The sequence below is a fragment of the Grampus griseus genome (assembly GCF_964374135.1).
Source record: "Grampus griseus genome assembly, chromosome: 13".
Lineage (NCBI taxonomy): Eukaryota > Metazoa > Chordata > Mammalia > Artiodactyla > Delphinidae > Grampus > Grampus griseus.
Window position 1 is genome coordinate 3,588,437 of NC_139007.1, and position 288,358 is coordinate 3,876,794.

Sequence of the window (288,358 nt, forward strand, 5' to 3'; positions counted from 1 at the left end):
GTTTGTCTTGAATACCTATCAACTGGGGAAAAAAATGGACATTATTTAGGGAAAGTGTGATATGAATATACTGTCTCCCCAGCATTGAATCCACTTACATTATTTGGAGGTGACCCTGGAGAAGAGAGAGTGTGGTTTTAATTGTACAAGGGGTAATTTGATTAAATTAAGTCCAAATTATCTCTAGATGTCAAAAAATGTTGACTGTGAAAGCAATGAATCAGCTACACTGGACAATTTTCCAAACTACTCAACCCAGAATCTTTCCCTATGAGACCAACCATGGTATCAATCATTGTGGACTGCAGCAAACACGTGCTGTCTACATGACTGAGCTATTCTCACCGTAGTACTTGAGGTGAGGACTGGATGAGTTACTTATTAAACTTTCCCTCTATTAAACTATACATGTGGAAACTTGGGAGTTGTGAGATCATCAATCCAATATTTTGTGTGGAAAGAAGCAAGAGAAGCAAGGTGCTTATGAGTTCTTTAATGCATTTCTGAAAACTGGTGGTTTTCTGTGTCTTGAAATAGAGTGATAACATAATCAAGTAGGAACATTTATGTCAGGATTCTCAATTAGTCCAGTGTTCTGGAAGATGACATGAGCAGGAAGAATTACCCTGAAACATTTATACAAGCCTCCCAGAATTCTTCAGGAAATGTCACCACCTGATGTCCTGCTGCCCAAGTCAGAACAGGGAAGTCATTGGATATCCCTATTAGACATAGCCCTTAAGGGATATCCCTTAAAGATATATCCAGTCCATCACAGAGCCCTTTATAAATTTCCCTAAAATCTGTCCACTTCACCTGGAACTAATTTTGATCAATTCTTTGTTAATTTTCACTCGATTACTGAAACACTTTGTAATAATTTCTGTCCCTTCAACTTCTCTTGCTATAATCTATTCATCACATTAGTCAAAGTAATCTTTAGAAATATAACTCTTACCATGTGACTACTTTACACAAAATTATTCAAAAATTTCCCATAGCCTTGATTATAAAATCTAAAATGATTTGGTTACTACCTAAGTCTCCAGCCACACTTCATATTTTTATTCTTTTAGACCTCAACATTCTAGATCACGGTTGAACAACCCTGGAAGTGTTGATGTTTTGTACCAGATAATTATTTGTTGTGAGGGGCTGTCTTGGCATCATGGAATATTTAGCAGCATCTCTGTCCTCTATTTCTTAGGTACCAGTAGCATCACTGTAGCTGTGATACAACATCCCCAGACTTTGCCAAATGTCCCCTAAGGTCACAATCATCCTGGCTGAGAACCATCACTCTAGATACATGGTTGTTCTTTTATATATTATAAAAACTGTTCTTCTTTTCTTTTCTACCTCAAATTTTTAAAAAAATTATTGTCTTCTTCCTGGAATGCTCTTTCTGTACTGCTACTGATTTTCCTACTGATTTTATGTCACTTCCTCCCAATGCAGTACACTTATTTAGTTTTACTCTCTAACATCTTTTATTTCAGTCTTTCAAATTATCTGCCTTTAATTCCCATGTCATCTTATCAGTTTCTCCAATGTGCTCTTTTCCTGCTCATCACAAGAACTTTGCTCCTGCTCTCTTGAATTCTCTGATAATTGCCCACCCTTCTTCTCAATATATATTCACCGCCTGTGTTGCTTTTTTCAAGAAAACCTCGTTAGCACCACAGACTTCATGGGTCTGATTTTTGTTGTTGTTAACATGCACATTAATAATTGTGTTCCTTTTACTCAGAACACTTGCCTCTGTTTGCCTTTTTATATATATTTGTGTAACTATCTGGCTAACATATTTCCCATCCACAAATCTTTCTACTCAATGAGAACTAGAACCATGGTGTATGTGTGTGTGTGTGTGTGGCTCACCACTGTATCTCCACACATACCACAGAGTCTGGCACATAACAAACACTCACTATGTATTTGGTGAATGAGAATAAAGAGGAGCACTGCTCACACTTATAATTGGATGATTGATTACCTATGTAATGATGCTTCCAGTATGGATCATAAGCTACCTGAGAGCTGGGAACTTACCCCTGTTTAGAAACGCTATACATATAGTGCATAATGAAAGTTCTCAAAAATATTATTTTCAAGGAAATGAACATTTTCTAAAAATAACTAACTTTTTGTTAAAAGTCAAAGATGTATAAATTTTAACATTTACAATTAAAACATGGACCTAAGACATCTGCTGACCCATTTTTATGTATTTGTTTTTCATTCTGTAGATGAACAGTATAAATTAATGGTAGGCTAATACTCAAATCTGGTCTCCTAATACTTAGTTAAACATTCCTTTCTTAGTTGCTTAATATCACCTATCAGATATCATTGAAGACTACAAAATACCCTGTGATGTATGTGTTCAAAACTCTAATACACCTACAAACACCATTGTTAGTATGCAATACTTATCGATTTACCTATATTCCACTATTTTGATTTCCTATTCAGTCTCTGTGTAACTTCCTACAGAATTTCTTCAATAACTCTTTTTGCAATAAGTTGATATCACAGTAGTATCATATAATTAACATATAGTTTTAATAAGAATATAACTTTGCTGTTATTCTCATGTTATTGTCATATTATTGTCATGTTTAATATACTTATTTAGCCAATGTAAATATAGACTCAGATCTATAAACTCCACAGAAAATAAAAGGTCTTAATTTTCTGAACTAACATTACTGATATCAGGGTCCCTTATTACCCAAAAACTGTTTAAACTTTATGGAATATGAAACAGCGTGTTATCAGTCTAAGTATTTTGGACCACCACACTAATAACTGATTCCCTAAAAAAAAGTGGGGAGCCGTGTATAAGATTTATCTTAACCAAGCTCAAGTACTCTGGGAGACCAGAGACCCATTTATCAGGAGAAAGGCTTTAGCTCATTAATGACCAAAAAAACATTAACATGACTCAGATCCTGGGGAAAACATATGTAACAGGAAAATTTAATTACTCCAACTCTGCCATACTGAGAATTGAAAAGCAGAATTTACAAAGCATGCTCACAAACCTCATTGGACACAAAGGCTGCATGGATTAAATAGCTTCAATACCTAGGTATGCTGTACTTGGCAAACTGATGTCAGCATGCCATTTCTAGAAAATAACTCTAGGGTTGGCAGGTGAATCACTTCCTACATTACCAACCATGAAAATGGTGTAGTGTAGGCCCTGTGGGATGAAATACATATGAGAAAAGCCTGTCTTCTAGCTGCCACAGAGCTAGGATAAAAATTTGTCTTACGTTAACATTTTGTTCTTAAGAGGTTGGTGTTTGCTCCAGCAAAAGCTTTGTATCCATCACATCCTGGGTGCCTTTGATAATATATACAGCTTTTTACAAACTATTGATGAATATTAAATCTAGAAGAAGGAATAGCAATCTGTCAAGAAAAGAATTTCCCAAAGTTGAGATCAGCAATGCCCTCCTTTAATTGATTTATTTCACTACTCACCATCCAAAAAAGTTGACTTGAAAAATATATGCTTCATTCTAAAATAACAGTATATATAACAAGGAAGTTTTAAAAATAAAGCCCTATTAAGTACATTGCCAGTAATTTATAACAATATTAAGCTACTCATTTCCTCAAGTCCCTTTCTTGAAAGTTAAATATTCACATTTAATCAAAGAAAATATCCTTTCATTTCCCATGGTTTATTGTTACATATACCTAAATTTTTATTTTAATAAAAAATAATTTATAAACCAAGGTTAATGAGTTATAAATATATTGGTCATATTGAAAAGAAACATAATTTTCATCTTTCTGAATTTTCTTGTAATGAAAAGACACAACTTTTTAAAAATCCCAACATGGTCAATTAGAAGTTCTAAATTCTAAATTAAAAATTTCCCCTAAGTAGCATTGTGTCTTTTTTAGTACAGTTACTTCCTTAAACATCAGCTGGTGAGAAAATGAGGATGTTTCTGTTAATTATCTTAAACATACATTTCAAACTCCATTTATGATTAAGAAGCAAAATCATGTTCATCTGAATGAATGACAATGAGCAAGAAATGATATTATGTCTCGAAGGTTACTTTTAGTAATGAAATGTTCTTATTTAAATGTAACAGACGTCAACACCGAGTTCTGGGTGCAGACGTCCTCCCTACAAAGGTGGACTAACTCTCCATAAGCGGCTCATGTGGTTCTTTCTGTTGAGTTCCAGGGCTGCCGCTGCTTCTCCTGCATCCTCACTCAGGTCAAGAAGCAAAAAGTCATCTTTAGTGGAAAGCTGTGACATCCTGAAAGCAATGACTTGATACCTGCTTTTGTCATTTTTTCTCATTTGGTCTCTTCTTGCTTTCTTTTCCTTTATTGTTTGGAGTTGGTTATATGCCACTGGAATTAAACTTGAATACATCTGTCCCAGCTTGGAAACACAGCCTTTACATCTTCATGTTCAATTGCTATTTTAGCCCCGTCTGTTCTGATTTCTGTATTATTTTCACAGATTCCTGCTGTGCTCATTCATAATTACAATTCCTGCCCTATATTTCAGTTCTCTGCAAGGGAACTCTTGTGATATGTATTTTTTAATTTTTTCCATGTTTGCTTTATTTCAAATGTTTTTACAGTAGGCATCCTTGCATTTTGATCACAATCTCCTCTCTTTGTTACTCATTGATGCTTTCACCCTACCCATTCTCACCTCGTGAAGTAGCTGCTAATTCTTTGCCATTTTTGTCATATCTCTCACTTTTCACAAACCTAACATAGCTAATAGTCTATTTCTTCCTGAACTTACTCCTCTCTCTGCCTTCCTCTCCCACTAAATGACACCACAATCACCTAACTGCTCAAGACAAAAACTTACAAGTCATTTATAACTTCTTCTTTCCTCACCACTGACGTTCAAAACCTTTGTACCATCGAATTCTATCAACACCAGTCACCTTTTACTGCCTCTATTTCTACTCCTGGTTCACTCTACTATCCTCTCTTGTCCAGATTGCTGTAGTTTAGCTGCTTTTTCTGTTCCAGTGGATTCCCACTGTACTTGAAGTTAAGTCCAAATTTTTGTTTTATATATATGTACATATGTATATAAAAAGGCTCCTGCTTATTCCTCTTGACACATCCTTTGCTACTCCCAGCCGCTTGAGTTTTTGTTTGCCTGCTTGGTTTTTGCTCTTAATGTTTTATGAAAAAAAATATTAATCTTATTTCCAATATGGAGTCATCATCCTTGCTGATCTTTCTGTCAGGGATGCTCTGTTCCTAACTTTGCTTGACTGGTCCTTTCTTACTATACAGAGTTCAGTCCACATGTGACCTCCACTGGGATAGCTGATTTGACTGCTCAAACTGCCAACCACCATCCATATCCTCAACCCAATTAAGCTCAACTACTTATTTTTATTTACTATCTTAATAATAATGTAACTGACATTTTCACATGTTTAAAAAGTTTTTACTTTTTTATGTGCTATCTTCCCATGATAAAATAATATATTCTAAGTAAACAAGAACCTTAACTATGAAGTTCATCTTGGCTCAGAGTTGAAAATCAATAAATACTTAATGAGTGAATGAGTAAAAAAATCCACTTTGGAAGTGATGACTCTTTTACATACTAAATCACCAAAAGAATTCTAGCTAGAACACATCTTAGAGTTATCTAACCCAACTGACTTATTTTATAAATGAGAAAACTGAGGCCAGGATATATTATGTGACTTGCTGAAATTCACAGATAGCCACTGGGATAATTAAGACTGGAATGTGTACTTCCTATAACATGCAGAAAAACTGAGGCAAAGGAAGAAATGATCGGTATATTTTTGTATGACTTTCTCTCCGTCACATTATCTGTTTCATCATATCACATCCTCCGTTTCCCCATTAGGCACATTTATTCTCTTTCAAATTTATTCTTACAAAGCATATCATAACAAATCCAGTAGCCCAAAAGGATGAAAAGATATGACAACTTCATGTTTCAGCTTAGTAAAGAGCTTTGTGGTCATCACTACCATTCGTATGACAAAAGCTGAAGAAACTGACATCACTGGCTCGGATGTAGCAAAGAAATGACTTTGCAAGACAGACCACTGCTCCAAAATCTGGAAAGACAGGTGAGTACAGAGAGTATCAATCAACATCTCTGAATCCGGACCAGAAATCACTAGAGACATTAACTGCTTAATGATATCACTTAAAGATAATTTTCATAAATTGCAGGAGACTGCGTAGACTAACTAGAAAGTATAAAATATGCGGAGGCTATAGTCTTAGGGGTGCCCACAGATTCATTGGTTTAGGGTTTTACATCCAGAGACTCCACAGGTTCTCATGAGGCTTCAGCAGAGGGAGGGGGAAAATAACCATTGTGAAATATCCCCAGAGAATTCTGAAATAGCAGAGGCATACACTGGAAGAGAAGGTCTTTACCAAAACCTTAACCTCTTAGGTGAAGTGCTCCAGTCTCCTCTGGCCTTCCAGTCTCACCTAAGGAGGAACAAGGTGAGAGACACTTGCAAAGGACACAACCCAGGGATACAAGTCTACTAAAAAAATGAGATATAAACATAAAATAATAGATCACTTTCCCCCACACACACACTATACTGTCACATCAATAGGACTCTTTATATTAACAGTGGTTTACAGTTGAGAGATCTATAAGAAAGACTTGATCTAAGCAGGAGTTCTTAGGGAATCCCAAAGGCAATTTTGAGACAAAAATAAGAGCACTAAAAGGATTTGAACACTCTAACACCTGTGACTACAGCAAATATTAAACACACCTCAATTCCTGGCCAAATTAACATAAAAACTCACACTAAAGGCCTATTTACTTCATTTCCTGTTACATCATGTTTGACTTTCAAAAACAACAGAAAAATTATAAGGAATGCCAAAAGACAGGTAAAAACACAGTCTGAAGAGATAAAGTAAGCATGAGAACCAGAATCAAATATGACAGAGATTTGGGCAATATCATATAGAAAATTTTAAATGACAGTGATTAATATATTAAGAGCTCTAATAGAAAATTTAAATAATATGCAAGAACAGATGGATAAAAGTAAGAAAAGAGGAAAGTCTCTAAAACAATCAAAAAATAATACTAGCAATCAAAACACTGTAACATGCATGAAAAATAACTTTGATGGGCTCATCTATAGATTGGACACAGACAAGGAAAAAATCAGTGAGCTTAAAGATATGTCAGTAGAAACGTCACAAACCAAAATGTAAAGAGAAATAAGGATAAACAAGAAAAAGAACAGAATATCCAAAAAATTTGGGGTGATTTCAAAAGGTTTAACATATACATAATTGAAACACCAGAGAGAGAAAAAAGATAAAAGGATATAGAAGATACATTTGAAATATTAATGGCCAAGAATTTTCCAAAATGAATGACAGACACCAAATCTCAGAAAGAAGATGTTCAGAGAATACCATGCAAGATAAAAACTAAAATTCTACACATAACTCTATAATATTCAAACTGCAGAAAATACAAGGAAAAAAAAAACAGTCTTGAAAGAAGCCAAAGGTGTGAAAAAAATCTAACCTATAAAAGGAACAAGGATAAGAATTACAGAGGACTCTCATCTGAAACCATGCAAATAAGAACAGATTGGAATAAAATACTTGAAACATTGAAAGAAGATTAAAAAAAAAAAGAACACCCACCTAGAATTCTATATCTAGTGAAATTACCCTTCAAAATGAAGGAGAAATAAGGAATTTCTTAGTGAAACAAAAACTATGTAATTTATTGCCAGCAGAATTATTCTGCAAGAAATGCTGAAAGAATTTCTTCAGGTAGAAGAATGATATAGGTAAAAGACTCAGATCTACATTAGAAAGGAATGCCATCAGATAATAAATGAAGGAAAAACAACATCTTATTTTCTCAATCTTCTTAAAAATATTTTTTAAATAGTGGTAAAATATACATAACATAAAATTTACTCTCAACATTTTTAAGTGTACAGTTTGGTAGTGTTAAGCATATTCACATTTTTGTACAACCAATCTTTTTTTTTTTTTAACATCTTTATTGGAGTATAATTGCTTTACAATGGTATGTTAGTTTCAGCTTCACAATAAAATGAATCAGTTATATATATACATATATTCCCATATCTCTTCCCGCTTGCGTTTCCCTCCCTCCCACCCTCCCTATCCCACCCCTCCAGGCGGTCACAAAGCACCGAGCTGATCTCCCTGTGCTATGCAGCTGCTTCCCACTAGCTATCTACCTTACGTTTGGTAGTGTATATATGTCCATGCCTCTTTATCGCTTTAGAACTCTTTTTATCTTGCAAAACTGAACCTCTATACCCATTAAGCAATAATTTCCCAACCCTGTTGCCCTCACAACAAGGCAACCACAACTTTACTTTGTCTCTGTGAGCTTGAACTAATCTAGTTAGTTCCCTAAATAAGTGGAATCATACAGTATTTTTCTCTTTGTGAGTGGCTTATTTCACTTAACATAATATTGCCAAGGTTGCAGCATGTGTCAGAATTACCTTCCATTTTAAGGTTGAATTATATTCCATCATATGTATATACCACATTTGATTTACCTATTTATCTGTCAATGAGCTCTAGGTTGCTTCCACCTTCTGGCTATTGTAAATAATGCTGCCACGAAAATAGTTGTACAAATATCTGCTCATTTCCATGCTTTTAATTATTTTTGGTATATACCAGAAGTGGAAATACCAGAACACATGGTAACTCTACATTTGTAATTTTTGGGTAATTGCCATACTGTTTTCCATAGCACTGCACTATTTTACATTCCAACCAACAGTGCACATTGATTTCAATTTCTTCAATCCTTGTCAACCCTTGTAATTTTCTGGATTTTTTTTTTGATGATCATAATAATGAGCGTGAGATGGTATTTTCTTATTCTTAATTGATTTAAAATATAGCAGTTTGTTTAAAATAATAGTAGTAACAGTGTACTGGGAAATTACAATATATGGGTAAGGAAAATGAATGAAAACAATGTCATACAACAAGGGACAGAGGAGTTGGGAATACCATGTTGTACGGTAACTTTGGTATGTGAGAAGTCATATAGTATTACCTGAAGGAGGACTTAGTTTGGCTGTAAATGCATATGGAAAACTCCAGGAAAACCTTATTTTAAAAAATAGTATAACATATGAATATTCAATTAAAATGAGATTGCAGAAATAATGAGAAAAAAAGAACAAATGCAACTAATAGAAAACATTTCTACAAAAACATGGTAGGTAATGATCCAACTATATCAGTAATCACTTTAAATGAGATTGCTCTAAATACACCAATTAAAAGACAGAAATTTTCAGAGTAGATTAAAACAGAAACACAAATATAAACACAACCCACCTATGTATTGTCTAAAAGAAATCCACCTTAAATATAAAGACTTTGAAAGTTTAAAACTAAACAGATTTAGAAAGATGTAACATGTAAACCCTAATGAAAAGTAAGCTGGAATAACTATATTAACTTCAGAAAAAGCAGATTTCAAAAAAAAGAAATGATCAGGGATTAAGAAGGGAATTGTATAATGTCAAAGGTAACAAAGCTTATAGAAGACAACCATCCTTAATGAATGTGCACCTAACAACAACTGCATCAAAATACGTGATGCAAAAACTCATAGAACTGCAAGGAAAAAAGAAAAATTCACATTATACATGGAGACTTCAACAATCTCTTTTCGTAATTGATAGATCAAGTGGACAACAAATAAGTGAGAACATAGTTGACCTGAATAGCACTATCAGTCAACTTGATATAAATGGCATTTATGAAATAGCACAACCATAACATCAGAATATACATTCTCCCTAAGCTCGTATGGAACATTCACCAAGCTAGATCATATTCTGGGATATGTAACACATCTCAACAAACAGATTTATAAGAATAGAAATCTACAAAGTGTATTAGCAGGCCACAATTAACTGAAATAGAAATAAAAAATGAAGATATCTGAGAAATTCCCAATATTTGGAAATTAAACACCACAACTTATAAACAATGCATAAGTCAAAGAAAAAGTCTGCACATAATTGTTTAAAAATATTTTGAACTAAATGAAAATTCAAAATTTGTGAAATCTAGTGAAAGAAGTGTTCAGATGAAGTTATAGCAATAAATGCCTATCTTGTAAAGGAAAATAATAAGATCTAAAATCAATCATCTACACTTTCACCTTAGAAAACCAGAAGAAGAAGATAAGCCAAAAATAATCCAAGGAAAAGAAATAGTAAATATTAGATCAGAAATCAATGAAATTGAAAAGAAAAAATAAAAAAAATCAACAAAACCAAAAGCTGGTTTTTGTAAAGATCAATAAAATTGATTATCTTTCGGCAAGCTTAAAAAAAAAAAGATAGAGAAAACAAAAACTACCACTATCAGAAAAAAAAGCTTTAATCTCTACTGATTCCATTGCCATTAAAATGATAATAAAGGAACACTACAAACAACAAGTATGTCCACAACTTTGATAACTTAAATGAAACAGACCAATTGTGTATAAGACACAAACTACCAAAACTCACATAGGGAAAAATAGATAATCCAAATAGGTCTATATCTATTATGAAAATTAAACCAATAATTAGTAGTTACCAAAAAATGTTTCTGTGTGTGAAAAAATAAAAAGTCCTCATTGATTTTACATGTGATTTCTACTATATGTTTAAAAAAGGAATGGTACCAGTTCTACTTGATCACTTCCAGAAAATAAAAGCAGAGGGAAGACTTTCAAACTCAATCCATGAGGCCAACTATCCTTATATAAAAACCAGATAAAGACATCACAAAAAAAAGACAAATATCTCTCATGAACATAGATGAAAAATCCTCAAAAATAGGAAATAAATATTAAAAATGAAAAAATCCACATATGAGCGGTTCCACACAGTTTAAACACTTGTTGTTCAATGCCCCACAGTATACAAAAGTTAATGTCTTTCCTATATACCAGCAGTGGACAACTGGAATTGGAATTTTAAAATTTTTTAAAATGCCATTTCAATAGCACCAAGAACATGAAATATTGGATATAAATCTACCCAATATGTACAGCATCTATATGCAGAAAACTACAAAACTCTGATGAAAAAAACTCAAAGAAGACCTAAACAAATGGAAAAATATTACATTCATGGATTGGAAGATTCATTGTTGTCAAATGTCAGTTCCTCCCAACTTGATCTATAGAGTCAATGAAATCTCAATCAAAATTCCAGCATAATATTTTGTAAATATTTACAAAATGATTATAATGTTCATATGGAAAGATAAACAACCTTGAATAACCAATAGAATATTAAAGAAAAATAATAAAGTAGAAGGACTCAAACTAGTTGATTTCAAGGCTTTTTATAAAGCTACATGATTAAGATGGTGTGGCATTGGTAAAAGAATAAATGCAGATCAAGGAAAAGTTACAGTATACAAATATGTCCTATACCCATTATCTCTCTCCACATCATTTAAATATTTCTAGTTTTATCTATTTTGGCCACTATGCATACAATTCTAGCTAACACGTTTATGCTTCTCTTCTTGAGTTTTCAACTATATGTATCTGTTGGTTGCTTAGTTTTCCACACAAAGAACTCAAAACTGTAAAATAATAATATAACTATGGAAATATAAAATCTTGTCTGTATTCCCTTCCCTTTAAAGAAAGCACTTGCCATTCTGTTTCTTAGGTTATATATAGATCTACCTCATATTTTTATTTCTTCTTATACTTTATTTTACAAGAGTGAAATGATTTCTGTCTTCCGCCCTTCCCTACATAAAGTAATGCATAGACTTCACAGGTTTATCTTGAATGTAGTGAATAATATGAAACCATCAGATCAAAGAAGCTTAGATCAAACCACTAACTTAAGAGCCAAATAATCAAGCAAAGGCAGATGACAGGAAAGTGCAGGTCACTTTTTGTGTGGAAAGCTAAACAACCAAAAGTGAAATGTCCTCCCTTCCCAATCTTGTTTCTAGAAGTGTAAGCTTTATAACAGCACAGAGTGAGGAGTATTTTCTGGAAGCCTCAGACAGCTAAATTAAACATCTGCTGTAGCAAACCCCAGATTTTTCTTGCCTTTTTTTTTTTTATTTCCACAGAATGCAATCTTTCAATCACAGTTCAGCTCTGCCAGCCTAGCAGTCCTTGGTAATTAGTGAACTAAAAGAGAGAAGAATTTTTAGTAAATACATCAGAAATTAAAGACCTTAACTAAGCCAAGAAGGAAGTATGATCTGAATCTTAATTACTATTGTCCATGATCTTCAGTTTCTCAGAGAAAGATTAGATGTCTTGACATTGCTTTGGACCAAAAAAGACAAAAATCTAATGAAGATATTGGGTTTCTAGCAATTAACAAAAAGATAACTTGGTACAAATTCTGAACTCTTCCATCTCTGACAGAGTCCCCTAAATAAATTACAAGTGTAAAATCTGAAAAGAATTATTATCCAGCAATTTTAACATCAGGAAGTTTTTGACAAGCATTACCAAAAGGGCTCAGAAAAAAAAAAAAGGTGTTTTAACAAAAAGAATTGTTGAATTAGTGTAGCTATGTATTTAATCTATAACATCTGGCCTTGACTCTTGGTTCAGTCATTTTAGTTAAACAACAAAAAGCTTTTATTTTTTCCTGCCTTGATTAATACATCAGATCTTAATTAACAATATGTTTTTCTTACTTTCAGTCATTACTAAAAGATCTTGGAAGATCAAGGGAACACAGTATGCCCCTTGTCTGTCATATCAATGGCCTTCCAGTTCCCCTGAGGGTTGTGGTTGCGTGTCCTCACAGGCTCAGTGAGATCACAGCCACATCAGGGACAACTTTCATCTAACATTCATAGTGCACCTTTCCTACCCCACCTTGTTCTGTTAAGTATTCTGAGTATTTGCAGGTAAAGCAGCTAAAATCTATTGAAATGGTTTACTTCCATAGATGCACTGAAATAAAATCAGTACAGTGTTACTTCCATCTTGCAATTTTTATTTGCACTAATCTGTATGGCACATAATTGGCCTAATTATCCTAATGCTTCACATCAGAAATGTGTTTAATATGTTTTCATTCAACAATGAATCAGCTTTGCTGTGTCTAAAGAATTCAAAGTCAGACAAAGACTTGACCAATATCTGGCTAATAGGATCATTGAGAAAGTGGATTACTTAGTCCATAAATTTTTCAAATGCCAGTCCAGTTGGTTGAAACACATTCATAGATAATTTATTTTAGATTTACAGGCCTAAAAATTGTATATCAGAATATATTTAAGGAAATATTACTTTGGGAACTCAAAACCCACTACATATCAATGAAGAATTGAGGTTTGAAAAATCAGATTTTTCTTTACATATGTGTATGAAGATATAGCTGCATTCATAATAAATCTGAATGACTATCTCATTTTACACAGCCATGAAGCTTAAATTCAGTTACACAATTTTCAAAATATAAGTTAAAGCAAGCAAATTGATAAATAATGAAAAATACAGGTGCAAAAAAATGTAAATATCACTCAAAACAAAGTAAATATCACAGAAAAGCATATTTAAAATATCTCAAAAAGAGAATAATATAGAAAAATAAATAACAGGTATTAGTTATCCCCATATTTTACTCCTGTTTCATATTTTAATGTAAAGTTTATTCAGTAAAGCTTAATGTAATTGAATAAACTTTACATTAAAATATAGGAACTGTAATATATATTTGTCAATTTAAATACAGCATGAAATAAAATTATGGCATTAATGAGAATAAAAATCAAGTAAAAAATTAATATGTACATATTTATCTTGGAGGAAATTCATCTCCCCAGTTAGCTGACTTTTCCACTACACTTGCTCTTCCATTTTAGGTTCTGTTAGTAAATTAAAAAAAAAAATGAACAATAGATTTTAAAAGTGAATTTGTGTAATAATAACATTAAAAAAATGTATGAGAATATACCTCCCCTTTGTGTTTTAATTAACTGACATTCTTTGTACACTTTAAAACTATAACATTCTTGTTTTTTTCCCACTCAAAATAAATTGTGCCTTTTTGTTTCACAGCAACATCAATTAATATACTTGTAAATAAACAATATCTATTTTAGCAATACTTCAAGCCCCCTAGTTTACCCTTCTTTCCACCTTGGGAACAAAGAGTGAAGCTCTCACTTGGCAAATTTTTAATTTAAAATAACTTGCAATGTCATTTTGCATAGTTCATCCCAAACAGTTTCAGAGAATAAACAACTTTGTGTTTTTGTCTCTAGTAGATTAAGCCATGGTGTTGGCAAGAAAAACAAAGTGGTCTCTATGACTGATGTCATTCTCCATCCACATGACCTTATATGAATCATTTATACTATAACTTACCAAACCATTCTGTGCATCACTAAACAGTGCCTACAGCAGCCTATTCTTCCCAGTTTGGATTGTAAGTCGGCTACCATAGAAAAGCTTAGTGTTTGCAGTAGCTTTTCTTTCACATTTTCCCATTAATTTTCATGGAATGTCCTTATCTTTATGGTTAAGATTGGTTGTATTAATATCCCTTTGTGATAAAAAATGATTGGGCCAAGGTACAGAACCCCTTACCCCCATTGTTCAACAGTCAACTGCGTCTGTAGGTTGTGTACTATCTCACTTTCAGGCATCCATTGGAGATCTTGAGACTGATCCCCTGTGGATAAGGGCATGGGGGTGTGTTGTATTTGTAAGCTAAATCTAAGCCTGCCAGTTACATGACCCTGCAACTCCTGGGTCGGAGATGACATCATTACTTGTGTCACTGCAAGTAGCAAGAGTTTCTTGTTTGTGTCAGTTCTTTTTGCAAATATTAATGTTTTAGGGCATTTCGTTTTATACCTTTTATACGTGGTGCATAATTATAGCTAATATACATGGCGCTCTTTTGTATCTGTCAAGCTCTTTGTTCTATATACTGCATATTAAATACTTTATCACATTATATAAAATATTCTTTTATACTGAAGGGTAGCGGTTCTGAAATTCTTTGTTTCAAGATTTTTTTACATTCTTAAAAAAGTTTTAGAATGTCAAAGAACTTTTGCATTATATACATTGATATTTACTGTATTAGAAAATAAAACACAATGCTAAAAATATTCTTAATGAATTCGTTTTGAGATAACAATAATAACCCCATTCATGTTAATATAAATAATATAGGTTTCCTATTTTATTTTTTAGAGCATTGGTTTAAGAATTTTTAAATCTCTTTAAAGTGTGGCTCAATGAAAAGAGCTGTATGACATATCTGTTTTTCTTTTCAATATGTTTCAGTATGACAAAGAATAAGAAAATTCAGTCTCATCCAGATAAGGAGGAAAAGGGAGGTGTATTTCAACATTTTCACATAACTGTGAATAGATTTCTTTGGTACTATACAAATATTGACAAGTCATATTGGGTTGCCACGTGGAATCTGAAACCACACCCACAACCATTCATACTCTGTTATACTAAAATTCAATTATCCATCTTGCAGTTTGAACGCATTTTTTATTCATGCAAATTATAACACCATGACATTGTCATTTGAAAATTAGATGTCTATTAAGTTATGCAAATAGTCTAAATATTGCATTGGTATTAAGCAAATTAAGACCTTTGATTATTAATTGAATTTCGGGAAATTATTAGTATACTGAGAAATTAGACAGAGTTATATTAAGTTTATTTTCATGAAAACATAGAATATCTGTGACTTGACCACAGGTATTTCCTACTGGTGCTTAAGTATTATGGATTGTATTCTTCATTCTTTATGTTCTTAAATAAAAAGAGAAAATTGTTCCTTTAAGTAATGTAGAACACGATAAATTATTTATGTGAGCTTATGTCACTACAGCAGCACCAAAGGTCACAGAAAGAAGTATCTTTAAGACTGAAACAACAAAAAAAAATGTTTATGTATAGTTGAAGCTTCCATGATGATACTGGTTATACCTTGGATTTGGTTGGCATTCCAGTAAAAATAGGCTTGTTTTATTTATAGCAGTGCCCTTTGTGTACTGATGGTGCTGTTACACAGAGAACGTTTAAATAAATGTAGTCATAGAATCTTAGACCTGAATACAACCTCAGAGATTATCGAGGCCAACATTCTCATTTTGTGTGTGAAGAACCTGAGAAGTGAGAGATCATTTGACTTACTTAAATTAATAACTGGTTGGTGATACAGCTGAGACCAGAATATAGACCCAAGATTTCTGCTAAAGGTGTTACATTATTTTCCCCTCAACTAAGAGTTATGGTTGGTTTCAGTTTACTTTGAAAATGAGAAGAAATTTGTGGTTATATATTTTATAAATGAATCAGATTAAAAATAAATCCACAGAAAAATTAGAAAAATAAATATCTATTTATATTTACTATAGTTATGGTTCTGCTAGTCCATGAGACTATCATTTCTTTTTATTTATAAATAAGGTATGACTGTATAAAATATCTGGTCTATAAGTGGAATTATCCAGATACCTGCCTGAAAAAGTTAATGTAAATCTGAAACTGCATTTTCCTTCAGAATCTAATTTCATTTATCATAACTTACAATAAAAGACAAATTCCTAACTTCTGAGTTTGGATTTGAATTAGCTAGATGTGACTGTTTGCTCCCATTCACCATTAAATAGAAACAGGCAAAAATGAAGAAAAAAATAAAAATGCGGAACAATAATTAAGTGTTCACCATTTCCTTAGAAACTAACTCTTAATATAATTAATAAAAGCCAGATATGAAAAAAGCAATTTTTGAAGCACCTATCAATAGACCCATGAAAGATACCCGTTCATTGTTCCCACTGAATGTTAAGCCATAAGAGGATTGGGGCTGAGCTGTTTTGTGGAGCAGCTCTATAGTGTGGCTGAGACAATCTATTGCTCCTTGTTGGTCCATCTCCAAAATTACATCTATTTTGCATTCATTTAGAAGAAACGAGATGAGCAATGTACATGGAATCCTAAAAGATATAACCAACTACAAGTAAGGGCAGAGAGAGTAAGATGACTGTTAGCAGTATATTCTGTATACTTTATTTTCCATATTTCAATTCAAATACATAAACTGCAGACCATTTCACACCATACACAGAAATAAGATTCCCATGTCCTCACAGATTACTAACAAAGCAGAGGGGAAAAATACCTACTGAGCAAGGGAGGGTTAGCAGCAGGCCTGCATAATTGATACTTTTCTGTAAGTAGGTGGAGGGATATTAAGGAGTAACACATCAATATTTCTCATTTTCTCCATATAATAAGCACAGTTGTCTGCTGTGAATGAATGAAAGGAGATTGGGTATGGCACTTATGAAGATTCATTAAAGTTAAAATAATCATCATGGGGAAAGCACTGTAGCTGACCATGGAAAGTAGAGGGTTGGTGACTAGTACTGAAGGTTCTGTGGGTGTTTGAGACCTTGACTTACACTTAGGGAAAATTCAATATACCCATTTCACTACATTTCTACATCACATAGGACCAGAGACCAATAGCAGCTTTTAGTATGGTTTCAAGGTAAGGATTTTGCTTGACTTTTGAAGAGAGGAGTGGAAGAGAATGCGATTCCAAGATACCGGTGCAGGGCAGATTCATGTCAGAAGTTAGAGCAGCAAGTAGGCTGATAAAAAAGGGGCAAGGGGAGAGAGATAAACTGAGAGATTGGGGTTGACATATCCACACTACTATATTTAAAATCGATAACTAATAATAACCTACTGTATAGCATAGGTCTATAATGACCTATATGGAAAAAGAATCTATAAAAGGGGGGATATATGTATATGTATAACTGGTTCAATTTGCTGTACACCTGAAACTAACACAACACTGTAACTCAGCTATATTCCAATAATAATTTATTTAAAGGAAAAAAAAAGGCTAAATAGACATTTTCAGAAATATAAAAAAAGGAGGTAGGCTGAGTGGAAAGGGAAGAAAATATAATAGAAGCAGATAACATGAAAGAAAATAAAAAGATTACATGTCTAGAAAGAAGACTTAAAAGAGAATTGTTTGGAGGTGAAAATGTGGAAATAATTTTGAAATCTAGATTTTGAATCTAATTTTTAAACATGGGGCCATAGGGAATTAGTCATGGGAGTTGAAGAAATAAATTAACTATGAGGAAAATTCCATATAGGTCATCTTCATGACAAAATAACTCCAGCCTAGGGGGTGAGCCGAATAGTGAAGAAGCGCAAGAGCAGAGACGAATTTCTAGAGGATGTTGTGTCATAAGAAGGCTAGTGTTAAATTACAGATTCAAGAAGAGTGAGAAAACGTGTACTTTAAAGAAACATGAACATTGAAAATAAGCAGCAAAGTGATGTTGAGAAAGGGACCGTTGAATATCACAAGAATGCTGATCCCAACTTGGCTCTGAGGCAGATCAGGGATCCACAAGTGTCCAGTATCCAGTGCAGAGAGCTTCAGGAACTGATAATTCAAAGACTTCTTTTCCTTTTTCTCTTTGTTTTATTCAAAACAGTGGCCTGCTTTCCTAATTCCTTTCTCCAGTCCTTATAGTTAATTCAATATATTTTATCTCTCAAAATGCCCAAGAGTTTTGGTGATTTTCTTTGTTTTAATGAATAAAAACCGTGGGCAGTTTAGAAAGTTCAAAGTTTTGACTAGTAACTTAGCATTTGAAGATTTATCCTAGAGAAATAAGAAGATGTATTAGGTATAAATTATGTGGATGAATATTAGTTTGTAACATTATATATGCTAATGAAAATTTGGACATAATTTAAATATTAAGCAGCAATACAAGAATATATTATTTTATACCTATTTTGTATGATAAAATATAAAGCGTGACTTTATGATTTCACATAACATATTTTCAAAGTGTTTTAGTATAATATAAAATACTTAAATATTGTGTGAAAAAAGAATGCTACTAACAATATACTAAAAATAAAATATATTATGCCTGAATGTGATATATTCAAGGAATTGCACCAAAGCTACAAAAATAGTTTTCACTGGATGGTGTAATTATGAAAGTTATTATTTTCCTCTATGGGGTTTGACATTTTCCAAAGAACAGACGGGTCAAATTGCAAACAGCAAGAGGATAAAATTAACCTGTCTTTATCAATAATCACATTAAATGAAAATGGTCTAAACATTCTGATTAAAGGTCGATACTGTCAAATTGGTTAAAAAAGCAAAAATCAAATGTATGTTGCCTACATGTGGTTTAAATATAAAGACAAAAGTAGGTTAAAATTTTAAAAATATACGGTAATCAAGACTGTGGGATATTGGCAGACATATAGATAAGTACATTAGTGGAATTAAAGTCTAGAGAAAGCTGCATACATATTTGGACAACGGGTTTTGATAAAGGTGCAAAGGACTTTCAGAGGAGAAAGAAGTCTTTTCAAAAACTGGTGCTCCAGCAAATAGATATCCATATGAAAACAAACAAACAAACAACCCCACAACCTTTTTGTTTTACATCACACCATATACAAACATAACCTAAAATGGATCATGGAAAGAATTATAAAACCTAAATCTATAAAACTTTTAGAATGAAATATAGGAGAAAGTTTAATTTATTTATTTTTATTGAAATATAATTCACTTATAACATTTTATTAATTTCAGGTGTACAACATAATGATTCAACATTTGTGTATATTGTGAAATAATTACCACAATAAATCTAGTTAGCATCTATGATCTTTCACAGTTACAAAAACTTTTTCTTGGGATGAGAAATTTTAAGGTCTACTCTCGCAGCAACTTTCAAACATGTGATATAGTGTTATTAACCATAGTCACCATGCTGTGTGTTGCATCCTCCATGACATTTATTTTATAACTGGAAGTTTTTACCTTTTGGCCACCCTCAACCACCCACCTCTGGCAACCACAAATCTGTTCTTTGAATCTATGAGCTTGTTTTTGTGGTTGTTTGTTTGAAGACTCCACATAAAAGTGATAAAATATGGCATTTGTTTTTCTCTGACATATCATTTAACATAATACCATCAAGGACAACCCATGTTGTTACAAATGGCAAGATGTCCTTCTTTATTATGGCTGAATAATATTCACAGGATAAAATTTTATGACTTTAAATTAGGCAAAGATTTTGTAGACACAATTCCAAAAGCACCATCCATTAAAAACACATTGATAAAATAAACTTCATCAAAGCTGAGAACTTTTGCTTTTCAACAGATATTGGTAAGATAATGATAATACAATTCACACACAGAGAAAAACTACTTGCATATAAATATCTAATAAAGGACTTTTGATCAGAATATGTAAAACAACTCTCAAAATTCAATGACCAGAAGCCATTTCTAAAAATGGGCAAGTGTTTAAAGAGAAAATTCACCAAAAAACAATACTGAAGGCAAATTAAAACATGAAGGGATGCTCAACAGCATTAGAGATTAGAGAAATGATTGTACTTTAGAACTATAATGAGATCCTATTATACACCTATTAGAATGTCTATAATAAAACCATTTGCCAAATGTTGTGAGAATGTTGAACAAGTGGCACCTTCAGACACTCCTTGCAGGAATGTCAAGTGCTAAAGACATAAATCTTCATGTTGCTTTATTTTTGATAGCCAAAACTGGAAACAGCAAATGTATCCATCCAGAGATGAATTGAAAAACAGTTCTGGTATAGCCATACAATGGAATACTGTTCAGTTATAAAACAGTTTGAAACACTGATATACAAACAACAAGATAAATCTCAAAATAATTATACTGAATAAAAAAACAAACAAAATAGAGTACATACATATGATTTTCATTACATAAAATTATGTAAGTTGTAAACTAATCTATAGTTTATCTGGGAATAGTATGGGCAGAGGGTGGTAGGAGGGAGAGATTCTAAGGAGCTTAATGAAATTTTTGGTGGTGATGGGTATGTTCATCATATTGATTTTGATGATGGTTTTATGGGCTTATGCAGGTATAAAAGCTCATCAAATTGGACATTTTACATAAGTGCAGTTAATTTGTGTCAATTTTACCACAAAAACACTATAAAGCTTTGAAAAAATTAAAATGTCATAGTCATTGAAGTAAAATGCTACGTAGAAAAAAAAAAGCAATTTATTCTGGAGGTCAACTTACATGGCTTCTTTTTTATTACTCAATAAAATATAAATATAATTGATGTATAGTAAAATATAAAAAGAATTCTGATAAATCAAATCATATAGATAAACATTAAGTCTAATAAAAATGGTTAAATCAAAGACTAGCTTTCAAGCATACGATTACCTAATAGGATGTTTTGCATTAAATGCTTTCATTCAACAAACACTTCTTGAACATATTCTATGAGCTGAGTTCCTTAGAAGCACCTAGAATATTTTTCAGGGATTTAAGAATATAAATAACTAAAGATTCAATTATAAGATACCGTGTTGAAATTTGAAGTATGCTGAGGTTTATGTAAGGTGATAGAAGATCACAGTAATTTTTTTTCTACAAATGTTTTCCTATAAGTTCCAAGGATTGAATATGTGCTCAGAAATAAGTGTACCCAGATGAATGGCTTGAGAGACAGGAAACAAGCATGGCTTTCATTGAGACTAGGGAAAAAAGAAACCTTAAGCTAAATATGTTTATTAGGTTACATGGTACAGTGGTATGGAGTACAAAGGGGATTTATAAAGTCAAGAGTCATCAACACAGATGTTAAGTGAAATCATGAGACAGTATGAGTTGGTTCAATAGGATGTGTTAAATTAAGAATAGAAGAGCACAAAGTTTAGGATTAACATATACATACTACTATATATAAAATAGATAACCAACAAGTACCTACTATATAGCACAGGGAACTATAGTCAATATCTTTTAATAACTTATAATAACCTGAATCATTTTTCTGTACACTTGAATCTAACACAACATTTTAAGTTAACTATACTTCAATAAAAAAAAAAAGAAGAAGAGTACATAGTATAACCCTGAGAAAAGAAATATAATGATGGGACACAGCAAGTGCAGGTGGCAACAGAGATTGGATAGGGGTGATTAGAAAGGTAGGGGGGAATGCATATCTTCCAGAACATTGTACAACTACACACTATTTGCATATAAAGTATGCTACATATACTTTCAAAAGTTAAAAATATCTAATCTAAAATTTTAAATGTGTATTTATTTACATAAAAACCTACTTCCATGGATATATTTATGTCACTTGATAAGTATGTGCAGACATATAGAGCTTTCTTAGAAAATAAAGCATATTCTTTACTTAAAATAAGATCTGTATTCATATTAACAAATATGATCATGATTCTACATGATCCTAAATGTAAAATATCATTTTCCAAAGAGAAAAATTTAAAAAAAATAACTTTTTCAAAATAAAATAAACAATACTAGATTCAACCCATAGTTTTTTTGAGAAAGTTGCAATGTTTTGGATCTTTGAGTATGTCACAATTCAGTCAGGTTTTTTTGTGAGATATAATTAATATTAAATTTGTTTTCTTTATAGTTCTTTATGTCAAATTATAATTATGGTTGCAGTGCTGTAAACTTTATTCAGAAATATGCTCCATTTACTAAAATAAGAAGCTGGTTTTTAAAAGAGGATTGAATTACCCCAAACACTCCATACACTCATTTGGCCCAGCAGGGATTTTAACAAGGATGTTCACATGATAATTATCATCTTCTTCCTGTTGGCAGATGCCTTATTTCAGAAATGTAGAATTTGTGATGTCCCCCGTGATATATTCTGTGCTTCTATTGTTGATAAAAAAGACTAAACATTTAAATTAAATTCAGAGAAATAATGACTCAAAGTTTAAGTACCTATATGCCAAATTTTAGGGAAAAGCAAATAAACACAACCAAGTTATAAATCATTCTATGGGGGATTTATGATGGAAACAATAAGCTGACTTTAACTATAGCTTCTCTGTTGGGTGCTGTGCTATAGAACAGTTATAATAAGTCAAGCAATGAATGAATAGAAATAGAATTACTTTAAATTCCTAAGGATAAGCTCCTGAGAATTATTTCTCTCTCACTGTGTGTACTTATACATGCACGTCTCTTTTTTCACTATGGATATTTTACACTTTATTAACTGTACCATATTTGCTTATTCCTGCAAACAAATCTCTGATCAGATGGATATTCGTGCTCTATTTTTTACTTTAAGTTTGTATATTATGTATTTGTACATACAATGTTCAGTTTTCAGTACATTCTGCTACAAGAAAACTCTATTACCTGACCATCTTAGAAGAGCCTATGAAGTGTATGTTTTGTATTGCTAGGAACGTCATTTGCAATTTTGTAAACAACTGGAATATTATTAAAAATCTTGTATTTTCAAAATTCTAGAGTTCATTTTTAGGCTTATTAGAAATAACTTTCCTCTTGAATCATTGTTGCTAAATCCACTTTATGAAATAAATTTGCTTAAGAGGCAATCTAGGATGGGCCTGTACATATTTTTCACAACCAGTATAGTTTTTATTACCTCCATTTACACTAATCAAATTTTGTAAATTTTTAGGGAAAAAGTTTCTGGGAATTAAGCAAGTAAGGAAAGTAGTAGAAGAGAGAGCAGACTGGGAGAAGGGCATGCAGTGACAAAGATATGAAGAAAATAACTTGAAAGAAATATAAGGAAAAACATCACCATAAATTATCTTTGAAATACAGTCATCTTGGTATTAAAATTTCCAGATACTTTGTGTGCATTTACCACAAAAGAAACTGGAATAGATACAAAAAGCTTAAGGAAAAGAAGACAAGAGAATAACTAAAAGGAAACAAAATTTAAAAGCTCATATCTCTGAAGTTTCCCTACAGATTTAACAAATACCTATTAGGTTGCTCTGTCTTACTAAGTTAAAAATACCATAAAAGATAAGCTTCTTGCTTATGCAATGCCTTGGATTCAGAAAGTTATAACAATTTTGTTACTTACTTTTCAACTTAATATCCCTCTTTACCAGGTAAACAGGAATAATTATTTTCTGGGAAAAATCATTTTCAAATAATTTGTTTCAAATTTTCAGTCAAGAAAATGATACTGTGTTAACTAAAGTAAGAACTATCAGAGACTTCAAGCAAGAGGTCTTTCTGCTCATCCTTTGAGTGGTGGACAAAGGGCCTAGCAGGTCAAAGTACTTTCTGAGTACTTTCTGAGAACAGGCAGATAGCTAGGTATGAGCAGAGAAATGGGGGTAGGGGCCAGGTGGTGCGAAATCATACATCTTGTAAACAAGTCCATGGAAAGAGAAAGAAAAGCAGGATCCTCCAGACTGACAGGAAACCACACATTTTGGGTGATAAGTGTCTTGGGGGCAGACAAAGAAAGGTGGAGAAAGGCGGGAAACTCCTGACTGTGAATGCAACCTGTTGCTCATTATATTACAATAAAATTAGCCTTGCAGATAAGAAGTACCCATCACGCACTGACCCCATGACACGTCTGATCTAAGCTAAATAAGGACAAAAATCCCTCCTCCTCTTGGGAAGATGGAGCTGGGACGAAAATCAGGGAACATGACCCCCAAACTCCTCTTTCTGCAGTGAATATTCCACCCCTTCATTTGTATGCCCCTCACAACCAGCTTGAAGAAGAAACTCAGGGCAGCAGCTCCTCACCTGTCTACTCGCTCTTCCTCTAAGAGTGTGTTCTTGCTTAAATAAATGCTCACTTTACTTTCTTAACCTCCCTGTCTCATCTCCAAATTCTTTCCTCAGGAAGGCAAGAACCTCAAATTCACTGGGAACAAGAACAGTGCTTCCTCAGAGTGAAGAGGTCAGGAAAGGACACAGACCCTACCCACCATGTGAAAGTTTGCAGCAGAGTCAATGGAAAGAGCTTTGGGAAGTTCACCATGTGTGACTCACTTCCAATGCTTGTTCTTGAATGTGAGGATAGGAAGTGGAGAGAAACTTCACGATAGGAAGGTAGCAAGAAGTCAGGAGACAACGGGACAAAAGGGGAAATGCTGCATTATTCCTGATTTCAACGTGACTCTGAGATTCAGCGATGGGCAGAATGCAGCCGGAGGGGGAAAGAGGTGTGCCCTGCACTAAATTATTATGTCAGGTTCACTGAAACATGTTTGACTAGATGCACAGGCAATTACATATTCATTAATTGACAGCTGGCAGCCTACATAATTAGAAAAGACTGTCCCAATATTTCCATGCGATTCCGTTTGTAAACAACATCAAAACTTTGCTTTCTTTAGAGATATTTATAAGAAATAGAATAAAGTAAAAAGAAATGCTCATGGAAATAAGGTGCTATTTCACACAACAAGACTTCATTTTTGACCCACTGTCAGAATGTATAGCAGATGAAGTGAAAAAGCAATGGACTAAGAATCGGAAGACCAGGGTTTTCATCTTGGTGTTGCTGTTAATTAACTATCTGACAAAGAGCATCTCAGTGTCTTTGGATTTGAACTTTCTCCTTTGTAAAATGAGGCAGTAGTTGATCTCTCCTGTCCAGTGCTGAAAATCTATATACATTGCATTCTCTTTTCTAGCAGTATAGATAGATTTATGTTGACCTATCTCTGTGGGTTTTTCAGTTCTTTTGTGAGTACTGCTATGCTCCAGTTACCTTGACTGGCAATGTTTATAGGTATAGTCTGTGTGACAGAGGGACTCAAAATGATTCATGCAAAAATCAAAATCTCCACCCCTGCCAATTAGCAAAGGCCTCAGTCAATGAAGTCCTGTGCATACTGTGATGCCAATGATTCCTTGGAGATGTATTTCCATGAATGTCTGTTTGACGAAGAAAGAATGCATACACCGTGAAATAATCACATAGAATTTCAATAACATTTGGACAAAATACATTCTTTTGAGAGAAAAATTACAGCTTATATTGCTTCCTTTTTTTCTTTATGATACAGGTAGAAAGATGAAAAAGATCAGTGAATTAAGGAGATTATAAATCAGCATCCATGAAGTTAAGTGTACTTCTGTGAGCTACAGTAGCATGCATAAATATGCCTAGATTTTAATAGCTCATCTGTGAGAGTGAATAGAGATGTTTATGTATACATGTTTATGTATACATTTATGTATAAATGTATGTGCATTTATATATATAATTATATATGTTATCATGTGTATTTTATATATATACACAAGTATATGATGGAGGACAGAAACACTATAATTGTCTGTTTCATTGACTATGTGATTCCAAGTTTTAGTTTCAGTTTTATCTCAAAATCACTGGTATGCCTGTGTCATGCTATCTTGAAATGTTGATATATTTTAGTAAAATTTTAATAAATGTGTTCAATTGTGCTGCATTTAACAATCTGAAAACGAAATGATTAGTGACAAATAAGGTTTTCAATAATACCTTTGAAATATGATACAAATAATGTAGTTTTGCCCTCTTATTAACCCATTTATCTAAGGCACATTGTTTAGGAGAACAAGGTCATGAATTTGAAATCAATGTGAACTTTATTCTGCTATGCAGTTACAAACTTTATTACTGATACCTTCAAAAGCTCTTTTTCAAAAGGCTTTCTTTTGTCTAATAAAAGACATTGTGAAAGAATGTGGATAAACTAGCAATAAATTTTCATGTTATGTATCAAGAATGATATACTAACAATGGATCAGTACTGGCATAAAATTCAAATTTACATATAAAAGACTGCATAGACCTTATGGTCCAACCCATTGTCTGTGGACCAGCCAAAACAAATTGTACTTCTCTTTTCTCTCCATTTTTTTCTACTTCACTCTTAGGGACTCTGTTATATAATTTAAAACATTTACTGCTCTGATATACAATTTGACTTGAAAAATACTGATCCAACCCAATCCTACTACAGATGAGTGTACTGAGATCTAGAGAGCTTAAGTAACTTTTGTCAACAACAAATTGGCACTTGCCATTGGCACTTGCCATCTACCTCTATAAGGATTAAATCATGTGTTGCTGCAGCTGCTGATTTTCAACCTCCCTGAAAGGAGTTCAGGTGGAGAGCAGAAATAGGCACTCTGTGCTCTGGGAAAACTGGCAGAACAGGTCTTTAGATAGTTAGATATTTTCAGGAGGCAATTTTATGAGCCCAATTCTTATATCTCCTCATATCTAGAAAAACACTCAAATCCTTCATGGTGATGACTGCTCCTCGTGACTAGCAGAAAACTTCTGCAAAACAAATACATGCTTGATTATATGTATGTACTCCCCCTTCACCAATGTCACATATATACTGACCTTTCCCCCTACCTCTTTGGAGCAGTTTCTCAGAACCATCTGAAATGCTGTCTCCCAGGCTATAGTCCTCATTTTGCCCCATAAACCTTCATTCACACCTTTCACCTTGTACATTTTTTAGGGTCAACACTTTCTAGAATCCGTTTGTTAGTATCACAGTTGAAACCTAGGTCTCATGACTTCAAATGTAGTAATTATCTGTTAGACTTTGTATGGGCTAAAACCAAGACCGATTATTTTTAAAATGATTTTCTTTTGGTATAAATATTGTGAGTTTATTCAGGAAGTTAAAGCTATAATTTTTATGGAAATTAGGTTCTTGCTCAGAAGATGAAATTAGTCAAGTGAGAAAGGAGAAGTTAAGGTTTTTAGCAATTGGAAACAGATCTAAAATTTAGAAACTTACCTTCCTAAATGTCCTAGAGAAGGTTCTCAGGACTTTTCAAGTAAGGAGCAGCACAGTCACCAGTCAACTTTAAAAAGGCAAATGACAATTAACAGAATCTTTTCCTTTCACAGACCCATGTATGTATAGGACTAACAAATGGAGACATAATGGGTGATCCTATTAAAGACGTAGGTAAATGAGCAGTAGGACTTCTAAATGTCCAGCAACTTAAGTTTATGTTAAGTTCACAATTTGAAGGGACAGAGAGGTTTTAAATGGAATAGTTATATAAACAGAACAAATGCATAATATTTGACAAAGGAACACTTGTTAACTCCCAAGAACACTTTCATGTTGGCTTTTGCCCAATTTTGCACAATCTGGAGTCTGCCCCAAATGCCTCTCAGAGTATGTAACCAGACACTTTGAACACATATGAAGTATATTTAATTAGAACACTAAAATCTCTGCCTTCTGTAGTGGATTATCATAAAACCAAATATAATTAAAAACTCACTTTATGAGCATATGGTTAGGACTAAGTGTGTGATGATATAGACTTTCAATTTTTAACACTTTGTTTTGAAATAAACTTATGCAAAAGTCACAAGAGATAAAGTGAATGTTTAATGGCATCATGATAAATGAGCCTCATGCATTTATCTTCACACTGGGAACATTATTATCCATGTGACTGGTATATCAATAGTCTGATGGTTTGAAAGGGATGTGCCAATTTTTGCTTCTGTGACACTCATTTTGCTTTTTAGCCTAATCCATTTATAAAAGGCCAACTATCAGTATGACATGCTGCATGTCATTTGGATTGTCTCCATGTTCAACCTCTGAGTTGATTCATGTTTTCATCTTAATGAGATAGAAGGCTATAAATAAAAATTGAAAGACCTTTTTTCCCTAAACCCTCTTTGCAAGATACTGGAGCAAGTATCCAGTCAAGTTGGTGCTTAACTAAAAGAATATAACTGTAGGAATGAAAAGTCTCCCCTGACTTTCCCCCAAAGCCAACTCTGTTGGGAGGTGGCAGCTTTCATAATAGTCAGGGGCGGCAGTGGGGTGCTGATATCTGGCAGGAGGTTGTGGTGCAGCCATGGAAGTTGCTCGAGCCAAGAGACTATCACAGTTGAGCCTGACCTAGTTTCACTGATGACAGACCAGAATTCTTCATGAGTAGGAGTAAGGAATTCCTTGGCATTCCTGAAAGGATTTGAGAGTGTTTTGTTGAGGATGAACATAAACAAAGTAGGGCCACAACCTATAAAATATAGGCTATTATTGGTAATATGGCACCATTTCAACAATTGGCTGTTAAAGACTACGGAAAATTGACTTTTAAATAATTTAATTTTCAAATGAAAACTTCATATCTTCCTGTATCAAACACTCGACTCATGTGATGTTTTACTATTCTTAATCTTATGTGACAATATGTCCTGCAGCACCACCCCTTACCATAAGCCCTGGATAACTCATCTATTGTTGGGCAGTTCAGGAAAGCAGGACAGTGTAAAGCCTTATGTGGGATCCAGGGCAACAGTTTGAAATGTAACACCCTGGTTATTCTGGGCTTTAGGACTCGGGAGCAAATCCTTCAGAGTCTTTTGGTCTCACTGGGTCAAACATGCATTCTTCCAACTTCTCACTAGGGGAAAAAGTATTCCAGGCAATGTCAATTCCTGGGAGAAAAATGGAGACTTCTAATTTTTGAACAAAGTACAACATTTTAGAACAAAATTCCTGGGACGGCTGACATGGTGGAAATACTTACTAAATTCAGTCATTATTTTAAACTGCTTAAACATTTGAAGGGGGAATGCTAGTTTCATTAAATGCTGATGATTGGGAGAAAATTACCATTCACGAGACTAGTAATACATTTCTTTATTTGAGCATTATACCCAAAGAATTATTACTAACTTCCATTCAACTGTTGCCTCAAATTATCATACATCTTAATGTCCCATACTGACAATGCCTACAGGAAACTTCCTACCATAGCTAGTAGAATCCTACACTTTTTCTATGTAGCTATATGGCCTCAAGACATAAATTTAAGATTACCAAGATTCAGTTGTATTTATAAACAAACCTGTTTTTGCTGGTTGAACTTGTTAAAGCATTTAAGTGAATCACGCAAATTAATGAATTACAAGGAGAAAAAAATAGAGCTTTTATGTAAAAATGTTTTGAATGTGATAAAAGTGAGTTGCTAAAATATCTAATGAATGAGTATAACTAAAAAATTTTAAGTGAAAAAAAGTAAAGGAATTCTGCATTTAATATGTCTTGTAAGTAAAGCATTAATTCATTTTTTAGACATTACAACTTGAAATCATAGATTTCATTTATTAAAGTTACATCTTTTTGTAATAAAGATAATAATAGAATTCTCCTTAAGCAAATTATATTCTAAGTTACAACTGTAGCCTCACACAACTAGGTTGGTTACTAAATATCAATATATTGATCAAAATATCAATATATATTATCATATATATTTTAATTTTAAAAACACATGGTGTGTTCTTATATTAATTGTTTATGATTTCCTGTTTAGTATCACTTTCAAATTTACTGACAAATTAACTATTTGAACCAATCACAAAAGTTAGGTAAGCCTAAAAATAGTTATTACGCAAGGCTTCTGCAATCTTGCTGTTATTGTTTATTTATTTGTTTTGCATCCAACATTATAGATATAAAGTAGGAAGATATGCCAGTCTATATTGAGCAACATCTCTTTACATTAAAGATATTAATTTTCTTATTTTTTAAACTAAAAGCACTGAAGATCAATTGCAAAATACTTGGGAATGTTTACACTCACTGTTTATATTATGGAGATTATTAATTAAGCAGATGATGAATTCCTAGTGTGATACCATATTTGCTTATCTTTTTCAGAATAAGATGAATTTGAAGAAAGACAAGAGAGGGACAAATCAATATGTAAGTCTAAGCACAGAGAAATAATGCTAACTAAAAAGTCACTGGAAAACACACAGCAGAGATGGGTCATGAAACTTAAAAGCTTTTGCACAGCAAAGAAAACCCTAAACAGCACAAAAAGACAACCCTAAGAATGGAAGAAAATATTTGCAAATGAAGCAACTGACAAAGGATTAATCTCCAAAATACACAAGCAGCTCATGCAGCTCAATATCAAAAAAACAAACAACCCAATCCAAAAATGGGCAGAAGACCTAAATAGACAGTTCTCCAAAGAAGATATACAGATTGCCAACAAACACATGAAAGGATGCTCAACGTCACTAATCGTTAGAGAAATGCAAATCAAAACTACAATGAGGTATCACCTTACACCAGTCAGAATGGCCATCATCAACAAATCTACAAACAATAAATGCTGGAGAGGGTGTGGAGAAAAAGGAACCCTCTTGCACTGTTGGTAGGAATGTAAGTTGATACCGTCACTATGGAGAAGAGTATAGAGGTTCCTTAAAAAACTAAAAATAGAACTACCATATGACCCAGCAATCCCACTACTGGGCATATACCCTGAGAAAGCCATAATTCAAAAAGTGACATGTACCACAATGTACATTGTAAGCTCTATTTACAATAGCCAGGACATGGAAGCAACTTAAGTGTCCATCAACCAATGAACGGGTAAAGATGTGACACATATATGCAATGGAATATTACTCAGCCATAAAAAGAAACGAAATTGAGTTATTTGTAGTGAGGTGGATGGACCTAGAGTCTCTCATACAGAGTGAAGTAAGTCAGAAAGAGAAAAATAAATACCGTATGCTAACACAAATACATGGAATAAAAAAAATGGTTCTGATGAACCAAGGGGCAGGAAATGAGTAAATGCACAGATGTAGAGAATGGAGTTGAGGACACGGGGAAAGGCAAGGGTAAGCTGGGATGAAGTGAGAGAGTGGCATGGACATATACACACTACCAAATGCAAAATAGATAGCTAGTGGGAAGCAGCTGCATAGCACAGGGAGATCAGGTCAGTGCTTTGTTACCACCTAGAGGGGTGCAATAGGGAGGGTAGGAGGGAGATGCAAGAAGGAGGGGATATGGGGATATGTGTATACATATAGCTGATTCACTTTGTTGTACAGCAGAAACTAACACAATATGGTAAAGCAATTATACTCCAGTAAAGATGTTTAAAAAAAAAAAACAAAAAAACACACACACAGCAGTTAGGTAAGTGAAAAACATAACAAATGAATAAAACACATGCAGTTTTAAGATTCAGGATTCTATTTTGAGATTCAGGAATAAATGAATAATTGTCATAAAAATGAGTTGGAAACACTTTAACTTCATATCATAAAATTGAAACCAAATTTGGATATATGTAGTTTTTAATACAAACTTGTTGCAAAAATGTTACTGGCTCTGACATCCTTGTCCACCTCCTGATTTACTGGAAAACCTACACAAATAATTGTTCCCTAATAAAGAAGAAACAGGATGTGCTATTTTTATTCCATATTTTATGTACCAAAGTATGGTGGGAAACTCCTCACAAAAGCTCTGGAATGAAAGCCCTCTAAACCACACTATAACTCTGTGGATAGTGAAATGACAAAGTAGTTTAAGACTACTAAGCAACACTTGGAGGGAAAATCCTTCAAACATTTTCCTTATGGATTTTTAACTCCCTAGAACATTTGGTTTGGATTCTACAGTACAAAACACTGCAGAATATCGTTATCTCTTTTGTTTGAAGCCAATGCAGCCACACTGTCATGTTTTAGTTGACTGACTCAAGTTGTAATTCAGTTTGAGCATGGCTTTTGCAGGAAATCTGGGGCAAAGAAGATGGTGATGAGAAGGCTCCTGGAAAGGTGAAAGGCCAACACACAGAGGATCAAACAGGCTTTGTAAATAACTTCACCAAAACTTCTGTATGAGAAACAAAATAGTAATCTCCACAATCCTAGCATATTACATTTTCTTCTCCCAGGCAGATAAATAACTTTTGTTTAGTAAATGTTCTTAAGGAATACTTTCTAATACTGTTTTTAAATTATTACATATGTGTCAGAGAACAAACTTGAGAAATTATATACTATAAATTTAACATTTGCTCTATTTCCCTTCTCTTTTACAAATAATTTTGTTTGCCAAACAATATAATATTATAAATATTAGGATGATGTCACAAAATTACATATAGTGAAATAATAAATAAATTATATATATATATATATATACATACATATACATATATATGTGTATATATATATAGTTCTCAGTATCTGGTTCCTGACAGAGAGCTCCTAAAACCCTTGAAAATAATGGTGTTAGGAGAATCATTTTGTCTAACATTTAGTCTTTGACCTCAGTCTTGACACAGAACTCCTAACACCTTTGTAATTTCCTGAGTGATAGGAGCATTGGGCACCATGCTCCTAAATCCCTTGGAAATTCCAGGGTGTTAGGAATATCTTTGTTTTAATGAGGTGACTCTTGGTGAGCTCTTGGATGGGGGCTGGTCACCAGAAAGACCAGCCACGAATAGAAGCTTGGGACTTTCAACCTCATAGATGATGAAGCCTCCATAAAAATTCCAATAGTACGGGTTTGGGGAGCTTCTAAGTTGGTGAATACATCCACATAATGGGAGGGTGGTGCACCCTAACTCCAGGGGGACAGAAGATCTTTCACTGAGGACATTTCCAGACCCTGCCCTATGTATCTCTTCATGTGGCTGTTCATCTGCATCCTTTATCACATCCTTTACTGTATCATTAACCAGTAAAAATAAGTAGGTGTTTCCCTGAATTCTGTGAGTTATTTTAACAAATTATTGAACCCACAAAGGGAATCATGAGAGCCCTGACTTATAGTCAGTAGGTCATAAATAGAGGTGACAACTTGGAACTTCCAGTTAATAAGAAATAACATTTCTGGTTATTTCACAATGTGTAAATGTAATTTTTGTGAAATTGTCCTAGTATTTATAATAGTAAACTTTTTGGCAAAAAAAAAAAATCTTTGTAAAATAAAAAAAGGGAAAGAGATCAAATGTTAAATGGATAAAATTGAGGGTATTCTTGTGGGACTGAGCCTTTAACTTGTGGGATCTGATGCTAACTTCATGTAGATGTGTCGAAATTGAATTGAATTATAGGACACCCAACTGGTATCCCAGGAGAACTGCTTGGTGTGGGAGAAACCTCCACATATTTGTTTACCAGTGACAGAGATCCTTTGTTTGGCCAAACTTTAGGCAGGCTCACAAACCTTTTCCTATGCCTATCAGTACACTTACTTCCTTGTAAAATCCAGCTTTAACAAGAAGCCTGCTAAGCCAGTTTAACCAGAACCCCCAACCCTCAATATCTGATCACCTTTGATTTCTGATCAATTTCCTCATTCTCCATCATTGCCCAGGCCTGGCTTCAGCAAGAATCCTGTTAGGTCAGTGTAGACAGGATTCCCCTTACCCCTGATTTTTCCTCTGAGTAAATTTCCATTCACTGACCCCCACCCTGACGCTTGGCTGTAGATTCCCACTTGCTTGTGCTGTTTTTGGAACTGAGCTTAATCTTTCTACCACTGTGAAATCCCACTGCAGTGGTCCCTATCTACCATGATGGTCCTAAGCAAAGTCTGCCTTACCATCTTTAACAGGTGCTGTTGAATCCTTTTCTTTAACACTGGAAGTGTTAGCAGTGTTCTGTGCTAGCAGTGAAAGGAAAACACACAGGAGTGTTTTTTTTTCTTTTGCACAATTATATAGTTGACTCAAGTTTCAATAATTAAAGTGAACTAAATGTTTTTAATTCATTTTTGTTATGTAAGTTTAAAGACTGTATCAACATGGCAAATAGGTCACAGAGAATTCTCCATTAAATGTACTAGTTTATCTACTTCAGTAAAACCCAAGCATTCACAGAAGAATTTAAAATGTTTAGAAATATCATTGAAGAAAAAACTTATGTAGTCCACACATAGTGTATGTGAAAAAGTTAAGTAGCAAAGCCCCAGGCTACTACAGCTGGCTTGTTGGTAGGGTGCATGCCTTATGGTGTCATTAAACAACTGACATAGAATCAATTACTTCTGCCCAGTAGGAAGACTTCTTTTGAGCTAACCTCCAAGTTATTTTCTTCTCACAACTCGTAAATTCAGATCCCTCCTACTACTGCCCTAGAGCTGGGTAAAGACAGGATGTAGAGCAGAGATTTAACACACAAGGACAGTGTATTCCTGTCCATCCAGGAGGCATTGGTGAAATTTTGATGAAAGCTCCTGAAGGAGAGCAAACCTAACATTTCTGCATTGCATGGATCTCTGCAGAATGATATTAGGAGAAGCAGTAACTAGGGATTTGACATGCATTTAATGAAGACTCCATTTGAATCTTTGTTAAAAGATTAGCAGCTGAATTTTAAAATAGTTGTCTCATGAGATGAAGAGAATTAACATCCACAATGTATAAAAAAACCCAACAAATCACTGAAAACAAGTCATCCTGTAGACAAATATCAAATTATATGAACTAAGGTGTCAATCTTATTAGTAATCAGAAAAGCAAGAAAGGGTGGGGAGAAACATATTGAGATATAAATTTATACTCCTTAAGTATAACATTAATTTAAAAGAAAGTAAACAATATATTGGAAAGGTTTTGAATAAATGGAAACTCTCATACACTATTGGGGAAAGGGTAAATTAGTACAACCACTGTATAGTGTGTTAGAGAATTTCTAAGAGAATTTAAAATGTTTCTAATGTGTGAATAAGCTTTCAGTTCTAGATATATCACCTACGTAAATGTTTACAAATGTGCCATAGAAAACTGTTATAGGAATGTATATTGGATCACTCTTTGTAAAGAAGAAAACTGGAAAAAAAAAAGTCTATCTGATGGGATGTAGATATATTGAGAGGTATATTAATAAAATAAATTATAATCCAGTAGTTAAAGTAAGTAAATGAAGCCCCTCTGTATCAATATGGATATAAATACCTAAAGATAGATGAGACAAGGAATTATGTAATAATAACAATTTATGTAAACTTAAAGACAAATCTTGCAAACTATTCCATATAATTAGATTCATTAAGCATATATTTGGAAAGACAGGGGTGAAAATGGACCAAGGAGGGTAATGGGGGAAATTTCTATTTTTTTCCTATTTATTTAAAAGCCTGAAGCTAATATAATACATATTTGTATTTACTATTTGTGGCTGTTTACATAATTAGTGGATTATAATCTTTATATTTTTATTTGTTTGAAAATTAAAACATTTATATTTAGATTGTATACTGTAATTTGTTAAAGAATGAAGAAAATCTGAAAAAAATAAAGTGAAAGGTAAGACATTTTGTTATGCAGATTCACAATGGAAGGTTTGTGGAAGAAGGGAAATTTAGTGCACACGAAAAAATAACACCATCCCCCAAAACTATTAAATGAGCAATATACATTTTGAATTAGGAGACTAATGTCCTAGATCATTTCACAATCTATCCTATCAGTCCATTCATGAGCAGAAGAGCTTTTGTATGATGTTACCTGTTAATAACGCAAATGTTGTTTGCTTAACCATAACTATACATTTAATTTGGAAATAGTTATAGAATTACTAAGTCATTCTAATCAAGTTTTGCTTTGATTTTAAATGTTAATATTAAAAACTGACTGCAATAAGATGCATGTATGTGAACAAGAAGTATTTATGATGATATTTAATCAATCAAACTATCTGTCCTACTCAAATTCTATAATAGGATTTATGTTTATTTCGATCCAAGGAAGAATTTGAAACTGGCTAAAACATAACATGTATGCTATTGGGTTATTTAATAACATAACTTGAAATGTAAAATGTATAATGACAGTTTCATGATATTATATATTTGCCCACAATTTCTAAGGTTCAGTGTTGTAAATTAAGGCAAGAGTTGTTGAATTATATCATATTTGTCTTGATAGAAAAAAATATTTTTTAGAATTCCCTTCTTGCCATAAGATACTGCCAGTAAGTCAATGGAATTAATTTATTTATGACACATAACTCTTTGAAGAATAACTGAAGAAATCACTGACTCGTCTCATCCTTTTAATTTTTTTAAAGTCAACTATTATCTTTATAAAGTGACAAAAGGAAAAATATGACAGCAGTAAAATGATTTATTTTATTGCACTGTTGGTCAGCTCACAACAAAGTGATTCTGTAGATATGAAGATGCAGAAAGAGCAGAATTATAGGAAATCAAAGTTGTAGTTCAGGACACATAGAAAACATATTTCAAGAAATATACTAGACAAGGCAGGCTTCAAAAATACTGTGAGATGCCATGAATATCAAGGGCAATTTATAGAACACGTGGGAAGTTACATCTTTAAACCCTTTTTATTTGTGTCAGTTCATCTTTTTCCACCTCAAGTTCCTTTGAACACATTTCCTAGTATGGTTTTATTATTTTCCTCATTTGCTAAGGATCAACTGCAGTATTCTAGGAAACTGGAAAATGTCTTTTTTGTATTTGTTCAAAAGATATAAGAATGAATTTATATACCCATATTTTGTCTGGAAAGAAAATAATAGAAATTCACTTTTGTACATTTTGAAATTGAAAAGTTTATATCACTCCTACCTGGGGCGGCAAGTCAGTTACACATACTTGCGACACCAGTGTTTCTTCACATGCTTGATGATTAGTCAGAAACACCACAATGAAATGATTATTGTCTCACATCAAGAAGCCACAATAAGAAAGATAATATGGCACAGATGTGTCTTGCTATAGTAATAGTGATGGATCCACACTGTGCTCTCTATGCATTTTTGCCATGCTCCTCTAGGGTTCTAACATATTCAGGAGAAGCAAACCTACTACACTACATCGAGCCATCTTTAAACACATTGTCATCCACTTTCCATCTCTTAACAGTATCTTAAGGAGAACCTTTAGCTTCCTGGTCGCATTCATTTACTAAAAGGTAGTTATTGGAAAATACCATTAAATATTGCACGCAAGAACTGTGTGATGTTAATATTTCAACAAATATTTGTTTAATGAATGTTCATCAAGTCAAGTGCCAGGTTTGTGAATCAGCCAGACATGAATGCCATACTGATAAAACAAAACTTAGCATGTACTGTCACAGATTCTTAAGGAGAATCTTAGGAATGGAGATTACTTTCAGAAAAAAAAATAATAAAAAGCTACAATTGCCATCATCCTGAGTACTCTATAGTACTGAAAGCAATACATTCAGTGGGACAGGATCCAGCCAAAACTTGTTAGTATTATACCATAACTTTACTACAGAAACTTAGAGTAAACATTAGAAACCACAGTTTATCCATTTTCCTGTTGATGGACATGTGTTTTGTTTCCGTATTGTGGGTACTATAAATAAAGTTGCTGTAAACATTTCTGTACAAGGCTTTTTATGGACATAAGCATTATTTTCACTTCCACAAATACCTAGAGTGAAACATCTCAATCATGTGATAGATATATGTTTAACTTCAAACTGTCAAATTATAGTTGTACCATTTTACACATCCACAATGATATATTACAGTTTCAGTAACTGCACATCCTTGACAACACTTGGCATGATCAATCTTTACTTTTAGACATGCTGATAGGTGTGTCATATTATTTTGCTTTCCATTTGCATTTTTTAATAAATAATGTCACAGAGCATCTTTCCTTCTGCTAAATTGAATCCGTATGTCTCCTTATATGAAATATCTGTTAACAACTTTTGCCCATTTTAATTTGGTTATTTGTTTCATTGAATTTTTAAACTTAAAATATTCTGCATAAAACTAATTTATCAGCTATACAATTTACAAATATTTTTGCATATTCTTTGAATTATACTGTCATTCTCTTTTTTTTAATAACTTTATTGGAGTATAATTTCTTTACAATGGTGTGTGAGTTTCTGCTTTATAACAAAGTGAACCAGCTATACATATACATATATATATCAGCTATATATATCAGCTATACATATACATATATATATAAATATATATATATATATCCCCATATCTCCTCCCTCTTGCATCTCCCTCCCTCCCACACTCCCTATCCCACTCCTCTAGGTAGTCACAGGCACACAGCTGATCTCCCTGTGCTATGTGGCTGCTTCCCACTAGCTATCTATTTTATATTTGGTAGTATATGTAAGTCCATGTCACTCTCTCACTTCATCTCAGCTTACCCTTTCCCCCGTCCCGTGTCCTCAAGTACATTCTATAAGTCTCTGTCCTTATTCCTGTACTGCCCCTAGGTTCTTCAGAACCTTTTTTTTTTTTTTTTAGATCCCATATATATGTGTTAGCATGCAGTATTTGTTTTTCTCTTTCTGACTTCCTTCATTCTGTATGACAGACTCTAGGTCCATCCACCTCACTACAAATAATTCAATTTCATTTCTTTTTACGGCTGAGTAATATTCCATTTTATATATGTGCCACATCTTCATTATCCATTCATCTGTCAATGGATACTAAGGTTGCTTCCATGTTCTGGCTATTGTAAATAGAGCTGCAATGAACATTGTGATACATGACTCTTTTTGAATTATGGTTTTCTCAGGGTATATGCCCAGGAGTGGGATTGCTGGGTCATATGGTGGCTCTATTTTTAGTTTTTTAAGGAACATTCATACTATTCTCCATAGACTCTGTATAAATTTACATTCTCACCAACAGTGTGAGAGGGATCCCTTTTCTCCACACCATCTCTGGCATTTATTGTTTGAAAATTTTTCGATGATGGCCATACAGACTGGTGTGAGGTGATACCTCATTGCAGTTGTGATTTGCATTTCTCTAATGATTAGTGATGTTGAGCATCCTTTCATGTGGTTGTTGGCAGTCTGTATATCTTCTTTAGAGAAATGCCTATTTGGGTCTTCTGCCCATTTTTGGATTGGGTTGTTTGTTTTTTTGATATTGAGCTGCATGAGCTGCTTATATATTTTGGAGATTAAGCCATTGTCAGTTGCTTCATTTGCAAATATTTTCTCCCATTTTGAGGGTTGTCTTTTGTTCTTGTTTATGGTTTCCTTTGCTGTGCAAAAGCTTTTAAGTTTCATTAGGTCCCATTTATTATTTTTGTTTTTATTTCCATTTCTCTAAGAGGTAGGTCAAAAAGGACCTTGCTTTGATTTATGTCATAGAGTGTTCTGCCTATGTTTTCCTCTAAGAGTTTTATAGTGTCTGGCCTTACATTGAGTCTTTAATACATTTTGAGTTTCTTTTTGTGTATGGTGTTAGGGAGTGTTCTAATTTCATTCTTTTAGATGTAACCAGTTTTCCCAGCACCACTTATTGAAGTGGCTGTCTTTTCTTCATTGTATATTCTTACATCCTTTATCAAAAATAAGGTGACCTGGGCTTTCATCCTTTTCCATTGATCAATATGTCTGTTTTTGTGCCAGTACCATACTGTCTTGATTACTGTAGCTATGTAGTATAGTCTGAAGTCTGGGAGCCTGATTCCTCCAGCTCTGTTTCTCTTTCACAGGATTGTTTTGGCTATTCAGGGTCGTTCTTTTTTCATACAAATTGTGAGATTTTTTGTTCTAGTTCTGTGAAAAATGCCATTGGTAGTTTGATAGGGATTGCATTAAATCTGTAGATTGCTTTGGTTGGTATAGTCATTTCACAATGTTAATTCTTCCAATCCAAGAACATGGTATATCTCTCCATCTCTCTGTGTCATCTTTAATTTCTTTCATCAGTGTCTTATAGTTTTCTGCATACAGGACTTTTGTCTCCTTAGGTAGGTTTATTCCTAGGTATTTTATTTTTTTTGTTGTTGCACTGGTAAATGGGAGTGTTTCCTTGAGTTCTCTTTCAGATTTTTCCTCATTAGTGTATAGGAATTCAAGAGATTTCTGTGCATTAATTATTTATCCTGCTACTTTAGCAAATTCATTGATTTGCTCTCGTAGCTTTCTGGTAGCATCTTTAGGATTTTTTTATGTACAGTATCATGTCATCTGCAAACTGTCACAGCCTTATTTCTTCTTTTCCTATTTGGAGTCCTTTTATTTCTTTTCTTCTCTGTTTGCTGTGACTAAAACTTCCAAAACTATGTTGAATAACAGTACTGAGAGTGGACAACCTTGTCTTTTTCCTGATCTTAGTGAAAACGATTTCAGGTTTTCACCATTGAGAATGATGTTGGCTGTGGGTTTACCATATATAGTGTTTATTATTTTGAGGTAAGTTCCCTCTATGCCTACTTTCTGGAGGGTTTTTATCATAAATCGGTGCTGAATTTTGTCAAAAGTTTTTTCTGCATCTGTTGAGATGATCATATGTTTTCTTACCTTCAGTTTGTTAATATGGTGTATCACACTGATTGATTTGCATATATTGAAGAATCCTTATATTTCTGGAATAAACCCCACTTGATAATGGTGTATGATCCTTTTAATGTGTGGTTGGATTCTGTTTGCTTATATTTTGTTGAGGATTTTTTCATCTATGTTCATCAGTGATATTGGTCTGTAGTTTTCTTTCTTTCTGACATCTTTTTCTGGTTTGATATCAGGGTGATGGTGGCCTGTTGAATGAGTTTGGGCGTGTTCCTCCTTCTGCTATATTTGTGAAAAGTTTGAAAACGATAAGTGTTAGCTCTTCTCTAAATGTTTGATAGAATTCACCTGTGAAGCCAGCTGGTCCAGGGCTTTTGTTTGCTGGAAAGTTTTTAATCACCATCTCAATTTCAGTGCTTGTGATTGCTCTGTTTATATTTTCTATTTCTTCCTGTTTCAGGCTTAGAAGGTTGTGCTTTTCTAAGAATTTGTCCACTACTTCTAGGTTGTCCATTTTATTGGCATAGAGTTGCTTGTAGTAATCTCTCAAGATCCTTTGTATTTCTGCAGTGTCAGTTGTTACTTCTCCTTTTTCATTTCTAATTCTATTGATTTGAGTCTTCTCCCTTTTTTTCTTGATGAGTCTGGCAAATGGTTTACCAATTTTGTTTATCTTTTCAAAGAGCCAGTTTTTAGTTGTATTGATCTTTGCCATTGTTTTCTTCATTTTTTTTCATTTATTTCTGATCTGATCTTTATGATTTCTTTCCTTCTGCTAACTCTGGGGTTTTTTTTGTTCTTCTTTATCTAATTGCTTTAGGTGCAAGGTTAGGTTGTTTATTTGAGATGTTTCTTGTTTGTTGAGGTAGGATTGTATTGCTATAAACTTCCCTCTTAGAACTGCTTTGCTTCTTCCCATAGGTTTTGTGTCATTGTGTCTTCATTGTCATTTGTTTCTATGTATTTTTTTGATTTCCACTTTGATTTCTTCAGTGATCTCTTGGTTATTTAATAGGGTATTGTTTAGCCTCCATGTGCTTATATTTTTTACAGATATATTCCAGTAATTGATGTCTAGTCTCATAACTTTGTGGTCAGAAAAGATACTGGATATGATTTCAATTTTCTTAAATTTACCTAGGCTTGATTTGTGACCCAAGATATGATCTATCCTGCAGATTGTTCCATGAGCACTTGAGAGGGAAGGGTATTCTGATTTTTTAGGATGGAATGTCCTATAAATATCAATTAAGTCCATCTTGTTTAATGTATCATTTAAAGCTTGTGTTTCCTTATATATTTTCATTTTGGATGATCTTGCTTGTCCATTGGTGAAAGTGGTGTGTTATGCCCCTTGCTATGATTGTGTTACTGTCAATTTCCCCTTTTATGGCAGTTAACATTTACCTTATGTATTGATGTTCTCCTATGTTGGGTGCATAAAGATTTACAATTGTTATATCTTCTTCCTGGATTGATCCCTTGATCATTATGTAGTGTCCTTCTTTTTCTCTTTTAATAGTCTTTATTTTAAAGTCAATTTTGTCTGATTTGAGAATTGCTACTTCAGCTTTCTTTTGATTTCCATTTGCATGGAGTATCTTTTTCCATCCCTTCACTTTCAGTCTATATGTGTCCATAAGTCTGAAGTTGGTCTCTTTTAGACAGCATTTATATGGGCCTTGATTTTGCATCCATTCAGCCAGTCTTTGTCTTTTGGTTGGAGCATTTAATCCATTCCCATTTAAGGTAGTTATAAATATGTATGTTCCTATTACCATTTTCTTAATTGTTTTTGGTTTGTTATTGTAGGTCTTTTTCTTCTCTTGTGTTTCCTGCCTAGAGAAATTCCTTTAGCGTTTGTCGTAAAGCTGGTTTTGTGGTGCTGAATCCTCTTAGCTTTTGCTTGTCTGTAAAGGTTTTAATTTCTCTGTCGAATCTAAAAGAGATCTTTGCTAGGTAGAGTAATCTTGGTTGTAGGGTTTCCCCCTTCATCACTTTAAATATGTCCTGCCACTCCCTTCTGGCTTGCAGAGTTTCTGCTGACAGATCAGCTGTGAACATTATGGGGATTCCCTTGTATGTTATTTGGTTTTTCCCCTTGTTGCTTTTAATATTTTTTTTGAATTTAATTTTTTGATAGTTTGATTAGTATGTGTCTTGGCATGTTTCTCCTTGGATTTATCCTTTATGGTACTCTCTGCATTTCTTGGAATTGATTCACTATTTCCTTTCCCATATTAGGGAAGTTTTCAATTATGATCTCTTCAAATATTTTCTCAGTCCCTTTCTCTTTCTCTTCTTCTTCTGGGAACCTTATTATTTGAATTTTGGTGCATTTAATGTTGTCTCTGAGGTCTGTGAAACTGTCCTCAATTCTTTTCAATCTTTTTTCTTTAGTCTGCTCTGCAGTAGTTTTTTCCACTATTTTATCTTCCAGGTCAGTTATCCATTCTTCTGCCTCAGTTACTCTGTTATTGATTCCTTCTAGAGAATTTTTAATTTCATTTATTGTGTTGTTCATCTTTGTTTTATTTGCTCTTTAGTTCTTCTAGGTCCTTGTTAAATGTTTCTTGTATTTTCTCCATTCTATTTCTGAGATTTTGGATCATCTTTACTATCATTACTCTGAATTCTTTTTCAGGTAGACTGCCTATTTCCTCTTCATTTGTTTGGTCTGGTGGGTTTTTACCTTGCTCCTTCATCTGCTGCATATTTCTCTGTCATTTCATTTTGCTTAACTTACTGTGTTTGGGGTCTCCTTTCACAGGCTGCAGGTTTGTAGTTCCTGTTGTTTTTGGTGTCTTCTCCCAGTGGCTAAGGTTGGCTCAGTGCATTGTGTAGGTTTCTTGGGGAGGGGACTAGTGCCTGTGTTCTGGTGGATGAGTTTGGATCTTGTCTTTCTGGTTGCAGGACCACCTCCAGTGGTGTGTTTTGCGGGGTCTGTGACCTTATTATGATTTTAGGCTGCCTCCCTGCTAATGGGTGGGGTTGTGTTCCTGTTTTACTAGTTGTTTGGCATAGGGTGTCCAGCACTGTAGCTTTCTAGTTGTTGAGTGGAGCTGGGTCTTAACATTGAGATAAAGGTCTCTGGGAGAACTTTTGCTCTTTGATATTACATGGAGCTGGGAGGTGTCTGTGGACCAATGTCCTGAACTCGGCTCTCCCACCTCAGAGGCATAAGCCTGACACCTGGCCAGAGCACCAAGACTCTGTCAGCCACATGGATTTTACTTGTCAAATTCACACAATGGCTTCCACATTATTTTTTGGGTCTCAGTTCTCAGTAGCTCACCAGCGAAGTTCATCTGAATTGAGAACTCAACACCAGACACTTTGCATAAAGTCCAATCCTAGCAAAGGACTTGTTTCAAAATTTAATCAATCAGGTAACAGTGTGACTGAACAAAGGCTCACTGTCAGAAAGTCACAGAAGCCAGTACTATCTATAGTCATTCTCTTAACAGTGACTTCTATTGTGCTTTTGTTGGTATATTTTAAATATATTTTTGTAACTCATCTTACAGACATTTTCTTAAAATTTTTCTAGAGTTTTTAGAGTATTATTTCTTAAATTTAGGACTCAGGTTCATTCTGAATTTATTTCTATATATTTATTTCTAACATAAAGATTAGGGATAAATTTCTTTTATTTATTTATTTAAAAAAAAAATTTTTTTGCATATGCATATCCAATTGTTCCAGAAATATTTTTTGAAAGATTAGGTTTTATTGTCTTTCCACCTTTGCTGAAAATCCATTTTCCAAATACATATGGGTCTATTTCTGGAATCTCTATTCTGCTTGCTGGATCTATTTTGGTGTCAGTAGCAATTTCTTCAAAATTATAGATTAATAAATAGTCTTGAAATCAGGTAGTGTTAGTCATGCAGCTTTCTTCTTCAAATTATTTTGTCTATTCTAATTTATTTGTATATTCATATAAATTTTAAAATCACAATGTCAATTTCTACCAAAAATAATTACTTGAGTTTGATTGGGAATACACTGAATCTTTATATTATTTTGGGAAAATTGACATCTAAACTATATTGAGTCTTCCATTCCATGTACATAGTTTGTCTCTCAATTTATTTAATTCTCCTATAACTTCTTTCAGCAATATTTTGTGTAAAAATCTTGCATTTCTTAGTTTTTATTTATCCCTAGGTATTTTACATTTCGGATAATATCTTAAAATGACAATACTTTATTCATTCAATCTCCAACTGTCTCTTGTATGTAAAACACATACAAGTGATTTATTTTTTTGTGTACTTATCTTATATTCTGCAATCTTGATAAACACACCAGTGAATTCTAGTAGCATTTTAGTAGATTACAACATCTTTTCTGTTATATAGATTATCATGTTGTCTGTTAATAAAGACATTTTTTGTTCTTTATAGTTTCTTTTTTTTAGTTATCTTTAATTCTTTCTTTTATTGAAATATAGTTGATTTACAATATTATGTTATTTTAAGTTGTACAGTAAGGTGTAAATTTACATATTTTTTCAGATTATTTTCCTTTATAAATTATTACAAAATATTGAATATATTTTCCTGTACTATACAGTAAATCCTTGTTGCTTATCTTTTTTATGTATAGTATTTTGTTTCTGTTAATCTCATACTTTTAGTTTATCCTTCCTCCCACCGTTCCATTTTAGTAACCATAAGTTTGTTTTCTATGTCTTTTTCTATGTGGAAAATGCCTGTTCCATAAGTGGTGTTGCAAAAACTGAATAGATGCATTCAAAAGAATGAAACTGGACAACTTTCTCATACAAAAATAAACTTAAAGATTTAAATGTAAAACCTCAAACCATACAACTCTAGAAGAAAACTAACATTCATGTTGGTCTTAGCAATACTTTTTTGGATCTCTCTCCTCATGCAAGGGAATCAAAAGGAAAAATAAACAAATGGGACCTAATCAAACTTAAAAGCCTTAGCACAGGGAAGGAAATCATCAACAAAAGAAAAAATAAATTTCCTTACTGGGTGGGAGAAGATGTTTGCAAATAACTTATCTGATAAATGGTTTATATCCAAAATATACCAAAAAAACTCATACAACTCAACATAAAAAACAAAACAAAACAAAACAAAACAAAAAACAATTAAGAGGTGAGCAGAGGACCTAAATAGACATGTTTCCAAAGAAGACATACAGAGGGCCAATAGGCACATGAAAAGATCCTCAACATCCTTAAATGTCAGAGAAATGCAAATCAAAACCACAATGAGATATCACCTTACACCTGTCAAATAGCCATTATCAAAGAGACAACAAATAACAGTGCTGATAAGGATGTGGAGAAAGGGATCCCTCACACACTGCTGGTGAGAATATAAGTAGGCACAGCCAGTGTGGAAAACAGTATGGAGGTTCCTCAAAAATTAAAAATAGAACCACCATATGATACAGCAATTTCACTCCTGGGTATTTTTCCTAAGAAAAATAAAACACTAATTCAAAATGATATATCCACCCCGTTGTTCAATGCAGCATTACTTATAGTAGCCAAGATATGAAAACCACCTAAGTTCCCACTGATAGATGAATGGATACAGTCAAAGTGGTATATATATATATACCTCATATATTATATATATACAACATATATTATATATATATATATATATATATATAATGGAAAATTACTGAGCCATAACAAAGAATAAAATGTTGCCATTTGTGACAACATGGATGGATCTAAAGTTTATTAGACTACACGAAATACATCAGACAGGGAAGATAAATACTGTAAGATTTCACTTGTATGTGAAATCTAGAAAACAATAAACAAATGAACAAACACAACAAAACAGAAACAGACTCATAGATACAGAGAAAAAACAGATGGCTGCCTGAGGGGAGGGAGGTAGGGGGGATGAGAGAAATAGGTGAGAGAGATTAATAGGTACAGACTTCCAGTTGCAAAATAAATGAGTCACACATATGAACTTACAGTGTGGGGAATTTGGTCAATAATTATGTAATCTCTTTACATGGTGACAGATGGTAACTAGACATTGTGGTGATCATTGTGAAATGTATAGAAATATGGAATCAGTATATTGTGCATCAGGAATTAACATTGTGTTGTATGTCAATTATATTTCAAAACCAAGCAAACAACGAACTCTTAGAAAAGGAGATCAGATTTGTGATTATTAGAGGTGGGAAATGGGGTGAGAGGAACTGGATGAAGGTAGTCAAAACATACAAACTTCCAGTTATAAACTAATTAAGTCCTAGGAATATTGTGTGCAACATGATTACAATAATTAACACTGCTCTATGTTTTATATGAAGGTTGTAAAAGAGAGTAATTTCTAAAAGATCTTGTTACAAGTGACTTTTTTTTCTATTTACTTTGTATCTTTATGAGATGACAGATGTCCATTAAACCTATCGTTGTAATCATTTCATAATGTATGTAAACCAACTCATTATGCTCTACACCTTAAATAAATATGGAATAAATTTTATTATTTATTTATTTTATTCTTCCAATAATAATGGTAGAAAAAAACAGATTGTACAGAATTTATATTATTTTTCATTAAGTATTTGGTAGAGTTCACCACTTAAGCTATATAATCCTGAGTTAAACACACACACACTTATACATATTGTATAAAATCTTAAGTGACTTGGACAACCAAAACAATCTTGAAAGAAGAAAGATCATTGACCTCAACTTATACCTTAAAAAACTAAAACAGAAGAACAAAGGAAATGAATGACAAGGAGAAGAAAGGAAACAATAAGGGTCAGAGTAGCAATAAAATAAAACAAAACAAAACTGAGAAAATTTATGAAATCTTGTTCTTTAATAATAACCAAAGATAAAAATAAAAAAATTAAAGGTCATTCTTTTGCATGTAGACATCAAGTTTTCCCAACACTGTTGAAAAAACCATCCTATCCCCACTGAATGCTCTTGTCACCCTTGTCAAAAACCATCTGACTATATATGTGAGGACTTATTTCTCGGCTGTTCATCTTGGTCTATATGCCTGTCCTTATGCCAATAGCACACTGTTGTGATTACTTTAACTTTGTGGTAAGTTCTAAAATCAGGAAGTGGGAGTCTTCCAACTTTGTTCTTCTTTTCCAAGATTGTTTTCGTTATCCAGGGTCCCTTAAGATCCTATATCAATTTTAGGATGATTTTTTAAAAATCTCTGCAAAATTATCATTAATTACTCAAAAGTACACAATAAACAAAATAAATTCCTTAAATGAAGGCTTGGACATTGAAACTGAAACCACACTTCAAAGGAATCATAATGATGTAAAGAAGAAAGATTTGTAAAGATGTTAGATTTATAATACAACAGATGACAGATTGAAGAGTAAAAGTCATTTTAGTTGATATATTCTAGTAAAATATCTTCTCTTCTCTAGACATGCGCTGTGGATATGTCAATTTGAAGCTCTGTTACAACTGGAGAAAAAATAAATAAATAAGGGATGAATTCATAACATTTGTTATATTGACTTAAAGCATTTTAAAATGTAGAACCTTCTTTTTGATAGCTTGATCATATTTTACTTGGTGTATCTGAGCAAATAAATATACAGAACTCAGCATACCCTAGTAATTACCAACATTCCTAGTATCATACATTTTCCACTACTCCTGAATTTCTCTGTCATTGAGTAATATAATTACTATACTAGATGTTCTTTATTTTCTACAAGTTATTCTTCATCTCCTGCTTTGCAATGCAGTTGAAAATATGTTTATACATTAAAAAATGCTCAATGTAAAATGCATACATCCCAGTTGCTTATTTTTAAGAGCAAATTATATTTCTATGATTTCAAACTGTGTGAGTCAACTTATACGGATTATACGAGGGCTATGCTTTTACCATCAAAATAAAGAGAATGATTTAGCATACTAGAAATTAGAAACAGAAAAATGTAAAGTTCAACATGAATATGAGGTTTAATTCTGTTTCTTCAGTTCATAGTTCTATATATGTTTTTAATTTTAATAGCAATTATTTTAATAATTTCCCTGAGAAAGTTTATGTTCTGTAACTTGAAAACTTTGACACATTTTCACTTGCTCCTATTCTGGAAACTCATAAATTGAACATATGTAAAAGAATATTTTTTTTAAATTCAAAATTTAACCAGATATGTCCTTAAACCACTTGAGACAGATGAATTGTTGATATCTGAGTTCTTCTTTTCTCAATTTTTTTTGAAATTTAGTATCCATCAGAAAAATATATGAGGTTGTTGGACTGTCATATCTAATGTGCCCTTCTTGCTGTCTCTGTATTCTTCTGTGACATTAACTTTTTGTAGCTTTTATGTGGCAAACATACTCTAACAAGCACAAGTTTTTGCCTTATTATAGGGGAGGCCAAATGGATAAAGTTGAGACATTTTGCCCCTTTAAAATTAATATATTTTATTTTAATACAAAATGGACTAACTAGTTGCCATGAAAATGTACATAAATGATATCTAAATTTCAAGGTCATTTTTTTATGATGCAGCCATTTCAAAATATCTATCTATGAGTTTAACACTTACATACAGACAATCAAAAGATAAGATCATAAATATAATTCTGGAAGAATCAGTCAGCTCTTAAGAGAATGTAGGATTTTCTCAGCTTTAGCTGGGAAAGAACATAATCAAAAGAAAAAATATATCATTTCATTGTGATTAGAAGGCAAAAGAGATTTTTTAGAGACCAAATAAAACCTAAACCAATACAAACCTTCACAAACAGAGTTAGACAGGACTGTCCCTAACTGGCTTAAAGATGCAAGATTTAAGATTAATCACTCAACTTGTGTTTCCCTAACCATCTCCTCCACACATTCTTCATCAAACCTAGCAACCCAGAGAAATAGAAATGAAGCTGGCTATCTAGCTACCTAGATAAATGATAAAATATGTGTGTATGTCTATAATTAGTAGATATATAGTATAGGTAAATATATAGAGTAGATATATACATATATAATGTGTGCATATAAAATTTGAGTTATTTGATTATAATCAACATCACAGGTGCCTGTAAAAAGGGTTTAAAGTCTCAAATATAATAGTATATACACTTTACTCTGCCTTGATGACTTGGGACTGATGGTGAGTATGGATCACCTAGTGGTGAAGAAGCCGTGTGTGTGTGTGTGTGTGTGTGTGTGTGTGTGTGTGTGTTCTCTAGATTTGTTTTCAGGTCCACTAGAAGATCTCTTTTAGCCTATTTCCCACTTCCTTAATGAAAATTCTCAAGACTCCAGTAATTGCAGTAGTGAGAGACCAGGTTCTGACTCTTTCTACCTTAGAGAAAACTTCTACATTTTGAAACATACCAAAGCTGAGCTTAGTCAAGGATTAAAACCTCTTGCATGTCAGGCCTGTACAGCATCATCTCAGAGATGAAACCAGAGAATTAAGTGAAGGACATGAGAAAAAATGTTATCAAATCAACATTGGTTTAATCTTATACAAATTCTTCTTGTATAATCAAAACTAAAAGTATTCCCATGATTGACCTCTCACAAACTTGTACTAAAAATTGTGACATTAATAAGCAATAAAATAATTTTGGTAGTTTGTCTTTTAAACTAAGAAAGCGTCCCCCATATTTCCTTGATCTCCAACTGGTCCATTCTTCCATTGTCCTCCCCTGCCTATGGTTTGATCTGTTTATATGGACTGGATCATATATACTCCAACAGAGTCCTAGTAAAAGCCAGTCCTGTTGTCCTTTTCTCCTTTGTCTGGGACCCCTGAATTTCCACTTTTGAAAAATTTTGCAAGAGAGACCTTTGCAGCTCTAGGTTGGGGGAAAATTTACATGAGAAAGGGAATGTATTTTTCTTGTTGCAAACCTAGCTGTACAATATATCATTTGCACCTCTGGCCTTATTTGTTAGCATCATTGCTACTAGACATATGTACAATATCAGTATGCCTTCCAATTTGGTCAACTTTCTCCTGGTATTTCCTTAGGAATATAAAGTCAATATACGTTATCTTAAACTTACACTGAGATTTGTGTTAAAGATGACCTACAAATTATTTTAAAAGGAAAACAAAGAAAACTAATATTTTGAAGAACTGTGTGTGTGTGTGTATGTGACTTTCAGTATGTGTGTGAAAGTGTGTGCAGCAGCAAAACACTGCATCTGCAAGGTATTTTTTGTTTGTTTGTTTGTTTATTTTTTAACCATTCTAATGAGAAAAAGAGAGAAAATATTTTATATTCCTTCAAACTTGCATTTTCATATCTTTATAAAAACAGCAAGCCTGAATCCAGCTGTATATTCAGGTCATCTTTAAAGTTTGGCCAAAAAATGGAGCTGTAATTTGGCAGGTGGTCCTCAAGATTCTTCAATATTTGTAAATGTATCCTCCATTTTCAGGGTATAATTCATTTGAAGACAACAATAAGAGTAATACTACATATCATCTTTCTCATGTCTAAGTTTTAAAAAGAATAAACTAATTCATTACTCTGAGATTATAAATGGGGTGCTTTCAATTCCCAAGCATTTTACTAATATTATACTAATCTTAAATTAAGAGTTTTATCTATGTTTATTTTAGTAGGTTGCCAGTAATTTTAATTATTACCTTTAAATATTAAATTATAGAATTGAAATACTTAAATCCTTATCTCTCCTGTTTTGCATATGATATGATTCTAAACTAGTTTTTAGATATAAGCTCTGAATATTCTCATCAATTGAATCTTGAAATATTCCACAGCAAATGAATAAACCACGTTGTATTAAGATTGAGAGAACATCTCTTCAGATCAATCAATTTGCTACTAAAATGTGTCCTGTGATAAAAGTAAATCATTCTTAAGACATAACTATGTTTAAAAAGCATACTTGAGAAAATAAAGAACTATTCCATTTTTTGCTTTCAAAGTTTGAATCAAAGCTAAACACTTTCTGGAGTACTAGGCATTCTGGCAGAACTCTACAGGAAGTGTCTTCTGCAGTTAGTATCACACTCAAATGACCACTTTCTTTTACAGCACTTTAAACTTTCATCCTGAAAATAATGATATTAACTCAGTCAGTGAATTTCTGCTTGTGCTTTTAATCATTCTGACATCTCTGAAAAAAAACTTGCACATAGTTTTCATGAATTTAATGGTGTGTCTGTAGTACAGTTTCACACTAATTGCTTTAGACTACTACTATGACTTGTATATAGAAACACGTATATGAAGAAGACATTCAGTTTCTAATTAAGCAGTCCATGTTAAGGCTGTCTGCCAGATGTGAATTAGTCTTAAGGGCATTTATAAAGTGATATTGCTTGCAGAATATTTGTGGTCATATCCTCATAGTTGGAGAGTTATTTAGCAAAGATCTGGCACAATTTTTCTACTACGAGCAAGCAAGTTGCTTGCTTTGCTTATTAATTTTTGGTGGTTTTTAACAACTACATGGGGGTAGGTATTCATGCTTTAGCCCTGAGGAGTAATCCTAATCAAAGAATTTTAGAAGAGATAATCAAAGGCAATGTTGCATAGCTACTGTGAAAGGAAATTTCTAGCAGGTAGGAACTTTCTAAGCATTTCAACATGAGGATTAGACCACCTAAAATGTGGTTGATTTGGCTATAGTTTCCATTTTCTTCCAGAGTCAGAAAAGAGACTTATAAATCCTGGAAGATTTGGTGGTATTCTGCATCCAATAATCTAAAAGGAACTGGAAAGCTTGATTATATATATATATATATATATATATATATAATATATATATATATATTATATATATATATGTATGTATCTATCAATCATCTATCTATCTATCTATATCTCCAAAAATCTTTTTCAATAGCCTGCCATTGATATTTTCAATTTTACCATTTATATGTTTATTCTTCTTACCCCTTAAATTATTCCATGCCACCCCAGTGCTGGGCAGGTTTTATCGGAGAAATAATATTGAGAAGAATAGAATATATAGCAACTCAATGTGGAATGAATTGGTTTGACAGGAAGAATTAAGAGTGACATTGGTGAGCTGGGCAAAGGGGGCAAAGACAGTAAATTACAAAATGAGTGGACTTGGAAATTGAATTAAAATTTTACCTTTTTTAAAACTTTGCTCAAAGCACTCTTCACAAGTGAATAATAACAGCCATTACTGAGCAATCATTTTAAACAGATTAAAACTGCATTTTAATACTAACCAATAAGATTTTAAGTCTATAACATTTACTTTGTATTAATGTAATTAAAAACAATTTATATTGAATATTGATTGATTGATTGAAAGCATTAAAAGTACCATACTATTCCTACTATAATTAATTTAAATAAAAATAATTTTACTAATACATAACTTTATAATTACAGAAATTTATTAAGAGTATATGGTAAAAGAAAGATACAAGTATTAAGATTTAAAGTTTATATGAATTTAAATTACTTTAAGTATAATAGACCATATTAAAATAAAATGTATTTTTGCAAAATTTACTGATTACCAATTGAAAGTCAAGTCAAATTGTGAAATTGTTTTGAGAGACATATATTTTAATTTTGAAAATTATTTCTTGTGTAATATTAAGAAGAAAGTAATCTGTTAGAAAAAATCATATTAACTGTTATTTATTTTAATAAGTGAAACATTTATTAAAAGGTAAAAATGATCTAATTAAATGTATTGATAACTTTTCTTTAATTTTTTACTCTCTAGTTTAAATTTTTTTGTATCATATGATGACTTACTTTCTATTTCATTTGTTTTGGTAGTCACTGTGAATATAACTTAAAACTTAGAGACCTTTACAATTAGAGATTTTTGTCATAGTAGTTGTCTAATACTTATGAGCTCTCTGCCCTTTGAACTGACTCATCCACACTATATTTCCTCCCTATTTGTGAACATAAAATATGAAAACAAGCAAATAAGAGGTCTCTTATTCTTTCTAATAGTTTGTGTGTGTGTGTATGTGTAATCAATAATGCTTTCTACATATAATATATCACCAGTCAACAGACATAATTCTACTTCTTCCTTTCTGTATAGATGTCTTTTATTTATTTTTCTTGCCTAATTTCTCTGGCTAGAACTTCCTGTACTATGCTGAATAAAAGTAGCAAGAGTGACCATCCCTGACTTCTTCCTGATCTTAGAGAAAGATTTATCATATTTTTACCACTGAGTATGATGTTAGTTGTGGGCTTTTCATTTATGGACTTTATTATATTGAGATAAATTTATTCTATACCTAGAAAATTCTGTAAAGGTGCAGGATATAAATCAACATACGAAAATTAATGGTATTTCTATACACTAACAACAAACTATCTGAAAAGGAAATTAACAAAAAATAATCTCATTTACAGTAATATAAATAAGAATAAAATACTTAGGACTAAACTTAGCCAAAGAGGTGAAAGACTTGTGCTCTAAACACTACATGATATTGATGACATAAATTAGACACACATAAATGGAAAGACATCCCATATTCCCAGATTAGGAGATATAACTGTATTAAAATATCCATAGAAAGAAATCTACAGATTAAATGCAATTGCTATCAAAATCCCAATGACATTTTTTATGTAAATAGAAAAATCCTAAAAATCATAGGAAACCACAAAAGACCCTGGATAGTCAAAGCAAACTTGAGAAAGAAGTGGCATCGTACTTCCTGATTTCAAAGTATAATATGAAGATATATTAATAAAAAGAGTATGACACTGGCATAAAACAGACATATAAACCACTGGAACAGAATAGAGAGCCCAGAAATAAGCCCATGTGTATATGCAATCATCTGGCATTTGACAAGGTGGTAAGAATATACAATGGGGAAAGGATAGTCTTGTTAACAAATGGTGTTCCACATACAGAAGAACACACTACACAGAAATATCAGCTCAAAATAAAGACTCAAATGTAAGAATTATAACTGTAAACTCCCAGAAAAAACATGGGGTAAAAGTTACAGTTACACTATGATTGAAACAAATGACATCATGCTTAACATGAATTTGTTAATAAAATGTATTACATGTGAGTGTTATCTAAGCCTATCATAGAATTTCTCTATTTCAGTGACTGGTGGCATTGTAATCAGCAGTGCTGATCAAGGTGGAATTTCTCTTCATTATTGTTTCTTTTACAGTCATCAGTGTGTAAGTTATTTTGATTGCTCTTTTCTTCACAACATTCTTTGAATTTCCCTCTTCCTATTTTTTTCCTCACTGGTTAAGTTAATCTGATTCCTTCCTGGATAACTCTATTTGTTATAATTTACAATATAATATAATACCCACTGTGTACATAGGCTTGTACATTACTTGCTGCACTCTCCCAACAATAGCAAGAATATTATGTCTGCCTGCAAGTCCCTTTCACATCCATTCATTGTCATCATAACTTTTCCTATATTTAAACTCTCCAGAGTTTCCCTGCAATCCCTTGTCTTCCTTCATTTAATCTAGCAAGATCAGCTTTTCACAAAAAAGTATTCTAGAGGAAGTTATATCTAGAATGTGCAAGTTTGCTATAAAAAAAATTGTCAGTAGGTATTTATATTTATAAATATAAAAAATGAACAAGTATTTTTTTCTTTATTACAAAGACATTAATATGCTAATACACATAGTAAACATTTAAATAGAAGGAAGGGAAGAAAGCAAGTAGCTATTCCCAAAATAATTTGACTATGGAGATACTTCAACTCTCTTTATACCAAGGCAAACAATTTGGGAATTGCTCACTTAAATCTACACAGACCGAATCTCTATTCCTTTATCAATTACACGTGCAGTTTATAATATTTGGTTTTAAAATTTGCCCCGAATCTCTCTTTATGTACTTCTATGTGTGCATGTGTGCATACATGTGTGTGCATTAGTGTGTATGCTAGAGAAAAAAACAATTCTGCCAACTGAAGACCCTTTCTCACCAATATGGGAAAGAGAGAAAACAAAACGTATTATTCGATTGGCTTTAACAGACATGCATGCATATAAATTAACATGAAAGTGGCCATGAAGTTAAGACAAAATGTCACAGGTATCATATAGCAAAGCAGAAGAAAGAACAATGACTTCTTTATCCTTGACAAACAAAAGGGGCTCCCTCTTGTGACAATATTCTGTAAGTCTTCTAAAAGACCCCCGAGCTAATTCCAAAGGTATGTTTTTACAAATCTAGAGGGTGAGACAGACTCTAGAATGTTAGATAGCCCTTGGAGATATGTCTTCATTGTAAGAACTCGAAAGTAAGTTTATCCCTAGAGATATCTGTTTTTTTTTAAAAATGAAAATTCAAGATTTACTCTGTCTCCAAGGAAAATTCTAAAAAAGAGGGGAAGTGGAAGGTAATTTCTTTGTCCTTATATATTTCCTATTCCACAGGTTTTAAACTCAGCAAAGTAAACTATTCCTTGATTTTTTTTCATATTCTTGCCTAATTATACTATTTCTGAATATTCTACTGTCTTGAGCACTATTTTTCACCCAGTACAGTGCTATATAGAGTGGGTCCTTGATAAATATTGTTCAATAACTCACTTAAGTAAGTCTCATCAAAGCTCTAGAATAAAAATTGCTCTGAAATCTCTAAACATAATATAGATGAAAAGTACATCACTGCCACATTAATAGTGAGAGAGTGCATTTCTCATGATATTGGATATAAAGTGTCAACAAATTGATAATAGAGATTAATTCAACAAATGAAGTTTCTATACAATATATTCTAGATGAAACTTACACATTGCAGTATCACCAGTATGTCTCTTAGAGTGAATTAAATTATCCAATAAAATATATTTAAACTGAATCCATTAGACATTATGTTGGGCTAAAGAAACACTAAATAATTTTCATGTTTTCTATGCTAAATGATCTGTTCTTTATAATTTAATTAATATAAGAATGTACCAGTTGTCAATACATTTAGTTTGCTGATGATACAAGGAAACATTGGACCAAGAAACAAGCAGTGAAATTAAAAATAACTGTGTTCTTATCTTCTATGTAGCCGCTAAGACAAGATACTACGAATGTTTTAGAATTGTGATTATAAACGCTGCTAGCGCATCCATAAAATTTGTGATGCTTTTAAATTTTGAGCAAAGAAAATGGATTTGAGGCCACTCACTTTTCAGGCAGTGAAGAAAGGGGAAAATTTTGAGAGACGTTTTATGTAAATGAATTACAGAAACCTAACTTCTCCTTTGATTACAGTCACAGAGGTGACTGAATTGACTGAAAAGTTGTCACGTATTTTAAAGGAACACAAATGTTATTACCCAGAAGTATAACAACCAACAAATGAAATAAAAAGAGAAATTAGAAACTCCAAAACCTAAAGTTGATCCCAAACTGCACAGTTATTATCAGATTCTTGTATTCTACATCCACATAACCATTGTAAGAATTGATATCAAGATTGGAACTCTTTAGGAATGCCATGAATGACTTATTGCTCTATGAGATTACGGAGGGTAATGGAGCATTAGCAGTAGTCCATTCTGATGTTTTACATTAGTATAACCCGGTAAAGTGTCCTACAAGTGGCTGAGTATAAAGGACCTTAAGAAGAAAGGCAGTGTAACTACTCACAAATATGAGGCATTTTTCTGGAATTTTCATTGCCATTTAAGTAACACTAAGATTATTCCCTGAAACTATTCATATTTATGAATTAATATGATTATTTGTCTTTATACTATTGTCTTTATACTATTTTGTTGAAAATTATGATATCTAAGTATTTGTCATTTTTTTACTTCCTTTTCTCCTTTGGGTTGTTTATTAGTTAACAACATCAAGATTTTTTTTTTTTTTGCCCTGTTAACTGTCAGAAGGTGAAGAGTTTGACTTCTGATGCTATTGGGAGCAAGATTCAGTTTACATTGCAATTGACCTTTCTGCAGATCTTCATGGAAGAAAAGAAAAAAGAAATTGTGGAGAATATCATCAAACTGATTGAAAAAATAAAATCCCTTTGATGGATTCCACTTAAAATAGAAATAGTACAAACTGAGCATCAGAGAATATGTAAATACTTGATTTCTTCTTCAGCAAATAGAGTTCAACTGCAAATTGTGCAACAGGCCCTCTGCTAAATGGTTTAAATATGAAAAGAAATAAGGTGCAAAGAGCAATCTGTATTTTCAATGCAAACCAAATTAGGGCATGTGAGTGGGAGATAGACCTATAAAACAGATAATTACTATTCAATGTGCTAAGTACAGTAGTAAAGAACAAAATGCTAAGAAAAATATTGAAGGAGGCTAAATATGTATGAGGATTGTGGGGAAGGAGCTCCAGGGGAAGTTATGTCAGAAATGAGCTGTAAAGGTAAAAAAGAGTTTCCCAGTCAGAGAAAGTACTGAGGAGAAAGTAATTCCACAAAGAGAGTTAACACACCATACAGAAATATGAATTGATTTTTTTAGAAAAGCCATAGGAGTAGTGAACTTGTAGCCTTCTTAGAGGGCTCAGAACTTAATCTCTAAGAGATTTCCAAATGTGCAGAGAATTTGAACCAGAGTGTTCATGATGACAGACTCTACTTTGGATTTTTTTAAGGCACCAGGATTTCAACGCATCAAACTTTGTATTCCTATTCATTTCCTCAGAGCCACAGAGATCTCTTCTACTGAACTACAGTGTTCTGGAGATATTTTAAATTTTATTTTGTTTTATTTATCCATTACTTACTGAGAAAGCAGCCATTCCTGAGGGCAAATGGTGGTCCAACTTTCTTTTATTTGTTTTTTCTTCTGAGTAAAGGATTCAGCACAGGTAAGATTATATTGAAGAATTTTAAAATACAGACTTAAAAAGTTGCAGTCAATGAGAACTTTCATTAAAGTTTTAACTCCTTTAAAATTAGTAAAACTTCCAATTCTCAACATATGTGAGTACCGAAAGAAACCATGAGTCATATTGAAAGTTAGTTTTGAACCACAATATATTATTATTGAATACCAGAGATTATAACTGAAATATTTAAGGTGTTTGTCTCTGAGATATTGTGATTTCAAAGATATAAAAACCAGTGTCTATGATTGTTTCTGATCAGGAGAATGTGCATATTCTACTAAATACAGATCTAAAAGAACTAAGATTATTTTCTGAATTTCAGACATGCACATAAAAACTAAATATGCATGATAGTTCTTCTTTCTCTGTTAAATAACTCAGATGTGAATAATATAGTGCTAGCATTTGTAAGTTGATTTAAAATGCAATTATTAAATTACCAACATTTAAGAAACAATATGCATTAAAATTTAGTTGCATCAAGAAGGAAGAACACAAGTAAAAAACTGATAATGTATACATCATCATATTAAAATATATATCCTCTATTTATAGAAATTATAAATATATTTAAAAATAGAGTACGGCACCTCAATAAAATGGGTTTGCAGTATAATCCTCCTTAATGGAAAAAACAAAACCCCAAACAATTATTACACTCCTCTTTGGCTAACTTGCTAAATAAATGAGACAAAATGTTTTACACAATTCAAAATAAAAATGTTTCTTATTTAATTAAATTCACTTTAAATAAAAAATACAACCAGCATAAACATATTATCAGTTTGGTGAATTTGCATAATTTTCTCTTTTGAAAAATAGCACTTACTAATACAGTATATAATTTGTTTAAACATTTATAGTTAATTTTTATTAAAATCTATTCTTTTTACTTAGTAATATTACTTATTATTTTTAGAAATAGAAAATTTGTAATAAACACAAAATGAGCAGTGTAGGTATAGAATATATTCAACCAAAAAAGAAAAATGTAAATATGAATATCTGTTCTTCAATCTAATCTTCTGGACTCTGACTTAATCAAGTATGCTCTCTGACACAAATTATAAAACATTCAACTCCACTCTGTGAGAAACGTTTCAAAGACAAATCTGTCCATGAAAAATATTAGCTTAGTAAATACCTTTCTATTAAGGTATGGGTGATATACAGTGTTAAGTAAATACTTGAATATATTCTTCTAAAAATTCAGTTAACACAAATAAAACTTCCTTTATGGTTGACAGCTTACACTTTTCAAACAAAATCTAATATCTAGCCAACAAAACATAGCTAAATTTAATTTTCACTAATATAAACAGTAGTTCAATCCCTTTTAAAGAACTTACCTCTTCATGAACACAATTTTCTAGTCAAAGGTATAAATAATTAAACAAATTAAAAATTGAAATGTTTATTTTTATTCTTTTTCCAAAGATCATTTTGTTTTTTGAGACACAGTATGAGAAAATTTTTAGACATTTTTCTAGAGTATCTCATGTTTAAATGAGTTACATTGGGTTTAACTCTTAACCACCCTACAAGGTACATGGTTTTAATCGTCCTACTTTAGAAATTAAAAACTACAACTTTAAGAGATTAGATATAATGCCAAAGACACATGGATTTATAAATGGTGGAAAACATACAGTCAAAACCAGTTTGTTTTAATTTCCTTTTTTATTTTTTTTAAGCACAGGCTTGGCAATGAAATAAAAAAATTGTCTCCCTAGGGAACAATTTTGGACTAAGTATGAAACATTGTATTAACATTTTTTAAATTGCACGTTTTTCTTGAAGATGGACTTATTTTTTATTGTTTTCTGGAAGATTCCCATAAATCATTTATATTTGGAAAGCTGATTTAACATCATAATCACTTTCTTGTCCCCAAGAAACTTCTTCAAAACTAGTAAATTCATCTTTGTTTAGTTATGCTTTTATAGATTAAATGGCTACTTTTATTTGACAAATTAAGCACTTCAGAATTTATTAGTGGGTCTTGGTTTTAATGGTGTGGTTTCATTGCTGTTCTCTCAGTGCTCATGTAAAAAAGGAATATCTTTGAGCTTTGAAATAAGGCTGAAAAGTTAAAATGTTGATCATATTATGAAGGAAGACATTTAGTAAATAAGTAAGATTTTTAAAGTGAACAATGACATCTTTTTAAGTTTTTTCTTTATAGAAACAATTTTTATATGAACAAAATGACTAAAAGTGCTACACATAAAATAATCTAACATTGATTAAATTCATATGATGAATTAAATAGGCATATCTTATTAGACGTCATGAGTTGAAATCACAATTAAACCTGAGTTTGGAAATATACCTAGTGTAACAAACTTGATTCCATATTGGATCTCTTCCTTTAGCTCTAACCTCTGTGTTCTGTTGCCTGTTCTTAGTCAGGCTCTGCACCTTTGTAAAAGAATGTCACCTGTAGCCTGAAATATACAAGATAGCTCATTCTCAAGGCTCTGACCTTTAAAGTTATACACTTTTTCATTTATATAGAAATAAAAAGTTACAGAACAGAGAATAAAATTAGTTTTGTTGGAAGTTTACAGGAACATTGTGACCAGACATATGTGGACAGCTGCAAGAACAAAGGATTCGACACCAAGAAGTTTGAAGCAACCAGCTACACTCCCCCAATTTTAGTATTAATATATAATATATATAGTATTAATTTAAAAGAAGCCTGAGTTCTACCTCAGGTAAGATTGTTTTTGGGACACTAGTCCACCAACTTCTTGGTCTGTTAGCTTTCTGAATAAAGTCACTATTCATTGTCCCAACTACTCATCTCTCGATTTATTGGCCTGTCATGTGCTGAGCTTGGCCTCTGTAACACTAGGACTAAGGGGTAGCATAGTGACTATGAAGCAGCATTCCTGAAGTATGAATCCACAGAAGGCAACTTTTCTAGTATATCCCCTTCCTCATTCACCAATGTTAAGTGGTCAAATAAGTTTAGGAAACACAGCAAATAAAAACTCCTCCATGATGATCATGTTACCATAAGCATATTAGTGATTCTGGAAATGCTCATAGTTGGTTTATTTTGTTGTTTTTTTAACTTTAACTATACTTAAATCAAAATTATTTGACTATGTAATTTTTTAATTAATCACATTCTTAAATTTGTATCAATATATTGTGTTAAAACCCTTTTAAAAATGTTGCTATGGAGGGGACAAGGGGAAGATGGTGTAAGAGTAAGACGTGGAGATCACCTTCCTCCCCAGAGATACACCAGATATACATCTACACGTGGAACAACTCCTACAGAACACCTACTGAAAGCTGGCAGAAGACCTCAGACCTCCCAAAAGGCAAGAAACTCCCCACATACCTGGGTAGGGCAAAAGAAAAAAGAATAAACACAGACAAAATAATAGGGACAAGACCTGCACCAGTGGGAGGGAGCTGTGAAGGAGGAAAGGTTTCCACACACTAGGAGCCCCTTCGCTGTCAGAGACTGAGGGTGGCGGAGGGGGGAATCTTCAGAGCCATGGAGGAGAGCGCAGCAACAGGGGCGTGGGGGGCAAAGCAAAGAGATTCCTGCACAGAGATTGGTGCTGACCGGCACTTACTAGCCCGAGAGGTTTGTCTGCTCACCCGCCGGGGCAGGCGGGGCTGGGAGCTGAGGCTCGGGCTTTGATCAGAGTGCAGGGAGAGGACAGGGTTTGGTGGCGTGAACACAGCCTGAAGGGGTTAGTGCACCATGGCTGACTGGGAGGGAGTCTGGAGAAAAGCCTGGACCGGCCGAAGAGGCAAGAGGCTTTTTCTTCCCTCTTTGTTTCCTGGTGCATGAGGAGAGGGGATTAAGAGCTCTGCTTAAAGGAGCTCCAGAGATGGGTGCGAGCCATGGCTAATAGCGCGAACCACAGAGACAGGCATGAGACACTAAGGCTGCTGCTGCCGCCACCAAGAAGCCTGTGTGCGAGCACAGGTCACTATCCACACCCTCCTTCCGGGGAGCCTGTGCAGCCTGCCACTGCCAGGATCCCGGGATCAAGGGACAACTTCCCCGGGAGAACGCCCAGCATGCCTCAGGCTGGTGCAATGTCACACCAGCCTCTGCCGCCGCAGGCTCGCCCCACACTCCGTGCCCCACTACCCCCCCAGCCTGAGTGAGCCAGAGTCCCCGAAGCAGCTGCTCCTTTAACCCCGTCCTGTCTGAGCAAAGAACAGACGCCCTCCGGCGACCTACACGCAGAGGTGGGGCCAAATCCAAAGCAGAGCCTGAGGGAGCTTCAAAGGGAGCTGTGAGAACAAAGAAGAGAAAGGGAAAACTCTCCCAGCAGCCTCAGAAGCAGCGGATCAAAGCTCCACAATCAACTTGATGTACCTGCATCTGTGGAATACCTGAATAGACAAGGAATCATCCCAAATTGAGGAGGTGGACTTTGAGAGCAAGATTTATGATTTTTTCCCCTTTACCTCTTTTTGTGAGAGTGTATGTTTATGCTTCTGTGTGAGATTTTGTCTGTGTAGCTTTGCTTCCACCATTTGTCCTAGGGTTCTATCTGTCCGTTTTTAGTTTGTTTGTTTGTATGTTTTTTAATTTTTTTTCTTAATAATTATTTTTTATTTTAATAACTTTATTATATTTTACCTTACTTTATTTTATTTTACCTTATCTTCTTTTTTCTTTCTTTTTTTCCTTCTTTCCCTCCTTCCTTCTTTCCTCCCTCCCTCCCTCCTTTCTTTCTTTCTTTCCTTCTTTCTTTCTTTCATTCTACTTCTACTAATTCTTTCTTTCTACATTTTCACCCTTTTATTCTGAGCCGTGTGGATGAAAGCTCTTGGTGCTGCAGCCAGGAGTCAGTGCTGTGCCTCTGAGTTGGGAGAGCCAACTTCAGGACACTGGTCCACAAGAGACCTCCCAGCTCCACATAATATCAAACAGTGAAAATCTCCCAGAGATCTCCATCTCAACACAAGCACCCAGCTCCACTCAACGACCAGCAAGTTACAGTGCTGGACACCCTATGCCAAACAACTAGCAAGACAGGAACACAACCCCACCCATTAGCAGAGAGGCTGCCTAAAATCATAATAACTCCACAGACACCCCAAAACACATCACCAGACGTGGATCTGCCCAACAGAAAGACAAGATCCAGCCTAATCCACCAGAACACAGTCACTAGTCCCCTCCATCAGGAAGCCTACACAACCCACTGAACCAACCTTAGCCACTGTGGACAGACACCAAAAACAACGAGAACTACTAACCTGCAGCCTGCAAAAAGGAGACCACAGACATAGTAAGATAAGCAAAATGAGAAGACAGAAAAACAAACAGCAGATGAAGGAGCAAGATAAAAACCCACCAGACCTAACAAATGAAGAGGAAATAAGCAGTCTACCTGAAAAATAATTCAAAATAATGAGAGTAAAGATGATCCAAAATCATGGAAACAGAATAGACAAACTGCAAGAAACATTTAACAAGCACCTAGAAGAACTAAAGATGAAACAAACAACAATGAACAACACAATAAATTAAATTAGAAATACTCTAGATGGGATCAATAGCAGAATAACTGAGGGAGAAGAACGGATAAGTGACCTGGAAGATAAAATAGTGGAAATAACTACTGCAGAGCAGAATAAAGAAAAAAGAATGAAAAGAACTGAGGACAGTCTCAGAGACCTCTGGGACAACATTAAACACACCAACATTCGTATTATAGGGGTTCCAGAGGAAGAAGAGAAAAGGGAAGGGACTGAGAAAATATGTGAAGAGATTATAGTTGAAAACTTCCCTAATATGGGAAAGGAAATAACCAACTCCAGGAAGCACAGAGAGTCCCGTACAGGGTAAATCCAAGGAGAAATGCGCCAAGACACACATTAATCAAACTGTCAAAAATTAAATACAAAGAAAACATGTTAAGAGCAACAAGGAAAAAACAACAAATAACACAGAAGGGAATCCCCATAAGGTTAACAGCTGATCTTTCAGCAGAAACTCTGCAAGCCAGAAGGGACTGGCAGGACATATTTAAAGTGATGAAGGAGAAAAATCTGCAACCAAGTTTACTCTACCCAGCAAGGATCTCATTCAGATTTGATGGAGAAATTAAAATCTTTACAAACAGGCAAAAGCTGAGAGAGTGCAGTATCATCAAACCAGCTTTACAATAATTGCTAAAGGAACTTCTCTAAGCAAGAAACACAAGAGAAGGAAAATACCTACAATAGTGAACCCAAAGCAATTAAGAAAATGGGAATAAAAAACATACATATCAATAATTACCTTAAATGTAAATGGATTAAATACTCCCACCAAAAGACACAGATTGGCTGAATGGATACAAAAACTAGACCCATATATATGCTGTCTACAAGAGATCCACTTTCAAACCTACAGACACATACAGACTGAAATTAAGGGGATTGAAAAATATATTCCATGCAAATGGAAACCAAAAGACAGCTAGAGTAGCAATTCTCATATCAGACAAAATAGACTTTAAAATAAAGACTATTAGAAGAGACAAAGCAGGACACTACATAATGATCAAGGGATCAATCCAAGAAGAAGGTATAACAATTGTAAATATTTATGCGTCCAACACAGGAGGATCTAAATACATAATGCAAATACTAACAGCCATAAAAGGGGACAACGACAGTAACATATTCATAGTAGGGGAATTTAACACCCTCACTTTCACCAATGGACAGATCCTCCAAAATGAAAATAAATAGTGAGACACAAACTTTAAATGATACATTAAACACGATGAACTTAATTGATATTTATAGGACATTCCATCCAAAAACAACAGAATACACATTTTTCTCAAGTGCTAATGGGACATTCTCCAGGATAGATCGTATCTTGGGTCACAAATCAAGCCTTATTAAATTTAAGAAAATTGAAATTGTGTCAAGTATCTTTTCAGACCACAATGCTATGAGACTACATATCAATTACAGGAAAAGATCTGTAAAAAATACAAACACATAGAGGCTAAACAATACACTATTTAATAACAAATTGATCACTGAAGAAATCAAAGAGGAAATAAAAAAATACCTAGAAACAAATAACAATGGAGACACGATGACCCAAACCTATGGGATGCAGGAAAACAATTCTAAGAGGGAAGTTTATAGCAATACAATCTTACCTTAAGAAACAAGAAACACCTCAAATAAACAACCTAAACTTGCACGTAAATCATTAGAGAAAGGAGCACAAAAATACCCCAAAGTTAGCAGAAGGAAAGAAATCATAAATATCAGATCAGAAATAAAGGAAATAAAGGAAATGATAGCAAAGATCAATAAAACTAAAATGTGGTTCTTTGCAAAGATAAACAAAATTGATAAGCCATTAGCCAGACTCATCAAGAAAAGAAGGGAGAAGACTCAAATCAAAAGAATTAGAAATGAAAAAGTAGAAGTAACAACTGACACTGCAGAAATACAAAAGATCATGAGAGATTACTACAAGCAACTCTATACCAATAAAATGGACAACTTGGAAGAAATGGACAAATCCTTAGAAATACACAACATGCCAAGACTGAATCAGGAAGAAATAAAAAATATGAACAGAGCAATCACAAGCACTGAAATTGAAACTGTGATTAAAAATCTTCCAACAAACAAAAGCCCAGGACCAGATGGCTTCACAGGTGAATTCTATCAAACATTAAGAGAAGAGCTAAAACCTATCCTTCTCAAACTCTTCCAAAATATAACAGAGGGAGGAACACTCCCAAACTCATTCTATGAGGCCACCATCACCTTGATACCAAAACCAGACAAGGATATCACAAAGAAAGAAAACTACAGGCCAATATCACTGATGAGCAGAATTGCAAAAATCCTCAACAAAATACTGGCAAACAGAATCCAACAGCACACTAAAAGGATCATACACCATGATCAAGTGGGGTTTATTCCAGGAATGCAAGGATTCTTCAACATATGCAAATCTATCAATGTGATACACCATATTAACTTATTGAAGGAGAAAATCCAAATGATCATCTCAATAGATGCATAGAAAGCTTTTGACAATATTCAACGCCCATTTTTGATAAAAACCCTACAGAAAATATGCATAGAGGTATATTTCCTCAACATAATAAAGGCCGTATATGACAAAATGACAGCCAACATCATACTCAATGGTGAAAAACTGAAAGCATTTCCACTAAGATCAGGAACAAGACAAGGTTGCCCACTCCCACCACTCTTATTCAACATAGTTTTGGAAGTTTTAGCCACAGCAATCAGAGAAGAAAAGGAAATGAAAGGAATCCAAATTGGAAAAGAAGAAGTGAAGCTGTCACTGTTTGCAGATGATATGATACTATACATAGAGAATCCTAAAGATGCTACCAGAAAACTACTAGAGCTAATCAATGAATTTGATAAAGTAGCAGGATACAAAATTAATGCATAGAAATCTCTGGCATTTCTATACACTAATGATGAGAAATCTGAAAGTGAAATCAAGAAAAGACTCCCATTTACCATTGCAACAAAAAGAATAAAATATCTAGAATAAACCTACCTAAGGAGACAAAAGACTTGTATGCAGAAAATTATAAGACACTGATGAAAGAAATGAAAGATGATACAAATAGATGGAGAGATATACCATGTTCTTGGATTGGAAGAATCAACATTGTGAAAATGACTCTACTACCCAAAGCAATCTACAGAATCAATGCAATCCCTATCAAACTACCATTGGCATTTTTCACAGAACTAGAACAAAACGTTTCACAATTTGTGTGGAAACACAAAAGACCCCGAATAGCCAAAGCAAACTTGAGAATGAAAAATGGAGCTGGAGGAATCAGGCTCCCTGACATCGGACTGTACTACAAAGCTACAGTAATCAAGACAGTTTGGTACTGGCACAAAAACAGACATATAGATAGATCAATGGAACAGGATAGAAAGCCCAGAGATAAACCCACATACATATGATCACCTTATCTTTGATTAAGGAAGCAGGAATGTACAGTGGACAACAGAGAGCCTCTTCAATAAGTGGTGCTGGGAAAACTGGGCAGGTACATGTAAAAGTATAAGATTAGATCACTCCCTAACACCATACACAAAAATAAGCTCAAAATGTATTAAAGACCTAAATGTAAGGCCAGAAACTATCGAACTCTTAGAGGAAAACACAGGCAGAACACTCTATGACATAAATCACAGCAAGATCCTTTTTGACCCACCACCTACAGAAATGGAAGTAAAAACTAAAATAAACAAATGGGACCTAATGAAACTTAAAAGCTTTTGCACAGCAAAGGAAACCATAAGCAAGACCAAAAGACAACCCTCAGAATGGGAGAAAATATTTGCAAATGAAGCAACTGAGAAAGGATTAATCTCCAAAATTTATAAGCAGCTCATGCAGCTCAACAAGAAAAAAACAAAGAACCCAATCCAAAAATGGTCAAAGACCTAAATAGACATTTCTCTAAAGAAGATATACAGACTGCCAACAAACACATGAAAGAATGCTCAACATCATTAATCATTAGAGAAATGCAAACCAAAACTACAATGAGATATCTCACACTAGTCAGAATGGCCATCATCAAAAAATCTAGAAACAATAAATGCTGGAGAGGGTGTGGAGAAAAGGGAACACTCTTGCCCTACTGGTGGGAATGTGAATTGGTTCAGCCACTATGGAGAACCGTATGATGTTCCTTAAAATACTACAAATGGAACTACCATATGACCCAGCAATCCCACTACTGGGCATATATCCTGAGAAAACCATAATTCAAAAAGAATCATGTACGAAAATGTTCATTGCAGCTCTATTTACAATAGTCCATTGATGGAAACAACATAAGTGTCCATCATTGGATTAATGGAAAAAGAAGATGTGGCACATATATACAATGGAATATTACTCAGCCATAAAAAGAAATGAAATTGAGCTATTTGTAATGAGGTGGATAGACTTAGAATCTGTCATACAGAGTGAAGTAAGTCAGAAAGTGAAAGACAAATACTGTATGCTAACACATATATATGGAATTTAAGAAAAAAAATATCATGAAGAACCTAGGGGTAAGACAGGAATAAAGACACAGACCTACTAGAGAATGGACTTAAGGATATGGGGAGGGGGAAGTGTAAGCTGTGACAAAGCGAGAGAGAGGCATGGACAAATATACACTACCAAACGTAAGGTAGAAAGCTATTGGGAAGTAGCCGCATAGCACAGGGAGATCAGCTCGGTGCTTTGTGACAGCCTGAGGGGTAGGATGGGGAGGGTGGGAGGGAGGGATACTCAAGAGGGAAGAGATATGGGAACATATGTGTATGTATAAATGATTCAGTTTGTTATAAAGCAGAAACTAACACACCACTGTAAAGCAATTATACTCCAATAAAGTTGTAAAAAAAAAAAAGCTATGCAGACAATATCTCACACAGAAGCATACACATACACACTCACAAAAAGAGGAAAAGGGGAAAAATCATAAATCTTGCTCTCAAAGTCCACCTCCTCAATTTGGGATGATTCCTTGTCTATTCAGGTATTTCACAGTTGTAGGCTACATCAAGTTGATTGTGGATCTCTAATCCACTGCTCCTGAGGCTGCTGGGAGAGATTTCCCTTTCTCTTCATTGTTCACACAGCTCCCGGGGTTCAGCATTGGATTTGGCCCTGCCTCTGCATGTAGGTCGCCGGAAGGCGTCTGTTCTTCACTCAGAGAACGAAGAAGCAGGCCCTTCCCTGGTCAAGCTTCAGATCAGAACCCAGAAGTGGCCAACGCTTTGGTTACAGCCTTATGATACTCCAATAGAGGACACAGCTAAGCCTGTATTTACCCACACTCCTGACTGATAGAATCTCTGAGATAATAAATGAGTATAACTTTAAGCTGCCAAGTCTGTGGTAATTTATCATACAACATATAGAAAACTAATACAATAAATAATGCATAGTATTTGTTTCCTGGCTGAAAGTTCCATGTTGACTCATTTCAATTTTCTCTTTATTTCCTCTCATAATATGATTCCCTTCATGTGCCGGATTTGATCATCCACCTGCAAATTCTCTCCAAACTCAATTCACATGGAACATCTCTTTATACTTTTCCCTAAGATGGGAGAAAGAACTATCAGTACTATTTTAATAGACTTTGCTAAAATAATATGCATAATCATATAAAGTTGAACAATTCTATGTTTCTTTGTTTTGTTTTGTTTTGTTGTTGTTGTTTTTTAACTTCAGGACATTTCAAATCCTATAATACACTAATATGCATAGAGTTCTCCAACAGGGAAATATATAATATTCAGCACATCGTGAAATTCTCTGATGAAGGGAGCCCCTCAAAGAACCCAGGAACAGTTCATGGGATACTGTGGTGCTTAGACCAGTTTAAGAAATATAGGTCCAGATTTTCTGTTGGTCACCATATTAAAGCAAGCAATAAATAATATTGTAATAGGGATGAACAAATCTGACTCTACACGGGATCTGTTTCTTTTTACTTTAACCTTTTATTCTACAGTAAGTCCCCTACATATGAACGAGGTCCATTTTGAGAGTGTGTTCATAAGTTCAATTCATTTGTAAGTCCAACAAATTTAGCCTAGGTACCCATCTAACACAATCAACTATAGAGTACTGTACTGTAATAAGTTTATAATACTTTTCACACAAATAATACATAAAAAACAAACTCAAAAAAGTTACTGACTGGAGTTACTGACTGGAGGAGGGAGAGGAGGTGGGAGATGGTAGAGCTGAAGGATTGTCAGCAATAAGAAACAGAGGGCAAGCTGCAATTTCACTCATGCCTGACATTGATGGCACAGGTTCTGGTTCTTTGCTGGATTCAATTCTATCTACATTCTTGAAAAAAATGATCCAATGATGTTGGAGTAGTGTCCTTTTTCTTCTCATAGATGACCCGGTAGCACTGGATTGCATTCTGAACGGCTGCTGCAACCTTCATGTACTGTTCTATGTTCAGGTCCTGTGCCTCAAAAACTAACAGTGCCTCCTCAAATAAAGAAAATACCCTTGCCATTTCCTGCAGTGTGAATCTCTTCAATTCTTCAGTTACTTCTTCTTCCTCTTGTCTCTCTTCATCCTTTCTCTGGGCCTCCAATTCCATCAAGTCTTCATTAGTAAGCTACTCATGTTACACAGTAAGGAGTTCAATGAAATCCTCTTGCAGATCTAGCTCCAGCTTCTCGTTGAGGGTCACTAAGTTGCAGAAGACCTCTTTGGACTCCTAATCTGCCTTCTCAAATCCATGAAAATTGTGAACAGACTGCAGGCAATGTTTCTTCTAAACCCCATTCCTGGTGATGGCCGTAACATCATGCCAAGCAAAGTCAATGTCCTTTATGGCCTTGTAGATGCTATAGTCCTTCCAAAATTGTCACAAGGTTGTTCCTGATTTGTCACTCATGCCTGATGAAAAGTGTGATGTAAATATTTCTTGAAAATCACTATAACTCCCTGGTCCATAGGTTGGATGAGTGATGTAGTATTTGGTGCCAGATGCACTACTTTGACATTGGGATGAAAGTCATCCATGAATGGGGGGTGGCCTGGAGCATTGTTGAGCAGCAAAAGAATGTGGAATGGGACGACCTTGTCCAAGCAATATTTCTCTACTTCTGAGGTAAAGTGGTTGAAAAACCAGTCCTGGAAAATGGCTTGTGTAACCCAGGCTTTGCAGTTACTCTTCCACACAACAGGAAGAGAGCACTTAGCTATGTTTTTAAGGGTTTTTGGGTTCTCTGAATGATAAACTGAGAGGCTTCAGCTTCATATCGCTGGAAACACTGCTACCAAACAATAGAGTTATCCTATCCTTCGCTGCTTTACAGCCCGGCATCAACTTTTCCTCCTTACTGATGTAACTTCAGTCTGGCATCTTCTTCCAGTACAGCTGTGTCTCATCCACATTAAAAACCTGCTTGGGTAAATACGAACTTTCATCAATAATTTCTCAAAGTGTTTCATGAATTTCCCAGGCAGCTAACATAGCTGATCTCACTGCCTCTCCACTTACTTTTACTTTGTGAAGGTTGGCTCTAGCATTGAACCGATGAACCAGCCATAGCTGGCATTAAAAATGCACCTTCTGATTCTTCACTGTGTTTCTTCTTCAAGTCTTCATAAAGGCTCTTAGCTTTCTCTTGAATCAGCATTAAGCTGAGCAGGTCTCAGCGCTGATGTTGCTCCTGCATCCGCACACCAAGAAGTTTCTCCATCTCCTCCATCACTTTTCCACACTTCTTCAATATTATTGTCAATGTCATCGGCACAGCATGCTTCACATGTTCCATGATCTTGTCCTTGTTCATTAGAATCGTGCCAATGGTAGAACAATTCATGTTATAAGAATGAGTGACACCTACCATCTTTTCAACTGGCTCCACTCTCTCAATTATTGTCACTTTTGTTTCCATCGTTATCGCTTGGCACTTCTTAGCAGTACCAGCTCCATCACTGGTGCTTTTATGCTTGCTTCTGGACTTCCTGGGCTTGAAATAAAGATACTGTACTACTGTACTCTATACAATACTATATAGTAAAGTACACAAAAGCACAACCACCTGTAGAGGATGCACACACATGACAATATATGCCAGACACATGAACTAACTTATTTGATTGGACATGCAAACACATGTTCCCATCTTTGAAAGTTTGTAACTTGAAGGTTTGTATGTAGGGGACTTACTGTACTGCTTTTGCTACAAGTTAAGAATGCCTATAGCCTGAAATATACAGGATAACCCATTCTCAAGGCTCTAACCTTTAAGGATATAACACTTTTCCATTCATATAGAGGTAAAACATTGCAGAACAGAGAATAACATTTGTCATATTGGAGGATTACAGGAACATTGTGACCTCAACTACCTGGAAAGATGCAAAAACAAAGGACACTTGCACCAAGAAGCTTGCAACAAACAACCATGACCCTCCCTCATCTTGCGTTTAAAAATACTTTGACAAAACCCTTTGGGAATTCAGGGGTTTGGGGCACAAACCACCCATCTCCTGGCATGGCCGTGCAATAAACCTTTCTCTGCTCCAACACCAAGGCTTTGGTTTGTTTGGCCCCATTCTGTGTCAGGCACGTGAACTTGTGTTCAGTGACAGTGTGAAATATGAAAGTAAATTTATTCTTCTCCCATAGAGCAAATTATCCATAAATGAGAAAAATCAGGCTAACTTTTATTGAAATTCTACTATGGGCCAGGCCCAGTGCTAGGCTGACTGCACTGATTAGATCATGTCTTCTATGATGAGATATTTTAAGGAGATATTATTCCCACTTTACCAACTTTAGACTTTGAATATCAGTGGAATGAGGGACTTGCACAAGGTCTACATCTCCCAAGTGTCACATGTGGATTCAGACCCAGCTAGTCCTGAATCCCAATTTCACATTCTCACCACATAATTCTTTTTACATTTCAAAGGAAATGGACAAGTACATTTATTTTGTTTGTGAAGAAGAGCACTTAATCAAGAAATTATGTAAATATCGACTGCTTAGTCCCATTTGGCAAATGAATATAGTTTCATTTGTATAATTAAATGATAGTTAAAAATACACTAAAATCTATAACATAGTTCCGGTTAACAATCAGTATTTCCTTGATGTCTTCTGAGAAACAAGCCATCATTTACTGATAATCAATTATATTTTGTGCCTTTTGCACTACTTAACTAGGTTTTCAAATATCTCATATTAAAGTTTGGTTGTATACTAAAAAAAAAAAAAATTGGCAAATCAATATTAAGAGAACTTATCAAAATGCCCACCTGCCTTTCTTCAAACTTAAACAGGTAGACAGAACAGCCCCAAGTAGCACGTATCTGCTCAAGTGTTTTCTTGGCACCTTTTCCCCAGGGTAAATTTGGGAAATTTGCTGAAGAATACCCATCCTAAACTCAAGATTCAACAAAATCTGCTGTACTACGTTTAAATTTAATGTGAATTTTGAATTCTTATCCATGTTGATTTCAGTGTAAAATGTTTAAAACTATCTCAAGACAAACACTGTTGTAATTAGTCTATTGATTTGAAAATTTGGATAAGTTGAAGAGAACTGAACACACATCTCAAGATAAACATCCTGTTAATTTCTCTTTTCTGTCTTCAGATAACAATATTTGAGATAAGAGACTCCTGCAGATAAGGAACACAAAAAGCTAATATTTCCTCTCACTGCTTTTTGAGCTGTGTCAAGATAACTTAGGAAATCTATTGCAATCCTACCATTAATAAAAAAAAAATCATGATACTGTTAATAAAATGTTTGAAAAACAAATGCATTGTCTTTTGGAAAAGATATGTCACTAATTTCATACTGTGGAGTAAAAGAATATCTGATTCATTGATTAGTCTATTTCCTATCCCAGGGGAAACTGAATCCAATAACTTTTTTTTTTCAGTGAGGGTGGATGAGTAATGATCTTTATTTTAACACCAGTTTTCCTTCCATGGAAACAAATTGAGAGCTTTGGATGACTCATAGATCTCATGAGAAACTGTTAACCAACTATCAAACTTCATTTCCATTGCAGAGGCCCATTCACAACAATTCATTTTATTCTGAGCTGTCTCACATTTGATGATTTGTGCTGTGCTCTTGAAGAAATATCTCCTAAAGAAGTTGAATTTGAAATATTTCCTTAATAAATAAAGTAAAAAAATGTATGTAATTTATCTGAGTTTTAATAATATGCCTTAAAATTTGTAGTCTAAAACGAAAAATTGAGAACTTTTGGACAAGAGAGTATAATACGTTCATCCATAAATCTCTGCCAAATACATGAAATCTATGAAAATGATAAAGTAAAAATATATCTGAGTTACAAAAAAATATCCTTGGGATTTGTCAAAGCAAAAATTGCGCTGGACAAAGTTAAATAGACAAGGAAAACTATTATTGGCAATAGGGGAGAGAAATCAAAATGTTGTCTGAACTCAACTATGCTAAAACAAAGGGCTGGAGAATGCTCCCTGGGGTTGGGGTAGGTACATTCTGGGCCTTCTGTGTTTGCTAAGTGGCCTTACCCAAAGGGAAAGCAATTTTCTTGTAGCTTTAGGACAGGAGATAGTTTTAGAACTTGGGATGAGGAGTGCATCAAAGTCATAAATTCTATCTCCCACACAGACTGGGAGATGAGGGTAGCTTCCTCAGTGGCTGAATTTCAAGGGTTTGGCTCGCAACTACTTGAGGAACATTGTCCTGGACTGTGACATTTTCAAGAGGCTTTTAAAAGTACTTACATTTCAAAAGGACAGATAAAGAATTTACAGGAACACGTTTTCTGAAGTAAATGATTTTAAGAAAAGAGAGGAAGAAGCCTCTATATTAGGCCATCTGGATTCTGTAAGGGCCATATGAGAGAGAGTCGGGGCCTAGAGGTAAGAAGAAGTCTGTCTAATGTGACTCAAGCTGAGGAAAGCAACAAGGCCTACCGGGTCAGCCTAAAAAGGAAGAAGGGATTGTTCTTGAATCTATGGGCCAAATGGACCCAGATTCAAATGACTAAGAGAGGTTTGATTTCAGAAGGAAAATGGGGCTACAAGTGCTTCACGTAGGATGTGTTCTGAGTCAGCACCACTACTTTATACCAGGGCTGCATAAAATGTAGTCAGTTGTTGGTCATCACTCTTTCTGGATCTAGGAAGGACAAAAGCCAGGCAGAGAATTAAATCCAGGAAGTGAAGAAAGACATCTACAAGTCTCTGACTAGACCTGCAATATTTCCAAGACCACCTTGGGATAGGAATCTTGATTGACCTTTATAACACCACATTCTGAATGGTGGATAGGGGACTAGTAGTATACAACAACAAATCAAAAAGAGAACAAGCAAACAGACCATTGGAAATTAGTGGAAAAATGACAAAAAGAAAAAATAAATTCCATTCACTGTGTTTCAGACACTAGGATAATATAAGAGAGAGAAAAAGACCAATGAAATTTAACAGAGCTCCCCAAAGCAGATTCACACACAAAGCAGGGAATTAGGTTTAAGATTGCTTTAGAGGGGAGCTGTGATTTAGAAATTCAAATAGGGTGGTTGAAAAAGCCTCAGGGAGGGGAGAATATAAACTTTGAGCAAAGATATGAAGTAGGTTGAGAAGCTAGTCCTACTGTTCTCTGGGGCTGAGGAGAAGAGGAGCACAGGTGAGAAGAAACAACAAGTGCAAGGGTTTCAGGAGAAGCAAGGAGACCATTGTGGAGTTTGGAAGATGAGATCAGAGTTAAAATTATTAATTTGTGTAGGGTTTGTAAGGATTTTGGCTTAAAGAAAGTCTTGAGCAGAGGAATTCCATGATCTGATTTACCTTTGAAGAGAATCATTCTAACTGCTGTGTTGAGTCTAGATGGAAGGCAAGCCAAGTTCAAGGTGGAATGGGAGAGGAGGGTCAACTTCATTAACCCAGGTGAGCAATGATGGTGATTTGAACCAGACTATTGCTTGCAATGTGCAACCATGGTTTCATATAACATATAAGGAGTGAAAAACTATACCATCATTGCAGAAGAATAGGACACAAAATGCTGGTCATATTCCCCTGGATTAGTGTCTGGGATGGGCCACCAAGTGAGGTTACTTGGCTTTGTGAAGGAAAGAATTCAAGAGCAATCCATGGTAAAATGAAAATAGGATTATTTATATAGATACACAGGCCATAGGCAGAATGTGATCCATCTCAGAAGGTGAGAGTGGCCCCAAAACATAGGGTGGCTAGTTTTTATGGGTTGGGTAATTTCATAGGCTAACAAGTGAGAAGATTATTCCAACTATTTTGGGTAAGGGGGTGGAGATTTCCAGGAATTAGCCCACCACCCACTTTTTGGCCTTTTATGGTCAGACTTGGAACAGTCATGGCTCCTGTGGGTGTGTCATTTAGCTAAAATATTATAATGACTGTATAATGAGAATCAGGTCCACTGGAAGTCGAATCTTCTGCCATCTTGGGCCTAATCATTTCTAACCAATTTTTGTCATATCCTGTTCTTCCTGTTCTTCTCAAAGGCTATGCCATTCTTTTAATGGTTGTGCTCTGCCCCCTTCCTTCCTGTCTCACTATTTCATCAATTATCACATATTTTCATATTCAGCTATAAGAATCAGCACCCCCTTAATTTTCCATTATGAAGAGAAGTAAATCTCTTTAAATGTAAACAATTTCTTACTAAACAATCCAATAATTTCCTTTCATTGTATAACTAAATTTTATTTTTTATTTGTTAAAAACATATTTTTCAAAAGGTGAAATGGTGACTCATAGAGAGACAAAATGAATATGCTTTAAGAGATTTTAACTCATTATTAATTAGAAAACAAATAAGATGTTTCAAGTTCAAAGGAGGAATAAAAGAAACAAAAACTAGTATGTAATATAGAAATAATTAAAAAATAAACATCATACTTTTTTTAGAGAGGATGAAGTCAATTGAAATTCCAGTATTTGGAATTTTATTTGCACATCTATAGAAAATACTATAATTATCTATAATTTACAAGATTTTAAATTAGATTAAAGGCATCAAAAATCTAGGATAAGATAACCTGGAATGGTATGCTCTAAAAAATACATATATAGTTTTCCATTAAAGACACCCAATATTTATTTTTTGAATTCCAAATCTCTGTACAATTCCAGAGAGTGATATAGCTTAAAAGCAATTCACCGAATCATGGTTAGCGATAGTAATTTATAGAATCAATTTAGAGATAAAAAATATGACACCCAGAACAATCCCAATACTAGATCACTAATAAAAGGACACATACCTACAACCCATACCTATGCCAATACTTTGTTACCCCCCTGTAAATAATTAAAGCCTTTTATGGCGGCTCCTAGTTGTATGTGGTCAAAGTGAGTGAACTCTGACTTCAGATTATAATAATGTCCTTATTGGTGTCAAGCAATTATTCTTGACATTAACAAATATATATCCAATATGACAGAAGGCAGTAAAAAGTATTTTGCTGAAGAACACCAACCAGAAGTCAAGATATTCTTTAAATTCAGTAGTTAAAGTGCTACATTGTGGTTCTCTAACATCTGAATTATCACTTAATTATATCTAGAAAGGTTTTCTAAAAAAGAAATTCAATATTTCTCTTCAGTGAAAAAAATCTCACTTATTTTTCCTTAGATGTGATTATGCTTCCCTGGTTTCCTGCAAAATAAAAGTAAACTCTTATTCTTAATCTATTTATTATAAAATTCTGGATCATCTTCTCTCATGTCCTAGTTCATACTCACTTCTAAATAACCCACCTATCATTTCTCTTACATTTTACTCCCAAACTGTGGCATTGTTATGTGATTTACAGTGCTTATGACCCTATCAAAACTATTAATGTGTCTTCTGCTAAATATTTTCCTTTGGAAAGCATCAAATTTTTCTATTTTGCATTTTCTTTTGAAGAAAAGACTTTTTCTTTAAAGTAGTGGTAAGAGATATCAGGCTTTGGATAAGGGTTTCAGTAGAAGTTTCGAAAGGAAACTTAGAGGTTTAGTGCAGTCACTGACATGTGATTCTTGATTCAGGGTCATGAGAAATAAATGTAACAAAAAAAAAAAAAAGCTTACACTTACTGAATCACAGAACATTGTGAGTTCAGACAACAAACCAGCCAAGAAACCTCTCTAAGTCTGCCTGGATTTAGTAACTATTATTTATAAAATTAAATAACATACCAACTAGACATTGTGTGGAGTAAAGAGATATAATTGCTAACTGCTATTATTCAGACTGCTTGGATAATTCTGGTCAAGAAACTCTCCCTGACAACAAAACGTCCTAAACCATAATTGGTTAGCATTCTTTATAAAGGGTCAAAGACTATTTGCTTATGACTTCAACTCATTGGATGATATTTCTGTAGAATCACAAAAAGTGAGTCTTTTAGATTGTCTGATAAAATGTATCATTTTAAGGAAAAAGAAACTAAGATACAAAGAGATTAGAAGCAGCTCTAAAGGCATAAAATGAATGGTGATGATAAGGAATAAAGTGGACAATAAGTGTATAGTACTGTATAAAGGTTATCTGAATCAGCTCTACATCATAAATATATACATATGTGTAAAAGTAGATATGTATCACATATGTGATGTTAAATGTCATGCTCTCATAATATAATTAAATCTGAAATTACCTATGAATAATACAAAATCCAACTAGCTGAATAATCCAAATAGTTATTTCAGTTTTCCCCTTTTAAATTGTTTAACTATAAAATCGCATTTTTCATAAGATTCTGATATGCTACACCTGAATTCCTCAATCTGTTTATATTTTTACAAATGAGTTTGATATTTTACTCGTTAGAAATAAAGATAATTTACTAGAAAAAATCAAATATATATTGTACATTCATAATATAAATCTGAACAGTCCCTTGGTTTCTGTGATTTGAAATATTTCACAGTGACATGAATTTTTGTAAGTAATTGTGTCCCCCAAGCCAAAGAATTATAAAACATAATTTATATTTGGGAAAATTTTAGCTAAAGTAATAAGATTTCATAGGATAAATAAATAATGATGGATATTGAGGAAATGAATGGTTTTCATTTAACAAAATTAAACTTAGCACTTTGTGTATTGAGGAAGAGATTGGGGAAATGTCACATATTAACCACCCTGGAAGGTACCTGGAAAATGCTTCTTCTTTTCTGAAACACATGCCCACATAACATTCAAAGGTGATGTTCTGTTCTCTGCTCTGCACATGGCCTCATTTCCATGGCTGCCTTAGCACCAGGGAATCAGACAGAGCCCGAAGATGGATGGGGGAAATCAAGTGATGAAACTGAAAAGGCACATGCTCCGGAAGGAAAAATAATAGTCTGCTGAAAAGAAATGAAATAATTCATTTGCAGAATGTTCAACACACTCTTTATTTCTTAAATTCCTTGACATTTTAAAACGGTTGTTCAAGATGCAAATGTAAAATATTACAAAATGGGAATATACATTTGTCATAAACAGAGATGAATAAAATGATGTGTGTTTGTGTTTTTTTCAGTACGTAACATGTCCTCCCCAAAATTAAAATTGGTCTACACCTTTATAGTAAACACATATATGGGGGAACATGAAGCTTCCTTTCAATTGTCTTGAGAGCAATAGGGAAGACTAATCTTTACTTTTCTGCATGCACATTTGTACATATTAATATGCTAAGAGTTTCTAAGACTACCTTTGCTAAGTAAAATGAAAGCAGGAAATTGTAACTAATGAATGCTGAATCTACCTTAATGTTACATATTTTAATTGTACAAGATTTTGATGAAAGAACAAAATAGCCATAGTCTGACGCTGTTTTGTGTCTGTACTTGGTTCAAAGTTTTATGTAAAAATGATACATTTAGGAACGCCTAGCAAGTAGCCCCATCCCCCTCAACACACATAGACAAAATATTGTCACTAGAGGGTGGTGTTCTATACTATGTAGTAGGTGTGAAATGCTTTGTAAAGGGAAGATAGCTCTAGGTTTTTATTTGTTGTGGCAGTTATTATACTGTTTTTGTCATAATGCTTTTGTTTCTTCAAAATTATTAATATAGTAGGTACATATATTTGGGTAGGGACTTACCTTTTAATTACATAACTCATTGCTCATTTATTATCTAGCTTTATCTTGTGAATAAAATAGTTCTTTCAGGAATTAGAGATAACCTGATTCTTAAAAAAAAATAAATATTAAATCCCTCTATTTTAATTATTTTTTCAGGGTAAAGAGTTAATATAACAACCAATTAGAGTAGGTAGCAAAAGAGTCTTTGTCTTATTCCTCCCTATCTCTGTCATTTCCTTCCTTCCTTCCACTGCAGCTTTCTTTGATCAGAGTTTACATGGGATATCCTTTTTTTTATTCTTTATGTTAACCTACTTATGTCATTACATTGGAAGTGAGTTGCTAAGGGACAGAATATTGTAAGGCAATAGTTTTGTTTTTGATTTGTTTTGTTTGTTTATTTCTAGCCATTCTGAAAATCTTTGTCTTTTAATTAATGTGTTTATGATCTATACATTTAATGTATTTATTGATCTATTTTGATATATATCTTCCATTTATTACATGTCCTTTATCTGTTTCCTCTAGTTTTTGTTCCTATATTTACTCTTTCCCACCTTATTTTGGGTTATTTGACATATTTAATATTTCATTTTAATTTATCCATTTTTATTACATCTCTTTGTATTATTTTTATTGCTTTCTGTTGATCCACAATATGGACAACTAATTTTTCAAAATCTACTTAGAATCAATAATTTATCACTTAAAGTGGAATTGTAAAAATTTACCACCATACAGACCACTTTGATCTTTCTTTTTATATTATAGGTATCATATATTATAGCTGCATACATTAAAAGCTACATCAGTTATAGATTTTGATTACAACTAAGGAATATAATTTAAGAAGTTTAAAAGAGAATAATTTATTTTATATATCCAGATAGTTACCATCTTTGCTGATCATCCTTCATTCTGATGTTTCACAATACTTCCTACTTATCATTTAAGTCCCATCTGAGCAACTTCCTTTAGCAATTTTTAGAACATGTTTATTGGCAACAAATTATTTTATTTTTCTGTCATCTAAGAATGTCTTTATTTCATCTTCTTTCCTAAAAGTTATTTCTATTGGATATATAATTCTACATTAATGTTCTTTTCTTTCTGTAGATTAGCCATTGTTTCCAATTTCTTGTGACCTACCTACAGTCACACTGTTCCCCTGTAAATAATGCTTTATGTTCTCTTGGTTATATTCAGGATTATTTTCTTCTATTTAAACTTTTTGATTGTGATGAGACAGGGAATGGGCTTCTTGAGTTTATATTGTTTGAAGCTATATTTAATTAATTTTTATTGGAGTACAGTTGCTTTACAATGTTGTGTTAGTTTCTACTATACAGCAAAGTGAATCAGCCATATATATATCCCCTCTTTTTTGGATTTACTTCCCATTTAGGTCACAACGGGGTACTAAGTAGAGTTCCCTGTGCTATACAGTAGGTTCTCATTAGTTATCTATTTTATACATACTAGTGTATATATGTCAATCCCAATCTCCCAAATCATGCCACCACCACCACCCCTTCCCACCTTGGTGTCCATATGTTTGTTTTCTATGTCTGTGTCTCTATTTCTGCTTTGCAAATAAGATCATCTATACACTTTTTCTAGATTCCACATGTGTTAATATATGATATTTCTTTTTCTTTTCCTGACTTACTTCACTCTGTATGACAGTCTCTAGGTCCATACAAGGCTCTGCAAATGACACAGTTTTGTTCCTTTTAATGGCTGGGTAATATTCCATTGTGTGTGTGTGTGTGTGTGTGTGTGTAAATATATATATACCAACTCTTCTTTATCCATTCCTCTGTTGATGGATAATTAGGTTGCTTCCATGACCTGGCTTAGTAAATAGTGCTGCAATGAATATTGGGGTGTATATGTCATTTTGAATTATGGTTTTATCTGGATATATGTCCAGTAGTGGGATTGCTGGGTCATATGTTAGTTCTATTTTTAGATCTTTAAGGGACCTCCATAATGTTCTCTATAATGGCTGTATAAAATTACATTCCCAGCAACAGTGTAAGAGGGTTCCCTTTTCTCCACATCCTCTCCAGCATTTATTCTTTGTACATTTTTTGATTATGGCCATTCTGACCAGTGTGAGGTGATACATCACTGTAGGATTAATTTGCATTTCTCTAATAAGTAGGGATGTTGAGCAGCTTTTCATGAGTTTGTTGGCCATCTCTGTGTCTTCTTTGGAGATATGTCCAGTTAGGTCTTCTGCCAGTTTTTCATTGGGTTATTTGTTTTATTGATTTTGAGCTGCATGAGATATTTTTATATTTTGGAGTTTAATCCTTTGTCATTTGCAAATATTTTCTCCCATTCTGTGGGCTATCTTTTCATCTTGTTTATAGTTTCCTTTGCTGTACAAAAGTTTTAAGTTTAATTAGGTCCCATTTGTTTATTTTTGTTTTTATTTTCATTACTCTAGGATGTGGGTCAAAAAGGATCTTGCTGCAAATTACCTGAAAGAGTGTTTTGTCTATGTTTTCCTCTAAGAGTTTTCTAGTGTCTGGCCTTACATTTAGGTCTTTAATGTATTCTGAGTTTATTTTTGTGTATGGTGTTAGGGAGTGTTCTAATTTTAGTCTTTTAGATGTAATTGTCCAATTTTCCCAGCACCACTTACTGAAGAGTCTGTCTTTTCTCCATTGTATATTCTTGCCTCTGAAATCAAAGATAAAATGACCAAATATGCATGAGTTTATCTCTGGGCTTTCTATCCTGTTCCATTGATCTATATTTTTGTTTTTGTGTCAGTACCATATTGTCTTGATTACTGTAGCTTTGTGGTATAGTCTGTAGTCAGGGAGCCTGATTCCTCCAGATCCATTTTTCTTTCTCAAGATTGTTTTGGCTACTTGGGGTCTTCTTTGTTTCTATACAAATTGCAAAATTTTTTGTTCTAGTACTGTGAAAAATGTCATTAGTAGTTTGATAGGGATTGTGTTGAATCTGTAGCTTGCTTTGGGTAGTACAGTCATTTTCACAATGTTGATTCCTCCAATCCAAGAACATAGTATATCTCTCCATCTGTTTGTATCATCTTTAATTTCTTTCATCAGTGTCTTATTGTTTTCTTCATACAGGTATTTTGTCTCCTTAGGTAGGTTTATTCCTAGGTATGTTACTTTTGTTGTTGTTGCAATGGTAAACGGGAGTGTTTCCTTAATTTTTCTTTCAGAGTTTTCATCATTAGTGTATAGGAATGCAAGAGATTTCTATACATTAATTTTGCATCCTGCTACTTTACCAAATTCATTGATTAGCTCTCATAGTTTTCTGGTAGCATCTTTAGGATTCTCTATAGTATCATGTTATCTGTAAAGAGTGACAGTTTTAATTTTTCTTTTCCAATTTGGATTCCTTTTATTTCCTTTTCTTCTCTGATTTCTGTGGCTAAAACTTCCAAAACTATGTTGAGTGCTAGTGGTGAGAGGGGGCACTCTTGTCTTGTTCCTGATATTAGAGGAAAAGTTTTCAATTTTTCACCTTTGAGAACAATGTTGGCTGTGGGTTTGTCATATATGGCCTTTATTATGTTGAGGTAAGTTCAATCTATGCCTACTTTCTAGAGAGTGTTTATCATAAATGGGTGTTGAATTTTGTTGAAAGTTTTCTCTGCATCTACTAAGATTATCATATGGTTTTTATCCTTCAGTTTGTTAATATAGTGTATCACATTGATTGATTTGCATATGTTGAAGAATCCTTGTGTTCCTGGGATATATCCGACTTGATCATTGTGTATGATCCTTTTAATGTGATGCTGGATTCTCTTTGCTAGTATTTAAAATGTTGAGGATTTTTGCTTTTATGTTCATCAGTGATATTGGCCTGTAGTTTTCTTTTATTGTGACATCTTTGTATAGTTTTTGTATCAGGGTGATGGTGGTCTCATCAAATGGGTTTGGGAGTACTCCTCCCTCTGCTATATTTGTGAAGAGTTTGAGAAGGATAGGTGTTAGCTCTTCTCCCAATGTTTGATAGAATTTGTCTGTGAATCCATCTGTTCGTAGGTTTTGTTTGTTGTAAGAATTTTAATCCCAATTTTGATGTTAGTACTTGTGATTGGTATGTTTATATTTTCTATTTCATCCTGGTTCAGTCTAGGAAGGTTGTGCTTTTCTATGAATTTACCCATTTCTTTCAGGTTGTCTATTTTATTGGTGTATCATTTCTTGTATTAATCTCTCATGATCTTTTGTATTTTTGCAGTGTCAGTTGGTACTTCTCCTTTTTCATTTCTAATTCCATTGGTTTGAATCTTCTCCTTTTTCTCTTGATGAGTCTGGCTAATGGTTTATCACTTTTGTTTATCTCTCAAAGAACCAGCTTTTATTTTTATTGATCTTTGCTACCATTTCTTTCATTTATTTTCCATTTATTTCTGATCTGAACTTTATGATTCCTTTCCTTCTGCTATCTTCAGCTTCTTTTTTTGTTCTTCTTTCTTTAACTGCTTTAGGTGTAAGGTTAGGTTGTTTGAGATTTTTCTTGTTTCTTGAGGTAGGATTTTACTGCTATATGCTTCCCTCTTAGAACTGCTTTTGCTGCTTCCCATAGTTTTGGGTCATCATGTTTTCATTGTCATTTGTTTCTAGGTATTATCTGATTTCCCCTTTGATTTCTTCAGTGATCTCTTGGTTAGTTATTAGTGTATAGTTTAGCCCCCATGTGTCTGTATATTTTACAGATTTTTTTCCTGTAATTGATATAATAGCATTGTGGTCTCATAGCATTGTGGTCAGAAAAGGTACTTGAAACAATTTCAATTTTCTTAAATATACCAGGGCTTGATTTGTGACCCAAGATATGAGCTATCCTGGAGAATGTTTCATGAGCTCTTGAGAAGAAAGTGTATTCTGTTGTTTTTGGATGGAATTTCCTATAAATATCAATTAAGTCTAACTTTTTTAACGTATCATTTAAATATTATGTTTCCTTTTCTATTTTCCTTTCAGATGATCTGTCCATTGGTGAAAGTGTGGTGGTTAAGTCCCCTACTATCATTGTGTTACTGTTGATTTCCCATTTTATGGCTGTTAGCATTTGTCTTATATATTGAGGTGTTCCTATGTTGGGTGCATAAATATTTACAATTGTTATATCTTCTGTTGAATTGATCCCTTGATCATTATGTAGTGTCCTTCCTTGTCTCTTGTAATAGTCTTTATTTTAAAGTCTATTTTGTCTGATATGCGAATTGCTACTCCAGCTTTCTTTTGATTTCCATTTGCATGAAATATCTTTTTCCATCCCCTCATTTTCAGTCTGTATGTGTCCCTGGGTCTGAAGTGGGTCTTGTAAACAGCATATATATTCATCTTGGATTTTTGCATCCATTCAGCCACTCTATATCTTTTGGTTGGAGCATTTAATCCATTTTCATTTAAGGTAATTATCAATATGTATATTCATATTACCATTTTCTTAATTGTTTTGAGTTTGTTAATATAGGTCGTTTCCTTTTCCTGTGTTTCCTGCCTAGAGAAGTTCCTTTAGCATTAGTTATAAAGCTGGTTTGGTGATGTTGAATCCTCTTAGCTTTTGCTTGTCCATAAAGTTTTAACTTTCTCTGTCAAATATGAATGAGTTCTTTACTGGGCAGAGTAATCTTAGTTGTAGGTTTTTCCCTTTCATCAGTTTAAATATGTCCTGCCACTCCCTTCTGGTTTGCAGAGTTTCTGCTGAATGATCAGCTATTAACCTTATGGGGATTCCCTTGTATGTTGTTTGTTGCTTTTCCCTTGCAGCTTTTAATATTTCTTCTTTGTTTTTAACTTTGATAGTTTGACTAATATGTGTCTTGTTGTGTTTTTCCTTGGATTTATCCTTTATGGGACTCTCTGGACTTCCTGGACTTGATTAACTATTTCCTTTCCCATATTAGGAAAGTTTTCAACTATTTATTATCTATTGAAATACTTTCCCAGACTCTTTATTTTTCTCTTCTTCTTCTGGAACCCCTATAATTCGAATTTTCATGCATTTAATGTTGTCCAGAGGTATCTCAGACTGTCCTCAACTCTTTTCATTCTTTTTCCTTTATTCTGCTCTGTGTTGGTTATTTTCACTATTTTATCTTCCATGTCACTTATCCGTTCTTCTACCTCAGTTATTCTGCTATTGCTTCCTTCTAGAGAATTTTCAATTTCATTTATTGTGTTTTTCATCGTTGTTTGTTTGCTCTTTAGTTCTGGGTCCTTGTTAAATGTTTCTTGTATTTTCTATATTTTATTTTCAAGACTTTGGATCATCTTTCCTATAATTACTTTGAATTCTTTTTCAGGTAGACTGCCTATTTCCTCTTCATTTATTTGGTTTGGTGGGTTTTTTTCTTGCTCCTTTATCTATTATGTATTTCTCTGTCTTCTTATTTTCTTAACTTACTGTGTTTGGGGTCTCCTTTTCCCAGGCTTCAGGTTAATAATTCCTGTTGTTTTTGGTGTCTGCCCCCAGTGGCTAAGGTTGGTTCAGGGGTTGTGTAGGCGTCCTGGTGAGGAGGGGACTAGTGCCTGTGTTCTGGTGGGTGAGGCTGGATCTTGTCTTTTTGGTGGGCATAACTGTGTCTATTGGTGGGTTTTGGGGTGTTTGTGAACTTCGTATGACTTTAGGCAGCTTCTCTGCTAATGGGTGGGGTTTCTTCTTGTCTTGCTAGTTGTTTGGCATGTATTGTCCAGCACTGGAACTTGCTGGTCATTGTGTGGAGCTGGGTGTTAACCTTGAGGTGGAGATCTCTGGGAGACCTCTTGCTGAGTGATATTACATGGGGCCAGGAGGTCTCTGGTGGTCCAATGTCCTGAACTCAGCTCTCCCATATCAGAGGCTCAGGCCTGACACAGGGCTGGAGCACCAAAACCCTGTCAGCCACATGGCTCAGAAGAAAAGGGAGAAAAAAAAGAAATAAATAAAATAAAATAAGGAGAAAAAAATAGAAATAAATAAAATAAAGTTATTAAAATAAAAAAATTAAAAATATTATTTAAATTAAAAAAATAAAAATAATAAGTAAAGGAGAGAGCAACAAAACCAATAAACAGATCTACCAATGATAAGAAGAACTAAAAGCTAAACTAAAATAACCATATGAATCTGAAAGTTGTCAGTTGCATTCAGCAAACCCCAAGTCTGCAGTTCCTCCCAAAGTCCACCACTTCAATTTGGGGATGATTTGTTGTCTGTTCAGGTGTTTCACAGATGCAGTGTACATCAAGTTGATTGTGGAGATTTAATCCGCTGTTTCTGAGGCTATATGGAGAAATTTCCCTTTTTCTTCATTGCTTTCACAGCTTCTGGAATTCAACTTTGGATTTGACACTGTCTCTGCATGTAGGTCGCCCTCTGGCATCTGTTCTTTGCCCAGACATGAGGGAGTTAAAGAAGTGGCTGATTAGGGCTCTGTGGCTCACTCAGGCTGGGGAAAAGGGAAGGGTACAGAATGCGGGGCGAGTCTGCAGTGGCATAGGCCGGCATGATGTTTCAACAGCCTGAGTTGTGCCCTGTGTTTTCCTGGGGAAGTTGTCCTGGGATCATGGGAACCTGGCAGTGGGGAGCTGCACAGGTTTCTGGAAGGGGATGTGTGGATAGTGACCTGAGCTTGCACAAAGGATTCTTTGTGGCTGCAGCAGCAGTATTAGAATTTTATGCCCAGCTCTGGTGTCTGAGCTGTTAGCCATGGTTTGTGCCTGTCTCTGAAGCTGGTTTAGGTGGTGTTCTGAATCCCCTCTCCTCATTCCACCCAAAACAATGGTCTCCAGACTTAGGCAGCTCCAGACTTTTTCCTGGACTCCCTCCCGGCTAGCTGTGGTGCATTATCCCCCTTCAGGCTGTGTTCATGCTGCCAACCCCAGTCCTCTCCTTGGGATCCGACCGAAGCCCAAGCCTCAGCTCCGAGCCCTGCCCACCCCAGCAGATGACCAAACAAGCCTCTCGGTCTGGTGAGTGCTGGTTGGCATTGATCCTCCATGTGGGAATCTCTCCGCTTTGCCCACTGCACCCCTGTTACTGCACTCTCCTCTGTGGTTCTGAAGCTACTCCTGTCACCCATCCCCTGTCTCCACCAGTAAAGGGACTTCCTAGTGTGTGAAAACTTTTCCTCCTTCACAGTTCCCTCTCAGAGGTGCGGGTCCTGTCCCTATCCTGTTGTCTCTGTTTTTTTCTTTTGCCTTACCCAGGTATGTGGGGATTTTCTTGCCTTTTGGGAAGTCTGAGGTCTTCTGCCAGTGTTCAGTAGGTGTTCTGTAGGAGTTGATCCACATGTAGATGTATTTTTTATGTATTTTTCAGAAGGTAGGTGATCTCCACGTCTTACTCCTCTGCCATCTTGAAGGTCCTCTCTGGTAGCATTTTTAGGATTTTCTATGTATAGTATCATGTCATCTGCAAAGAGTTACAGTTTTATTTCTTCTTTTCCAATTTGGATTCTTTTTATTTCTTTTTCTTCTCTGATTGAAGTGGCTAGGACTTCCAAAACTATGTTGAATAATGGTGGTGAGAGTGGACACTTTTGTTTTATTCCTGATGTTAGCGGAAATGGTTTCAGATTTTCACTATTGAAAATGATGTTTGCTGTGTGTTTGTTGTATATGGCCTTTATTATATTCAGGTAAGTCCCCTATATGCCAACTTTCTGTAGAGTTTTTATCATAAATATGTGTTGAATTTTGTCAGAATTATTTTCTGCATATATTGAGACCATCATATGGTTTTTATTCTTCTGTTTGTTAATATGGTGTATCACATTGATTGATTTGCATATATTGAAGAATTCTTGCATCCCTAGGATAAATTCCACTTGATCATGTTGTATGATCCTTTTAATGTGTTGTTGGATTTATTTTGCTAGTATTTTGTTGAGGATTCTTGCGTCTATGTTCATCAGTGATATTGGCTGGTAATTTTATTTATTTGTGATATCTGTGTCTGATTTTGGTATCAAAATGAAGGTGGCCTTGTAGAATGAGTTTGGGAGTGTTCCCCCCACTGCAATTTTCTTGAAGCATTTGAGAAGGATATGTGTTAGCTCTTCTCTAAATGAATGATAGAATTCACCTGTGAAGCCATCTGGTCCTGGACTTCTGTTTGCTGGAAGATTTTTAATCATAGTTTGAGTTTCATTACTTGTGATTCATCTGTTCATATTTTCTGTTTCTTCCTGGTTCAGTCTTGGGAGGCTGTCATTTTCTAAGAATTTGTCCATTTCTTACAGGTTGTCTATGTTATTGGCATCTAGTTTCTTGTAGTAGTGTTTTATAATCCTTATTACTTCTACAGTGTCAGTTGTAAATTCTACTTTTTCATTTCTAATTTCACTGCTTTGATTCATTTTTTCTAGGTATTTTTTAAATTTCCTCTTTGAGTTCTTCAGTGATCACTTGGTTATTTAGTGGCATATTGTTCAGACTCCATGTGTTTGTGTATTTTACAAATTTTTAATTTTCCTGTAATTGATTTCTAATCTCATAGTGTTGTGATCCAAAAAGATGCTTGAAACGATTTCAATTTTCTTAAATTTATCAAGGCTCAATTTGTGACTCAAAATGTTATCTCTCCTGGAGAATGTTCCATGTGCACTTGAGAGGAAAGTGTGTTCTGCTGTTTTCGTACTCAATGTCCTATAAATATCCATTTAGTCTATCTGGTCTAATGTGTCATTTAAGGCTTGTGTTTCCTTATTCATTTTCTGTCTGGATGATCTACCCATTGGTGTAAGTGGAATGTTAAAATCCCCCACTATTATTGTGTTACTGTTGATTTCCCTATTTATGGCTGTTTACATTTGCTGTATGTATGGAGGTGCTCCTATGTTGGGTGCATAAATATTTACACTTGTTATATTTTCTTCTGGGACTGATCCCTTGATCATTATGCAGTGTCCTTCCTTGTCTCTTGTAATAATCTTTATTTTAAAGTCCTATTGTCTGATATGAGTATTGCTACACCAGCTTTCTTTTGATTTCCAGTTGCATGGAATATCTTTTTCCATCCCCTCACTTTTAGTCTGTATGTGTCCCTATGTCTGAATTGGGTCTCTTGTAGACAGCATATATAAAGGTTTTGTTTTTGTATCCATTCAGCCAGTCTGTGTCTTTTGGTTGGAGCATTTAATCCATTTACATTTAAGGTAATTATTGATATGTATTTTCCTATTACCATTTATTTAATTGTTTTGGGTTTGTTTTTGTAGGCCTTTTTCTTCTCTTGTGTTTCCTGCCTAGAGAAGTTCCTTTAGCATTTGTTGTAAAACTGATTTGGTGGTGCTGAATTCTCTTAGCTTTTGCTTGTCTGTAAAGCTTTAGATTTCTCCATGGAATCTGAAGAGATTCTTGATGTGTAGAGTAATCTTGGTTGTAGGTTTTTCCCTTTCATCTCTTTAAATATGTCTTGCCACTCCCTTCTGGCTTGCAGAGTTTCTGCTGAAAAATCATCTGATGACCTTATGGGGATTCCCTTGTATGTTATTTGTTGCTTTTCCCTTGATGCTTTAAATATTTTTCTTTGTATTTAATTTTTGATAGTTTGATTAATATGTGTCTCAGCGTGTTTCTCCTTGGGTTTATCCAGTATGGGACTCTCTGAACTTCCTGTACTTGATTGACTATTTTCTTTCCCACATTAGGGACCTTTTCAACAATAGTCTTCAAATATTTTCTCAAATGCTTTCTCTTTCTCTTCTTCTGGGACCCCTATAATTCAAATATTGGTGCAGTTAATATTGTCCCAGAGGTCTCTGAGACTGTCCTCATTTCTTTTTATTATTTTTTTCTTTATTCTGCTCCACAGCAGTTATTTCCTCCATTCTATTTTCCAGCTCACTTATCCAATCTTCTGCCTCAGTTGTTCAGCAATTGATTCCTTTGAGTGTATTTTTCATTTCAGTTATTGTTGTTCATCACTGATTGTTTGTTCTTTAGTTCTTCTAGGTCCTTGTTAAACATTTTTTTTTTAATCTTCTAAGTCCATGTCTCCATTCTATTTCAGAGATCTTGGATCACCTTTACTATCATTACTCTGAATTCTTTTTCAGATAGGCTGCTTATTTCTTCATTTACTTGGTCTTGTGGGTTTTTACTTTGCTCCTTCATCTGCAACATATTTCTCTGTCATCTCACTTTGTCTGTCTTACTGTGTTTATGGTCTCCTCTCTGCAGGCTGCAGGGTCCTAGTTCCTCTTGCTTCTGTTGACTGCCACCTGGTGACTGAGGTTGGTCCAGGGGCTTGTGTAGGCTTCCAGGTGGGAGGGACTGGTGTTGGCACTCTGGGGTGTGAAGCTGAGTCTTCTCATTCTGATGGACAGAGCTGCATCATGTGGTGTGTTTGTGACTAAATTTGCTTAGTACAATTTTAGGCAGCCTGTCTGCTAATTGGTGGGACTGTGTTCCTGTCTTGCTAGTTGTTTGGCGTGAGGTTTCCAGCACTGGAACCTGAAGTCAGTTGGTTGGAGCTTGGTCTTGGTGTTGAGATGGCTACTTCTGAGAGAGCACACGCCAATTAATATTCCCTGTGCCCAGAAATTCTCTCACGGTCCAGTGTCCTGGACTCTACTCTCGCAATCCTGAGGCCAGAGATCCAGGCCTGACCCCTGGCTGGGGAACCAAGAGACCACAAGCCATGTAGTATGGTCAGAGAAAAAAGAAAGAAAAGAAAAAAAAAAAAGTAAAAGAAAACAGACAAAAAACCCAAGACAAATAGCAAAAATAAGAACAAACAGCAAAAACAACACACACACAAAGAAAGAAAACAAGGGCTTCCCTGGTGGCGCAGTGGTTGAGGGCCTGCCTGCCGATGCAGGAGACATGGGTTTGTGACCCGGTCCGGGAAGATCCCACATGCCACAGGGCGGCTGGGCCCGTGAGCCATGGCTGCTGAGCCTGTGCATCCGGAGCCTGTGCTCCACAATGGGAGAGGCCACAACAGTGAGAGGCCCGTGTACCGCAAAAAAAAAAAAAAAAAAAAGAAAGAAAGAAAACAAACACACCAAATTCAAGACAAATGATAACAAAAACAAACAGAAACACACAAAGAAGTAGACAGAAAAGAAAAAGAAAGGAAAAAACCCAAGAGAACAAACAAAAGAACTCAAAAATGAGAACAATAAATAAGGACTAAACTAACAAAAACAAAAGAAAAATGAAAAATAAAACAAAAACAGAAGGCAAACTAAAAAAAAGGCAAAGAAAATATAAAACACATTAAAATGATAAAAAGAGTAAAAACAAGAAAAAGCACAAAACAACAAAAATGTAAAGTAAAATAGAAAAAAAAGGATATTAAAAAAATAAAAACATAAATAATGAACATAAAAAAAAAATATTAAAAAGAACAACACCAACAACTGAACAAAGTGAAACAAACAAAAAAACGAATAATAGTAATAAGTATATTTTCCTGGGGCCTCCTCTGTCAGTGTCCTTCCTCCCACAGTGAGCCACAGTCAACTGCTGCCTCTCCAGGAGGACCTCCAATACCTCTAGTTAGGCCTCTGGACCTGCTGTGGGCACTGCAGGGTCAGCTCAGACTCTGACCTGGCCCAACTCCCTCCTGTACTTGCCCCGAAAGTCCACTACTGCTAAAGTTAGACCAGTCTGCATTTGAAAGCACCCATTGTCTATTCAGATCTTCTACAGACACAGGATTTTCCAAATCAATCACGGGGATTTAATCTGAGGCCTGTGCAGCTGCATAGAGAGATTTCCGTCCTCTTCTTTAATTTCACTGCCCCTGGGGCTCAGCTTAGCTTTTCACCCCACCTCTCCCTGTGTGCCACCCTCAGGTGTCTGTTTCCCACCCAGGTGAGAGGGAGAAAAAGAAGCAGCTGATTGGGGCACACTTACTCACTCAGGTCCAAGAGGGTTATAGCAGTCACAACTGGGGTGTGCCCGAAGTGCCTGCTGCAATGGGGACCAGCAGGCAATTACAACAGACTGGGGTGTACTCTCTCTAGTGGGCATCCCTCCCACTGCCCACAGACGCCAAGGAAGCTGGCAGGTGGGCAAAGGGGTTGCAATGGCAGCCCTACTTCTTGTGTGTCACTCAACATTGACACTTTGCTTCTATGGTGTCCCAGGCTTTTTCCACAAACTTTCCCATTGTGGAGCTCCTTACTCCTGTCCCTTCAGGCTGTCTTTTCACAGCCAACAGCTGTCCCCTCCCTGGGTCCATGTTTCAAGCTCCACTTTCCAGCACCCAACTCCCGCTCCACAGTAGGAAACAAACAACTCAGGCTGGGGTGCACAGGGCTGCGGCACAGACCATGCACACAGTTCTTACTTTGTCCTGCCTTCCATAGACCATTCACTGCATTTGATTCCCTAAAGGTCCCTTTCTGTCCCAGATGATTTCTCCACCATGAGGGTGGTTTTCTGAGTGTGAGGACCTCCCCTCCCTTCAGATTCCTGCCATGGTTGCTGGTCCCTTCTTTGATTCCTCTTTTTTTTTTTTTTCTTTCATCATACCCTGTTACAAGGGGATTTTTCTTGTCCTCTTAGGTGTCTGGAATCTTCTGCTAATGTTCAGCAGCTGCTCTGTGAGAACTGTTCCATTTGTAGATGGATTCTTGATGTACCTGTGAGGAGACACAAATTCTGTGTCCTCCTATTCTGCCATCTTGACTCCTCCCCCCATTTGAAGTTTTCTGAGCTCTTTGAATCTGTTGGTTGTGTGTTATCCCCAAACTTAGGAATTTTCTGGTATTATTTCTTCAAGTATTATTGGAACCTTTCTCTTCTCTTTGTAATTGACCTGGTTAGTTTCAGGCTGCAAATCACAACCCAACTTCTATAGTGTAATCACAATGTTCGTTCAGTTTTCAAAGACTTTGCAGTGCCATTTGGATCTGTCCTTTGCATATACTGCCTATGACTCTGAGCCTAAGTGGTTTCTGTTAGTTCAGTTCTCTGTCTTTGGTGTGCTAGTTAGGGTCAGATTAATACATGCATAGCTTGGGGGTGACCTTTAAGATTTCATGAAAAATATCATGGGATTGTATTCCAAATACCACCCCTTTGTGTGGTTTCAAGTTCCCTGCAGCTCGCTTTTTGTTTCTCCAGCCAGAAATCTGAAGGTTTACTTATTCCACTCCGTGGCACACTTCTGTAATGTCCCCTGCATTCAAGATCAAGCAGTGGGATACAGAGAGAGAAAAACAAAAACTTAGGTATTTGTCCTACATTCATGAGTACCACTTGTGGGAGGAACGGTTCTCTCCCTCAGGGTTTCAGCTCCTATAGACTTCAATTGCATCTAAGCTTCTGCCAACATTGCCATGGGAGATCAGAGAGAAGAAAAGCATGGTGGTGGGGTCGTTCCTGCACTTTCTCCTAGCTGGCTTCTCCTGGAGCTTTCTCTGTCCATGATCATACTGATGTCAGAATTTCAGATTGTTTCATATACTAGCTAGGGAATACCAGTGGGCAAAGAATGGTAAATTTACCACTGGTTCTGTGGCATTTAGAATTCTGGTCCTTTGCTCCAAACTTCCTGCTATTATTTATTTTTCAGAGTACTCAAATAACTTATTCATGCATTCTGTCCAGATTTTATGGTTACCTTCAGTGGAAAGGCAAAGTGGTTTATGTTTATTTTATTCTACCCTGAACTGGGCAAGCATCAATAATTTAGATCAATAATAGACAAAAATTTCAGTTTTGTCTATTAATAGCAATTGTTATGTTCTAACTGATACATTATGCTGAAGTCCATGATATATGTATTTTATTGGCTACATTGTTCCTTTAATTAGTAACCAGTACATGCAAGTATTTCCACATTTGCCTGTGGGATTTTATGTCATCCCATAGCTATCTGATAAACTCTCAGTCAGGCTCCTTGTCACCTGATGAGTTTTTTGTTAAATTTGGGTTTATGGATGTCTCTCTTCCTTTTTGAGTCACTCTGTGAGTCATGACCCTTGCCATTTTCTTGTATGTCTATTACCTGGTTTGGGGAATTTCCTAATTAATAATTGATTACTACATACCAAGGTAAAGAGTACCTTACTGTAATTTTTAAAGTAGGACTGTTCAAGATTTCTAACTTCTCAGGTCATTTTTGTAATTTCTATTTTATTTTCTAGGAAATTTCAGTTTCATGTATGTTTTCAAGTTTAATGACACACTAATAATAACATCTCATTAGCTTTTAAACCTGGTTTAATAAGAAGAATTGCCTATGCCTATATTTCATAAATTTAGTGCCCAGTACTGCTCTAAGTATTTTGCAAACTATAACATATATACTTAATCCTCATGACTAAAGATTAACAATGTGCAAGATAGGTACTGTTGATATGATTCTCCCAATTTTAGAGATTGACACAGCTGTTGAATGGTAGAGCCAGGCAGTCTGGATTCCCAGCCTGTGATGTTTCTAACTTACCACCTGTTTATTACTGGATTAGGTGTTCTTCAATATCTCATTTTTCTTTGTCTGAGATTATTATTCCTCCTTGTATCTCTGTTTTGTGAAATAATGTATTTGATCTTATTTCTCAAAAAGAGTAAACTATTAATTATCGTGAATTTTTTTTTCAATTTGAAGACTGGGTTTTAGTTCTGAAAGATATTTTTAAAAATCCTTCAATAGCAACTCTTTGAGGACTGTCATTTTTATTATTAATATCCTTATCTTTCTCTCTGTTTAATAATCTTTCAATGCTGAGAAGTGCAACATTAGAGTGGCTGGGAAATATTTGCCTCTGAGCTGAGATATGTAGAAAAAGCCCCAGGTTAACTGTCCTCTATGGATGTAAGAGGCTATCTGCTTCACTTCTCATAGACTGAGTAATTAAGTTTATCAGTGACTGGGTTCCTTTGGATCCTAATCATAGCAGGATTGAGGATTACCTCCACAGATCATTCAAGGGGATGATACAGATGGACCTCCTTAATTTGTGATGAAATATACAGATCTCTTTTCATAATTTAAATGAGAGGGAAACCTTTGTTTTCTGTGGTTTTCCAGTTCTCTCATTGTACTGTAAAGAATGAGGGCCATCCCCTGGAATTTATCAGAATAAAAGAGGCATTAAGAATATTATCTAAGCTAAAAACAAGCATGCTTACATCTTTTGCTTGTTATTTCAAGGAGGGAGACACAGTATGAGAAGGATTCAGGAATGTATGTTCAGGCTGCATCTTTCCAGAGTCCACTATATTCACATTACTTTTTGCAAAGTATTTTTCTGACCCTCTTAGTTCACACTTAATATAATAAAAACTATTAAAAGTAGCTTCTTAGGCTTTCCATTACACATTTTACATTTTGAAATGCAAAATGTATTGCACTGTATTTTTCAAAAGTTTATGCTGTGAAACATTCACACATTGTCTAATGAACTATCCATTTATTTGCTCTTCAGTGTAAGAAGTAAAGCTAAAGAAAAACACTGTAAAGCAAAATTATGTTTTGCAACATTATGAGGCAAATTTAAATATTACTGTATAATATTCAAGATAGTGAGTTTATCATGCAGGAGTCAATCATAGAAATAGAACCACTAGAAATGATAGAGGTATGGAAATTATACAAAAGACTTGTAGTTATATAACTGTAAGGTGCTGATAACACTTTATAGACACCTGTTGTTTTTGCTTTTAGTTTGGGGTCTGGATAGCAGGGCGGACTTTCAGGAAAGAAAGATGGACATAAAATGGAGGACAAAAAGGGCAAACTGGAACCCATGAAGACCAGCTAGAATCTGCACTAGTCTCCCAGTCTCCAATTTTGATGATCAGGTGACATGCTAGAGAAACTGATGCCCAGGACTTGCACAAAATGAAGATCTGGTGGAAGATGAAGGAACTATGGGCCTGGCTGTGTCCCAGGCCAACAAGGTAAGCCAGCAAATCTGCAACAATATGTGTTAACTACAACAGTACCAGGTCCTGCACTGCCCTTCTGAGCCTAAAAACAACTTGGCTGCTGCTTCCCTTTTGCCTTCCATATCCCACACAAAGTGTACCTTGTGGTGCATGTGATCTAAAAAAAGGAACTGGAAAACCTAGTACAAGCTCTGCTCAGTTGACCCAGTGCAGTTAGGTCCACAACAATGAGTAAGAGAATATATATTGGTCAATGGAGTTTTAAAAAGAAGTTATTGTAAAAGCCTATATTTACTCTAAAAAGAACCATAAAATATAAAATCCTGAGGAGTAACTATATCAGTGTACTAATGTGAGCTATTATATTCCTTAAAAAATATATTACTACATCAACAATTATATTCAGGAAAGAAAAACATGCTGCTGAGTGTATTTCTGAACTATATTAGGATTTGAGCACTCTGTGCCCACTATGATTTTTTTTTTTCAAATCTGGATTTTTTTTTCCTGATAATTCTTTCATGTCTTTAAAGGATAATTTCAGTACAGTCATGTAGAAACCATAATTTCATTAAAATATTTTTAGCAGAAGTAATCAAAAACTGTCTAGAGGGATCATAAAGTGCATACTTGTTCCAAAAAAGGTGACTTTGTTCTGTAACAGAAAACAATGATCCGAAGTTTAATCAAAATTACACACCTAATGTGGTATGAGAGTACTTTGCAAAACCCAAGTGCAAGAAACAGAATCCAAAGTTTATCTTACATTTTTTCACACCTATTTAATGCTCATTAAGGATCATGAAATATAATGTTAAATTGATTCAGCACTAAAATTCTATGGTGCTTTTCAAACTAATATAATGATAATGTATTATTCAGATTTTCGGTTTCACTGACACTGAAACAAAATGAGAGTAGAAGTTATATATTTTCTTCCTTGAAATATTAAAATGCTAGGTAATTCCACTAAACATTATAGTATCAGAATAATAAAGAAATTAAGCCAAAATTAGAGTATTATTATTTTAAGTAGTGTGATGTTTTACTAATGATATAAAGTTTTGACCTGCATAATGAACTATTCTAAAAAGAACCAAATGTAAATAACAACAACAACAACAAAACAATAAAAACCTGTGTTTGTTTTTAAGCAGTGAGGAGCCTTTAGTCAATCACTGTTTGTCTTTATGTTTTTGCATTTTGTCCAGTCTCACCTTACTCTAGACTTCTTAACTAGACCAGGGGTCAGCAAAATAGAAAGCACAGATCCAAAGCTTTCTCACACATTTTTTGTATAGATCGCAAGCTAAGAATATATTTTACATTTTTAAAGGTTGTTTAAAAAATAAACCACAAAACAAACAGATCACAAAACAAAGAAGAAGATGCAACAAAGTTCATATGTGACCCACAGAGCCTAAAATATTTACTACCTGGCCATTCACAGCAAGTTTGTCATTCCCTGGACTGGACTGTAAGTTCTTGGACATCATGACATATATACTGTGATATACTTAGCTTAATACATGCTTGAAACATAATGAATACTCAATGGATTTGTTGAATTTGTGAAAGCTTACCTACCTTGTGTTCACTAGTATGGGAGAGTCACATCAAGTCTGGAACTAATGATACATAGCTGTCTAAAAAGTTCTCAAGTGGCAATTACCAGTACATTGCATGAAGGCGCTTGGACATGGATTGTGTGACAAAATAGCTATGGTACTACAAAGCTTATACTGCCCTTTCTTTAATATACAGTTGTTTTGGAAACTGTCTTCCTAGCTACAGTTTCTATTTCTTACCCAGACTGCTATGTAGATATGGACTTGGGACCAGCTCTTATTTGAGTGAGCCAGATTTCCCTTTTCCCTTCAGCAACCAGAATACAACACACATACACATGTGCACAATGCATAACTCAAAATGTTATGTCATGAACTGTCTGCATGTAGCAAACTGCATCTCAAAACAACTCATCTAAATATATCATTTGACCAACAGTGCCATAAGTGTATATGTATTCAGCTGAAACAAAAATAAATTGTACACAACAGATCTTCCTCTGGCAGAATCACCAGGAATGTGTAGCATACAAGTTGAAAACTACTGCCATGGACTCTCTAATTTACTGCCACCTACTTGACTCCAGAGTGCTTATTATTATTATGCAATTATAAAATTTATGATTAAGAGGCTATTTTTTAAGAGTAGGGGACGCAGGTTCGTGCCCTGGTCTGGGAGGATCTCACGTGCCGCGGAGCAGCTGGGCCCGTGAGCCATGGCCGCTGAGCCTGCATGTCCAGAGCCTGTGCTCCGCAACGGGAGAGGCCACAACAGTGAGAGGCCCGTGTACCACACACACACACACACAAAATTAAGTTGAACTGAATATCTAAAACAACAACAGCAACAACAACAACAAAAACACTATATGTAATTGATTGAGAGAAACGGGTAAAATGAGTGACAATCTTTAACACAGTTTACTTTCTCTCTCATTTTTTTTTTTTTTTTTTTCTGACCAGACCTCTCTGAGGCATTGTTTTAATATCAAACTCAAGAAATCCATTACAGTTTAAGATATTGAGCATTATTTTTACACTAAAAGATTGTCCTCTTAAAAGTATTCTTTCCAGTGCTGCCACAGTAAGTAGAAGTACTTCAATATATATGGGCTTAAAAGAATGGTGGAACCCTACAAAAGTGCAGTACCGGAGGCAAGAACCTGCAGGTCAGTCTGCTGGTGCAGTGGATGTTATTTGCTTACCCCATGACCATTTACTCCTCTTTCCTGCTAAAAGTGCCTTGATTTTGTTTAAGAAACAGGTGGAGATCTCTTGATCTTAAGGAAGTTAAATCACTTATTAGCTCTCAAATCATCATCTATCTAAACTTGTATGGGTTGTTGCATATCATCTGGTAATGTGATGTAACATTTTTTTTCTGGTACTTTCTAGGACGACTTTCTTTCCTATTAATAAAGAGTGGCTAAAAAAAGGCTGTGTTTTTGTGGTGCCATTTTCTGTTTGGATATTTGTGTGTGTTCTGATGCCTTTTTGTAGCCACCTGTTGATCGACTTGGGCTCCAAAAGGCAAAAGTATTGCATCAAATAGTTCCTTAACATAAGCACCATTTTTTTTTTATAAGGACCGTTTTAAATTTTATTTCTTCTGGAAGTAAGAAAGCCAGGTTACTTCCACAACATTCCAAAATTGTGAGCTACTTCAAAAGCATATCTACTATCAGTATAGATACTGGCCCCTTCGCCCCTAGTTAAAGTACAGGCCTGTGTAAGAGTGTATAATTCAGCTTGTAGGGCCAAAGTAACAGCTATAGTTAAAGATGCTGTCTGAACAACATTGAAAGGAGTTGCAGTAGCATACACAACACAATATTTGTTAGTCACCTTTTAAAATAAGAATCATCAGTGAAATTAAAGAGTTATGTGAGGAGCAGTTAACAAAAGGTAAGGCTGCTGGCTGAGAAATGTTGAGTGTGATGAGAATGCAGTAGGTTTTCTACTGTGTGAGGCACAAAAATAAAGGGAATTCCACAGTGATTCTCTCAGTAGCCTTAACCAAAATGGCAATGGCTGTAATGGCTCTAAGGCAAAGGGGGTATCGTTGTGCCACAGGGTGCAGGTTGATGGTGATCTCTATGATTAGAGATGAGTTAACACAAGGGCATTCCCTTCTTTTTCATATACAAAAAAGAAAAAAAAGTGGATCTGATAATTGGGATGCCCAAGAGCAGGTGGGTTCACAAATTCTACTTCAAGTCCTTAAAGTCTATGTCATCAGGTTCTTCACATAAGATTGGGTCAGGTTGTTTTTCTTCAGTAAAATATACAGTGGTTTGGCTATAAGACTGAAATTTGGGATTCTGTTTCAGCAATAACCAACAGCCAGAGAAAACCTTGCAGTTAGGTCTTAGTTTTGGGTTTTGTTTAACTTAGGACACCATGAAGTCTATCTGGATATAGGGGTAGCCTTTGTTCTAATACCACGTGCCCTCAATTTTAAACATGAGTTTGGAAAACCTGCAATTTTTCTTTGCCAGCCTTATGTCCCTTTAAGGCTAAAAGCTTTAGCAAGTGAGGAGGCTTGGTAAGGAGCTTAAAGAAGTCATTCACATACTGCAAACAAAGTAGAAGCCCTAGGGAACTTTGCATAATCCAGATCAGCATTCAGGATCTGCAGGAAATAAGGACACTCAGTAAAACCCTGGGGCATTACTATCCAGATGAATTGTTTTTCTTCTAATGTAAAGTCAAAAAAAGGTATTGACTAGCTTTATCAACTGGAAAACTAAAGAATGCTCTGCATAAATCAATTACAATAGAGAATTTGCTTTTGTTCGCAATGGATGTTAGTAGCAGCCACAAGGCTTAGGGACAACACGGTGTTGAGGGATAATAATGTTTATTGTTTGAGGTCCTGGGAAAATGTCCTCCCTCAGCCCTTTGGTTTTCTCACTGGTAAAATGGGAATATTACGGGGAGTAGTACAGAAGATAATGAAACCTTGAACCTTATAATTTCTATTATGGGCCTTATGCCTTGAAGGGCTTTTCTGCCTCTTGATTGGAGGAGTGCTGTGAATTTTGTCAATAGCAGTTGGAAATTTTGGCCGTAAGAAGGTTGGTAGCTGACTCAATAGAAACAAATGATCATTGTTCCTGAATAAGCTCTAGTACCATCAGAGAGAGAGAGGGGGAATAATAAACATCAAAGTGTCATTTAATTCACCTAGTTGATTACTTTGATGATTACTTTCAAGTTCCAGAATTATTTCCCTCTTTTGGGAGAAAGACATTTCTGAATGATACTTCCTTGAGAAGTCTTGGCCTAGATGGATAGGGTTGGAGGAACTAAGGAGGAAAGGGTGTGTATCTTTCAAAGGACCTAAACAAAAGGGAATAGGTGGACAGATCCCCACTATTGGAACTCTGAGGCAGGGGCTATTTTATAGTAGTGGGATTGAGAACCAAGAGTGTGTCACTGGTGTCAATTAGGACTAGAAGAAATTCATCCCCTATCTGGAGAAATGTTCCTCCATGCCAATTATGAAGGAATATTGTGAAGAGATGCTGCAATTCCTTGAAGTCCATCACTGAGGATTGGGAGGACTTTGGAAAGGCTGGTTAAAGGGCTGGAGGTGCCTAAAGTGCTTGAATTTGTAACAATCTCTTTTCCAGTGTCCTGGTTCTTTGCAATAATAGCAGAAATGGAAGTGTTTTGGTTTCACTTAGGGGCCTCAATTTGCTGGAGTTGGAGATTAAGAATTTTGGCGGTCTTCCATTGTGCTCATCTAGAGTCTGGTTTGCCAGCTTAACTAAATCTGGAGTAGATATAGTTTCTGATTCCATCTTATTAGAAGGGACAGTTTCATGAAATTTTTGTGTGCAAACTTGAACTTTGTTCTAATCAGCAGGCTTTTCAAAGCCTTAGGAATTGCTCGATGAAGTCCTTATATTATGGTCTCTCAATTGTCATTCTAGAGAGCTTTCAGGATTTTCCCAATTAACAGTTTTCATCCAGTGCTGGGCCTGACTTTTACTGATAAGCATATGAAGTAGCTGATATAAGTCAGAGAAACCATGTTGATATGTTTGAATGACTATATTACATTCCTCAGAAAACCTGTGAGGATCTCCAATTACTTTGGGAAAATCTTTGACTATAGCTCGTGGTTCAGCATTGGTCCAAGGAACATAAGAAATGAAGGGTGTAGTCTTTGGATCTGCAGGTTCTGATAGGTTCAGAGGAAAAGGAGGTGGGGAGAATTTCAGAGAAAAAGTGAAGTCCGGTGCAAGAATTATTATGTGGTAACTGAGGGTCTAGAGGAGATGTAGGCAGCATAGACGGGAGAGAGGAGGATAGTGCTAGAGGGGTCTTGAGACAAAGAAACCAGAGAGGAAGAGCCTGAGGCTTCAGAGATCTTTTCTCTCTTTTATCATTAACTATTTTCCCCAGTTAATGTTAAGATCTTATTTTTCAGTAATTTTAGACTCCTGATAATATGTCAAGCCTCAAAATACCAATTGAAACAGGCATTCCATTCAGTTTTGGAAAATTTAGAGCTATGGTTGTCCAATTTGGTTGCAATAAAAGTAAGTTCCGGGCTTCCCTGGTGTCACAGTGGTTGAGAGCCCACCTGCCGATGCAGGGGACACAGGTTCGTGCCCCGGTCCGGGAAGATCCCACATGCCACGGAGCGACTGGGCCTGTGAGCCATGGCCACTGAGCCTGTGCGTCCGGAGCCTGTGCTCCGCAACGGGAGAGGCCACAACAATGAGAGGCCCGCGTACCACAAAAAAAAAAAAAAAGTTCCTCACAAGGGCCATTGATATTCTAAATTGCCTTTGGTCAGGTCAGTCCATTTGGTTAGAAATGCACCATGATTTTCAAACATAAAATGGGTTGGGGTCTCTGTAGCAGACATGCCCTCAAAATATTTATATAACTGGGATCTTTCTCCTCAGGTTTTTCTCTAGCATAAAAGAATAATTTTCAAACAGCTGAAACAGCTCAAATATCCTGCAGCCCTAATACCAGCCAGTTCTAAGAGAACAATCTGGTCCCAGACCAGCCAGGCCAAAGGCTGCTCATCACAGTTACAATAGAACAGCCCGTATTCCAAAGGAATGGGCTGAAAGTTGAAGTGGCACAGTGACAATTAAACAACCCCTATTTCAAAAAGAATGGGTGGAAGGAAAGCCAGATTCAGATGAACAGCCTTATTTCAAAATTCATGCCAAAGCGCCAAACAAATACTCACATGTGGAACAAGGTCTTAGCCAGAAAGAATAAAACCTTAAAAAGATCCCAAATAAAACCTTGGAGAACTTCAAACTGTAAAAATGGCAGAAGGTCAGATTCAGGAGGAAAACTTACCTACAAGTCCCAAGGTCAGTGAGAAAAGCAGTGAGCACCGTGGGCTCAGTGTAGGTACTGTACCTATTTGCTTACCAGCCTCAGATTCCTTGGGGGTCCTCTCTGGTCCCCATACAGGCCACCATAAAGTTGATCTAAATCAAATAGCCTGCCAGTTATTTCTCCAGCAAAAATGGGTTTATTCAGTATCAGCAAAGAATTGCAATTCAAGGTCTGCAACCATGGTGAGCCATGTGAAAATCCCCTGCAAAAATATAGAGGAGAACACTTTTACAGAGGGGAAAGGAAGTGGGAGGGCTAAAGTAAACAAAGAGTCTATGGCTTTTCATTGGCTGAGTTGTAACTATCTCATTGGATGAGCTTTTGCCAGGAAAGAAGAGGGAGTCTTTCTTCTTCCTTTTGGGCTCTACTATCATTGTAGAACATACTCCCCTTTCTGGTTTCCTGGTTACATATTTAATTGACATATAGCACTGTGTATGTTTAAGGTGTACAGCACAATAGCTTGACTTATGATTATCACAGAAAGTTTCTTAAACAGCCATCATTTCACATAAAAATTTTAACAAAGTTAAAGAAATAGAAAAAGAAATTTTTTCTTGTGATCAGAACTCAGGATAACTGTCAACAAATTGCATGTATAATATAAAGTGGTATTATAACTAGTATGTTGTATAATACATCCCTAGTTCTTATCATCATATAACTGGAAGTTTGTGCATTTGACAACCATCATTCATCTTACTCTTACTCATCATTACTCTTCCTTCCTCCCCCTGCCACTGATAACCGCACACCTGACCTTTTTATCTGTGAGTTCATTTGTTTGATGTTTTTGAAGTATAACTGGCCTACAATACTATGTTAGTTCTTCTTACATAACATGGTGATTTGGTATTTCTATACAGTTCAAAATAATAACCACAATAATTCTAGATATGATATGTCATAATACAAAGACATTACATAGTTATTAACTATATTCTCCATACTGTACATTTCATACCTGTGATTCATTTATTTTGTAACTGAAAATTTTATTTTTTTTGCTGTACGCTGGCCTCTCACTTTTGTGGCCTCTCCTGTTGCAGAGCACAGGCTCCAGACGCACAGGCTCAGCGGCCATGGCTCATGGGCCCAGCCATTCCATGGCATGTGGGATCTTCCCAGATTGGGGCACGAACCCGTGTCCCCTGCATCAGCAGGCGGACTCTCAACCACTGAGCCACAAGGGAAGCCCTGTAACTGAAAATTTGTAGCTCTTAATGTCCCTCACTAAATTCTTTCATCTGCCCACCACCTTCCTGGCTGCCAACAACCTGTTTCTTCTCTGTATCTGTGACTGCATTTATTTTTTTTGTGTTTGTTTGTTTTGTTTTATTAGATTCCATACATATGAGAAATCACACAGTATTTGCTTTCTCTGACTTCTTTCACTCAGCATAATATGCTCTTCATCCAACCACAATGTTGCAAATGGCAGAATTTCATATTTTTTAATGGCTAAGTAATATTCTGTTATGAATATATACCACATCCTCTTTATCCACTCATCAGTTTATGGACACTTAGGTTGCTTCCATATCTTGGCTACTGTAAATAATGCCACAATGAACACTCGGGTTGATGTCAAAAACTCTTGAGTTTTCAGTGCCAAATCGAATCTTGGAGACTGAGATTTAGCTGGAGTAGAAAAAAATAGCTTTATTGCTTTCCCAGGCAAAGGGGGACACACAGGCTCCTACCTCTCAAAACTCTTTCTGAACCCAGGGGGATTTGGTGAGGGGTTTTATAGCAATAGTTCAAGGGTGGGGTTGCTGACAAGATTAGGGTGTGTGCAGGGCCTGCACTCCTTTAATCTGGTCTCAGGCAATCTGATGAGTTTCTGTGGTTCCTTTAATCTGGCCCTGGGTGATCTTCTTGAAGAGCTCCTCTGGTTCCTTTAATCTGGAATGAAGAATGCTGACATCTTCCCTTTGTTGGAGATTGTATTTCTATAAAAAGCTTAAAGATATTGTTATGTGTAATCTTTAAGGCAGAACCAGGACCCTGCACCAAGGCGGAACTATTGTTTCTTGGCTACTCCTCCCTTGTTTCTGCATGCCCTCCTTTTCCTGATTAGCAACTGTTCAAATCTGCCCTTTGGAACTCAGGGAAGGTCATGGAGGCTGGGGTCTATTCCTTACAAACAAGAAATGGGGAACAGAAATTCTTCCATGCCCAGGAGTCCTACAGGTCCTGCTTGGTTTCAGGGTACACATTTTTTTTTGTGGAATTAGTGGTTTTGTTTTCTTCAGTTATATACCCAAGAGTGGAATTGCTGCTTCATATGGTAGTTCAATTTTTAATTTTTTGAGGAACCCCCATACAGTTTTTCATAGAGGCTGCACCAATTCACATTCCCACCAACAGTGCAAAATTTATCTCTTCTCTCCACATCCTCACCAACACTTGTTATTTGTTGTCTTTTTTTGTTTGTTTGTTTTCAGTACACAGGCCTCTCACTGTTGTGGCCTCTCCCGTTGCGGAGCACAGGCTCCAGACTCGCAGGCTCAGTGGCCAGGGCTCACGCATCCTGCTGCTCCATGGCACGTGGGATCTTCCCGGACCAGGGCATGAACACGTGTCCCCTGCATCGGCAGGCAGACTCTCAACCACTGCATCACCAGGGAAGCCCTATTTGTTGTCTTTTTGATGACAGACATTCTGAGAGCTGTGAAGTGATATCTCATTGAGGTTTTGATTTGCCTTTCTCTGGTGATTTGTGTGATGAGCATCTTTTCATGTGCCCATTGGTCATCTGTGTGTCTTCTTTGAAAAAATTGTTTGTTTAGATCCTCTGCCCATTTTTAATTGGATTAATTGTTTCTTGATTTTGAGTTGTATGAGTTATTTTTATATTTTGGATATTAACTCCTTATCAGATATATTGTTTGCAAATATCTTTTCCTATTCAATAGGCAGAATTTTTGTTTTGTTGATAGTTTCCTTCATTGTGCAAAAGCTTTTAGGTTTGATTAGGTCTCATTTGTTTATTTTTGCTCTTGTTTCTCTTGCCTGATGAGACATACACAAAAACAAATATTACTAAGACCAATAGCAAAGAGCATACTGCCTATGTTTTCTTCTAGAAACTTTGTGATATCACATCTTACATTTAGGTCTTTAATCCATTTAGAATTTATTTTTGTGCATGGTGTGAGTAAGTAGTCCAGTTTGATTCTTTTGCATGCAGCTGTCCAATTTTTGCAACACCTTTTATTGAAGAGGCTGTCTTTTCTTCATTGTATATTCTTGCCTCCTTTGTTGTAGATTAACTGCCCTTATAAATGTAAGTTTATTTCTGGCCTCTCTATTCTGTTTCTTTGATCTATGTGTCTGATTGTGTGCCAAAATCATAATGTTTTGATTACTGTAGCTTTATAGTATAGTTTGAAATCAGAGAGCATGATTTCTCTAGCTTTGCTCTTTCTTAAGATTTTTTTGGTCTTTTGTGTTACCATACACAATTTAGAATTACTTTTTTCCAGTTCAGTGAAAAATGCCATTGGTATCTTGATAGGGTTTTCAGTGAATCTGTAAATTGTTTTGGGTAGTGTGGTCATTTTAACAATACTAATTCTTCCAATCCATGAACATTGTGTATCTTTCTGTCTGTTTGTGTGGCCTTCAATTTCTTTTATTAGTGTTTTATAGTTTTCCAAGTACAGTTCTTTTACCTTCTTAGATTTATTCCTAGATATTTTATTCATTTTCATGTAATTGTGATTGGGATGGAGCCTAGTTCTGAGGTGGGTGATTGTGGGGCTGGGGTCCCAGATCTAGTTTCTGCCTGCTGGTGGGCAGGGCTTATTCTTGGCATGGATGGTTGCAGAGTCTGGGGTCTTCCAAAGCTTGTGTTGACCCACTGGTGAGTGGGGCTGGATCCAGTGGTGACTTGCAGAGGGTTCCAAGGTGTCCTGGAGCTGGTTTCAGCTTGCTGGTGTATGGGACCTGGACCTCAGTGTCCCAGAGATAGTGTTGGTTCAATAGTGGGCAGAGCCAGGTTCCTGGGGCTGTTTCCAGGGCCCTGGGGGCCCTGGAGCTGTTGTTGCCCTGCTGGTGGGCAGATCTTGTTTTGACAAGACTCACTTCTGGGTCTAGCGTATCCCAAAGCTGGTATTGGCCTCCTAGTGGGTGAGACTGTGTCCCAGGTTGCTCTTGGGTCTGGTGTCGTCCTAAGGTTGTGCAGAGCTGGGTCCATGGATCTCTGGCTGCAGAGCCCTGGGCTCCCAGAGTTGATGTTTTGGCCTACTGGTGGGTTGGGCTGGGGGTTAGGATGTCCTTCAGCTGGTGTCTATGAACTGGTGGATGAGACTTGTCCTAGGACTATTGCTGGCCCACTGGTAGTGAGGCTGGTTCTCAAGGTCTCTGGCTGCAGGGCCTTGGGGTTCCTGGGGCTAGTCCCATCACTGGTGTACAAGGCCAGGTCCTGGACCTTCTGTTGGACAGGGCTATGCACCAGGCAGCTGTGGTCTCAGGAGGTCTTCAAGCAGCAGGCTTGCTGGTGGGAAGGGTTGTGTCTCCACCTAGACTACTAGTTGTTTGACCCGTGGCATCTCAGCCTATAGGCTGGTGAGTAGGGGCAGGGCTGGAGCCCTGTGCTAATAAGCTAGAGAGTGGATTCCAAAATTGTCCTTGCAGGCATCAGTGTCCACATGGTATATCAAGCTCCCAAACATGAGTGCTACCGGTCCTGTCCCCAGGTGAGCAGCAATCTCCTTCTGTCGTGCCAGGAGGCTCTCCAAGATCAGCAGGTAGGTCTGACATAGGCTCCTTTCAAATTACTGCTTCTGCCCTATATCCTGGAGCATGTGAGATATTTGTATGCACTCCTGAAGAGTGGAGTCTCTATTTCCCACAGCCTCCTGGCTCTCCCAAAAGTAAGCCCCACTGGCCATCAAAGCAAAATGTTCTGAGGGCTCGTCTTCCCAGTGTAGGACCCCTGGACTATGGAGCCTGATGTGGGGCTCAGACCTCTCACTCCTTGGGGAGTTTCTCCTCAATTGTATTTACCCTCCTGTTTGTGGAACACATATCCAGAGGTGTGGGAGTTGACTATACTGCATCTTTGCCCCCCTACCTGTCTCCTTGTGGTTCCTTCTTTATGTCTTTAGTTGTACAAAATATTTTCTTCTAGTCTTCCAATATTTCTCAATAGTTGCTTTGTAAATAGTTGTAAGTTTGGTGTGCCTCTGGGAAGATGTGGTCCATCTCAGCCACACCCTCCTGATATTATTTTAATTGAGGTTTCTGTTTATTAAATTTGACATCTTCTAAGGAAATACTGAGATATATGTCAGCACATGTACATTCCTGGTTTAATGAAGTTTTATATTTCACTCACTGGAGGAAGATGTAAAATGATTGCCTGTACAGTAGAAATTATATATGGTCATTACCTAGGTTTCTGCACATTTCCATTATTGAAAATTTAATAGTGCCTGAAAAATTTACAAAATAATGGTGACTCCAATAATATAGTCGTTTATATTTATGGAAGGTGACATGATAGGGATGATATCTGGTAGATTATTTATTTCATTAAATACTTTCAAAAGCAGACACTCTCTGTGATTCTTCTCGCTGTGGTCTCACACTCCAAGGTTTCATCCCATTGCCTGGTGCCTCAGTCTGCTCTGTATGTGCATTGAAAATTGAATTACATGCTTCACTTTGATATATCAAATTTGCTTCTGAACCTTTTCTTTAGGATTAACCTATTTTTAATGCTCACCAAACTGTAAGTCAAGAGAGAATTTTTCCTGAGCTCAATTTAAGCCTGAGTGCTGTCCATTCAATGTCCAGACACTGACTTGACTGGTGGAGGAAAAGGTGGGATCAAGACAGAAATGGCAGAATCTGACAGGACAAAATATACTTTCTATAAATTCTCATTTATATAAGTATCTGCAATGTATATCATCAGACATATTTCAGGCTATTTCAGTGCAGAATATGGATTTGGCATGGAATTATATTTTTTAACAAATAAGAAGGAAGAGAATACTGCATTATGTGAAATGAATTATATTGACTAAATTTCCCATCCAGTTGTCATGACAACCCTCATATTTTCCATAACATGTAGACTATTGAGTGATGAAGAAGATGCACTTCACAAAAAGATACTAACATTCTGGGAGACATCTTCCATTAAAAATCTTTGAGGGGACCACAGGATTACTATGCTCCAACAAACAACCTGTTATCCTTATGCTATTCCTTTGGATAACAAAATAGGTGAGAAAAGCATGAAAAACAGCCAGTAATATCAGGGTTCAATAATATATTCTTTAATGTCAGTTACTTCAAACATCAGCAGATGCTCGAGTCCTGTCTATGGACTCTGCGACTGTTGTTGTCCAGCTAATGCTGAATATCTGCAGTGACTGAATTCACCACTTCCTCAGTGTAAATACACTGAAAATTAGAACACTCTCCTAAAGTCATCTCCCTTTATCTTTCACTTATTTTTCTTTCTTTTGAACCTCAAATGACTTGTTTCAAAATTTAGATTTATCTGGCATAGTAATCCATTGATGAGTTTTAAGCACATTGGTGATGGTGATCTATATTGTCTTTTGGTGGGAATCTGTATTGTTTCCTTAATTAGCTGGAAACAATACTTGAAGGTGAAGCCTTACTTCTAACATGTTAGTATAATCTCTAGTATGGTTCAGAAGACATTTTATTAAAAAAATAAAGTAAAATATTGACCTGACTTTATATGATTAAATATTTTGCTGTAAAAGTTCATCTGATGTATCTTTCAAAGATTTTAATCAGTCAGCTCTTTTGTTATCAGATTCTATGCATTTTATGTTAGGTAAATCCGAAAGACATGCCTGTAGTTTCCAATATAAAACATCAACCACTTTAAAATCTTTTATGTGCAAAAAGTTTTAGATTCTACACCTGGGAAAGTTTTGGACTCTTCAGTACATCTGTAAGACAGCTTGACATCTGCCTTAGAATATGTAAATTGTTGAGAAGACCAATTAAAGATAAAATCTTTTAAAATCATACTTCTCTCTGAGCAACTATTTGCAAAACTTCAGCCTCTGAGCATACAGACTCTGGTAAGTTCAATGTGTCGACTCATTTTATGTGTCTGGGAAGTAATTCATATCTACATGGAGTTACAGAATCATTATTCTATTGTGACAATTCACACTCCAGAAGACAAAGCTACGTCCTGGCACAAGGTGTATGAAATTTCTGCCTACACAAAACAAGCCAGAGTACATGGCAGAAAACAGACCTCACTCATGAACAATAAATCACAGCACATACTTGCTACTAAATCCTGAAAGAAAGTCTTTTATGGTGCCCTTTAATAAATAGCTCTGTTAGACACACAGAAGATAGGAATGAATTCAATACAGTAATTTATTGTCAAATTCATTGCCAGAATATGTAAACAATCATGGGAACACTACCAAGACCAAGACTCTGTCCTTACTCTGTTCCAAGCAGGTGACACAGGGGAAACTACCTACTACTTTGTTTTTCATGAACTGTGTTTCCATGTTTGTCAAATGTTGTAGGAGGTACATCAAAATAAGTGAAAATATTAACTGTGCTATGTGTAGATTTCTACATTTTTAATAAGTAATGTGAGAGTTAATCTTATTTGACATATCTGAACCAGTTAATTTTGTTGATTTGTATGCAGAGTTAATGAGGTCAAAGTTCTGATTTAAATCTCCACAGGAGACCAGTTAGCTTCACACAGTGTCCTAGTGCCATAAATTGAACTTGGCCATAATCCTGAGCAGCTATAGCTCAAATATCTGCTCTGGATCATAATGGAAACTACATAAGGTTCAAACTATCTCTGCTTATGGAAAAAAAATGTACAGTCTCCTATCTAGGCCAGGCTCTCCATATAATTTTGAAAGTGCATTTATCAAGTATTTTCTAAAAGAAGTATTTTAGTATTTTTTATTTCACTGTATTATTTTCCAGTTTATCTTATTAAAGAATAAAAATGCGGGCTTCCCTGGTGGTGCAGTGGTTGAGAGTCCGCCTGCCGATGCAGGGGACACGGATTCGTGTCCCGGTCCAGGAAGATCCCACATGCCGTGGAGCGGCTGGGCCCGTGAGCCACGGCCACTGAGCCTGTGTGACCGGAGCCTGTGCTCCACAATGGGAGAGGCCACAGCAGTGAGAGGCCCGCATATGGCAAAAAAAAAAACAAGAAAAAGAAAAAAAAAAGAATAAAAATGCATGCTTACTTCACACATTTATTATAACATCTTAGTGCATTATTTTTAATTTACTTGATATTTAAAATATATTTCCTAATTTAAAACATTAACATTTTATTAACTTCTTAGGTAAATACATGTGAGGGTTCTTGGATTACATAACCTATATGGACACAATAAATGATTTGTAACGTGTTCAGGCATCTTTACTCTCACACGTAATCAATTGCTTCATCTTCAAAAAGTAGAGCCATTGTGTATATCTTTTTTTTTCTTTAAGCATCTTTATTGGAGTATAATTGCTTTACAATGGTGTGTTAGTTTCTGCTTTATAACAAAGTGAATCAGTTCTACTATACATATATCCCCATATCTCCTCCCTCTTGTGTCTCCCTCCCACCCTCCCTATCCCACCCCTCTATGTGGTCACAAAGCACCGAGTTGATCTCCCTGTGCTATGTGGCTACTTCCCACTAGCTATCTATTTTACCTTTGATAGTGTATATATGTCCATGTCACTCTCTCACTTCGTCCCAGCTTACACTTTCCCCTCCCCGTGTCCTCGAGTCCATTCTCTACATATGTGTCTTTATTCCTGTCCTGCCCCTAGGTTCCTCAGAACCACTTTTTTCTTTCTTTTTTTTTTTTCTTTACATCTTTATTGGAGTATAATTGCTTTACAATGCTGTGCCAGTTTCTGCTTTATAACAAAGTGAATCAGTTATACATATACATATGTTCCCATATTTCTTCCCTCTTCTGTTTCCCTCCCTCCCACCCTCCCTATCCCACTCCTCTAGGTGGTCACAAAGCACCAAGCTGATCTCCCTGTGCTATGCAGCTGCCTCCCACTAGCTATCTACCTTACGTTTGGTAGTGTATATATGTCCATGCCACTCTCTCGCTTTGTCACAGCTTACCCTTCCCCCTCCCCATTTCCTCAAGTCCATTCTCTAGTAGGTCTGTGTCTTTATTCCTGTCTTACCCCTAGGTTCTTCATGAAATTTTTTTTCCTAAAATTCCATATATAAGTGTTAGCATACGGTATTTGTCTTTCTCTTTCTGACTTACTTCACTCTGTAAGACAGACTCTAGGTCCATTCACCTCATTACAAATAGCTCAATTTTGTTTCTTTTTATGGCTGAGTAATATTCCATTGTATATATGTGCCACACCTTCTTTATCCATTCATCCAATGATGGACACTTAGGTTGTTTCCATCTCCAGGATATTGTAAATAGAGCTGCAATGAACATTTTGGTACATGACTCTTTTTGAATTATGGTTTTCTCAGGGTATAGGCCCAGTAGTGGGATTGCTGGGTCATATGGTAGTTCTATTTGTAATTTTTTAAGGGACCTCCATACTGTTCTCCATAGTGGCTGTACCAATTCACATTTCCACCAGCAGTGCTAGAGTCTTCCCTTTTCTCCACACCCTCTCCAGCATTTATTGATTCTAGACTTTTTGATGATGGTCTTTTGTTTGTTTGTTTGTTTTTAAGATTCTGTATATATGTGCTGGCATACGATTATTTGTTTTTCTCTTTCTGACTTATTTCACTCTCTATGACAGACTCTAGGTTTATATCTTTTGACTCAAGAAGTATCATCCAAAGAAACTAAATATTAAATTATGCCTAACTGGTATCCATCTTTCTCATATAAAATATACATTCTAAAAATCCTCCTATTTCATGAACAATAAGCATAGAGTTTTATACTTATGTTCTCCAATAAAAAGAAAGATATTGTAGAATTGTGTTTTGGCCACCAAATCCTTCCTTTTCAGAAGGTTAGAGTGCTTACATTTCTTACTCTTAAAATTATTATGCGTTCCTCATTAGTATTATACATAACCTTATTTGTAAATGTTGCATTAAAAAAAAAGATTATTAGAGTATGCCTACCAAGGAAAAGTAAACAGAATGGAGACTTCAACTCTCTTTTGTTTTTCAAATTTTATATAAGTTATAATGCCCACATGCTATCACAAGTGAACAATTGTTAAATTTTTTGCTATGCTTTCTCTGATAATCACAACTTCTGTCAAAAGCATTATATTTGCCTTTTTAATAAGGAAGGTGTTCTACCCCCTCACCTCCAAAGGAAAGAAGAAAGAAAGAAAGAAAGAAAGAAAGAAAGAAAGAAAGAAAGAAAGAAAGAAAGAAAGAAAGAAAGAAAGAAAGAAAGAAAGAAAAAAGAAATAGTTGAGCACCTTCTATTTATTTTCAGATTTTATTCTCCAGCCTACCTAATGTATTTTGGGATCTAAGTGCTTCCTTTTCTTGATTTATAAGCAAATTCTCTCTGATCCAAGAATAAGAAGGCTGGGTAGAATGGCCAGTCAACTAGTTAAACATCAAATAATGATCATAATCATAATGGCAGTAATACCAAATAGCCCCTGATGGTTTCCTAATTGACTGTTAAAAACTGGAACAGAGTGTATCAGTTAGATTTTATTAAATTACATAAACCTGGCATACATAAATCTAAGGATTAGGAGAAAGACCCCAAATTTCAGCAGCTTGGGACAGTAAGAATATACTGCACTCACTTAGAACCTATTTCTAGCCTGGAGAACTAACCCAGACATACTCCTTCAGCTGTGGCCTCAGCATATAAGACTCTACAATCTTCAAGAGCCACTTTAACAAAGGGGCTTCCATGATTATGTTAAAGTAACCAGACTACCCCCCAGATGGAGTCCCTCATGCTAAGGCTCTTGTTCAGCAAGCCAAGACTTAACTAAGTTTTTACACTCTGCTCTTCCTGAAAAGGAAGGCTTAGGTCCTGCTCTGTACAAGTTACCTAACCAGGTTCTAAGACTTCCCTTTGCTCCAGTGTAAGAAAAGTAATGCTGCCTTAACCAACAGAAAGTACCTAGTACAAATTCCTTGATCCTGCTTACTTTGGTCTGTAAAAATCTCTCACCTTGTACAAGTCTTTGGAGCTCTTTTCTATCTGCTAGATTGGATGCCACCCAATTCATGAATCCTTGAATAAAAGCCTACTAGGTCAGTAAATTGTGGAAATTTTTCCTTTAATGATAATTATGGCACCAGCAATTAGACTCTTGAACGATGCTGAATTTCATCCAAGCCTTGGGATCCTAGAAAATATGTACAATTGAAGAAAGCCCCTATACCTTGTGTTCCCGAAAACAGCTTACTGCAAAGGAATACCCTTCCCGAATGATTTAGATAAGATTCATGGATTCCCCCTTGTTTATAACATGAACTCTCCAAATCCCCATTCTTCACCTCATAAATGAATAGCTGAGCTGTTTGTCCCACTGATCAACTGGAACAAAATGCTTATTAATCAAACTTTAGTTAGAATTCTGTCCTCCCTCCGGGCTCCTGAACTTGGCCATCCTCAGCCTCAGCCAAGATTCAGCACCTCCTTAAATACACAGGGAGAGGAAGCTAGCCTCAGGGTAAAGCATTCTCTGGGCTGCTATCTTACCTTGTCCCTGTCATTCATCCCACCTCCCCACATTCCCTTTCTGTTTACTCTTCCCTATAAAACAAACTTAATCCTTTTGCCTAACCCTTGAGATACTGGCGTCTCTTAGGGTCTGAATGTCTTCCCTATTGTAATAATTCCCCTTCCCCTATTGTCATGGTCCTTCTACCCGCTTGCATAAGCCTTTCTTATTAAGTCTCTCCTTACTGAATCTGGGCTTGCTTTTTTATTTGACAGCTTCTATTAAGAACTTGCATATTTCAACTCTGATCATGTTCCATTGGACAAAGCAATTTGCATGGCCATGCTTGACCTCAAGGTCAGGAAAATGCCATCCCCAGTGGTCCAATTTTTACTTCCTTTATGGCATTCACAACAAAATGTGTGAAAAATATCTGTATTTAAGAGGAGATGAAATACCCTCTCATTGTGACTCTCACAAAACTGTAACCATTTCTGAAACAAAAACTTAACGTTGGTTTTTGGTCACAAGACTTCTGTTCTAATATCATGATATTATTTTAAGCTTTATTTAGAGCTACTTCAGTTTTCTCTCAAGTTTGGCAGTTTTCTGTCATGCTACTCAACATAATACCATGGTACTCTAAATTTAAAAATTTAGAGGTCCTGTTGAATGTAATTTAATAATTTTCTTTCATAAGGTCACTGACTACTATTCATCCAAACAATGATTTTCCAGATAGTAACTAAATGAAAGACTAAGATTATGTCACTTTATCATTATTTGTTTTAAGAATCACAAAAGTGCTTATATTCTAAATGTAATAATTTAGATTAGGAGTTAGCAAACTACAGCCTGGGGACCAAACTGAGTCCACTGTCTGTTTTTTATAATCTAAAGTTAAAATTGCTTTTTAAAAAAATATCTGTATATATTTTAAAGTGTTGTAAGACAAAAACCAAAGGAAAAAAATAAGGACTAAACTGTATGTAACACACAAGTCAAAAAATTTTACTGTTTGTAAAATAGTTTTGCTGACCCCCAATTTAGATAATTATATATCTGAGTCATAAACAAGATTGATAGTAATTAATTTAGATTTATTTTTATATTTTATGAAAAATATAGTTTATTGAAAGATAAAGATAGATGGCAAATATAAGTTACCTGTCATTCTTAAAATGTTTGGATTAATTCATTCTTAGATTTTTTTTTTTTTTTTCTGCGGTACACGGACCTCTCACCGTTGTGACCGCTCCCGTTGCGGAGCAACAGGCTCCAGATGCGCAGACTCAGAGGCCATGGCTCACGGGCACAGCCGCTCCGCGACATGTGGGATCCTCCCGGACCAGGGCACGAACCCGTGTCCCCTGCATCAGCAGGCGGACTCTCAACCACTGTGCCACCAGGGAAGCCCCATTCTTAGATTTTAATTCTACATAAATGTTATACATTACCCACTACCTTGATTATAGTAGTTATTTAAATTGCCAGTAGAAATATATGACTCTCCTTAAAAATATTAAATACATATATAGTTTAATTTTTTAAATGTAAATGTTAGAATATTTCAAGCAAAATATTGATAAGTGAAGATAGATACATTTCATATATTTTGAAGCTTTCCTCTGTTTCTGATCACTTTTGTCTCATCAACAAGCCTCACTGAGAAGTAAACAAACACTGTATTTTAAGTGTAATACATTTTCCCTGGGCTCAATTATGCCACTAGATGGCGCATTTAGCACTACAGAGAGCTCTTGAATTAAATTCATGGGTTTTGTTTTGGTTTGGTTTGGTTTACTTTAATAGATTTTAAAGGGGAAAGATATAAAAAGTGTGACAAATAACATTTTCCCTACACTTTTATTGACAAAGTCATCTCAATAATATTTGAGTACTTTACAGCTAAAAATTATTTTTAGGCTACCCAAATTGATATGCAAGGTGAAAGATTAGACTTTATCAAAAGAAGAATGGCAATGATGTTGTAAATTGACTTTTCAGTGACATTCTTCATTTCCTCTGATCTGATACATGTGCCAACATCAAAGTGTGTTTGTGAGGTTTTGAGGATGAAGAAATACTGCTACCATTAACATTAGAAAATGGCAATTTTTAACAATGATAATAGAGTCTGTATGAGTTGGCACTCATGAAAAGGATAAAAGAAAGGTGAAAAAGAGGGACAGTTGTACCTTAATGGAAAGGAAGCAGCAGTGGATATTCCCTGTCCCTGCATAGCTCTAGAAATAAGAATAGTGTTGCACAGAGTTCTTTCAAGTGCCTGGCCCTGCAGAGGTTAGCACAATGGCTGAGAGCCCATATAGGTCCAAGCCACAGGGTCGAACAAAAGCATACTGTGTACCATTCATTAGTCCCCATTTTTAACCCATTGTCTTCATCCTGAGAAACAATATATATGTTTAGGAGGACAAACAGGAATCAAGCTTCTGAAAGATGGCTTGTGTCCAGGTTAATTTATACAACTCCAAAACTTAAGCTTCACCAACTTACTAAAGCCCATCATTTAGCCCTATTACAATGTGCAGCTGCTTAAATGAGATTGGAAGCAATTTTGCCACATGATGCTGATGTCAGTTAAAAGCTGAGTATTAATGGCATGGAAAAACATCACATGGGTGCGTCCACTGTGTTGATCCGCATTTCCCAAATTCTAATGGATCCAATGCACAGAGGCTCAGCTCATTGGCCTAAGAAGTGGAATTCAGACCTATTGACTATTACAGACACGCATGTATATGAGGGGAAGCATTGGAATTAGAACAAGAATTAGATTTTTTTTTCCTCCCTTGATAAAGCCAGGAAAATTCTGAATGAAGACTTTCAGCAAGGCAGTATGCAAAACTGCCAAGTGTGAAAATGATTACAAATGACAGCTTATTTGGCAAAGCACTAACCAGAAAGGATTTCCAGTTTCAGAACTACGTTGTACGATAACATGACTCCACCCAAATCAAGTAGAATTCCAAACCAAAGGATGATGATTGCTTCAATATTTATTTGTGAATGACAAAAAGACATTCAAAAGGAATATTCCTGACACAAATAGTTGCTTTCAAGAGTTCACTGAAAAATATTACTTTAACATAAACTGTATATATGGTATATGGCAGGCCACTATAAGATGACAAATAGCTATTTGGGGAATAATTATATTTAGGTAAGTATAATTATTTTTTTACTGAGCTTTGAGAACTATTTTGTGGTTTGTTCATCTCTAAAGGATTAAAACTATTCAAGTTTTACAAATGTTCTCAGCTGTTTTGCAGGACAGCTTTATAATGGGCTCAACTACCTTGAAATTGTTATTACTTTTCTTCTTTTAAACTTGTTGATTCAGGCCAACTATCAAGTGAAAATGGTGATGAATAAAGACAAAATTGTTTAATCTTAATAATTTATGAGTAGTAAAAGTCATTTAGGAAAGGACTTATGACTATACAGTATAGAAAAAATAGATATATTCCCTAAATACGAACATTATGCTCTGAAAAAATCTCGGCAGTCAGTATTTATTCTGTCAATTGGCATTTTACAAAGTTGATCTGGGAAAGATGAGAAAGAAAAAAAATCAGCTGATCAGATTGTGACCATATGACTTTGTCAGGGATAAAACTCATCACTTTACTTGGGTGAGATAATTTAATTTAGATATTAGCATAAATTATTAAATTGAAAACGTTCTTGGTTGTTTGTCAGATTGGACAAGCTTGGAAGAAGAAGCATTTGGAAGTCAAAAGTCCTCAGCTGAAATTACAACTTCCTTCCTGGCTACTTGATGTACATCATTTACCTCAGCCCCTGAGCTCTCACTTCTTCATGTATGAAATGGAGATAATAAAGTCATGTCACAAGTTTATTGGGATTATATGATATGGATTGCTTTTAGTTTTCATTATTAGTAACAGTAGTAAAGGTTAATATTTTCACTTTGAAGATATATTTTTAGTGTTCCGCATGTTTTGTTTTAGTATACTGTTGGCTAACATAATACAAGTGTTTCAGAATCTGTAATAGATATGGAGATAAGAAGTCTGAGGTTTAGCTTCAGTTGCCAAATATATATGTGCAAATATGTTCATAACAGGCAAAGCTAAGCGCAGTGCAGTCTGCCTTATTTTCCTTCCAAACACAGGGCCCATATTTATCATGTGCTTCCTGAAATATATAGAAGCAGGCTGGGTCCCAGGGTGTTATTTTTAAGAAGTCTAAAAGCATACTCAAAACATACACATTTCCAATTATAGGTCTATAAATCCATTCATCCACTCATTCATCCAGTTGATATATTAATTCTGGAGCTCTTTTCGTGGCTTTAAGATATGAATTGATTTAACATTATTTTTATATTCCCTCACCTTTATTAGTCAAAATATTACTTAAACTATAAATTACAAAAGCAAAGTAAAATAGATAACAGGTGTGATAATCTAAACTATGGGGCATTAATAAAACAACAAACAGTTTTTTTTTTGTCCTAGATAATGAATTGTTATTAATACATCTGACATAACTAAACAACTAATGGTCTCTACGGTTTATCTTTTCAAATTTAGAAAATTTTCTATTTGAAGTATCATTGAAAGTTGTCATTTGGAAACTGACATAATACATTCTAACAGATTAAGACTCTTACAAAAGTATATTATTGACTTCCTTGATATAATTGCCTCTTCATAGCCATTGCAATCATTCATGTAAACATTTATTTGGGGAGGCATCAAAAACAGATTATTTACCTAGTGAAGCATGACAGCTCTAGAGAATTTACTGTGTTCATTGCTACAATTGTCACCAAAAGCTGTTAATTCACAAGCACTGCTACCCGATTTTACATTTAAATATCTATCATTCCCTTCATTAAATCAAAAAGAAGTCAACTCTGTATGGAGCTAAATCTTAGACTTATTTTGAAAAGGTTAATATAAGAGGGACAAAATTCTTCAGTAATGGCATTTTCGAAAGAACATTTTAATTTAAATACCTTTCCTTTAAAAAATAGGAGCGAATATTTAACAATACTTGACAGGATGCACTTAATATCTCATTTTTGAAAAAGAACATATAATTTGGAATAAGTGCTTTCACATATCTTCTAGTTCAAACTTCTATAATTCAGGCTCAAAAATATAAATGCAATATTAAGTGAGGGACTTCTCAGATGTGTAATGTCACTGAATACCTGCCACATGTGTGGCATGCTTTTCAAGTTAGAATGCTATTGAGTAGATGTTTCCTTTCTCTCCTTAGAAAAGCTTCTGGCTGCTTTGGTGGGAGATTGTAAAGTGTGGATTGAGTGATTCATATTTAAAAATGACAGAATGTTCTTTTGTTTGTTCTTTGCCTGCTTGCTTGCCTTCTTATCTATTTGGGATAATAAGGGAAAACTATTCCATTGTTTCTTTTCATCAGGTGATAGAGATTAATAGAGGATAGGTAAGTAGTCAGGTAGGTAGGTAGATAGATAGATATCCTGCAATTAGTTGATAAATGTACTTTTATCTGTAGCAAATATATTTGGAAGAAAAAACAAACTTGTTCTATTCTTTGCAAAATGAACATTTTTAACTGCTAAAACCAAAATCTGCATTGAATATTTAAATTCATTTCATAATTTTCAACGTTTTTTCTGAACAGATTATCTAAGATTCCTACAAGCTACTATCATTCTTTCCTGTAACAATGAGTGCTCACTCAGCACTTACCTGACCCACTGATGCCATGCATTCACTTTAGAGGACTTATTCTCATTTTGTCTTTCCCTCTATGGGTTCCATCTTTTCCTGGCACCAACTACAGCCCCTAAATTCTGGCAAAGGTACTGAGGACCCTATTCTGAGTATCATGACATCAACCCACCAACCCATTAGTCACAACTCTTCTTTGAGCTTATTATTCCAATATGCAAGGATGATAGAATTTTCTTCCAACCTCCAAATATTTTGAGAGAATTAATAATACAAAATGCATAAAACATTCTAAAAAGCTTAGAGAAACTAGTTGGTACAAACTGTTAATTTTAGTTTCGAGAACATTGAAAATGCCCTTTGGCATAAGTGTAAGGCACCATTTAATATTAATTATATAGCCTGACTTCTTTGAGACCTCTTGGTGGCATCATAATGCACTATCATAAGTGAAAGGATTTGTAGACTATAAAGCTTTATTCAAGTATAAGTGGCATTAGAATTATAAACAATACTTTTTTTGTTTTTATGGTAGTAGTTCTGTCCCTTTTGTTTTAAGCTAAAATAGTTGAGGGAGACTCACAGACTATATACATCTATTCAATATAACTAATATCAATTATATTTTATCAAGAGTCTAACATAATTTCTTTCCTTATTCATTTGTTAAACTATATTACGGGGAGAAAAGTATAAGCTTGATTTATATTCAACTATAAGCATTTTAAAATAAATGTATAGATTATATATATACTAGAATAAATATACTGAGACATTTAATTTTACCTTTAATTTGTGGGTGGTTTAATACATGAATGTTTATCTATGTATTAAAAGTAAAATTAGATGTCTTAGAGGATATATGTGCATTTTTGCAAATTTCATTTGCTCTCATCATATAACTCTTGTTCATTTTTCGTTTTGACCCTGAGAATTCATATTGCCTGTCTGCAAGATAGGAGACTTCTTCCTTTTATGCTTTTTTTCCAGTATAACTTGATTTTCTGTCCAAGATATTGTCACTGGCCTAAAATCTATGCAATGTTGGAGCAGGCTTGTACACATTGCTTCCCAAGTCTGTGTGCAGTGACATCTCATTGGAAGCTTGCAGTCAACAATGGTGGGGAATTTACCCCTCAGAAACTGACAAATGATAGAAATCAGAATTTGTTCCTTATGGAGAACTTGTTAAACTTTTCCTTCTACACCACTGCCTGCAACTGAAATTCATAAGCACCTGTTCCCACATTTCAGGTGTATACAGAGTGCCTATGAAAACAGGTGATGTACTTTCACTGATAAACGAATGCTAGACAATACACATTTACTTTATGTATACTACATGGAAAGAACAAGGGGGCAACATATAAAGGTATTTCAAGACTTCTATAGGAAATACAGAGGTATAACTTTTAACAAGTTTTCTCTACAGGAAGATAATGTATTTTCTTATCCATAATTTTTGAAAGAAGACAAGTGTTAATGTGGCATGCAAATTTGTTGACACTGTCCTCTCCCATGTTTTCTGATACAAGAAACACCCTGCAGTCTAGCAGGAGGGAGACAGGAGAACTTCCTTCTATGAAAGCTATTGCTCTTGCATCCCAGTGTGCCTGTCCTAAGCATGGAACACAATTATGCAAAACTCAGGGGGTCCATACTAAAAAAAATAAAAACAAACAAAAGTATCTCTTCCCTTAAAACTGCTTCATATTCTCTACACCTCACTTTGGCAAATGACCCCATCATACCCACCCCTAATCCCATGATCTGGTCCAAAAACGTTTCCTAACACCACATTCTGTGTCTTAACCTCAAATTCTCATCACTAGCCACACGAAAGCTACCCTGTTGACAGTACTGAACCAGAAATTTCTAGGGGCTCACTTATAAAATGAAGTCTAATTTTGCCAATTCTCTGTTTGGAGTCTTTCCAAAGCTTTACTGTCTATCGCCTGAAACCTAAAATCCTTAATAGCTAAGACTGAAATAGGAAGGAGGCAGGTCACAACCTTTAAAAGAATGACATAGTGGGCTTCCCTGGTGGCACAGCCGTTGGGAGTCCGCCTGCAGATGCAGGGGACATGGGTTTGTGCCCCAGTCTGTGAAGATCCCACATGCTGTGGAGATGCTGGGCCCGTGAGCCATGGCCGCTGGGCCTGCACGTCCAGAGCCTGTGCTCTGCAATGGGAGAGGCCACAACAGTGAGAGGTCCACGTACCACCTTAAAAAAAAAAAGAATGACATAGCCATTGAGGATACAACATAAACTGGTTAGAACAAAATTGGTCCAAGATGGCGGACAAGTCAACTTCCAGTGGATTTTGAGCCTCAGTATGCGTTCATTATAATACATCAGAACCCTAAATGACACACCTACATGTGCCATGACCGTTCCAAGGACACCCATAAAAGTCCAACAAGGGGGCAGTGGCCCAATTCCTGGAAATCCTTCCCCAAAATAGCTGGAATACTCCTCCTACTCATTAGCCTATGAAATTACCCACCCCTATTAAAACCGACAGCCCCATACCCTGGTGTCTCTAACCTTCCAAGATGGCCCACATCCTATGGAGTGTGTATATGCCTGAATAAACCTTCTTTCACTTTACTATGGCTCACTGTTGAATTCTTTCCCATGTGAAGACAAGAACCCACACTTTACGGCTGTGCCGGGGATTCATTTGAGACCTGAGACATGACCACCCTCTCACGCCCCACTCTCTTTCCTGAAACAAGACCATCCTTGGCCTGCTTCTACTTGTTTCCTAGGTGTATTCTCGTCACTTCCTGCCCATTGTATTCAGTATCTCAATTATGCTAGACTATCAATAGAATGTTCTCTAGCTTTATTTTTCCGCTCTTACAACAACTTATACCATTTCTATGCCCTCTAAGTGGGATAATTCTCCCATCAGAGAATCTGAATGTGGTCATTTAGATGCTGAATCACACATAGCCATTACTGACCTCCATCTGGAAATGCTTTGAATGTTTTATCTTACTCATCTGTGAAATCTTTAAGGGCAGAAATCACAGATACTCAATTTTATGGACCAGTATCCAGCACACAGTACCACTTCATAGATGTTTGCTAATGAACAAATATATTTGCCATACTATTTATAAAAAGTACTTTTTGAATATAATAACAATAACAAATTTCTTTTCCTATTCCATGTAAAACATGAGTCATCTGGTGAGATCTGTACTAAGACCAAGGGCAGATAGTGAGATATTTCCTTCAAACAACTCGGTTTGGAGAAGAAGGGGAAAATTAGTAAGACAGAAAGAGGCAGATTTTGGCAAGCTGATAAGGCCTTCTATTTTAGCAAATAATGAAGGCCCCAAGAACATTAAATATTCTTTTTCAAATTTAAATATGATTGATGTACAAGATATCTTCACTTTAGGTGAACTACACAGTGATTCGACAGTTACATACATTATTATATGATCACCACAACAAGTCTAGTAACTACCTGTGACCATACACTGTTATTACGATGTTATTGGCCTTATGCTGTAGTTTACTTATCCATGGCTTATTTATTTTGTAATTGGAAGTTTGTACCTCTTAATCCCCTTTGCCCATTTAGCCCAGCCACCACCTCCCTCCCCAACAACAACTACCTGTTTGTTCTCTGTATCTCTGAGTCTGATTTCATTTTGTTTTGTTTGTGTGTTTGTTTTATTTTTTAGGTTCCAAATATAAGTGAGATCATTGGTATTTGTGTTTCTCTGTTTCACTCAGCATAATACTCCCTAGATCCATCTACATTTTCACAAAGGGCAAGATTTCTTTTTTTATGGCTAATATTCCTCTGTGTGTGTGTGTGTGTCACATCTTTTATCCATGTACATTTTGTCTGCTTCCATATCGTGGCTGTTGTAAAATGTTACAATGAACAATGGGGTGCATATATCTTTTTGAAATAGTGTTTTTGTTTTCTTCAAGTGAATACCCAGAAGTGAAATTCCTGGATTATATGGTAGTTCTACTTTTAATTTTTTGAGAAACCTCCATACTGTTTTCAATAGTGACTGCACCAATTTATATTCCCACCAACAGAGCACGAGGATTCCCTTTTCACCACATCCTCACCACACTTGTGATTTGTTGTCTTTTTGACAATAGTCATTCTGACAGGTGTGAGGTAGTATATCATTGTGGTTTTGATTTGCATTTCCCTGATGATTAGTGATATGAAGCATCTTTTAATGTGTCTGTTGGCCACCTGTGTGTCTTCTTTAGAAAACCTGTCTCTCCAGGCTCTCTTCCTATATTTTTGATTGGATTGTTTGCTTTTTGAGTTGTATGAGTACTTTGTGTATTTTGGGTACTAACCCCTTATCTAATATATCATTCACAAATATTTTCTACCATTCAGTGTTCTGCCTTTTAGTTTTGTTGATGGTTTCCTTTGCTGTGCAAAAGCTTTTTAGTTTGATGAGACCCATTTGTTTATTTTTCTTATGTTTCCCTTGTCTGAGGAAACAGATCAAAATATATATATATATATATATATATGTATATATATATTACTAAGATCCATGTCAAAGCGTGTACTCCCTATGTTTTCTTCTAGAAGTTTATAGTTTCAGGTCTTACATTCGAATCTTTAATTCATTTTGAGTTTATTTTTGTATAAGGTATGAGAAAGTTGTCCAGTTTCATTCTGTGGCTTGTAGCTGTCCTGTTTTCCTACCACCATTTATTGAAAAAGCTGTATTTTCCCCATAGTATATTCTTGCCTCATTTGTCATAGATTAATTGACATAGGTACATAAATTTATTTCTGGGCTCTGTATTTTGTTCCTTTTTCTATGTGTTTGTTTTTGTGCCAGTACCATACTCTTCATTACTGTAGATTTGTAGTATAGTCTGAAGCCATGGAGTGTGATGCCTCCAGTTTTCTTCTTTTTTCTCAAGATTGCTTTGGCTATTTTGAGGTCTTGTTCTGTATAAATTTGTGGTTTATTTGTTCTAGTTCAGTGAAAAATGCCTTTGGCATAATGATAGGGTTTGCACTGAATCTGTAAATTGCCATGGGTAGTATGGTTGTTTTAAGAATTTATTCTTCCAGTCCATGAACACAATATATCTTTCCATTCATTTGCATCATCTTCAGTTTCTTTCATAAACATCTTATAGTTTCCAGAGTACAGATCTTTTACCTCAATGGTCAGGTTAATTGCTAGGTTTTTTAAATGTAATTGTAAATTGGATTGTTTTTTTCATTTTTTTTAATGATAGTTCATTATTAGTGTATAGAAACACAACAGATTTATGTAAAGTAATTTTGTATCCTGCAATGTTACCGAATTAATTCTAATAGTATTTTAGGGGAGTCTTTAAGATTTCCTATGTATAGTATCATATCATCTGCAAAGAGTGACAGTTTTACTTCTTATATGGATGCCTTTTATTTCTTTTTGTTGTCTGATTGTTGTGGCTAAGACTTCCAATACTATGCTGAATAAAAGCAGAAAGAGTAGGGATCTTGTCTTATTCCTGATATTATAGGAAATGCCTTTCAGTTTTTCACCATTGAGTATGATGTTAGTTGTGAGTTTGTTGTATACAGGCTTTATTACGTTGAGGTATGTTCCCTCTATACCCACTTTTTTGAGACATCAAATATCCTGATATATAGACTCCAGGGCCATATTTAATAATCTCATATTAGCCATTTTTTTCAATTTGCTCCTTTTTTGTTAGTATACATAATTGATATTTTGATTTCATGATGATCAGTTTTTCAGAAATTGAAAATATATTATTCTTATTTAAATATAACATAGGTTGCACCTCCTTCCTTCTACATTGTCATTTAAAACACCTAAATTATTTTACATGAGTTGGAGATTATTACATATATATTAAATCCATGGAAAGCTTCACATTTTTAAATTATCCTCCAGCTGAGAGAATCAAATTAGAAGTTTCCTTATAACAGTCAGAAGTTACATTCAAAAGCCTACCCTTATAAAAGTGAATAATCACTTATTGTGGACAGCCCAGGGATGCCTTTCCTGTCTATCTTCCCAACACACACAGACTGTAATGAAACTGAAGTGAAAATCTGACCAAAACTGCAGTTATACAAGTTTTTCCCTACAACATGATTACTTCAGTTAGTTTGTTTGGGTGCTTTAGTGTCGTGCAGAGTGAAAATTGAATAGTAATTTTTGGTAAAGGTTATGACAAAGCAAAGATAGACTGCTAAGGGAAAATTTTAAAACAAGCTGAAAGAACCAAAGACAAAAGTCCATGAACATTCAGAAAGAAAAATTGTGACTCCTAATCTTACAATTATTGTCCTGCCACTGATGACTACAGTTTTTGCCATTTGATTTTGTGGAATAACCCAATGTAGGTTGAAGTAGTAAAATAATGCTTTATACTTATTGTAAGCAAATTATTCTGATTGATAGCCATCTCTGTTTTTGGTTACAACTAACAACCTCTATAATTCTAATCTCTTTTTGTAATTTCCACATTATAATTTTTTTCAGTCTCTCTCTCTCTCTCTCTCTCTCTCTCTCTCTCTCTCTCTATATATATATATATATATATATATATATATATATATATATGTATATATGAACAGGCTCAGTGGCCATGGCTCACAGGCCCAGCCACTCCATGGCATGTGAGATCTTCCCGGGCCGGGGAACGAACCTGCATCCCCTGCATTGGCAGGCGGACTCTCAACCACTGCGCCACCAGGGAAGCCCTCAGTCTATATATTTTTATATATATATATATTTTTAATTTTTTTTGTTTTTTTATATCTTTATTGGAGTATAATTGCTTTAGAATGGTTAGTTTCTGCTTTATAACAGACTGAATCAGTTATACATATACATATGTTCCCATATCTCTTCCCTCCTAACCTCCCTATCCCACCCCTCTAGGTGGTCACAAAGCAACGAGCTGATCTCCCTGTGCTATGCAGCTGCTTCCCACTAGCTATCTATTTTACATTTGGTAGTGTATATATTCCATGCCACTCTCTCGCTTTGTCACAGCATACCCATCCCCCTCCCCATATCCTCAAGTCCATTCTCTAGTAGGTCTGTGTCTTTATTCCTCTTACCCCTAGGTTCTTCATGACATTTTTTTTCTTAAATTCCATATATATGTGTTAGCATACGGTATTTGTCTTTCTCTTTCTGACTTACTTCACTCTGTAAGACAGACTCTAGGTCCATCCACCTCATTACAAATAGCTCAATTTCATTTCTTTTTATGGCTGAGTAATATTCCATTGTATATATGTGCCACAACTTCTTTCTCCATTCATCTGTTGATGGACATTTAGGTTGCTTCCATCTCTGGGCTATTGTAAATAGAGATGCAATGAACATTTTGGTACATGACTCTTTTTGAATTTTGGTTTTTCAGGGTATATGCCCAGTAGTGAGATTGCTGGGTCATATGATAGTTTTATTTGTAGTTTTTTAAGGAACATCTATACTGTTCTCCATAGTGGCTGTACGAATTCACATTCCCACCAGCAGTGCAAGAGTCTTCCCTTTTCTCCACACCCTCTCATTTATTGTTTGTGTTTATTGTTCCTAGATTTTTTGATGATGGCCATCCTGACTGGTGTGAGATGATATCTCATTGTAGTTTTGATTTGCATTTCTCTAATGATTAATGATGAGCATCCTTTCATGTGTTTGTTGGCAGTCTGTATATCTTCTTTAGAGAAATGCCTATTTATGTCTTCTGCCCATTTTTGGATTGGGTTGTTTGTTTTTTTGTTATTGAGCTGCATGAGTTGCTTATAAATTTTGGAGATTAAACCTTTGTCAGTTGCTTCATCTGCAAATAATTTCTCCCATTCTGAGGGTTGTCTTTTGGTCTTGTTTATGGTTTCCTTTGCTGTGCAAAAGTTTTGAAGTTTCATTAAGTCCCATTTGTTTATTTTTGTTTTTATTTCCATTTCTCTAGGAGGTGGGTCAAAAAGGATCTTGCTGTGATTTATGTCATAGAGTGTCCTACCTGTGTTTTCCTCTAAGAGTTTGTTAGTTTCTTGCCTCACATTTAGGTCTTAATCCATTGTAAGCTTATTTTTGTGTATGGTGTTAGGGAGTGATCTAATCTTATACTTTTACATGTACCTGTCCAGTTTTTCCAGCATCACTTATTGAAGAGGTTGTCCTTTCTCCACTGTATATTCCTGCCTCCTTTATCAAAGATAAGGTGACCATATGTGTGTGGGTTTATCTCTGGGATTTCTATCCTGTTCCATTGGTCTATCTTTCTGTTTCTGGGCCAGGACCATACTGTCTTGATTACTGTAGCTTTGTAGTATAGTCTGAATTCAGGAAGCCTGATTCCTTCAGGTCCGTTTTTCATCCTCAAGATTGCTTTGGCTGTTCAGGGTCTTTTGTGTTTCCATACAAATTGTGAAATTTTTTGTTCTAGTTCTGTAAAAAATGCCAGTGGTAGTTTGATAGGGATTGAATTGATTCTGTAGATTGCTTTGGGTAGTAGAGTCATTTTCACAATGTTGATTCTTCCAATCCAAGAACATGGTATATCTCTCCATCTGTTTGTATACTCTTTAATTTCTTTCATCAGTGTCTTATAATTTTCTGTATACAGGTCTTTTGTCTCCTTAAGTAGGTTTATTCCTAGATATTTTATTCTTTTTGTTGCAATGGTAAATGGGGTTGTTTTCTTGATTTCACTTTCACATTTTTCATCATTAGTGCATAGGAATGCCAGAGATTTCTGTGCATTAATTTTGTATCCTGCTACTTTATCAAATTCATTGATTAGCTCTAGTAGTTTTCTGGTAGCATCTTTAGGATTCTCTATGTATAGTATCATGTCATCTGGAAAGAGTGACAGCTTTACTTCTTCTTTTCCAATTTGGATTCCTTTTATTTCCTTTTCTTCTCTGATTGCTGGGGCTAAAACTTCCAGAACTATGTCAAATAAGAGTGATGAGAGATGACAACCTTGTCTTGTTCCTGATCTTAGTGGAAATGCTTTCAGTTTTTCACCATAGAGGAAGATGTTGGCTGCTGGTTTTTCATATATGGACTTTATTATGTTGAGGAAAGGTCCCTCTATGCCTACTTTCTGCACTGTTTTTATCATAAATGGGTGTTGAATTTTGTCGACAGATTTCTCTGCATCTATTGAGATGATCATATGTTTTTTCTCCTTCAATTTGTTAATATGGTGTATCACGTTGATTGATTTGTGTATATTGAAGAATCCTTGCATTCCTGGAATAAACCCCACTTGATCATGGTGTATGATCCTTTTAATGTGCTGTTGGATTCTGTTTGCTAGTATTTTGTTGAGGATTTTTGCATCTATGTTCATCAGTGATATTGCCTGTAGTTTTCTTTCTTTGTGACACCTTTGTCTGGTTTTGGTACCAGAGTGATGATGTCCTCGTAGAATGAGTTTGGAAGTGTTCCTCCCTCTGCTATATTTTGGAAGAGTTTAAGAAGGATAGGTGATAGCTCTTCTCTAAATGTTTGCTAGAATTTGCCATTTTGTCCTGGGTTTTTTTTTGTTGGAAGATTTTTTTTTTTTTTGAGATACACGGGCTTCTCACTGTTGTGGCCTCTCCCATTGTGGAACACAGGCTCCAGACGTGCAGGCTCAGCAGCCATGGCCCACAGGCCCAGCTGCTCCACGGCATGTGGGAATTTCCCAAACCGGGGCAAGAACTCATGTCCCCTGCATCAGCAGGCGGACTCCCAACTACTGTGCCACCAGGGAAGGCTTGTTGGAAGATTTTAAATCACAGTTTCAATTTAAGTGCTTGTGATTGGTCTGTTCATATTTTCTACTTCTTCCTTATTCAGTCTTGGCAGGTTGTGCATTTCTACGAATTTGTCCATTTTTTCCAAGTTGTCCATTTTCTTGGCATAGAGTTGCTTGTAATAATCTCTTGTGATCTTTTGTATTTCTGCAGTGTCAGTTGTTACTTCTCCTTTTTCATTTCTAATTCTATTGATTTGAGCCTTCTCCCTTTTTTTCTTGATGAGTCTGGCTAATGGTTTATCAATTTTGTTTATCTTTACAAAGAACCAGCTTTTAGTTATATTGATGTTTGCTATCGTTTCCTTCATTTATTTTTCATTTATTTCTGATCTGATCTTTATGATTTCTTTACTTCTGCTAACTTTCAGGGTTTCTTGTTCTTCTTTCTTTAATTGCTTTCGGTGCAAGGTTAGGTTGTTTATTCGAGATGTTTCCTGTTTCTTAAGGTAGGATTGTATTGCTATAAAATTCCCTCTTAGAACTGCTTTTTTTGCATACCGTAGTCTTTGGGTCATCGTGTTTCCATTGTCATTTCTTTGTAAGTATTTCTTGATCTCCTCTTTGATTTCTTCAGTGATCACTTCGTTATTAAGTAGTGTATTGTTTAGCCTCCATGTGTTTGTATTTTTTACAGATCTTTTACTGTAATTGATGTCTAGAGTCATAGCGCTGTTGTGGGAAAAGATACTTGATATAATTTCAATTTTCTTAAAATTACCAAGTCTAGATTTGTGATTCAAATATGACCTGTCCTTGAGAATGTTCCATGATCACTTGAGAACAATGTTTATTCTTTTGTTTTCGGGTGGAATGTCCTATAAATATCAATTAAGTCCTTGTTGTTTAATGTATCATTTAAAGCTTGCGTTTTCTTATTTATTTTCATTATGGTTGATCTGTGCATTTGTGAAAGTGGGTGTTAAAGTTCCCTACTATGAATATGTTACTGTTGATTTCCCCTTTTATGGCTGTTAGTATTTGCCTTATGTACTGAGGTGTTTCTATATTGGGTGCATAAATATTAACAATTGTTATATCTTCTTGGATTGATCCCTTGATCATTATGTAGTGTCTTTCCTTGTCTCTTGTAATAGTCTTTATTTTAAAGTCTATTTTGTCTGATATGAGAATTGCTATTCCAGCTCTCTTTTGATTTCCATTTGCATGGAATATGTTTTTCCATCCCCTCACTTTCAGTCTGTATGTGTCCCTAGGTTTGAAGTGGGTCTCTTGTAGACAGCATATATGTGGGTCTTGTTTTTGTATCCATTTAGCCAGTATGTGTCTTTTGGTGGGTGCACTTCATCCATTTATATTTATGGTAATTATCGATATGTATGTTCCTATTTGCATTTTCTTAATTGTTTTGGGTTTGTTATTGTAGGTTTTTTCCTTCTCTTGCGTTTCTTGCCTAGAGAAGTTCCTTTAGCATTTGTTGTAAAGCAGGCTTTGTGGTGCTGAACTCTCTCAGCTTTTGCTTGTCTGCAAACGTTTTAATTTCTCCATCAAATCTAAATGAGATCCTTGCTGGGTAGGGTAATCTTGGTTGTAGGTTTTTTTCCTTCATCACTTTAAATATGTCGTGCCACTCCCTTTTGGCTTGCAGATTTTCTGCTGAAAGATCCGCTGTTAACCTTATGGGGATTCCCTTGTGTGCTATTTGTTGTTTTTCCCTTGCTGCTTTTAATATGTTTTCTCTGTATTTAATTTTTGATAGTTTCATTAATATGTGTCTTGGCATAATTCTCCTTGGATTTATCCTGTATGGGACTCTCTGTGCTTCCTGGAATTGATTATTTCCATTTCCATATTAGGGAAGTTTTCAATATAATCACTTCAAATATTTTCTCAGTTCCTTTCTTTTTCTCTTCTTCTTCTGGGACCCCTATAATTCGAATGTTGGTGTGTTTAGTGTTGTCCCAGAGGTTTCTGAGACTGCTCTTAGTTCTTTTCATTCTTTTTTTCTGCTCTGCAGTAGTTATTTCAACTATTTTATCTTCCAGGTCACTTATCCATTCTTCTGCCTCAGTTATTCTGCTATTGATCCCTTCTAGAGTATTTTTAATTTCATTTACTGTGTTGTTCATAGTTGCTTGTTTCCTCTTTAGTTCTTCTAGGTCCTTTTAAATGTTTCTTGCATTTACTCTATTCTATTTCCAAGATTTAGGATCATGTTGACTATCATTATTCTGAATTCTTTTTCAGCTAAAGTGCCTATTTCCTCTTCATTTGTGAGGTCTGATGGGTTTTTACCTTGCTCCTTCATGTTCTATGTGTTTTTCTGTCTTCTCATTTTGCATATCTTACTGTGTTTGTGGTCTCCTTTTCTCCGGCTGCAGGTTCGTTGTTCCCGTTGTTTTTGGTGTCTGTCCCCAGTGGCTAATTGTGGTTCAGTGGGTTGTGTAGGCTTCCTGGTGGAGGGGACTAGTGCCTGTGTTCTGGAGGATGAGGCTGGACCTTGTCTTTCTGGTGGGCAGATCCACATCTGTTGGTGTGTTTTGGTGTGTCTGTGGTCTTTTTATGATTTAGGCAGCCTTTCTGCTAATGGATGGTGTTGTGTTCCTGTCTTGCTAGTTTTTTGGCATAGGGTGTCCAGCACTGTACCTTGCTGGTCGTTGAGAGAATTTGGGTCTTGGTGTTGAGATGGAGATCTCTGGGAGATTTTTGCTGTTTGATATTAAGTGGAGCTGGGAGGTCTCTTGTGGACCAGTGCCCTGAAGTTGGCTCTCCCACCTCAGAGGCACAGCACTGACTCCTGTCTGGAACACCAAGAACCTTTCATCCACAGGGCTGAGAATAAAAGGGAGAAAGGGTAGAAAGAAAGAAAGAAAGAGGATAAAATAAAATAAAATAACTATAGGGCTTCCCTGGTGGTGCAGTGGTTGAGGGTCTGCCTGCCGATGCAGGGCACATGGGTTCATGTTCTGGTTCGGGAAGATCCTACATGCCACAGAGCGGCTGGACCCGTGAGCCATGGCTGCTGAGCCTGTGTGTCAGGAGCCTGTGCTCCACAATGGGAGAGGCCGCAACAGTGAGAGGCCCGCATATTCCAAAAATAAATAAATAAATAATAATAAAATAAGGATTAAAAAAACAAAGTTATTAAAATAAAACATATTTAGAAAAAAAATTTTAAAGTAAAATAAAAAAAGAAACTAAGAAAAATGGACGTACAGAATCCTACGACAAATGGTGAATGCTAAACTATACAGACAAAATGTCACACAGAAGCATACACATACACACTCACAAAAAGAGGAAAAGGGGAAAAATAATATATCTTGTTCTCAATGTCCACCTCCTCAATTTGGGATGATTCATTGTCTATTCAGGTATTCCACTGATGCAGGGTACACCAAGTTGATTGTGAAGATCTAATCCACTGCTCCTGAGGCTGTTGGGAGAAATTTCCCTTTCTTTTCTTTGTTCTCACAGCTCCCGGGGTTCAGTTGTGGATTTGGCCCCACCTCACATGTAGGTCGCCAGAGGGCGTCTGTTCTTCGCTCAGACAGGACGGGGTTAAAGGAGCCACTGATTCGGGGGCTCTGGCTCACTCAGGCTAGGGGTAGGGAAGGTTTCAGATGCTGGGCAAGCCTGAGGTGTCAGAGGTTGGCATGACATTGCACCAGTCTGAGGCACACCATGCTTTCTCCCAGGAAAGTTGTCCCTGGATCACAGGAACTTGGCAGTGGCGGGCTGCACAGGCTCCCAGGAGGGGAGGTGTGGACAGTGACCTGTGCTCGCACACAGGCTTCTTGGTGGCTGCAGCAGCATCCTTAGCGTCTCATGCCCATCTCTGGGGTCTGCACTGATAGCCACGGCTCATGCCCATCTCTGGAGCTCCTTTAAGCAGCACTTTTAATCCCCTTTTCTTGTGCACCAGGAAACAAAGAGGGAATAAAAAGTCTCTTGCCTCTTCGGCAGGTCCAGACATTTTCCCGGACTCCCTCCCAGCTAGCCATGGTGCACTAACCCCTTCAGGCTGTGTTGACGTTGCCAGTCCTCTCCTTGCGATCCGGCTGGAGCCTCAGCTCCCAGCCCCAGCCTGCCCCGGAAGGTGAGTAGACAAGCCTCTCGGTCTGGTGAGTGCAGGTCAGCACTGATCCTCTGTGCGGGAATCTCTCCACTTTGCCTTCCGCACCCCTGTGGCTGTGCTTTCCTCCACGGCTCCGAAGATCCCCCCTCTGCCACCCGCAGTCTCTGCACATGAAAGGGCTTCTAGTGTGTGAAAAACTTTCCTCTTTCACAACTTTCTCTTGCTGATGCAGGTCCAGCCCCTATTCTTTTGTCTCTGTTTTTTCTTTGGCCCTACCCAGGTACGTGTGGAGTTTCTGCCTTTTGGGAGGTCTGAGGTCTTCTGCCAACATTCAGTAGGTGTTCTGTAGGAGTTGTTCCACGTGTAGATGTATTTCTGTTGTATCTGTGGGGAGGAAGGTGATCTCCACGTCTTACTCTTCTGCCATCTTCCTCCTTCCCCGATACTATCATTTTTGAACATTACCTTTATCCTTCTATTTGAGCCTTTATTTATTTTTTTAAAATATATTTTTTAGAACTGGTTATCATTCATGGACTTGTTTGTTGGATTGGTTAATCTCTTCCTTTTTTCTTCTTCTTTTTTTAATAATATATATTTTTTAATTTTTTGTTTTAATAAACTTATTTTAATTAATTAATTAATTTATTTATTTTCTCCCTTTTCTTCTGAGCCTGTGGCTGACAGAATCTTGCTGCTCCAGCCGGGCGTCATGCCTGAGCCTCTGAGGTGGGAGAGCCGAGTTCAAGACATTGGTCAACCAGAGACCACCTGGCCCCACATAATAGCAATTGGCAAGAGCTCTCCCAGAGATCTCTGTCTCGATGCTAAGACTCAATGACAAGACAGCTAGAGTGCTGGACAACCCATGCCAAACAACTAGGAAAACAAGAATGCAAACAAACTTATTAGCAGAGAAGCTGCCTAAAATCAAACTAAGTTCACAGACACCCTAAAACACGCCAGCAGATGGTGTACTGCTCAACAGAAAGGCAAGATCCAGCCACATTCACCAGAAAATAGGCACCAGTTTCCTTCACCAGGAAGCCTACACAACCCACTGAATCAACCTTCATCACTGGGAACAGGCACCAAAAGCAACAAGAACAGTGATATTGCAGCCTGAGAAAAGGAGACCCCAAACACAGTAAGTTAAGACAAATGAGAAGACAGAGAAATACACAGCAGATGAAGGAGTAAGATAAAAACCCACCAGACCAAACAAAGGAAGAAGAAATAGGCAGTCTACCTGAAAAAGAATTCAGAATAATGATAGTAAAGATGATCCAAAATCTTGGTAATAGAATGGAGAAAATACAAGAAGTTTTTAACAAGGACCTGGAAGGATGAAAGAGCAAACATTGATGAACCACACATTAACTGAAATTAAAAATTCTCTAGAGGAATCAATAGCAGAATAACTGAGGCACAGGAACGGATAATGGACCTGGAAGATAAAATAGTGGAAATAACTACCACTGAGCAGAATAAAGGTAAAAGAATGAAAATAATTGAAGACAAACTCAGAGACTTCTGGGAAAACATTAAACACACCAACATTCAGGTTATAGGAGTACCAGAAGAAGAGAAAAAGAAAGGGTCAGATAAAATATATGAAGACATTATAGTTGAAAACTTCCCTAATATGGAAAGAAAATAGTCAATGAAGTCCAGGAAGCCCAGAGAACTCCATACAGGATAAATTCAAGGAGAAACACACCAAGACAAATATTAATCAAACTAATAAAAATTAAATACAAAGAAAAAAATATTAAAAGCTTCAAGGGAAAAGCAACAAATAACATACAAGGGAATCCCTATAAGGTTAACAGCTGATCTTTCAGCAGAGATTCTGCAAGCCAGAAAGGTGTGGCAGGACATATTTAAAGTGATGAAAGGTAAAAAAACTGCAGCCAAGATTTTTCTACCTAGCAAGGATCTCATTCAGATTCCATGGAGAAATTAAAACTTTTAGAGCTGGTCCAGTTGTTAGGACTCGGCGCTTTCATTGCTGTGGCCCCAGGTTCAAATCCCTGGTTGGGGAGCTAAGATCCTGCAAGCCCCGCAGCATGGCCATAAATAAATAAATAAATAAAACTTTTAGAGAGAGGCAAAAGCTATGAGAATACAGCACCACCAAACCAGCCTCACAACAAATGCTAAAGGAATTTTTCTAGGCAGGAAACACAAGGGGAGGAAAAGACCTACAATAACAAACCCAAAACAATTAAGAAAATGGTAATAGGAACATACATATCAATAATTAACTTAAATATAAATGGAATAAATACTCCAACCAAAAGACAAACACTGGCTGAATGGACACAAAAAGAAGACCTGTATATATGCTGTCTACAAGGGACACACTTCAGACCTAGGACCACATACAGACTGAAAGTTGGGGGATGGAAAAATATATTCCACACAAATGGAAATCCAAACAAAGCTGGAGTAGCAATGCTTATATCAGACAAAACAGACTTTAAAATAAAGACTAAAACAAGTGTCAAAGAAGGACACTGCATAATGATCAAGGGATCGATCCAAGAATATAACAATTGTAAATATTTATGCACCCAACATAGGAGCACCTCAAAAATAAGGCAAATGCTAAAGCCATAAAATGGAAATGGAGAGTAACACAATAATAGTAGGGGACTTAAACACCCCACTTTCACCAATGGATAGATCATGCAGAAGGAAAATAAAAAAGGAAATACAATCTTTAAATGACACATTAAACAAGGTGGACTTTATTGATATTTATAGGACATTCCATCAAAAGAACAGAATGCACTTTCTTCTCAAGTGCTCATGGAACATTCTGCAGGATAGATCATATCTTGGGTCGGAAATCAAGCCTTGGTAAATTTAAGAAAATTGAAATGGTATCAGCTATCTTTTCCACCCACCACAGTATGAGACTAGATATCAATTACAGGAAAAAAATCTGTAAAAAATACAAAAAAAATGAAAGCTAAACAATACACTGCTAAAAAAACCAGGAGATCACTGCAGAAATCAAAGAACACTTAGACAAATGACAAGAAAAACACAACGACCCAAAACCTATGTGATGCAGCAAAAGCAGTTCTAAGAGGGAAGTTTATAGCAATACAATCCTACCTCAAGAAACAAGAAATCTCAAAGAAACAACCTAATTTGTGCCTAAAGCAATTTGAGAAAGAAGAACAGAAAAACCCTAAAGTTAGCAGAAGGAAAGAAATCATAAAGATCAGATGAGAAAGAAATGAAAAAGAAATGAAGGAAATTATAGCAAAGATCAATACAACTAAAAGCTGGTTGTTTGAGAAGATAAACAAAATTGATAAATCGCTAGCCAGACTTATCAAGAAAAAAGGGAGAAGACTCAAATCAACAGAATTAGAAATGAAAAAGGAGAAGTAACAACTGACACTGCAGAAATACAAAGGATCATGAGAGATTACTACAAACAACACTATACCAGGAAAATGGGCAACCTGGAAGAAATGGATAAATTCTTAGAAAAACACAACCTTCTGAGACTGAACCAGGAAGAAATAGAAAATATTAACAGACCAGTCAAGAGAATGGTAATTGAAACTGTGATTAAAAATCTTCAAAGAAACAAATGCCCAGAACCAGATGGTTTCACAGGTGAATTCTATCAAACATTTAAGGAAGAGCTAAAACCTATCCTTCTCAAAGTCATCCAAAATACAGCAGGAGGAGAAACACTCCCAAACACATTCTATGAGGCCACCATCACCCTTATACCAAACCAGACAAAGATGTCACAAAAGAAGAAAACTACAGGTCAATATCACAGATTAACATAGATGCAAAACTCCTCAACATTTTAAATACTAGCAAACAGAATGCAACAGCACATTAAAAGTATCACACACCATGATCAAGTAGGGTTTATCCCAGAAATGCAAGAATTCTTCAACATATGCGTATCAATCAATGTGATACACCACATTAACAAATTGAAGGAGAAAAAACCATATGATCATCTTAATAGATGCAGAAAAAGCTTTCAACCAAATTCAACACCAATTTATGACAAAAACCTTCCAGAAAGTAAGCACAGAGGGAACTTAACTCAACATAATAAAGGTCATATATGACAAACCCACAGCAAACATCATTTTCAATGGTGAAACACTGAAATCATTTCCAATAAGATCAGAAACAAGACCAGGTTGCCCATTCTCACCACTACTAGTCAACATAGTTTTGGAATTTTCTGCCACAGCAATCAGAGAAGAAAAATAAATAAAAGGAATCCAAATCAGAAAAGAAGAAGTAAAGCTGTCACTGTTTGCAGATGACATGATACTATATAGAGAGAATCCTAAAGATGCTACCAGAAAACTACTAGAGCTAATCAATGAATTTGGTAAAGTAGCTGGATACAAAATTATTGCACAGAAATATCTTGCATTCCTATACACTAATGATGAAAAATCTGAAAGAGAAATTAAGAAAACACTCCCATTTACCATTGCATAAAAAGGAAAATAAAATACCTAGGAATAAACCTGTCTAAGGAGATAGAAGACCTGTATGCGAAAAGTATAAGACACTGATGAAAAAAATTAAAGAGTATACAAACAGCTGGAGAGATATACTATGTTCTTGGATTGGAAGAATCAAAATTTTGAAAAGGACTATACTATCCAAAGCAATCTACAGATTTAACACAATCCTTATCATACTACCAATGGTATTTTTCACAGAACTAGAACAAAAAATTTCACAATTTGTATGGAAACACAAAAGAACCCGAATAGCAAAAGCAATCTTGAGAAAGAAAAACAGAGCTGGAGGAATTAGGCTCTCTAATTTCAGATGATACTACACAGCTACAGTAATCGACAGTACAGTACTGGCAGAAAAACAGAAATATAGATCAGTGCAACAGGATAGAAATCCCAGAGATAAACACACACACATATGGTCACCTTATCTTTGCTAAAGAGACAAGAATATACAATGGAGAAAAGACATCTTCTTCAATAAGCAGTGCTGGGGAAACTGGACAGCTACATGTAAAAGAATGAAATTCGAACACTGCCTAACACCATACACAAAAATAAACTCAAAATGGATTAAAGACCTAAACGTAAGGCCAGACACTATAAAACTCTTAGCGGAAAATATACCTACAACACCCTTTGACATAAGTCACAGCAAGATCCTTTGTGACCCATCTCCTAGAGAAATGGAAATAAAAACAAAAATAAACAAATTGGTCCTAATGAAACCTAAAAGCTTTTTCACAGCAAAGGACACCATAAACAAGACGAAAAGACAAACCTCAGAATGTGAGAACATATTTGCAAATGAAGCAACTGACAAAGGATTCATCTCCAAAATTTACAAGCAGCTCATGCAGCTCAATATCAAAAAAACAAACAACCCAATCCATAAATTGACAGAAGACCTAAATAGACATTTCTCCAAAGAAGATATACATATTGACAACAAACACATGAAAGAATGCTCAACATCACCAGTCATTAGAGAAATGCAAATCAAAACTACCATGAGGTATCACCTCACACTGGTCAGAATGGCCATCATCAAAAAATCTACAAACAATAAAAGCTGCAGAGGGTGTGGGGAAGAAGGAACCCTCTTGCACTGTTGGTGGGTATGTAAATTGATACAGCCACTATGATTATGGTATGGAGTTTCCTAAAAAAACTAAAAATAGAATTTCCATATGACCCATAAATCCCACTCCTGGGCATATACCCTGAGAAAACCATAACTCAAAACAGCCATGTACCACAATGTTCATTGCAGCTCTATTTACAATAGCCAGGACATGGAAGCAACCTAAGTGTCCATTGACAGATGAATGGATAAAGAAGTTGTAGCACATATATACAATGGAATATTACTCAGCTATAAAAATAAAGGAAATTGAGTTATTTGTAGTGAGGTGGATGGACCTAGATTCTGTCATAGAGTGAAGTATGTCAGAAAGAGAAAGACAAATACCGTATGCTAACACATATATATGGAATTAAAAAAAAAAAGTTTCTAAAGAACCTAGGGCCAGGACAGGAATCAAGACACAGACGTAAAGAATGGACTTGAGGACACAGGGAGGGGGGAAGGGTAAGCTGGGACAAAGTGAGAGCGGCATGGATTTATATACACTACCAAATGTAAAATAGATAGCTGGAGAGGAGCTGCCACATAGCACAGGGAGACCAGCTCCTTGTTTTGTGTCCACTTAGAGGGGTGGGATGGAGTCATGTGATAGGCAGGGTGGGAGGAGATGCAAGAGGGAGGGGATATGAAGATATATGTATATGTATAGCAGATTCACTTTGTTATAAAGCAGAAACTAACACACCATTGCAAACTATTTATACTCCAGTAAAGATGTTAAAAAATAAATAAAAAATATAACACAGATAGAGCTATAGCTATTGATATAGCAGTTTTTATGCTTACAGACATTTTATTCAGTAAATGTGAACTGCTGAAAATTTATTTGCCAGTGTAGCCTCATTAGGATAAAAGTGTCTCTTCCTGAACTTGTGCTTCACAATAAAGCTCTCCTTTTGCATAGCCTTCAGAGGAATTATACAGAACTTCTTCTTCCTAACTATACAGAACTTCTTATTCAATTGTGGTTTGCTTTTGAGAAGAAACATCCCCTTTACTTTTCAAATGGGTCCCCTGAAAATCTTCAAACAGACACACCTTTCTCTGCCAGTTCTACTCTGTGCTGCATGTACTAACCAGCCACCAAGTAGTCATTGGGGAGGTGACCTATTGGAATACAGCCCAGTCTTAAGGTAGAAAAAAATAATGGCCCAAGCTTCTAGTGTTCTGTACATGGACCTACTAGGCTTTTCATCTTGAGAAATTGAGTACCAATACTTAGTACTGACTAAGAAAAATAGAGAAAGTATGTGAGTTAAATAAAGTCAGAAATTATAGTGGGTATTTAACCACCAACCTCCAGAAATCAAAAGGATTTTTAGATAATACTATGAACAATTTTATGCCAACAAATTGGACAATCTAGATTACATGGACAAATTCTTAGAGACACATAGATTACCAAACTGACTCAAGAAGAAATGGAAGATATCAAAAAGACCTAAAACAAGCAAAGAAATTGAATCAGTAATCAAAAATTGCCCAACAAAGTATATCTCATGGTAAGATGGCTTTACTAGTAAATTATACCAAATATTTAAAAAATAAACACTAACCCTACTGAAACTCTTCCAAAGAAATAGAAGAAAATCTTCATAACTTATTTTATGAAGCTATTATTACTCTAACACCAAAGCCAAATATATCACAAGGAAATAAATCTACAAATTAATAGTTCTTATTAAAATAAGTGAAAACATCTTCAAAACAACACTAGCAAACTGAATCCAACAGCATATTAAAATGATTATATACCATAACTGAGTTAGATATATCCCAGCACTGGAATTCAGAATCCCTGTAGTTCTAAGTAAGATAATCAATCAGTATAACACACTTTATTATAATGAAGAAAAGAAACCACATGGTCATTCAATCGATGCAGAAAAGACATTTGACAAAATAAAATACCCTTTCTTGATAAGAACACTTAGAAACCTAGGAAGAGATAGAAACTTCCTCAAACAGATAAAAGGCATTTATGAAAAACCCACAGCTAATATCATGCTCCCCCTAATATAAGGAACCAGACAAGGATCTTTTACCATTGTTATTCAACACTGTATTTGAAGCTCTAGCCAGAGCCATTAGTCACAAAAATAGAAATAAAATGCATTCAGAGAAAATCTTTGTGACATTGAATTAAGTAAAAGTTACTTAACTGTGACATCAAAATCATGAATAGTTGACTTCATGAAAATAAAACAAAAAAATATACCCTTCAAGACACACTATTAAGAGAATGGGTAGAAAAGTTATAAAGTGAAAGAAAATATTTTCAAATTATATACCTGACAACTTTTGTCCAAAATACATGAAAGAACTCCCCAAAGTAAGCAATAAATAATAAATACCCCAACATAAAAATGAGTCAAATATTAGAACAGGCATCATACCAAAGACGATATACAAATAACTAACATCTACAAAGATAACTACAGGAAAAGATTCACAATATGTCATTAGAAAAATGTTTACTTAATTATAACAAATGGCAAGATGTGGAGGAACCACTTCTCCTATACATCTCTTGTGAGAATGTGAAAAGGTACAACCACGTTGGAAATATTTTGTCAGTTTTTAAAATAGGTTAAACATGCCTGAACTTTATGACCTAGGCATTCTATCTTAGACATTTACTGGAGAGGAAAGAAAGAAAATATCCATATAAAACATGTACACAAATGTTTTTACCTCTATTTTTAATAGTTCCAAACTGGAGACAATTTAAATACCCATCAAATGGTGAATGGTGTCAAGAAATGTAAAGAATTTTTGCCCTAATTTCAAGCTAAAAGCTTGCCTGCCACAGTTTCATGGATGCTAGCCAAAGACATGAAACTTGCACGTCAGAGACAACAGCTATAATTACCCAGAGCTCAACTAGCCACATGAGTTTCATGTTTACATCTATTTCCCAGATGCAAATTTAGCCTGCCTTTGTTTAAGTTGGCTGGCTATGTATCATGAGCAACAAGGAGTCTAACATAGAAGGTGATACCAGGAAAGCAATGTTGAAAGTGACATTCTTAATCTAAATTGACTAGCCTGACTAGAGGAAATTGCTTCATCAAGATTAGGAGCTTGGTAGTCATTAGCTTTGGTTTTATTGACTGTTCCTCCTTTGGGAATCAGAGGGAAGAGTTTATTACTATCATTCAAATGGGAAAAGTGTAAAGAATTGTAAGTGAAGTTGTACCATCTTCTTATGCTCTATTTTACAGAACAATGCTGTAGTAATTCAGATAAGAAATAGCAAAAGAAGTAAAATCAAATTGCTAAATGATGTTAGCCACTAGAAACCTGAAACATGAGACCTGAACTGTAAACCCTTACATATAGGAAGTTCAAGATCTCTGGTCAATTGCCATAATATTACCAAGAAAACAAACAAACAAACAAAAAACATTTGCCTTTGATCAAGGTGGAATATAGAAGTACAAAAATGAAGTTCTCAATGAAGATCCAAAATTGAGGAACATAAGAGAATGTCATTGTCCATATATTATATGAAGAACTTGTAGGCAAATATATAGGGAAAGTGGTTGAGCAGTGAGAGATGGAGCAAATAAATAGAATGGTAGAATATAAAGCACTTGTAAGGCTCTGATGACTTCTGAAATGCCCATCCAGTCACTAAGGATGAGTTAAAATATTTCTTAGGATACACACTTGATTTAGGGTAGATTCAAATGTTAATGGAGTAAGTTGATTACAGATATTCCTCACATTTTACCAGGCATACCTGTCCAATATTCTATTTTAGTGCTTGCAGTTGTAAACATGTGAACATCATAAACTTGCCATTCTAACTGGGGAAATGAAAATATTTTGTTGTTTTAAAGATAACTTTAACAATAAAGACTAAGAAAAACATTTTTATTGGAGTATAAATGATTTACAATGGTGTGTTAGTTTCTGCTGTGTAACAAAATGAATCAGCTATACATATACATATAGCCCCTTATACCTCCCCTCTTGTGTCTCCCTCCCACACTCCCTATCCCACCCCTTTAGGTGGACACAAAACAGGGAGCTGGTCTCCCTGTGCTATGAGGCTGCTTCCCACTGGCTATCTATTTTACATTTGGTATTGTATATATGTCCATGCCACTCTCTCTCTTCGTCCCAGCTTACCCTTCCACCTTCCTGTGGCCTCAAGTCCAGTCTCTACATCTCTACATTCCTGTCCTGCCTGTAGGTGCTTCAGAACCATTTATTTTGATTCCATAGATATTTGTTAGCATACGATATTTGTTTTTCTCTTTCTGACATACTTCACTCTGTATGCAAGTCTCAAGGTCCAACCACCTCATTAAAAATAACTCAATTTCCTTTCTTCTTATGGCTGAGTAATATTCTATTGTATATATGTGCCACGTCTTCTTTATCCATTCATCTGTCGATGGACACTAAGGTTGCTTCCATGTTCTGGCTATTGTAATAGAGCTGCAATGAATATTGTGTTACATAACTCTTTTTGAATTATGGTTCTCTCAGGATTTATGCCCAGGAGTGGGATTGTTGGGTCATATGGTAGTTCTATTTTTAGTTTTTTAAGGAACCTCCATAGTGTTCTCCAGATTGGCTGTATCAAGTTACATTTCCACCAACAGTGCAAGAGGGTTCCCTTTTCTTCACAACCTCTCCAGCACTTACTCTTTGTAGATTTTTTTGATGATGGCCATTCTGACTGGTGGGAGGTGATACCTCATTGTAGTTTTTTTTTTCTTTTCTTTTTTCCGATATGCGGGCCTCTCACCATTGTGGGCTCTCCCGTTGCGGAGCACAGGTTCTGGACGCAGGCTCAGCAGCCATGGTTCATGGTCCCAGCTGCTCCGCGACATGTGGGATCCTCCCAGACTAGGGCACGAACCCACATCCCCTGCATCGGCAGGCGGACTCTCAACCACTGTGCCACTGGGGAAGTCCCTCATTGTAGTTTTGATTTGCATTTCTTTAATGATTGGTGATGTTGATCATCCTTTCATGTGTTTGTGGTCAATCTGATATCTTCTTTGGAGAAACGTCTGTTTAAGTATTCTGCCCATTTTTGTAGTGGGTTGTTTGTTTTTTTGATATTGAGCTCTGTGAGCTGTTTTTATGTATTGGAGATTAATCCTGTGTCAGTCACTTTGTTTGCAAATATTTTCTCCCATTCTGAGGGTTGTCTTTGCATCTTGTTTATACTGTCCTTTGCTGTGCAAAATTTCTTAAGTTTCATTAGGTCGTATTTGTTTATTTTTGTTTTTATTTCCATTTCTCTAGGAGATGGGTCACAAAGGATCTTTCTGTGACTTATGTCAAAGGGTGTTGTAGGTATATTTTCCGCTAAGAGTTTTATAGTGTCTGGCCTTACGTTTAGGTCTTTAATCCATTTTGAGTTTATTTTTGTGTATGGTGTTAGGCAGTGTTCGAATTTCATTCTTTTACATGTAGCTGTCCAGTTTCCCCAGCACTGCTTATTGAAGAAGATGTCTTTTCTCCATTGTATATTCTTGTCTCTTTAGCAAAGATAAGGTGACCATATGTGTGTGTGTTTATCTCTGGGATTTCTATCCTGTTGCACTGATCTATATTTCTGGGTTTTTTTGTGCCAGTACCATACTGTCTTGATTACTGTAGCTTTGTAGTATTTTCTGAAATCAGGGGACATCATTCCTCCAGCTCTGTTTTTCTTTCTCAAGATTGCTTTTGCTACTCGGGTTCTTTTTGTGTTTCCATACAAATAGTGAAATTTTTTGTTCTAGTTCTGTGAAAAATGCCATTGGTAGTTTGATAGGGATTACATTAAATCTGTAGATTGCTTTGGCTAGTATATTTATTTTCACAATGTTAATTCTTCCAATCCAAGAACATGATATATCTCTCCATCTGTTTGTAAAATCTTTAATTTCTTTCATCAGTGTCTTACAGATTTCTGCATACAGATCTTTTGTTCTTTATTTAGGTTTATTCCTATGTATTTTATTCCTTTTGATGTAGTGGTAAATGGGAGTGTTTCCTTAATTTCTATTACAGATTTTTCATCATTAGTGTATAGGAATGCATGAGATTTCTGTGCATTAATTTTGTATCCTGCTACTTTACCAATTCATTGATTAGTCCTTGTAGTTTTCTGGTAGCATCTTTAGGATTCTCTATGTATAGTATCATGTCATCTGCATACAGTGACAGTTTCACTTCTTCCTTTCCAAGTTGGATTTTTTTTTCTTTTTCTTCTCTGATTGCTGTGGCAGAAACTTCCAAAACTATATTGACTAATAGTGGTGAGAGTGGGCAACCTTGTCTTGTTCTTGATCTTAGTGGAAATAGTTTCATTGTTTCACCATGAAAATGATGTTGGTTGTGGGTTTGCCATATATGGCCTTTATATGTTGAGGTACGTTCCATCTATGCCTAATTTCTGGAGGTTTTTAAAATCATAAATTGGTGTAGAAATTTGTGAAAAGTTTTTCTTCATCTCTTGAAATGATTATATGGTTTTTATCCTTCAATTTTTTAATATGGTTTATCACATTGATTGATTTGTGTATGTTGAAGAATTCTTGCTTTCCTGAGATAAACCCCACTTGATCATGGTGTATGATCCTTTTAATGTGTTGTTGGATTTTGTTTGCTAGTATTTTGTTGAGGATTTTTGCATCTATATTCATCAGTGATATTGGTCTGTAGTTTTCTTTTTTTGTGACATCTTTGTCTGGTTTTGGTATAAGGGTGATGGTGGCCTCATAGAATGTGTTTGGGAGTGTTTCTCCTGCTATATTTTGGATGACTTTGAGAAGGATAGGTTTTAGCTCTTCCTTAAATGTTTGATAGAATTCACCTGCGAAAACATCTGGTCCTGGGCATTTGTTTGGAAGATTTTAAATCACAGTTTCAATTTCAGTGCTCATGATTGGTATATTTATATTTTCTATTTCTTCCTGGTTCAGTCTGGAAGGTTGTGCTTTTCTAAGAATTTGTCCATTTCTTCCGGGTTTTCCATTTTCTTGGCATAAAGTTGTTTGTAGTAATCGCTCACGATCCTTTGTATTTCTGCAATGTCAGTTTTTACTTCTCCCTTTTCATTTCTAATTCTGTTGATTTGAGTCTTCTCCCTTTTTTTTCTTGATTAGTCTGGCTAATGGTTTATCAATTTGGTTTATCTTCTTAAAGAACCGGCTTTTAAGATGTTATTGCTATAAACTTCTCTCTTGCAACTGCTTTTGCTGCATCCCATAGGTTTGGGTTGTCGTATTTCATTGTCATTTGTTTCTAGGTATTTTTTGATTTCCTCTTTGAGTTCTTCAGTGATCTCTTGGTTATTTAGCAGTGTACTGTTTAGCCTCCATGTGTTTGTATTTTTTTTACAGGTTTTTTTCCTTTAATTGATGTCTATTCTCATAGTGTAGCAATCTGAAAAGGTACGTGATACAATTTCAATTTTCTTAAATTTACCTAGGCTTGATTTGTGCCCCAGGATATGATCTATCCTGCAGAATATTCCATAAGGACTTGAGAAGAAATATATGTTGTTGTTTTTGAATGGAATGTCCTCTAAATATCAATTAAGTCCATCTTGTTTAATGTACCCTTTAAAGGTTGTGTTTCCTTTTTTTTTTCCTTTTGGATGATCTGTCCATTGTTGAAAGTGGATGGATGTTTATGTCCCCCACTATTACTGTCTGTTTCCCATTTTATGGCTGTTAGCATTTGCCTTATGTATTGATGTGCTCCTATCTTGGGTGAATACATATTTACAATTGTTACATCTTCTTCTTGAATTGATCCCTTGATCATTTTATAGTGTCCTTCTTTGTCTCTTGTAATAGTCTTTCTTTTAAATTCTCTTTCTTCTGATATGAGAATTGTTACTCCAACTTTGTTTGGTTTCCATTTGCATAGAATATGTTTTCCCATTCTCTCACTTTCAGTTTCTTTGTGTCCCTATGTGTGAAATGGGTCTTCTGTAGACAGCATATATATGGTCTTGTTTTAGTATCCATTCAGCCAGTGTATGTCTTTTGGTTGAAACATTTAATCCATTTACGTTTAAGGTAGTTATTAATATTTATGTTCCTATTCCCATTTTCTTAATTGTTTTGGGCTTGTTATTGTAGGTCTTTTCCTTCTCTTTTGTTTCCTGCCTAGCGAAGTTCCGTTAGCTTTTGTTGTAAAGTTGATTTGGTGGTGCTGAATTTTCTTAGCTTTTACATGTCTGTAAAGATTTTAATTTCTCCTTGGAATCTGAATGAGATCCTTGCTGGGTAGAGTAATCTTGGTTGTAGATTTTCCCCCTTCATCACTTTAAATATGTTCTGCCACACCCTTCTGGCTTGCAGAGTTTCTGCTGAAAGTTCAGCTGTTAACCTTAGGTAGTTTCTCTTGTATGTTATTTGTTGCTTTTCCCTTGCTGCTTTTAATATTTTTTCTTTTTATTTAATTTTTGATAGTTTGACTAATACGTGTCTTAGATATTTCTCCTTGTATTTTTCCTGTATGACACTCTCTGTGCTTCCTGGACTTGACTATATCCTTTCCCATATTATGAAAATTTTCAACTATAATCTCTTCATATATTTTCTCAGTCCCTTTCTTTTTCTCTTCTTCTTCTAGGACCCCTATAATTTGACTGTTGGTGCATTTAATGTTGTCCCAGAGGTGTCTGAGACCGTCCTCAATTCTCTTCATTCTTTTTTCTTTATTCTGCTCTGCTGTAGTTTTTTCCACTATTTTATCTTCCAGGTCCATTATCCATTCCTGTGCCTCAGTTATTCTGCTATTGATTCCTCTAGAGAATTTTTAATTTCATTTATTCTGCTGTTAATTATTGTTTGTTTGCTCTTTATTTCTTTAGGTCCTTATTAAATGTCTCTTGTATTTTCTCCTTCCTATTTCCAAGGTTTTGGATCATCTTTACTATAATTACTCTGAATTATTTTTTCAGGTAGATTGCCTATTTCCTCTTCATTTGTTTGGTCTGTTTGGTTTTCATCTTGCTCCTTCTTCTGCTGTGTATTTCTCTGTCTTCTCATTTTGCTTAACTTACTGTGTTTGGGGTCTCCTTTTCCCAGCCTTCAGGTTCATAGTTCCCATTGTTTTTGCTGTGTGCCCCCAGTGGGTAACATTGGTTCCTTGGGTTTTTTAGGCTTCCTGTTGGAGGGGACTTGTGCCTGTGTTTTGGTGGATGAGGCTGGATCTTGTCTTTTTGGTGGGCAGAACGGTGTCTATTGGTGTGTTTTGGGGTGTCTGTGAACTTAGTATGATTTTAGGCAGTCTCTCTTCTAATGTGTGGGATTGTGTTTCTGTTTTTCTAGTTGTTTTGCATGTTTTTTTCTGTACTGGAACTTGCTGGTCATTGAGTGGAGCTGGGTCTCAGTGTTGAGATGGAGATCTCTGGGAGAGCTCTTGCTAATTGATATTATGTGGGGCCAGGAGGTCTCTGGTGAACCAATGTCCTGAACTTGGCTCTCCCACCTCATAGGCTGAGGCCTGACACCTGGCCAGAGCACCAAGACCCTGTCAAGCACACGACTCAAAAGAAAAGGGAGAAAAAAATTAAAAAGAAAGAAAGAAAAATAAAATAAAAAGTTATTACAATAAAAAACTATTAAAATACTATTATAAAACAGTAATAAAAAGAAAGAAGGAACAGAGCAACCAAACCATAAACAAACCCACCAGTGGTAACAAGCGCTAAAAACTATACTAAAAAACAAACAAACGAACAATAGACAGAAACCCTGGAGAAATGGTAAAAGCCAACCTATACAGACAAAATCACACAAAGAAGCATACACATACAAACTCACAAAAGGAAAAAGTATATATATATGTATATATAAAAAAAGGAACAGAGCAACCAAATAATTAAACAAATATACCAATGATAACAAGCTCTAAATACTAAACTAAGGTAAACATAACACCAGAAACAAATTAGATACAGAAAGCCAACCCTAAGTCGATAGTTTCTCCCAAAGTCCTCACCTCAATTTTGGGACGATTCATTGTCTATTCAGGTATTCCACAGATGCAGGTTCATCAAGTTGATGTGAATCCACTGCTCCTTAGGCTTCATGGAGAGATTTCCCTTTGTCTTCTTTGCACAGCTTCTGGGGTTCTGCTTTGGGTTTGGACCCGCCTCTTCAGGTAGGTCGCCCTCTGGTATCTCTTCTTCACCGAGACAGGAGAGGGTCATGGAATGGCTGATGAGGGGTCTCTGGCTTACTCAGGCCTGGGGGAGGGAGGGGTACAGATGTGGGGCGAGCCTGCAGTGGCAGCAGAAGCCGATGCGTCATTGCACCAGCCTGAAGCCACCGTGCGTTCTCCCGGGGAAGTTGTCCCTGGATGACGGGACCCTGGTGGTGGCGGGCTGCACAGGCTCCAGGGAGGGGAGTTGTGGAGAGTGACCTGTGCTTGCACAGAGGCTTCTTGGTGGCTGCAGCTGCAGCCTTAGAGTCTCATGCCCATCTCTCTTATCTGCGCTGATAGCTGTGGCTCGCACCAGTCTCCTGAGCTCGTTTACTCAGTGCTCTGTATCCCCTCTCCTTGTGCACCCTGAAACAATGGTCTCTTGCCTCTTTGGCAGCTCCAGACTTTTTCCCAGACTCCCTCCCAGCTAGCTGTGGCTCACTAGCTCACTTCAGGCTGTGTTCACGCAGCCAACCCCAGTCCTCTCCCTAGGATCTGACCTCTGAAGCCCAAGCCTCAGCTCCCAGCCCACACCCACCCCAGCAGGTGAGCAGACAAGCCTCTCAGGCTGATGAGTGCTGGTCGGCAGCAATCCTCTGTGTGGGAGCGTCTCTGCTTTGCCCTCCGCACCCCAGTTGCTGCGCTCTCCTCCATGGCTCCAAAGCTTCCCCACACCTGCCCACCAGCCGTCTCTGCCAGTGAAGGAACTTCCTAGTGTGTGGAAACCTTTCCTCCTTCACAGCTCCCTCCCAGAGGTGCAGGTCGCATCCCTATTCTCTTTTTTTTTTTTTTAACATCTTTATTGGAGTATAATTGCTTTACAATGGTGTGTTAGTTTCTGCTTTATAACAAAGTGAATCAGTTATACATATACATATGTTCCCATATCTCTTCCCTCCTGTGTCTCCTTCCATCCCACCCTCCCTATCCCACCTCTCTAGGTGGTCCAAAAGCACCAAACTGATCTCCCTGTGCTATGTGGCTGCTTCCCACTATCTATATTACATTTGTTAGTGTATATATGTCCATGCCACTCTCTCACTTTGTCACAGCTTACCCTTCCCCCTCCCCATATCCTCAAGTCCATTCTGTAGTTGGTCTGTGTCTTTATTCCTGTGTTACCCCTTCTTTTGACTCTGGTTTTCCTTTTTTATTTTGCCCTACCCAAGTATGTGGGGAGTTTCTTGCCTTTTGGAAAGTCTGAGGTCTTCTGCCAGCGTTCAGTAGGTGTTCTGTCAGAATTGATACACATGTAGATGTATTTTTGATGTATTTCTGAGGATGAAGTTGATCTCCAGTTCTTACACCTCTGCCTTCTTGAAGGTTCCCCTCTATCTGTATTTTAGAGTGATTCCCCCCTCAAATAGGAAGTAACGCTTCAGCTTGATGAGAGATCACCTTGATCTCTCTTCTTTTCCAGCATGGTGATCAGAAGCTCCCTCCTCCTCTTACCCAAAAGGGAACAATTTAAATGGGCAAGGAAATAAGGTGGGGAAATAGGTGTGTAAGGACAAAGAAATACAAGGCCAATTAACAAAGCCAGGGCCCAGCTATCAAGTCGAGGGCATCGGGAGAGAGCTGCTGATGTAGCCAAGGCCTTCCTTCTCATCACAGGAACTGGACACACAAGCACCACAGTGCCTGAAGAGTAATTGCTCCTGTGCAAGTATAAGTTAGCTGGATGAGCAAAATGTCTTGACTCACCATTCCCCATTCTGCCCTGTCCTTTCTTTATAGTTGGAATGCTATCATTGACCCTAAGATAAGGAATTGACTAATCTTCCTATCTGTGAGTCCACCTATGATAGTGCAATTTGTGTACTTTACAGAGGTACCCAGCTGAAGGGATGGTGGAGGACTGGCATATACCATGACACTACGCCTGTGAGTGCAGGGACATTTTATTCTTTGCAAAAAGGCTTAATCTATTCACTAAGGCACACTCTTGCTGACCTGGACCCACTAAAAGGGATCACCCTTTTCCAATTTTCTTAAAGATACTCTGCAGGTTATCTGAATGCATATTTGCATATGCGTATACCCAAGTGTACATAAACACACTTTCATTAGACTGAGAGAGGGATAAAAAAGAGTAAATGCTATTTTCTGTTCTACTGATGAGCACTACAAATACCTTAGACTCCTTTGTAATTTGAAATTGGGTGGCCAATGAATCCAACATATAACTATAATGTTTTTAATATTGTAAGTGAAAGCTTGAGCTATAAGAATGGTGGAAAAGTAAGATTTTTGTGGTTATTATATCTTTAAATGCCTTAATATTGTAAACTATAAGCTGTCTTCTGGATCCAATTTCAAAGCAAATAATATTTGTCTAACCCTAAAAAATGACTAGGGAAATCAAATAGCATGCAAAAAAGTTTTGAAAAATCTGCATTATATATGGTATATTACTACTCTGAACTGGACTCCCGGTCTTACTACTAAGCCACATTCATGTACTTTGGCCAGATTCAGCCTTAAATTCCCAACTTTTAATCGTAGCATATTAGTTTACTTGTCTATGGTGAACACTCCTTTTTTCTTTTTTCGGATTTATTATGTACCACTGGATTCCACATCGTGAAGTGAGCCTAAGGTGGTGCCATATCTGATGCTTTAAATTACATGGAAATGAAAGGGCTTATTCCATGCTATTCTCTTGCACATGTGCATGCCTCCAATCTTCAAATAATTTGCTTGGATTCTGTGCTAAGCATGGAATGAGGGGGGAAAGGTTCTCTGGAAAATAACTGAAATTAGCATAGTTGCTACCTTCATACTGATTTGCAGATTTTCACTAATAATCTCTTTATTTCACTTCATTGAATAAAATCAGATTTAATATATCTTCCTCTGGTTATTTTGTTCTGTATCAGAAACAAAATCACTTAAAACATTTGAAAGTGAGAACATTTTTAAGTTGTAGTGAATGTGACTTGACACCACGGTTAAATCTGTAGCCCACACACAAAAAATCAATCCAGTAAATAAAGTTAGTATAAATAAATCCAACTGACTGTCAGATTTTGTTAAAAAATTGACTTCTTAATAGAAATTTTTTTATTGAGCATTATGAAATCTCAACTATCATATTTACTTCATGGAAATATAATAATGTATGGTAATTCTATAGTGGAAATTTTGGATTAGCTCTATTTGTAATTTGTCATTATAAGGCTAACTTAAAAAGAACTTCCTGCCTATGACATATTTTTAATTGTTGATAAAGAAATTTTCTACATTGCTTTCTAGATTAAATTAATTTCACATTCAATACAGACTCACCTTTTTTAAAATTAAAACTATGATTTGAAACATATTTTACTATAGAAACTTTTTTCACATTTTTCTTTATCTTCCTTTTACTTGTCTTTCCTTACTGGGAACCTGAATGAAACAGAAACAGTTATGTTCAAGCTGTATTTCCCAATGAAATATTGTAACGGTTATTAGTCATCACAAAAAGTTCCAAACACTACCAGCCACAAGTGATATCTTTCACTTTTCTTTTGATAACAAAGATTATTTATTTCAGTTAACTGAACCTTAGCTAACCAACATGAGCAATACTAATGCATCTTTGATAATGTATTTCTTGTAAACAAAATCCTTCATTTAAACGAATGAGTTTATTTTCATGTTATTTCATGAGGGCTCTTAGCTTCATTATTATTAAAAACCATAAAAGTACACATAGATTGCAAAGAACAATTTCTCATATAGGTGAATGTGATGAGAAGTGTTTTCCCAGAGTTACCACATGCTTGTTTGTTTGTTTCCCAAATATACATATCTTAAGGGTATTTTGTAAAAATATATTTTCTAAAGATCTCATCTTTGGAGAATAAATTCTAATTTCTCTATTTTTAAATTATTATTATTTTAAATTTTAATAAAGTATAGTTGATTTACAACGTTGTATTAATTTCTGCTGTACAGCAAAGTGATTCAGTTACACACATATATACATTATTTTTCATATTATTTTCCATTATGGTTTATCACAGGATATTGAGTATAGTTCCCTGTGCTATACAGTAGGACATTGTTGTATATCCATCCTCTATATAATAGTTCACATCGGCTAATCCCAAACTCCCAATCTATCCCTCCTTTACCCCACCCCCTCTTGGCTACTGTAAGTCTATTCTCTATGTCTGTGAGTCTGTTTCTGTTTTGTAAATTCATTTGTGTCATATTTTACATTTCACATATAAGTGATATCATATGGTATTTGTCTTTCTCTTTCTGGTTTATTTTGTTTGGTATGATAATCTGTATGTCCATCCATGTTCCTGCAAGTGGCATTATTTCATTATTTTAATGAAGTTATTATCTTTATGGCTGAGTAATATTTCATTGTGTGTGTGTGTGTATATATATATATATATATATATATAAAATCACATCTTCTTTATCCATTCCTCTACTGTTGGACATTTATGTTGTTTCCAGGTCTTGGATATTTTAAATAGTGCTGCTATGAACATAGGGATGCATGTATCTTTTCACTTTATAGTTTTGTCTGGGTATTTAATTTCTCTATTTCTAATGATATCAGAGGGAGGGAGAATATAGATAATTGAATCAAGCATTTATCTAAAAGTCTTCATTGAATTATCTCACCTATACTTTTTTTTGACAATTGCTAAATAATTAAAAATAGATCCATTTAAGTTTCTATCTATATTAGGGTAAATTAAAGCAATTCACAAATGTAAAATGGCCCACATATAACATGTTTATTTCTCACTCAGGCAGTAGATGAAGATGGATGTTGTTTGCTGCTGGTAGATGGTTCCCTTCCAACTAGTGGGTCAAGGACCTAGCCTACTTTTCCATCTTACATTTTCACCATTCCCTTGGCCACTGGGTCTTCCACATCTGGTCAGCTGAAGGGGAATGAGGTTTTAGCTGAGGTAAAAAAAATCTTCATTAAAAGCCTTTGTCTAAAAGTGTCATACCTCAATTCCTCTCATGTTCCTAGGTGAAGTATATGTAAGAATTACAAATGGCATGAAATTATGTACCCAGATAGAAACAAAATTTGAACAGCTATCTGTCTCTACCTTATAATCACACCCATGAGTTCAGATTCTAAGATATATAATGGGCAGAAGCAAAAAACTGAAAGTACAAGATGAATTGAAAGCTGGATCAATAATTGAATTGCCATTTGCAGCAACATAGATGGACTTACAGACTGTCATAGTGAGTGAAGTAAGTCAGGCAGAGAAAGAGAAATATCATATGATATCACTTATATGAAGAATCTAAAAAAAATGATACATAATGAACTAATTTACAAAAAAGAAACAGACTCACAGACTTAGAGAACGAACTTATGGTTTCTGAGGGTGGGGGGAGATGGGTGGGGGGAAAGGATAGTTAGGGAATTTGGGATTGACACGTACACACTGCTATATTTAAAATAGATAACCAACAAGAACCTGCTGTATAGCACAGGGGACTCTGCTTAGTATTCTGTAATAACCTAATTGGGAAAAGACTTTGAAAAAGAATAGATACATGTACATGTATAACTGAATCACTTTGCTGTATACCTGAAACTTAAACTACATTGCTAATCAATTACACTCCAATATAAACTAAAAAGTTAAAAAAAAATTGAATTGGATATCTCCCTGAGTAATTCAAACTTTATTTTTGAATGTATGCATTTTAATTTTAGATAAAAAAGTCAATATGCAATGAAAAAAAAATTCATAATTAACTTATTCAAACAGATATTTATTGAGGTTCTGCAACACAACAGGCTCTGTGATTTCTGGTGATGATATATTAGTGATAAAAACAAAGACTTTATCCCAGTGGAGATTATATGCTTATTAGAGAAAATGGTGGAAAGAACTTTAATAATATGTTGAATGGCCATATGGGCTTTGGAGAAAATCCAAATAGAATAATCACCTTCTGATGGAGAATGACATGGTACTGATATTTTAAATACAGTAATGAGGAAAGGTATCTCTGATGAGATAATATTTGGGCCAAGCCCTGCAAGAAATTGGCAAAGAATGTTAGAGAAAAGAGCACATGTAAAACTCTTTTAAGAAGAGAATGACTAGGGAATTCCCTGGCAGTCCAGTGGTTAGGGGTAGGCACTTTCACTGCCAGGGCCCAGGTTTGGTCCCTGGTCAGGGAACTTAAAGAAAAAAAAAAGAGAGAGAGAGAAAGTGACTAGAGATTTAGAAGAATATCAAGTAAACCACTGTAAGTGGGGAAGAGAAAATGGGAGGGTATGAGGGAAAAATCATAAAGGTAGGCAGAGCATAGGAATTTCACCTATGTCAGATGGAAAACCATTGGAGGATTTTGAGCAAAGAATGACAGGATCCAACTTTCATTTTTAAAGGACAGTTATTGTGAGAATAGACTAACAGCACACACAAGTAGATAAAGAGACAATGGAGGAGGTTATTGCAGTAAACTAGGTAAGAAGTAAAGACACAGCTTGGGCCATGGTGTGGGCAGTGTTGTGAGAAATGGTTTTATTTTGTATATACATGGAATGTAAAATTAACTATTAGCTAAATAATTGGATATGTGTTGTAAAGCTAAAGAGATACAATGATGATTCTAGGGCTTGTAGCTTAACTGAAAAGGTGGAATAGCCCTTTAACTAAATGAACTACACTGGAAAGGAGAAAGTTTGAAGGAGCAAATCAGGAGTTTCACTTTCAATAGGTTAATGATATCTCTTGTTACATATCCACATCTGGCGATCAGAATATGGAACAAAGCTGTTGATATAATTCAAGATTCATCAACATACTGATGGTGTTTAAGTACTGGATTTAGATAAGAGCATTTACAAAGTCCATGGTCTTGACACAATAGCAAAGCAGCTAGACTTTTGGGTTGGTTCTCGGGTGATAGGAAAAGCCTGGAAATACTGACTTGAGAATCAGTTACATAGAAACCATAGGTGATACTGAGCAAATTCTCTAGCTTGGAAATTATAAAGACAGAAAAGAGACCATTGGGCAATTATGATTTCAGAAATGTTTTCTGTACTCCTGGGTACAAACCACCACAGTCAAACGTCTTTAATGGGAAATATATCAAGCCACTCGATAACACTCTCATAGTACCTGTGAGAAAATATCTAGAGTGGACATGGCATCCACTAATGCTATCTTACAGAACAGATTGTATTTAACTAAATTATTTTTTGTCATCATGATGCTAGACGCTACCACAAATATCTCTGTATATTTTACATTTAAATACACTGTTATTCATTATTCTGGTTTTTCAATAGCCTTTTCACTTTGGACATTTTCTAATACTTTGTATTTTTTTTTCACTGTCAAACCCCTTCTTAAGCAGCTCTCATTGACCAGGTAACATCAAGTTTAGTTTTGCATTTAAACAGACGTTGTTAAATATTTTAAGTTTTTCAAGTGTTTGTAGGTTATCCAGTCTGCTATATTTTTGGAACAGAAGTTAAATTCAAATTTTGAAGATTTTTTTTTTTCTTATGTTGAGAGGTAGAAGACTTTCTCACTTTGAATCACTATTTCTAGCTGTATTCTTTCTATGAGGAGCCATTTAGATGTTTAAGGTAGCTAACACATAATATAACAAATACGCAATAAGTTATTTAAATGTTCTCAACTTAACTTATCTAGAAAATTTAAATGTGGAGATAAGTTAGATGGTCTGACATTTCTGTGATTCTAGGGATTCCATATTAGCCATGTTGTGAATCTGTGCATCAGTTCAGAGTCTTAGAAAATCATGCAGTCTGTGTCTTTTTAAAGGAAATTTTATTTTATTGATACCTATATCTCTAGCATCTAAATAATGCCAAAACACACTGGACACTGGCATTAACATAATTAAATCATATATCCTTACAGCACTATTAACTGAAAAGCTAGTATGTGCCAGACAGAGTCAGCAAGACATTGGTCATAGACATTAACTGCACTGAGATGTGAAATTAATTCAACCATAAGATGCCAGAGTAAATGGAATCAGATTTCCCTGTTCATTCTCCAGAGCACCATCCTAGTTCACAATGTTGCTAAGAACTTTTAAAGATTTTAATAGAAACTTACTGTCATTTTCTAATGACTTTTCTAATCTCTTTTTCCCCCGAATTACTGTCACAGTGGCTATTTTTTTATAGTAGTGCAGTGAACTTTGAATACAACCTATTTTCTTGCCTACTTTCTCCCAGTCATGCATATTTGTCTTAATCCTTTTCCTATCTTCTCAGTTTTGAAGAGAAAATAGTCACATTATCTTTTTCCTCCACAATATTTCCAACTTTTTTGGTTTCCAACAGCAGAAGCAGCAGCTCCAAAGGTTTAATTGGAGGAGTGAATCATGCTTCCGTAGAAATGAGGAGACCCTAAGTGGTATTAATTTATCAAAGGCTGTTAGATTGTCTGAAGAAGAGTCAAAGGTTACTTTAAAAAATAATTAAACTAGGTTAGGTAGCAGATATAGGGAAGTACACACCATACAAGTCTCACTGGAATCTTTCCCATACCTTCTTTTAGAGATAAAATAACAGGGGGAGATTTCCAATTTGCTAAAATACTTAGAACTTTGGGAAATACTTATGTTTTTATCATTATCATTAATTTTAATGGTGCAAATGTATATCAAATGTGATAGGTAAGAACCATAATTGAATCTTAATTCCCATAATTTTTAGCAACTTCTATGTGCTGGACATTATAATGTGTAATTCTAATGGATATAAGAACATACTTCTTTCTCTCCAGGAATTTATAAGCTGGTATAATTCATTCTGTTCATGAAATATAAAAACAGTATGTATATACAATCTGAGATCAGAATCTCAATAAGCACTTTGGTAAATTGCACGAACTGTGTTTAATAATAAATACAAAGTCATTTCAAAATTGATCAATTTTAATTATTTTAATTACAAAATCAGTTGTATAGTTACATATCTGACAGCTTCATAATTTACTTGCATATAGTATTGCCAAATAAAAATTCGTTATACCCAAATACTACTCTGTTCAACTAAACACAGTCATTCAATGCTATTAATTAGTTTTATACAGATAAATATTAAAAATTGTATGATTTATTTTGATACCTAATAAACAAAAATTCCTTAGTCACATAAAATCAGCTTCTCCTGCGTTTATCTACTTGAAAATCTTTTTAATGTTCACTAAGGAAACACTATTTTAAGCTAATTTAATGCTTTGTATCGTAATTGAGCTCAAAGACTAGACTCATCCTTACAGAACACAAATATTTATATAATAATTTATTATGTACAAAAGATGAATTCTGCTGACTGATAAACTTATGAAAATGTGCTTGATAGGCTTAATTTTAATGAATTTCTTTTAATACATAATTTTCTGTCAGTGGAATATAAACAAAGTTAAATAATCAGTATGGACAATTCATTTGATTTATTATTCATGTTTAATCTGGCCTCGAAATGCACTAAGTTAAAAATCACTAGTGATAGGGGCTTCCCTGGTGGTCCAGTGTTTAAGACTCCATACTTCCAATGCAGCAGGCCCAGGTTTGATCCTTGGTCAGGGAACTAAGATCCCACATGCCATGTGGCCAAAAAAAAAAAAAAAAAAAAAAAACTAATAATAAGGAAAACACAAAAATGTTTTGAAAGATAATTCACAATTTGTTTTGGGTTTTTTCACAAGACTCCCTAAATCCTAAATCAGGGCTCCCTCTGCTTTTTCTTCTCCTTCACTCTTTGGCCTGATGAATGGTAGACAAAGCCTCACAGTATCTCTAACCTCTCTGTGACTTAACACTGTCAGTCTTTGCTTGGCAACCTTCAACACCAACCTTCTCCACAGCTTTTCCAAATAGCCACAGCTCTTCCGTTTTGCTCTATTCTACCACTTACCTGTAGCTCAGAACACAAACTAACATAGAATATTCAATCAATGAGAAACTCTCTCAAAATCAAGTGCATTCCATTCTCATCCATGGTGAATTCTGATCTCAGGAATTACACCAATAATTATCTGTCTTGTCTCTGTCTTCAGACACCCTCCTCCCTTTAATGACCATTTCTCTCAACTTGTAAATATGTTGTCTACTTCATCTTCATCTTATAATTATTTGTTTACCCTATATTATTTTGCAAAATCTCTGCAAATCTCAGTCTATCATGGATTTCACTCAAAAGCAGAATACAAATTTCATGTAAATTAAAAATACCATCCTAGTGTTTAAATTGTAAAAATAAAATATAACAATTGAAAATCAAAAGAACTATTAATAGCTTCAATGGAAGAGGGAGTTAATAATACTTCTAATCTTTCCCAAGCTTTCTTTATCTACATAGTTGATGAATAACTTCAAACATTTGTCTGGTTTGACCTTTATTAGATTTCTTTGCTTACTCATTATATATAATAAATTATAATATTCTAACTTATAATTATCTTTCATATGGAATGGCAGGAAGAGTTTGATAGTTTTTTCAGGAAATTTAAGATATTTGGATTGAATATGGACCCAGACACTATGAAAAACTTCTCATTTGTCAAATAAATCTTACTCTATGTTTCTTCTTATAAATGAATTTGTTAGAGTAACAACATTGAAATTCCCCAAAAGGCATATAAGGAAGGATAACTTTACAACACAAAACACTTACTTTTACTGACTATAAAGTCAAGGCATTTACATACAAGTGAGGTAGCCAAATGAAATTCATATGATCCTCTATAATGAGTTAAACATCGTATTTCTATAAAATTTTCTACAAAAACTTATAATAAATTGAAATGTCCATGATAAATATTTAAATAAGCAGAAATTTGAAAAGCCACACTAAAACTCTAAACATTTTACAGTTCAATGTAAGAATGCCAAAGGAGTGCTTCTTATAAATAAACTAACTAAATTTCTTTTGATTATGTAATTATGCCATTAATATAACTTAATGGTAACCCTAATCTGGGTTATATTAACATTTTAGTTTCTACATATATCTAATCTGTAAATTTTCTTCAGCTTTCTACTTTATGTTTTTCTTAAAATATAAATGTGTACTCAAAATACTTGTGCTTTCATATGCTCAAAGGTGTCTTATTTGGAGATATTAAAACTTTCTCCCTATAGTTTCAACTATAATTTTAGAAAAGCTGAGTCAAATTACTTAATATTTTTAATCTCTGTTATTACACACAGAATGTGTTCAGTGCTCTAGGAGATGCATCACTGTTTTCAAATATAAAGACTGAATTTGTTTTGGTAGTGGTAATTTGATGCCTACTTTTGGTTAAATAAAACTCTGGAAAACACTTTTTAAATTTTATGGATAGAGTTATTACATTTGCCAATGACATTTTATCTATTTGCTTTCCAAATCATAATAACATCTCAAGGGTTAAGGAAGTGCTAAATTCTCATCTATAATAGTTTGGTTTTCCCAAGAAACACTGAAATGTCATTATTAATATTATATAATATATCCTGACATTTTTTCTTGAGGTATATTCACAGGACACATATCAACAAACTATTTTAGTTTAGTCATTTGATTTGATTTCGTGATTAAATTTTCTCTTTAGTGACTTTATTGGTGTCATGAAACCTATTCATATGTAAATATATAGAATGATATACAGAACAAATATATAGAACAATATATATAGAACAATATATATAGTATGTGTACAACAATATATAGAAAATAATAAAATACAACAATAATAAAATAAAAACAAGACCAACAGCCAAAAGTCATGAAAGTAGCTTCCCTTTAACAACTACTTAGGTGTAGAAAAGTAATATTAAAATGAATGTTTTTTATTAAATATCACACAGCACTAAGTTGTGTACCCACAGATGGAGATTTAACCAAAGTCACAATTTTGAAATCTTAAGTCAACACTAAATCAAACTCAGTCAGCATATAATTAATAGTCACATTTTCACTATAACAATTTACTCTAATAAAGCAGAGTGTGGGTTGCTTTGTATGTTCAATCTCTATTTGAATATTAATGACCTTCCTTGAAAGTACTCAGATGGATATCCATGAATAACAGCTCCGACCCATCTTTCCTAGTCTAGTCTGCTCTAAGTGTGATAACCACTCATAGCATAATTTACACACATGTGCCCAAGTGCACGTGCACACACAGACACACACACACACACACACAATAATACTTCCACAGCTACATTTATTACAGCAGATGATTGCTTACATCCTTTCTCGTATAATATCTAATGCTTACTTTTCCACAGTATATGTCTTTAGTATCATGTGACATTAATTAATATAGTCTGAGGAAGAAATTTTGTCTCTGGCAAATTTTTCTTTAGATAGATTTTAACATTTAACATCTCAAAAGTAATGAAACATATCTGGTTTTGCTACTAAGACTACCATATTTAATAAAATTTCTATAGTTTTCATTGTTTTTCCTCTCCTGGAGGTAAAACTATCAGTTTTGTACTCAAAAAATTTACCTTTGATTGTCCTAATAGATAAAATAGCATAATACAGTTTTAAAACATTAAAAACTTATGAATAATAGAAAATGTGCAAGATTGTTAAACTGAAAACTGTAAAAATGTCAGAAGAAATTAAAGAAGTTCTTAAATAAATGTATGTATATGTATATATATTCCATAAGGATGGATTGGAAGAATTAATATTACAGTCTTTGGGAAGACATAAATTCTTACCTAATCTATAGACTTAAGTGTAATCAAAATCAAAATCTATAACAGACTTTTGGAGGTGGAAATGTGTGGGTAATTTATTCAGTTTATTGTAAAACTAATATATAAATGCAAAGTAATAGAACAGTCAAAATTAAAATATATATGTATTCATATCTCTTAAAAAAGAAGAAAGTTGGAGGAAGTACACTACTATTACGTGATTTTGAAGCCTACTATAAAGCTACAGTAATTCAGAACACTGCAGACTGCTAGAAAAACAAAAAAGTAAGGTATAAAACAGAATATAGAGTCCAGAAGTAGACTTACACATATAGCATGAATTAATTTTCCACAGAGGCACCAAGACAATTTAATAGGGAAGAAAAAGTATTTTCAACAGATAGTGTGGAAATTACTGGATAAATATGGAAAAAGGAAACTTCAACATTTATATCAAATGCAAAAATTAGCCCAACATATTAAAGAAACATAAGATAATATATTCACAGCATTGAAGTAAGCAAAGTTTTCTAGACAAGAAGAAAGAAGCACCATCCATAAGAAAAAAAAATGTTATTTAGTCTTCATCAAAATTAAAATTTTATGCAACTTTGTAGGCATCATTTGAAAAATGAATATTGTTCAATAGCATTTGTTGTCTGGGAAATTATTTGTCAAAGTAAATTTGGCAATAAACTAAATGGCTAATAGTAAAATTATTGGCAAATCAAATGTTAGTGAGAATGCAGAACTACTGGAAATTTTATTGTTTGCCAGAGGGCTGTGAAATTATACAACACCTTGGAAAATTATTAGACAACTTTAAACAATTAAATACACATGTATCTTTTTACCCAGTTCCATTCCTAAATATTACATAGAAGATATGAAAATTATTTTCAAAAAATATATAACAAGAATATTTATATCAGTTTTATAACAGACCAAACACCAAATACCCCAACTGGATAACTGACAAGCAATTTTGCCCCTCAACAGCATAACTGACAAACAAATTTGGTCTGTACAATCAATGGAATACTACTCAACAAAATACAAAAAAATCACTACCAAACTTCACAACAATGGAGATGAATGTCAAAAATATTATATTGAGTTTGCAAAAAAACCAGGAACAATATAGTTATTTCATTTATATGAATTATTCTGTTTTTATGAAGATCAAACCAAGTGAAACAAACTTATAGTGGTATAAGTCAGAGCACTGGTTTCTTACTAGAGACAAAGAATGACAGGAAGGCTCAGAAGGAAATTTTCTGGGATGATGAAGATGTTTAATATGTCTATTGGGATACTGGTTACATAGGTGCATACAAACATCAAAACTAAACAAATAGTACACCTAAGACGTGTTCATTTCATTGTATGTATATTTGACCCCAATTAAAAAATATACAATGCAGTGAGAATTAGGTGCAAAATAATCACCAATCTAACAAAATTAATAAAGTCCAGGCTTTTAAAATACTCTTTAATTTTGGTTGCTTGTATGAATCCTCACTATAGCAGATGTTTTTAGTACAACTAAAATCTCCTTTTATCATCTTATTAGATTTCATTTTACTATTACTAGAAAAAGAACCAGATAGTAGCTTAATAATTATTTTAAAATAAATGGTAAATAAATGGATATTACATGTCCATTGCAATATGTATAATTTTGATACTTTGTTTTCAATGAATCTCCTTTATTCCAGATAAATTTTGTCTATTAAGAATATAACAGTAAAATAATGACATCAAAAACTGTAAAGTTTTTGATTGTTGTTAACTTGTTAACGTAAAATTTGTGAAAAAACTTTTGTCAAAATGAACTGCACCCACTTAACTAAACATTAGCTAAATTTAGACTGGGATAGCAGTGTATGAAATCCTTGTGTCATATGAGCAGCCAATGAGAATTAAATATTAAGATCACAGTGAGATACCTGCAAAGTTATAAAAATAATGTTACAAATTCTGGAATCACAGAGCAGTAAAATTTTTAATCATTGTTTTTCTTCTGAACCTGACAAAGCTCCTTTATTTGTTTTGATTGAATGCTTTAAGTCATCAAAGGTCCACAAACTATTTTCTAAATAAAAAACTAACCTAGTCCAATATATGACTTCTATGATCACCATTTCATCCATTGTGTTCAAAGGAATATTTTTCATGACTAGTATTCACTATATATTTTAGGTATTTCTCTGTAAAATTCATTATGACACCAGCCTCTTTCAGTTATCCCATAAAATGACTCTACTATGTACCAAACTTGAAAGCCAGTTTCTACGCCCTCATTTAAATGGATCACTTTCCTGTATTAATACCAGTAGATCTATATTTCCTCTAGAAAATCCAGTCTCTAGGACTGCATGATGCCTTACTCTTTGCATATCTCTAACCATTCCTTTAGCCTCTCCTTATGGAAGTAATGCCTTTATGGACACCTTAACGCTGTCTTATACGCTCCTTTTCTATGTTCTTCAAATATTCTTACACTGCAGTAGCATGTTGTATTATAGTGTTTGAATTTTCCTCTATCCCTCATTTGATTGTCAGCTCCTGGAGGGAATAAAACTTGTCTTATTCATCTCTACTTTTCCAAACTTGACACTTGTTACATGGTCAGTAAAATTACTTAATGAATGAATGATGAAGATATAAAAAAATTCCCAGCAATAATATACATCAGTTTATATGATTTTTAACAGAAGGCAATTGGTACATGATGAAGAATGATTTGTGATCTGGAAAAGTTTTCTTGTAGAGATCACAGGGTTTGTTTTTTTTTTCTTTCTTTTCTTTTCTTTTCTTTTTTCTTTTTTTAAACTCTCTTCATAGATAATAAAACTGAGCTTTGAGTTTCAGTGGGAGACTAGATTTCAAAGGACCCCTCAGTGCTTTTATTCTGTTTCTTCAGAGGAGACTAGACATGAGAAAGACAATAATAAAGAGGGTTCAAACCATTTAGAAGGAAGAATTTGTAAAATAATCCAGAGAAATAAAAGTACTTATAGAGTCTAAAACAAATTTTTTTGGCCCTATGTGATGGTTAATTTTGTCAACTTAGCCAGGCAATAGAACCCAGATATTTGGACAAACATCTCTGGACTTTGTTGTGAAGCTATTTTATTTGATGATATTAACATTTGAATCAATAGATTTTGAGTAATGCAGATCATCAACCTTAATGTGGGCATGTCTCATCTATTCAGTTTAAAGCCTAAAGAAAAAGAATAAATTCTTCCAAAGAAGAGGGAATTCTGCCAGCAACTGCCTTCAAACTTGAGCTGTACTATCAGCTCTTTCCTGAGTTTCCAGTCTCTTGACTTACCTTGCAGATTTTGGATTTGCCAGTCTCCACAATTACATGAGTCAATCCCTTGTAATAAATTTCTCTAGATAGAGAGATGATAGATAGGTAGATAGATGATAGATAAATAGGTGGATAGATAATAGTTGATGGATGGATAGATAGATAGATAGATAGATGATAGATAAATGACAGGTAGATGATAGATAGATGACAGATAGAGAGATAGATGGATAGATAGATGATAGATAGATGGATAGATGGATTGATAGCTAGCTAACTAGATAAATGATAGATAGATTGATAGATAAATGATAGGTAGATAGATAGATGACAGATAGAGAGATGGATAGATAGATGCATGATAGATGAATTGATAGTTAGCTAACTAGATAGATGATAGATAAATGATGGATAGATAGATAGATAGATAGATGATAGATAGATAAATGATAGGTAGAGAGATGACAGATAGAGAGATAGATGGATAGATGGATAGATAGATAGATGATAGATGGATAGATAGATGATAAAATGATGGATAGATGGATTGATAGCTAGATAACTAGATAAATGATAGATAGATAGGTAAATAGATAGATGATAGATAGATAGATGATAGAAAGATGGATAGATGATGGATGGATAGATAGATGGACAGATAGGTAGGTGATAGACAGATAAGAAATAGAGATGAGAGAGAAGGAGGGCAGAGAGGGACACTTACCCTGTTAGTTCTGGTTCTCTGGAGAACCCTGACTCCAACATCTTGTTTGTAAGTTTATATTTAAGCATAACTATTTGAAAGACATTAGTTCTTTCTTAAGACATGAAACTAGATTTATAAATTAATTTTAGTTATAACATAAGAAGTCAAAATACAAGTTGACAGCTATGTGTAATAATTACTGATGTTTTTTAATGTTGTGAATATTCTATATAAATATAATTCCATAGGAAGTGCAGCAAATGTGACAGAGAATAATTTATTTCACTGAAAATAATATAAAATATTGGGAAGAAAAAAGCATTTTGATTAACAATAATAAAAAGGCAGAGAAGTTTGCCTGAAAATCTTTTGCAAAATAATATTTCAAAATTAATTTAACTATCTATTTGATTAAAGTCAACATCTGGTCCAAATATTAATATCACCATATTACTCTCATTTTATTTATAGTGCTTTGTAGGGTTGTAAAATAGCACTTTGTTTTAAATATTCTTCTCTGTTTCTTAGGCATTTGGTTAGGAGGATGGACTGTTTTGAAATTTAAAATTAATTTTCATTCAATTCCTGGCTTACACAAATTAGAAGAAAACAGTATGAAGCAATAAAGACTTATGTGACATAAGCAAAATAATACTAAATGTATGCCAATTGAGAATTGTATGTGTGTGTATCATGTTTTTAAAACCTAATTAATGATTCATACAGCTTGATTAGAAAATAGGCAAAGAAAATATTTCAATATATAAAAACTAAGACAATAAACATGAAGATCTCTCTGTATGAAAGAGATTTGGTATACTAACAAATGCTGCTGTTTGTTGTTGTTTAATATTGTTTGCTATCAAAACTAACTTAAAAAAAAAAGCTTTGAGATGCAGACGTAGAGAATGGACTTGAGGACACAGGGAGGGAGAAGTGTAAGCTGGGATGAAGTGAGAGAGTGGCATTGACATATACACATTACCAAATGTAAAATAGAAAGCTAGTGGGAAGCAGCCACATATCACAGGGAGATCAGCTCAGTGCTTTGTGACCACCTAGAGGGTTGGGATAGGGAAGGTGGGAGGGAGACGCAGGAGGGAGTGGATATGAGGATATATGTATACACATAACAGATTCACTTTGTTATACAGCAGCAACTAACACAACAATGTAAAGCAATTATACTCCCATAAATGTTAAAAATAAAACAAAAATAGGAAGTATAATTTTTCCATACTTATAATTTTTATATAAAGAAACAACTTAAATTTATTTTTTATAAATTAATATAATCTCTGATGTTTTAAAAAAACACATTTTATGTAAATGGATAAAAAACATTATTTCCGTATAACTCTATATATCTTTGGATGTTACTTTTTTTCTAACTTATCCTCTTTTGGAAAAAAAAATTGTTTCCTTTTCTTTAAAATTATTTTTTTTAGTGTTTATTTATTTATTTATTTGGCTGCTCCATGTCTTAAGTGGCAGCATGTGGGCATGTGGGATCTAGTTCCCCGACCAGGGATCAAACCTGGGCCCCTTTCATTGGGAGCATGGAGTCTTAACCACTGAACCACCAGGGAAGTCCCTGTTTCCTTATTTTTTATTACACAAATATTGGACAGCATGGAAAAACAGCTTAAAATGAATTGAAGTTACTTAAGCAGATAGAAGGAATAAACCAAGATGGCTGAATCTCTGTAAGAACAGAGAGCTTTGTGGTTTTACGTAGACTTATTCCTATCTCCATTCCCCAGCTCTTTTTCCAGAGAAAAATAAACAGATAAAAAAGAATACTTGAGATACAATAGCTGAAAACTTTCCAAATCTTATGAAAAACATTAATCTACAAATCTGAGGATCTCAAAGAACTTTGTTATTTAATGAAGTAGGATAAATTCAAAGTTACTCCTTGAAAGACATACATTAAGTCAAAGTTAAAGGATATAAAATAATATAGTAGGGAAATAGGAAACAAAAGAGAGCTTGAGTCGCTATAATAGTACCAGATAAGATAAACTTTAAGACAAAATTGTTATTAGAGACAAGATAGGCATTTTGTAATGATAAAAGTGTAAATCCATCAGGAAGGCGTTCAATTATATACACCTAAATACAGAAATCCTGAATACTTGAAGTAAAATTGACACAGTTGAAGGGAGAAATGGACAAGTTGACAATAATAGTTGCCGACTTAAATACTCCACTGTCAAAATGTACAGAACAACTAGAGAGAAGACCAGCATGGAAAGATAAGGCATGAACAACAGTATAAACCAATGAGACTTAACAGACATCTGTAAAATGCTTCACTGTTATCCAGTAACTGCAGAATATATTTTTTTCTCTGGTGTACATGGAGCATTTTCCAAAGGAGACTATATGTTAATTCATAAAAAAAGAAAAGTCACAGTACATTTAAAGTATTGAAATCAAATAAATTGTTTCTCTGACCACAATGGAATGAAATTCAAAATATAGAAGGGAAGGATATTTATGAAAATTAAAACACTCTTCAGTAACCAACAGATCAAAGAAAAACTACAGTAGAGAATAGAGAATACTTTGAGATGAATGAAAATGTACACACAACAAACCAGTTTATAAGATGTGGCAAAAGGAGTGCTCAGAGGGAAATTTATATTATAAATATAAATTTATATTAGTATAGAGCATATATACAACTCACAAAACTAATAAAGAGACTAAGCCAGGTGGTAGGATCCAAGATTCAATATACACAAAATCAACTGCGTCTCTATATGCTAGCAATTAAAAATCTGAAAATAAAATTAAGAAAACAAATCCATTAAAACAGCATTAAAAAATAAAATAGTTTGCGCACTGAAAGCTACAAAACATTGTAGAAGCCCCAAATAAATGGGAAAATATTTCTAGGAAGACTTAACTTTGTTAAGATGGCATTGGCAACACTTTTCAAAATGATCTTCAGATTCAATGCAATACCTATCAAAATCCCACCTTGCCGAATTTGACAAACTGATCCTAAAAGACATATAAATGCAAGGAATCCAGCACACCCAAAACTATTAAAGAGGAGAATAAATTTGGAGAACTCACATTTGCTGATTTTAAAACAAACCACAAAGCTACAATAATCAAGATAGTGTGGTCATGACACAAGGATAGACATAGAAATCAAGAGAATATAGTTGATAGTTTAGAACTAAAACTTCATTTTATTATTAATTAATTTTTGATAAAAGACAAAGAAAATTTAATGAGGAAAGGATAGTCTTTTCACCAAATGGTGCAACAAGATATCCAAATGCAAAGAAACAAAAAGAGAAAACAAAAACATCAAACAAAAAAGCAGTCTATTTAGAAAAACCAGCTCAAAAATGAGCCATAAACCTACTGTAAGAGCAAAAAGTATAAAACTCTTAGAAGAAAACTAAGAAGTAGATCTTCATGATCTTGTGTTAGTCAGTGGCTTCTTATATAGGGCAGCAAAAGAACAAGTAACAAAAGAAAAACAGATAAATTGGACTTCATAAAAATTAGAAACCTGTGCTTCATTGTACATCATGAGGAAGTGAAATAATCTACAGTATGAGAGGAAATGTTTGTAAGCCATATATCTTAGAAGTGAACTACATCCAACATATGTAAAGACCCCTTGCAACATAACAACAAGTGACTGTTCAATTTTTAAATTTTAATAAATTGAATTTGAATAGACATTTTTCTGAATAAGGTATACAAACATCCAAGAAGGACATAAAAATATACTCAGCTTCATTCATTTGGGAAATGTAAGTCAAAAGCACATTTAGAACTACTTTACACTCACTAGGTTGGCAAAAATAAATATATATAAAAGCAAAAATAGAAACACAACAGAAAGCACAGAAACAACCAAACAAGCAAACGAAAAAGCAGATACTGTTAGAGAGGATGTGGAGAAATGGGCATCTTCATTTATTACTGGTGGGATTGTAAACTGGTGCAAATGCTTTGGAAAAAAATTTGGCAGTTCCTCAAAATATTAAATGAGTTACCATAGGCTATAGTCTGAATATTTGTGTTCCCACCAGATTCATAAGTTAGAAACCTAATGACCAAGGAGTTGAGGCCTTTGAGAAATGATTAGATCATGAGGGCAGAGCCTTCCTCAGTGTATCAGTACCTTTTAAAAAGAGGCTCCAGAGAGGTCCCTAAACCCTTTCCGTTATGTGATACCCAAGATGAGCCAGCTACCTGCAACCCAGAAGACAGCCCTCGTCAGAACCAGGTCATGCTGGCACCATGATCTTTAACTTCTCAGCCTCCAGAACCATTAGAAATAAATGTCTGTTGTTTTTAAGCTACCCAGACTGTGATATTTTGTTATAGCAGCCCAAAAGGACTAAGATACCATATGACCCATCGATTCTACTTTTATGTATATAAACCTAAGAGAAATTAAAATGTATTTTCTCACAAAAACTTGTACATTAATTTTCATAGCATTATTAATGATAACAAAAACATAGAACAACCCAAGTGCCTACAGTATGAGTGAAACATGAACACATTATGCTAAATGAAATAAATATTTCACAAAAATCTACATATATGTTCTATGAATTCATTTTATGAAATGCCTAGAATAGAAAAACTCATAGGGTCAGTAGTTACATGGGGTTAGGAGAAGGAAAATGGGGGGATGACTTCTAATGGTTGCAAAGTTTCTTTAAGGGATGATGAAATGTTCTAAAATTACATAGCGGTGATAATCACCCAATTTGAAAAGCACACTGAAAAACACTGAATTTTAGACTTAAAAAGGTGAATTTTATGATGTGTGAATTGCATCTCAATAAGCCTGTTATTATTTTAAGTGAAAATAAAAGAGAGAAGGACATTTCTCTGGACCACGAAAAGAATTGAATAATATCTGTGAAGTTTGTTTCATATCGAATTAAGGATGCCTTCTGTATGTGGCACATTGTTTCCAACTGAGTTTTACCAGACGAGGTTTTAGCAAGTGATTGGAAAGCTGGACTATAAAAGCCAATGTATCTCTTTTCCTACCTTTCTACCTCAAGTGACATCTCTTCCAGTGATGGCAGGTCACTAACTTTCAGTGATAGAAGGATGCACTATAATTAACCTGCCACCAGGGAGCTGGCAGGGTTTTTTTTTTTTTTTTCTTTTCTGAACAATGGTGCCATGTTGAGTGTTTAGGTTACTGTTGGCTTCTGCCCTTGGCAAGCTGGGTATTGAGCAGGTGGATAATCAGATCATCCTACAACATATTGATACATCATGATACAGAAGAAGCTTGCTTAACAGAATTTGATTGCCTAACTGAATCAGTTACAGTGCCAAATGGTAAACAATATCCAATGAGGTTGGTGAGTTGTCCTTCTAGTTTTTTGAATCAGTTACAAGTCTAAGGTACTGTTTCTATCATAAGCCAGGATACACATATCAGAAAATCAAAGACGTATGTGAATATTATCCCTCTTACTACTACACCTAATAATCCACTTGGAGAGTTTTGGCTTCTTGTCTCTGCAACCCTGCTCTGATATTCCATACTTCTTAGTTTCCAAACAAGAATGTTTCCCTCAGGGGATTAATAGTGATTTTTTTCTTATTAAATTGAGAGTTGATACTGTTTCTAGCATACTTTAGGCTTCTCAATTCACTATACTCTACTGGTCAGGAAATATATACTATTTACTAAGAAAAAATTTAGTTGCTTCTCCAAAATGCTTGCAAGGAAATTAATGTCTGGAACTCAGACAATCTGGGAATACCACTCTGTAAGCTCATTTTCTGCAATAAAGGTGGCTGGAACACTAGAACAATATAATAAATGCAGAATCACTAATAACTCAGATACCTTAAGAATAACATTTTACTACCAGATTTCAAAATGGAACAAGACAGTGAACTGAGATACTAATGAAAAACAGAGTTAAAATAATGTTAGAGGGGTGAAAAAAAGAAATGATAAACATCAAGTACAACTCTGTATTCAGTTTCAAATGTTAGTTCTGTGACAACTATGCACACAAAAAAGAAAGGAAAATGTATGCAAAGTAGAAATGGAGATGGACAGTGCCATTTCTGGACTTGTTTGCCCTATGATAGTTTCCTGTCATTCCTCTGCTCTTTATTGCAGAGGGGCTGACTGCAGTAGGAATATTTCCCAGGTACCCTTGTCAGTTGGCTTCCAGCTAGATTTTACTATAGGAATAACCAATGGAAGATTGTAAGGCAATATGTGCCTCTCTATATGTGGGGCAGCATCTCTGGCCAGTGGCTGAAGCTTCCACATGCCACCTGCTTTCATCAGACTCCCTAGTCTTAGAGGTTAATCTTAAGAAATGCAGCCTTTGGTATCCAACTATAACAGCTCTTTCCTTTGACCTTCTCTCCTAGTGGTGGTAGGTGATTACATGTTGCTTATTTCTGAGTTGCCTTACTGTTTCTTGTCTATATCATAAATTTTTCCATTACTTGTAAGAGCAAAATGCCTGTAGGAGTCAGAGGGCTGCCACCTGCTAAGGAAGAGTATGCATCACCTGCACCTGCTATTGGAAGTTCTCCCCAGGCAGAGGAGATTCCCAAAGTCCCATGTAGACTGTCACCAACAGGAGCCATGTGGGTAGTGGTCTGGGGAGAACGAGGATCCTGGAAGCACTTGGAAAGAATCAAGGCCCGGCTCCATCAGAAGCAACTAAGGGCCCCACCCAGGTGGAGGTGGTAACTTCAACACAAGATTCTTGGAGCATTGCCCTGTTACCTTACCACCAGCCAATCAGAAGAAAGTCACACACCCTGCAGCCCTTACCCCAAAATTTTCCTTTAAAATCCACAAAAAACTTCAGGGAGTTTAGGACTTTTGAGCACAAGCCACCATTCTCCTTGCTTGCCCTGCACTAAACATTTCTTCGCTCAAAAAAAAAAAAAAAATCCCTTTAAGTATTAGGTGTTTCTCTTTCCTGATTAGATACTATCTGTATTGTACTCAATGAACCCCATATACTCAGTATAAACATTTTGAGCATGCACTATCTTCATTTATAAAATAATGCATATTTTTACTAAGATATTATACACATCAAAAAATCCACACAAAGATCGGTAGATTGAGATTGCCTTACAATAATGAAGTAAGATGTTCAGTTTACATGGCTTTCCAGGGAAGTATAGGCTGTGAATCAGGCAGGTCTTTAAGTGCAGTTTGGATATACAATGTCCATATCTCCAAGAATATTGTCTTCTGGAATCTAAGATAATTTTCCAAAACTAAATTTGTCAGGCAAATAATTTATGATCTAGAACAGGACCCACATCTAACCAGTTATTTGGTGATAACAGTCCCTCCACCCTTTCTTCATTTTTCTCATTCCTGCAAACCTCAATAAAGAATATATCAACACACAATATAACCTGAGCTGGAAAGCACTTTTGTGGAGAGGTGTTGAAACACAGGCTGCAGTACAAAATATGTTTCTTCTGGGAAATCTTGGACCTATGCTACATACTGGAAAGGCATAATCATTTAACAGTGTATGCTTGTTAATGACTTAAATTAATTTTCACTAAGTAGAATACACCTGGTTTGTGTATTTAAATTTCTGTAGGTATTTGTATTGTATTAATTTGCAAAATTAATTTTTAATAATGCTTTTTTTTCCAAATTCTGAATTCACACTCTCTGTTCAGAACACGGAAAATGTATTTGTTCTTTGGGATAACATAAAATTTTGCTTGATGGAATTCCTTATTCTCATGACCAGGGCTCCATAATGATGGAGGGCATGACCAATATTTATATTAAGAAAGCTGTCTTTGGGCTTCCCTGGTGGTGCAGTGGTTGAGAGTCCACCTGCTGATGCAGGGGACATGGGTTCATGCCCCGGTCCGGGAAGATCCCACATGCCGCAGAGTGGCTGGGCCCGTGAGCCATGGCCACTGAGCCTGTGCGTCCAGATCGTGTGCTCCACAGCGGGAGAGGCCACAACAGTGAAAGGCCTGCGTACCGCAAAAAAAAAAAACAAAAACAAACAAACAAAAAACTGTCTTTAAACTCAAATTCATGTCATAGCCCTTGATAATCAGAATCCATAAATAGATTTGTAAAGTGCCATTGCATCTTTCAAAATAACAAGTGACAAAGGGTTCTACACACAGCTAAATTACACAATAATTTTGATGATTCTTTTCACTTTAGCTAGTCTTTAAGATACATGAAATTGCTCAAGCTTTACACTTAGAGCTATAAAATAAAGTAAAATGAGGTAACTTTGCTTATCTTAGCTAACAATGCCATCACCTCCCATATTGTTATAGAAAGGAAAAAAAAGGTACTGTATCCAAAAAATTTTTCTGTCATTTATTCTTGACTTCTCTCTTTACAACTCCATATTCTTTGCTGTGTTTGTCACAAAACTTTCAAAATATCTTCCACTAAATATTTGACTTTCTAGCCAGGATATTCTATGTGTACTAAATTCCCTTCTGTCTTCATCAATATGTTTTCTGCCTATCTGCCTGTCTTTCTGTCTCTCTGTGTCTCCATCTCTGTCTCTCTCTCTCTTTCTCTCTCTCTCTCTCTCTATCTATCTATCTATATATATATACTTAACAAACTTCACTATTACAAAGAGATACCAAAATGCCTTAAAATGTTTTTAAATATCTTTTACTTGAGCAAGGTTTACATATAAAAATATGTGCCAGTAAGTATATAATCAGTAACACATAATTCCTTCAAAATCTGGGCCATGCAATCTGTTCTGATATTTGGTAATACAATTTAGAATGGAAATTTAACTGAAAACTTACTAACCTTATTCATTATAAATCACAACCTGATATTCTACAGGATACATTCCAACTGACTCTATTTGTCTTCTGACTATAGTATCATCAAGTCAGAACCTAATGTCTCTACTGTCAGGATTCAGCGGAGGAGAAAAAGCCTGGCTATGAGGTTTGAAAGCTTTTGCCATGGTCAGTATCCTAAGAACTGGGTTGAACATTATGCTTCTTTCATATCATGGACTCTGTCATCTGAACTGTGCTTCCCTGTAACTCCAGTTGTTTTCCAAACATTCTGATAGAAGAGAATAGGAAAATACATCAGATAAAATGAGATACATTGTCAACTCAAATATAAAAACTTAAAGTTAGAGCAACAGAATAAATTATTAACAATTTAAAGTAGAAATTTTTTTCTCTTAAATATAAACAGTAATTACACAACAATTACGAAGAAACTGAAAATTTGTATCTTTAAACTTATAATGATCCATAATTTTCTCTTCTAAATCAATGAAGTGTCACTCGTGTGAAGCATTTATATATTCATTGGTAATTTACAACTAAACTATAAAAATAATCGTTTTTTTAAGAAAGTTAATTTAACGTAAATCATTATCAAGTTAGTGTTACTTAAAAGCCACTAAAATAAATATTTCATTAGTGTGCTAAAATAAAATAGTGATGCAATTAGGAAGATATTCTTCATATTTTAAAAGAGAATAAAAACTCAATTTGTTTGAAGGTGATCTGAAAGAAAAATGTAATCAGAATAAACTTGTTTTTATGCTATGGAAAATACTGCATCTAATTCTCTAGTTTTACATCAAGTTTTCAAAAATGAAAAAGACAAGGTTACTTTTAAAGCCACAAAGGCTTGGAAATTAACACATTGTGTGTATGTGTGTATATTATATTTTGATAAATTCTGCATGCATCACAATTAGGTATTATTTACAAAAATACCTCATTTTGGGAGAATTGAAATCTTCAGAAGTTAATAAGTACAAGTGGTGAAATTAAAATTTAGAATATATGTAGGCAATTAATTATTTAATTAAAAATATATAATGGCTTTGTACTATGAACTAGACACTATGGAAGACAGTAGCTATGTAGCAGTGACTACATAGTAGAGTACCTGCTTTAAGCTCATTTCTTGTGTAGGGAACCGGACAGTAAAACAATGAAAATATAAATATGTAATATGTCATGTAGTTACATGTGCTATGATAAAAAAGACTGAGAGTAATAGAGGATCCTGGAGAGAGTTGGGAAGGGGGTTGTTATAGTCTCTTAAAAGGTAGCACAAGCAGGAAACTGAGGTAAATGAGGAAACAAGTTACATGGAAATCCAAGATAAGAATGTGTCAGTCAGAGAAGGTAGCAAATCCCTAAGTCCTGAGACTGGAGAATACTTGGAGATTGCAAGAAACACAAAGAAGCCAGTATCAGACTTTCAGAAAAATGGAGAAGAAAGATGTTCGGGATTTGAATTAATCACCATGATCCTGCCTTAATGTCAATGAACAAGGTGGTTGCTAACACACTGAGTTTGTGTTGATTTTTGTTTTATATATTTACATGGTTTACTATATATATATATATATATATATTCATTGGGAGCAGCAGCTATCATATCAAATTGCAATCCATTGATTCTGAAATATTGAAGCTTTATTTTTGAGTTTCTTATTTTTTTCAAAGATGATTTTTTTTAAGTTTAGTAAAATTTTAATAAATCTAATCTGAGAAAATATGATTTAAATACTAATTTAAAAAAATAAAATGAAAAGAAAGCATACGTATATAACTTAATGAGACCAAATATATGAATACAGACTCAATGGCATGTCATTGATAGATTTTAGCATAAACGCTTAATAAATATGTAGAATTGTGCATATTATAAAATCAATTATCCTCAATGATAAACAAATCTGGTTAATTCACCTAGGAAAAGTTTATTTCATAATAAATACAAAAAATCACCATGTAAGTACAAAAGAATTTCAATATTTTTTCTTGTTATTTTAATTAATCTGTAACAGGACTAAACTTTGGATTTCTAATGCACATTTGAAATAAACAGCATATTTCATAGAACAACGTTTGCTTTCTTTGAGCTATTCTTTCAGATATTCAATCTGGAAGGAATTAGTTTAAAACATTATTTGTTTATATGTACACACACATACAAACACAATTATACATGCAATCTTCATCATGCTGGAAGCTGTATGGATAATAACAATAACATAAGCTTTGTCCCTAGGCCTATGTTTAAATCTTATCTCCAGCAGTGAAATATATACAAGTTTTGGAAATTTGTTTATCTTGGACCTTTTTAAAATAAAAGTATTAAGGGCTTCCCTGGTGGCGCAGTGGTTGAGAGTCCACCTGCCGATCCAGGGGACACGGGTTCGTGCCCCGGTCCGGGAGGATACCACGTGCTTCGGAGCGGCTGGGCCCGTGAGCCATGGCTGCTGAGCCTGTGCGTCCGGAGCCTGTGCTCTGCAACGGGAGAGGCCACAACAGTGAGAGGCCTGCGTACTGCAAAAAATCAAAAACAAAGTATTAAATATGCATGATAATATCTGTTGTGTAAAGTTGCTGCAAACGTTAGTGATAACGTGAAATATTAAGCATCTATCAGGTACATAATACCTTTTCAATTAAGATTAATTATAAATATATTAATTGTGTGCTTTTTATGCTGTAGGAAATGTCCCTTACACATATGGCTTCAAAATACACAAATGGAAATCACGTAATCAAAACCGTTAGAGCAACCCCATCCTTAGTGAATATTATGAAAATAATTTCTGTTATGTTCTTGCCAGATATATAGAATAAAACTTAGAGAATTTCTTTGTTTCTTTATTACCCGTTATTAAGAGGTACACAATGTAGCATTTTCTTTAATTCAATGCTTGACTGGCTTCTCCAACTGCTGTGGTGTCAGAAATTGTTCAATAAATGATAAGTGAACAAATGAATTCAACCAGCAATAAACAGATCTTGGTAACTCTACCTGAAACATATGTCAAATATCCCTGAAGCAATATTAAATGCTTAACATGCAGTATACATCACTGTCAACTAAAAATTAAAATAATTCATTGTCTTTCTTTTTCATTCTCCTTGGTGGGAAGTGGCTAGCAATATAAAGAATGCATTAAACTTACAGCACTATACTTATTGGGGTTATGAATCATTTCATATGTTTGGTTTTAAATACAACCCAGTCAAAAAAAAAACAAAACTATGATTGTGTTTTTGAAACAAAAATATAAAGTATTTTTCTGAGTTATTGTCAAGTTGCATACCATAACAAGTGATTAATAACTATTTGCATTTATAATAATTGGATGAATAACTATTTGGATAACTTTTTTTCTAATACAATTTCTTATATATTATTGAAGTTATTTTCATATTTAAAATATTTTAAATAATGACCAAATAAACAGGAATTAAAAGATCACATCTTGTGGCTTCCCTGGTGGCGCAGTGGTTGAGAGTCCACCTGCCGATGCAGGGGACACGGGTTCGTGTCCCGGTCTGGGAAGATCCCACATGCTGCGGAGTGGCTAGGCCCATGAGCCATGGCCACTGAGCCTGCGCGTCCAGAGACTGTGCTCCGCAACGGGAGAGGCCACAACAGTGAGAGGGCCGCGTACCACAAAAAATAAATAAATAAAAGATCACATCTTAATTCAGAGGACTAACTAACAGTTTACCAGTTGGTTTGCTTTTTAAAATAAATAGTAGATTTAAAAATTGTTTTAAGTTTTCTAAGACTCCCTGACATTGTCTTTTATTCTTTTTCTCTCTTTACACACACATACACATGCACACACATGCACATGCATACACTATTTTGGTCGCTAAGCACAGAACTACTGTTGAGAGGGAGTGTCCTGTGGGGTAAGCAGAGGTCCTAATAATGTCAAAGTTAGGATATATGTATGATTAAGATTTTAGCATAGCTGGTATAAAACTAAGTATATAGCATGTGCTTAGAAAGAAATTCACTGCTTAATTTCTATTTTATAGTGGTGGTTTGGTTGTCTGCTTAAAAATTATAGTGCTCAGGATCATTCAAAGCATCAGGAACCATTTTTTATTACTCATTACTCCCTGATATATAATCAGTTCCAATAAATTATTTAAAGGCAAGTGGTATATGTACGTTATTCACCTTTGTATGTTCTTGTACTTAGAACTTTACCTTTCTTTAGTAGCAGATTCTCAATAAGCAATTATTGAATAAAGCACACATAATTCTGCTCCTAGAAAACTAGTCTAATTTTTGTAATTATTTTTCATCTTGTACTTTCTATGTTTTTATATAAAATTGTCTACCTCACTTCTGACTAAGAACAGGGCTGACAAATTTATCAAACTGGTGAGCATATGTGTAAAGGAGCATGTAATAAAATTTATTTTTGGCTGCATTTGGTCTTCGTTGCTGCACGAAGACTTTTCTCTAGTTGAGACGAGTGGGGGCTACTCTTCATTGTGGTGCGTGGGCTTCTCATTGTGGTGGCTTATCTTGTTGCAGAGCATGGGCTCTAGGCTCACAGGCTTCAGTAGTCATGGCACACGGGCTCTAGAGCACAGGCTCAGTAGGTGTGGCACATGGGCTTAGTTGCTCTGGGGCATGTGGGATCTTCCCAGACCAGGGATTGAACCCGTGTCCCCTGCATTGGTAAGCAGATTCTCCACCACTGCACCACCAGGGAAGCCCAAATTCTTTGTTTTTATAAAGTTAAACTTTATCTCGATAAACTGTATTTTTGTAATATACATTCCGATTATTAGCAAATGAAGAGATGAAAACACATTGTTATATTGTGTATAGCATGTCCTTAGAAGAGAGAGGCAGAGAAAGATTCGACAAAGAGTAGGAGAAGGCGGTTTGACCATCAAGGCAGATATTGGAGTGATGTGGCCCTGAGTCAAGGAACAACAGTGGTCACCAGAAGCTGGAAGGAGTAGAGAATAGAGTCTCCTCTACAGCCTCCACTGGAAGTATAACCCTGCTTATAACTTGTTTTCATCCTAGTGATATTGATTTTGGGGTTCTGGTCTCCAAAACAGTGAGAGAATACACTTCTCTTGTTTTAATGAACCAAGTCTGTGGCAATTTTTTACATCTGCCACAGGAAACTAATACATACCCTTAACCCAGCTCATACATAATGCCATACAGAAGGTCCTGTATAACAAGCTGAATAAGGAGGAAAATACTGGAGATGGGTGCATGGATATAATTACAAATTTAAAATGGACAGAGCCTGCATCGTAGCCACATTCAAGGGTGACTTTAAGACAGTGAAGAGATGAAAATCTTCCTGCCTACAAATAGAACAATTTGCCATCCACTTTGTTCAGAAAAAAAAAAAAAAAGTTCTGCAGAAAAAATTCATACTGGTTCCAAGGCAATGCCAATAGTCTAATCATCTGATCAGTGTTCTAGAAAGAAATGATCTGGAAGGTTGAAGACACAAAGGTTTGAGTAGAAGTGTGTCAATGGACATAAAGAAATGTGCATGAAGAGTGGAGATTTTTTTTTATCACATGTTATTTCTGACCAGAAAGTTCCCATCATGAAGGGAGCACTGAACAATCAAATAGATTAAATGACTTTGTCTCTTAATCATCCACCTCTGAATTGATATAATGGACAGAGGAGTCATGGTGGCAGATGGAGGCTATGTATGAATCCAATAGCATGGAGTCACTTACTAATATGCTCTTTTTACTACTACCTCTGAATGACCTCTGAAGGGAGACCAACACTGCATCTCCAGTATTAGAGTATTCCATGAGGAGTTAAAAAAGCACTTGATGACAAGTCAACTTCCTAGGACCCTTCCTTCTTAGGTTGCCTTTCCCACCTGAAGAAATAAAGTGTATGTGATGACGTGCTCTTCCTCCTAATCTCTTTTTTTATTATCTAGAAAATATTATCTGATTTTTCTCATATGAAAGAGTACGTTCTCAGTACACAGTATTCAATTTTGTTACTTCTATGTGGCTTTCGATTCTGTCCTGTCTTATCTTCTATTTATTTTCTGAAGAATAAAAGAAAATGAAAAATATGATTAGCTTTAGCTAATGCTTTAGCTAATTGGAGTTAAATTTCATCAATCTTTAGCTCTCTTGTATCTCAATTTGGAATTATTTTTTCAGGGTCTGTTTTTTCATTTAATTTACTGAGTACAGGGAATTTCTTCTTCTGAAGTATAATACACTTCTTACATTTTTGTATGTTTATTTTGGGGATACTCTGTATGCGTAAAGTATCTGGCACTGCGAGTTTATTTTTTTGATGGGAATAGTTTAATCCTGGCCTTCGATGTGCTGTAAAACATAGTGTGAAAAGTAAGAGAAATGAGCTAAAGGAGCCAGAAGCTTTAATACAATTTCGAAAAACATTTTCTATCACACATTAGCTTTATTTGCTAATCTGGGTGGATACATGGTGTCCCTCAGTTTTCAGATTTTACCTTTTAGGGTTGAGCAAGCAGTTTTCATAACTCATTGTGAGGTTAAGTATAAGTATAGGACTTTTAAAAAATTTGCATGTCTTTACTCAGTTACAACAGGCCAATAGCAGAAAACTCTTTAGTTTTGGAAGGTAGGCTAAGAGGAAAAAACAAAAACGATGCTGTCTTAACCACTTATCCTCTGACATTCTGAATGTGAAATTCACTGGGCTGGTTTTTGTACCTTCTCTGTGGTCACACCAAAACTACTGGATGTCTCATATTTTGCATGGGTTTTCAAAAATGTGCCATTTGTTATTTAAAAAAAGCTGAGCCCTGTCATTTTATTCAATGTATTTCAGTAAGGCACAGAGTATAGATATAGCTCACATTTACCTTGAGAATTGTACTGTCTGTTGATTTTTTCACTCTGTATTTATGTCTCTGTGTGTACGGGTGTTCAGGGCTGTGTGTTAGAGACGTGATCATAAATAACAAGCATGTACAAGTGACAATTTTTCTCTGTTTCCTTTTAGTCAGCTACCACCAGAGTAACAATAGTGATCCACTCAGAAACAATCTAATACTCTTTTTCATTCATGAACTAGGAATCAGTTTATTTCTTAATAGCATGATTAAAAAATATTTCTAATGTTCTAACCAATCTGTGGGCACATTTTAATCATATTATTAATAATTATTATATTTTATTCACTTTCCATTACACTTCCTCAATCCAAACACAATCAACCACCCTTCTTACTGGCTCTGATATACAAGTAGAGACAGCTACCACAGAGCTTTCTCTCAGACACTGCAACTATAATGATCTCCTTCTCACAAGGAACTTTCTTTAGCTTTTCACCACAGTCTCTCACCATTCTCCACTGGAAATGTTCTGGAAGCTTCTGACTACCCAACTATCAATGTGTTCTGTGGTTCCCATACTTTTGAAATACACTCAGTTATATGGGTTGCAATACATTGCTGCTTTTCTTTTAGTATTTTATTAATTTTCTACTTAAACAGCTTTCCAAAAAGACCATTCTATATGATCTGAACATAATTCCATAAGCTAGACAGGTGACATATACTAATGGCAGGTGCCTTGCTATACCAAGAATCATTCTCCCTTCTGACAACCAAGGTTAGGATAATGAAATGAACTCCTTGAATGTATGTTCAACTTCCTTTAAAGTAAGTTTTCTCCCAGAAAGAATATTAATCCTTTATAAAAGTATACTTTGTAAGGTCTCAATGTACCATTTCTCAGTTATGCCCATACATGCCTGAATCTGAAAGATTTATAGAGTTTGGCCTCAAGCTAGGATACCCTCTATAATGCATTATGAGTATCAGGTAGTACATGTTTGATTATGCTACTAGATGTTTCCCAAGTATGTATTTTATATGTAAAATATGAATACTGTGACTTATTAAATTGCTTTATTTAAATTACAGTTTTTCAAATTAACATTAATAATATCCTTTAGCATGCATCAACTATCCAAATCTTTTAGATAATTTGATTAGTTTTATCTTCAGTCTTCAACCTTGGACGTACTTTCTAAGCACTTCCTTGAACCTACTTTTGAGGTTAAATCATTTTGTCATCAATATTTTAAGAAGACTAAATGGAAAGCTATGCTCATAAAGTCCAGACATCTTTGTCACTGATATAATAGGGCAAAGAGACAATTTCCCTCTTAAGAACCGGAAGATAGTTCTGTCTGTTCTGTGTCGGCTCATTTATCTCTGTTACATTGATGAATTCATTTTCATGATGATACTTGGTCTGAATAATGAAAAGCTGGAAAAGATAGTGTGATGGTCAAGATGGAATATTTAAAATTTTCTTCCTAATTATAGCTAACCATATTTTTGTGATTCACCATTGAGATGATCAATCTTATTTTATGAACACAATTTTTTAGATGATATTTTTAAACTAAATTATAAGTCATTTGAATAGTATAATCTCTTTTAAAGCTTTATTAAATCAGTGTGAACTCCAAGTATTATATCATCTTAAACACAAGTATACATAAAATATAAGAATGTATTTTCAACTCTTCATTTGTTAATAATTTGAAAATACATTATCAAAAAAAAAGTTTGTTGAAAGAAAGATCACCTTTACAAATCAAATCAACTTTCTTTTTACATGCTTATTTCCATGTATATTGACTAATTAAAAATATTCATTAGTCCTCATCTTAGTTAGAAATGAGGTAGATATTTTTTTCCTCAAGGTGATCTAAAACAGTACCTCTCAAACATTAGCATGTCTATAAATACTTGAGGATCTTGATGGAACCTGAGACTCTGTATTTTTGTTGTTGTTTTTTTGTTTTTGTGGTATGCAGGCCTCTCACTGTTGTGGCCTCTCCCATTGTGGAGCACAGGCTCCGGACACGCAGGCTCAGAGGTCATGGCTCACGGGCCCAGCCGCTCGCTGCATGTGGGGTCTTCCCGGACCGGGGCATGAACCCACGTCCCCTGCATCAGCAGGCAGACTCTCAACCACCGTGCCACCAGGGAAGGCCAGACTCTGCATTTTTAACAAGATTTCTCAGTATCTACCCAACTAGTCAAAATTTGATGCCAAGTTTTCTCCATGAGAAGTTCATATACTGGAATTGATTCTGTTTTTTGATTAGCAGTTAAAATGTATATAATACTGAGAGAAAGACTGCTTTAATGTGATTGTGACAACTTATGTCATGTGACATAAGTCACATGACATAAGTTAATGTCATGTGACAATTTATGATAGTTTTTTCTTGTGATAACCCATGGAGAAATTTAGTTCCTTCTGTGAACCAGTTGGAACTTAATTTTGGCTATGAATTTTAACAATAAAATAGGATATTATTGATAATATTGATATATTATCAAGATGGCAGAGTAGGAAGACCCTGTGCTCAACTCCAACCACAATGACACCAAAACTACAACTACATATGGAATAAATCTCTGAGAAAAACCTGAAGACTAAGTCTCTTGTACAACTAAGAATAAAACTGTTCTACAATTAAGGATATAAAGAAGAAGAAGAAAAAAAAACATGCCAAGATGGGTTGGAGAGAAAGAGAAGCAACCTAATATGGACCCAACCCCTGGCAGGAAACCCAGAAGAGGAAGAAACTATCAAAAACTCTGAGGTCTTCCTTAAGAAGCAAGGGATTCAAGCTCCACATTGGGCACCCGAGTCCTGGAGACCAGCACCAGGAAGATGAGTCCCCTTAATCAATTTTGGAAAAGAGCAGGACTTGTGACTGGGAGATCTGGATGTCTGTAGAAAGTCAAGACTCCACTGAAAGGGCACATGCACAAACTTACTCACTACAAGTTCCAGCACAAAGGTCACAGATTGAAAAGCTTCTGGCATTCTAACCAGCCTTCCAGGACAATTCCACCATGCCCCCCAGCCCTCAGCTGGCTTCAGCTCCAACATCCCCACCAAGGTGGTGGCCTGAAGCTCACCCTGGGAAAAGCCACTGCCAATGCCAGGTTCCTCTTGTGCCCCTCCAGCTCCAGCCTTCCCCCACAGAGGCATCAGCTTTCAATGCACACAGGGAGAATCCCCAGCCCATCCTCACATCAGCTCCAGTCCTCCCACCAAAGCCACCAGGCACATGCAGTCTGTATAGGGATGCTCCTACACAAAAACACTCCTTTGAAAAAAATAAGGTTATTCATTCACCTAATTCAAGGGACAAACACAGAAAATCAAACAAAATTAGAAGACAGAGGAATATGTTCAGTATGAAAGAACAAGATAAAACCCCAGGGGAAAAATAACATACTAAAGAAATAGAGAAAAATTATTTACCTGATGAAGAGCTTGAAACAATATTTGATCATTTAAAGTCATAAAAATGTTTGTTAAACAAGGGATAAAAATAGAGGAACACAGTGAGAACTTCAGCAAAGAGTTAGAAAATGTGAAAAAGAACCAATCAGAATTTAAGAATACAATGACTGAAATGAAAAATACACTAAAGGGAATCCACAGCAGACTAGGTCATACAGAAGAACACATAAGTGACCTAGATGACAGAATAATGGGAAAAAAAAAAGAATTTAAAAAAATGAGGATTAATGGACCTCCGAAAAAACATTAAGGGTATACCAACATTCTCATTATAGGGTTTCTTAGAAGAAGACTCAGGTCAGACAAAATAGACATTAAACAAAAACTATAAAAAAAGACAAAATGGACATTACATAATGATAAAGAAATAAATCCAACAAGAAGATATAACAATTGTAAACATATATGTAGTCAACATAGGACCACCTAAATACATAATGAAAATATTAACAGACATAAAGTGAGAAATCGACAGTAATGCAATAATAGTAAGAAACGTTAATACTCTTACTTACCTCAATGGATAGACCTTCAAGACAGAAAAACAATAAGGAAACATTGACCTTAAATGACACATTAGACCAGATAGATTTCATAGGTTTCTACAGGATATTCCATTAAAAAAATATGTCAGAATACACATATTTGAAAACACAAGTTTTCAAGTTTCACAATGTTCACATGGAACATTCCCCAGGATAGATCATATGTAGACCACAAAACAAATCTCAGTAAATTTAAGATGATTGAAATAATATCAAGCATCTTTTTAAGCCAAAACAGTGTAAAATTAGAAATCAATTACATGAAGAAAACTGGAAAAAACACAAACACATAAAGACTAAACAACACGCTACTAAGAAAAATGGATCAAGGAATAAATCAGAGGGAATCTAAAAACACCTTGAGACAAATGAAAATAGTAACACAAATTTTCAAACTCTATAGGATGTAGCAAAAGCAGTTATAAGAGGGATTTATAGTGATTCATGCTTATCACAAGAAACAAGAAAAATCTCAAATAAACAACCTAACTTTAAACCTAAAGGGGTAAGAAAAAGAGAAACAAAACCCAAAGTTAGTAGAAGAAAGGAAATAATATAAGAGCAGAAATAAATGGAATAAAGTCCAAGAAAAATAAAGAAAAAAATGGTCAGTAAAACTAAGAGATGGCTTCTAAGTGTCTGCTGGGCTGAAAAATATGTAGACGTCTTAAAGGACTTGGCAGTTGCCAGCACTATACTAACTTCTTTTCAGGAGTTTGCTTTTAATAGGTCTGCTTAACCAGCTGATGTGGTCCTGCACCCATTCCAGCCTGGTGATCGAGTCCTCATCAAAACTGGAGAGAAAAAAGACCTGAACATCAACTTGCCAATGCATGGACAGGACCATAGGAGGTGCTGCTGAGCACTCACTCCTCTGTCAAATTAGCTAACCTGGATAAAAACATGGATTCACCACACCCAAAATAAACTCACTCCACCAGAAACCAGACAGAATGAAAAAAAGCAGATTTAGTCTTGTGCCTCATTAGAACGTCTTAAGTTGCTGTTTTGAGCCAACCCTCTTACCACATAAGTAATGAAGACTTATGCACTTCTCTTTTGTTTCACTACACTGGTGACAGCCACTTGTTTGGAAGGAGTACTTTAATCAAGTTATCTCCAAGTTTGGATATAGATACAAGGCAAAGCATCCAGGGGATCCTCATACCAAGAGCTGAAGTTTCTGTGTATGTTCAAGTGGTGTCTAAGTGTTGTGATACGGCCGTAAACAAACATTTTTATGCCCAGTCTGGGACTTGGAATATTTCTAGTCCCAAGTTGATCAATTCCATTCCAATCCCTCATCATCTCCCTTCAGCAGGAATTAGCCAGAGCAGTCATCGCTCCCTTCCCACAAGATTGTGAAATGGACATTGAGAGTGGGGAACTGCGTCAGAGAAGAAAAAAACTGACTCCTTATTGGATCTGTTCCTTTAGTTCTAACCATTTCTCCCCTAACCTGCTGCTTGTGCTTAGTCATGCTGGCTCTGCACTTTTGTAAAGAAATGTTGTCTATAGCCTGAGATATACATGCCCAGGCTTGACCTTTAAAGGTATAATACTTTTTATTCATAGAGAGATAAAAAGTCACAAAACATAGAATAAACATTGTGAACAGACTTACATGGACAGCTGCAAGAAAAAAGGATTATCACATCCTCTCTCAGGTCTGGCCAGTACCAAGAAATTTGCATCAACCAACCACACCCCTTCCATTTTACTATAAAATAAACCTATATTCTAACATGGGTAAGTTGTTTCTTCACGACACTAGTGCACCACCTTCTCAGTCTACTGGCTTTCTGAATAAAGTCACTATTTCTTGCCCCAACACCTCGTCTCTTGAAGGAAGCAGTGTGAGCTTGGACATGGCAATCACAAATCCTCAAGATGTATATCAAGGAGGCAGAATTAAAATGTAAACAGTTGACTTCATTAAACACTTTCTTATATAGCTTGTGTCTCAGAATGAAACCATTATGAAAATTGTGAATTTTTAAAAATTGAACTAATGTTTCCCTCAAGTAAAAAGTAGAAAAGAAAAAATTAAGGATTTATAAAGACGTTTAAAAGTTTGGAGGCTGATATATATATATATATATATATATATATATATATATATATATACACACATACACATATATATATATATATATATATATATATATATATATATATATATATATGGCAATCTTCCTCCATATGAACAAACAATGCATGTGGAAACTTGAACAATCTGAGACTCACATTCACTATCTGTGTCTTCACAGAAAAGAATTTCTCCAAACCCAAGCATAAACTTATAGTACATTAGCTATTGCTAAGTTAAATGAATAATCAAAACCAATCTAATTGAGTGAATAATAGGAGGATCAAATAAATGTATTATCCTATATATAAAGGAGTGGGACTGGATTTCTAAGGAGTTCATATGTGCAAACAATCTAACAACTACCCCCTGATTCACTAGGAAGAGTAATGAACTGTCCATGCAAAGGGAGTCAGCAGATGTGCATATAGGCTCAGTGTTCATGAACACTGTAATTAACAATAGGGTAAAAAGTGGAATATTTTGTCAGTTATTTGTGCTAAGATCATATTTGCTTTCGATTTTTCAGTTTTTGTTTGGTTTAGATGGTGGGGGAGAATATAAACAATTCTCTGGGGGTACTGTGCTATGCAGAATATAAAGTATATTTATTTGAAATCTTATTTTGTATTTATAGACACAAGAAAAATTCAGCGCACTTTTCTTACTGTAACTGATTTCTAGTTTCATACTGTTGTGGTCTGAAAATATGCTTGATATAATTTCTATCCTCTTAAATTTGCTGAGACCTTTCTGTGGCCTAGCATGCAATCTGCTCTGGAGAGAGTTCAGTGTGCACTTGAAAAGAATATGCATTCAGCTGTTGGATGGAATGGGCAGAAGACTTGAATAGACATTTTCCCAAAGAAGACATACAGATAGCCAACAGGAACATGAAAAGATGTTCAGCATTGCTAATTATTAGACAAATGCAAAACTCCAATGAGGTATCACCTCACACCTGTCAGAATGGCTATAGACAAAAAGTCTATAAATAACAAATGGTGAGGATGTGAAGAAAAATATTTTAAAAACCCAGTGCACTATTGGTGGAAATGTACATTGGTTCAGCCACTTTGGAAAACAGTATGGATATTCCTCAAAAAAATAAAAATAGATCTATGATTCAGCAATTCCACTGCTGGGTGTATATCCAGAAAAAAATGAAAATGCTAGTTCAAAAAGAAATGTGCACCCTAATGTTCAGCAGCATTATTTACAATAGCCAATATATGGAAGCCACCTAAGTTCTCATCAACAGAAGAACTGATAAAGAATATGTGGTGTATATATACAATGGAATACTAATCAGCCATAATGTAGAATAACATTTTGCCATTTGCTACAACATGGATGGACCTGGAGGTTATTATGCCTAGTGAAATAAGTCAGACAGAAAAAGACAACTACTCTATATTATCCCTTATGTTGGAAACCTTAAAAAAAAATACATACCAAAAGAGAGACAGATTCACAGTTATAGAGAACAAACTAGAAGTTATCAGTGGGGAGAGGAAAGTGGAGGGCAAGATAGTGGTATGAGATTAAAAGACATAAACTACCATGTATAAACTAATCAACGAGGATGTATTGTACAGTATCAGGCAATATAGCCATTATTTTGTAATAACATTAATTATAGTATAATCTAGAAAAACTTTTGTACACCCAAAATGAATATAATATATTTCAACAAAGTATCTACCTAGGTCTTTGAGAAGATAATTAGGTTCAGATAAGGTCATGATGGTGGGGTCCTTCTGATTGACTTAGTGGTCTTATAAGAAGAAACACCAACTAACTAACTAACTAAGCTCTCTCTCTATCTCTGTCTATCTCTCTCTCTGTCATGTGAGGATACATTGAGAAGATGGCCTCTGCAAGCCAGGAAAAGAACTCTCACCAGAACCCAACCATGCTGGCACACTGACTTAGGATTTCCACAATCCAGAATCATGAGAAAATAAATTTCTATTGCTTAAGCTACCCAGTCTATGGTGTTTTGTTATGCCATCTCAAGTTGTGGTATTAAAAAGTGGGGTGGTGCTTTATCAAATATCTAACATGTGGAAGTTACTTTGGAACTGGGAAATGGGTTTGAGTGCATACTAAAAATATGGACTTTAAGTGTGATTCTGGTGAAGACTGCAGTGGAAATGAGGAAGATATCACTGGAAACTGGAGAAAAGAAAATTCTTGTTATAAAGTGGCAATGAATTTGGCTGATCTGTATTCTTGTGTTTTGTGGAAGGTAGAACTTATGGGTGATGAAATGAGACTATTTAGTTAAAAATATAGCTAAGACAAGTGTTGACAGAGTGGTTTGTTTGTCTTGACTTCTTAAAGTAAAATCTGTAAAAAGAGAATAAATTGAAGAAGGAATTGTTAAGGAAAAATAGAACCAGAACTTGAAGACTTGGAAAATTCTTAGTCTATCTACATTGCAAAAAGTAAGACAGCTTAATTTGTAAAGTAGAGTAAGAATGTGGCTCAAAACCACTTAATAAAGTATTTGTGGGATTATATGAACGGAAACACTGCCACCTTTAACTGAAGGGGGAAATGGGGCAAAATGAAGGAAGACTGTAGGACTTCTTGGATTTGACAGGACTGAATACCTGAAAAAAATATTCTTCAAAAGGGAAAAGCTATTGTGTAGTCAACTCAGAGATCATCAGGGCCACCAACTTGTTTCAAAAGGCAAAATGGCCTCTACCTAGGCATTTTGGATGTCTGGTGACTGAAAGAATGCTACAAAAGCAGAAAATAGAGCCATTATTTGTGCCATTTTATTTAAGGTCTCTTATGGCATCATATAGAACATACATTCTAAGGACAGAAGAGGGGTGGGGGTGTCTCCAATTGCCTGGTTCCAGTTTGCTGGTCAAACAGAAGTCATGTCCTCTGAATGACTTCCTCCAAAAAAGACTAGAAGTGGTGCACTAATATTACCCTAACCCTGACCACACACATGCTTAGGCAGGGGAGTGTGGCCCCTGGGTCAGAGCAGGGAGAAAAGGCCTTGTTGTGTCTGAGCTACCAAGGTGTGGGGATGTACGTAGCCCGGAATAGGTCTCATGATGGTGGCAGGAGAGTTTCTGCCTGCCCAGGAATGGAGGCCCCAAACCCCTGGTGCATACTCCATGGTGTCTTCAGACTCCACTTAGAAAATACCAATGCAAAACTTAAATTATTAAGAATTTCACAACAGCAACCACAGAGCATTAAACCCTAAGCACAGGGCTCTTTTGAGCTCAGAATCTTTAGGGAAGACAATAGAGGTAGGGGCTGAAATAATAATAAAGGAACAATGAGATCAGGATAAGTTAAATGTCAGGAAGAAGGACCTGGCAGTGAGACTTTAAGGATGGAGGAAGTGAGGCATAAAGAATGGTAGGTTAAATAGGATGCAGACATGCTGTGGAAGGTTGGTGGGAACCAAACCAGAGGGGTAAAGACATAGTTATATATTGCAAAGGATATGGAGGGATAGATACCAAGAGTTGAATGGGACCCTCAGATGGGTGGGGACATAAAAGTAGAGAGAAATAGTTAGAGAGCTTGCCCCTGCCCCTGGCTATTACTGTTGAAGAACCATGGGATCAAAAGTTCAGGAAACATCCAAGAAGTAATAGCAACATGTCTTTTGAATACCAGGAGTATACATATACAATACTGGGATAAACAGGCTTTTTTCAATTATCAACAACTTTCTATCTTCAGATGATGACCACTAATATTTTGTTGAGGATTTTGCATTTACATTTGTTAGAAATATTAACATGGTTTTTATTTATTTGTTTCTGTTAGGTCTTTGCTTTTAGTAATAGGATAATGGTGGTCTCACAGAATAAATCTAGATGTGTTCCTTCTTCATTTTTTTGGAATAGTTTGAGAAGGATAGGTTTTAGCTCTTCTCGTGCTTTGGTGGAATTCCTCTGTGAAGCCATCCAGTCCTTGATTTCTGTTTGTTGAGAAATTTTTGACTAGTAATTCAATTTCACTACTAGTGTTCAATCTGTTTGATTGTCTATTTCTTCCTGATTCTGTCCTGGAAAATTGTATGTTTCTAGAAATTTGTTCATTTCTTCTATGTTGTCTAGTTATTTTGGCATATAGATATTTTTGGTAATATTTTCATAATTGTTTGTATCTCTGTGATATCATTTGTTATTTCTCCTCTTTCATTTCTTGTTTTGTTTAGTTGGACCCTATCTTTATTTCTTGATGAGACTGGCTAAAGATTTATCAGTTTTGTTTCTCTTGTGAAAAAATAATCAGCTCTTGGTTTCACTGATTCTTTCAATTTTTGACGGGGTCTCTAGATATAACCTAATTTTTATTGTTTCCTTCCTTCTACTGACTTTGGCCTTTGTTATTCTTTTTCTAATTCCTTTAAATGGTAAGTGAGGTTGTTTATTTAAGATTTTTCTTGTTTTTTGAGGTAGGCCTGTATCACTATAAATTTTCTTCTTAAAACTGCTTTTGCTGCCTCCCATAGATTATGGAAATTTTTGTTTTTATCTTCATTTGTCTCAAGGAATTTTCTGATTTTATGTTTGATTTATTCATTGACCCATTGGTTTTTTAGTAACATGTTGTTTAGTCTCCACGTGTTTGTTCTTTTCCCATTTTACTTTCTCTAATTGATTTCTGGTTTCATACCATTGTGTTTGGAAAAAATGCTTGATATAATTTCTATCCTCTTACATTTGTTGAAACTTGTTTTGTGACCTAGCATGTGATTTATCCTCATGAAGATTTCTTGTGCACTTGAAAAGAATGTGTATTCTGCTGTTTTGGGATGGAATGTCTTGTAGATATCTATCAAGTCCAATTGGTCTAATGTGTCATTTAAGACCACTGCTCCTTATTTTTTTGTATAAATTTATTCATTTTTATATGTTTATTTTTCACTGCGTTGGGTCTTCATTGTGCATGCAGCCTTTCTCTAGTTGCAGCGAACAGGGGCTACTCTTCATTGCAGTGCACAGGCTTCTCATTGCGGTGGCTTGTCTTGTTGTGGAACACGGGCTCTCAGCAAATGGGTTTCAGTAGCTGTGGCACACAGGTTTAGTATTTATGGTTTGCAGGCTCTAGAGCACAGGTTCAGTTGTTGTGGCACACAGGCTTTGTTGCTTCATGGCATGTGAGATTTTCCTGGAACAGGGATCAAACTCATTTCCCCTGCATTGGCAGGCAGATTCTTAACCACTGTGACACCAGGGAAGTCCCACTCCTCCTTATTAACTTTCTGTGCCATTTGATTTGTCCCTTGATGTAAGTGGGGTGTTAAAGTCACCTACTGTTAATGTATAATTGCCAATTTCTTCCATTATGTCTATGCATATTTGCTTTATAAATTTAGGTGCTCCTGTACTGGGTGCATATATGTTAACAATTGTTATATCCTCTTCTTGTGTTGATCCCTTTGTCATTATATAATGCCCTTTTTTGTTTTTTGTTATAGACTTTGTTTTAAAGTCATTCAATTAGCTATACTATAGATTTTGATTGGAAAATTTAGTCCATTGATATTTAAAACGATTATTGATAGGTATGTATAGCCATTTTATTATTTGTTTTCTGATTGTTTTTGTAGTTCTTCTTAATTCTTTTATTATTTTAGTTTATTCCCTTGTGGTTTGATTACTTTCTTTAACAGTATGCTTGTGTTCCTTTCTCTCTAGGTTTTGTTTATCTATTGTGGTTTTTTGATTTGTTGTTACTATGGGGTTCACATATGTTAACCTATAACTATATAACTAACCTATAACATGTTTTAAGTTGATACTCATCAAAGTTCAAACACATCTTAAAATATCTACATTTTTTATTCCCCTACATTACATTTTGTGTCTTTGTTGTCATATTTTGCAACTTTCTTTTAATTCCTTGACTATTTATTATAGTTATAGTCGATTTTTATAATTTTTGTCTTTTAATCCTTGTGCTAGTTAATTTAAGTGGTTAATCCTGAGCCTTTATTATCTATTTGCCTTTACCAGTGGGATATTTCACTTTCTAAAAATTCTTACTTTTTGTTGTAGCTTTTTCTTTTCCACATAGAGAAGACGCTTTAACACTTCTCCTAGGATCAATTTACTATTGACAAACTATTTAAGTTTTTTTCTTGTCTGAGAAGTTTTGATCTCTCCTTCAATTCTGAATGATAAGCTTGCTGGGTAGAGTATCCTAGGTTTCAGACTTTTCCATTTTAGTATGTTGAATATATCATGCCACTCCCTTCTAGCCTGCAAATTTTCCACTGAAAAATCAGCTGATATCTTTATGAGGGTCTCCTTGCATGCGGATCTTTGTTTTTCAATTGCTGCTTTCTGCAAATTTAACTCTAGGCTCCGATTTTACTGTCAGGAGACTTTTGCCACGTTTGGTAGCATGTCTCAGATTTAGTTCCCTCTTTTATACAATATAGAAAACAGTAATTTTCAAATGCTTAAATAAATGATTACATGACTATTAGTAACAACTATACAAATATTTGTTACTTTTCACTATGATATACTAGCTTCATAATTTGTTATAGAAGATTGGAGACTTCTCATAACTCCCTTTTCCCACCTTTTAAGACCACAAATGCTGGACATTGGGTTTAGCACTTATGAGGTGCCAACTACATAAACTTAAATAACTCAGAATTTTTTTCTTCTAACAATGTATTATGTAAAATATTGCCCTCTATCCCATCATGCTCTTTTGTATTTTTTTGCGTTATATTACATCCTTAACATTTTTCATGCCATTGAATTTTCATCTTTTGTATTAGTAAATAATGGAACACAAGGAAGTCATGTTATTTAATCAATTGTTTATTTCTGATAATGTGATTCTTTTCAACTTTTCAATGTTATAAGTAAAATTATAATGAATTTCCTTGAGGCTAAATGTCATGGAAAGATAATTTTTAACTTATAATCTTAAATAATGTAATTGTTTGCTTAGGGTGATCAAATAAAATTTTGAGGTTTACCTGTTTTATTTTTATTTTTTAGAGCATAAGAGAGTCCATGAAATGAAATTCAGACAATATAGGTCATCTTTTAAAAAATCTGCTTGTTTTAACAAAAATTTAAATAGTACCTGACAGATATTAGTTACTTAATTGAATTCACCAAGTGGTTTTCAAACATCTATTAAGGATAATTGAGATGTTAACTAGTCAAGTTCCTGTATCAAAGATAGCAAAAGAGTGAACCAATTGATGAAGCAAACACAATCTTTTCTTCTTTTCTTTTATTTTTATTGGGGTATTGCTGATTTGAAACTAACACAATGTTGTGTTAGTTTCAACTATACAGAAAAGTGAAGTTCCCTTACTATACAGCACGTTCTCATTAGTTATCTATTTTAAATACATTTGTGTATATATGTCAATCCCAGTATCCAAATTCATCCCACTGCCCCTTCCCCCCTTAGTTTCCATACATTTGCTCTCTACATCTGTGTCTCTATTTCTACCTTGCAAAGCAGTTCATCTGAACCATTTTTCTAGATTCCACATATATGCATTAATATATGATATTTGTTTTCCTCTTTCTGATTTAATTCACTCTGTATGACAGTCTCTAGGCCCATCCACATCTCTACAAATGACCCCATTTTGTTCCTTTTTATGGCTAACGTTCAATTGTACATATGTATGACATCATCTCTATTGATACATCTGTCAATAGACATTTAGGTCACTTCCATGATCTGGCTATTTAAATAGTGCTGCAGTGAACATTGGGGTGCATGTATCTTTTTGAATTACGGTTTTCTCTGGGTATATGCCCATTTGTAGGATTGTGAGGTCATATGGTAGTTGTATTTTTAGTTCTTTAAGGAACCTCCATACAGTTCTCCACAGTGGCTGCACCAATTTACATTCCCACCAACAGGGCAAGAGGGTTTCCTTTTCTCCACACCCTCTCCAGTATTTATTGTTTGTAGATTTTTTGATGATGCCCATCAGTGTGAGGTGATATGTCATGGTAGTTTTGATTTGCATTTCTCTAATAATTAGTGATGTTGAACATATTGGTCATCTGTATATCTTCTTTGGAGAAATGTTTATTTAGGTCTTCCACTCATTTTTGATTTTTTTTTTTTTTTTTTTGGATATTGAGCTGCATGAGCTCCTTGTATATTTTGGAGATTAATCCCTTGTCAGTTGCTTTGTTTGCAAATATTTTCTCCCATTCTGAGGGTTGTCTTTTTATGGTTTCCATTGCTGTGCAAAAGCATTTATTTTCATTTGGTCCATTTGTTTATTTTTGTTTTTATTTTTATGAGTCTAAGAGGTGGGTCAAAAAAGTTCTTGCTGCAATTTATGTCCTGTAGTGTTCTGCCTATGTTTTCCTCTAAGAGTTTTATAGTGTCTGGCCTTACATTTAGGTCTTTAATCCATTTTGAGTTTATTTTTGTGTATGGTGTTAAGTAATGTTCTAATTTCATTCTTTTATATGTAGCTGTCCAGTTTTCCCAGCACCACTTATTGAAGAGATGGCTTTACTCTATTGTATATTCTTGCCTCCTTTGTCATAGATTAGTTGACCACAGGTGTGTGGGTTTATCTCTGGGCTTTCTATCCTGTTCTGTTGATCCATGTTTCTGTTTTTGTGCCAATATCATACTGTCTTGATTACTGTAGATTTGTAGTAAAGTCTGAAGTCAGGGAGCCTGATTCCTTCAGCTCTGTTTTCCTTTCTCAAGTTTGCTTTGGCTATTCAGGGTTTTTGTGTCTCCATACAAATTTTAAGATTCTTTTCTGTTCTACTTCTGTGAAAAATGACACTGACAATTTGATAAGGATTTCGTTTCTGTAGCTTGTTTTGGGTAGTATAGTCATTTTCACAATATTGATTCTTCCAATCCAAGAACTTAGTATATCTCTCCATCTGTTTGTGTCATCTTTGATTTATTTAATCAGTGTCTTATAGTTTTCTGAGTACAGGTTTTTACCTCCTTATTTAGGTTCATTCCAGGGTACTTTATTCTTTTTTGTTGCAGTGGTGAATGGGGTTGTTTCCTTAATTTATCTTTCTGATCTTTTGTAGTTAGTGTATAGGAATGCAAGAGATTTCTGGGCATTAACTTTTTTATTTTTATTTTTTGCTGTATGCGGGCCTGTCACTATTGTGGCCTCTCCCATTGCAGAGCACAGGCTCTGGACGTGCAGGCTCAGTGGCCATGGTTCACGGGCCTAGCTGCTCTGCAGCATGTGGGATCTTCCTGGACGGGGTCACGAACCCATGTCCCCTGCATTGGCAGGTGGACTCTCAACCACTGCACCACCAGGGAAGCCCAGGACATTAACTTTTTATCCTGCAACCTTACCAAATTCACTGATGAAATCTAGTAGTTTTCAGGTGGCATCTTTAGGATTTTCTATGTATAGTATCATGTCATCTGCAAACAGTGACAATTTTACTTCTTTTGTAATTTGTATTCTTTTCATTTCTTTTTCTTCTCTGACTGCTGTGGCTAGGAATTCCAAAACTATATTGAGTAATAGTGGCAAGAGTAGACATCCTTATCTTGTCACTAATCTTAGAGGAAATGCTTTCAGTTTTTCACCATTGAGAATGATGTTTATTGTGGGTTTGTCATATATAGCCTTTATTATGTTGAGGTAGGTTCCCTCTAGGCCCAATTTCTGAAGAGTTTTAACCATAAATGTATGTTGAATTTTGTCAAAATTTTTCTGCATCTATTGAGCTGTTCACATGATTTTTATTCTTCAATTTTTTAATATGGTGTATCACATTGATTAATTTGTGTATATTGAAGAATCTGTATATCCCTGAGATCAATCTTACTTTGTTATTGTATATGATCCTTTTAATGTGTTGTTGGATTCTGTTTGCTAGTATTTTGTTGAGGATTTTTGCACCTATATTTATCAGTGATATTGGTCTGTAATTTTCTTCTTTTGTAATATCTTTGTCTGATTTTGGTATCAGGATGATGGTGGTCTTGTAGAATGTGTTGGGAAGTATTTCTTCCTCTGCAAGTTTTCAGAACAGTTTGAGAAAGCTGGGTGTTAGCTCTTTTCTAAATTACTGATAGAAGTCACCTGTGAAGCCACCTGGTCCTGGACTTTTGTTTGTTGGAAGATTTTAAATCACAGTTTCAATTTCATTACTTGTGATTTATCTGTTCATATTTTCTATTTCTTCCTGGTTGAGTCTTGGAAGGTTATACCTTTCTAAGAATATTTCCATTTCTTCCAGGTTGTCCATTTTATTGGCATGTAGTTTCTTGTAGTAGTCTCTTATGATGCTTTGTATTTCTGCATTGTCTTTTGTAAATTCTCCGTTTTCATTTCTAATTTTATTGACTTGAGTCCTTGCCCTCTTTTTCTTGATGAATCTGGCTAAATGTTTAGCAATTTTATTTATCTTTTCAAATAACCAGCTTTTAGTTTTATTGATCTTTACTATTGTTTTCTTTGTTTCCATTTCATTTATTTCTGCTCTGATCTTTATGATATCTTTCCTTCTACTAACTTTGGGTTTTGTTTGTTCTTCTTTCTCTAGTTGCTTTAGGTGTAAAGATAGGTTTTCTATTTGAGATTTTTCTTGTTTCTAAAGGTATTGCTATAAAATTCCCTCTTAGAACTGCTTTTGCTGCATCCCATAGGTTTTGGGTGGTCCTATTTTCATTGTTATTTGTCTCTATATTTTTTTAATTTCCTCTTTGATTTCTTCAATGATATCTTGGTTATTTAGTAGCATATTCTTTAGCCTCTATGTGTTTGTATTTTTACGGATTTTTTTTATTTTTTCCTGTAATTGATAACTAGTCTCATAGCATTATGGTTGGAAAAGATACCTGATACAATTTCTATTTTCTTAAATTTACTGAGGTTTGATTTGTGACCCAAGATATAATCTATCCTGAAGAATGTTCCATGGGTATGTGAGAAGAAAGTGTATTCTGTTGTTTTGTAATAGAATGTCTATAAATATCAATTAAGTGAATTTTGTCTGTGTCTTTTAAAGCTTGTGTTTCCTTATTTATTTTCATTTTGAATGATCTGTCCATTGGTGAAAGTGTAGTGTTAAAGTCCCCAACTATTATTGTGTTACTCTTGATTTCCCCATTTATGCTTGTTAACATTTGCCTCATGAATTGAGGTGATCCTATGTCAGGTTCATAAATATTTTCAGTTGTTATATCTTCTTCTTGGATTGATCCCTTAAACATGTAGTGATCTTTTTTGTCTCTTGTAATAGTCTTTCTTTTAAAGTCTACTTTGTCTAATAAGAGTATTGCTACTCCAGCTTTCTTTTGATTTCCATTTGCATGGAATATATTTTTCCATTCCCTCACTTTCAGTCGGTATGTGTTCCTAGGTCTGTAGTGTGTCTCTTGTAGACAGCATATATATGGGTCTTGTTTTTGTATCCATTCAGCCAGTGTATGTCTTTTGGTTGGAGCATTTAATCCATTCACATTTAAGGTAATTATCAATATGTATGTTCTTATTACTATTTTCATAATTGTTTTGGGGTTTTTTTTGTTGTAGGTCTTTTTATCCTCTTGTATTTCCCACTTAGAGAAATTCCTTTAGCATTTGTTGTAGAGCTGCTTTGTTTGTGGTGAATTCTTTTAGCTTTGGCTTGTCTGTACATCTTTTGATTTCTTCATCAAATCTGCATGAGATCCCTGCTGGATAGTGAAGTCTTGTTTATAATTGTTTCCCTTTCCTAACTTTAGCTATATCCTGCCACTCCCTTCTGTACTGAAGAGTTTATGCTGAAAAATCAGCTGATAACCTTAGGGGATTCCCTTGTATGTTATTTGTTGCTTTCCCTTGTTGTTTTTAGTATTTTTTCTTTGTATTTAATTTTTGTTATTTTGATTAATCTGTGTCTCGGCATCTTGTTCCTTTGGTTTATGCTGTATGGGACTCTCTGTGCTTCCCGGATTTTATTGACTATTTCCTTTCCCATATTAGGGAGTTTTCAACTATAATCTCTTCAAATATTTTCTCAGACACTTTCTCTTTCTCTTCATCTTCTGGGACCCCTATAATTCAAATGTTGGTGCACTTAATGTTGTCCCAGACATCTCCGAGACTGTCTTCCTCTCTTTTCATTCTTTTTTCTTTATTCTGCTCTGCAGTAGTTATTTCCACCATTCTGTCTTCCAGCTCACTTATGCATTATTCTGCATCAGTTATTATGCTATTGATTCCTTCTAGAGTATTTTTAATTTCAGTTATTGTGTTGTTCATCAATGTTTGCTCTTTATTTCTCCTATGTCTTTGTTAAATGTTTTTTTTTTTATTTTCTCCATTCTGTTTCTGAGATTTTGGATCATCCTTACTATCTTTCCTCTCAATTCTTTTTCAGATAGACTGCCTATTTTCTCTTCATTTTCTGGTCTTGTGGGTTTTTACCTTGTTCCTTCATCTGCTGCATATTTCTATGTATTCTCATTTTGCTTAAGTTATTGTGTTTGGTGTTTCCTTTCTGCAAGCTGCAGGGCCACAGTTCCTCTTACTTTTGGTGTCTGTCTGAAGTGGTTGGACTTGGTCCAGAGCTTGTGTAAACTTCTTGGTGGGTGGGACAGGTTCCTGTGTTCTAGTGTGTGGAGCTGGATCTTGTTCTTCTGATGGACAGGGCCTCATCTGGTGGTGTGTTTTCTGGTGTCTGTGAGATTAGTATGGCTTTAGGCAGCCTGTCTGCTAATGGATGGGTTTGAGTTCCTGTCTTGCTAGTTGCTTGGCGTGAAGTGTCCATCACTGGAGCTTGCTGGCCTTTGGGTGAAGCCAGGTCTTAGTGTTTAAATGGAGACCTCAGGGAGAGCTCTCACCAATTAATATTCCATGGGATCAGGAGTTCTCTGGTGGTCCATTTTCCTGGACTCAGCTCTCCCACCTCAGATACTCAGGCGTGACCCCTGGCTAGAGCACCAAGACCCTGCTAGCTTTATGGCACAGAAGAAAGGGAAAAAATGAAAAGAAAGAAGAAAATTAACTGACAAACAACACTCCAAGAGAAATGGTAAAAGCAAAACTAAACAGGCAAAAACACACAGGAATCTCACACACACACACAAAAAGAAAAGATAAAAAAAGAGAGAAACAAAAAAAAGAAGAGAGAACAAAAACAATAAACAAACCCCAATAAGAAAACAAACAGAAAAACTAAACTAATTAAATCAGAAAACCAAAGGCAAATCAAACACACATAGCAAACTAAAAAAGGGAACAAACACACAAAAATAAAAAAAATTAATGTAAAAACAAAAGAAAGATGAAAATAAAGGAAAAAATACTAAACAACAAAGAAGCAAAGTAAAAATAAAAAGATATAAAATATAGTTAAAAATAAGATAAAAACAAAGGAAAAAATCAAAAACAAGGAAAATACACAAAATAATCAAAAAATACAGTAGAAATAGGAAATAATTAAAAATATATTAAAAATGAAAGCATAAAAGGAAACAAAAAAGTAGATAAAAATTAAAAGAACAATACAAAAAGAAAAGAAAAAATCTAGTAGAAATAATATTTTTTTTTCCTGTGGCCTCAGCTGTCAGTGTCCTTCCCCTACAGTGAGCTACAGTCAATCTCTGCCTGCTCAGGAGGTCCTCCCATACTTCTTGGTAGGTCTCTGGACCTGCTGTGGGCTCTATGGGGCCAGCTCAGACTCTGACCAGGCCTTACTTCCATGTGTACTTGCCTCCAAAGTCCACAGTTGCCCCCAAAGTCCACAGCCTCGATTGTGTGAACACTCATCTATTTAGATATTTCACATATGCAGGGTTTACCAAGCTGATTGTAGGGATTTAATCTGCTGCTCCTGTGGTTTAATGGAGAGATTTCCCTTTCTCTTCTTTGGTTGCACTGACCGTGGGGCTCAGCTTTAGCTTTAGCCCCACCTCCATGTGTGGGCCACGCTCTGGTGTCTGTTCCTCACCCATTCAAGAGGGAGCAAAAGCAGCAGCTGCTTAGGGCTCACTTGCTCACTTAGGCTGGGGAGGGGGAGGTATATGGCAGTCACAGCTGGGATGTGTGGGGAGTGTCTGGGGCAGCAGAAGTTGGTAGGAAGTTGTTACAGCTTGAGTCATGACATGTGCTCTCCCAGGGAAGTTGACCCTGGATTGTGGGACCCTTAGTATTAGCAGACTGCACTGGCTCCAGAGAAGGTGTAGGAAGTGACCTGCCCTTGCTCACAGAACCCTTGAGCACCCACAATTTTGACAATTTTTTTTTAATTCAAGAGATTAACTATGTTAGTTTTACTCTGTGCATGAAATGGTGTATGCTATGGATGTAATGTAAAAAGATAACATGTTAAACGAAACTCAGAGTAAGTTGTAATTTTCAGGTAATATGGTTCGATCATTTTTTTGTTTAAATTTTGACCTGGTAAATCAGGATCATGATCAATAAAGAAATGACAACTATTCTTGTTAAAAACCTGGTATTACTGCCAAGATTGTTGTTGAAAGAAACAAACTGTCTACATCCTAGTGCATTTTGCTCAAGTGTGTTTTAAGATTATTCCATGATATACCTCAACAAGCCACTACTTCATTTCTTCCTGCATCATTTTGACAGAGCTCTTTGGAAAATCAATGCATCAGGGTTGCATTTGGATTTACTGCTGAATCCAATTACTGCGCATTATCATAAAAAGCATCAAAGTGTAAATTATTGATGGTGCTTGTTTTGTGAGCGTGCGACTGTTAACTCTAAATATAAATATTTTAATGGCACAATTTCTCACTATTATAGAAAAGAAAAAAGAAATAAATTTGTAGTATGGGACAATAAACCACTTACATTTAAACAAAGTTCTTAAAAAAACAAATGCAATGCTATTTTATACACAATTCAGAGTATAAAAGTACACTAAAGTACTCACAAAAGAGTACTTGAAACAGCTATGATTAATAATACTTGCCTAAGATTTTGTGAGAGTATATTTTTATGCAAAGAAAATAGTTTGTTGGGAATGTTGGTTTAAAATTTTATATATGTCTCAACTGCATGTATAATTTAAAGCAGAGGTTGGTAAGCCATAGCCTGTGAGCCAAAGCTGCCCCTCCCATTCATTTATCTGTAGTCTATGCCTGCTTTGCCTTACAACAGCAAAGCTGAGTATTTGTGACAGAAACTTTACAGCCAGCAAAGCCTAAAATATTTTCTATTGACTCCTTACCAAAAAAAATAATAATCTGCTGTCCCTGATTTACAGGATTAAATGTGGATATTTTATATAATTGTTTAATATTTCAAGTATATTTTAAACCTTCAAAATGATCTAAATTTGCTGGAAGCAATTGAAACTTCAAAGCTTTAAGTATAAAAAAAGTGTATAGCAAATTAAATTTATTTCTATCATCTATGAATGTCATTTGTAAAATGAAAATTATTTCAATTACAACTACTGTTTGTTATGATTATTTACGGGAATGATTTACCTGTCACATATTCCTACTGACATTTTTCAAAAAAGTATATTTTAAAAAATATATACAATGAAAATATTTACTTGAATAAAATGATGATAGAAAGGATAAAGTTAAATAAAAATGGTATGAATTCAAGGAACTGCTGGACAACTAAATGGGCACTGAAATACTTGAGAATGAATGTCCAGGGATTCTGAGTCTAAATAAAGCTTTGTCATTTTCTAAAATCTAGTTTTTCCAGTGTGAGAATGTAATCCATTTTCCTACTACCTCTGTGAGTATTTCCAGTACCAAGATGGTGATGCTTATGGGGAACATGACATTGAGAGAAATAAGAAAACATAAGCTCAACATGGAACTCACTGGAATGAGGGTAGTCCAATTTCAGACACAAAGATTAGAGAATAAAGTACTATGTGTACCTATAATATCTAATTAGTTATAACAGTATACATATTCAGAAAATGTGGTACTTTCACTTCTTATTTTAAATAAGAAACACTCAGAGAGTATTAGCTATATTTGACTGATTTTTGTTTGTTTTAGTTTTAGTGTAGAGCACTTTAAAATGCCCTCAGAAGCAATGACATTTATTAAGTGAAGAAAAAAATGGTGAATTGCATTTTTGGTCTTACGCCTTGATGTTAATTCAAATTCATTTTCCTGGCTAGTTTGTCTTGCTCATTAATCAACTTTTTTGGATTCTTGGACATTAACTTAATGAAAAACATATTGTGAACAGCTTTTACTAATAGTGAAATTTTAATTTTCTTTGGAGGGACAAACATAGTACTCTTTTTTCCGCAAAACAGAAAAACTAAAGATATAGAGCTGTGAGTGTACTCATCACAGTTTTTTATTAACTATAATTAGACTGTGGAAATTATATATATATGAACAAAGTCAATGGGGCTCTCAAACTCTCTTTAACATGTCTACTATTTTATAATATTAGTATGACAATTCATTACCACATTCAAATTTTGAATATTATATAATTCATAAGGTTACATCTTCATTATTTTTAATTATGGGAATTATATTTATTATTAAAATTTAAGGTTATTTTTTCTTCTTTGTTACAACAGCTTTATAAAGACTTGATAAAAGTAGTAATCATCCTTTAATACACCTATAGTAATTTTGCTGATAATAGCTTTCCATCCAATGTTTAAGATACTTTTTGTTTCCTCATCATTTATTTTTTTCCTGAGGTACTCTTTTTGTATTATGAGTCCTTCATGTTATGAAACAGAACTTTCATGGTAGCATATATGAACCCAGAAGAAGTTTGTTATTTCCTCATTGCAAAACTTGCAGTCTCCATAAGAGTTCACATTGCAAAGGTGTAATAAGACATACCTCATAGATTTGTTTTAAGGACAGAACAAAGTATTACATGTAGAAATATTTTGTGAATTTTAAATATTTTTCAAGCTGGTATTATGTAAAATCTGTGTCTTAATTAGGAATGGGCCCATTGTTCTTGATACTCTATTATTTAGTAAATGAATATTCCAAAAAGAGGACTCCTAGTAAATTAGTATGCAGTGCTCTTGTTTAATCATTCAATTGGCTTAAAAAAATGCCAGGAAAAATGCCATAATCATTTTCTAGGAAAAATGTCATAATCATCTGTTTCCTTTGTCAATAGTAGTAATAATAATAATAGCACCAGCAACAATAATGCCACTATATTCATAACATTTATATCATAAATACTTTATACTATTAGTAGTGGTTGAACAATTAATACAATCCAGACACATAGTAATTAGACTGAATACCTGAGAAACATAATTTTGAAAATAAAAAACAATTTAGACTTTAATTTTACAATGCTTTCACATATCTTTTCAGGAATCTCCATCACAAGAGCTGGAAAAGATTGTGATTAGAAATAGAAAATGAAGGGTTTCTCATCAATGCTTTTTTTTTTTCTGACAGGTTAACCAGGCTACTGAACCCCTCATGTATTCACAAGAAACCTCTGATATCCAGGAGCAGGTATACTAACTCATGCTTCTATTCACTTGAAAGCACAGAGGTTACAAGAAGTTATAGAGTTATGATTTTCAAAAAGTAAATTTGATAAATGAGCAGATATTATTATCATAACTAGTCAAAAATCTTTGAATTCAATTTAATGATTGCTAAGCAATTTTTATGCACAAATTATTTGCCAAGTATCATAAGATATTAAATATCAGAAATTAATAATTCACATTTTAAGCAATTTATAATCAGCATAAATGTTCAGAACTTGAGGTTAGAGTGGGTTCAAAATGAAAACAAAATCTTCCTTGACTATACATTTTATTTTGCATTTTGGAGGCTGAAATACTTCCACTGTCATAAGAAGGGCTTTTATCTTATTTCTTTGTTATCTCCTTTATGTTTTAGTACCTTCTCATTTTTTTAAATATTTCATTTGGTTCAAACTTTAAAAATGCTTAAAAATAGTTTATTTGATTTATCATTATCATGTTTATGCCTTATAAATATCTCATAAAGTCAATTAAATACTATCTTTTAAGTAGTGGTAAATATTTTTAGGAGACTCAAAAGGAAATTTTGGCCATGTTAAATCTTAACTTCCATCCACCTTTCTTAAGAGCATATTTTGTGACTATGCAACAAAGATATGTTTAATAATTATGCAATGGAAAAAGACTGACATCCAGAGATTGGACCATTAAACCTTGTAGGCTTCAGTTTATAAACCTAGGAAATAGATTCTATTCTAAACTTGAACATCAAGGTTTTATATACTTTAACTATTATTTTATACATTAAGTGGTTATTACACCGACACATTATGATCAAACAAGACTTTTAGTAAAGATAAATTGTATCATTATCTACCAACTTACAAAGCTAAGCACAATTGAGTACAAGTGTTTAAAATTTTAATGTGTTCTATATCCCCAGGGGTATTATTGATTGTAGGGAATGAAGCCAGATGAAAGCCAAGAATGAAATTACACTACTAAATTGAAATAATATGTGAATGTTGAATTGACTAGTTATTTCTTAGCACCATTATCATTTAGGCAACTCAAACAGACTAGTTACTTGGAGTGTGGTGGGGCCAAACTGTAATGCTTACACATATTTGAGTAATTGCATTATCTTTTTTAATATTTTTTTCTCAGATTTATCTATACCAATAGTTGCCCAGGACCCGATTTTTAAGATTAAGACCTGTTGGTTATTTAGCATGCACTAAATAAACATTGAAAATATTATGGAATTCCAGGCTATAAATTGCTTTACATATATTAATTTTTTACATTCACTCAGTTATTTTCAGCCACAGACACTATTTTACCTCATTTTATACATGAAGAGATGAGACACAGAAAAATAAATCAATTTGCTAGTAAGTTAGGGAGCCAGGTTTTGAAGCAAAATAGTCAAATTGGAAGCTACATGCTCAAGCCCCACCTTCTAACACATCTCCACTGGCCTGTTGTAATAGCGAGAAACTGATGGAACAATTTATATACTATTGTTAAACTATAGATTTCATCAGTTCTCCTGTAACATCTTTCCCGAGCTGAAATGGCTTTGGGCTATTTATAGACTGCAAAGAACAGTACACAGGTCTGCAAACCCAAAAACCTGGTTTCATGTTCCAAATCCATGAAACTAACCAGTACTGTAAATTTGGCAATTGTCTATTAAAGGTCAGTTTTTCCATCCACAAAGTGAAGATAATAGCAAAATTTACCAAATAGATTTCTGTAAAATTAGACTGAGGCTTACTGTAGTGCTAAATATCAAGTATTAGCCATTGTCATAGGAAGATTAGATACATGATAGAGAAAAAGAGAAATTTCAAAGTTTTTATTTCATTTTTATGTTTTCTTAAATATACCGTTTCTACATGCATGGGAAGTACATTGAGCAATATAAGCTGATAAGAAATTAATGGTTTTATTTTGATTGAGTGCTGTTGTCAGAAGGGAACGTAATATACTGGTGATTTGATTAAGGATGAAATGTGCTCATATAAATGAACACTTTAAAGTATGAAAAGGCACTATTTCTTCTTAATGTTCTCTTTTTTAAAATATTTTCTTTTCTTTCTTTCTTTCTTTATTTTGTTTTGCTGCACTGGGTCTTCATTACTGCATGCGGGCTTTCTCTAGTTGCGGTGAGAAGGGGCTACTCTTTGTTGCAGTGTGCAGGCTTCTCATTGCAGTGGCTTGCTGCTGAGCATGGACTCCAGGACCACGGGCTTCAGTAGTTGTGCCACGCAGACACAGTAGTTGTGGCTCGCAGGCTCTAGAGAGCAGGCTCAGTAGGTGCTGCACACAGGCTTAGTGGCTCCGTGACATGTGGGATCTTCCTGGACCAGAGCTCGAACCCATGTCCCCTGCATTGGCAGGCAGATTCTTAACCACTGTGCCACCAGGGAAGTCCCTCTTCTTAATGTTTGCTATTATCTTCTCCTCTATTCTCTTCTTTTCCCCATGACCCATTTGTTTATTTCCCCAGAACCCATATTATTCACCTCTTACTACTTTCTCTAAATGGTTTAGAACCCTTAATCTTTAATCTTGAATGGAACTTGTTTTGCATTTTGGTTTCATTCAACTCAAAAAATATATTTATAGTCTTCTATGTTTTCAATTATGTATTGGAGGAAGAACAAAATTAGCTCACCACATTTTACCTAAAATTTGACAATTTTTGTTTGTTTGCCAATATTGACATATGTATTATATCATTAATAAATGTTCCTTTTTTAGCAATATTTACACTTTTTGAAGGCAAACATTGCATATAACAACAAAGGGCAAATAATACAGATGAGTCTGTAAAGAAAGAATAAATGTCATAATATTTTAAATACATATACATTTTACTCAAATAATTTAGGACATTTTAGTTATTTTCTTCATGAGTTTGCATGTGTGTTTCAAAATGTGAAGTAGTTGATAACACTCTTCTAGATATAAAAGGAAAATATAACTTGCTTTATTTTTAAGTTTGTCCAAAATATTAACTTTTCTGAAAGTCATATTTTTTGCAGATCTCACTAAAATATTGTCTCAGTTGTATTTTTTTTTATATTTTAGTTGGAAATATAACATACAATGACCATAGTTCATGAAATCACATATGGAACAAGTGTCACTATTCATTATCTAGAAAAAAACAAATCACTAAATGAAAACTACTACATGAAAACCATCCTAAAAATTGCTCAACATGGGATTTCCCTGGTGGAGCAGTGGTTAAGAATGTGCCTGCAAACGCATGAGACATGGGTTTGAGCCCTGGTCCAGGAAGATCTCACATGCCATGAAGCAACTAAGCCCGTGTGCCACAACTACTGAGCCTGTGCTCTAAAGCCCATGAGCCACAGCTACTGAAGCCCGTGCACCTAGAGCCCATGCTCTGCAACAAGAGGAGCCACCACAATGAGAAGCCCGCACACCTCAATGGATAGTAGCCCCAACTCGCCGCAACTAGAGAAAGACTGCACGCAGCAACAGAGACCGAAAGCAGCCTAAATAAATAAATAAATAGCTCAATATTTACAAGCAAAGTAATAATTTTTACATAACCAATTTGCTTGTAAGATGTTGCTTTGTAAATATTATTTTATCTTTTTATATCAAAATTACGTCAGCCCAATGAAAACCTACTTCTGAGAGGTGAATTTAGAATAACTTGATTATATATATAAGATCAAATTTGAATTATTTCAAAAGGAGGAAGAAAGAAGGAAAAGAAACTGTCTTCTTAAAGTTTCATTAATCTAATCTGAGCTGCCTCAGGTACAGGTGACAAAATCATATTATTGTAATTTGGTGGCTTCAGGAGAGGGAAGGAGGGAGGAAGGAAGGAAGGAAAGAAAGAAAAGAAAGGAAAGAAAAACTATATAGCATATGGTGGCAGGGAAAATAGAGGCAGAATAAATCATTTTCGTATAATACTATACTTTTCTTACAAAGATGCAACCTTTATCATTCAAAAGTCCAAAAATGTGGAAATGTCTCTAATGAGACTCACGGTAAGCCACATTTTAACTTGCACTAATAATTTGGTTATAAGGGGCCCAATGACTTTACATTGATTCTTATTGATCATGAAATTATTATTTTGTTTTTTGAAATTCACATCAAGTACATTGTTGCTCTCAATAATTGCAGAAGTGAAACTTCTAGGTGACATTTTAGGGGGCTCCAAAGAGCTCCAGTTCTTTATATCTTAGACCAGAAAGAATTCAGTGAGAGGGAAAGTGATAGATAAGAAGTGATTTGTTAGAATAAAACACGTGTGAGGCTTACAAGTGGGTGGCAGAGAGGGTGCTGCCCCAAGGACTTAGTGGGCTACAGTTTACAATCAAAGAAGAAGTGGGGAGGGGGAGAAGACCACCTTCTTCTTCATTCTTGAGTAGATGTCAAGCTTCCATCATCACTCCTCCTCAACGTCAGGTGGGGGAGTTTGTCCCTACATGGTCAAGCCGGGACTGTCATGATACAATGGAAAAGAGCAAAAAGGTGGTATCATATACTAAAAATGGTAAATCATTTCAGGTTTCTGTATAATGTCACCTTTGTCTTCTATTTTTGTTTTAGTATGTGCAGAGGAGCACAACCTAAGAATCATTAACTTACTGAGCTCATTGGGCAGGAGGTGGGTCTCACGCCACCATTGTTTTAGGATATGTCTCATGCTTCTGTTGCATGGTTTTGCTGCTAATCAAGCCTGCTTGATTTTACAGGCTTGGTTAAGCAAACATGCTTTCTTGAATGATCATTAATTTACAGGGGTCTCCCAAACTATTTTCTTTACTACAATCCCCTACTTTGTCCCTTTCAGAAGGTCAACACATTTTGGTAGAAGAATCAGTAGAATTCAGTTTTATGGCTCATTGAATTGATACTAAGTCTGCTTCACAGTTTTTTAACTTTGTTTTACTTTTTTGCATGGTTGAATATTTCACTTCTGTTACTGGTACATTATGACCAGTAACTTATAAAGTATAAATGCTCAAAATTTCAGCTGAGATACGTATCATGTATTTTAAGGAATGGTGAACAAATTTTAAAATATCAGTTATAGATTCACACAATGTAAGTGAACAACAACAAAAAACCCACTGTGGGAATACGTAGAGACAAATTGGATGAAATTTCTGCTTATAGTTCTAAAATAAGATATACTTTGACATTTCTTAGGAAATATGTCCCAGACTTTTTTAAAAGTTACATTTAATAAATAAAACACAGACTCTGAAATGTTTGATGATGCACAGAAAAAAGTTTGAGAAACTGCTATGTCTGATTGTTTCTGAATAGAGAGTATGATTGATCTATTTACATTATAAGTAATTACCAACTCCAAATTTGATAACCTCTCAATCCAAATGATTTTGGTAGCTAAGCATCACTCATTTCAAAGAAATAAGTTTTCTATCCATATTCATTTTATTACTAAGATTAGCAACTGGATATATATTAATACCAGTCTTCACAAATAAACACAGAATTATGATATCATAAGTACTATTACGCTGTCACAAAATGTGGAGAACAATCAAATGCATTTGACATAAGAAGTCTAGGTAATTGCCTAAGGCCACTTATTAAAGAATAATTCATCTACAATCAAATATCTTTTGATATTTTTGGAATGTGTAATTCTCCCGTTCAGGAATTAGAATCTTAGACTTGGCAATGATCTCAGTTACCTCTTAATATTGTACATTGATTTATCTGAAAAAGATTCTCCTTTTAGAACATCCTGGATATGTGATTTTTGGCTTTTGCCCCACTATGGTGTTGTATTAAAGACAGCAATTCTCATTTCCCTTTTGTTACATCAAAGTTACTACAGACTTATTTGTTGTACTTGCATTATACTTACAACACACCTCTACCTATGATTTTATTTTACTTTCATCATGACATATGAAATAGACAAGGTGGATATTGGTATCTCCACTTTGTAGCTAGAATCATAGTTGATAGATATTATAAATTTTAAAGATGTTATATCCAATAAATTTGAGATAAAATACAACCCCAGTCCTTCTGATTTCTAATCAGGACTCATTTTACCCCCTACTCTACAGACAAATTTCCCATTAGCCTTTTCAACCTTTGCTTTTTTTTTTTTGATAAAAGATATTACATTAAAGATTTTTTGCATGTGAATCCCCTTTATTTGACAGCATTTCTCATGGTAGCTCTACAATGCAGGTTTTCAAGACCTAGGGTGCATTATTCCTTTAATTATCTGAGTATCCTTAAGTTACCAGATTTTTCATGATACTCCTCTTGATACTGCTCTCAGAAAGGTAACCAGTATGTAGAAGTTTCTGTCATCCTGGTCATAGTGATCATACTGGTCATACTGATCAAGAAATGCACACTACCTAGTATAGTCTATACAGGACAATTTCCAGTGGTTATCTTTCTTGTATTGGACACTGAATTTCAATTAGTAAATTCACTATTTAAAAGTCACATAACTTTACTGGTTAGTTTCAGCAAAGGATAATAAAAAGCCTTCAACAGGGACTTCCCTGGTGGAGCAGTGGTTAATAATCCACCTGCCAATGCAGGGGACATGGGTTCAAGCCCTCGTCCGGGAAGATCTCACATGCCACGGAGCAACTAAGCCCGTGTGCTGCAACTACTGAGTCTGTGTTCTAGAGCCCACAAGCCACAACTACTGAGCCCGAGTGCTGCAACTACTGAAGCCCATGTGCCTAGAGCCCATGCTCTGCAACAAGAGAAGCTACCGTGATGAGAAGCCCACACACTGCAGCAAAGGGTAGCCTCGACTCGCTGCAACTAGAGAAAGCCCATGCACAACAACGAAGACCCAATGCAGTCAAAATTAAATTAATTAATTAATTAGTTTGTAAAAAATAAAAATTTATCAAAGAAAAGCCTTTAACAGGTAATACCGTGGATCCAGTTCTTACAAATTCTTGTACATGCAGAATTTTTTAATCGAAATATGTTCGTTTATATCTATTCTTGTTAAACACAATCCTCTTGAATTCTGTGCATCAGTCTCTTCTGTCAAGAACTTCTTGAATCCATCCATAATATTATTTCTTTTTCTGCCTTCTGTTATCTACAAAATTGATAAATATACCTTCTTTATTTTGATCCAAATTGTTGAAAAACAATTGCACAAGACAAAGCTGTGAATTTTAGATGAGCATTTCTGAGCCTTGGTTTCCACATTTCTAAACTGATACAGTTGAGGTAGATAATATTAGTGGTCTCTTCCAGCTCTATAATTCTATGCAAGTGAATAATAGCCATACTGTGCTAAGTAAATATTTTTAGAATATATATGTATATATATATACACACACACATATATATTATAATTAAAACATCCAAAGTCTCTAGTTCTTTAATAATTTTATCATTAAGTATTCTTTTTAAATTCAACATATATACTAGAAATTCTCAAGTGTAGGATTTATAACTCACCAGTATGTTGTAATGATCCATAAGACATTGCCAATTAATTTGTTAATACTAATAATTACCTACTTTATTGTTATTTTAAAATTTTTGTATTACATTTCATTCCAAGACTGTTTACTAACACTTTGTTAAATAGAACTAAACATTCATTCATCCAACCAACCACCTTGTTCAAACATTGTGAATTGGTAAAAATCAAAGAATGAGCATAAGCATGTAAACACATACACTGATAAATTGAAACAAAACATACATTGATTTCACATATGGTATATAATGATAACAGTCAGAGAACAAGTAACCTAGTCTGAATATAACAGTGTATGTGTGTGTGGGTTTGTGTGTGTGTATTTATGTGAAAAAATCTGGAAGTCTAAATGGATTGGATGGGAATTATTGAGAAGTTTAACAAGTGTGAATTTTAGTGAAATGGGTAGCAAGAGGTGATACTTTTTTAGCAGTTCTGGTTGAGAAAAGGTTTGCTCTAACAGGGACCCTGAGATTTCCGATTTAATTAATTATATGTTATGAGACTGGGGGGAGTCAGTGGACTGGTAGGTCAGAGGAGGCTTCTTTCTGGAAATAATATTTGACCTGATTGATGAGAGGATAGCTGCTTAGTAGCAGTGCAGAGATATGTGTGGTGGTAGAGATTCAGTATTTCAGGCAAAGAAAATGACATGCAAATGTGCTGGGGAACAGGGCAAACAGTGGTTCTAGAGTAGTGGGTGAGGTGAGTGTTAAATATGAGGACATAGAGGACAATGGGGCCGTATAATTATTTTCTAAGTATAAAATCAGTGGAAGGCTATAAGTAGAAAAAATAATAACCCTGGGAAAAATAGGAAAATAATGTAGAAGGGCAAGAATCAAAGAAGGAAGTTCATGGTTGTGGTCCAGACAAGAGATTATAAGGACTTGGAGCAGTATGATAGCAGTGAGATAAGGAGATTGAGACAATTTTGATTTAATTTGAAAATATATTACTTGCTAATATAAAGGTTTTGTTTCTAATGGGTGGAACTTCACATTTCCTTAAAGAGCACATAAATTTTACTGTGTTTTAAAGAAAAGTTCACCTTTCAAGATGAGAAATGTATATATAAGTTGATCATAAAGTATATGATTATATGATTGTAATTGAGCGTGAAATTATATATGAATATGTTAATTTAAAATTTTGGAAAAAATAAAATTTGAAAATTTTTGATATTTTATAGAATTTTCCAAGATAACTCGAGAGATGGAACAAATAAAAATAAAAATACAAAAAAATAAAGTATTATGTTAGAGAATATAAAGTTCACATGAAATCATAACGAGATGAATACACCAGTAAAATATAGGATATTTTAGGATATAGGATATAGGATAATGCATTAGGTATAAGAGCCAGTTTTAGATCACCAGCAATCCCTTTGAATTCTAATTTTTGTATATTTTGGTGAAAGATTCTGCCATGTCCTGTGATCACTGTTAAAAACAATCATCTCACACCAGTTAGAATGACCATCATCAAAAAATCTACAAACAATAAATGCTGGAGAGGGTGTGGAGAATAGGGAACCCTCTTGCACTGTTTGTGGGAATGTAAATTGATACAGCCACTATGGAGAACAGTATGGAAGTTCCTTAAGAAACTAAAAATAGAGCTACCATATGACCCAGCAATCCCACTACTGGGCATAAACCCTGAGAAAACCATAATTGAAAAACAGTCATGTACCACAATGTTCATTGCAGCTCTATTTACAATAGCCAGGACATGGAAGCAACCTAAATGTCCATCAACAGATGAATGGATAAAGAATATGTAGCACATATATACAATGGACTATTACTCAGCCATAAAAGAAATGAAATTGAGTTATTTGTAGTAAGGCGGATGGACCTAGAGTCTGTCATACAGAGTGAAGTAAGTCAGAAAGAGAAAAACAAATACCATATGCTAACACATATATATGGTATCTAAGAAAAAAAAAAAGTCATGAAGAACCTAGGGGTAAGATGGGAATAAAGACACAGACCTACTAGAGAATGGACTTGAGGATATGGGGAGGGTGAACCTGGGACAAAGTGAGAGAGTAGCATGGACATATATACACTACCAAACGTAAAATAGATAGCTAGTGGGAAGAAGCCACATAGCACAGGGAGATCAGCTCGGTGCTTTGTGACCACCTAGAGGGGTGGGATAGGGAGGGTGGGAGGGAGGGAGATGCAAGAGGGAAGAGATATGGCAACATATGTATGTGTATAACTGATTCACTTTGTTATAAAGCAGAAACTAACACACTATTGTAAAGGAATTATACTCCAATAAAGATGTTAAAAAAAAATCACTCTTGCCAGGGGTATGGGGTACTATAGTGGGGAAAATGTCAGTTATAAGTACATCCCTAATTTTGAGTATAGAGCAAGGTTTTATATGGCAAAAATTCTGGCAGGGTCACATAGAGTTGGGGAGAGTCTGGTCTCAAAAAGTCTTTCCTTTGACAATGCACTCTTTTTCCCTTAAATAGAATTTTAAAAAAATGTATATCACAAATCCATTCCCTTCTTTCTTAAAAGAGAAAAATATTAAAATTTACCCGTCTCCAAAAATATACACCTCAAAGTTATATCTCAAAATCAAATTCGAATTCCTCTTTAAGTATCTAGTTATTACTCTTCTTAACAAAAATTAATCCATCCAGTGTAAAATAGTTGAATGAAAACAGAATCACCAAAATAACAATTCTCACTTGGAAAGGGAAAAAAAAGGCAAATACATTTGGTTGACATTTTCCTTTAACAGGAATAGCAAGAATTTCCCAAGAAGTGAAGTGAGTTTTTCATTAGTCTATTTGCCCTAAACTGCCCACTGACCATATCAACCACGCCCATTCATTGTCTTACATGGCTGATACTGAGAGTTGTAGCTTAGCTGGGTTATGTGATTATGTTGATTGACAGATTATGAGGTTATTAGCACCTCTATGGCTTCATAAACTAAGCAAGTAATCTTATCTTCGTATGATATTTGAATGTTGACATTGTCCTGAAAAATTCATAATTCAACAGCAGGGTAACACTCAGATCTCTAGCCCTCAAAATTATGCCTTCCATCTTTGTAAATGCCTGAGGGTAATATGAAATATGTTCCTCCAAGCTAGATCCAAAAATGTTCTGTAGCTGTGGTTCATGGGGCCTCTCAGAGGTCAGGCATCTTCCACTTCTCTGGTCCTAATGATTATTCTTCTCTTATGCTCAGCTTCTCTGTAAACTGCCTTTGTAATAGATGCAGTTTTGCATAAAGAAGTCAGATTTTTTCATTTCTGCAAAGTTCACGATTATTTGACTTCCAGCTCCTTTTTGTCGTTGGGTGAAGGGAGAAGGGACTTCTTTTAACATACATGCATGTTTTCTTCTCTGCTTTCATACTGGCCAATTTAGTTTGAAATCATAATAAAAAACTAAAAAACAGTACATCCTCAAATTCTAAGCCTTTTATTCTCTCACTCTCACCACTCCAAACCTCTAGTATCATCTAAATTTAAAGATGTAAAAGGTAAGGATTTATCCAGCTTGTTTGCTGTTGCAAAAAATGTATTTCAGCCAGACAGGAAACAACTTTTTTTTTTTTTCCCACTTTCCAGAGCTTAAATCTGTTTTCTACAATTTACAGTTTGCTCTTACAACATTCTGCTCTGTTATCAATTTCTGTATGTTTCTGGACACTGGTTGCTACACATATAAGTCACTCAGGTCGAACTCATTCAAGACAGGAGGAACTTCTCTCTTTATTGGTTCTTTCAACTGCAGTGGCAGCAGTGGATGTAGCACCGTAAACAGAAGTCTACAAAACGTGAATAATGGAATCATGCCTTCATCTCTCCCTCTTCTCTCTTCCACCCTGCCTTCTCTTCCAGCCTCTCCCCTTACCCGCTCTCAGCTCAGCTCCCTTCTCTTTGTAGCCCTGACTTATTCATAGTGCATTTAGCTTTCTCCATTTGACTTTGAAGCATGGTCATCAAAAGAACAAAATTGTACATCCTTTGGGCTTAGTAACCTCTGGGAAGTCCTGTTTTTATCTTCGTTATGTTAATATCAGGAATCAGTTTTGATTAGCTTTGTTTCATAACACTTCCCTACTCTTTCTACCACACAAAGTAGTGCATATGTTTGCAGAACTGGGGCATGGATCTGTCCACCTTGAAGTTTCTGTAAATACTACCCTAAAGAGAATGGGTTAGTTCTTAAAGAAGGTACACTAACAAAAAGACAACTAAGGTGCAAAATGAAAATTCAAAAAGGAATAAATAGAAAATTTTAATAAATTATTTTTGATTTCATTTATAATTCAAGTAATACTAACTAGAACAAAACTTATCCCCTTGACCTCTTCAACTTGCAAAATTGTTATAAACAGTGTCACATAAAATGTGACAAAATGATTTAAGGGAAACTCTCATGCTTTGCTTGAGTAGGATAAAATTTATTTAACTTTTGTAGAAGTCAGTGTGGAATCTGTATCAAGACATTTAATACTGTTCACTATTATAATTAGGTCATATGTATACTTCTATTAATTTACCTAAGAAAAAAATAATAAATTCACAGTAGACTTATATAGACTACTGTTCACTCTATAATTTTTTATCTTAATAAAATGTAAATCCTACAAAAATCAAACATAAAACACTTTATGTATGCATAGGTATGCTATAATAAAGATAAATTTAAGATGAAATAAATTTATTAAAGTGATTTTTATAGCAAATATAAAACTTCAGAAAAATATAAACATTTATTTAAAAGCAAGATGCAAGAGATCATGTGAATATGTATATTCTGGATACCAGCCCTTTATCACATTTATGTATTGTAAATATTTTCCATTCTATGCATTATCTTTTCATTTCCTTAACAATATCTTTCTAAGAGCAAATTTTAAGTTTTGATAAAGTTCAATTTATCAATCTTCTTTTGCATGAAATTTTGTTTTTGTGTCCCTTGTAAGGCACTTTTGCCTCCTTCAATATTGAATAGATTTTTTTTCGTCTTATTAACTTTAGACCTTTTCTAGTTTTACGTTTTGCATTTAGGTTTATCATTCATTTTGAGTTAATTCTTGTGTATTATGTGAAGTAAGGGTCAGTGTTCATTTTTTCCCCAGTGGGTTTGTAGTTGTTTCAGCAGAATTTGTTGAAAATATTTTCCTTTCCCCCACTGAATTGTCTTACTATCCTTGTTGAAAATCAGTTGACCATATACATGTGGGCCTGTTTCTGGAGTCTCTGTTCTGTTCCAGGTGGAGGTATCTAATAAGATGTTTGAAATAGGAAATTTGAGCTTTTTTTTTTGCTGAATATCAGCAATATATCTTTGCCCAGCCCACTGAGAAAAGCATCTCTCTTCAAGAAAGGCTACCTACCGCCGTCAAGCTTGCTCTTCAATTCTTAAATTCTGGATTGAAATACTTATTTCTTATGGGCTAGAACTAGAGCCAAGACCTACAATTATAAGGCAAAGGAAAATACGAAAACTTGGGTTTAGACTTTGTCAAATGCACAATGGCACCAAGTATTTGGGCTCCCTAAATGTTTACTAAACGTATTCATGTATTATTTATGTGGAAAAACTTACAGGAGAAAGAACTGAAAATGCCTGAAAGACAGCTTAAGGATCTGGCAGCTGTTTCTGCAAAGACAATCAGGAATCTGGATGTCACCAGACTACTCAGCTTTTTCTTGGTCCTATTTATGCCACATAAAGTCATCTTCCAGGGCACTGGGGTCACTGGCCGGGTTTCCCTGGCACTGGCATAGGTGTGTGGGCCTTTCTGTCCCTAGACTCCAAGAAAAGCAAATCCTTCACAGAAATGGATTCAACCACCATCTGAGAATAGTGCTCCTCCCATCTCACAGAGGTTCAAGAAATACTTTCTGTTACTGCAAAGGTTCTCTCTTATTTCCCTCCATTTATCTAGGTATCAAAACCTGAGGAAAGAAGGAAATTGGTCCAAAATATTAAATTTATTATAAACAGGAATTTTAAATAAACATGAGGGCAATTTTGAAGACATAATAGAAGAGACTATGAAATTCAGTTTTAGTGGCTCATTTAAAAGGAGAGAAGGATTGTTGAAGAACATGGATTCAGAAGTATGTGACCCAGTGGACCCAGGGGATCTAAGTTCGTATTCTGATTTCAGCATACATCTTAGAAAGGTCACCTCTGTCCTGTATCTTAATGCGAGCTACACATGTTATTAGGAGAACTGCATGATGTCTGCTTAACTATGCTTATGTAATAACAAGTAAATTTAAAATTATATTCTAGACAATTCCTTTCCCACTTAAAAAAAAAAAGAGATCATGTGAATATGAATCATAGAGTGTGATTGTTCTTAGATAATACTAATAAACATACACCAGATTCATAGAAAGTGAAAAAATTGAGAAAACAGAGAAAACATAAAGACCTAAATTAAGAACCACATAGGTATTATACAAATGTGAACAGAAAATGATAAAGAACTAAATAAAACATATGCTAAAATACTTAGAAATCACAATGAAATAAGTAATTTGAATACTATATATTAAAAATTCATGACACATATATCATGGCATATGAAAAATGTGAGGAAATACATTTATGAGGAAATCTTTATTAATATAGATGAGCAAAACAAATAAAATATTATAAAATCACATGTGAAAAATAACAATACAATACTGTACCAGCAATAACAGCAAGTGTAAGAAACCAGGAGTAATACCACAGATATGACATTTCACCCCTAAAATAAGCACTGGGGAATCTAATAACATAATTCCTTACATGTACTGGTTAAATGAATAAAACAAATTGGCCATTTGTAATAGATGATAAAATGTATTTAATAAAAAAGTTTTATTCTCTCCTGATTTGAAAAAGGATTTTTTTTTTAGAAAATTAATAATTGAAATATATATGTCTTCGACATGATATATATTATTTAAAAATCACACTCTGGGGTCATATTTAATGTTGAACACCTACATGTAGTCAGCATCAGATAAAATGAGAATATGAAAATTTCTTATCAATATTACTATTTCACAATTTGATAGAGTTCTAGATAATTCAGTAAGTTAAGATATATACTGGTGAATTATAAAATAATGTAAAATGAGAGCTAATTTTATCATTTTTGGTAATGATGTGATTTTCTAGTAGAAAAGCAAAATATATTGAAGTTAGTAAGTAAGTTCAATAAGTGGCTGGTTAAGAAACAAGTATATAAAATCAATTATATTTCTGTATGGTGATAATAATCAAATAGAACTTATAAAAATAAAAAGGATCACAAAACAGCAAAATTATTATATATGTAAAATTAAGAAAGCAATATTACTGAGAGACTTTAGAAAACTTTTAATCAAGATTGATGAGAAAACATCAAATAACATTTTTTTCAAAGAAACAACTCTAATAAAGTGTTGATTATGTTATGAACTCCAAATAATTATAAAAATTAATATAAACAAAAATAACCATAAATTTATTTTCACCTAATTACTTATTATGTAGCAAGTATCTCTAACTCAATTTTTAAAAAGGAGCATAATGATACAGGTATATCCTGCCAACAATTGGAATTAGTCTAAGGCCTCAATAAAAAATCATAATTTTGTCTTTAGAATTATATTATGGATAAGCTATGTTTTAATTATTAATCTTATATGAAATAGTATTTTTCTTCAATTAATATGTGTTCCCTGGAAAATTAAAAAAATATTATAAATAAAGAAATATAATCTAAAAAGTATATACCCCCAGAAGTGGGATTGCTAGATCATATAATAGTTCTATTTTTTCTTTTTTTGAGGGTCTGCCTTACTGTTTTCCATAGTGACCACACTAATTTACTTTCCCACAAACAGGGCACAAGGGTTCAGTTTTCCACATGCTCACCAATACTTGCTCTTTCAGCTTTATTCAGATCATAGCCACCTAACAGGTATGAGGTGACCACTTATTTTGATTTTGATTCACATTTCCCTGATTATTAGTGTTATTGAGCACTTTTTTATGTGTATTCCTTTGTCCATATTTTTTTTTCAAAAGTAATTTGGCAAAAACCGTGTGAGCAAGTCACATAGGATAAATACCTCTGGTTAAAGACCATAGGCAATTATTCATGTCATTCAAATTAAAAAACTGTTTTGAAATTGCAGTAAGGTACAGTTTTCCCTAATTAATCAAATCAGAAAACCTTAAAATATGTAAGTTTACTTAATTCTGGAGATGTCACATATAAAACTTTAGTATATAATCATTGTTTGAGATACTCTAATTTTAGGTATCTCTACTAATATTCTAAAATAAAAATATTTTGTTAATTTTATGTCATTGAAAAAGTTCCTCCATTTTCATTATGTGAAATCAAAAGAATTATACATTGTCAAAAACAGTCATTTCAACCTTATGAAAAACCATGCAGAAACACATAAACAGGAAGTACATATGACCAAAATGTTAATAGTATTTGGGTTTTGGTAGGCTGTGACTTTCTTTTTTTCTTTCTAAATTTTTATTTTTGGATTTTACATAGTTTATATGCTATTTATGCATATTTTTGTAATAAAAATAAATAAAAATAATCTTTGAAATATACAACTGCTTATATTTGAATTGAACTTGATTATGAATGGACTTTTTAAAATAAAGGAAAACACCTCTGTTTAAAGATCACATAGGACATTATTTTGCTTTGAATTATTAAAACAGAGCTTTTCAAAATTTGGTCAATTTGGTCAATATAGATTTTAAATCTATAAGTGTATACATAGTTATTCATAACAAAGAATATTTATCCTTATAAATTTTTTTGTTTGTTTACCAAAGAGGATACAAAACTGTACTTGGGGGCTTCCTTGGTGGCACAGTGGTTGAGAGTCTGCCTGCCAATGCGGGGGACACGGGTTCGTGTCCTGGTCCGGGAAGATCCCACATGCCGCTGAGCGGCTAGGTCCGTAAGCCATGGCCGCTGAGCCTGCGCGTCCGGAGTCTGTGCACTGCAACGGGAGACACCACAACGGTGAGAGGTGCGTGTACCCCAAAGAAAAACAAAAACAAAAAAACACTGTACTTGGTAAATACTGAATTAGTGCATGTAAGCCAGCAGGGGTGGAAGAGTTACCCTAGCTGAGGTAACTCAAACTCCTCATTTTTTGGAGGAGTAAATACTCCCTTGCTTAAATAAACCAAAGGGAGAGGAGACAAGCATACTTTAAAATCAATGAAAAGTAGCTGAAAAGAATTCCTAATTTTCTGTTATTTCACTGCATTTTTTGAATCTGTGCATTTAATCACATATAAATTAAATCATATAGCTACTATGGTTAGCTAAAATCAGTGAGCTAAATGTACCTATAAAATATTGTCCCAGTTGATGAAGTAAAATACAAAACATTAATTAAAATATGAAGTTTATTTATTTAATTTATATGTTATAATTTAACAGATATTATACATAATGAAAATAGTAAAGAATATTAATTATATTGAATCTATGTATTAAGGACATCTTGACAATGATATTTGTATTTTATAATTATCTATTTCTCCAACAGTGAAAGCTTCATTTGTCAGGTGGTTAGGCTCTATTGCATTAGCAAGGATGATATAATGAGAGAGTTAACTATTAGAATACAGTTTATTTTTAAACTATATTTTTAAACTATAAATTTCAATGTTTAGGAATTTATTTATTGAGTTCCTACTATACTTCAGAAGCTTTGCAAAGATACAGACTTGTAAAATCCCTATTGTAAAGGTAATTACAAGTTAATCATAATTGTTTTAATAAAGCACTGTTGAATCACAGTATTTATTTGAATGTTCATTGCTAAACATGATCAACTGCAGTATATTTTGTTTAATTTGAACCATATACTGTATATATTGATCAATACTTACATAAATCTATGTCTTTTGTCTACCTGCTATCTACCTATACTTATTTTTATTTTTTTCTTAAATATTATCAATTTTAAGTTTAATTCAGCATTAATAATATAGGATGCTGTGCTACACTCTTTCATGTGCACAAACTGTTAATTTTTATGTGAATATAAAATATCTCTAGGAAGTGCTCTCTACAAACAAAATAAATGGTTAGCCATATGTTAGATATTGTTAATACAATTCACAGCACATATTGTAAAAGCACAGCATCCCTTTCCAAGCATGTTAGAAATACTCTTCAACAGTATATTTGCAGGTTATAGAACCATTATTTATGAATACATCATAAAAAACACCTAAAATATCAGTATATATGAAGCTCTTTAGAAACATCAGTATCCCAATCTGGTTAAAGGCTTACTTTATTTTTACTGAAGGGCAATTGGCATACATGACACTTGAATTCAAAATATTTTTTCCATCTTAAGCATGTAGGAGGTTGGTAATACTCTACGTTTTTTTCTATTTACTTTTTTTGAAGAGAGATAAAACTGTCTTGACAGTACATAAAATTTGTTTAATTCTTTCGGTAGGTCTGAGCTTTGTTTGGGAACAGAGTTTAGCAGCCAACTTTAAAAACCTGTAGATTAAGTGGAAATTTAAGCACTCGAAACTGTTGCAGACAAATTATAGAAGATATTGAATTCAAACTATAACTTTTATGAAAAGTGTAAGTCGAAACTGTCTTGATACTGTCTGAATATTAAACTCTGGCCAGTGTTTTCCTATTGCTTTTTTCATTACCATCCGATTCTAAGACTGCTTTGAATATAATGTTCTTATCCAGTTTTTGTGGTCCTACTCTTATTTCTTTTTTAATTTCCACGTTTCTCCTACCACTAGCCATTAAAAAAAAATCAGCGCTCTTTATCCTCTATTCATTAGTCTTCTTCCATCTCTTTTTTTCATCTTTTACATTAAATAAAAGCCTCTAAATAAATATTTTTCTGTCTTCAGTGGTGCTTTCCAGGAAGGAGAAGTTTTACATACTGCCTTTTCTTCTTCTTGACTATTGTGGACTGTGGCATCTAACCAGGGTCCATCAGTCTGTGGGGAAGCCCAGGGTCCTAGTGCCAATTTTACATTTCCATTTCTCTCAGCTTTCTCTCAGCTGAGTAAGCAATCAAAGTGATTGTCAGCAATGTTACTTTGTTCGGTAGCAACCTGAATCTGCTAAATCGAAACTGAGATTTCACCTCACTCTTTGAAGAACCTGTACAAAGGAATTTCACAAACTCCTTCCCAGGATACTACCTTAATGTTCTATACTTTTTTGCATTCTATGGATGAACTAAAAATTAATACAGAATGAATACATGGAGCACCAAGTACTTTTAGGGCAGTAAAAATACTCTGTATGATACTATAACAGGAGATACGTCATTATTCATTTGTCCAAACCCATAGAATGTACATTAAAAGTGAACTGTAATGTAAACCATGGACTTTGGGTGATAATAATGCATGAAAGTAGGTTCATCAATTGTAAGAAATGTACCACTTTGGTGGAAAATGCTGATAATGGGGGAGACTGTGCATGAGTCAGGCTAGGAGTATATGGGAAATCTCTATACTTTGCAGTAAATTTTGCCTGAAGTTAAAATTATTCAAAAAACAAAGTCTATTTTAAAAAGTATTATTGGGTAAGGAAAATGTGAAATATTAAATATATATATATTTAAATATACAATGCAGCACTGCTTGTAGTGATAAACAGCTAATGATTATCAATAGGGGATTAAAGAAATTATGACATATCCTTAAAAATGGAATACTGTGTAGTCACTAAAACAATAAAGGAATAAGAAAAAAATTCAAGACATTATGTGGAGCCAGCAAGGCACAAGACAGCTTTCACAAGAATGCTAAAAGAATGTGTAAGTGTAATTATACATGCATGTGCTCACCTACACATACATAAGCAAATGGTTTCTAGAATGGTCACAAGAAATGGTAAGCATGGTTGGCTGTGCAGGGGATGAGGTACAAAGGGATCACCCTCAGGAGGAAGGCTATAGTCTTTGTGATGTTCGTTTGTTTTTCATGCTTGTTTAATCATGTACTCTTTTTTTTTTTTCAGTACGCGGGCCTTTCACTGTTGTGGCCTCTCCCGTTGCGGAGCACAGGCTCAGCGGCCATGGCTCACAGGCACAGCCGCTCCGCGGCATGTGGGATCTTCCCGGACTGGGGTACAAACCCATGTCCCCTGCATCGGCAGGCAGATTCTTAACCACTGCGCCACCAGGGAAGACCCACATGTACTCATATTTTAAAAATAAAAGTATATAGCATTTGATTAAAAATTAATATAAGCATATTTAGAATATGTGAATGATACAATGCCTGTGCCTTAACAAACATGTTGGTATAGCATAGTCTGAATTTAATTATGATAGGATAATAAGAGAAGAGTAAGAGGTTTATTTTCTACATCTGTAACTCTATTTCTGTTTTGTAGATCAGTTGATTTGTACCCATTTTTGTTTAAGATTCCACATATAGGTGATATCATGTGGTATTTGTCTTTCTCTGTCTGACTTACCTCACTCAGTATGACAATCTCTAGATTCATCTATGTTGCTGCAAATGGTATTATTTCATTCTTTTTTAGGGCTGAGTAATATTCCACTGTATCACATCTTCTTTATCCATTCCTCTGTTGATGGACATTTTGGTTGCTTCCATGTCCCAGCTATTGTGATTAGTGCTGCAATGAACATTGGGGTGCATGTAACTTACCAGGAAGTAAGGGAAGGGAAAGGATAAATTGGAAGATTGGGATTGACATATACATGCTACTATATATAAAATAGATAACCAATAAGGACCTACTGTATAGCACAGGGAATACTACTCAGTGCTCTGTAATGGCCTATATGGGAAAAGAATCTAAAAAAGAGTGGATATATGCACATGTATAACAGATTCACTTTGCTGTATACCTGAAACTAACACAACATTGTAAATCAACTATATTCTAATAAAAACTAAGAATAAGTAAATAAATATAAGTAAAAATTAAAAAAGAAGAATAAGAGGATAAGATAACTTGTAAATGGTATATGTTAGTCAAGTGTAGGACCACAGAGCTTGTGCACAGTTTGGAAAGAGCTGTGGAAGAGTTCACACATGCAGGTGACTGGCACACAGGCAGAACAACAGCAAAACTCCAGTCAGGGAGCAAAGGTGCTGGGGTCGTCTTTCAATACATTACTTCATTCAGCAAACAACATGATCAGTCACATTAAAGTGTTGCCATTAGTGTACATTTTATTTGTTTTATATAATTCTTATAGACTTTTAGAAAATTGATCTGGTTCCATACTTTTTAATATGTTAAGCATTAGGAACTGAATCCTAGTTTCAGGACTGTTCAGGCTATTTATTGATCTAAATAATTTGAATTACCAAAAAAAGATCTAAGTAATTTTCTTTTTCTCTTGCCTAAGCAAAACAAAACAAAAACAAATTTAAAAAAAATACTTATGTTTTTCAGAAGATTCTTTAAATGACCCTACCTGAATCTTCTGGGTGAATAGAGGTCCAGCATGTATACAGGTAAATCTTTGTCACAATCTTGTTCTCTGGCACTCTCAACAACCTTTATTTCTTGTCACTGTTCAATTATTTCCACAGATTCAGCTCAAATTCCACACTTAATTCCTGACCATTTCATGCTCAGCAGAAAATCTTACACTTCACCGTTACCACTGAGACTTACAGACAGAAACCCCTTCCTTCACACGCCTCTCCAAACTGGAGAGATAACCCTCCACCCTTTCTTTTTCAATAGTCATCTTGCTTGTTAAACTGTGATCTAATGTGGAGCTCAGGATGCTTAAAGGGGATGGTAGTAATGACCCTGCGTTTCTGACAAAGTATAACTCTCACTCCAATATTTTCTCTTCTCTCACTTTTGAAAGTGTCTTGTCAGAAATATATTAGGTCTTTATTTAATATGTGTTGCAATAGAATAACATTTGAATATCTGGGACTTCATTAGAAGCTTGCTTTTCCATATATTTTTAAGCAACAAGTATTATAACTACTTGTTTTAGTTTTCTATTGCCGCTATAACAAATTACCACACATTTAACAGCGTAAAATAACACCCAATTATTATCTCACAGTTTCTGTGAGTCACAAGTCTGGCATAGCATAGTTTAGCCGGCTCCTCTGCTCTGGATTTCACAAGACCAAAATCAAAATGTTTGCAAGGCTGTGTTCCTTTCTGGAGACTCTGGAAATGAATCTTCTTTCAGGCACATTTGTATTGATGGCCCTATTGAGTGCCTTGCAATTATAGGATTGAGATCTCAGTTTCCCTGTAGGCCATCCACCAGGGCCAGGCTCTGCTCCTGGGCAGTGGCCATGTTATTTCTCATGTTTTCCATGTGGCCTAGCTCTAACACCTTTAGGTCAAGTCCCCTTCAAGCTTTGAATCTCCCAGATTTCTCCTTCTGCTGCATGTCTCTGATTGACTCTGCTGCTTTCCTCTTGTGTTTTTAAGGTTCCACGTGTTACATTTATCTCCATTGTATAACGCCGAAAAATCTCCCTATCTTTAAGGTCAGCTAATTAGTTACCTAATTATATCTGCAAAGTCCTTTTACAGAATTTTCTAGATTTGTGTTTGACTGAATAACCAGGAGAAGAGACTATTGGGAGGTTATCTTTATGACTCTGCCTTCAGCGTAATTATTGTCAACCAGATAGCCAACACTTTAGATGCAATAGGCCTTATGAAAATAACTATATAGTATTTAACTATAGATTCCTCATATGCTCAGACTAAAATAATCTGTTTATTCATTTAGTAAATAATTATGGAGCACCTACCCTGTGACAGGCACTGTGATTTTCATTGGTGATACAATGATCATAATATAGGTATATTATTTCTATTTTTTTTGAGTTTACAGTCTATCATTTAACAAGCAGATGGGTATTGAACAAATAACCACATTTTATAAAAGAAAAGAACAGGAAAGGATGTAACAGGGACTCATAATCATCTTGAATAAGTTGATTTTCTACTGGAATCCTTTACTTAATTCAGTCAGTGGATGCATTTCTCTTTCTAAAACACATCAGAGTTATTCCATTGTCTTCCAGATACTCTGCAGCTTCTCTCCTTTTTCATCTTTGTTGAACATCAGTCCTTATTTACATGATATTTTGGAAATGCTGAACTCCTGGTAATTCTCTGAATAAAGTAGTCTTACTTCAAACCTCTGCCTACCTAGAAGCATCTCAAACCAGTGTTTTAATCATTACCTAAAATAATCATCTGCTGAGCCCTTCAGACCTTATCAGTCTTCCATTTTCTGTGTCTAAGAGCTTCCTGTAGACTGTCATGATATAGCACACAGAATTTTAGAAATATTCTTCTGTAAGTCTTTCTCCACCACAATATTGAATTCTTCGCAGGTAGAGACTCTATCTTATATTATACTGAACCACTAGTCCAGAAAACTGAGCCTAGCCTAATAAAACTGATTGAGCAGCTCTGGATTAAATAGAAAAAGAGAGAGAGAGAAGCAATGGGGAGAATGGAAGAAAATAAAATGAGAGAGGAAGGAAGGAAAGAAGGAAGAAGGAATGGAAAGAAACAGAATGTATGTTGGATTGTATACTATCATATCTTTAATATGTGCTTAGTTCTTACATTGCACCTCTCACAGATTTATTTGCAAGATATCATGACTATATTTTGAAAATTATCACACTTGACAATGTTACTGGTGAATATAACTGATGAAAATTATTTTAATATCAGTTAAATCTTTTTATGCTTTCTCTGCTACTACAAATGTCCATTTCAGATGTGCTATAGCCATTTATTAATTATTGTTAGGTGTGATTTCCAGAACTTATTAAAAAATTACTGATAGAAATTTTAATCCACTCTATTTTTCTTTTTGATTTAATTCAATAGAATCTATATAGGACTTATGAAGTATTTCATTTTTCACTCACAGTGATAACTCTCTTTAATTTTCTTATCTTTCAAAATGCATTGATTGATGATGAAATGGTTCTTAATATCCTTGTGTTAGCTCTGGTTGTTTTATCTAAGAAGAAATAACAAATTTTTAAAAATGTTGCAGTATCATCGCCATAATTTTTAAATGTTATTACTTCTAGCAATTTAAATAGCTATAAATTGAGCCTTTTAAAATTACCATTCTTTAGCTTTGTTTAGTCACATACTGATTGGGGGAACAATTGCCAGCTGAGTGGAGAAACTACTTGGGGGCAGAGGATGTGACTTTGAACTCTAGAGACCTATTTCCATATGATTCTGTTATTAGTTGTTGTAGTTTCTTGGACACCTTGCTTTATGACTGCTGAATCAATAATCACCTCAGAACATCTCACATTTGCCTGAAAATAGTGCTCTGTTGCATTTCCCTTCATCCTATTTCCATTTTTTTGGTATTAAAAAATTCAAAGCCACAATTTGAAAATGAAATTGTCCACATCCATCATGTCTGCTTTTATGAAGCAAAAGTGAACTGTTTATGCCCCATTGGCAGGTTAGCTTGTAGCATTTCACATATATCATGGAAACACTATTTAATCAACCATGAAAATACATCTGTGATAGGCCCAGCATCACCTCTTTGTGGTTTGGGCTAGAGTTAATGAAGTTTGTATGTAAAAGGAAGTTCCTTTATCCTTGGGTTAAAAACTGGTAAAAGTCTGAGGGTGAAAAAGATAATTATTCTATCGAAAATAAAAAGAAAGTGACTAAAGACTAAGGTATTGGGCTTGGCTTACTTTGTGTAAAACAATTAGTACTGTGTAAAATGATCTCCATTTATTTTTTCTTATTTAGTACTTCTATAATCAAAACCATATTCCTCATTCAGTGACACTTAGTTCAGTGACAGTGACATGAACATTCTTTGGTTCTACTTTTATCTTTGGAAAAACTTTCCATTGTCTATTGGGCAAAGTACTTAAAATGTTCTTTAAAAATCCCTCCACTGTTGATTCTGTGATGATTTCAAATCAATTAATATGACAAAAAATGAGTCAATATCTAATCACTAAAAAATATCCCCCCAACATCAATTCTCTATTTCTTCACATTAATATTCAGTGGAGAGAAGTGATCTTGGCTTGAGAATTCTTATTTCTGACATCTTTATTCTCTCTTTCTGACCCTAATCCATAGCTCACACTTCACTCCACTGCACAGCAAGCCCAACTCCCATATACATTTCAGAGAAAGTCATACAGGCTTTCATGGAATGCTAATTTAAACAGAAAATTAGAATAACATTTAATCTAGGTTAGAAGGTGGATGTGTAGAACTCTCAGTGAGAACTCTACAAATTTAAAGCCAGATGGTGATGATGCTGTCCTTCCATGCTGCTAAGTGGGGAAGAAGAGTCACATTGATTATTATAGGGAATGTAGAATACCAAGATGGAAATGAGGCTTCTGAACATTCAAAGCTATTACCATGCTTATAATGTAAGCCAAAAATTGAACTCCAAAGGCCATTTTTATTGTAGGACCTTGCAATGCATTTTAGAACCTAGTCTGAATTTGCAGGCAGTTGAGGTGCAACCAGAAGGAGAAGACTAAAATGCAAGGGCCTCCCTGATTGTATATCCGGGTCTTGCTAATGCCAAACCCCTAGTGGGAGTTGTAGTCTTCCTCTGTTGGTACTTGTCTATGGTCAGAGAGGCATACAGGTACAGAAAGAATATGATGGAGCAGGTGACAAGGATTCTGACAGCAGAGACAAAGTCTAGCTTACAAAAGCTATGTGTGAAGCCATGTGAAAAATAAGAACTTAAAGAAATTGGAGACCCATGAGACTTTTGAGGATTTATGCAACAGTGCTGTGCTGATTGAAGATTGTTTAATATTGTTTGTTTCCTCGACCATTTCTAAAGACATATTTTTCTCTATGTGTCTGGCGTTTTTCAGAATTTAGTGCTACACAGCAGAAGGATTTTTTTTTGTGGGGGTAAATGTGGATTGGATATTATTCCAATGAAAATATATATAGTGAACTATTAAATGGCTTTTGTCTTCATTGAAATTCTCTCTTTTTACAGATTAATCAGAAAATCAGGCTTTGTGATATTTTGCCTCAGGTAGTATTTTCAGGGTGACAAAATGAAGTAAGAGGAGCTTTCTGATACTTCTTGCATTTTGTAAAAGCCTAAAATCATAATAAGAAATTCTTAACTTGGAGGCCACAGGTGAGAATTTAGGAGTTCTGTGAGCATAAATGCAAAACATTACATCATTTTTTCTCAATAAGCCCTAACTACACTTTAGCATCTTTTCAACATGAATGTAAAAACAAATCTCAACAGGAGTAACAGTACATGGGAGTTTTTACCAGTAGAAATTACAGATTTTTACTTCTAAAAACCTCCTCGTATGTATAAAATAAACGACAAGGATATATTGTACAACACAGGGATACAGACAATATTTTATAATAATTATAAATGGAGTATAACCTTTAAAAATTGTGAATCACTATGTTGTACACCTGTAACTTACATAATATTGTATATCAACTATATGTCAATAAAAAAATTACAGATATTTATGTAATATTACAGTTGTTGTAGATACTCAAAATAATCTTGATGATTATCACTACTTCAAGATCACTGTAGTTGAAAGATCCACTGCTATATCTATCACATTTGTTAATGTGCTAATGAAGGTACTCAGATGTTATCATATCACAAATTTGTTTATACTATTTAATAATGCATTTTAATATAATAGGTCTTTTTGTTTTTCTTTAAATAAATTTATAACAATATTAAGCGAATGGATCCATGGGCATCATCAGAATGTCACACAGGTCTATGGCACACAAAAGGCTAAGCATCTTGATTTAGAAGATGTTCTGAAGCGTTGATGCTGTTTAGAGGACTCCCAAACCAGAAGACAGAAGACAGTGAGTCCCATAAGCTCCAGAAGAACAGGCAGCACATCTAGACAGTGTCTTGGGAGATGCCAAGTTCTCAGAGGGTACTAGCTAAATTTAACACCCAAGAAAAATGTATTCTAGGCACTGAATGTCTCAAACTCACAACTGAGTCTTATGCCCCTATGACGACTCCAAATAAGCACAGAGCTTCTGTCTGAAGGGACACATGATGCAGAAGAATAGCCATTTCAGATAAGAAGAGGGTGAAGCAATGAAATAGAACAATGGGTTTACCAGCTGCTTCACAGCTTCATTAAGACCCAAACCATGCCAGACCCCTAGGATGCCAATGTCTAAAAATATCTGATTTTTAAACCTTTATAAACATGTGCATTGGGAACACAGGGTAAGCCATGAGTTGATTTTTTTTAATGTATTAAAAATTGTTGAACATGCTTGCATTTAGAAACTGAGGTACAAAATGATTACACTGTGTCTCTGAAAGGAAAGCTGGATATTTTGTACCATAAGCATCTTACTTTCAATTTATAAATGCAGTTATGTACTCAAAGTTTGTTAACTCAAAAAAAAAAACACAAAACCTTACTTCATCAAAACATGGAACTTTCTGATTAAATGGAAAGCTTTTAGACTTGCTCAGTTGTGTGTGTGTGTGTGTGTGTGTGTGTGTGTGTGTGTGTGTTTGTTAAGTGAACTGTTTATTTCTTATATTAAGATTTTCATTTTCACTTTGGCCAAATTTAATTGCTAGCTCTTGGTCTTATGGAATACTAATAAATTCTCTGGCTTTTTCATTCTTTACCCTGCAAGAAAGACATGTTTCCCTTTTCCATCTGTGGTCATTCTCTGCTGTTCAATAAATAAAAGTCAAAAGGATCTTTGGTTCACCTCCCTCAGGTCTCCGAATCATTCTCCTAAAGTTTTTATTACACTGAACGATGTGGATGCTGGTACATTTACTCAGAATTTGCTTTGAGCTCTTCCAGTGAACAGATATGAATAAGTCTTTAATTTTCCAACCATATGCTTTCCTTCCAGAGCAAAAGTTAATAAGAAATATATGCTGATTTTTAGCTTGCTAATTTTTCCTGATTGAATTTCACTTGCTTTTCAAAAATATTAGGTATTGAAAAATTCCTCCAATGTCAGTGAAAACTGTTTAATACCAACACAATCTCCAAGGAGGAGAATGGAAAATTTTGTTAATTAATTGTGAACTCTGTCAAGTTCAATAGCATTGTTGCTCATTGCAGGATACATTGAGTGCATATTTTTAGTGAAGTACGACAAACATTTTTTCTCAGAAAATGTGTATGCTTTAAAAAATGAATAGGGACTTCCCTCATAGTGCAGTGGTTAAGAGTCTGCCTGCCAATGCAGGGGACATGGGTTCGAGCCCTGGTCCTGGAGGATCCCACATGCCACAGAGTGACTAAGCCTGTACACCACGACTACTGAGCCTGTGCTCTAGAGCCCGTGAGCCACAACTACTGAGCCCACATACCACAACTTCTGAAGCCCGCATGCCTAGAGACCGTGCTCTGCAACAAGATAAGCCACTGCAATGAGAAACCCATGCACCACAATGAAGGGTGGCTCCCACTTGCCACAGCTAGAGATAACCTGCGCACAGCAACAAAGACCCAACACAGCCAAAATTAATTAATTAATTAATTAATTTTAAAAAATGAATAAATTCTTGTGGTAAATTTTCCTCATTAATGAAAGTTTACCCACTAAAAACACTCTGTGTGCAAAGATCCAACAATGTTGAGAGCACAGGCCTTGTTTACCACCTTACCTTTTCTATCTTTCAGTTTACTTCATTTTTTAAATGTAAGACTAAAAATGAGCTGTGAATTTTATAATTGCATAATTAGCCAATAAAACATGTAAAATATTTGATTAACATTTTTGAATGTACAGCCAAGTTTTGCACCAGATACACCTGCCAAATGTAAAGATCTACCTGACACCCAATAGTCAAGGAAACTCACACTTCTTTAAACTGGAAACACTTGGTAGCAGTATTGGGGATAGGAAGGGAAAATTGTTTCATTTTATATAATCTCATGAGTCTATTTTGGGAACAAAGATTCCATTAGTATCTCAATTTATGTATTATAAAATAAAAAGAGAGAAAGAAAATTTATGTTAGAGGATGGTAAATTTTGATGTGGTTCCAACAGAAAAAAAATTCAGGTTCTAGCATAGAAATGTATTAAAGATATGTAAGTAAGTACATTCTACTTCTTTTGACAAATAAATGACTCTGAAAATCAAAGTCAGTTAAGCAGAAGAATATTTTAATCATAAATCTTCTGGCATACACAGTAAGGATTATAAAATATACTTGTATTAGAAAGTCTGGAGTTTAATCAATCAGAACTCTTTAATCTGTCAAGAATCTCTCTTGTTGACCTCAGTGATCAGTTTCATGCCACTCTTTCCTTTATGAGAATGTCAACAACTTTGACACACGATTTTTTTAAGACTATTCTTTCTTCCAAAATATTCTTATTCTTGACACATTTCTATTTTTTCCCCAAAGGCAGATCACATGATATTTCATATTCACAGACAACAGACATAGCGTTCAATTTGGAAGGAGATTTATGAATGACCTAATTAGTCTTATTAATTGTAATAAAGTGAAAACTCAATTCTATTTTTACTGTCATTCATGGGAGTATTATTTACTATACACTTGTGCTAAATGAGTCACATATGTGACCTAGAGTATTATCTGTTCAATCTTTCTATTTAATTGAGAACAAAAGTTAAACAAGAATGTCAGATCAAAGAAACATGATATCAAACAAACAAGGCATAGAAAGAAAAAACAGTAAAGCCAAGTAAGCCCAGCCACATGCTCCTCATTAAAAACTTAAATATTTTCTGAGAAGTCACAGAGAATTGTCCATGTGGTGAAGACTTTACCTCAATAATATCACAGTCACTCCAAAACAAAGACAAACAGATAAACACACACAAAAGAGCAAAAGCAGACACTCTAAGCACTGTGGAATGTGTCCTGCATGCTTGTGGAGCACATTGCATAGACCCCCATGGGCCAAGTAGAGGAAGCAGTCAGTGTGGACTTAGCAGCAGGTGGACAGAAATTCCATAAACGCTGGTGAACAGACAGCAGCAAGAGTAATATGGCTAGAAAGGCAGATGGAGAGAAATGGGGAGACTAAGGGGCTCCCTGTGAGTTTTCCAGAAAGAATATCATTTTATGATTTACTCTGGCACATCTGTAAGGGATGCTGACCTATCATGAAATTTAAGTATTTTTTCCAATATCTCAAAATGTATTAGGCAATTGATTAATGCAAATTCAATAATTCAAAAAAGATATCTTAAAATAAAGATTACATTGTAGTTTACATGTTAATTATTTTGTACTAAATGATATATCAAGAACATAATGTTTTTACTTTTTAAAAAAACTATTCTCTCAGCTAAATTTTGTAGCTAAAGTTCAGTTACTTTTCAATTCTTAAATAAGAACAATAGTTTGTAAACCACCTACCTCATTCACAAGAGCCAGACACAATCCACTTGACACATTCTAAGGATGCTTGTGGTTTTGAGTTTTCTGAAATAATTTGAAGAGACTCTGCTTAGTCTATATCTCTGAAACACCCACAATGTAAACCCAAATTGTCAGTGTCCTCCCAGTAGTTAGGACCATAAGTGGTAAAATTTGCAGGATTTGAGTGTATCCTAATACATGCCTACATTCCTGAGTGTAAGAGTTAGGGGCAGGGGGAGAAAAAGGAGTACTATATTTTAATGTTTGTAAAACAACAACATAAGAATTATGAACTATTAGTCAAATGTCTTGATTTAGAATTGTAACAACCTGAAGATAAACATACATGTTTCTAACTACACCAAAATTTTTAAATTTAAATTTCCATTTTACATAGGTTAAGTGTGGATAAAGAGAATTTTGTTACTTCTGAAAATATTCTCTGATGTCAGAAATGGAAGAGTTGGTAAGATCATCAGTCATTGTATAAAACCTTTAGTAACTAGTGAGGTATCTGTCATTCAAGATACATTGTAAAGTTAATAAAACTGAAACTTTGGAAAATTAAGGACATTCATCAATGCTATTCATATCAGAGTTTTTATAGCAAGATTTTCTATCTGCTATCCTTATGGAGACCAATTATACATATATTGGAGATCCTTTATCAATGATTTATTTTATTAACAGTCAAATCTTTTATCTCTTTTTTCTCTACCAAGTTTGAGAAATTTTCCATGATCTTGTCTTATAGTTAGATATTCTCTCTTCAGCTTCATCCAGTCTATAGTTTTCGATAAACCATTCAATGTACTGAAAAATGTCATGTCCATATTTTAATTCTTAAAAATTCATATTTATTCTTTTTCTCATTTTCACATATTTATTTCATGACCTCTTAAATGTATTTTTCTCTTTATCTCTTTGGGTGATATTAAGTCAACTGCTTTATATTCTACATTCCCTCTATTAGAATTTCTTTGCTGGATCTTTTAACTTGATGTTCACAGCTCTGGAGTATCTCATGATCTTCCTAATATTTATTCACAATCCATAGAACTTTCTCTCAGCAAACCTATGGAATATATGTGAGGTTGAATTTACCATCATTCCATACAATGCACCACTAAAAAAACATGTCTCATCTCAGCATCTGGTTTCAAAGTTTATGTAAGGAAGACTGAAGACTGTTTAAAGCACAGATTCAAGCTTCACACCAAGGCAACTTTTGCCCTGACTCCAACTAAGTGCTAGTTTAGTGTTCCTGATACCCTGAACATTGACAAAATGTATTATTATGAACACATCAAAATTCAAGAGAGACTCATAGATGTGGTCTCTACCTTGCATGCAGGAAGAAAGGGAGGCTGGTTTTTGAGTAAACAATTAGCAACTGTCATAATTTCAATTGTCATAAACATTCAAGCTTCACACCCTAGAGTTTGTTTATATTGGGTGGATCTATTTTGAAGATTTCCTTTCTTAGTAGCTATACATACTGCTGCTCAGATTTTGAGTTTTCTTCTAAACTTTGGCCATTAATTAATTAGTGGTCAAAATGATAAAGAAAGTTGTTTAACATGATAATTTAAAGATAGCATTGTAAAAGAAGCAGGTTTTATGTGATAAATGTCTTCTTTCACACTCATGTAATTTCAACAATAGAAGCATCAGGGAGAGATACTGAACTCACTGTGTACATGACATTTACATTATAAAAACTGACATCTTTGAAGGATGAAAGACACATAATTTGAAACATATTATCTAGTTCATTCTACATTATATATATAATTTCCAATAGACACCTAAGATCTTCACATGTCTTATTTCACTTTTGTGTGCCAATTGTAGCAAATGTTCTCATTCACTGGAGTTATATCAATCTTAGATTTATCTTTAAAAGAATAGTTTAAATGGAATCTATTGAATCATATATAATTTGTGAGTTGGTTGTAAAGCAAATAGTTAATGTAGCCATTTAAGATTACTGGTTTAGAACTTACTTCATAGGCAAATTCTTGAACCAGAATCATCATGCTTCTGTGTGATTTTGAACTAGTTATTTAACTCCATGTGTTCAGTTTCCTCATCTGAAATGAGTGAGCATATAATACTTAACTCCTATGATTTTGCTTTTATTATTATTATTCTAGATTTAGAATATAATAACTCTGTTTTATTTCCCCCAAACAACTTAATTTCTAGAATTAAAGCCTTGCTTACCTCTTTCAATTTAATTTCTAGAATTAAAGCCTTGCTTACCTCTTTCAACCTAACACTGGAATGACATTTTTTTCTTAAATTTACCAACTATATTACTAATTCAATTCTAAATAAATGTGCCGCCTTGTGATTTTGATATATTTACTTTTCCCTCAGCTTATGTATATGTTCTTTGAAGGCAGGGATTATACCTAATTCATATGGAAAACATATACTTATTAACATATTTCAAGTTGCTAAACTAATAGTGGCATATTGTACATTCTCTTCTAAACCATGTATCTTTCACTAAATTATATATATTGTGTATCTTTTTACCTTAGTACATAAAGCAATGAGTCATTTTTTATCCAACTTTTTATTTTGAAAAAAATAACACCTACAGAAAACTTGAAAGCTTAGAACAAAGATCAGCAGCATAACTATAACCTATATTTAACAATTGTTGACATTTGTTACATTTGTTTATTTCTTCTTATAAAATATGTGTGTATGTGTGTGTTTGCTGAACAATTTGAATGAAAGTTGTAGACATCATGACACTTTACTCCCAATTACTTAAGCATGTGTATTATGAAGTATCAGGAAAAAGGGAATTTTTCTATATAATCTTATACCATTATTACTACAAAGATAAACTAATATTTTCTGGTATAGACTCATATTTGAAATTTGTTTTCTATCACAGTCAAATCTGTTTCTTTAATTTTTATATTTTGCAATCCATGTTTCTCTCAAGGATTCTTTACTGCATTTGATATCATACCTCTTTAGATTCCTTTAATATAGAACAAACTCACTGTTTTTTGTTTTCTTTTTGGGGCTTTTTGCTATTGATGTAATAGAGTTCAGGCCACATATCTGTATTATATCCTAAGGACTAGATTCAAATTATAGGTAAAGATACTAAAATATATATTGTTCTTCCCATTGCATTACTTCAAAGAGCAAGATATGTTGAAGAGACATCAATATGAAATAAAGAATGGTGAGGAAGATCCATGTGATAATGGGTTTTAGCAGAATTATCAGATTTATTTCATGACAAATATACATATAATTCAACTCTATCTACTGAAAGGAATTAAAAGCCATGAAATTCAAACTGCCTCAGGTACATCAATGGCCAAAATTTGGTTTTTAAACAATACTCCCTATTAAATGACCCCACTTTTGCAGCAGGGAAAGTTCAAGATGAGCCTGCCACATCTTATTGTTTCAGAAAACAAAGAAATGTCAATTGAATCTACCAAGAATTGTCAATTGACTCTCCAGTCAAGAAACATCATCTGATGCCAAAATCACCAGATAAAGAGTTGTCTGGGAAAATGATAGTCACATAGTCTCAAAGCATATAACAAAATTTATCATTAATTACAAAGGGAAATAAATTATTGAAATTGAGAAATCAGGCAGACAACTCCTAAAGCACATCATAAAACCTAGCATCAATAATAGTGAAACACTGTTGTAAATATTATCTTAATCATCTTAAAATTATATTATATCACAGGAAGAGTAATGTTACTCTATTCACAAACTATCTTAATTTTCAACTTTTTTTTAAAGCAAGGAATGTGGTATATTTAAATATTTTATTATATTGTACATTAAAAATTAAAAATAATTTAAAGAAAAGGAAAAATAATTCCTTTCTTTAGTTGGCAATGTATTTTGGGTATATAATGTATAGAAGAAAATAAGAAGATTTTTTTCTGAGAATGTTAGAATTTAATAAAGAAATGAAAATAGAAATTTTCATGGACACAAGTTTAGTATATTTTCATCATGGTTTAATTTTGAAATATATTTTTTTAATATTTAGTTTAAAGACCAGTAAAGTAGGATTTTAATATGAAAAATAATTTTCAAATAGTTATTTGCCTAAGATCCTGGTAAATACACGTTGAGGATGGTGAGGTAGTTGGGCTAGATTTATCATGGTTGTCAGATACAGTTTGCAAATGTTTGGATTCATCTCTGCCATTCTGTGTTTTCCCCTGTAACCCAGGGAAGTGCATTCTGGAAACTACAATTCTCATATACTCATCGCCAGCAGGATTAACTTGATATCCTCCAATAAAAGTTATTCATGTATACTCATATATATATATATATATATATATATATATATATATCATACATGTTACATATGGAAGGTAGAGGAAAAAGAGATGCCATTATTCTGTGGAAGTGATTTCAATCCATTTCTGAGCACCACTTAAGTACCACTTTGTTACTTCGGGCATGTGAGAACCTAGGAGATGATCTCCCTCGGTACCCAGTATTCCCTGAAAGCAGAATCCCATGATATTTACATCTCAGCCTTTTGACTTCTGTGTGAGCCTATATTTCTCTGAGTTAAACCTCTTCCTATTTTAATAGCTTAAGTGCCTTCTGTTTTCCTGACCAACCAGTGCCGTATTACTTAATGGAATTTGTTCTAAGATGGTCAGATTTAAAGAATGTAATGGTCATACTGATTATGGAAAATGGAACCCTGGACATCTTGTGTATGCAAATGGAAAAATTGTTAAGTAAATTATCTGCTGTAAATATGTTATAAAGTTCCTATAGAAAGCAACAATATGTGATTCTTGCACTAGAATCTCTGGGTGAGAATGATGAATACAAAGGCAAAGAGTGTAGAATAAGAGAAGCAGGATTTACAGGATTAATGACAAGGAGTTCTGGAGAAAAGAATGGCACGACATATAAAAATATCTATGACTCACATGAATATTCAATAAAGGGCATCCACAGCAAAGGAAGCTTATAATTATCAGATGGATAAGGTGATTCATTATGTGACTGCCACTCAGTCTTTTCTCTGGGCCACCCCAATGCTTGAAAAGGGAATCATGGACTAAATAATAATGGAATTATGAGATGAATGTTATGGAAGAGCTCAACAAACAAAGGTTTCTCTTGAACATTTCTGACCAGTCTATCTCCAGGGCTGTGTTCCTAACCTGTGAACTTAAGAGATGGGTACTGTACCTCTGCTCTGACACCATTATCTGGCAAACCAGGCATCTTTTTTGGTAGGTTGATTACATCAGAATCTTCCATCACTGAACGAACATTATCTCAGAATCTAGATATATATTTCCTGTCTACAGTGTTACAACATAATAATAAGATGGAATATGTCTGGAACTCAGAGGATTTTCTGGGTTGATTATCAGTACTTCTATGTTTGCAAGTAAATCCTAAAAAAGATCATGGCAACATGAGTGAGAAAGATAACTTATGGATGAGATCTTACAGGAATGAAAATTTGTCATTAATTGGGCACAAGAACCATGTCTAGCTGTGATGTTGACTGAAACCAAAGGAAATATGGACTAGGAACTGGAAGAACATTTCACTTAACAATTATTAAAGATTCTTGTCAAGTTGTAGAAATAAGAGTGTAATGGTTATGAATGCTTTTATGAATGTATTTTGGTATGTTAACTCCTTTTCTCTCTATTATTTCCCAGAATATTATATAAAGTAGGCTGATGGTGGTGATACTGACTTAGTCCTTAAATTATAAGATATCAAAGGAAAAGTGCAAATTAGAAGAGCAACAGCTATCACTCAGAGATAAATATATATGGATATAGAACTTTGATTAACTCCCATTTTTTAATTGTTGTTTTAATTTTCATTACTCTAGGAGATGGATCCAAAAAAGACCTTGCTGTAATTTATGTGTAAGAGTGTTCTGCCTATGTTTTCCTCTAAGAGTTTTATAGTGCCTGGCCTTACATTTAGATCTTTAATCCATTTTGAGTTTATTTTTGTGTATGGTGTTAGGGAGTATTCTATTTTCATTTGTTTGCTTGTAGCTGTCCAGTTTTCCCAGCACCACTTACTGAAGAGATGGCTTTTCTCCATTGTGTATTCTTGCCTCCTTTGTCATAGATTAGGTGACCATAGGTGCATGAGTTTATTTCTGGACTTTCTATCCTGTTCCATTGATCTATATTTCTGTTTTTGTGCCAGTACCATAATGTTTTGATGACTGTAGCTTTGTAGTATAGTCTGAAATCAGGGCTCCTGATTCCTCTAGCTCTGTTTTTGTTTCTCAAGATTGCTTTTGATATTCAGTGTCTTCTGTGTTTCCATACAAATTGTAATTTTTTGTTCTAATTCTGTGAAAAATGCCATTAGTAATTTGATAGGGATTGCATTGAATCTGTAGATTGCTTTGGGTAATATAGTCATTTTGACAATATTGATTCTTCCAATCCAAGAACATGGCATATCTATCCATCTGTTTGTGTCATATTTGACTTCTTTGATAAATATCTTATAGTTTTCTGAGTACAGTTCTTTTGCCTCCTTAGGTAGGTTTATTCCTGGGTATTTTATTCTTTTTGATGTGATGGTATCTCCCTTTCTAATCTTTCATTGTTAGTGGATAAGAAAGCAAGAGATTTCTCTATATTAATTTTGTATCCTGCAGCTTTACTAGATTCATTGATGAGCTCTAGTAGTTTTCTGGTAGCCTCTGTAGGATTTTCTATGTATAACATCATATCATCTGCAAATAGTGATAGTTTACTTCTTTTCCGATTTAGATTCCTTTATTTTTTTTTCTTCACTGATTGCTATGGTTATGACTTCCAAATCTATGTTGAATAAAAGTGGCAAGAGTGGACATCCTTGTCTTGTTCCTGACCTTAGAAGAAATTTTTCACCATTGAAAATGATGTTTGCTGTGGGTTTGACATTTATGGCCTTTATTATGTTGAAGTAGGTTCCCTATATACCCACTTTCTAGAGAGTTTTTATGATAAATTGGTGTTGAATTTTGTCAAAAGCTTTTTTCTGCATCTATTGAGATAATCATATGGTCTTTATTCTTCAATCCATTAATATGGTGTATCACATTGATTGATTTGCATATATTGAAGCATCTTTGCATCTCTGGGATCAATTCCACTTGATCATGGTGTATGATCCTTTTAATATGAGCTTTTGCACAACGAAGCCATAAACCAAACAAAAAGACAACACTCAGAATGGGAGAAAATGTTTGCAAATGAAGCAACCAACAAGGGATTAACCTCCAAAATATACAAACAGCTCATGTGACTCAATGTCCAAAAAACAAACAACCAAATACAAAAATGTGCAGAAAGTCTAAATAGACATTTCTCCAAAGAAGACATAAAGACAGTTACAAAGCACATGAAAATGTGCTCAACTTCACTAATTATTAGATAAACAAAAATCAAAACTCCAATGAGGTATCACTTCACACTGGTCAGAATGGCCATCATCAAAAAATCTGCAAACAATAACTGCTATAGAGGGTTTGGAGAAAAGGGAACCCTCCTACACTGTTGGTGGGGATGTAAACTGGTGTGGCCACTATGGAGAACAATATAGATGTTCCTTTAAAAGCTAAAAATAGAGCTATCATATTATCCAGTAATCCCACTCCTGGGCATATAACCATAATTCAAAAAGATACATGCACTCTAATGTTCATTGCAGCACTATTTACAATAGCCAAAACATGGAAGTAACCAAAATGTCCATCAACAGAGGAATGGATAAAGAAGATGTAGTATAAATACACAATGGAATATTACTCAGCCATAAAAGGAATGAAATAATACCATTTGCAGCAGCATGGATGGACCTAGAGATTGTCATACTGAGTGAAGTAAGTCAGACAGAGAAAGACAAATATTATATGATATCACTTATATGTGGATTCTTAAAAAAGGGTACAAATGAACTTATCTACAAAACAGAAATTGAGTTACAGATGTAGAAAATAAAATTATAGTTACCAGTAAGTAAGGGGGGGAGGGATAAATTGGGAGATTGGGATTGACATATACACACTATTATATGTACAATAGATAACTAATAAGGACCTGCTGTATAGCACAGGGAATTCTACTCAATACTATGTAATGGCCTATATGGGAAAATAATTTTAAAAAGAGTGAACGTATGTATATGTATAACTGATTCATTTTTCTGTACACCTGAAACTAACTCAATATGGTAAATCAACTATACTCCAATATACTTTTTAAAAAATAATTTAACTAAAGAACTTTGACTCTTCCATTTTGGAGGAGAAATTGAGAAAGTATTTGGAAGAAGGACGGATGCATAATGTTAACCAGAGAGAAAAGATAACACTATTTTTGTGGTTACCTGGAAGGTAAATAGGTAGAGAAAAGAACACATGAACAATGAATATCCAAAGTTATGGAACCTACTGGATTTTTTTTCCTCCATATTCTACCCTGGACCTCAGGTGCAAAAATCTAGAAATTAGATTTCTCAGAATCCACTCGGAATCAGGATTCTGGCTATCTGCTATAAACTGGAAGTGTATACATGAAAATCTGGAGTTTTGCTTGTGGCTTTTAAATCTGCTGAGAATCACCCTTCTTAGTCCTGTAAGTACTAAATCCATTAAAGGCAACATCTGTAATCCTGTCACTTCTAGCCCTTCGACATTTATATAAATCTCCAATTCTCTGTAAGATTTATTCTACATACTGACTGGAGAAGTATACATTTCACTTAAAAACTATGTATTGAGCAGAAGGCTCTTGCCAGGTAATTTGAGTATTAAATTTGGGTGACCCAGATAAAATTTGAGTTTTGTTAGTTTATTTTTCTTTAAAATATTCTGTTCACTTAATAATATATCTTTTATGAAGGAAAAGATTTGCTTAGTTTATCAGGAATTTTGATCATCTGATTACAAAATAGTATCACAGTAATAAGATCTCCATGGTTTAAATTAATAGAAAACCAAAGCCCATGGAAGTTAAGGCACTAGCTCAAGGTGCAACCTATTTACTGGTGACTGATATTAGAGCTCATTTTTCCTGAGTTATACCAGGTCCTAACAAAACAAATACAATCCACTAATTTTAAATCACTAAATGACATGCTAATATTTCTTGGCACCACAATGTTGGTTAGAAAAAAAGTAAGAAGTGTGTCTTTAAAACAAGCTAGGAAAGAAGGATATTAGCAACGTTTTATATAGGATGTATTTTGAATGCAAGAAATAATGTGCAGATAATTTTTAAAGACTGTCTTTTTTAAATTCCCATCCCAGACTCTGATTATAGAATCACAAATTATACACTTAGAAATTGAAACTAGTATAGCAAGAATGATCTTGAGCAAGAGGATGAGAGTAGAGGTAAAATTCTGAAAACATGGTGCTCTAGCTAGAGGTTCCTTAACCAACAAGGATGGAGAAATTATGCAGCCAGTTCATCACATAACCTTATTATTTACCCATTGCTTTTACACATTCACTTGCTTTTGGCTAAAAAGAATTCATTTGTAAAATATGTCTTTCATATTGACAGAGCCTTGAGCATCAAGAGAATCAAGGCTAACCATAGTATATATGCATATATTTAAGTAACTTAGTGCAAATTTTGAAACCTTTTTTTACTTTCTTACAAATATTAGTCCAAATGGGCATTTCTCTATTATCTTTTTTCCAGAAAGATATATTTTTACACCTTTCATAAGGTAAATAACCTACCCTTTTGAAGTTAACATAAATAGATTTTGGCCCATTAACTGAATATTTTACACACATCTAAATTGTTAAATTACTTAATATTTTTAAAATATTAATCAAAATGTTATATAATCTATTGAAAATAACTTAAATTATGAAATAGAATTAATATTTATTTTTTGTTAACTTTATTTAAATGGTTAGAAATATCAAGTATAGTGTGTCCAAAAGGAACATCTCTGAAAAGAGCTGAGGTTTAAAGATACTGAGTGGTCCCAATTAACCCACAAACAAATACTTGGCTTGTTATCTTAGCCAAGTAGTAGTACTAGTAATTAGAAATTACTCCCCTAGGCCTTAAACTTGAGCTATAAAGATTAAACGTTTATTTACAGCTACATCCCGAGGATCACCCTACACCCCCTTAAAGTGCCTGCTGGAGAAAATTCAGGGCTGCCAGAAGAATTTATTGTTTGTTCCAGCCCATGCCAGGAGATGGGGCCTGGCTCCAGCTTCTCTGGGAAGGGAGGAGCCTAACTTCCATAAGTGCCACTTGACAAACCCCGTTGGGTTTCCCATGACCAACCCTCACTTCCTGCTTTTTTTAAATTTTCACTTCCTTGACTCCACAGAGACCCCACTCTCCTGCTTCCCTAGTCAGTCCTTCATCCTTTCTTTATAATGCCCAGTCACTTCTGTACAAATCAAAGTTGAATTCACTTCATGCTGAACTTTGTTCCCTATTAAAATTGTAATAGAGAAGAACAAATCTGACTCCATATTAGATCTGTTCTTTTTGTTTTCACCCTTGTGCTCCGTTGCCTTTGCTGAGTCATGCTGGTTCTGCACCTTCTGTAAAAGAATGTTGCCTGTAGACTGAAATACGCAGAGATAGCATATCCTCAGGGCTCTGACCTTTAAGAGTCCATCCATATAGAGACAGAAAGTTGCAGAACAGGAAATAACATTTATCTTGTTGGAGGTTTGCAGGAACATCCTGACCTGACTTATGTGAACAGCTGCAAGAAAAAAGGGTTCGACACTCAGAAGTTTGCAACAACTAACGGTGCCCCTCCCCCACCTTACCTTTAAAAGTGCTTTGTTTATACCCTTTGAGGAGTTTGGGGTTTGGGGGACATGAGCCACCTGTCTCCTTGCATAGCCCTGTGATAAACCTTTCTCTGCTCCAAACTCCAACATTATGTTATTTGGTATCACTGTGCATAGGGCACACAAACTTGCATTCCATAACACAATAATATATTGCAGACTAAAATCTGTCCTGATCACTCTAACTAGTGTCCAGCTTTGTTTATGTTTGACAAGGGTCACCAGTAGCATTGAGCAGAAAACGGTGGCCCCGTGAATCTGGGGAGGGCATGAGTCAGCATCCATTGCCCTGAAAGACTAGTTTCTGAAACAAGTACTCTTAAGCCAGATAAAAATTTCTGCTTTTGCACATCTTTTCTGTTAGTTTCTTAATTATTATTTCTTAAAACTTTCATTATTGTTAGTTTTTCATTGAGTGCACTCTGTAAGTCATGAATCACTGGCAATTATGAAAAGTTAGGAACACATTTACCTTATTAGATTTCCAAGCAGCAAAGTCATTTTTGGCTTTCTTTAAATTCATTTACAAATCTGTCTGTGTCACCTTTGAAGCACAGCACATTTGTGAGACAACATTGATAAAGTGTATTGGCATTAAAACATCAAGAACCATTTGTCTTAAGGCTTATACCTGATTCAAATATTTATGTAATTTTTTCCCTTACAGCTCTTAATACTTTTTTAGAAGTTGGGCTTCACAATTTCTGGCAGCCGCCTTAGGTGCCATATAAATGGCAACATTTTCATGTTTTAATCCTTTTCCATATATCTTAAATATAGCTTCAAGACATTAAAAATTAGTGGTCTTGGGCTTCTCTGGTGGCACAGTGGTTGAAAATCTGCCTGCCAATGCAGGGGACATGGGTTTGAGCCCTGGTCTGGGAAGATCCCACATGCCATGGAGCAACTGGGCCCATGAGCCACAACTACTGAGCCTGTGCATCTGAAGCCTGTACTCCACAACAAGAGAGGCCACGATAGTGAGAGGCCCGTGCACCACAATGAAGAGTGGCACCCGCTTGCCGCAACTAAAGAAAGCTCTCTCACAGAAACTAAGACTGAACACAGCCAAAAATAAATAAATAAAAAGTGGTGGTCTTGTAATATTTATACCAAACAAGTATATTGGATCAATTTGAATAATCTGGATCCCGTTTAAATAAAAATTAAGCATGTGGAACATTCAAAACTATTACTTGCTGGCATGCATGTTTTACAAAAATATTCTTTTGACTTGGAGATATAGACAGAATTCAATGTATAATTTTTTAAATGACAGGAAAAATATTCATTTTTTTTACTTTTTTTGTTTTCTCTATTAATTAGCCTCTGGGCAGTTTGAACTGCTTAAGCAACAAATTAAACCATTAATATGTTTCTTCATGATTGCAAACTCCATCTATAAGGACATCTCCTTGCATCATATTTTTCTATTGACATCACAGTATTGATTATAACAATTGCATAATTTATCATACTTTAGAAGGGATTGGCTTTTACTCTTAAAAACTGTATCTCCTAGAGAATTTCTATAACAATATTAAAATTCAATTAGATAAATTAGGACTAATTTAAAATTTCATATTCCTCACTAAATGGTGAAATTACATATAAAAGCGTGCATTGATTGTTTGGACACATCATCCTCACACATATAAAGTGTTTACAGACCTAAGAGGTGAACAAAAGACATACTCTCAACTGCTGTCTTGATTTCCAAATCTTTTCTCTCTTTAATTCCTTTTGCTCATTGTTGCTTCACTAATAGTATATTTCATTAACTAGACTCACTGTCAGAATTTTAATTTCTTCAGAGCCCTCTCTGGCTTGAAAGAGTAGCTTTCAGAAACCATTTTTTAAATTTTTTTAATCAAGAAATTTAATTGAAATAGCTGAAGTATCATTTAAAATCTATTGTTATGACTAAGATATATTTTAAATGGTTTGAAATTATGTAAGAAGATGTTTATTTTTAAAAGGGTTATTCTAAGCAGAAGTTACATTGAGAAAGCATCATCTATCTGGGATATTAAGTTTTTAGTTTTTGTTTTCGGTTAGTCACCTGGCTTGCAAAACTGTAGGAAAAGGAAATAAAGGATTTGTGATTTTTTGTCATTTAGTCTAGACTTACCATGTTTTTCCCAGTTGGGAAAATGTTGCTCAGCAAAATGACAGCATATGTGATTTCATAAGTAACAGAAGAAACAAGCAAAGAATTAGAAGAAGAATGTTTGTTTGTGTGTTTTGATTTGGTAAGAAAAAGAGGAAACCAATAAAGACATCAATGGAGGAAGGTAGGCATGTACAAACATGAGGAATTATCTGTTTCTAGACATCTAGGCAAAGGATCATAGGAATTGACCCAGTATACCAGAACATTCCCAAATAGGAGCCATTCTCATTTTCACTACTAATATATCCATCAGACTAAAAATCTATTATTAATTGTTAAGGCCTTCTGCTTTTATTTATCTCCAGTATTTTTTGTCTGTATCTTTATTTCAACATAATAGACTCACATTTATTTTTATAGCATAAAAATTATTTCATGAAATGTAAACCTTCAAAATTGAGCTGTGTGTTATTGGTAAGTCAGTTTCCATAGACTTGTTCCTAAATGAGTTTTGACTAAACACATTTATAATCTCTAAAATATGATAATTATGTGATATGAAAAAGCTTGGATTTCTGCTCTTTTGTTGCCTATGTGTTAAATTCTGTGTCTAATATTTCAAATGTAGTCTCTCACAAAATAGGCTCAGAGAAAAGAGGCACTAGCTTTTTCTGGATGGAGTTATTTACTGAAATTCAACCAAAGCACAATAGTTTGAATTCAAACACTTTATGTCATAAATTCAATATTTACAATTGAAACACTGCTATTGAACATATATTATATTTCACAATATGATAAGGGCTGGAACAAATGTGAACAAAATATGGCCCCTGCCCTGAAGAAGATCAAAAATGAATGTCAACCTGCATTACATTTATTCAAAATGTGTTAAGTATTTTATGCGCAGTGGAGGCTGAACAAGAAGATATAACATAAAAGGAAAAACAAACAGTATAGCAATTTTATTTTAGGGTAAATAATAATTTACAATTGAAATCTGGTTTCCCCTGCTCTTTCTGTGGATAAATAATAGATCATGTTAACAGATATATTCAAAATGTCACTGGTTTCTGGCTGCAGCTACTTAAATATTATCTCCAGATATCCTCAAAATCTTACCTACTTATTTCTGAACATTCTCTAATGTTTTCTCTTGTGCACACAGAGAACGATTCTGATTATAACACAGTGTATAACGTAGTCTTAATCTCTTGCTCCAGTCCTTCATTTAAGTTCATTGTCTGGAATGTCTTCACCTCTTTAATGGCAACTTTTGTCAATTTTATAAACAGGGATGGGTACACAAATGTGGTGTGTCTCCATGCACATAAGGCTGGTACCTCTGAAAGTACCAGATTGTCACTGCTTTTTTTTGGAGTACTCAGTATTTTCAATCTCTGCTGGGTCTGTTTGAAAGTAGACAGACTATCCTCATATACTCACATGGGAAAGTAGCAGAGCAACCAAAAAGGTATAATGTGGCAAAAACTATTTCAAGTGGATAGCTCATTCTCCTGAGGCTGTTATGAGTCTTAGGGCTGGGTTTGGGATGTGAAAAATGTGATAAACAATCTCTGCCTTTCTCTTTACTTTCCCCAGGGCACAGACTTTTAAAATCTTACAATTAATTTACTGAAATAGATATTTCATGATTAACTTGTACCCAAAGTTCATCAAATATACATTATGCAGTTTGAATTTGATCAGTAGACTAAACTTGGACTTATAGTATAAAATTAGGTTAATTTAAAAATGATTAGGAAATTTACATTTTACTTTAAATCATTATTGATTTTCTCTGTACTGTTATACAGGATTAAGTATTGGTAGCAAACTACTTTTGGTAAATATTTTACTTTGTTTAACTTTAAAAATCCAAGGCCTTCAAAGTTTAATATAGCTGAGTAATTTTCAAATAATGATAACTAATGACAAAAGTGGCTCTACCTAATTAATAGCCTGAGTTACATCAAAAAGTCAAAAGATAGCAGCTGAATACTTCAATTCTGGAAGCACAATATGTATCAAGGGGAAAACTCTACATCATTATAGTTGTCTCATGAAGATGCAAGCTCTACTACCTCAACAAATGCAAGCTATGTGAATAAAAAATTCAAATCAGTATTCTGTTGATTAAGATGTTATAGTTTTTTTTCTTTCCTTCAAACAGGAAGATAGCTGTATTTTATGTCAATTACATCTTTATTTTTTTCAAATTATAAAACAAATGATATCATGACATCCTTGTGAGATAGGTTGAAGGATGTGAAGTGAATGCACATAATTAAAGGAATTGATAATTTGATGAACTAGGTAATAAGGTAACCTTATAGTCAATGTCAACCTGGAAAGTGGTCCCTAGTGGACAATCCAAGTGCTGCCTCAGGCTTTTTTTAACCAAAAATATTTATATACCTTGATGAGGATAGTTGTGGTGTGTAAATGGATTATAAATGACAAGGTTTTGAAATATCACATATATATATACAAGTAGAGAATCAACATAAATCTGTCACTAGGTCAAATTTAAAACAATAAGACATAATAGAGATTAACATATATTCTTTGATTTGAGTACAGTAAGAATGTAGACATTCTTCTAAAATAGCTGGTATTAGCAAAACCTAAGGAATTGATTAAATGCAGTCTTCATCAAATATACATTATGTATATACAAATATACATTATACAATGTTCATCAAATATTACATAACTCAATGGCATAAATTATTTTTCAAATAATCTAATGATGTGTCAGGTATTTGTAATTAGAATTATTGTGGAGAACTCTCCTCTATAGACACATTAGATGAACCACACCTGGAGCTTTGTGTTCAGTTCTGGACAGGACACATTGAGAGGAGGTATGATGAAGTTACCTTGTGCAGATTGGTGACAAGAATCATAAGGAGGATAGAGACAAGGAAGGGAAAGGGAAACTCCCCAAAAAACTAACATGCATTAGTTATATAATCATTACCACATTTTCTCATCAACATTATTCTATTTAAATTTTGCTTATACCCAACATGATAGGTAATACTCTATCTTATTTATAGGTTAAAAAAAAAGCAGAGATATACAAAGCTGAGATTACCAACCATGATCACAGATTTGGTAAGAGCTAAAGCCAGTTTGAATTTATATCTGTCTGATTGTCAGCAACTATGTTATTGACATTATCAAGGTGTCCCTTTACTAGATAAAAGTAAAAAATGTTAAAGGTGCTTCATATGTGTTTAATTTTAATAAAATATTTGAAAGCTTATCAAGTTCTACACCCTGTAAATACTTTTTAAGAGCTCATGATCTTACCCTGAAGATGGACTTCCAAACATATAAATCCTGGAATTAAGGAATGATAATATAATCATTTTCCACCTTTTGAGTTTGCTTTATTTGTTTGTTTTCTTTCTCTTTGTCGTTTTCTCACCAAAAGCCAAGATTGAAAAAAAATTGCATAAATTTGAGACAAAATAAGATTAGTTTCTGGCATACTCTCTTTTGAACCTGAACTTGGACAAGGATGAAAGAAAGAGGCATATATAGAGGGAAAATGTTAGCTGGACAGTTGCTGACTTGTGCCCTGTTAAGTGAAGAAGACTCATGAGCACAAAATAGGAGTGTTTCATTTCCTCACTGTTTTAATACCTTAAGTGTACACAGACAGATAAATGTGGACAAATGTTTGCCAGGTTTGACCTAGCTCATCCATCAGATTACTACCTGTTCCTCTTAAAGTGAAGAGAGACAAAGAAGTGAAATAAACTATCAGGTATATGATGCATTTGGCACCCAGCATCAATTCCCATAGCTAGAAAGATTTTTCTGACTCCCTTGTGATTAGGTATATGAATATAAAGTGACCGTTCACAACCAAATGCACTGATGCATTTGAAAGTTGGAACTTAGGTGAAAAAAATATTCCTGCTGCTTTTTGTAGTTTTCTGCTACCAAGCCAGGTAGTGGCAATGTGAAAGTTATTGTGGGAGCATTGCTGTATTCTAGTTCCATTGTGTGTGTGCTGAAGGAAGAGCTGACAACCTCCTGACAGCACTCCTGATAATGGAACCCCAGCTGCAGCAGGGCATTCTCAAGCTAAGGGACCCAGTGGCATCCTCCTGATTTCCCTCCCTTCTGAGAGGGCAGAGGACATACAGCCCCCATCAGGTTAGTTCCACAGTGTTCTGGGGATCCTACGTGGAGACCTTATCAATCAGCCTCCACCAGCATGCCTAAAAATTTTTAAGCATCTAATACTCTCCATAAAGCTATTTTCTATCTGAAATATTAGCACATTCTGTTTTCTTCAGTGAGTGTTAAATGACAGTGATTTGAGAGATGGATACTCCATGATGCCATGGGAAGAAATTTCTAAATTTTGAGCAGTTGAGAGGTTAAGAGAAAAAAAGACATTCTACCTCTAAGTATTACATTACAAATGGCATTTAAAAAATACAATGATACACAGAGGAAGATGCTATTAATCATGCCTCCAGGGTGAGAGGTTACTACAGTAGATTTGAGATTGGAATTTGGTATTAAAAAAAGAAAAAAGATTTTATCATGATGACATGGTGGAAGTGGAATATTTTAGCTAAAAGAAATAGCTAAGGAATAGGTTCAAGATGGCAGACAAGTAAGATGTGGAGATGAGAACATTTGTCCACCAGAGACATCCCAGCCCCATGTAATATCAAACGGTGAAAGCTCTCTCAGAAACCTCTCTCAGAGGTCTCCATTTCAATGCTAAGAAACAGCTTCACTCAACAATCAGAAAGATAGAGCACTGGACACCCTAAGTCAAACAACACGCAAGACAGGAACACAACCCTACCCATTAACAGAGACCACCTAAAATCATACTAAGTTCACAGACACCCCTAAATACACCACTGGGCATGGTCCTGCCCAACAGAAAGACAAGATCCAGCCTCATCCACCAGAACACAGGCACAACTCCCCTCCACCAGGAAGCCTACAAAACCCACTGAACCAACCTTATCCCCTGGAACAGACACAAAAAGCAACGGGAACATTCAGATTTGATGTAGAAATTTAAAACTTTACAGAAAAGCAAAAGCTAAGAGAATTCAGCACCACCAAACAAGATATACAACAAATAATAAAGAAACTTCTCTAGGCAGGAAACACAAGAGAAGGAAAAGACCTACCATAACAAACCCAAAGCAATTAAGAAAATGGTAATAGGAACACACATATCAATAACTACCTTAAATGTAAATGGATTAAATGCTCCCACCAAAAGACATAGTCTGGCTGAATGGGTACAAAAACAAGACCCATATATATGCTGTCTACAAGAGACCATTTCAGACCTAGGGACATGTACAGACTGAAAGTGAGGGGATGGAAAAAGATATTCCATGGAAATCAAAAGAAAGCTGGAGTAGCAATTCTCATATCAGAAAAAATAGACTATAAAATAAACACTATTACAAGAGACAAAAAAGAACACTACATAATGATCAAGGGATCAATCTAGAAGAAGATATAGCAATTGTAAATATTTATGCACCCAACATAGGAGCACCTCAGTACATAAGGCAAATGCTAAAGCCTTAAAAGGGGAAATCAACAATAACAGAATAATAGTAGGGGATATTAACACCCCTCTTTCACCAATGAACAGATCATCCAAAATGAAAATAAATAAGGAAATACAAGCTTTAAAGGAAACATTAAGCAAGATGGACCTAATTGATATTTAGAGGACATTTTATCCAAAATTAACAGAATACATTTCTCAAGTGTTCATGGAACATTCTCCAGGATAGGTCATATCTTGGGTAAGAAATCAAGTCTTGGTAAATTTAAGAAAACTGAAATCGTATCAAGTATCTTTTTCTGACCACAATGCTATGAGACTAGATATCAATTACAGGAAACAAATGGTAAAAAATACAAACAGATAGAGGCTAAACAATACACTACTAAATAATCGAGAGATCACTGAAGAAATCAAAGAGGAAATCAAAGAATACTTAGAAACAAATGACAATGAAAGCATGGTGACTCAAGACCTATGGGATGCAGCAAAAGCAGTTCTAAGAGGGAAGTTATAGCAACACAACCCTACCTCAATAAACAAGAAACACCTCAAATAAACAACCTAACCTTACACCTAAAACAATTAGAGAGAGAAGAACAAAAAATCCCAAAGTTATCAGAAGGAAAGAAATCATAAAAATCAGATCAAAAATAAGTGAAAAAGAAATGAAGGAAACAATAGCTAAGATCAATAAAACTAAAATCTGTTTTTTTCAGAAGATAAACAACATTGATAAACCACTAGCCATACTCATCAAGAAAAAAAGGGAGATGACCCAAATCAATAGAATTAGAAATGAAAAAGGAGAAGTAACAACTGACACTGCGGAAATACAAAGGATCATGAGAGATTACTACAATCAATTATATGCCAATAAAATAGACAACTGGGAAGAAATGGAAAAATACTTAAAAAAGCACAACCTCCAGAGACTGAACCAGGAAGAAATAGAAAGTATAAACAAACCAATCACAAGCACTGAAATTGAAACCGTGATTAAAACTCTTCCAACAAACAAAAGCCCAGGACCAGGTTGATTCTCATGCGTATTCTATCAAAGATTTAGAGAAGAGCTAACACCTATATTTCTTAAACTCTTCCAAAACAAAGAGGAGGGAGGAATCCTCCCAACCTCTTCTACAAGGCCAATGTTACCCTGATACAAAAACCAGACAAAGATGTCACAAAGAAAGAAAACTACAGGCCAATGTCACTAACGATGATAGATGCAAAAATCCTCAGCAAAATACTAACAAACAGCATCCAACAGAATCCAAAAGGATCATACACCATGATAAAGTGGGGTTTCTCCCAGGAATGCAAGAATTCTTCAATATATGCAAATCAATCAAAGTGATACACCATATTAACAAATTGACGGATAACAAACATATGTTCATCTCAATAGATGCAGAAAAAGCTTTCAAGAAAATTCAAAACTGATTTATGATAAAAACTCTCCAGAAAGCAGGCATAGAGGGAACTTACCTCAACATAATAAAAGTCATATATGACACACCCACAGCCAACATCATTCTCAATGGTGAAAAACTGAAACCATTTCCACTAAGATCAGGAACAAGGCAAGGTTGCCCACTGTCACCAGTATTATTCAACATAGTTTTGGAAGTTCTAGCCATAGCAATCAGAGAAGAAAAATAAATAAAAGGAATCCAAATCAGAAAAGAAGTAGTAAAGCTGTCACTGTTTGCAGATGACATGATACTATACATAGAGAATCCTAAAGATGCTACCAGAAAACTACTAGAGGTAATCAATGAATTTGGTAAAGTAGCAGGATAAAAAAATTAATGGACAGAAATCTCTTGCATTCCTATACACTAATGATGAAAAATCTGAAGAAGAAAATAAGGTAACACTCACATTTACCATTGCAACAAAAAAAATAAAATACCTGAGAATAAACCTACCTGAAAAGGTATGCAGAAAACTATAAGACACTGTTGAAAAAAATTAAAAATGATACAAACAGATGGTGAGATATACCAAGTACTTGGATTGGAAGAATAAACCTTGTGAAAATGACTATACTGCCAAAGTAATCTACAGATTCAATGCAATCCCTATCAAATTACTACTGTCATTTTTCACAAAACTAGAACAAAAAATTTCACAGTTTCTGTGGAAACAGAAATGACCCCAAATAGCCAAAGCAATCTTGAGAAAGAAAAACAGAGCTGGAGGAATCAGGCTCCTGGACTTCAGATTATACTACAGACCTACAGTAATCAAGACAGTATTGTACTAGCACAAAAACAGAAATGTAGATCAATTGAACAGGATAGAAAGCCCAGAGATAAACCTACACATATATGGTCACCTTATCTTTGATAAAGGAGTCAAGTATATTCAATGGAGAAAAGACAACCTCTTCAATAAGTGGTGCTGGGAAAACTGGACAGGTCCATGTAAAAGAATGAAATTAGAACACTCCCTAACACTGTATACAATAATAAACTCAAAATGGATTAAAGACCTAAATGTAAGGCCAGACACTATCAAACTCTTAGAGGAAAGCATAGGCAGAACACTCTATGACATACATCACAGCAACATCCTTTTTGACCCACCTCCTAGAGAAATGGAAATAACAACAAAAATAAACAAATGGGACCTAATGAAACTTAAAAGCTTTTGCACAGCAAAGGAAACCATAAACAAGACAAAAAAGACAACCTTTAGAATGGGAGAAAATATTTTCAAATGAAGCAACTGACAAAAGATTAATCTCCAAAATATACAGATAGCTCATGCAGCTCAATATCAAAAAACAACAAAAAACAAACCCAATCCCCAAATGCACAGAAGATCTAAATAGACATTTCTCCAAAGAAGATATAGAGATTGCGAACAATCTGGAAGGATTGGAAGGATTCTGGACATATATCTGGAAGGATTCTGAACATCATTAATCATTAGAGAAATGCAAATCAAAACTACAATGAGTTATCACCTCACACTGGTTAGAATGGCCATCATCAAAATATCTACAAGCAATAAATTTTGGAGAGGGTTTGGAGAAAAGGGAACCCTCTAGCACTGTTTGTGGGAACGTAAATTGATACAGCCACTATGGGAGAACAGTATGGGACTTCCTTTAGAAAGGAAAAATAGAACTACCATAAGACCCAGCAATCCCACTACTGAGCATATACACTGAGAAAACCATAATTCAAAAAGAGTCATGTACCACAATGTTCATTGCAGCTCTATTTACAATAGCCAGGACATGGAAGCAACTTATATATCCATTGACAGATGAATGGATAGAGAAGATATGGCACACATATACAATGGAATATTCCTCAGCCATAAAAAGAAAGGAAATTCAGTTATTTGTAGTCAGGTGGATGGACCTAGAGACTGTCATGCAGAGTGAAGTAAGTCAGAAAGAGAAAAACAAATACTGTATAAAAAAGGGGAAAAAATGGTTGTGAAGAACCTAGGGGTAGGACTGGAGTAAAGACCCAGACGTAGAGAATGGATTTGAGGACAGGAGAAGGTGGAAGTGTAAGCTGGGACGAAGTGAGAGAATGGCATGGACATATATTCACTACCAAATGTAAAATAGATAGCTAGTGGGAAGCAGCCACATAGCACAGGGAGATCAGCTCGGTGAAAGTAACACCATTGTAAAGCAATTATACACCCATAAAGATGTTTTTAAAAAAGAAAAAAGAAATAGCTAGAATAAATGCATGGCAAGTTGAAAGTTCATGATGTATTTAAGAAGTCACAAACCTGTTGTCTGATTGAAGAACTGGGCAAAAGCTTGGGTATTGCAGGAGATAAGACTTGAAAGGATAATTGGGGCCAGGGCATCAACTATGTTAATATTATTCTTACACCAGAGGAGGAATGGTTCAAATATGTAGGGTGTTGTGTATGGATAGTTGACTGTAAATGTTTAAATATTGTCTTAAAGAAATAGACCTTTTTGTGTCGCTGTAGAGGAAAATTTAGGAACTAGTAGGTAAAAGTTAGAGCACTTAGATATGGTAGGTATGGATAATGTTCCCAATTCTTTACTTTCTCTCTGTATTAGAATGATACATCCATATCCCTAGCTGTGTGTCCGTGCGGCCCTTCCACCTAAAATAGATGGTATATTCCCTGATACACTGATGTGTGTGTGTCCTTTTGACTTGCTTTGGAAAATATGTGGTTTGAAGGGACAGGTTACCAGTTCCAAGAAGACGTTCAAACACATTTGCATCATTTGCCTTTGCCTATAACACTTTCTTCAACTGCAGTAAGAAGAACATTCCTTGAGTAGCCAGTGCTCCAAAGAGACTGGGATACACAGTGAGCATACCTGGTCCCAGCCCAAAGTCTTGAGCCAAATCCATCCAAATGCAGCAAAGTCACAGCTGACCTACTTACCAGTAAGAAGGAAATAAAGATTTGCCACTGAGATTTTGAAAGTGTTTATTATAAAGCAAACAACTGGCATTCTCTGGAAAAGCCTTTTAAGAATCCAACCACCTCAAAATGGAAAGGAAAACTTTGGAGGCCCTGTTTCCAGGAGTATTCAAGTAGGGCTGGCAGTCATTACTTTCCATCTCCCCTACCCCTAACCATTATTACCTTCTTCTTGGAAGACTCTGAGAGTCATGAAACACATCCCATCATCTAAACAGTGCACCACATAGCAGCAAGAATGGCCTTTTACAAAGTTGTTGGGTCATTTTTATCCCTCTTTAAAATAATTCAGTGCTTTCAAGTGCACTTAGAAGGAAACTCGGACTCCCCGTGTGATGGTCTCCCATTTCCACATCTTCATCCTGGACCACACTCTCCTTTTCTACCTGCCACCCTGAACTTTTCTGTACCATCAATGTGCCCATTTCCTCCTGGTGTAGGCCACTGAGGTGACCTGCTATCAGCTGTTCTTTTCCCCTGGATATTCCTACTCATCGTTCGATATCAGCTTAAAAATTCCCTCCTTGTGCATTTCCTGGTCATGTTGTCATTCTCCATTCCTTAAAAGCATTTATCAAAACCAGCAATTTATTTATTAACTTAATTAATTTTTCCCCACATAAATGCACATTTTGTGAAGGCAAGAACCATATTTGTGTTGCCATCTTATTACCTATATCAGGTGAGTGTATATTTATGTAGCAAAAAAAAAAAATTAAATGAGTAAATAAATATATCATTAGACATACAATAGTGCAAGTTTAATTATTGGATAAAGATTGAATAAAACAAACTCTATAATCATTTTAACTCAAAAATTAATTGAGCAATTAGACTTGCACACTTTATTAAAATGTAACTGGAAGAATTTGGGACCATATAGAACTCTTTCCTTCTGCCAATTTTTGCACGGGCTTCCTTGGACTAACCTGAGCTAACAAAGGGAAGAGCCACTAAAAGGTAATTGTGTTTTTGTATGTTCCTGAGGTCCCAAATTTATACCAAAAAGCCATCAAAACGTACTTCACAAATTTGGCATTTAAAGCGTATAAGAAAGAGGAAGTCACCTCCATTTTTCAAATAGCATTTTTTTCTTCAGTGTGGATTAGACTGCATATTTCTTGATAATGTACCAGCCTGTAGAGATGTGCATGCAATTAAATAAACATGCTTATCTAAAATGCACAGTGGTATGACACTTAAAAAGGAAATCAGGCTTGGAAGGACCACATAACTTTTAAATCATAGATATTGGAAAAACAGAACCCACTGCATCAGACAAGCACCATATCACAGCAGCACCTCCTCTCACAGACTGTTTTATAGGAATTTTGCATTTGTGTGTGTGTGTGTGTGTGTGTGTGTGAGAGAGGGGGAGAGAGAGAGAGAGAGAGAGAGAGAGAGAGAGAGAGAGAGAGAAATCTAGTGTTTCAAATTTGAAGCATTAGGGAAAAACCCCTAGGTGAAGATGCATTAAAAAGATTGTGGCACTTGTGTGCCAACAAGTGCAAACAACTCAAAAGTCCATCAATTGATGAATGGGTAAATACAATATGGTATATCTATACAATGGAATATTATTCAACATGAAAGGAATGACATACTGTTACATGTTACTACCTGGATAAAACTTGAAAACAGTGTGTTAAGTATAAGAAATCAGTCACAAAATCTTACAATATAAGCCACCACTGCTAGAGGATACTGGCAGGGTTTCTTTTGGGGGTAACAGAATTTTCTAAATCAGAGAGTGGTGACAGTTGCAAAAAACCACTGAACTATATACTTTAAAAGGGTGAAATTTCTAGAATGTGAATTATATATCAAAGTTATGAAAAAATGCTTATAAGGCAGGACCTGTATATAATAGGATTATTCACAAAGTAGCAAAGTTTTTGTTAGCATAGATTTGTTTCTGATAGAAGTCATCTTCAAACTATCTCCTCCATACTATGAAAATACATCACTAAGGTCATTTAACTATTTATATATCCACCAGCATATCAATAAATTTGTCACTGGGTTTCTATTGTAGATGTGACCTTTGCTTCACTAATTCTTCACTACATTACTCAAGCTCTCTTTAATTCTTTTTTATACAATAGTCCCTGATGTCATTGAGATTATTAGACATAATATATTCTGGCACATTGTCAAATAATCACTACACACTGAAGAATTTTTTAAAAAGATAGACTTTTTTTATAGAAAAAAATAATTCCACAATATCTCTGCAACTGTTAAAGCAGTTAACAGTTCTGATTGATTCTTGATTTAGCCTGTGAGTGTTTTCAAAGCAAAGATTAAGACTTTTTCATTGTTGCATCATTGGCCCCTAGCAAAGAGGGGGGAAGTTCACACCATTTCAGGTACTTAAAAATTGTTTGTCAAATATATACATGAATACAAGGAAACAGATTTTTTTAACATCTTTACTGGAGTATAATTGCTTTACAATGGTGTGTTAGCTTCTGCTTTATAACAAAGTGAATCAGTTATACATATATACATGTTCCCATATCTCTTCCCTCTTGCATCTCTCTCCCTCCCACCCTCCCTATCCCACCCCTCTAGGTGGTCACAAACCACGTAGCTGATCTCCTCCCTGTGCTATGCGGCTGCTTCCCACTAGCTATCTACCTTATGTTTGGTAGTGTATATATGTCCATGCCACTCTGTCACTTTGTCACACCTTACTCTTCCCCCTCCCCATACCCTCAACTCCATTCTCTAGTAGGTCTGTGTCTTTATTCCAGTCTTACCCATAGGTTCTTCATGACCTTTTTTCAAAATTGTATTCCCTTAGATTCCAGATATATGTGTTAGCATATGGTATTTGTTTTTCTCTTTATGACTTACTTCACTCTGTATGACAGACTCTAGGTCCATCAACCTCACTACAAATAACTCAATTTCGTTTCTTTTCATGGTTGAGTAATATTCCATTATATATATGTGCCACATCTTCTGTATCCATTCATCTGTTGATGTACATTTAGGTTGCTTCCATGTCCTGGCTATTGTAAATAAAGCTGCAATGAACATTTTGGTACATGACTTTTTTTTTTTTTTGCGGTACGTGGGCCTCTCAGTGTTGTGGCCTCTCCCGTTGTGGAGCACAGGCTCCAGACGTGTAGGCTCAGTGGCCATGGCTCATGGGCCTAGCCGCTCCGTGGCATGTGGGCTCTTCCCGGACTGGAGTACAAACCCATGTCCCCTGCATCAGTAGGCGGACTCTCAGCCACTGTGCCACCATGGAAGCCCTACATGACTCTTTTTGAATTATGGATTTCTCAGGGTGTGTGCCCAATAGCAGCATTGCTGGGTCGTATGGGAGTTCTATTTGTAGATTTTTAAGGATCCTACATACTGTTCTCCATAGTGGCTGTATCAAATTACATTCTGACCAAAAGTGCAAGAGGGTTCCCTTTTCTCCACACCATCTCCAGCATTTATTGTTTCTAGATTTTTTTATGATGGCCATTCTGAATGGTGTGAGATGATATCTCATTGTAGTTTTGATTTACATTTCTCTAATGATTAATGATGTTGAGCGTTCTTTCATGTGTTTGTTGGCAATCGGTATATCTTTTTTGGAGAAATGTCTGTTTAGATCTTCAGCCCATTTTTGGATTGGGTTGTTTGTTCTTTTGATATTGAGCTGCATTACTGCTTGTAAATTTTGGAGATTAATCCTTTGTCAATTGCTTCATTTGCAAATATTTTCTCCCATTCTGAGGGTTGTCTTTTGGTCCTGTTTATGGTTTCTTTTGCTGTGCACAAGCTTTTAAGTTTCATTAGGTCTCACTTGTTTATTTTTGGTTTTATTTCCATTTCTCTAGGAGTGGGCTCAAAAAGGATCTTGCTGTGATTTATGGATAGAGTGTTTGCCTATTTTTTCCTTTAATAGTTTGATAGTGTCTAGCCTTACATATAGGTCTTCAACCAATTTTGAGTTTATTTTTGTATATGATGTTACGGAGTGTTCTAATTTCATACTTTTACATATACCTGTCCAGTTTTCCTGCACCACTTATTGAAGAGGCTATCTTTTATCCACTGTATATTCTTGCCTACTGTATCAAAGATACCGTGAACATATGTGCGTGGCTTTACCTCTGGGCTTTCTATCCTGTTCCATTGATCTATATTTCTGTTTTTGTGCCAGTACCATAATGTCTTCATTGCTGTAGCTTTGTAGTATAGTCTGAAGTCAGGGAGCCTGATGCCTTCAGCTCCATTTTTCGTTCTCAAGATTGCTTTGGCTATTTGGGGTCTTTTGTGTTTCCATACAAATTGTGATTTTTTTTTCTTCTAGTTCTGTGAAAAATACCAGTGGTAATTTGATAGGGATTGCATTGAATCTGTAGATTGCTTTGGGTAATAGAGTCATTTTCACAATGTTGATTCTTCCAATCCAAGAAAATGGTATATCTCTCAATCTATTGTATTATCTTTAATTACATTCATCAGTGTCTTACAATTTTCTACATACAGTTCTTTTGTCACCTCAGGTAGGTTTATTCCTAGATATTTTATTCTTTTTGTTGCAATGGTAAATGGCAGTGTTTTCTTAATTTCATTTTCAGATTTCTCATCATTAATGTATAAGAATGCAAGAGATTTCTGTGCATTATTTTTTTTATTCTGCTACTTTACCAAATTCATTGATTAGCTCTAGTAGTTTTCTGGTAGCATCTTTAGGATTCTCTATGTATACTATCATGTCATCTGCAAACAGTGACAGCATTACTTCTTCATTTCCAATTTGGATTCCTTTTATTTCCTTTTCTTCTCTGATTGCTGGGGCTAAAACTTCCAGAACTATGTCAAATAAGAGTGGAGAGAGATGGCAACCTTGTCTTGTTCCTGATCTTAGTGGAAATGCTTTCAGTTTTTCACCATTGAGGAAGATGTTGGCTGTTGGTTTTTCATATATGGTCTTTATTATGTTGAGGAAAGTTCCCTCTATGCCTACTTTCTACACTGTTTTTATCATAAATGGGTGTTGAATTTTGTCGAAAGGTTTCTCTGCATCTATTGAGACGATCATATGGTTTTTCTCCTTCACTTTGTTAATATGGTGTGTCACATTGATTGATTTGTGTATATTGAAGAATCCTTGCATTCCTGGAATAAACCCCACTTGATCATGGTGTATGATCCTTTTAATGTGCTGTTGGATTCTGTTTGCTAGTATTTTGGTGAGGATTTTTGCATCTATGTTCATCAGTGATATGGGTCTGTAGTTTTCTTTCTTTGTGACACCTTTGTCTGGTTTTGGTATCAGAGTGATGGTGTCCTCGTAGAATGAGTTTGGAAGTGTTCCTCCCTCTGCTATGTTTTGGAAGAGTTTAAGAAGGATAGGTGATAGCTCTTCTCTAAATGTTTGCTAGAATTTGCCATTTGGTCCTGGGTTTTTGTTTGTTGGAAGTTTTGTTTGTTTTTTTTTTTTTTGAGGTACACATGTTTCTCACTGTTGTGGCCTCTCCCATTGTGGAGCAGAGGCTCCAGATGTGCAGACTCAGCGGCCATGGCCCACGGGCCCAGCCACTCCGTGGCATGTGGGATCTGCCCAGACCCGGGCAAGAACCCATGTTCCCTGCATCGGCAGGCGGACTCCCAACTACTGCGCCACCAGGGAAGGCTTGTTGGAAGATTTTTAATCACAGTTTCAATTTCAGTGCTTGTGATTGGTCTGTTCATATTTTCTATTTCTTCCTGATTCACTCTTGGCAGTTGTGCATTTCTAAGAATTTGTTCTATTCTTCCATGTTGTCCATTTTATTGGCATAGAGTTTCTTGTAGTAATCTCTCATGATCTTTTTTATTTCTGCAGTGTCAGTTGTTACTTCTCCTTTTTCATTTCTAATTCTATGGATTTGAGTCTTCTACATTTTTTTCTTGATGAGTCTGGCTAATGGTTTATCAATTTTGTTAACTTCTCAAATAAACAACTTTTAGTTTTATTGATCTTTGCTATTGTTTCCTTCATTTCTTTTTCATTTATTTCTGATCAGATTTTTATGATTCCTTTCCTTCTGCTAACTTTGGGTTTTATTTTGTTCTTCTTTCTCTAATTGCTTTAGGTGCAAGGTTAGGTTGTTTATTTACGATGTTTCCAGTTTCTTAAGGTAGGATTGTATTGCTATAAACTTCCCTCTTAGAACTGCTTTTGCTGCATCCCATAGATTTTGGGTGGTCGTGTCTCCATTGTCATTTGTTTCTAGGTATATTTTGATTTCCTTTTTGATTTCTTCAGTGATCACTTCGTTATTAAATAGTGTATTGTTTAGCCTCCATGTGTTTGTAGTTTTTACAGATCTTTTCCTGTAATTGCTATCTAGTCTCATAGCGTTTTGGTCAGAAAAGGTACTTGATACAATTTCAATTTTCTTAAATTTACCAAGGCTTGATTTGTGACCCAAGATATGATCTATCCTGGAGAATGTTCCATGAGCACTTGAGAAAAATGTGTATTCTGTTGTTTTTGGATGGAATGTCCTATAAATATCAATTAAGTCCATCTTGTTTAATGTATCATTTAAAGCTTGTGTTTCCTTATTTATTTTCATTTTGGATGGTCTGTCCATTGGTGAAAGTTGGGTGTTAAAGTCCCCTACTATGAATGTGTTATTGTCGATTTCCCCTTTTATGGCTGTTAGTATTTGTGTTATGTATTGAGGTGCTCCTATGTTGGGTGCATAAATATTTACAATTTTTATATCTTCTTCTTGGATCGATCCCTTGATCATTATGTAGTGTCCTTCTTTGTCTCTTCTAACAGTCTTTATTTTAAAGTCTATTTTGTCTGATATGAGAATTGCTACTCCAGCTTTCTTTTGATTTCCATTTGCATGGAATATCTTTTTCCATCCCCTTACTTTCAGTCTGTATGTGTCTCAGGTTTAAAGTGGGTCTCTTGTAGACAGCAAGTATATGGGTCGTGTTTTTGTATCCATTCAGCCAATCTGTGTCTTTTGGTGGGATCATTTAGTCCATTAACATTTAAGGTAATTATCGATATGTATGTTCTTATGCCTATTTTCTTAATTCTCGTGGGTTCGTTATTGTAGGTCTTTTCCTTCTCTTGTGTTTATTGCCTAGAGAAGTTCCTTTAGCAGTTGTTGTAAAGCTGGTTTGGTGGTGCTCAACTCTCTCAGCTTTTGCTTGTCTGTAAAGGTTTTAATTGCTCCATCAAATCTGTATGAGATCCTTGCTGGGTAGAGTAATCTTGGTTGTAGGTTTTTCTCCTTCATCACTTTAAATATGTCATGCCAGTCCCTTCTGGCTTGAAGAGTTTCTGCTGAAAGATCAGCTGTTAACCTTATAGGGATTCCCTTGTATGCTATTTGTTGTTTTTCCCTTGCTGCTTTTAATATGTTTTCTCTGTATTTAATTTTTGACAGTTTGATCAATATGTGTCTTGGTGTATTTCTCCTTGGATTTATGCGTATGGGACTCTCTGTGCTTCCTAGACTTGATTAACTATTTCCTTTCCCATATTAGGGAACATTTCAACTATAATCTCTTCAAATATTTTCTCAGTCCCTTTCGTTTTCTCTTCTTCTTCTGGAACCCCTATAATTCGAATGTTGGTGTATTTAATGTTTTCCCAGAAGTCTCTGAGACTGTCCTCAGTTCTTTTCATTCTTTTTCCTTTATTCTGCTCTGCAGTAGTTATTTCCGCTATTTTTATCTTCCAGGTCATTTAACCATTCTTCTGTCTCAGTTTTTCTGCTTTTCATCTCATCTGGAGTATTTTTCGTTTCATTTGTTGTGTTGTTCATCATCGTTTGTTTCATCTTTAGTTCTTCTATGTCCTTTTTGTGTATTTCTTGCATTTTATCTATTCTATTTCCAAGATTTTGGATCATCTTTACTATCATTATTCTGAATTCTTTTTCAGGTAGACTGCCTATTTCCTCTTCATTTGTTAGGTCTGGTGGGTTTTTATCTTGCTCCTTCATCTGCTGTGTGTTTTTATGTCTTCTCATTTTGTTTATCTTACTGTGTTTGGGGTCTCCTTTTTGCAGGCTGCAAGTTCGTAGTTCCAGTTGTTTTTCATATCTGTCCCCAGTGGCTAAGGTTGGTTCAGTGAGTTGTGTAGGCTTCCTGGTGGAGGGGACTAGTGCCTGTGTTCTGGTGGATGAGGCTGGATCTTGTCTTTCTGGTGGGTAGGTCCACGTCTGTTGGTGTGTTTTGGGGTGTCTGTGGACTTATTATGATTTTAGGCAGCCTCTCTGCTAATGGGTGTGGTTGTGTTCCTGTCTTGCTAGTTGTTTGGCATAGGATGTCCAGCACTGTACCTTGCTGGTCGTTGAGTGAAGCTGGGTGCTGGTGTTGAGATGGAGATCTCTGGGAGATTTTCGCCATTTGATATTATATAGAGCTGGGAGGTTTCTTGTAAACCAGTGTCCTGAAGTTGGCTCTCCCACCTCAGAAGCACAGCACTGACTCCTGGCTGCTGCTCCAAGAGCATTTCATCCACACAGGTCAGAATAAAAGTGAGCAAAAGTAGAAAGAAAAATTAGTATAAGTAGAATGAAAGAAAGAGGGAAAGAAAGAAAGAAAGGAAGGAGGGAATTAGGGAGGGAGCAAGGAAGGAAGGAAGGAAGTAGGGAAGGAAGGAAAAAAGAAGGAAAGAAGATAAAGTAAAATAAAATAAAGTAAGGTAAAATATAATAAAGTTATTAAAATATATTTATTAAGAGAAAAAAAAAAAACTGAAGTATAGAACCCTAGGGCAAATGGTGGAAGCAAAGCTATACAGACAAAATCTCACACAGAAGCATACACATACACACTCGCAAAAAGAGGAAAAGGGGAAAAATCATAAATCTTGCTTTCAAAGTCCACCTCCTCAATTTGGGATGATTTGTTGTCTAAAAGAGGGAAGGAAGGAAGGAAAGAAAGAAAGAAGATAAAGTAAAATAAAATAAAGTTATTAAAATAAAAAGTAATTATTAAGAAAAAAAAAACGGATGGATAGAACCGTATTACAAATGGTGGAAGCAAAGCTATACAGACAAAATCTCACACAGAAGCATACACATACACACTCACAAAAAGAGGAGAAGGGGAAAAAATCATAAATCTTGCTCTCAAAGTTCACCTCCTTAATTTGGGATGATTCATTGTCTATTCATGTATTCCACAGATGCATGGTACATCAAGTTGATTGTGGAGCTTTAATCCGCTGCTTCTGCGGCTGCTGCGAGAGATTTCCCTTTTTCTTCTTTGTTCTCACAGCTCCCAGGGGCTCAGCTTTGGATTTGGCCCTGCCTCTGATTGTAGGTCTCCGGAGGAGGGCGTCTGTTCTTCGCTCAGAGAGGACTGGGTTAAAGGAGCCGCTGATTCGGGGGCTCCGGCTCACTCAGGCCGGGGTGAGGGAGGGGAACGGAGTGCAGGGCGAACCTGCAGCGGCAGAGGCCGGCGTGACGTTGCACCAGCCTTAGGCTTGCTGTTCTCCCGGGGAAGTTGTCCCTGGATCCCGGGACCCTGGCAGTGGCGGGCTGCACAGGCTCCCTGGAAGAGGGGTGTGGATAGTGACCTGTGCTCACACACAGGATTCTTGGTGGCGGCAGCAGCAGCCTTAGCGTCTCATGCCTGTCTCTGGGGTCCGCTCTTTTAGCCGCAGCTCGTGCCCGTCTCTGGAGCTCCTTTAAGCAGCGTTCTTAATCCCCTCTCCTCGCACACCAGGAAACAAACAGGGAAGAAAAAATCTCTTGCCTCTTCGGCAGGTCCAGACTTTTCTCCGGACTCCCTCCCGGCTATCCGTGGTGCACTAACCCCTTGTAGGCTGTGTTCACACCACCAACCCCAGTCCTCTCCCTGCGCTCTGATCGAAGCCCAAGCCTCAGCTCCCTGCCCCACCCGCCCTGGCGGTGGAGCAGACAAGCCTCTCAGGCTGGTGAGTGCTGGTCGGCCCTGATACCATGTGCGGGAATCTCTCCGCTTTGCCCCCTGTACCCCTGTTGCTGTGCTCTCCTCCGCAGCTCCGAAGCTTTCCCCCTCTGCCACCTGCAGTCTCTGCCCGTGAAGGGGCTTCCTAGTGCATGGAAACCTTTCCTCTTTCATAGCTCCCTCCAAGTGGTGCAGGTCCCGTCCCTAACCTTTTGTCTCTGTTATTCTTTTTTCTTTTGCCCTACCCAGGCACGTGGGGGGTTTCTTGCCTTTTGGGAGGTCTGAGGTCTTCTGCCAGCGTTCAGTAAGTGTTCTGTAGGAGTTGTTCCACATGTAGATGTATTTCTGGTGTATCTTGGGGAGGAAGGTGATCTCCGCATCTTACTCTTCTGCCATCTTCCCAGAAGCCCCCCTGGACAATTTTAAAGTATAAAAATTATAGAAACTGTGGTCATTTAGTTTTAATTCACATTATTTTTATCATTATCATTTGTGGTATTTAGTTTTAATTTACATTATTTTTATCATTATCATTTGTGGTAAGATTAATAGCATGTGCAAAAACTTTGGTTAATTTTATAGTATTTATTTTTCTGCTACCTTAAAATTTGTAGAAGTGATGGAAATTACTTAAGGTATAATATATGAAATATATGAATATACATGAAATGATGGATATGGTTAATTTCTTAAGGAAATCAGTAATCAGTTTATTAAGATAGGAATTTCTAAATAAAATTTAGTTAAATATACTTATAAAGTTAATTCTATTTCAAGGTAAAATAAAAAGTTTCATTTCCATCTATTTTTACATGTATATATTTATGTATCCTTAACAACATACTCATAAATTGTTTTAAGATTTTGAAGCTTATGAATAATAAAGTACATATCAGAGATAACAAAATGTTACACTTTGAAAAACTAGACTGTCAATTGATTTATTCATAAAGATCAAGCTTTATAAGTTTTTTTTTTACAAAGTATTGTATCAAAAATACAAAGAAAATTTAAATATAAAAATATTTTAAAAAATTGGAATCTGGATTATTTCCAAGGAATATGCAAATTATTTCCTGCCCAGATAAAAAATGTTTCATTTTTTTTAAAGTTATATTTCTACTAATAGTTGTTCTTGATTGCTGTAGTTTTTTATTAACTAATTTTTTTTTACTTGGAATAATAATTACTTTTATTTATACTTATCTTTTCTATGAATTTCTCTTGATTTTGCTTTACTGAAATCCAGACCCCAGTCTTGGAATAAAAATAGGAAATTGTGGAAAAACCAGTAAAATCTGAATACATTTTTTTGTTTACTTTTACTTATTGCAGTATGGTTAATTTCCTGATTTTAGCAATTAGTCTATTGTTATGTAAAGTGCTAAAGGGGAACCTGGGTGAATATTATACGGGAACACTGTGCTCTATTTTTGTTACTTTACTGTAAGTCTAAAATTAGCTCCAAATAAAAAGCTAAAATTAATTTTTCCAGTTCTAATCATAAAATTAAGATGTCTTTTTTGCTGACTGCCTTTGTGCTTCATGGAATGGCTACCAATCAACACAATAATTGCAGCTTCATTTTTTAGAAGAAAGGACAATAAATAATTATTTTGTGGTATTCACCAAATTATAATTAATTTGTCACTATTGTAAATATTCTTTGTTTATCAAAATAAAATAAAAATTATAAAAATGACATATTGGAAGTTCAGTCTTCATAGTTTCAGTATACATATATAATAAATTTATGCATATAGATATAATTTCCTATTTCTAAATTTAAAATACATACTTATATTAAGGTAAGAAATAATTGTCTGCAAGTACAATAACTGTTTACATATTGTCTCTGTTTCTTTATTTTAATGCACTTGTAAATTAATAAGAGAAAATTGTGGTATGCTTTACAATATAAATCAGGTGTAACTGAAAAATTACTAATATCCTCTCTAGGTAATCATTAACTCAATCCTTACACATTGACTGTGTTAGGCCTCATGAGGGCATTCCACTCACTTGCATACTAATAATTTTGGATTAAATAATTTATTGTCCAGGACTGTTAAGTTTTATCTCTATAGAAGAGATTAATTGACATCAAATTTAAACCCACTTTACCCAAGTTTGCTAAGGATGTTTCTAGCTCAAGTTCCATGTGCCAAACTCATAACCCTGACCAAACTATATAAGTGGGACATGGGTAAGAACTAAAGCCTTAAAATCTATGTAAACATTTGAAGGTGGATTTTTTTACAGTTACCTCTTCGAATGTATATGAATGTTCTTGCCATTGTCTGTCTATATTCTCAATGGCTAGAAGATTTTCCCTGTCAAATAGCAACTGTATAATTAGTAGAAAAAGAAACAACTAAACACGGCAAACAAAATTTTAAAAAATATTCTAGAATTTGTGTCTCCAATTTTTATTATACCATGAAATAATTTCAATCTAAAATCAAGCAGGGAGGTACAAAATGGAAAATCTCATGCATGTGCCCTCAGGAAAATAAAACTTAAGGACCGAGAGACTGATTTCCCATAAATGCCTGATTTATAGAAAACTGATAATGTTGGAATTTCTTACGTGATGCGGAGGTGGCCAGAGGTTGCCTCATATCAACCTTGGAAATTTTGGTTATGGTTTCTAGAGATGTGAGCAAGAATTGACCTAGGTCAGGTTGATCTTGCAAAGTGACCTGAATTCAGATTTGTTTGTGTGACTGCCTGGTTTTCTGTGCTTGAGGAATTTTCAAAGCAGGTCCCTGTTTTGTTTTAACAGACTCTAACTGAAATTTCCCTTCTTTACATCCTCTGCCCATATATATAGCCTACCTCAAAACCTTAGTGGACTCGTTTGCAGTCGGCTACAGTTTGCATGTCCCAGGTTTCAATTCCTCTGCAATTCTCGAGTAAACTGATCTCTTTGAGCTTGCTTCAGTTTACTTCATTTAGGTCTACAGTACCAACTAACTTATCATGTAAGAGAGTTGCCTATTGATAGAGACTATGATCAATAAGCTTTGTAAGATACCACTCACCATGCAAAAATGAATTGCTTTTATCACTGTAGGTCATTAATAAAAATTGAAAGAACAAATGATTCCATAAAATCAAATTGCAAGTTTATTTAAAGAGTTATTAAAAAGTATTAAGGCAACATACACAATTTTTTCTTTTGCAGATGTAAGCACCTTGTTCCATGTTTAAGTACAGAAACTACCTGCTTGCCATCAGCTCTTAGCACTGACTTGTGAGATGACTCTAATGAGAGACAGCTGTTGAACTGTATTGGAATAAACCATATCAGGAACTCTCAAGTATTAAGTGTTTGAGTTATAAAAAACATAGATCCCTGGATCCACACATGATCCAATGATGTAATGTCTTCACTTCTTAAAAATTTACTACTGAAGATCTCTCAAAAACAGATGGCATTAGGAAGAAGACACATTCCCAAGAACTTCAAATTAAGCAGCAGTTTCCCATATGCAGCCAGCTTCCATCTAAGATTCCCAGACAGAGATGCTTCAATATTAAGAGCCAGTATGTGTCACATGATTTCTTTGTCTCTATCTCCTTCCTTCTATAGGTATCTTTAAATTTTTCTATTGTTTAGATGTATAGACTATTAATTTTCAAGAATAAAATAGAAACTTTCAGATTTTTTTCTTAACCTTTAATTCTTTTAATCTGATTTTCAAGGTTTAATCCTTGATGTTTTGTCAACATCTGACAGGATGAAGATTGAGATGAAAAATATATTAAGCTTGGAAAAACTGGCCACTGTGTCAGTCTCTAGGTCATTGGGCTTAGGAAATTCATATGAAAGATGGACTTGATTTTCTTTGTTAGGAACACATTATGTAGGTGGGTGACTGAGAGAAGCATTTTAGAGCCTTTTAGCAAATCACCTTTCTGCTATCTTTGGCATCTTAGTCCTATATTATATTCTGTTAGAAACTTTTATAAACCCACTAACTCAATAAATGAAGTCAACACACACACACATACACACAAAATCACACAAGAAAATAATGATCCCACTTGTAACTCAACTGTCTCCTAAGTTATGGACCCCATTACTTTTTCAGTCCAAGAACTATCCTACAGCAGTGTAAGTCTGGACTCCGACCTTTGCTTAAGCTTGTTGGCCCTAAAGCCATTGCTGGATAAAAAGCAGGACTGAGAAAGACCTTGAAGGAAAAACAATTCCCCACTGAGCCTTGGAAAGTCTTAGCTCCGTCTTAGTCAGTTTGGTCGGTTATCACGAAAGTAGCATTGATTTGGAGGCTTAAATAACAGGGATTTATTTTTCAAAGTTCTGGAGACTGGAAAGTCCAAGATCAAGGTGCTGTCAGATGTGGTGTCTGATAAGAACTAACTTCCTGATCCACATATGGCCTCCTTGTTTCCTCACAGGGAGGAGGGCAGAGGGAGAACTCCAGCTCCCTGGGGTCTCAAAGATAAGAGCACTAATCCCATCAGGAAGGCTCACCTCATGGCCAAATCACCTCCAAAATGTCCACCTCCGAATACCATCTTACTGATTAGCTTTCAACATATGAATTTGGAGAGAGATACAAATATTCAGTATATAGCATCTCTCAGCTATTCATCCATAACACTGTGTTAACCTCATACTGTCTGAGCAATGTCTACTAAACTGAGACCCTCGTCTTGATGTCTCTATGTTCTGTCTCACGCCAGATACAACCTCATCTTCCATCTTCTGAGAAATTCAACAGCAAATAGTTTTCAGAACAAGATGTATTCTGATTGAGCTTGCCCTATCTGTGCGACAAAACTTTTACATTCTTTGCTGTCTACAAAATAGTGATTTCAGAGTTGTTGTCAGGTTGCAATGATTTAATAAAGATTTGGCTAAAGACGTTGGTATTGTTATTTATTTCCATCCATGTGCATAATAACACATAAACTAAAATTTCATGAAAAAAACTTTTAGTTCTTTACATTTCTTATCTTTCTAATTAATGGGGTTACAGATTAATGTTAATGATTTTTTAAAATATATGCAGGGATCACATAGTTTATTAAATTATCATTCAGAAAACAATATTTGTTAGCCTACAAAGTGTAGCCATTGTGTTGTAAATTTTAAAATAAAGTAAAATTTATTCAAAAATCATGTTGTGATGATTTAATTATAAGAAATAGTCTTAATAAAATCACATATGTTAATTAAGGGCTAATATACAGACTCTAATAAATCATATATGCTAAACTGATATGTCAGCAGTTTTCACTCAATGTTGTTTTAAAATATATATTAAAAATGTGCTTATAACAGAGTTATAGTTTTAGAAGATGAATAGTAAGTTAAAAAAAAGAAAAGTTGGGCTTCCCTGGTGGCTCAGTGGTTGAGAGTCCGCCTGCTGATACAGGGGACGCGGGTTCATGCCCCGGTCCAGGAAGAGCCCACCTGCCGTGGAGCGGCTGGGCCCGTGAGCTGTGGCTGCTGAGCCTGAGCGTCTGGAGCCTGTGCTCTGCAACAGGAGAGGCCACAAAAGTGAGAGGCCCACGTACTACAAAAAAAAAAAAAAGAAAAAAAGAAAAGTTGACGAGCACCTAGAGCTTATCTTAATATTACACAATTCTCTGCCAAAAGGTGTTTTTAAAGAGCAAAGTCTGAGCTACTTAAGTAGCAAAAGCTACCTCTACTAACTTCACAGTGGGCTTTCTACTGAAAGGATAAAGCCATCTCATTGGTGGTTACTATAGTTACAATTTTTATTTTCCTTTCAACAAAAATCATTTTCAGTTTCAAATTCTCATTGTGTAGCAAAGAATATCTAATAAGGGCATATCTAAACTGTCATACTTGTATGTTATATATGAAAGCAGTGGTGTCACTTTCAGATGGCAATAGTCAATTTTTTCACTGAGAAAGTATAAATATTCTAAACTTATATGTACTAAAACTGTTGCAAAAACACCAAAAACAAAAACTATATTTTTTTAGTATTCTGAGTAGGAATAAGAATCATTTATCTAAAATTTCTTATTCACTTTGGTGGAAAAATCACTGTTTTTAAAGTACAAATCATCAAATAAAAGAACAAGAAGAAAAAACACTTTTAGTTAATGCTTCAATAACCGGTTCTTACTTTTTCAGCTCTGGTCAAATATATTCTGACACTGAAATAAACAAAAAAACGAGTGCATACATAGTCTTTGGATTGATGCAATGAATGTTGAATAAAATTACATTGCTTGATCATGCTTTTCTTCATTTTTGTTGACTTGTTTTTATTTCCAAGATTCTTTAATGTTTACAGCTGAAGAATTTGTTACATCTCTGTGTAATGCAGAAGGAAGAAAAGAAAATACAAAACAGGGCACAAAACTTGAAAGTGTTAGGTCATGGCTTGTTTCTATGTCTTGTCCCCAGAATTTTATTTGACATATCCTAAACCACATATTACTATTAAGTAAACACTGGAATTCTCATGTCAGTCTTTAGTGTATGTATAGAGTAGATGAATTAAATGTAACAGATGTAAAACATAAAGTGTGATTAATATATGATTGTTGCTTTCAAGAAGTCATACATTTCAGAATAAATTAAAATAACTATTTATTTCATACAGTAAAAGACATCTAAAACCATTTGGTAACTTGTTTTTAACAAAAGGAATAATAACAATAAAATCCTAGATAAAGATGATCAAAATTTCTCTAATAGTTTCTGTCTCACACTACCAATGGAATTTTAAAGGTAAATATTGAGAGAGTAACATAATAAAATATACCTTTTATGTATTTATTCTTTAAAAAGTGTATTTTATGATAATCTTTATTATCATCTTTATATTTTTTCAATGCATCTGGGATACCATAATAATTAAAGAAAGACAAAATATATACGGAAAATAAAACTGCTTAAGGGAAAAACAATTTTGAGTAAAAAGAAAAAAAAGAGAATGTGTTATATATGGTGATAAACCACAGAATGAGAAAGATAGAGTTAATTACATGGAATCACTGATAATTGCAATTTAGAGCAGAACCTGATGTTCTACCTATTTCCATATCTGCCCTTTCTTTTCAATATGCCTTCCTTATAACCTTCCTAATTTTGTACTAGATCAATAAAGATGACTGACTACCTAGGGGCAAAATCAAGGTTTGGGGATCCACGGATTGAATTGGGTAGAAAGAAAAGGACTGTGGATCCTACTATGTTCCTAAATTCTATTTCTCGTACTTAAAAAGTTCTTTTTAAAATTTTGTAAAAAAGGTTACAGTCTTTTATGGAAACAAAATTATCCACATCTAATAATAACTCACATATAATTAAATAAGTTATTAGTGATACATCATTTTACTTGCAAATTGTAGTCCTCAATATTTAATAATAATTTTGATATTATTTGTTCCATATGTAATGGTTGAATTTACTGTAATAATACTATAGCAAAATGACAAGAGAACTAATAATTTATGGTGCATCAATGAGTACTGGAGTTTAGTTTGCACTTCTATATCTCTTTATTTTAGCAAATGCTTCTATAGCTCTTAACAAAACTCTAAGCATCTAATGTGTTTACTTAAATCTCTTAATTAGTACCAATTTATTGTTTTTTAATTTTTATTTTACACTGGAGTACAGTTGACTAACAATGTTGTGTTAGTTTCAGGTGTACAGTAAAGTGATCCAATTATACATATACATGTATATATTATTTTTTAACGTTTTTATTGGAGTATAATTGCTTTACTATGGTGTGTTAGTTCCTGCTTTATAACAAAGTGAATCAGTTACACATAAACATGTATTCCCATATCTCTTCCCTCTTGTGTCTCCCTTCCTCCCACCCTCTCTATCCCACCCTTCTACCTGGTCACAAAGCACTGAGCTGACCTCCCTGTGCTATGCAGCTGCTTCCTGCTAGCTATCTATTTTACATTTGGCAGTGTTTATATGTCCATATATACACTACCACTCTCTCACTTTGTCCCAGCTTACCCTTCCCCCTCCTCGTGTCCTCAAGTCCATTCTCTAGTACGTCTGTGTCTATACTCCCATCTTGCCCCTGGGTTCTTAATGAAATTTTTCTTTTTTTTTTTTCTTTTTTAGATTCCATATATATGTGTTAGCATACAGTACTTGTTTTTCTCTTTCTGACTTATTTCACTTTGTATGACAGAATCTAGGCCATTCCAACTCACTACAAATAACTCAATATCATTTCTTTTTATGGCTGAGTAATATTCCATTGTATATATGTGCCACATCTTCTTTCTCCATTCATCTGTTGATGGACAATGAGGTTGCTTCCATGTCCTGGATATTGTAAATAGAGCTGCAGTGAACATTGTGGTACATGACTCTTTTTGAATTATGGTTTTCTCAGGGTATATGCCCAGTAGTGGGATTGCTGGGTTGTATGGTAGTTCTATTTTTAGTTTTTTAAAGAACCTCCATACTGTTCTCCATAGTGGCTCTTATCAATTTACATACCACCAACAGTGCAAGAGGGTTCCCTTTTCTCCACACTCTCTCCATCATTTGTTGTTTGTAAATTTTTTGATGATGGCCATTCTGATCACAGTGAGATGATATTGCATTGTAGTTTTAATTTACATTTCCCTAATGATTAGTGATGTTGAACATTCTTTCATGTGTTTGTTGGAAATCTGTATATCTTCTTTGGAGAAATGTCTATTTAGGTCTATTGCCCATTTTTGGATTGGGTTGTTTGTCTTTTTAATATTGAGCTGCATGAGCTGCTTGTAAATTTTGGAGATTAATCCTTTGTCAGTTGCTTCATTTGCAAGTATTTTCTCCCATTCTGAGGGTTGTCTTTTCGTCTTGTTTACTGTTTTCTTTGCTGTGCAAAAGCTTTTAAGTTTCATTAGGTCTCATTTGTTTATTTTTACTTCCATTTCTCTAGGAGATGGGTCAAAAAGGATCTTGCTGTGATTTATGTCATAGAGTGTTCTGCCTATGTTTTCCTCTAAGAGTTTGATAGTGTCTGGCCTTACACTTAGGTCTTCAATCCATTTTGAGTTTATTTTTGTGTATGCTTTTATAGAATGTTCTAATTTCATTCTTTTACATGTAGCTGTCCAGTTTTCCCAGAACTATTATTGAAGAGGCTGTCTTTTCTCCATTGTATATTCTTGCCTCCTTTATTAAAGGTAAGGTGACCATATGTGCATGGATTTATCTCTGGGCTTTCTATCCTGTTCCGTTTATCTATATTTCTGTTTTTGTGCCAGGACCATAATGTCTTTTAGTTTTTTAAACATCTTTATTAGAGTATACTTGCCTTTCAATGGTCTGTTAGTTTCTGCTTTATAACAAACTGAATCAGTTATACATATACATATGTTCCCATATCTCTTCCCTCTTGCATCTCCCTCCCTCCCACCCTCCCTATCCCACCCCTCTAGGTGGTCACAAACCACTGAGCTGGTCTCCCTGTGCTATGTGGCTTCTTCTCACTAGCTATCTATTTTATGTTTGGTAGTGTATATATGTCCATGCCACTCTCTCACTTTGTCACAGCTTACCCTTCCCACTCCCCATATCCTCAAGTCCATTCTCTAGTAGGTCTGTGTCTTTATTTCCATCTTACCCCTAGGTTCTTCAAGACCTTTTTTATTTTTTCTTAGATTCCATATATATGTGTTAGCATACGGTATTTTTTCTTTTTCTGACTTACTTCACTCTGTATGACAGACTCTAAGTCCATTCACCTCACTACAAATAACTCAATTTCGTTTCCTTTTATGGCTGAGTAATCTTCCATTGTATATATGTGCCACATCTTCTTTATCCATTCATCTGATGATGGACACTTATGTTGCTTCCATGTCCTGGCTATTGTAAATAGAGCTGCAATGAACATTGTGGTACATGACTCTTTTTGAATTATGGTTTTCTCAGGGTATATGCCCAGTAGTGGGATTGCTGGGTCATATGGTAATTCTATTTTTAGTTTTTTAAAGAACCTCCATACTGTACTCCAAAGTGACTTTATCAATTTATATTCCCACCAACAGTGCAAGACGGTTCCCTTTTCTCCACACCCTCTCCAGCATTTATTGTTTCTAGATTTTTTGATGATGGCCATTCTGACTGGTGTGAGATGATATCTCATTGTAGTTTTGATTTGCATTTGACTAATGTTTAATGATATCGAGCATTCTTTCATGTGTTTGTTGGCAATCTGTATATCTTCTTTGGAGAAATATCTATTTATGTCTTCTGCTCATTTTTGGATTGGGTTGTTTGTTTTTTTGATATTGAGCTGCATGTGCTGTTTGTAAATTTTGGAGATTAATCCTTTGTTAGTTGCTTCATTTGCAAGTATTTTCTACCATTCTTAGGATTGTCTTTTAGTCTTGTTTATGGTTTCCTTTGCTGTGTAAAAGCTTTTAACTTTCATTAGGTCTCATTTGTTTATTTTTGTTTTTATTTCCATTTCTCTAGGAAGTGGGTCAATAAGGATCTTGCTGTGATTTATGTCATAGAGTGTTCTGCCTATGTTTTCCTCTAAGAGTTTGATAGTGTCTGGCCTTATGTTTATGTCTTTAATCCATTTTGAGTTTATTTTTGTGTATGGCATTAAAGAGTGTTCTAATTTCATACTTTTACATGTACCTGTCCAGTTTTCCCAGCACCACTAATTGAAGAGGCTGTCTTTTCTCCACTGTGACCATATGTGCGTGGGTTCATCTCTGGGCTTTCTATACTGTTCCATTGATCTATATTTCTGTTTTTGTGCCAGTACCATACTGTCTTGATTACTGTAGCTTTATAGTATAGTCCAAAGTCATGAAACCTGATTCCTCCAGCTCCTTTTTTCGTTCTCAAGATTGCTTTAGCTATTTTGGGTCATTTGTGTTTCCATAGAAATTGAGAATTTTTTTGTTCTAGTTCTGTGAAAAATGCCAGTGGTAGTATGATAGGGATTGCATTGAATCTGTAGATTGCTTTGGGTAGTAGAGTCATTTTCACAATGTTGATTCTTCCAATACAAGATCATGGTATATCTCTTCATCTATTTGTATCATCTTTAATTTCTTTCATCAGTGTCTTATAATTTTCTGCATACAGGTCTTTTGTCTCTAGGTAGGTTTATTCTAGATATTTTATTCTTTTTGTTGTAATGGTAAATGGGAGTGTTTTCTTGATTTCACTTTCAGATTTCTCATCATTAGTGTATAGGAATGCCAGAGATTTCTGTGCCTTAATTTTGCATCCTGCTACTTTACCAAATTCATTGATTAGCTCTAGTAGTTTTCTGGTAACATCTTTAGGATTCTCTATGTATAGTATCATGTCATCTGCAAACAGTGTCAGCTTTACTTCTTCTTTTCCAATTTGGATTCCTTTTATTTCCTTTTCTTCTCTGATTGCTGTGGCTAAAACTTCCAAAACTATGTTGAATAATAGTGGTGAGAGTGGCAACCTTGTCTTGTTCCTGATATTAGTGGAAATGATTTCAGTTTTTCACAATTGAGGATGATGCTGGCTGGGGGTTTGTCATATATGGCCTTTATTATGTTGAGATAAGTTCCCTCTATGTCTACTTTCTGGGTTTTTTTTTATCCTAAATGGGTGTTGAAATTTGTCGAAAGTTTTCTCTGCATCTATTGAAATGATCATATGGTTTTTCTCCTTCAATTTGTTAATATGGTGAGTCACACTGATTGATTTGCATATGTTGAAGAGTCTTTGCATTCCTGGGATTAACTCCACTTGAATCATGGTCTATGATCCTTTTTATGTGCTGTTGGGTTCTATTTGCTAGTAGTTGAGGATTTTTGCCTCTATATGCATCAGTGGTATTGGTCTCTGGTTTTCTTTTTTTGTGGCATCTTTGTCTGGTTTTGGTATCAGGATAATTGTGGCCTCATAGATTGAGGTTGGGAGTATTCCTCCCTCTTCTATATTTTGGGAATATATAGGTGTTACCTATTCTCTAAATGTTTGATAGTATTCGCCTGCGAGGCCATCTTGTCCTGGGCCTTTGTTTGTTGAAGATTTTTAATCACAGTTTCAATTTCAGTGCTTGTGATCGGTCTGTTCATATTGTCTATTTCTTCCTGCTTCAGTTTCAGAAGGTTTTACGTTTCTAAGAATTTGTCCATTTCTTCCAGGTTGTCCATTTTATTGGCATATAATTGCTTGTCATAATCTCTCATGATCCTTTGTATTTCTGCAGTGTCAGTTGTTACTTCCCCTTTTCATTTCTAATTCTATTGATTTGAGTCTTCTCCCTTTTTTCTTGATGAGTCTGGCTAAACATTTATCAAGTTTGTTTATCTTCTCAAAGAACCAGCTTTTAGTTTTATTGATCTTTGCTATCATTTCCTTCATTTCTTTTTCATTTATTTCTGATCTGATCTTTATTTCTTTCCTTCTGCTAACTTTGGAGTTTTTTTCTTCTTCTTTCTCTAATTGCTTTAGGTGTAAGGTTAGCTTCTTTATTTGAGATGTTTCTTGTTCCTTAAGGTAGCACTGTATTGCTATAAACTTCCCTCTTTGAACTGATTTTGCTGCATCCCATAGGTTTTGGGTCATGGTGTTTTCATTGTCAATTTTTTCTAGGTATTTTTTAATTTACTATTTGACTTCCTCAGTGATATCTTGGTTATTAAGTAGTATATAGTTTAGCCTCCATGTGTTTGTATTTTTTACAGATTTTTTTTCCTGTAATTGATGTCTAGTTTCATAACGTTGTGGTCAGAAAAGATATTTGATATGATTTCAGTTTTCTTAAATTTACCAAGGCTTGACTTGTGACCCATGATTTGATCTATCCTGGAGAATGTTCCAAGAACACTTGAGAAAAACGTTTATTCTGTTGGTTTTGGATGGAATGTCCTATTAATATCAATTAAGTCCATCTTGTTTAATGTATCATTTAAAGCTTGTGTTTCCTTATTTATTTTCATTTTTAATGATCTGTCCATTGGTGAAATTGGGGTTTTAAAGTCCCCTACTCTGATTTTGTTACTGTTGATTTCCCCTTTTATGGCTGTTAGGATTTGCCTTATATATTGAGGTGCTCCTATGTTGGGTGCATAAATATTTAGAATGTTATATCTTCTTCTTGGATTAATTCCTTGAACATTATGTAGTGTCTGTCTCTTGTAATAGTCTTTATTTTAAAGTCTATTTTGTCTGATATGAGAATTGCTACTCTAGCTTTTTTTTATTTCTATTTGCATGGAATATCTTTTTCCATCCCCTCACTTTCAGTTTGTTGTGTTCCTAGGTCTGAAGTGGGTCTCTTGTAGACAACATATATACAGGTCTTGTTTTTGTAACCATTCAGCCAGTCTATGTCTTTTGGTTGGAACATTTATACCATTTACATTTAAGGTAATTATTGATATGTATGTTCCTATTACCATTTTCTTAATTGTTTTTGTTTTGTTATTGTAAGTCTTTTCCTTCTCTTGTGTTTCTTGCCTAGAGAATTTCCTTTAGCATTTGTTGTAAAGCTGGTTATTTGTGCTGAATTCTCTTAGCTTTTGCTTGTCTGTAAAGATTTTAATTTCTCTGTCAAATCTGAATTAGATCTTTGCTGGATAGAGTAATCTTGGTTGTAAGTTTTTCCCTTTCATAACTTTAAATATGTCCTGCCACTCTCTTCGGCTTGCAGAGTTTCTGCTGAAAGATCATCTCTTAACCTTATGGGGACTCCCTTGTATGTTATTTGTTGTTGTATTTGTTGCTTTTAATAATTTTTCTTTGTATTTAATTTTTGTTAGTTTGATTAATATGTGTCTTGGTATGTTTCTCCTTGGACTTATCCTGTATGGGACTCTCTGTGCTTCCTGGACTTGATTAACTATTTCCTTACCCATATTAAGGAAGTTTTCAAATATAATCTGTTCAGATATTTTCTCAGTCCTTTTTTTTTTTTTTTCTCTCCTTTTTCAGGAACCCCTACAATTCGAATGTTGGTGTGTTTAATATTGTCCCAGAGATTTCTGAGACTGTCTTCAATTCTTTTCATTCTTTTTTCTTTATTCTTCTCTGCAATAATTATTTCTACTATTTTTACCTTCCAGGTCACTTATCCGTTTTCTGCCTCAGTTATTCTGTTATTGATCACTTCTAGAGAATTTTTATTTTCATTTATTGTGTTTCTCATCATTGTTTGTTTGCTCTTTAGTTTTTCTAGGTCCTTGTTAAAAGTTTCTTGTATTTTCTCCATTCTCTTTCCAAGATTTTGGATCATCTTTACTATCATTATTCTGAATTGTTTTTCAGATAGACTGCCTATTTCCTCTTCATTTGTTAGGTCTGGTGTGTTTTTACCTTGCTCCTTCATCTGCTGTGTGTTTCTTTGTCTTTTCATTTTGCTTTACTTACTATGTTTGGGGTATCCTTTTTCAGGATGCAGGTTCGTAGTTCCCGTTGTTTTTGGTGTCTGCCCCCAGTGATTAAGGTTGGTTCAGTGTGTTGTGTAGGCTTTCTTGTAGTGGGGACTAGTGCCTCTGTTCTGGTGGATGATCTTAGATCTTGTCTTTCTGGTGGGCAGGTCCATGTCTGGTGGTGTGTTTTGGGGTATCTGTGACCTTATTATGATTTTATGCAACCTCTCTACTAAAGGATTTGGTTGTGTTCCTGTCTTGCTAGTTGTTTGGTGTAGGGTGTCCAGCACTGTATCTTGCTGGTTGTTGAGCAGAGCTGGGTCTTGACAATGAGATGGAGATCTCTGGAAGATTTTCACCATTTGATATTATGTGGAGCTGGGAGGTCTCTGTTGGGCCAATGTCCTGAACTTGGCTCTCCCACCTCAGAGGCACAGCCCTGATGCATGGCTGCAGAACCAAGAGCCTGTAATCCACATGGCTCTAGGACAGGTGGTAGTTTTTCAACTTGGTCATGGTTGGTCTGTCACAGAAACTGGGAAATATGGGTGCTACCTTCCTTGATGATTATATTTCAAAGGCATGGTTCCTAGTTCCTCTGTCCAGTGAGATGTGTGTCAAGGACATCAGGTGGGACTTTGTGTAACCAGTGTTTATCACTGAGCTGAAAGAAAGGTCAATGCAGTCTTAATAAATGATTAGCTGTGTTTCTGCAGTTGTGCATCAACAAACTCAAATTATGAGCTTCCAACCTCTCATGGTTCCTTCATTCAAAGAGCTGCTGCACAATTTACACACTTTTTTTTTTTTTCTGTATGTGGGTCTCTCACTGCTGTGACCTCTCCCGTTGCAGAGCACAGGCTTTCGATGCACAGGCTCAGCAGCCATTGCTCACAGGCCCAGCTGCTCTGTGGCATGTGGTATCTTCCCAGTCCGGGGCAAGAACCCATGTCGCCTGCATCGACAGGTGGACTCTCAACCACTGCACCACCAGGGAAGCCCTACACAACTTTTTCTTTGTTAACTGTTTTACTTGTGAGCCCTATCTATTCTTTTTTAAAATTCTTTTCTCATTTAGGTTATTACAGAGTATTGAGCATCATCCTCTATGCTATACAGTTGGTCTTTGTTGGTTTTCTATTTTAAATATAGCAGTGTAGTACCAATTTAAAGGAAAAAAAACCAGGGGGAATGAAGTTAGGTAACTTACACAATGAAACATATGTATTACAATAGGACTTATAGTGAATCCTAGACCACCTAGTCACATTTAGTATGATGTCATATTAAGATATATACAAAGGGAAAAATGAAAAGGGAGAAAATTGGGATGGGAAAAAAGAGACAGCAGGATACATATGATAACAGTTGATAGCTAGATGATACATGATAGATAGGTAGATGACAGATAGATATAGATGGTAGATAATAGATGATAAATAGATAAATAGATGATTATAGGTTTTTTAGATAGTATATGTAGATAATAGATGATAAATAGATGATAGACAGATAGATAGATGGATAGATGATAGATGATGATAGACGCTTATTGATAGATATACATAGAATATAGAACAAATGGACAAATGGCAGAGAGAGTTACAAGCTAATTTGCTCTCTGATTACTCTCTTCATCTCTCACTGACAGGCACAATAAATGTACACAAAAAAGACACTGATTGTTCCCTCCTGTCTTCAGAATCCTTCCTGCCTGTCTGTTTAGAACCTCACACTTGAGGAAACGTCTTGAGTCCAGCACCAGTGAGTGCCCAGCCTCTCAGCCACACATATCACAGGCAGTAAATCAAATGTGCTCATTGTTGATACAAGTAATTTTAACATCTTTATTTTCCCTCTGATGGATGATCAGAGGACACTGGCCTTTTCTGAATGAATGCAACTGCATAAAAGAACCATGGTTTGGGGTTATTTTACTACAGAAAGCCTATTTTGCCATGGGTCACTGTGGGTTTTATCTCAAGGAGATTAATCCTTCTGAAGAAGAAAGATAAATTTATGGCATATTACTTATGTGTAGCTTGCACAGATCTGAAAAATTAACTGATAATTATGCTTACAGATGCTATTGAGGACATGGGATATTCGGGCCAGCACTGCATTCATCACCCAGGGGATAACAAGGAGGTGTTCAAGGGTCCCGTACACACTCCTTTCTCTATTTTTGTGCATCGTGAGCTACATACTGAGACCTGACATATCCTTTAACCAGAAAAGAGAAGCATACCAGTGTTAACACAGCTATTGCATAATCTAACACATGCTTATGGATTTCTACATGTTAATTACTCTCAGTTGTTTCAGATGAAAGATGGGGTTACAACACTAGATGGGCAGTTGCTCTAAGCCAATTCCATACACTAAATTGGAAGATAGAATTTTTTCTCATATATTATTCTGAAGAGATAAACTTAATCAAGTTGAAGAAAATAACTTTTATCTAATACAAGGTTATATGGTGTATAGTCTTTTAATTATTTTAATCTTTTAAAAATAAAGCTGAATATATTTGTATTCATATTTCTTCTTCTCATCTGAGTTAACACAGTAGTTCGACATTATATATCAAAATGCTAATGTGTAAATTTTGTTCTTTATTCCTCTCTAAAGTGTTGTGTATTTTACAATAAAATGTATTACTTGAATAATGCTTTATAAATCAATATTTTTATATTAAAAATTCCCTCTTAAAAGGTTGATAGTCCTTTTAATCTCACCCAAGTTGTTTCAAGTCCTTCCAGGGATCTTCACACTTGAAACACAACCTATTACAAAAGGGATGGAATCCCAGAAGCCCTAGGCCTAGGTCATTTTGAAAGAAATCTACTCTCACTCTTTCTCTCTTTTTCAAATGTATACCGTTTCCCCTTACGCTTTGATTTTCTCTAACTTTCTTTTCTTTTTCTCATCAATGTTTCAGCCCTCTTTGCTCTGCAGACATTGTGCTTTCCACTTATTTATTGTCTAATATTTGATTATAATTCCTTTTTAAAACATTTCATTCTGGGCAAGACAGGTAGTTGCCTGAGGTGTTCAGATAGGAGACAGCCCTCAACAACAATGATAAGAACAAGGAGCAAGTTTAAGGTACTCTCAGGTTACAACATACAGATCCTCACATGACTAAAAATTTCTATGTTTGCTTGATGCTACTGCAAGAAGCAATGTATTCTAAAATTAAAAACAATAATAACAGTCACAAAAAGCCCCCAATAATTTCTCATCACCTATGCTAAAGTTTGGTGTAATTATAAGAAGTCCCAAGAAGCTTGAGAGCTTATAGCTCTCAGTTCACCGTAATTCAGGTATAGAATATTTCATAGGTTAATGATGTTTACTGTAAATGAGTGATTTATTTTCTTTTAAAATTTTTAAATATTTTATTTTGCAATTTAACACATTGACATTTGGGGAAACTTCAAAAGGAGCAAAAGTAAGCTATGTAAACAAAAATCAAAATTTTGCTGGAAAAAATACTGGTTCTGAATATCACCAGATTATTAATCTGTCTGGAAAATTTTGTCTCAGTTTAAATAAAATCATACTTTTTCCCACTGAACTACTACATTTGTAATCTAAGTTCTGTTCCATTCTTCCTACTATGTACATTTTAAGGTACACATTACAGTTCTGATCTATTGTCTTTTTCTTCTATTGATCATAACTCTTTAGTAAAACATGCATAGAATGTTGAAAATTATATAGGTATGTCTGTATATACATATATGTGTTGTTTCATATAACTTATTCTCACTGACCTTGAATTCTGTCAAAGTCCATCTCTCCTGCTCTGGGGCATATCATTGAGGTTTTAGGGTAGTCAGAGGTCCAGATTCTTTCTGGAATGATTTCTTCAGTAATTTTTAGCTCTCCTCATTCATCCATTC